This window comes from Myotis myotis, unplaced genomic scaffold (assembly GCF_014108235.1).
Source record: "Myotis myotis isolate mMyoMyo1 unplaced genomic scaffold, mMyoMyo1.p scaffold_m19_p_9, whole genome shotgun sequence".
Lineage (NCBI taxonomy): Eukaryota > Metazoa > Chordata > Mammalia > Chiroptera > Vespertilionidae > Myotis > Myotis myotis.
This window is the reverse complement of record NW_023416401.1, coordinates 58,024,795-58,251,548: the sequence shown is the minus strand read 5'-3', so window position 1 is coordinate 58,251,548 and position 226,754 is coordinate 58,024,795. Positions and strand designations below refer to the sequence as shown.

Here is a 226,754-nt window from a genome sequence, read left to right as displayed (position 1 = left end):
GTCAACTAATAAAACCAGGGACTAAATTTCCACACCTTCAACATGCCTGGTGCTGGCCCAGTGTGCCAAAACTAGCAAATTAAAAAACCAGGCCTCGCTCCCTCTCCCTCTCTGGAGCACCTACTGGCCTTTCCCTTCCCTCCAGGACCTTTGCCTTTCTCTCACCTAAGCTCCAAGGGCCCTTCTGCCTCTGTAATTTGTTTCCTGAGCCTATGCAGCCCCTCTGGCTCACTTCTACTACCTCTGTAATTTTCTAAATAAACTTTCTCTTAAAATTTCAATGAAAGAAAAGGTCACATTTTTAAATTGATTTGAGAGAGAAACATGGATTTGTTGTTCCACTTATTTATGCATTCATTGGTTGATTCTTACATGTGCCCTGACTGCCGGATGGAACCCATAACCTTGGTGTATTGAGGTGATGCTCTAACCAACTGAGCTACCTGGCCAGGACCAGGCCACACTTAAACGAAATCTATACTTTATTAAATATACTCTTTGTAGGTATAATATAGTGTATTAAAAACAAAACCTACTAGGCACCTCTCCAGGGAGCATGCCCATGCCTTTCTTCCCTCTCAGGTATGCGCCTCCTAAACTGTAAGGGTTGCCAGGAGACCTACAGCCCTGGGGAGCAAGGGGCAGCTGCAGCTCATCCCAAGATAACACCCTGAACCTGTCTCTGTCTCAAAGGCCCCTTTTCTCTGACTTTCCAGTGAGCCTAAGTAAGCCTGGCTAGGCTCATTTCTTTCCTATAAGGTTTCTAGAGAACCAAAGCAGCCCCACCTACTCTCTCTCCCGATGCTTCCTTTATCCTAAACTCTTTCTGGTTTCACTGTCCTCAGCTTTAATAAACATAATCTCAAAATCACCTGGACTCATTTTATGAAACTTTCCTGCACCGAGTCAAAAGAAAAAAAATTACAAAATGCAATGTCGTGTCCAGGATTGGATCCTGAAACAGGAAAAGGGCATTAGTGGGAAAACTTGAAATCTGAATAAAATCTGAAGTTTAGTTCATATTATTGTACAGATGTTAGTCTTAGTTTTGACAAATGTACCAAGTTAAATTAGAGGAAGTTGGGTGATTAATATGTAACTGTACTATCTTTACAACCTTTTGCTAAATCTAAAATTATTCAAAATAAAAAATTTACTTAAAAAACTTATATAATTTCATCTCCTCCTCCTGTCCATCTGCATTCACCATACTTTCAACTAGTGAGTGGTTCTCAACCTTCCTAATGCCGCGACCCTTTAATACAGTTCCTCATGTTGTGGTGACCCCCAATTCATTGTTACAAATTGAACATAATTAAAGCATAGTGATTAGTCACAAAAACAATACGTAATTATATATGTGTTTTCTGATGGTCTTAGGCGACCCCTGTGAAAGGGTCGTTCGACCCCCAAAGTGGTCGCGACCCACAGGTTGAGAATAGCTGGACTAGTAGCTTTCAAACTTTTTTGATCATCACCAACATAAGAAATACATTTGCAACTTGATATATACATGCAAATAAATAATTTAAAAATATGTATGATGTAGTCTAATTTATTTTTCTCTCATTTGTTTGTGTTCTGGTAACTACCCACCTATGTCTTCAGATCCACAAATGGAAAAATCTCTACTCTAGCTGCATTGACCTTCTACTGGTTTCTCAAACACACCATGCTTTTCATACCTAAGGCCCTTTGCTTTTGTTGCTCATTCTCATCCCTCATTCATCCCTAGCTCTTTCCATGACTGGAAATCACACTTCTGCTTAACACCTCCTCAAAAAAGATTTCAAAGTATGCCCAACATAGCAGGTTCTCCCCATTATCTCCTTTACTACTCTATTTCTTCCATAGGCTTATTTATTTACTCATTATATTCTGACTCTCAACAAGAATGAGGGCAAGGTCCTTTGTTAACCAATGTATCCCCAATACCCAGAATAATATTATGCTCCTGACAAGTCCTCAAATAATTGTTGAAAGAAGAGATATGCAAGCAGACTGAGTCATCTATGGAAATCAAGTGTAGTAGTAGTCTGCTCCACAATTCCCAATCATAGCTTGGAATTCTCCCTGGGCCTCTCATAAAGTCACAGAGTAAATAGAGGAAGGCGATTTTATTTCTCTAATCTGCAAATTAACAAATTTTTAAAAAGAAACAAATTATTAGAATAATGGGTAGTATCATATAGATATTTCTCGCTCCAGTAGGTCTAAAGAAAAGAAGATAAGAACAGAAAGACAAGCTTTCTGTTCCATCTACAGTCACTATGAAGAGGTGGCCTCTGAGGCCACAAAAAAAGATTAAATCATAGTTGATTATGTTTGTTCCTGAAGGAATCAGTCTTGCTAGTAGCAGTAAGCAACAACTCAAATGTCCATGTATAGCATCAAGGTCCCTGAACAAAGAGCCTCCTTTTACTTCTTCTGGCTCTCTCCACCAAGGATATAGAGCAAGATCATAACAAATGTTCCTTCTGCTTCTGGGTGAGACATCCACCGATCATAAGAACAGAGAAGGAATCCTGGAGATAAATGGGGAGTGCTTCCCACGAAAAAAGCTGAGACCCGGGAAAGATCCTGTGTTTCTGCCTTGGAAGTGAGCTGATGCTGAAGTCAACTGGGCTATACCAATTCTGGTTTGAACATGAAACACCCACTGGTGTAATGAGGTGCCGTGCAGTGATGACGCAGGAGCAACCAGGACAGCACAAAGTCAGAGGCCCACTCTTCTAGTGTTGGGTCCACTTGATGCTCTTAAGGTCAATGCCATCCTGCACCATCTCCCAGAGAGGGCTGCCAAAGAGAAGAGATATTGGATGAGGGAGGGCTTAGAGAAGCAGCAGCCAAGAATCCTTTATTAAAGGGAGTTTTCCTATACTTAAACTACAAATCACAAATTTTGTATTGATATTGCTGCAAGGACAACTATTAATACTCTGAAAAACACCTGAATTTATGAACTTTAGTTTTTAAAAACATTTTTTCATATTCTGAAAATAAGTAGCCAAAGATATTCACTTTCTTGTTTTGTGGAATCTCTAAATTATAAAATTCAATTATTTGCAAACTGGTTTCCGGCCATGTGAACACAGCATGAGCACTGCCATTTCTTCCAAAGGGTCTCTGGTACAACAGTGCATACCTCATTTCTCGAAGACGCTTCACATGGTAAATGCACTTCTCTACTGTGTAGTCCACTTCCTCCTCTGTAGTGAAACGGCCAATGCCAAACCTGAAAAGGGCACAGGAGAAGAGCTCTGCATGAGAGCTCTAGCACTGAGGTAAATTCATTCAGCAAATACTCAATGAGGATTTACTTCACACACAACATGGAGAGAACATGGTCCTTCCCCTCAAGGTCTGAGTTTCTATGGTTTGTGGACCAGCCACATCAGAATCACCTGAGAAGTTTCCTACTCCTCCAGACCTAGTGAATCATATTCTCTGGGTGTAGGATTCAGAAATCTTCATCTTACACAAACTTTCCAGGTGATATTCAATGAAGTCTGAGAATCACTGGTCTAGAAACTTTCATGAAGAATTAAGAAGGAGGACTTATATGCATGCATATAAGCCAAACCAATGGACATGGAAAACAGGGGGGAGAAGATGGGGGTTAATGGGGCGGGGGGGGGGGGGGAGGGATGAGGACACATTTGTAATTCCTTAACTAATAAAGAATTTAAAGATTAAAAAAAAAGAATTAAGAAGGAATAAGGAAAACTAGATTGAGGAGACGATAACAGGAGATAAAATACATACAAAAAGATGCCTTTCATAAATGTTACAGCTCAACTGACTGACCTGATAGAAGAGTGAGCTAAATCCTCATCAGTGCCAATTGCTCGAAGGACATAAGAGGGCTCCAGGGATGCAGAAGTGCACGCACTGAGGAAAAAGATACAGAGCCTTGCTCAGTTCATCAACATCTGATTTTAGCCCCAAACCCCCAGACCTGCTCCCACCTTCCAGGTCCCTAGAGTCATAACATGGAGACAAAAGAGACATTCTCACCTGTCAGAGCTAAAGGGCCGAGGCTACCAGCACTTTAAGGGATTTAAATCTAGCTCCTCTGGCCCATATGGCGGTTAAACTCTTTAAACAAGGATATTGCCACAGAATGACACCACAAGAGCTGGTCTGACAACAAGAGGCAGCAGAACACGTGTTCACTCCCCTGTGACCGAATACACCATATTGTACCAGCATAGATGGCAGCTAAACCCGTGGTGGCCTTTAAAGTATACTTCAATTCCGGAGGCCTACGGCAGAACTGCTAATATAATACTAGAACAGATACTTGCATCTCCTGGGACTACAAAAGGTACAAAATTCTACCCCAAGAAGCCCTCCTAAAATGGCAACTTCAGCCTGTGCCCAGCTAGCTAAAAAAATAGATGTTTACGCCCTAGCCGGGTTGACTCAGTGGATAGAGCGTTGGCCTGTGGACAAAAGGGTCCTGGGTTCAATTCTGGTCAAGTACATGTACCTTGGTTGCAGGCTCCTCCCTGCCTGGGCCCTGGTTGGGGCATGTGCAGGAGGCAACCAATCGGTGTGTTTCTCTTCCACTGATGTTTCTCTCTGTCTCTCCCTCTCTCTCCCATTCTCCCTAAAAATCAATAGAAAAATAGGCTCGGATGAGGGTTAACAAAATATATAAATAGATGCTTACAAAATGACCCTTATTCTTAACCAAGAGCTCTTGTACCTGTTATCTCTATGCTGGAAAGCTCAATAATCTGTTATAACACTTAGAAGCCAGGTTAATCGGTCCTGCCACAGTCCTTTCTATCTGGTCCAACTTACCTCCCCGAAGATAAGGCAACATCCTTGAGTGCCATCAGTAGACTCTCCCCTTCCACATAGGCAAAGGAGAGGTTGATACAACCTGGAAAAGAGAACAACTATGAGAGGAGTCTAGTCTCAGGCTCTTCCAGAATGGAAATAGAAAAGGCATGTCCATACCTGGGTAATGGTGATGAGGGTCCCCATTCATCACCACATCCGGAAGGCTCTTCATTATCTTCTGTATCAGTCGCTCTGCTAACTTTGAAATTCGCTTGTGGTCATACTATGGAACAGGCAAGAGATAACTAAGCATAGGACCATCAACAGCAAGGAAACACACAGGACAAGGAGCACTCCTCCTGTGTCCAGAAGTGACTGTGCATTAGACCTACCTATCGTCCTATGTTACTCATGGAGACCACTGTATCCCCAGCACAGAGCACAGCACCTAGTATGCAAAGGTGCTAAATAATTGGACACATGGGTTCCAATAACCCAGAAATAAATGAGCTGATATGCTGGGGTCCTGCCCCAGCAGGTCCAGGGGTCCCCAAAGGTGTGGACGGAGTCGGCAAAGAAGGAACGACACGGAGACAGCGTTCAGTTGATCAGCAGCCTTGCCAGGATCTCCAGCCAAGTTCTGTCTAGGATCTCCAGCGAAGTTCTGGTCCGGATCTCCAGCCAGGTTCTGTGTCCATGTTCTCTTGCTAGGTTCTCCAGGTTCTCCAGCCAGGTTCTGTAGCCATGTTCCCTCGCTAGGTTCTCCAGCCAGGTTCAGTCACCAGGTTCTAGTCAGGTTCTCTTGCCAATTTCTGTAGTCAGGTTCAGTCCAGGATCTTTTGCCATGTTCTCTTGCTAGGTTCTGTCTCTAGGTTCTGTCTTCTAAGTTCTGTCTAGGTTCTGTCTCTAGGTTCTGTTGCCAGTTTCTGTCCAGGATCTTTTGCCATGTTCTCTCCAGCGAAGTTCTTCTGTCTCTAGGTTCTGTGTAGGTTCTGTCTTCTAAGTTCTGTGTCTTGCTGTCTTGTTACATCTGTATTTATACCAGTTGATTCCAATCCTATCAATCTCTATTCCAAAGGTTAGGGCGTTTCTTATCTCCATTCCAGGGAGTAAAGATTATGTAGCTTAAGCATGATTGTTCATAGTTAAAGTGATTAATTACCTGCCTGGCACTTAGTTAAGAGGTTTTATTCCCTCCCTAACCTCAGGGGAAAATCCCTACCTGGGGAAACAACCTTTCTCAGAGAGGTGACCTTGGTTAAAACACATAGTGCCAAGAAGGTGAGCAAACATATTAAGAACAGTATGCCATATATGCCAGGTCCCTTGAAACAGCAAGCATGGACTGGCTCCCGGCAAATTCCCCCTTTTTTATTTTTTAAAAGCAGGCATTAAAAAGAAAAACCCCAAATGCTCTCTTGTATCCATTTTAAGAGTAGGATTGGCGCTTTCCGCTATTACCTGAGTCCTGATCTATCACCCCAGGGAGAGCTTGCCAATCCTGCACTTTCCCGGGGTGGAAAGGCTGCAGTGGGGTTAAGGATAAGGCTCCTTGGGCCTACCTCCTCCCATGCCTTTACATTTACCTTTCCTTCCTCAGAAAAGCATGGACATACTTCTTGTATAAAACGTTCTGTCTGACTGGGAGTAACCTTAATTCCTCTGCTAGCAAGCATATGTGTTAAAAGATCAATACAGAGTCTTCTTTCTTTGGACTCAGTATGGCACATCTTCTCAATCTAAGTTCTGTACTATCCACCTTCTTACCCTACTTATCCTCTATAGGGGGGTCTGAAGTACCCTGGTGGAGTCCTATCCGTCCCGAATGTGGGGGTTCTCAATGGGGGGGCTTACCTAGGGGAATCCTGTTCCAGGGGTTCCCAAAGGTGTGGACGGAGTCAGCGAAGACTATCCACCCTCTTCCTACGGTGGAGTCCTATCCATCCCGAGAGTGGGGCTTACCTAGGGGTCCCTGTTCGGGCGCCATATGCTGGGGTCCAACCCCAGCAGGTCCAGGAGTCCCCAAAGGTGTGGACGGAGTCAGCGAAGAAGGAATGACACGGAGAGGGCGTTCAGATGATCATCATAGCGAGGTTCTCTAGCCAAGTTCTGGTCAGGATCTCCAGTGAAGTTCTGGTTAGGATCTCCAGCCAGGTTCTGTGTCCATGTTCTCTTGCTAGGTTCTCCAGGTTCTCCAGCCAGGTTCTGTAGCCATGTTCCCTCGCTAGGTTCTCCAGCCAGGTTCTGTCCAGGTTCTCCAGCCAGGTTCAGTCACCAGGTTCTAGTCAGGTTCTCTTGCCAATTTCTGTAGTCAGGTTCAGTCCAGGATCTTTTGCCATGTTCTCTTGCTAGGTTCTGTCTCTAGGTTCTGAAGCCAGTTTCTGTCCAGGATCTTTTGCCATGTTCTGTCTCTAGGTTCTTCTCTAGGTTCTGTGTCTAAGTTCTGTGCCTCTTGGTTCTGTTTTCTAAGTTCTGTCTCTTGCTGTCTTGTTACATTTGTATTTATACCAGTTGATTCAATCCTATCAATCTCTTTCCAAAGGTTAGGGCGTTTCTTATCTCCATTCCAGGGAGTAAAGATTATGTAGCTTAAGCATGATTGTTCGTAGTTAAAGTGATTAATTACCCACCTGGCACTTAGTTGAGGAGTTTTATTCCCTCCCTAACTTCAGGGGAAAATCCCTACCTGGGGAAACAACCTTTCTCAGAGAGGAGACCTTGGTTAAAACACATAGTGCCAAGAAGGTGAGCAAACATTTTAAGAACAGTATGCCATATATGCCAGGTCCTTTGAAACAGCAAGGATGGACCGGCTCCCGGCACTGATAACTACTGAAGGGACCTGGATTTTTGGAGCCCGTAACACCTCCCTCCAAAACAAGATGCCAGCAGCACTGGGACAAAGACAGTTTTCTTAAACCTCCTCTTCTGGCAGAGATCTGACTCATTCATGCTGAGAAGCTTCTAACAGGAGACCCAGCACAGGGGAAAAGGTTGTGAGAGGAAACTGCTCTCTCCCTACCTCCATCTCTTGCTGTGCCACTTCACACGCAGCCCCCAGGCCCACCACCAAGGGTGTGGGCACTGTTCCAGACCGCATACCCCGCTCCTGCCCCCCTCCACTCTGCAGGGCCTCCACACGCACACGGGGCCGGCGGCGAATGTAGATGGCACCAACCCCTGGGAAACAAAGTTTGTTACATAAAAGAGAAAAAGAAAAATACAGGCGAAATAAAATATAACTTTCCAAAGGGTTCAAAATATTCTTTCAACTTTTCTATAAGCTTGCCACTTTTCAAAATAAAAAAGCTTGGAGGAAAAGAAGAAGCAGCAATAAAAGCATAATACATACCAAAATTATTTAACATCAGGAGGGACTCTACCAGAAGGAGTCAAGACTCATTTTTAAGTTTAAAGTAGCTCCGTATGAATGTGTAAAATGGCATCACCCAATGCAGTATTACTCACAATAGCAAAAAAAAAAAAAATTGGAAGCAACTTAGATGTCTTTCATGAAATACAAAGCAGGTGTATAAAAGAATGAGAAAGCTCCTTTTGTACAGCTGCTATAAAATCTCCAAAATACACTCTTAGAAAACTGTTAAAATTTTAACAGTCTATACTTTAATTTTTTTAATGTATTTTATTGAGTTTTACAGAGAAGAAGGGAGAGGGATAGAGACTTAGAAACATCGGTTAGAAAGAAACATCACTCAGCTGCCTCCTGCACGCCCCCTACTGGGGATCGAGTCCGCAACCAAGGTACATGCCCTTGACCAGAATCAAACCCAGGACCCTTCAGTCTGTACTCTATCCACTGAGCCAAACAGGTTAGGGCGTGTACTTTAATTTTTTTCAAAAAGATATGCCTTCCCTCCACCCCCACCCAAAAAAAAGATATGCCCAGCCTGTGTGACTCAGTTGTTGAGCATTGACCCAAGCACCAAGAGGTTGCCAGTCGATTCCTGGTTAGGGCACATGCCAGTAGGAGGCACGCAGTAGGCAACTGATCCATTGATGTTTCTATTTCTCTCTCTCTTCTCCTTCTCCCTTCCTCTCTCAGATAAAAAAATCTATAAAAAATATATTTTTTAAAAAAAGATGTATTGTTAGGTGGAAAAAGCAAAATGCAGAACAATGAGTATAGTATGCTACCTTGTGAGTTAAAAAACAAAGGGGGAGCCGAAACCGGTTTGGCTCGATGGACAGAGCGTCGGCCTGCAGACTGAAGGGTCCCAGGTTCGATTCCGGTCGAGGGCATGTACCTGGGTTGCGGGCACATCCCCAGTGGGGGATGTGCAGGAGGCGGCTGATCGATGTTTCTCTCTCATCGATGTTTCTGACTCTCTGTCTCTCTCCCTTCCTCTCTGTAAGAAATCAATAAAATATATTTAAAAAAACAAACAAACAACAACAACAAAAAAAACAAAACAAAGGGGGAGCTCTGGCCAATTTTGCTCAGTGGTTAGAGTGTTAGCCCGCAAACTGAAGGGTCTTAGGTTCGATTCCCAGTCAAAGGAACATACGTTGGTTGCAGGCTTGATCCCCACCCCCCATCAGAGTGCATGGGGAAGGCAACCAATTAATGTTTCTCTCAGTCTCTCCCACTGCCTTCCACTCTAAAACTCAGTGGAAAATAAAATATCCTCCGGTGATAGGATTAACAGGGTAGGGGCTTCTGTGGGAGGCAACCAATTGATGTGTCTGTCTCACATCAATATTTCTCTTGGTCTCTTCCCCACCCTTCCACTCTCTCTAAAAAAAAATCAATGCCAAAATATCCTCAGATGAGGATTAACAACAACAAAAAAGGATTAACAACAAAAAAATCCTTTGAGGAGCCTGACCAGAGTGGCTCAGTGGTCGAGTGTTGACCCATATGTACCAAGAGGTCACTGATTCGATTCGTGGTCAGGGCACATGCCTGGGTTGTGGCCCGATCCCCAATAGGGAGCGTGCAGAAGGCAGCCCATCAATGTTACTTTGTCATTGATGTTTCGTCTATCTCTCCCTCTCCCTTCCTCTCTCTGAAATCAATAAAAACGTTTTTAAAGAAGCTTTAAAAAATCCTTAGAAGGCCGAAACCGGTTTGGCTCAGTGGATAGAGCGTTGGCCTGCGGACTGAGGGGTCCCAGGTTCGATTCCAGTCAAGGGCATGTACCTGGGTTGCGGGCACATCCCCAGTGGGAGATGTGCAGGAGGCGGCTGATCGATGTTTCTCTCCCATCGATGTTTCTAACTCTCTATCTCTCTCCCTTCCTCTCTGTAAAAAATCAATAAAATATATTTAAAAAAAAAAAAATCCTTAGAAGAAAAAACAGGAGGAAATCAAAATGGAAGTAAAAAAAAATAGCATAATCTCCCAGGGTCTATAAAACTTAGAAATATGTTTGACTCATGACTTGGCAAACCCACTTACAAGTATTTCATACCAAAATATAAGCACAGAGGTGCAAAGATAGTCACTAAAGTAGTCAATAATTTTTTAAAATATGTTTTTATTGATTTTAGAGAGAGAGGAAGGGAGAGGGATAGATAAAAACATCGATGAGAGAATCACTGATCAGCTGCCTCCTGCAGGCCCCCTGCTGGGGGTCAACCCTGAAACCAGGGCATGTGCCTTGAATGGAAATCGAACTGGGGACCTCTTGATTCATGGGTTGACACTCAACCACTGAGCCACACCAGCCAGGCAAGAATTTTTTTAATAGAGTGGGTACTTGATGAAGTTCACCACTCACACAGAACAAGTTTTTAGGCAGAGATTGTGGGTACGATAAAAAGTTATCATGAAGAAACCCCGGTGTTTTTTTAAAATATATTTTTATTGCCGAAACCGGTTTGGCTCAGTGGATAGAGCGTCGGCCTGCGGACTGAAAGGTCCCAGGTTCGATTCCGGTCAAGGGCATGTACCTGGGTTGCGCGCATATCCCCAGTAGGAGATGTGCAGGAGGCAGCTGATCGATGTTTCTCTCTCATCGATGTTTCTAACTCTCTATCTCTCTCCCTTCCTCTCTGTAAAAAAATAAAATAAAATAAAATAAAATAAAATAAAATAAAATAAAAAATAAAAATAAAATATATTTTTATTGATTTCAGAGAGGAAGGAAGAGGGAGAGAGAGATAGAAACATCAATGATGAGAGAGAAACATTGATTGGCTGCCTCCTGCATGCCCTCTGCTGGGGATTGAGCCTGCATATGCTCTTGACCAGAACTGATCCCAGGACCCTTCAGTCTGCAGGCCAACGCTCTATCCACTGAGCCAAACTGGCTAGGGCAAGAAACCCCAGTTTTAAAATAACTTATGTACCAAACTACATGAATCAAAAAATATTTAATTTTTCATCAAATTCAAGCATCCTATACTATCTGAATCTCTGCAGTTGTTAAGTTCGGGGAGAAAATGCTCAGATTCCATGTCTGAATAGTGAAGGAAACCATGTTGTCTAAATTTACTTAGATCCTGAGTTCAGAAAGCAGGACTTTGGATAGTGAACAATACCTTTACAGATTTAAGTACAGAGCAGAGCTTCTGCTCAATGAGTTAACTGGTTTTATCAAAATATATGTATCTTCAATTAAAGCTAATAAAGGCAACTTTAGGTAAAGATAGAATGGCAGTTGGGCTTTTTAAAATAATAGCTCACAAAAACACTCTTTGCAATCTCTGGAAACCTTTAGAAGAAGTCATATTACATACTTTCAGGAGCTATCACACCTTTTCCCACAGGATGTATACTCAGATGATAAAACCTGCAGACACAGAAAGTGTACTGGCATTACCAACCACCACAGGCCCTCACCCCAGAGACAGAAGAGGAATTGTTTTTTATGGCCACCTCTATAAAATAGAGGACAACAATATCTTCACAAAGTTGGGATGAATAAGCAGAATTCAGCTAGAAAACATTCCTAATCAAAAGGACCCTATAGAATAGACAAATATTCTTGAAAGACTAACAGGGACACAAATGACTAAGTCTAAGAACAAACACCAAGAGATGTACATTTAAGCCCACACAATCATCCTCTGAGTGGTTCTCAACCTTCCTAATGCCGCGAACCTTTAATACAGTTCCTCATGTTGTAGTGACCCCCAACCATAAAATTATTTTCGTTGCTGCTTCATAACTGTGATTTTGCTACTGTTATGAATCGTAATGTAAATATCTGATATGCAGGATGTATTTTCATTGTTCTCGACCCACAGGTTGAGAACTGCTGAAAAACACAGGGGAATAAAGGACTCAAAAACATTGCTCTGCATAACATAAGAGTCAGACAAGCTAGCTGGACTTATTCCCTGTTCCTCAACCAAATCAATGTCTATATTCTTCCTAAGGATTTTCTAAAGAGAACAGGGAAGAATGGTCTGCTACATAGTAACTATGAGGATCTACAAATAGGAGCACACCCTGCCCCCCTCTTATTCTACCCAGGCACCCCAATTTGCCTTTCCCTCTCCTAAGCTCCAAAGGCCCTTCTTTTGCTGCTGTACCTTGTTTCCTGAGCCTATGCAGCCCAGCTGGCTTACTTCTACTACCTCCGTATTACTTTCTCTTATAATTTAATAATAAAAATAAAAAATAAATGACACTTGAATTCTGCAAGGCACTCTGAATTTACAACTTCTGAGATCACAAGAGTCCCAAATGATTCCAAGTGTAATAGGCAGTTAGATAAACATGAGCAGAGCAAGGACCATGTGCCAGGTACAGAAGGTCACCAGGGCAGAAAGTCCTGGGTGCCCAGCAAAGGACAGTTATAGGGTTGGACCTCGCCCCGCAGGGTGACTATTCTTCCCCTAGCATATTGCTGGTCATGCAGTTTAGACCCCCTGACCTTTCCTCCCTAGAGATAACATCTAGGCCTCAGTTGTATTTCAGCTCCAGGCCCAGAAAAGCAGCAAAACCAGACCAGCGACCCCACGGCTGACCTCAGGACCAGCTGCATTGACTAAAGACCCCCTGCAGTTGAGACTTAGACCCTGAAAGGACACATCTGGAAAGCTGCTGAATATTTTTTTTTTGATAATATATTTTTGTTGATTTTATTAATTTAGAGAGGAAGGGAGAGGGAGAAAGAGATAGAAACATCAATGATGAGAGAGAATTATTGATTGGCTGTCTCCTGCACACCCCACAACGGGATCAAGCCTGCAACACAGGCATATGCCCTGACTGGGAATCGAACCATGACCTCCTGGTTCATATAGGTCAATGCTCAACCACTGAGCATGCCAGCTGGGCTGAATATTCTAATAATATCTTCCTGTGGGACCTCCCCTAAAATCTCTATCCATCCCTAGCCGGTTTGGCTAAGTGGATAGAGCTAGAGTGTGGGCCTGTGGACTGAAGGGTCCTGGGTTAGATTCTGGTCAGGGGCATATGCCCGGGTTGCAGGTTCCAATGATTCTCTCTCATCATTGATGTTTCTGTCTCTCTCTACCTCTCCCTTCCTCTCTGAAATCAATAAAAATATATTTTAAAAAAATAATAGCCCTGGCTGATTTGGCTCAGTGGATAGAGCATCGGCCTGTGGACTCCAGGGTCGTGGGTTTGATTCCGGTCAAGGGCACATGCTCGGGGTTGTGGGCTCAGTCCCCAGAAGGGGGCGTGCAGGAGGCAGCCGATCAATGATTCCCTCTCATCAATGATGTTTCTATCTCTCTCTTCCTTTCCCTTCCTCTCTGAAATCAATAAAAATATTTTTTTTTAAAAAATCAACCAATGGCCGAACCGGTTTGGCTCAGTGGATGGAGCATTGGCCTGTGGACTGAAGGGTCCCGGGTTCGATTCCGGTCAAGGGCATGTGCCTTGGTTGCGAGCACATTCCCAGTGGGGGGCGTACAGGAGGCAGCTGATCAATCTCTCTCATTGATGTTTCTAGCTCTCTATCCCTCTCCCTTCTTCTCTGTAGAAAATCAATAAAAAATATGTTTAAAAAAAATCAACCAATGAATGCATAAATAAGTGGAACAACAAATCGATGTTCTCTCTCTAAAATAAAATGCGTTTTTAATAAATAAATAGCCTGACCGGTTTGGCTCAGTGGATAGAGCATTGGCCTGCAGACTGAAGGGTCCCGGGTTCGATTCTGGTCGGGGGCATGTACCTTGGTTGCGGGCACATCCCCAGTGGGGGGTGTGCAGGAGGCAGCTGATCGATGTTTCTCTCTCATCGATGTTTCTAACTCTCCCTCTCTGTAAAAAAAATCAATAAAATATATATATTTTAAAATAAATAAATAAATAAATAAAATAAAATCTCCACCCAGTGCTCTCTCCCTTTCCCTACCCCTCTCTACCCACCCCCAAGGCATGTTACCATTATCTTCCTCACTCCCTAGCTTCAAGGGTTTTCCCTTTACCTCTATAACTTGTTTCCTAAGCCCATTTCTCCTAGGAATTACTTTTTCTACCTCTGTGCTTTACTAAATATGTGTTCTCTTATAGTTTGGGTCTTGGCTCTAAATTCTTTCCTAGCCAAACTCAAATACTGAGGTTGCTGAACCCAGGTCTGGTCTGACCCCACCAGTTAGTTACCTGGTGCTGTGTCGCCTACAACACAAGAAACACCTATCAAAGGGTTTACTGGAAGGTACAGAGCAGAGGAACTCTAGGAGGGGCTGGTACCTTTGGGACCATAGATTTTGTGACCACTGATGCTCATGAGATCAATTTTCATGTCGTTGACATCAAGTGGGATTTTTCCAACAGCCTGGGCTGCATCGGTATGGAAATAGACCTTTCTGGAACTGCAAATCCGCCCTGAGGAAACAACAGAGGGAAAGAACATAGCACAATGTTGGGAAGTCACCTGGCAGTGATCCCACAATGTTCCATGAGTTCTAAGGCAAAACTGCATCTGGCATTAGCCCCTAACCATGTAATAAATCATTTCTCTTTCTCTCTCTTCAACACTGGTCTTTCAACATATCAGATCAACTTTCATATCCCTTTTTATTTAAAAGAGATAAAGATTAACAGATGAATTTGCTAATGTGACTAGGAGGTTGAGTCTGGCTCTAAGTTAGCATAATAAAGAGATGTTCAAAGCTGAAAACAGAGGAAGAAAAAAAAGATTAGAGGTTTTTGGGGATTTTTTTTTACTACACCAACTGCAGTAAAATGAAAAGAACATAAAAGGTACTAGACCTGGATTCAAATACTGGCTATATCATGTATATCTCTTTCCCCAGATTTTCTTACTGTATTCTATAAAGTGTTACACCTCCCAGCCCCCTCCCGCTACTCAGATGCTTGGTGGGCAAGCATAAGGGTTCACCACGACACTCACCTATTTCCGAAATGGGCTGCTTCACTCCAATCTCATTGTTCACAGACATGACTGAGACCAGGCTGGTATCGGGCTGGATAGCAGCCTCTAGTTCCTAAGAATATCAGGAGTAAGGAGGCTATACAGCACCACCAGGTACTCCCTAACTTAGAATGTGGGCAAGCTTAGTCTTTTGCTACACACCTATCAGAATAGTGATAATACAAAATTGCTGGGGAGGATGCAAAGAAACTGTATCATTCATATTACTCATGGAAATGTAAAATGGTACAGCCACACTGAAAAACACTTTGACATAAAAACCAAAACACTTTGGCAGTGCTTGTTCTTTATAAAACTTGTGAACAAAAAGGGGTGCTGTAATAAATCAGTGACCAAGAATAATCTCACAGGGTGATCTGATAAAAAATTCCTAACTGGCCCTGACCGGTGAGATCGATCAATGGTTAGAGCATCAGCTTGAGCACTTAAGGGTCTCAGGTTCGGCTCTGGATCAAGGGCACATACCTGGGTTGCAGGTTCACTCCCTGGCCCTGGTCGGGGGCAAATGTGGGAGGCAACCAGTTGATGTGTCTCTCTCTGAAAAGCAATGGGAAAAATATCCTCAAGTGAAGATTTTTAAAAAAATTCCTAACTGAATTAAAAAAAAAAAAAAAAGTTAAAAAAAAATCTTAACTGGGCAGGTTTGGTGGGTGCACATGCCCTAGACCTCTAACTTCTTTAATGAAAGGTTTATCTTGCCTTAAGCAAGCCCTGTCCATTGTTCTTGGGCATCTAGGTTAATACACCTTTGAAATACCAGAATAATCCTCTTTTCCACACCTCTCAGAGGTGTGACCACCTTCAAAGGAGCACATAATCTTGTTAACTATTCTGTAAACCAATCAGAGATTTCGCCGCCTCACTTTCTCCTACCTTCATGTAATGTTATGTTCCCTCCTTAATTCCAAATGTACATGACAGGGCTCTGTCTACATACTACATCTTAGGATTTGTCTAGGGATGCTAGTATCCAAACTCTGGTGGACAAGATGCTTGGACTCACTACCCAAAATGGACACATAAGGACATAATACAAAAAGGGAAATATTTTTCTAAAAATCTATATCTCCTCTTTAGAGTAGGGGAGGAGGCCAGAGCTTTGCCACGGTTAAGCCCCTGGCATCCTGCTCACACATCCAGTGACTCCCACACAAACCAGGAAGCAGCAACAAAGCTGAGAAACACATCCTCCAGAGAAAAGGAAGATGGTACACACTCAAAGGGAACATAATCTTGGCTTCTCTGCCAGGCCTATTTCTCTAAGCCCCACCCTCGTCATTAGATCTAGTCCTTCAAGCTTGAGCTAAGGCTGGAGATAGATATAGATACACAGGCAGAAGCCATGCTGCTCCAATTTTTCCACTCCTGCCAAGAGCCACTCCTACCTTCAGGTCAATGATCCCACTCTTCTTCACTGGGAGGTAGGTGACCTGAAAGCCCTCAGCTTCCAGTGAGCGGCAAGAGTCCAAGACACACTTGTGTTCTGTCTGGGAGGTGATCAAGTGCTTTTTCCGTGACCTGTAAAACCTGGCCACCCCCTACAAATTGGTGGTGGTGGAAGAAAGGAGAATATTTTTAGAAAGATGGCAATGACCTCCATCCCATCTGTAAAGGGAAAGTGGGCAAGGCGGTGTGCTCCACGATCAAATCTCTAACACCCACTGGTTGTCCTACAAATCAATTTAACTCTGATACTAACTACCCAGAGTTACTGCAGGGTAAGGGACTCAGTCCCAGAAGATTGCTCCCACTTACAACCCAACTGCGAGTCCTGGATGTCACAACCATCCGCCATACTTCTGCCCCGCTGGCTACAAATTCAGGGCTTCCACAGCCCTCTAAAGTTCAATAATTCCCTAGAATAACTCACGGAACTCATTAAAAGCGGTGTACTTATGACCAGGGTTTTATTATAAAGAATATATCTCAGAACAGCCAAATGGAAGAGATGCATAGGGTGAGGTCTAGAGTGAGGCGGGGCACAGAGCTTCCATGCTCTTTCCTCCTGGAATCTAGCCATGCCACCACCTTCTCCACACACCCATAAGTCCACTAATCTGGAAGCTCCTGCAAGCCTCTCTGCCCAGAGTTTTTATGGGGGGTTTCATTACATAGGCATGATTGATTAAATCTTTGGCCATTGGGCCCAATCCAATCTCCAGCCCCACTCTCCTCCCCAGAGGACAGGAGAGTGGGACGTTCCAACCTTTTAATCACATGCTTGATCTTTTTGGAGTAGCCAGCCTGTCCCTTGAAACTAAGGGCCCACACGAATTACCTCATTACCATAAACTCAGAAATGGTACAAAGAAGCTTGTTTTGAATAAGGAATGACAATCCTGTCATTCAGGAAACTCCAAGGCTTTTTGAAGCTCTGTACCAGGAACAGGGAACAAAGACCAAATATATTCACAGATGGAAAACAGGGAACATGCCTACCCTTACACCACCACAAGCAAAAGCCTCTGTCATTTATTTCTATTTAAATAGCAAAACATGCAAATATAGGGATACTGATTGCCAAAGCTGGCAGTGTAGAAGTGAAACTCATACACTTATTCCTTGCTAATGGCAGTATTTATGCTCTAAGTCTTCAGAGAATTGTGTAGAAAGATGTCTTAAAAGCTGTATTCACATTCTTTAACTGTGATTCCTCTTTTGGGAGTTTACCTTAGGGAAATATTTTAAAAAATAGAGAAGCTATAGAAACAAAATATGCTTTAGTTATATTTACAATCCTCAAGAAAAATGGGAAGGTTAAACACATCCAGGCGAATGACTAGTAAAATGAATACTAAGTTGTGATAACACAACTCCATACACAAGAATGTACTTATAGTAAAAATAATGGAGTTTAAAATGGAAGAACATAGGATATGTTATTAATGGCTACAGAAGAATAAATATGACATGCTACAGTTTGTGAAAATATTAAAAGCATATTCATATATGTGTGGGGTTTTTTTGAAACAATAAACAGAATTAGTTTATAACATAATTAACTTTTCGGAGCAGGACTTGGGGCTAGAATAGGGGAGGAAGACATATTTTATTTTAAACTTTTCTAAAGAGTTAAAAATCATACTACAAATATATGAATTACTTTCTAAAAATTAAAGAAATAAAATGTACAACCCCATTCCTCCAGAGCTTATCATAGAGCATTACTATAAAAGAATATAAACTAATTAGGCCAAATTTAAAACATAAAAACTGCATGTTCTCAAAGACAAGAAACATAAAAGGAAAACATTTAAAAGTTGCCCCGTCTCCTATCTCATTTACCCACAGTGTAGAAGGCTCTAATAGCAGGTAGATATTTACTCTACCCATCTAGGCCACTAAGGGGGACAATGTCACAACTATTCTTAGCAATCTTTAACCTCTAGGTTTGGGATCTGTGGGGCCTTCCAAAGCAAACATTTTCACATTTTTGAAACCATCTCCATAGGGGATCTGGCTCTGTGGTCTCTATAGTCCAAAGAAAGGACGATTTCCTGCTAACAGAATCAGGCAGGATGATTCTGGAGCCTGTCCCTGGCCTCTTACACTCAGGACAGGTCATAAAATAAAATACACAAAAATAAAATAAAATATTGGACGCACAGGTGAGAGACAATGGTGAGAGGTTGTAAAGCCAGAGTTGAACTTATAGCAGCCCACAATTTATTAGAACCAGGGTATTTATACAATGATCCTGGTAACCAGGCTCAATCAAAGGTGAGTATGTTCTATGAAACATACTCATAACTATTGAGAGTGGAATTTTACTTTTATAAGTACCAAATATCTGTATGTCCCAAGGGTAGAGTTGTGCTGATCCTAGAATGGGTGACCAAGTGAATGCTTGCAGAGGGTACCAGAGTAATCAGAACTTTAAAAAAAATGCGGTCATTTAAAGAAATGGGAGGTACTTGTTGCAAACAGATCTGATCAGAAAGAAAAGGGAAGGCTGAGAGGAAGGCAGCTGTGAAATCATACATACAAGGGTGAAACTGAGAAACATGCCCAATTATAAGTGCATTCTGGACTTCACTGTGACGAGATCCAAAGGACGGGGAAAAACGTTAAGTCACCATTATCCACTCTGTGAAGTAGCTGCTGTCCAAAAAATCAAGTGGTTAATGGCCCAAGAGCCACTGCCTTTCCTATCCAACTACCTTATGGAACTCAGTTCAATAGGAGCAAAGATTTTAGATGGCAAAGCAATGAAGGAAGCAACAAATTAGAAAGAGTATATGTGTCTTCTCTTCACAATAGGGTGGGAGTGGGTGGCTGGGAAATACATGTATGAACCCAGATGACATAAAGATACCATATCCCAAGTCAAGAAAGCCCCAATATGCCCCCTTACCTTAATTGCTATGTTATTGGATTCAGTAGCGCCACTAGTGAAAATGATCTCACGAGGATCGGCCCCAATGAGAGATGCTACTTGCTGCAAGCCAAGAAACAGAGATAAGTAACATCATTTCCCCAGGAAAGTACTTGACTACAGGACACAGCTAGGACAGAGCTCTAGATCGAGAAGCGCTCCACGGTATTCTATCAACTGCCCAAGAAGCTCTGCACCTCCTAGGGTCAGACAAGGATAAACTCACTTACATCCCAGATCCCAGGCTCTTTCCCAGCCCAAAACAAAAGAATAATAATAATGATAATACTGGTGTGTTTTTTAAAATATGATTTTATTTTTTTATTTTAAAAAATATATTTTTATTGATTTCAGAGAGGAAGGGAGAGGGAGAGATAGAAACATCAATGATGACAGATAATCATTGATTGGCTGCCTCCTGCATGCCCCCCACTGGGGATCGAGCCCGCAATCCGGGCATGTGCCCATGACTGGAATCAAACCTGGGACCCTTCAGTCTGCAGGCCGACACTCCATCCATTGAGCCAAACCAGCCAGGGCTGATTTTATTGATTTTAGAAAGAGAGAGAGAGACACTGGGATTCAAACCCAAAACCTGAGTATGTACCCTGACCAGAAATTGAACTGGTGACTTTTTGGTGCATGGAATGATGCTCAACAAACTGAGCCACACCTGCCAGGACAATATTGCTGATTTTAAGACAGTACTAGTGTGCCCTGACCCGTTTGGCTTAGTGGATAGAGCGTTGGCCTACAGACCAAAGGGCCCCGGATTTGATTCTAGTCAAGGGCATGTACCTTGATCGCAGGCTCCTCCTAGACCTGGGGCCCTGGTCAGGGCACATGCAGGAGACAACCAATCGATGTGTTTCTCTCACATTGATGTTTCTCTCTGTCTTTCCCTCTCTCTTCCACTCTCCCTAAAAATCAATGGAAAAATATACTCGAGTGAGGATTAACAAAAAAAGAAAAAGAAAGTACTAGTGCCTGGCTGGTGTGGGTCAGTGGTCAACCTATGAACCAGGAAGTTACAGTTTGATTCAGGGCACATGCCGTGGTTGTGGGCTCGATCACCAGTAGAGGGCATGAAAGAAGCAGACAATCCATGTTTCTCTGTCACTGATGTTTCTATCCTCCTCTTTCCTTCTCCCTTCCTCTCTCTAAAATCAATAAAAACATTTTAAAAAAAAGCACTATTTCAGCCTTGGCCAGTGTTGGTAGAAGCGTTACCCTGTACACAAAAAGGTGGTGGGTTTGATCTCCATTCGGGGCACATGTGGGAGGCAACCGATTGTCTTTCTCTTTCCCTTGCTCTAATATCAATTTTTAAAATTTGTATTAGCCCTGGCTGGTTAGGCTCAGTGGATGAAGCGTTGGCCTGCGGACTGAAGGGACCCGGGTTCGATTCCAGTCAAGAGCATGTGCCTTGGTTGGGGGCACATCCCCAGTGGGGGGTGCCCAGGGGGCAGCTGATCGATGTTTCTCTCTCATCGATGTTTCTGGCTCTATTCCTGTTCCTTCCTCTCTGTAGAAAGTCAATAAAATATATTTTTTAAAAAAATTTTGTATTAAAAGAAAAAGCACTATTGAGCTCATCATATATATAGGCACTGGATTAATAAACCCATTACTAGCATTGTCTCATTTAATTCACCCAATAACCTTAGGGCAGTGATGGCGAACCTATGACACGCGTGTCAGAGCTGACACGTGAACTCATTTCTTTGGTTGATTTTTCTTGGTTAAATGGCATTTAAATATATAAAATAAATATCAAAAATATAAGTCTTTATTTACTATGGTTGCAAATATCAAAAAATTTCTATGTGACACGCACCAGAGTTAAGTTAGGGTTTTTCAAAATGCTGACACACCGAACTCAAAAGGTTCACCATCACTGCCCTAGGGAGTAGGAACTATTACAATCTCATTTGCAATGTGAGGAAACTAAGGCTTAGAGAAATTAAATAACTTGCCAAAGGTCATTTAGTTAGGGAATGTGGGAACTAATCAAATGCCTTTAGAGCAGTGGTTCTCAACCTTCCTAATGCCGCGACCCTTTAATACAGTTCCTCATGTTGTGGTGACCCCCAATTTCATTGTTACAAATTGAACATAATTAAAGCATAGTGATTAATCACAAAAACAATATGTAATTATATATGTGTTTTCCGATGGTCTTAGGCGACCCCTGTGAAAGGGTCGTTCGATCCCCCAAAGCGGTCGCGACCCACAGGTTGAGAACCGCTGCTTTAGAGGGACTCCAAGGCCTGCTCTCTGAATCTCTTAAAGAGTTCCAAACCACTTCTACCTCCACCCATACCTACCAAGAAGGAAATGCCTCCCACAGGCCACTAAATCCATGACATCAGTACCTCCTAGATTCCTCTGTACTAACCTGGCGAGCACGTTCCACGGCTGCCTCACTCTCCCAGCCATAAGCATGTGTCCGGGAGTGTGGGTTCCCATAGTAGTTGACTAGGTAAGGGAGCATGGCATCAAGCACCCGAGGGTCCTGAGCACAAAAGAACAGATCAGTCTTCTTGAGCCCATAGTTAACTTAGGCCCAACTCCATCTCCTCAGACCTGCCTCGACAAACTCCTAACCCTTCAGACAATGCCCAGATTAGGCCTCCAACATTCTTCCAGCCCCTCAGGTACTAACCAAATATCAACTTAATACACTCCCACTCCCAATCCATCTTAAATCAGGCTATTCTACCATCTCCCTGGGTAATCTATAAACACTGTCATGTCCTGACAGCCATTTCTACAGGTATTTACATTCCTACCAGGAAATGTGATCTGCAAGGGGCCAGGACATGACAGAGTCCACATATTGGTGAAATCTTATATTAATATTCAAGTGCTCATCATGTGCCACGCTGTTAAGGGCTGTTTTATGTCTTTTCATCCATTTACTACTTGCCCACATTCATAGTTACTAAATAGCAGTGCTGCTAATTCCAGAGCCCATGATTTTAACTACTACTATAGTGCCTGCACTGAAGTGATTTGACCTAGATCAACAGCTTGTAAGTAGTTGAGTCATTTCTATCGGACTGCAACTTAAGCCTCCTAACTCCTAGCTCACTGCTTTTTCCTGAACACATTCTTCAATGGCTCTTAGCTCTACAAGAATTCAACCCCTGCTGTACATTGTCACTTCTACAATATAATTCCTATAAACAGCATGGGGAAAGCTGCCCCTCCATCCTTACCAGAGGAGTTGTAGCTTGCACATCCATATACAGAGGTCGCAGCACTGACTCCATCTCTGGAGCAGTGGCTGTATCTGAGGGAACAGCAGACTGGGGAGCATGGTCTGCAACTGCCAAAAATATGGAACAGAGTGGCCAAGTGACTATGGACACAGGGTATCCAAGACATCAGAAGGTAAAGCCGGGATGGAGGTGAGTTAAGTTTAAGGAATACTGGGGTTGAATCTTAATGAAAAAGGAAAGAAAACATCAGGATTTGAGCAAACTGTAAAAGGAGATAAGGGACAAAGGCAGGGCTCTTGGAGGGGGATGTTGGGACATTATTAAAGTTGCACCGTTGGGAGTTGGGAAGGCTCTGAAATGGCAAAGCCATTTAGAAGGGATGTGGAGACATAAGCTCTCCTTTGAAGGTCACTTGCTGGACCACTAGCATCTCTAAAAGTTGGTTAGAAGAATGAAGGCCGAGCCTCAGGCTCGGAAGGCCAGTGGGATAAGATCTGAGTGGGTGGCGGCGAAGGCACTAAGAAAGCCAGCTTGAGAAAACTGGAGGGATGAAGCCCAGGGGAAGGGTCAGAGGGTCTGGGTAGGGGCGGAAGAGGGAGGCTACGGAATATTCACAGGTGCGTCGCCGCGCGGAGGAGAAAGAAGGCGCGCCTCCTGGGAGGGAAGCAGCAAGCGGGACCCGGAGCGTACCGCGCAGGCGCAGACCCCGAGTGGGCGCCTCGAGACTCGGCCCCTGAGCTGCTGGCAGGGCCGCAGCCACCCGCCTCCAAGCTGTCCGCAGCAACATGGTCCCGGAGGCACAGCCCCTCGCCCCGAGCGGCTGCAGTACTTAGCTACGAACTCCCGGAAGTACTGTTCAGTGCCCCGGAAGCGATTCCTCAGGCCATCAGCGCGCTCCGCCTCGCGTTCCGTGTGAGACGTAGACTGAGCGACCGAGGCCGCGAGCGAGGTGAGGTGGGGGCTCGAGGGTCGGAACACTAAGAGGGTGATGGAATCGGGTTACACGCGGATTTTCCTTCCCGAGCTTCCTCGAGCCCTTACGTCCGCTCCCCAACCCCTTTTCCTCTGACCCCGCCCGACTCTCGGGCTGGCGGCCAGGCCTGCATTTCCTTGATCCTCGAACCCCACAGATGCCGGTGGCCGTGGGTCCCTATGGACAGTCCCAGCCAAGCTGCTTCGACCGTGTGAAGATGGGCTTTGTGATGGGTTGCGCCGTAGGCATGGCGGCCGGGGCGCTCTTCGGCACGTTTTCCTGCCTCAGGTGAGGGGCGCGGGTGGTGACCTGGGGTGGGACTACCGGACCTTCCCGCCCACTCCACTTGGCCTGCCGCCTGAATGGAGACTAACGCGTGGCAATCTCGCTGACCTCTGAGCGAGACCAGTTTCCTAACCACCTTCCGTGTGGAAGGACAGGTTGGAATCCCTCCTCTCCAGCGCTTACTAGTCTGTAACCTTAGGCAAGTTGAGCCTGGGTTTCCTCAAGTGTAGAATGAGGTCAGTAACACCTACCTCATAGAGTTGTAAGGATCAAGTCAGAGAACACTTAGCACAGAATATAGCACATATTAAGTGCTCAGTAAATAGTTATGACCGTCGTTGCTGTTATTTCCAGTTGCACATCGTGAAACTTGTTGAGGAGCAACAGGATGTAGAAATGAAGCAGATAAATTCTACACCTTAAATGTCATTTTCACGTATATGACTATTCTCATATAAATGACTATTCTCATTTTTTCAGACTGAAAGTTACTACTTACTGTGCACTTTCTGTGTCAATCACTGTGCTAGATGCTTGTTATCACAATTCTTTTATACTTGACATAGTCCATAAAATGACTCCAGTTACTTTTTTTAAAAAATATATTTTTTATTCGATTTTTACAGAGGGGAGGGAAGAGGAATAGAGTTAGAAACATCGATCAGCTGCCTCCTGCACACCCCATACTGGGGATGTGCTGCCCGCAACCAAAGTACATGCCCTTGACCGAGACCCTTGAGTCCGCAGGCCTAGGCTCTATCCACTGAGCCAAACCGGTTAGGGCTCCACAATCACTTTTAACACTAGGAAACCGTCTAAGACAGCTGTTGTTACTGGGTTATATATACAGATTCTAGAGGTAAAACCAGCCTCTCAGAAACTAAAGGCAGTATCTGATAGATCCTTTTCAACTTGTCATTACTGATCCTGGGTGGGAGGGGCTAATGTCCTATTAGACTTCTGGAGTGCATGATTCATCCTTAGAAGCACATGTTGGAAAAGGGCAGTTAATATTTCTCCATATACAGTATTTTTGTTCCCAACTGGCCCCATCTTGGTTTCCTCCTCTCAGGATTGGAATGCGGGGTCGGGAGCTGATGGGCGGCATCGGGAAAACCATGATGCAGAGTGGCGGCACCTTTGGCACATTCATGGCTATCGGGATGGGCATCCGATGCTAATCAGGGCAATGGTTGCCCACATCTACCCTATCCCATCAGTCCCAGCCCATGTACTATAATAAAAACACTTTGAGTAGTCTGTGTTGGAGGCATTGTTTTCTTCTTCTCACTCCAGACTATTATACAGCTTGCTTAGAGATTTTCTGAGGTAGGCCGAGTAGGTTTGTAGTTTTCACTAGACCTGTATGTTAACTACAAGCTAGAAAATTTTTCCATGGCTGGAACCTTTCATAGATTCTAGTAAGCCCTTATTACTCAACCTTTTGATTTATCACCGTTTTAATTTTTTTAATGTCTTTATTGTTGAAAGCATTGCATGTGTCCCCTATCATTAGTGTTTTAAAGGTGAAAAACAAGTTACAGGTAGATTTCATTTCAAGGTCACAATGCAAAAGGGTGTTTTTTTTTAGTATGTTTAGCAACACCAGCCAGGCAGGAATGTTTTATTTTCAATACTATGTTCATTCAAAAGTTGTCCAGATATACCTGTTGGCTTGATGAGAAAAAGAACCAGTTATGATTCAGTCATGCATCTGAGGTGACAAAGGCGAGAATACAGGAGTATGAGTCTGTTTACATCTCAGGGAATTGTGCTGTGAATATTTTCCTGTGGTTTCACTTTCGTTGCTTATTTTCATTTTTTTACTGTACATTTCCCTTTTGTAAACTTACATTTTATGTCTTTGTCTTTAAAGTGTCTAAACAGTACTTATAGACATGTACTGTATATAAGAAAAGTTATGCCCTGGCCAGTGTAGCTCAGATGGAGTGTGCAGGTTCTATTTGTCAGGGCTTACACCCATGTTGTGAGTTTGATCACCAGTCCAATGAAGGCAGTCAATTGATGTTTCCCTTCTCTCACATGGATGTTTCTCTCTCCCGCCCCCCTCTAAAAATCAATAAAAGATTTTTTAAAGTTTAAAACGGAATCATTTGAGTCTGGAATGAATTGTTTACATTATTTCTAATGGGGGAAAAAATGCTTTGGTTTTCTAAGTCTTCCAGAACAAATTAAGTTGGAGAACCGGTTCAGCTGTAATTGCCTTGAAAGTAGGTTCATAGTAAATGGGAATGTTTTCAAGAAACTAGACTTATCTAATATTTTGTGGACATAGGACTCTCAGATTCAGCCAAAATCAGGGTTACTACCACAGTACAAATAGCAGTTACAGATTTTCCAGAGTAGATGAGATGACTACCTAAAGGATTTCACTCAAAATGGCAATTTGCCAAACTCTTATATATTTGCTTTGAACATCATTTACAACCCAAATTTCATTCTGTGTAGAGCTAAATTTTGCTCCCTTTATTAAACCATGGCCATCTTTGCTGGAATGAGGAAACCTGACAGAACCAGGACTTGATTCAATAATTTAAAAATTATACCTACTTTGGAAATAAAAAAAAAAAACATGTTAGCCCCAAGAAACACTGTGTTTTAAAAAAAAATCAATCTTAATCTTGAAACTTCAGGTTGAATAACTGAAGCAATTTTGGACTACTCATCCAAAAGGGTTGGTAGAAAATTGTGATGGCTCCATACTCAAAATTGATTAGGTAACTTGATATCTAAGTAAATATAGTGTAAAGCTTGTGCCTCAATGCTAACAAATCAATGCAGCAGAAACAGAAATGAGGTAAGAAAATCAGTATTAGATGATAATCATTCCATTAGAATCAACATTACCTATCCAAAGGTTCAACCTATACACAACTTGAAGCAGAGTTCAGAGTATAAATGGTGATGGCTCACTACCCAAGTTAAAGCTCAAATTCCATAATAAGGTAAATGCATTAAATCAACTTGGGAAGTCAGTTTGAACTTATTCCATTTTTGTTCAGTATTTACTTTAAATAGTAAAGCACTTTTTTTCCCTACAAGGATGTCCAGACAACACAGGAAACTTAACGCCCAAGTTTAAAGCCTGGATGAATGTTTTGTTTCCTTTTTTGTAAATCAGTTTTAATACATTACCCTAAATAGGTACAATGCCAAGAGAATGATATACAGGAATGTATAGACACCTTGAGGGCAAGAATTTATCCAGACTGCTAATAATTGTTCCAAAGAGGCAAGCAAATACCTAATAACTACTAAAAGTCAAAGAAACTAATATTCTATTTTCATGTTTCTATGACTTCAAAACATTTCAAAAATGAAGATTTCTTGTGGCCTTTTTAAGAGAATTTTATTTGAGTGGTTCTTACAAAGATTGTTGCAATATGAAAGTCATTTGTTTGATAGAAATATCAAGCTGTCTTGTCAAACACACTGAAGTAACCCAAAAATATATTTCAGAGCTCACAGAGCTTAAAAAGAGCAAAGATTATATGCAACCAGACAAAACCTATTTCTGCATTTCCCATTTCTTGCTCAGACTGTTTTGCTTACCAGACTCACTAAACATCTTGAGGAAATGCAGGGATCATTTTGTTTGGAATCTTAGACACACTAGAACACATATTTACAGAGAAACTTTTACAGATACATTAATTGAAAAGATACTATTCAGAAATGTAATTTTGAAATCTTTTCTTGCTAATTGATCAGAGTGCAAGATGAGATGTTAATCAAACAGCCCTTTAGCTGTCTTGAATTTCCATACACTAAATGTGTATTTCAGAAACCTCTGCTAAACCATTAGCCATATCAACATTAGTGAAAATGTGAAATGTAACTGTTGTGTAAAAAGTTAGGCTTCTGAAATGAAACATTAAAAACATTATATCCCTGTCTGCCTTTTTACATTAAGCACATTTGTTCCCCTAGAGCTATTTCTATAGATCCTTAATGTAATTTTCTACATGTACATATAAAAGGCAGAACAAGAGAACAGTTTTGTATACAGTGGGATTTGCTATATAGGGAGAACGAGCACACTGCATTCCTGTTAACATTTTTATTTTTTCACGGTAACAGGAATTGTATACAAATGACAGTAGACCCTTGCCTCTTTATCTAAATAAAAGATAACTCAAGATGAATTCTCAAAAGAAAAAGAGCTATGTACATAAGAGACTATATCTTCCTTCATCGTCTACTTGGGACCAGTAGTTGTGTTGCTGTCATAGAATCAGGAAAGAGGTTGTGATAAGTTGGAAGAGGTACATACGCTGCTGTTATCATTTTACCTGTTGAAAGAAACAGACATTGATAGTTTAATATCTTCACTTAGATTAATTAGAGCCTTAATAATCACTCAGAAAAAGCAACATTAAACTCACCAGCAAACCACCTGCCATGCAATGCATTTACAGCAGCAATGGCTGCAGCAATTGATGGGCACTTCACATACACATTGCCCTAAAATACAATTAAAAAAGTATTATCCTAAACAGTGTGCATTTGAACAGGTTTATTCAAGCGGCCTACAGATAGACTTAGTGTTCTATAACTATGTAATTGTTTAATCATAATATGACCCAAGTATCTGTAAAGTTTAAGGCAAAGAGAACAACATTCTTGCTTATTAAAAAGAGCAAATAGCCCTAGATGGTTTGGCTGAGTGGATAGAGAGTCAGCCTGCAGACTGAAGAGTCCCAGGTTCGATTCCGGTCAAGGGCACATGCCTGGGCTGCGGGCTTGATCCCCAGTAGGGGGTGTGCAGGAGGCAGCCAATCTGTGATTCTCTCTCATCATTGATATTTCTATATCTCCCTCTCCGTTCCTCTCTTAAATCAATAAAAATATATTAAAAAAAATAAAATAAAAAGAGCAAATACCTGAGCTGAATTTTTGTCAACATAAATATGAATAACTCCTCCATGTTTATTACATTCTTCAATCACATCATCCTTAATCTCTGTATCCCATCCAACTTCTTCTTCTCTGTAAGAAAGTATAAGCTTTATTAGACACTGTATAAACATTTTAAAATATGCATTCTTTTAAAAAATCAGTGTTAAGTATAGGCACTGGAGGAAATAAAGAAGATATAAAACATTTCTAGTGCTCGCTTTGGAGCACATATACTAAAAATTGGAATGATACAGAGATTAGCAATGGCCCCTGCACAAGGATGACATGCAAATTCGTGAAGCGTTCCATATTTTAAAAAAATAAAAAAACATTTCTAAAGGTTATAAATTTTTAAGTCACTTAAATGATTTATTGACATTTTTCAAATGATTCTTATACCAACAGTTTATCACCATTTCATAGACAAAGCTAACAGAATACAAGCCTCTTTCTACGGTAAACTCTGAACCAATATTAATGCAAACAGCATATTATAAATTATTAAAGTTGTAGGAAACATATTTCCTCAAATATAGTGACTGATTTAAAAATTTACCAAACAAAAACAAGATGTGGACTAATTAATAAATGGCATTCTAATCACTGGCTAGGAAGTAGAAAATATTTCTAATTAACAGCATGCACTAATCAAAAGAAAATTAAAAAAAACACACACACAACTTTTCTGCTATTAGACTGAAATAAGCTTAAAATCTCAAAGCCCATAATTGGTATAAGCTGGTGACCAAAATAAATACTGACACAAACTTTAGTAAAGTTAGATATAAACGGGAAATATAAAGTCTGCACAGCTTTCAATTCCAATCTTACAAACACATCCAAAGAAAATAACCAACAATGTGCATAATGTGCTAAAAGGATAAGAAGTGTTGCACTATTTGAACTATGAAATATATGGAAATATCCTAAGTGTTTGAACTTGACCAAGTATATTACTTACGTTTGAGGGTTAAACATGTTAGAGAGTTGAAAACACTGTGTTGCAAGAGGTTGAACAGAGGCAGCTGCAGCTAACGCTGAAGCTAAAAAAAAAAAAAAGAGAGCAATTAGTTCCATGGAAAATGCATCAAAATAAAACAAAAAACCCACTAAACCCAAAGTATGAAACTAGGTATAGTGTCAAGCCAGAAACTTAACTAATTTACCTTACTTTAATAAGGCTATCATATCAAAGTATGTAACAGAACTCCATTTTAGTTGCCAGAAAACTGTGGCAATATTTGAAGTGGCCAATCTTGAAAAAGTTGGGAGTTTTATTTTCACAAGGGAAATTAAACTTTATGTGTAATCAATCTTAAATTATACAAACAACAACACAAATCAATCCAGAAAGACAAAGGATTAAACTGAACATTGACTTTATAAAATTGCTTGAGTTTATACCTGAGAAGCAGGGGGTAATAAGAATGTATCTTTTGGCCCAGCCAGGGTCAATCAGCAATTGAGTGTCAACCTAGGTCCTAGGACCAAGAGGGTCACCCATTCGATTACTGGCAGGGGCACATGCCTGGGTTGCGGGCTCAATCCCCAGTAGTGGGTGGCTGATTGAAGATATCTCTCTGTTATCAATGTTTCTATCTCTATCCTTCTCCCTCTCACTCTGAAAATCCATAAAAACACTAAGAAATATGATCTTTAAAATTCCAAAATAAGGCCGTGGAAGGTAGCTCAGTCCCAATACGCCAAGATTGTGGGTTTGATCACTGTTCAGGGCAAAGAAGCAACCAAGGAATGCATAAATAAGTAGAACAACAAATGGATGTTTCTCTCCACCCCCCCACACCTCTAACATGAATAAAGTGCCAAATAAATGTATGAACCTATTGTATTTCTTAGGATTCTATCCATGAATATATAGTTATATATTCCTAAAAAAACACAAACATTATAAAAGGATTGTTTTAAAAATAAGATGCATAAAACCACCCAAGCATCTAAGACTTAATATCCTAGGACAGTGGTCAGCGAACTGTGGCCCCTTTAGTGTGGCTCTTCCACAAAATACCACGTGCGGACGCACACGTACAGTGTGATTGAAACTTCGTGGCCACACTCAAGGGGCCAAAGAGCCGCATGTGGCTTGCGAGCCAGTTTGCTGATCACTGTCCTAGGATTATAAATTCTATTACAAAACCAGATTAATCTTTAAAAAATGATTGTCTGCTTTTGCATAAGAATAGACTAGCACGAAAAATAAAACTAAAATATTCACTATATTAAAAATAAAAAAATACTGAACACTGATATTTAAGCTCGGCATTTAAAACCCTATTGGTTTTAAGTATGAAGTGAGAGAGCACTGGCCAAGACAGCCGCTCCATTGTCTATATGTGATTTATAAAACATTACCAGTAGCTGTTACACAACTCACCGTAATCATAACATTTGACCAAATTTCATTCCAATACATAACAACAAAGCTAAGGATAAAACAGTGCATTAGAAATTATAATTAAACATTCACCTGAGGAAGTACCAGAAATATTCCATTGAATAAAAATTATGGTTGCACATGAAATACATCATAAATTTTTTTCTGATAGAATTAGGCTATATATTAAAGTAACTAACAGATGTCAAACTCTACTGGGGACAGTTAAAGATGCAACCATGCTTATATTACAGTTAAAAAATACAGCCTGCCCGGCTGGTGTCACTCAATTATTAAGTATCAACCCATGAACCAGGAGGTAACCAATCGACTCCCAGTCAGGGAACATGCTCGGGTTGTGGGCTCGATCCTACTAAGGGTTGTGCTGGAGGTGGCCAATCAACGATTCTTCTCTCATCATTGATGTTTCTATCTCTCTCTTCCCCTTTCTCTCTGAAATCAATAAAAATATTTGAAAACCAAACAAAAAAAGATAGGTGAAAATATATCTTAAAAACAAAAAGCCTGTTGTGTACCCTCATCATAAATAAATGGAAGTATGCTTGGGAAGAAAAACTGGAAGGACATTACAAAATAATTGAGAACTTGTATTTTTCCATTTCCTCCAATTAATTATGACAATATACTAGGAATACTGAAAAATACTTAGAAAATGTATAATAGAAATATTCCAGCTCAACCTAGAAGAATGCAGAACACAATAAATTCAGCAGAGAAATATAGTTAATAGAAAAATCTAGTTCAACTTTTTAAAATCTGCTAGAAATAAAAGGATTGATATAGCTGCCTCATTTACTAGAAAAAATACACATTTAATTCCTATCAAAGAACATGGTAGATATTTCATATAGAATAATTTCCCTAAACAACTTTAAGTATAGCCTAAAAAAATGGGATACTGAATTTGTTCAGTATCAAATAGCTCTATCAAATGGCACATATTTACGTGGACATTAAAAACAAGAAAAAATAGCCCACTTTATAAATCATTTCAATCTCTGAAGTCTGCATGCAATTTTGTTCTGGATAATATTCTCATTGCTTGGCACTGCATATACAAATCACTGGAGTTAGAGCCAATTTTCCAAATCTTATATTTAGTTGACAAACTATGTTCTGAAAGATTTGTCTATCTAAATGACAAATTTCACTTTCTGACTTCTATCTAAAACTTACTAACAATCACTACACAAAAATAAGCGTAAGAGGCTTAAAATACTTCTAAGCAAGCTAAAGCTAAAAAAAGCACAAACATTTTCATTTTTTATCCATGCAACTGTAATAGTTTTGTGATTGGGCCTTCCAAAACATACATTAGCAAATAGCTTACTGTGAGTGTAATGTAATATATGACTATCATTCTGACAAAACTGGATCCAAAATAAAATACAATAATAAATATAAAGAACTATGTCTTGCTACATTTACATTTATTTCAAAGACAAATAAAAAGCTCAACTCACCTTCAGTCTGTTGGGAAAGTCTTGTTTGCAAATCTATAACAAAAGAGAATTCTACAGCTCAGTGCAGGAACAATGAAGAGCCTCAACTAACAGGGTAAATGTCAGGAGAGCATTAATAAAAGAGGACTACTGTAGCAGGGTTTGTGAAAATGAACTTATAGTAAAACCTGGCAGCCAAACCCCCTTCCCCATTCCTCATTGGCAAGGCTTTGGGGGCCTTCTCTCCTCCTGTCCTAGGAAACTTATGCCTCTTTTTTCTTATTCCTAGTAAGAACTCTTCCACATCTAAAATACTACATTCCACTACACTAGTCTGCACATGGGAATAATGGGAAATGGGGAAAGGGAAGCAAACCGGTAAGAAAATACATGAAAACCCTGATCTTGAGAATTCAATTCCAAGTACTTGGGATAGACAACTATTTATTGTTCTAACAGTGGGAATAATAAGCATTTTAAACTTTTAGAAAGAATACTAATATCAAACAGCTGTAAACACTTTCACTAATCTACCAACTGAAGTAGTAAGAGCACCAGTGGAAAATACACCATTTTAACTTTATACTTTTTAAAAGTGCTTTTAGGATTAAAAAGAGTCAAGTCCAGCCAAGAAGATGATTTTTTTTTTTTTTAAAAATCTGGTTTTATGACCTAGTCTGGAAATTTATTGAGGCAGGAATGAAATCTCATTGGGTTTACCATAATTTATGAAATACAGAAAAATCTAAGCAACTAGTCAGCATTAAAAATAAAGAGAACAGGAATTTTTACCACTATATTTCCCATATAATTGTTAATACTTCTACATTAAAAGGCAAGTTAAGAGAAAGCTGCTAACAAGTAAGAATAGCAGCAGGTCTGAATAGTCAAGAAAATGCCAGTGTTGAAAAGCTATCTTTAAGTTCGAAGTTTCAGAAATATACAGTATAGAAATGGTTTAGCTTTAATACCCAATTGTCATTAACATGAGATTCAACTGCAACACTTTTATTGCCATTTGGGTTCCTTGCTGAGTACATGAAAATGATCATAAAACATGGGCAAAAACTAACGGGATCCACAGCCCAAGTTATATTGGGATATAAGTATACCTGGGTCCTAGGTGCTCAAATTTGGCATCTCAAGGAGTTGAAGAAATATAACTGATGTATACTGAAGGAACTTGAAGATATGACCATAGGAACATTGTCAATAAACTTTAAATTATAACACAATTTGTCTTTTTTTTCCTAAAACGGGAAAAAATGTATAGATATCAGAAATCCATGCTACTTTTAAATGTTAATAAATCCCTATAAAAACTTCAAAAATAAAAACTTTTTTAACATGACTTTCTGATCACAAGATTATGGCCAGAGGAATATGAAGTCACCAAAACTAATTTGGAGGTTGCCAAGAACTTATTTTAAAGTGTTTTCAAGTCTGACCAAGAACTCTGATACTTGGAAACAAATTAAGAAGATATGAATATTTAAAAGCATGTTTTCTTTTCATAAAAAAATTTCCAATTTTTTATGTCATTTGTTATGACAAGTTAGAAAATAAAGCATGGGTTTCATAAAAGTAAGAGCCCTATCTTAGAATCTAAATTTCCAGAATATAAGCATATGGAGCCTGGCCAGAGTGGCTCAGTTGGTTGAGCATGATCCCATGCACCAAAAGGTTGGCCCATTGATTACCAGTCAGGGCACATGCCTGGGTTGTGGGCTCACCCCCAGTAAGGGATGAAAGAAGGCAGCTGACTGAAAAAAATTTAATTAGGTAAAGATACTGTTTTTGAAGACTAAATCAATGTACAATGGGGCCTTGACTTACGAGTTTAATTCGTTCTGAGACCGAGCTCGTTAACTCAAATTACTCTATCAACTCAATGCAAAAAATCGGCCGAGAGACAGCTGGTATCTCAAAAAACTCGTTAGTCGGGACACTCGTAAGTCAAGGCCCCACTGTATTTGATTTACCATCCAGAATAAACCTAACATTGTTAAGATATCAATCATGTCACTGCATCAAATCCCCAAAGGTAGGGAACAAATCTCATTCGTTAGCCTTTCGTGAGAATATATAGAATATGTTGAAAAATCAGACATTTCCTAAATTATTGAAAGAATGACCTGTACAATGGGGAGCAATGCAAGAATGGCCTTCAGAATAAATAATTTTCAAACCATAGACTACGAATTATTTACAGCAAATGATTTTTATAACTACTTGTTCACTGAAAATTATATGCCTAATGCTTATTTAAAATGTCAAAATAGCCCTAGCTGGTTTGGCTCAGTGGATAGAGCGTTGGCCTGCGGACCGAAGGGTCCCAGGTTCGATTCTGGCAAGGGCACATGCCTGGGTTGCGGGCTTGATCCCCAGTAAGGGTGTGCAGGAGGAAGCCAATCAATGAATCTCTTTCATCATTCATGTTTCTATCTCCCTTTCCCTTCCTCTCTGAAATAAATTTTTAAAAAAATATTTTTTAAAAATCAAAATAAATTAATTGTTGTGAATTTTATCTTCTTAGAAGGTTACATTTGGCATAGTTTTGTCAGAAATTTTAGAGAATAACTATTAGATTTCAAAATAAATCACTCAATTTGATAGGAAGCATAGAAAATTAAAGGCAGGTTTCTAAAGGCACTGTCACAACTTTTGGATATCCATTAAAAAAGAAAACACTGCCCTGGCGATTGTGCTCGGTGGTTAGAGCATGTCACCTGTCTTTTCCAGGTCAAGGGAAAGTACCCGAGTTGCAGGTTCCATCCCTAGTCCCAGCTGAGGTGGGAGGCAACCAAGTGATGTCTCTCTCTCACATCAATCATCAATATTTCTCTTTGCTCTCTGGTTCCCTCCCTCCCTCCCTTCCACTCTCTCTAAAAATCATTGGCGAAAAAATATCCTTGGGGGAGAATTAACAACAAATAAAATGAAAGAAAAGTCCCCCTTCTAACTAATGAAGAGCAATATGAAAGTAGAAAATTATACTATTAATCAGCTAATGAACTTTCAATTTAGAAGAAAATCAATCATGAAGCAACCACATGAACTTTTTTGTATAGATTCAGTACCATCATCTCATTATTCCTTTACTTTTTAAAATAATTTTTTATTTTTCAATTACAATGACACCCAATATTATATTAGTTTCAGGTGTACATATCTCATTTTTTATACATTGCAGCCTCACTTTATAGATATGGTGAAAGGACCAATTCATAACATTACGCTGGAAGCCAATTCCAGCATGACAGCAGACTGAATCATCTGGAGTGGCTGAAGGGCATTTCCCCAAACCTGAAAAGGATGCATTAAATTGATTGCTTGCTGCCAGCCAGCTCAGGGCATCTTAATCTACATGTTATTGCCTCCTACTGGCCAAACACATTAACAGCAGTAGGCTAATTCTCCCCATTCTGACAATGGACTGTGTATATAGGAAACCCTACCCTTGGAAGTATCTCCACCTCGCCTCAGGAGAATTTGTGTTAATAAAAAGCATGGGGTCCTGAGATGAGGAGATCTTAGTTTCTTTAGCTAGGCTCCTCTGACCCCCAATGCCTTTCAAAATTATGCTTCGTCTCCGGACTCTTTTAAGTTACACACAGCCCCTTCCTTCTCTAGATTGCTGAACCCTTCTTAATGCTGGAACAAGAACCCCGGCAATATAAATTACATACTTTCTTGGAATAAGTACTTCCTGTCATGCAAGGTTCACAATACAAATAGTTTTGATAAGTACCAAAAAACCAGATTGTCAACATTTCAAAATTATACATTATCCTAGCTTGTAGATATGAGCTAATATCAAGGTAAAGACAAATCCACATAATTAAGTTAAGCCATAAAAGAGAGGAAGACCATGTGTTTCATAAACCAAACTCCTCATTAGATAACTAGAGGCTCAGTGCGCGCGCGCGTGTGCCGCAGCCCAGGAGCCCTTGGGAGATGTCCAACTGACAGCTTAGGCCTAAGCCTGCAGTCAACCTTAGCGTTGCCGTGGAGGCGGGAGAAGCTCTGCCACTGCCGCACTCGCCAGCTGTGATCCCAGCTTCTGGCTGAGCAGCACTCACCCTGTGGGTGTGCACTGACCACCAGGGGGCAGACGCTCCTGCACTGAGCGTCTGCCCCCTGGTGGTCAGTGCACATCATAGCAACGGGTCCTTCTGCTGTTCAGTCAATTTGCATACTAGCCTTTTATTATATAGGATTGTAATAAACTGCCAATGCTCTCCTCCCTTCCTGTCCTCTCCAAGAACTTAATTCCCAAACTCAACATCTCAAAATAATGTGTACTGTTTAGGAAAGAACTTTACTGGGCAATTTACTGAGCACTCTTGATATTGCAATCACTTCAGTAAAGCTTGATTTAAAGCCCTCTGGTAGTTTTCTGAACTTAAATATTACAATGAAACATTTTGTGCTGTAAAGCAATATAAAGGTTTTGGTCTCTATAGCTTGTAGCAATTTAAACTAAAATTGGTGTGAAGTATTCAATATAATATCCTGACAGCTTATTATGATTAGTAAATAATTCTGTCCTATATCTTCACTTTCTTATAGGGACATTTGAAATTTATTGGCTATAAGTACTTGATGAATTGAATTCTCAGTAAGTCCTTTTAAATGCAAAAATTTGGCAAATTTTCGAATTAGGTGAAAAAACAATGATTGCAAATTAGAAAAGATTCAATTCCTACCTGCCACAGCACCAAATGCCAAGGAGCCACTCATTTGTAGAGCTTGCTGTGCTGCTGGTGGGATCTGCAAACCTGTACCTGGAAAAGAATAGGTCTTAAAGTCCTTAATGTGTTAAGATCAGAAAAATCCAGATTTCTGAGTGTTTAATACCGAAGTCACTCCAATAGTAAACATGACAAGCAGCATATAGTGTAAAAGATACAATTAAGTTTATTGTGAATTTTGAGAATGTTATTTTTATAGAAAGCACAAGGAATCCTGTAGCATACAATGTGGTACTCAAAAATGCACCACCATAAAGTAGATTCCATTAGAACTTTAAGGTGAGGAACTTAATCTATGAAATTACATACATGTGCTGCCCACGGAGAACATAAATTCCAAAATAAATCACTTTCCATTTATTAATCTAGATAACTTTCTCATCATAGTCATACTAAATCATTAACACTAAAAAAAACTTACCCTCTGCAAGTCTTGCCATTAATTGAAGACGACCAGTTGTTCCCAAATCAATTCCAGTCCTTTCCAGTTCATCACTGTCCAAAAAGGAGCTAGCGCTGGAAGCATCAGTTCGTTCAGTAACATGACCAACTTTCATTGGCCTTCCTGCTAGCTCAAATCCATTAAGTTGTTCCAAAGCCTTCTTGGCACATTCTGAATCAGAAAACTAATCAAGGGAGAGGTTTAAAAAAAAAAAAAAAAAAAAAAAAAGTCCAGTAGATTAGTTTACATAGGTAAGGAAATGCTTGCTTATTAAGTTCACTAGAGTACTGGTGCACGAAATTGGTGCACTGTGTGTGTGTGTGTGTGTGTGTGTGTGTGTGTGTGTGTGTGGTGGTGGTGGTGGTGGTGGTGGTGGTGGTGGTGGTGTCCCCTCAGCCTGGCCTGCACCCTCTTGCAGTCTGGGAGCTTTCCGGGGATGTCTGATTGCCACGGAGTGGGAGAGGTTCCCACCACTGCCGCTGTGCTCACCAGTCTTGGCTCAGGGCTTCTGGCTGAGCAGCACTCCCTCTGTGGGAACACATTGATCAACAGGAGGCAGCTCCTACATTGAGTGTCTGCCCCTGGTGGTCAGTACGCATATGGCGACCGGTCATTCCGTCATTTGGTCAATTTGCATATTAGCCTTTTATTATGTAGGATTATATTCAATAATTATAACTGGGCGGATGATGAAGTAATTTCAAACTATAATATAACGAACATAATCAGACCGTATTATTGACATAATTTAAAATGACAAGATAGGGTCCGGCTGGTGTGGCACAATGGTTGAGCATCAACCTCTGACCCAGGACGACATGATTCGATTCCTAGTCAGGGCACATGCCAGGGTTGGAAGCTTGATCCCCAGTGGGGGATGTGATTGGAGGCAGCTGATCAATGTTTCTTTTTCATCATTAATGTTTCTATCTCCCCTTTCCCTTCTTTGAAATCAATAAGAACATATTAAAAAAATAAAGAATGAAAGGCTCCTAAAAGGAAGCTTAAAAAAAGAAAATGACAAGATAGGGATTCCCTCTCAAAAGCATGCCAGCACTTTTCCCATCCCCTCCTCCTCTATACCCCTTTTTTCCCCTAAACTTGCATCCAACTTGTTTCCTGAGCCCACTTCTTCCATGACACATCAATTGGTGCCTCTGGAACCCCCCACCCCAGAATCGAACCGGGGACCCTTTTAGTCCATGGGCGGATGCTCCAAATATTGAGCCAAATCAGTGAGGGCCAGATATTATTTTTAATACAAAATTCTGGGTCAACTTTTCTTGCCAATGAAATCATGAATATTCTTAATTCCAGGCTGCAAACCCAGAAAAACTCTAATCCATACCCTCTGGTTTTAATTTAATGAGAGAAAGGAACATATTCCCATGAATCCTGTACTTTAATCTTTCATCAGAATGTTTACTGTTTAAAATAATTTCTGGCCCTGGCCAGGTAACTCAGTTGGTTAGAGTGTCCTTCTCATATGTCAAGGTTTTGGGTTCAATTTCTGGTCAGGGCACATATAAGAAGCAATCAGTTAATCATAAATAAGCTTAAGTGAGTGGAACAACAAATTGATGTCTCTCACCAACCCCTCTTCCCTCTTTTTCTCTCAAAATAAAATCCTATATAATAAAGCGGTAATATGCAAATTAACCCTCATGCCATCACACCGTCACAAGATGGCTGCACCCACAGTGGAGGTGGGGTTCCCTTAACAAGCCATAACGAGCAATCAGCAGGGACCTGAGGCTGCATGGTGTCAGGCCGGGACGGGGGACCTGAGGTTGCGCCCCACCTCCAGCTGAACTTGATTGGGGACCTCAGGACATACCCCCCATCCGGCAGGGCTTGACATGGAACCTCAGGCCATGCCCCCCACCTGGCAGGGCTTAACAGGGGACCTCAAGCTGTGCCACCCGCCTGGCGGGGCTTGATGGGGGACCTCAGGCCATGCACCCACCCCAGTGGCAGGCCAGGGGAATCTGAGGCCATGCCCCTGCCCTGGGCTGGGGGACCTGAGGCCACGCCACCCACCCCTCCCGGCACCTAGCCGAGAGACCTGAGGCTGTGCCCCCTGCCTGGAAGGACTTGACAGGGGTGGGGCCAGCCGAGTCTTGGTCTTGTGCGATTTTGAGGCACATGCGGGTGGGCGAGGACTTGACTCTCAGTCCCATGGCACACCCCAGACTCTGACAGGAGGAAGACTTTCCTATACATTTTACTAATTTTCTTTCATCTCTGACATTTCTATTATAGAGAAAGGGCACATAGCAACATTAAAATATTTCCTTTAATTAATTCCCTGTTAATGTGCATGAATTTCGTGCACCAGGCCACTAGTATAATAATATTGTTACTGAGATGGGAAAACTTAATAGATAATCATTGTTACATTTAAAATCCCGTTAAAATAAAGCACACCAATATTTATACTGGGGGAAGGAAGAGGACCACATTAATGTTATAGAAACAAAATAAAATGTTGGTGATTTAAGATTTTTATAAACAAGTTTTCTCCTTTCACCAGCACCATAGGGATTAAATAAAATCCCTATGACCATACAAAATACATTCTCTCCTACAACAGGTTTAAATTTTATGAGAATTTGAATATAAGACAATTATTTCTTGATTAAAACCAGGACCTATCTGTAATTTTAAATACTTGTTTATATTGGTCAGTTTTAGAGTGAAGGAGAAAAGATTGGGGGTGAGAGAAACAGAGATACATCATTTGTTTCACCTATTTATGCATTCATTGGTTGATTTTTTAGTTTTTAATCCTTAGGCAAGGATATGTGGTTCTTTTAAAATCATGGACTGGGCTGTAATGGCTAGTCAGAAACACAAGGCATTCCTCATCATAGTGGTAAGATGCATAGATATAAAAAGAATTTTAAGTAAAACGGAATCTCAACAGACCTCATTCAACAGACAAAAATGTGTCAAACAAGAGTCAAAAATTAAAGGAGAGACTTTAATTTTAAGAACAGTTGGCTAAGCAAACTGACCAAATACAGGATAATAGTAAACTGGTTAAATTTTCATATTTGGTGGATACATACTGCTACTAAAAAAAGGCTATGTCACACTAATTTAAGCCACTTGAAAATAATAACCATGTGTGCTTCTCTACTATCAATAAATGAAGTTTTACTATGCTGCTTAAATCAAAAACATTCAAGTCATAATGTTAATTGTTTACCGTAATAAATCCATATCCCTTGGATCGACCTGTTTCACTATCCATCATGAGCTGGATACTTTCAATCTAGAAATAAAAAACATTAATTATTACTAAGTAAAAAGTAGGGGGTCAAATGTTTTTCCTTGAAACATGATTGAATAATCTCCCTCTCCACCCTAAATAATAAATGAAAACATACCACAACCCAAATTACCCCACCCCCAAAATATTCTGAAAGCCTAGCAACTTCCCAAGCAAGAAGTTATGCACTGGGGAGCTAAAAATTATTTCAATAATATTAATCTTTTGGCTCAAAAACAAATAACAAAAAATAAAAAGTTCTTTGTAAAATACAGTCAGGTGTTAGAAATGAAAACATTTTTGTTTTCCTTCCCATTATGCTAAACCCATCAAAAAATAATTCTCAGTACCAGGCACGATAAATTGCCCAAAATGTTAAAATTATTTAAAAAGAACACTGGATTTAGTGATGATTGTGCAACTCTGTGAATAGAATAAAAAGCAATTAATTGTTTACTTTAAATGGGTGAACTGTATGGTTTGTGAATTGTATCATATCCCCAAATAAAACTGTCCACACAAACAAAGCATGAAAAATTAAGATACAGCGTGCATTTGTATTTATTCATGTTCCGGTGGATTCAGGAAATGTATTCATTTTATAATGATTGATCAACCCATACATTTATGACTTGTGTATATTTCCAATACACAAAGCACTCACAATCTGAACATCCTAATGTTTACCACTATTGACTTAAAACAGTTTAACAAAGGGGTAAAATGGGGTTGTGAAAGAAAGCAATAAAAATATACATTCAAGATCAATGAACATTGCTAGTGGATAAGGTTCAGCAGGAACCAAGATTTGTATTCACGGGCACAAAATGAATCTTTTAAACCAAAGCACAACCTACTATTAATATTTATTCTGCAATAAAATGTCTTTTTCAAAATGAGGACTCACTGGACATAAACAGAAAATCTAATTATTCTTTAATTTTGTAGAGAAACTTCTCTACATACCCCTAAATTTTCAGTAAGAAACAAAAGCATCCAAAAGAACAAACCAAGGGGAAAAAAGATTCTTGCTCCAAATGCATTCAGGACATTTTTATCATTCATGTTGATTTTTTAAATGATTGATTCTAATACTCACTAAGCATTTTACTGTAGCATTATAACAACATATTAACACACTGTATGCGGGAAACGTGTTTACACCTTTTACGTATTTATACGTTCTACCAGTGTAGTAGAGCGCGGGACACGTATTAATACGTTTTTTATAGACTAGCGGTAGAATGCAGGTAACGTATAAATACGTAAACTAAAGTTATCATAATTTTATTGAACGTTGCCATTTGCGCAAAAAATTAGCAAAAATGGTCCCCACCACCTGTTAGCGCGCGATAAAAACTACCCACAAACAATGTGTTAATAGAATGTCTAACTTCAAATGGAAAAGAATAGATTGAGTTGTCACAATATTGAAGATCAATTGAAATTATCACAAAAACCTTGCAGAATCACCCTCCCCATCTTAACTTTTATAGAATATAACAAAGCGGATATACAAAATTATTATAGTTACATCTGGATCAAGAGCCTATTGAAAGCTATTGTTTCAAGAAATTGGAACTTACCCTTCCAAAAGGCTCAAAGATCCCCCGCAGCATATCTTCAGTTATGTTAAAATGTAATGAGCCCACATAAAGTCTCATCGGTCCAGCACTTCCCTTTTGTAGATTGTTTGCCATTGCTGCAGCTCTGTTTTTTTCTGCCTACAAGTTACATTAAGTAAAAAGGCACATTATAAATCAAATCAAACCATTTAGTCATACGTCATTTTTCCCCCCAAGTACCTATCATAAAAAACTGGCGTACCTTTAGTATAGGAGAACAGAAAGTTAAAGTTAAGTAAGTTCAAATCTCATTTAATTTGATGCTTCTGTGCCCTGGTGGTCAGATGAATCTATAAACTATTAGGTTTGTACTCCTCCATCACAGGAAGAGAACAGACCAATTACTTTTCTATTGTTTACATACAATCAAGTGATAAATACCCAACATTAAGTACTCCTAAAATATTAACTAGGACATTATCACCTTTTACAGGTCATAAAGCAAATAATTTGATTATGATTGCATAAACTTGTTAGCAGTGAAACTGGAATTTCAAGTCTGATTTGGTTACAAAGCTTATTTATAACTTATATGAGTCTGATGAGGAACCTAAAATTTAGAAGTTATGGCATATTTAGTTCAGTGATTTGAAAACCTACCAACACGACTATTTAGGTACCGATGATGAATCCTAACATATACTTTCCTATTATATAAATATATTGATACATCCCAATTTTTCCAAATCTAAATGAACTAAAATATATTTTGCCAATTTTGTAAAAAATCAGCATAAAGGAATTACATTACAATTTGGATTATCTTAAAAGATATTCTTAAATGAATCTGGACTATTTTAGAAGATATTCCTTTTTTTAATTTTATATATTTTATTGATTTTTTACAGAGAGGAAGGGAGAGAGATAGAGAATTAGAAACATCAATGAGAGAGAAACATCGATCAGCTGCCTCCTGCACATCTCCCACTGGGGATGTGCCCGCAACCCAGGTACATGCCCCTGACCGGAATCAAACCTGGGACCTTTCAGTCTGCAGGTTGACGCTCCATCCACTGAGCCAAACCAGTTTCAGCGAGATAGTCTTTTTTTTTATAAATATATTTTTACTGATTTCAGAGAGGAAGGAAGAGGGAGAGATAGAAACATCAATGATGAGAGAGAATCATTGATTGGCTGCCTCCCTCGTTCCCCACATTGGGGATCGAGCCCACAACTCAGGCATGTGCCCTTGACAGAGATAGAACCAGGGACCCTTCAGTCCAAAGGCCGACACTCTATCCATTGTGCCAAACCAGCTAGGGCTAGAAGATATTCTTAAATTAGTTTGAAATATCCTATTTTAAAGAAATACTAGAAATGATGGCTATTCAAAAACTACTTTTTAAAAATTTATTGATTTTAGAGACAGGAAGGTAGAGAGGGGGGAAAAAGGGAAGGATAAAAGAGAGAAACAATTTGTTGTTCCATTTATTTATGCATTCATTTGGTTAATATTTTTTTGCCTTAAGAGAGTGGAAGGGAGGAAGACAAAAAGAGAAGCATTGATGTGAAAAAAATCAATTGGTTGCCTCCAGCATGCAGCACCCAGGGGATTGAGCCAGCAACCGAGGTACATCGTGACGTTGGCCAGAATCACATCAGAGATCCTTCAATCCATGGGCCAACGCTCTATCCACTGAACCAAACCGGCTAGAACATTGGTTGATTCTTATATGTGCCCTGAGATCAAACCTGCAACCTTGGCCTTATTGGGATGATGATGCTCTTAACCAAATAAGCTAGCCAGCCAGGGCCAAACTATTCTTGACATGAAGTAAAATCTTCTGAAAATGTTAATTTTTTGTTATACTCACCAAGAATTGTTAATTCTCTGAAGGTCACTGGCTAACACTAACCATTGAGTGAACCAGCCAGGACAGAAAATGTTAATTTTTTTTTTTTAATGTCAAAATTAGTGTTCTCACCCTAGCCGGTTTGGCTCAGTGGATAGAGCGTCAGCCTGCGGACTGAAGGGTCCCAGGTTCGATTCCAGTCAAGGGCATGTACCTTGGCTGTGGGCACATCCCCAGTGTGGGGTGTGCAGGAGGCAGCTGATCGATGTTTCTCTCTCATCGATGTTTCTAACTCTCTATCCCTCTCCCTTCCTCTCTGTCAAAAAACCAATACAATATACTTTTTAAAAAAATTAGCGTGCGCTCTCCTGGGAGCTCGCCATACCTTTCCCTCCCCACCTCTTCATACCTCATAGGCATGCATCTCCTAAACTCTTGCAACCAAAGAAGCAATGAGCAGCCACAGCTCTCCTGGTCTAAAGCCATAAACCTGTCTCCAAGGCCCCCTTTTCTCTAACTATTCAGTGAGCCAAAGTAGCTCTGCCTAGGCTCTCTCCTGTTGCTTCTTCTACTCTAATCCTCAACTTGTTTTATTGTCCCCAACTTTAATAAATGTACTCTCAAAAAAAGTCAAAATTGTTCAATTTGACAAACTGCAAGGAAAAAACATGTTCGTGGATGCTTAATAAACAACTAAGAGACTATTACAAATCAATAAAATTCTAGATCAAGTTCTCAAGTCTTTTTCATGAAATAGGTATTTACACCTTAAGGCACAAAATACTACAGCACAACACTAAGCCAACAGCAGGTTTCCACTATTATCAATGATCAAAATCTAAAGCAAGAAAAAAAAATTACCTGTGATGCCTGTACTATGATTGGCACTCCTAAAACACGTTGGCCAGTTAATCCTATTGCTAGAGGCACTGAGCTAACATCAACAAACTCCACATAAGCAATTCCCTTGGACCGTCTTGAATTTCTATCAGAAATCATCCTCACATCTCGAACCTAAAAAGAAAACACACACTTAACACAAGGTTGTTTCTGGAACCATCCAGTATAAGCCATTCTAAATAATAATTTCAAAAACAGACAAGAGGCATATTATTGACAAAGCAAAGGTGTGAGCTATTAAAATTTTTTAAAGATAAGTACATTTGTGGGCCCACTTCTAGCTTCTATTTTTTGATAAATGTGGTAACATTTATCACCACCAAAATTTATTAACTTCCAAGTGAGGTTAAATAGAAATGTTAACAAAAAATAAATTCTGTATTTAAATTCTACTAAATCAAAAGGTTTGTGTTTAGATGTCTTCCATTTTATGTCATACTGACAATTATTGAAATGTTTCCAATTTCCACTTATATGACCTCCCTAAATAGGTCAAGATTACCTTTCCTACTGTAGAAAAAAACTCTTCCAGATCCCTTGGCCGAATTCTTGCTGCCAGCTGCATGCAGAAAACTGTCCTTGCATCTCTTTCCTCAGGAGTTAGATTATCAATAGGTTCCCTAACGGGAGTAAGAAATACAGGAATTTATAACTTATTCTTGTTAAAGTACATTTTCAGTAAACAGAATAAACTTCGATGTTTCTATCTCTCTAGCCATCTCTCTAAAATCAATAAAAACATTATTTTAAAACAGGAAATTATAGTAGTGGGCTACAATTTATTCATTATTACAAATAGCCTTACATTTCTAAATTTAAAGAAACTAAAGTGCCCAAGGGGGAAAATAAAAGCATAATAGATGACATTTACTTTTGTAAGTTTTAAGGAAAATAAAAGTATCTATTAACATCAATTATGAAATATTCACTATATGGTTAAGGTTCTAAGTGAATCCTTCATGATACAAGCATAAACATGGTCTGTCTTATCCATGTTTTGAACATTCATTCTCAGGAATACTTCTGAAATACTCTATACAAAATTCTGGTACATCCCATCGAGAAATCAGCAAGTGATTTTAAAAATATTACTGTAAAACAGAGATACAAAGCTGGAATAGATCCAGAGAAAGATAACTAAAGGGAATTTTTAGATAGAAAATTAAATATTAGAGAGTTAAAAACCTCAATATCTGCAAGAGCTTTTAAAATTGAGGTTTTTACCAAATCCTGGAATATTAAAATATACCAAGTAACAGGATAAACTCAAAGTTAAAAAGTTTCCTCTAAGGCTGGTTGGCGTGGCTCAATGGTTGAGCATCAACCTATGAACCAGGAAATCACGGTTCAATTCTGGTCAGGGAACATGCACAGGTTGCAGAGTTGATCCCCAGTGTGGGGTATGCAGGAGGGAGCCAATTAATGATTCTCTCATCACTGATATTTCTCTCTCTCCTTTCCTATCTGAAATCAGTTTAAAAAAAAAAAAAAAAGGTTCCCTTTAAGGGAAGGCAGAACACCAGTAAAGAACAATGCTATGAATATAATGCTGCCAATATAATAAAACGTTACATGAACAAAATGGTAAATTGGACAGGTAAGTCTTATGTTTATTTAAAAGGAAAATAACCTATAGAAACATTGAAGAACCAAAGACTACTATTTAAAAACCAGTCAGCTTGGTTAAGATTTATTTATATGCAGTTAAAAGGAAAGCTGTTGAAAATTTAGAAATACATTAACAGTACTAGTACTACAAAAGGACATTTAATATGGTCCAATTTACTTAATGTCACTAAATTTAGTATAAATTTAGTATAAATTACAAAAGCTGTATAAAAGCTAAAAGTTCTAAAGAAATAAATAGTGACAACAGCTACCTCACGGGGCTCTTGTCTTTTCTGAATGGACTTTTGCTTCGGGAACGTCGTCTGCTGCAAAGTTAAAAAGTTTCAGAAGTTACCCAAACAAGTACACCACATTAGTTCCTTGAAAAACAATTTAAACAATTCAGAAGTATGTTTAAAAACCTTAATTTGACGCTATGAGGCAACCCAATCTTTCCTCGGATGGCACTGTTAAATTTTGGTCCGGAGCTAAAAAGGAAACACAAAATTACACTAGTTACAGGTTTAGGGTCTTGCTAAGATCACGTTCATGTGCTCTCCAGCAAGCTTAACATTGTTTAGGCTGCTTCTTTTCCACCTCAATTATGAAGAGGAAATAGACTTTTTAATTCTATCCCAAGCAAACTGCTTACAGTTATCTATCCTGGACCACTGAGAGGTGCCAAGACCAAAGGTTACAGCCTCAAAATGTTTAAATTCTGAAAATGCTCATTCTTATTTTTAGTCTATAGTTTTTAAAAGATTATACACTTATGAATACATTCCTGAGGTTTAAGAAAAACAGAAGTCCTTACTTCTCTCACACCAGAAATAACTGAAGTTAACAATTTTGGCGTGCATCTCTGCACATACTTTCTCAGGAACATACATATAATTCATGTTTTCTTAAGAGATTTCTTTAAAAAATAAGGAGACTATTTATACATAATCATGAAACTCCAAAATTCCATTTTACAACAAATCTCAGGGACTGCATAAAAACACATCTAGCACATCATACTTCACTTCCCTGTGGCAAAATATTCCATAGTAAAGATGTGAAGGAAGTTCAATTCTTCAAAAACACTTTTTTTGAGGACTTGACATATTAAAGGTTTTCAAAAAAAAAAAAAAAATCAAAAAGACAACTATTCTAAAATACAAATTTATTCTGTATTCTAAATAACTCTAAAAAGGTCCAGCAGTTTGGGGGCCTTTTATTTTGAAAGACCAAAAGAAACTAAATTTAAGAGACAAATCAGATGTCCCTTAGTGCTCATCCCGTTATTCTTTTCCAGAAAGGTAGCAAAATGAAGTATCTAGTGGTCTGTGACCCACCATTTAAATTTGTTTTCATGAGCTACACATGTACTTAACAACATCCAAGCAATTCCAAATAAATGATTTTGTATTAACACACTGTATGCGGGAAACGTATTTGTACGTTTTACGTTGACTGTAGTAGTAGAGCGCGAGACACGTATTGATACATTTTTTATAGACTAGCGGTAGAATGCAGGTAACGTATAAATACGTAAACTAAAGTTATCGTAATTTTACTGAACGTTGCCATTTGCGCAAAAAATTAGCAAAAATGGCCCGCGCCACCTGTTAGCGCGCAATAAAAACTACCCGCAAACAATGTTTTAAGTCTTTGCAATTCAAGCTAATACTGATAAGAATATACATTTACTGAATAAATTAAAAGTTCAAAGAAGAATGTATAAATACTTTCTTCTCCCTTAATTATAAAAGTCCCAATTTCTGCCTCCATAGTTAAAAATCACCTGAAGCCAAATGTAAAAACTAAATCATTTTTAAGTCAGACCAGGATCACAGGCTGACTTTGAGCATTCGTCACTGAACAGAGAAAATAGTACTCAAAATTAATTAAGATAATCCTTTTCCCTATTTAGTTCATTTTGGTTAAAAAAAAAAAAGAATGCAGTAGACTTTGATAAGTTGGAGAAAAAGCAAAATGTTTTTTAATAGAGCATTTGGAATTAAAAAACATGGTGGAACCTTTAAGCACTTTAGAAAGTTTATGAAATAAGCAGCTAGAATGAACTTAAAAAACAAAGAGTTCAATTCTTTATATTTTAAAGATTTAAGAACCAGAATCAGAACTCAGTGATAATAACTTTAATGGCTTCAAACACCAAAACATTTCATGAATAGCAGTACGATGGGTGCTTTATTTACATTCTCTTCAATTTTCATTAATAGTTTTTCTGACAATTGTTACCTCTTTCTTAAAAGTTGAGAAAACTAAAGCTTAGTGTTAACTTGTAGTAACTTGCCCAAGTGGCAGAGCCAAGGTTCTGATTTAGCTGTTTGTCTTTGATTTCTACTTTCAGCATTTCAAGTTTTAAAGTTAGAAGTGTTAATTTTAACATACCCCAGTTTATAACAGTATGTCTATTAAGAGGAAAGCACCAAGGACTCTTAGATTCAATCCTTGCTTTTACCAGTTATTTACACAGTTGAGATGTTTTTAATAACTATATTGAAACTTTGGACCTTAAATAGCCACATCCAACTTTTTGTAGTGATTTAACCTTCAAAGCACATTTAGTGCTTTATTTAAAAAAAAAAAAGAACCTTAAATACAAACAATGTGATAAGCCCCCAAAATCATCATTATCCAGGAGCATACACCAAATTCACAAAAGGTCTGTCATTTCAGCTGTAAACAGCCACACAGATAAGATTACTGTTAACAAATTACATAATTGACTATTGTAACTTACATCCATCTGAGCTTTAACTTTTAAATAACTTTATGTTCAGTTAATGTTCATATACCAAGTATTTGGCATTACATATAAAAAAAAATTTGTTAAGCATTCTAATGCTTTAGCTTGGACTGGCATACAGTTCTAAAATATTTTAATATAGAATAACAAAATAATCTGTATGCCTAGAGTAAAACAGATGTTTTTGTCCACAAACAGTTTTTCACTTTACTAGTCCTTCTATGCCAAATATCCTTATTTAATGAAACACTCTGAAGAGTAAAATTTCACAGTTCAAATCACTCAGGTTAAATTGCTATCTGGATACCCAGCAAAGACTCTCAAACCAAAATCATCATAATTATAGTTACATACTAAGGACTTCTGTAGCGGCCTCTGAATCTGCGATCTCGACTTCTTGAGCGGCTCCGCCTCCTTTCTTTGCTTCTACTTCGCTTCCTTTCACGGCTTTTGCTCTTTTTCCTTTCTCTATCTCTGCTTCGCTTCCGTTCCTTACTTTTGCTTCTTTTTCGTTCATGACTACGACTTCTGCTCTTGCTTTTTTTCCTCCTGAGAAGAAAAAAAGTCACCATTATATTGCAGGTTTAAGAATCTGCCAAAATATACTGCCTTTTATGGTCAGAATTTTAAAAATCTGATTGCAAATTAATTTTGCTTTTTTAATATCATACAATGATACATAATCATATTATGGAAAAATAATTTCTAGGTAAGATAAACACCCAACCTTTACTTTCTACTACCAAAAATCAGCAGTTGACAAAGAATTTGAGAGAGCAGGGACTATTCCTGAGAGTCAGCTGCAGCTCTAACAAGAAAAAGGTCTTATCAGCAGATAGAGATCAAAACTTGAACTTTTAAATAAAAAGTTCATCTTATAACTGGCCAACAGGTATTACTGTAATCCACAGCATACAGTAATAAATCAAAGTTATAATAGAATATGTTAACAGTTAAATATTAATGTTGGACCACATATAAAATTTTCCATCAAGTACATTAATTTTCCTTAAGCCATTTTTGACCCAATTTATACTTTAAATACTTTCAACAGCCATGCAAACATCAATATTTTGTTTTTTATCAGCAAAATTATAAGGAATGACAAAGGATAAACTATTGCAGTAAAATGTATTGACACTCCTAGACTTTATTGTAATCATTTCAGATACTTTCTTTTGAAAGTTTTGAGTATACCGGAATATGGAGTATGCCTTTTTATGCCAGTTTATACAAGCCTGTGGGGTGCAATAAAAAACAACAATCAACATCTCTATATATATTTCTTTATAAAATTATAAGCTCTGAAAGGTAAAAAGCCAGTCAGTCATCTTTGTGTTCAGTTCTGTATTCTTCAGTGTGCCATCACCCAACTTTTAGAGGTGCCTTCAGATATTTCAGTATAAATTGAAAGACATTTCAAAATAAACTTATTCCACTAAAATGTCAATTTGTAATGGCTAAAAGATTGAACATTTTGACAAGTCTACATCATTTGGAAATTTCATTTAATTCTTTAGTCCTATCAAAGCAAAATTAGCACAAGAGCATTGAAGTCTGCCTCAGAGAGAACCTGTAAGCAGGTCATCTTAGAGTGCATTGAAAATAGAAAATGAAGACACCCACCTTCTGGAATCTTGAAACCCACACTCCAATCACAAGGAGATGTAGAGCTTTCCAAGGAGGCAGAAACTTTTGTCTAAAATTTCAAGATAATCCACCTGACTGTCAGAAATGTATATGCTAGGTAGCACATGACAGAAAATTAGGCTACACTCATTATTTATATAGAAGTCATCAAAGCAACGCCCAGAAGGGCAAAAGATAACATTCCAACTTTGTTGCCTGAAAAACCTGACACTATCTATTAAATAAGTCTGTGCAATAGCTGTAAGTCCTAAATATAATCAATTAGAGGACAAAGTAAAAAGTAACTCAATCTTCCACAAATAAGACAAAGTTTTTGCTCTGCTCATATGTAGCCCATAGTAGAGAGGCATCAAACCTATTTACCTCTTTTAAGACCTAAAACTTATTTTACCAAAGGAAACACTCAAATATTGGAGAATTAATTTCAACTTAAGGTCTTCCTAGGACTTTTAATGAGTCCCCACCCACATCTGAAGGCAACCCCAGACAGGTAAATAGACAGCAACCTGATTAAGACATTCAGAATATACAATTCTCTGCATAAAAGCCCAGACAAAAACATAAGGGTGCAAGAAAGCAGTATACTTCTCTATAACGGATTGCAGCTTCAAAGAACAAAGTTAACTAAAGAAGGGTTATAAAAATCCATACTAATAGTCAAATCCTGTTACAACTTAATGGGACTTTCCAAAGTCTTTAGTGGCAGTGGAATTTTGTACTGAACATCATTGAAGTAAATGGTCCACTGGGCTGGGCCTTTGGACTTTTTGGTTATATGGCCTCTGCAGTAAAGGTGTTTTGCTATAACTGGATTTGACCTCTTCCATGTAAGAAGATCTAAATTTTAAATGCAAAGTACTCTGGAAAATAAGAAAAAAAATAGAAAAGTCATTTATTCCAAAATTTATAGATAATCCACACCACAGTAGCCAATATATTTCAACTGTGTCATTTTATTGTTATCCCCCTTTTTTTTTTTTTTTACTAATTCCTAAAGAGCTTAACTGAATGAATGGTGATTTAGACTTTGAGAACTGGTTACACTAACATAACATTCCCATGAAGGCAAGCTCCAGTACTTGATGTCTTGCCAAACTCAGGGGTATATAGCTCTTTTCAAAGTAAGTCAATTTAGAACCAATTTGTGTTATATTAAACTTAGTTCCTTTTACTATTAGAATACAAATGAGTGTATGCATTGAGAGTCAGAATATTATTTTTGTGTGTGTTTTTTAGAATTAGTATTTTTTTTTAAAGAAAATATTTACTAGTCTCTCAATTCTCAGAATGTGTATTTTCTTACTACCTTAAAACTATCCTACCCTAGCCGGTTTGGCTCAGTGGGTAAGAGTGTCGGACTGTGGACTGAAGGGTCCCAGGTTCGATTCCAGTCAAAGCACACACCCGGGTTGCGGGCTCAATCCCCAGTAGGGGGCGTGCAGGAGGCGGCCGATCAATGATTTTCTCTCATCATTGATGTTTGTCTCTCCCTCTCCATTCCTCTCTGAAATCAATAAAAATATTTTTTAAAAAAACCTATCCCGACACTCAATTACTTTTTAGACAATGAAGTTTTAGGATGAAAAAATGCAAGATGGCACCTTCCTTTGGTTGACTTAACTTACACTAAAAATTAATCAGAGAACATTTACTTGTTTTATATTATATCCATCACCAAACAAAAATTTCTTTTAGATAACTTTGAAATTTGAAAAGATAATTCCATTCAAAAAGTGGGTGAAAGTTCCTGACTGAATAAGAGAGCCATTTATTTAATCAGCTACACATAATTGAGGCTGAGAAGGCTGATAGAGAAATAATCTGTACACTTAAAAGATATCAGATAGTAGTTGGGAGTGTTTTGAAAAGTTTTCCCCTTAAACAAGAGAGATCCCTACGGTCAATTACAGAAAAGTGTCCATTCTATTTAGTCTCATAAAGATTTTTACGTTAGATAAAAAAGCCACTAAGCATCAGTCACTGAATCCTTGTAAAAGCTTGGTGGCTTTAATGAGCTTAGATGCAGGATGAAAACAAGTAAAACTGGAGATGGTATTAGCAGCAAGGAGTGACATCTGAGAATGGTACAACAAAGGTCTGCCCTACAGTGTATGTCCTCATTCTTTCTGTACTTAACTGTGAGTTTTACTCACTCACCAGGCCCGATACCTAGATTGCATCATTTCAGTCATTTCATATGAATATCACCCCCTTCCTAAGTTTTCTTGGATTACAGAATTGCAAATTAGAACCATTAATTAGGAAAGTTACTCTGTGAAAGGTCTAAAACCAGGTGACATTAAATCATGCCATGATTGGTTGATTGCCTCATATAGCAATTCAAGACTAAACCCAACCTAATTAATACCCATAATATATTGTGGTTAGTGAAGAACAGACTCCCACAAGAAAAAAATATAGGACATTCACTACATTTTACATCACTTTTAACCCATTACTACTACATTATTTTGAGGAAATTATAATTTAAAAAAATGTGGGTAGCAAAGCCTGAATAATCCCACCTGACAATTTTTTCATCTTTTTATGAAATTATATCAACCTAACAAAGTTGTTGTGAAGATGTTGAAGTAGTATATTATAAAAAGCACTTTCAACTCTTAGGAGGAAAAGAGCCAAAAAATAACCAAGGAGTGGCTATTTACCATCATTTTTCATTATGTATTAAGAGCTCATGAACATGACAAAATAGTTTAATACATTACAAACATAGGTTAACAAAACAATTTAATGCTTGTAACATCACTAATCTTAGAACTGAAAACTCCAAGAATAGTATCCAACCTTATAAAGTAGATCTAATTTATACTGTTACTTAGAATTTTATCTACTGTATATTCTGTAGCACTGGGTTACTATTTTGGGTTACTCATTAACTCAAATAAATTGTATCACTTGATTTTTAAAAAATTCCCCATTCTTACTATTAAGTCCAACTAAGTTTAAAAAGTTTTAAGACAACAAACGCTATGTAGGAGGAACATAAGTACTTAAGTATGCTATAGCATTAGGACAAAAAGGGCCTTTAATCAGCGAGGATCTTAAATAATTCATAGCTCCGAATCCTTCAGTAATTTACAACTAACAATCCTTTCCCTGGCCTGATTATTTACTTTTTCTTCTTCCTAACCCATCTTCAGTGGATATTTTAGTATATTTGGTAACATCAATTAATATTAAGACATAAGATACAACTCTCATCCAAACTGTCATGGATGTACTTGGAGGGGAAGGTGTCCAAAAGGTCCCTGAAACCATATCCTAAAATCTAGGGAAAGAGGTCCATAGTTTTATATCCTCAAATAGTTTCTCATCCCAAACGATAAAGAACCACTTTTCTAAAAGAGGAAAAGAAAAGTTTCTGGAGAGAATCTTAGTTTGATGCTTCAGCCAGAGGAACAAAACTTTAATAAGATCCCAAACACATAGAATTCCCCCACCCCAGGTCCCTTCTTAAAACTTACTTTTTGCTACGTTCTTCATGGCCATTAGCACTGCTCAACTTGTTCTCATCCTAAGCAGGGTTGATAGAAGAACATCATGAGGACGAAGTGGTAACATTTCAAGTTGTCAAAGGGTAAAGGGAATAGGAATAAGAAAATACAAAACAATTTTAAAACTAATTACTTATTCATATTTTAACATGGAAGGCTATAAAAAAATTTAGATGGGTATGTGTTTAACCACTTTGTTGCTTACAATTAAATCATCAAGACACAAAAATAAAAAAATACATATTAACATGTTAAATTTTACTTTCTTATATAGATTATTAAGTTATCCAGATTTACAGTGTTGAAGTAGTTAAATAGAATTTCTTTAAAACATGAATGAAGTCCTGTTTTGAGTTTTATTCGATGTTCTATGGTCCCTTTGGTCAGTACCATGGCTCTATTTCTGCCTAAGCCCCAAGTGGCCATGCTAGCAGCCAGCCACTATCGATTTCCTGTGACCGATGCCATTCCTGAGATCTTCGCCCATTTCCGTTGGAGGGTTGGGACTGTAAGAGCTTGATGCCACCTCTGTCACACATCTCGCCCTGAAGCAAACAGGGATTCACACTGCTTTAGTAATGTTGACTCTCAAGAACCCAAGAAAGTCAATTAATAATCCACCAGTCCAACCTAAACATTTCCTACTTCCATACCTGTTTACATGGAATTTCATCCATGTTAAACTAAGACACAAGAATCTTAACATTAAAATATAAAACTCTTCAAGAGTCTTAAGCATTACAATCTATGTACACTATTTAAAGATATAAAGAATTCATCCAAATTGGTACCACATGGTCGTGCTATACACTCAAAAACAAATGTATTATTTTTAAAAGGTTTAGCGCAATGTTTATTTTAAAGTTTGATTACATGAGTTAATGGAGTATAACTGCTAACTTACAAAGCTTACAGTTTGTGACACCAGTGATAATGCATGCATACTGCTATTTTCACCACCAACTGGTGAAAGAATGAAAAGACACTTTATTTTTACTGTGATACTGAAATGGGTCAAAGACTATTATTATAAGCCAAAATAATTCCTTTGTAGTTTTTAGTGTGAAATATGGCAGGGACTAATTAAAAATAAAACAATATGGAGAACAGTAAAACAGTCATCAAGTGACTCTAAGTTGTGATACTGCCTCTTTTGCCTTTTTTTTTTTTTTCTATTCAGGGATCCAAGAATTTTAGTAATTTTAATTGAGCAGCAGTTCATCACCTGCCTGTTTTAGTTTTTAATATAACCAGTCTTTTATATGTATACATAGAAAAAATTTTAAATCTCACCCATTTCTTCTTGTAAGACTTAAATATTTGCTTGCCACAGACTGGTTGTACTTTGTGATTCTTGGACCCCTGCTATTTTCCCAAACCACTACATTCACCTTTTTGCTATACCAAACTGGAGCTGGTAATTCTTAGTTGAGTCATTTTACCTAGGGGACCACGGTACAGCGATAAGTCACTCAATTACTACCTTATGATTGACAGTTCACACTGGAATCAAAGGTGAATTCATGGGAGTAGAGGTGAGATATCGTTAGGCAAGTCTACAAAGAGAGATAGATGGGCATTTATTCATCACGCTGAAGTGAAACTACTGCACAATATTATTACATCAATAGCATATATTTACTTTTGTAAGTTATACGTAATGCATCTCTGATAAGATAAATCAAGAGGGCTCCGGGGAGGTTAGTTTACATTTCAGCAGTAGTTTCGTGAATAATGCTAAATTAAGAAATATATAGACCTCACCAACATGTTTTTTCTCACCTTCTTGTAAGGAGCCTCAAGCATTGCTTCAATATCAATATCGTCTGCCATTTTTCTCTAAACGCCTATGAAAACAACAAGGTAATTCTATGAATAAATATTCTTCAATTCTGCTCAATGTCTTACTCGAATATTACAAAACTTCAGAAAAACCTTTTCAAAAGCCAAGGCACGATGAAAGTACTTTAACAGGCTTGGCAATTAAATCTGAAATGCCTCTAAGACAGAACACATGAAAAGTCGAGGCAATGTTCGACTTTACAAAGTCCGCAATGAACTCCAAAAACAGAAGCCGGGAATCTCAAGCGAGGAGACCTCTCTCCGCGCAGAACCCGCGCTGCCATTTTAGAAGCTGGGGGAAGGAACTGCCTCGCTTGGGAGGGGTTGGGAGCCATGGCTGCGTTCGGCTGGCGCCATGTTGGGAGGTCGCGGCCGGCCCAGGCCTCCAAGGGGCTGGTCGCCATCTGCCCGAGGCCTCTTTGGGGTTCGTACCACCCAAAAACCCTGAAACATACCCGACCGGAAAAGAAGGGCGCGGTCGTCAAAATGGGGCCGATTTCTCGAAAACCTGCCCTCCCCCCGTCGCTAAAGACCGCCTGAAAGGAGCGTCCGCAACCCAGAAAAGACCCATACCGCAAAAAAGCCTCTGACAATGCTCCGGTCAACCACATCGCCTTACCTGCGCGGGCTTCTGGGCCCCTGTGGTGCTCGTGCTCGGAGAGGAGGGCTGCTGCAGCTGCCGCCGCCGCCGCTGTTGCTACAGTTAAGTCTCTAGGCCCGGGCCGCGGTACGCCCAGCCCAGATTTCGGGCTCCGAGGGCGGATAGGCCCGAGCGAATCTAAAAGAAACAATGGGATTAGGGAAGCCGCGCGGGAGTGCAGGACGGAGACTTCGGCAGCTCAGGATCCAACCCTGCGACAGCGTCCGCAGACTCCCTGAAATGGCGGCCGCTGCTTCCCCGTACTCACATTCACTAACACGCATATACACACAAACACACGGGGTCTCCAAGAGACCTCGGCACGGGCTCTCGCGAGAAGCTGCACTATTTCCAGACTGAATAGGCCGAAATATCGCGAGATCTAAGAAAGGCCCTAGCGACCATAGCCCAATCTCGCGCAATGATTGCGCCATAGATATTCCCATCCCCCTTCCAGACAGGCGCCCTTGACTCCTCCCTCTGGCTTAGCGTCTGTATCTCGCGGGACCGCGCAAGTTGCTAGAGCAAAGGCAGTTGGTGCAATTACTGTCAGTCTTTTAGGAAACTCAACGCTGAGTGGAACTCTGTTGTCGCCACTTCCTCGTGGCGCCTCCTTACAGCGATCTGAAGGTTTTAGCCTCAGAGCCAACCGCCCCACCCTCCCCTGGGCCTCCCACCCAGGTGTCTGTCAAGGTCGCCCGCCATAAAGCAGCCTAGTCCATATGGCGATCGTGTAAAACTGAAATAGTCATGTAGACTATCCACCAAGGCTGAAGAAGTGAAAACCACCTAACAGAATGCAGGAAGAGACCGGACAGGGGTAGAGAGTGAAGGGCTGCAGAATAAAAATTAGATGTCCCGGACTTTGGGAGCCGGTGGAATAGGCTGTCTCAGCTGTCCAGCTTCAAAACCGTCTTGGAAGCAGTAGAGAAAGGCAGAGAGGTGAAAAAACAACAACAACAATCTGTTTCCCTGAGCAGAGGATCTGCCTTGTGTATGTGTTATTCTTTCTTCAAAGATGTCTGTCCCCCACACTCCTGGCTTGGCTCCTCACCCCTGAAGTCTCCCAGATGCCTGGCATTTAAGAGTATAAATTCACCACTTGTTCTTTGGTCAATACTGGGAAAAATAAGAGAGCAGAGAAGAAAATGTTTGAAAAAAAATTGAAAGATGACATACAATAAAAAATCTTATAAAAGTCTACTAACCGCTTAATGATTGAGGGCAACGATTTGAAATGAGATACCTTGGTTCTGTAGCTGCTCCAATACTGTGTGACCTTGGAAAAATAAGTTTACCTGAGAGCTTATCCTCCATTTTCTCCTACGAGGAAGAGGGTAATATAATTAGGAGGCTAAGCTTCCTGAGACTGAGCTAGGCCAATAATGCTAACTACTGAATTCTCAGCGTTCAGCCATGTGCCCAGCCAGGTGAACACTCAGTAAAGGAATGAATGAATGAATGAATGAATGAGTGCCTACTAGTGTAGTGAGGATTAAATGAGATGATGTCTGTAACATGTCTGGCAAATATTTAATTCTCCAAAAAGTTAACTTCTGTTATTGCTAAACAAATTATTTGGAGGAAATGTAGGTGTAAAGAGGCTTTCCATTTTGAGTTAACTTTGCATACAGTGTTTCTCTTAGAGGGTTAATAGATTTTGCATAGTTAGTAATGTTTTCCTATTCCTTTTCCTGAAAATTCAAATCTTCTAATTTTTAAGCGTTGAAAATCATTACAGAAGCATAATTTGTTAGAAAAGGTGAGCTAATCTTTTCCCCTTTAATTCCAGTATCGTGACTTGTCAATTGTGCAAATATCACAGCATAAAGATAGACCTTTCTTTTTTTTCTTTTTTTTTTCTTTTTGTTTGTCATCACCCCGAGGATATCTTCCCATTGATTTTTAGAGAGAGTGGAAGGGAGGGGGAGAGACAGAGAGAGAAGGAGAAACATCAATGTGAGTCCTGCACGCATCCTGACCAAGGCCAAGGATCAAGCCTGCAACCAAGGTACACACCCTTAGACTGGAATCGAACCCAGAACTCTTCAGTCCAAGGCCCAACACTCTATTCACTAACCAAACCAGTTAGGGAGAAATCACCTGTTTGATTCCTGGTCAGGTCACATGTCCAGTTTGTAGCCGATCAATGTTTCTCACATCGATGTTTCTCTCTCTCACCCTTTCCCTTCCTTTCTCTAAAACATATCTTTTTAAAAAAGACTATGGTAGCACAGTCTACCTGATAGACTCCAACAATTCTTCTCAAATCATTGATGGGCAGAATGAGACTTCCCCGCTCTCCCCTACGTCATTATATAATGAGAAACTCAAGCCCATTTCATAGAGATGGAATTAATTTTGCCACCCATATGATTTTTGCCTGATTTATCCATCTACTAATGAGGGAATTTGGCATTTGTTTCAAATACTTGTTTGTTCTGGCCAGAATTTTAAGAGCATTGTAGTGACATATCCCAAAGAAATTTGCATAAAATTGTGAAAGGTCAGTCCTTTTTTTTTTTTTTTTTTTTTTTTTAATATATTTTATTGATTTCCTACAGAGAGGAAGGGAGAGAGACAGAGAGTCAGAAACACCGATGAGAGAGCAACATCGATCAGCCGCCTCCTGCACACCCCCTGGGGACGTGCCCGCAACCCAGGTACATGCCCTTGATCGGAATCGAACCTGGGACCCCTCAGTCCGTAGGCCGACGCTCTATCCACTGAGCCAAACCGGTTTCGGCGAAAGGTCAGTCCTTTTTAAAAAATATATATTTTTATTGATTTCAGAGAGGAAGGGAAAGGGAGAGAGAGAAACATCAATGATGAGAGAGAATCATTGATCGGCTGCCTCCTGCACACCCACTATTGGGGATCGGGCCGGAACCCAGGCATGTGCCCTTTAGCGGAATCAAACCTGGGACCCTTTAGTCCTCAGGTTGAGGCTCAATCCACTGAGCCAAACCAGCCAGGAGGAAAGGTTAGTCCTTAAAAGAATAGGAGATATTTCTAGGGTAGTTGGGGGTGAGCAGGCCGACAGGCAGAATGGTTAGGGGTGATCAGGCAGGTAGGCAGGTGAGTGGTTAGGAGCCAGTGGTCCCGGATTGTGAGAGGGATGTCTGACTGCCGGTTTGGGCCGGATCCCTGTGGGCAGTTGAACATCCCCCCAGGGGTCCCAGATTGGAGAGGGTGCAGACCGGAAAACAGAGACTTAAGAGGTTAAATAACTCACTCAGTGTCACAGACATACAGTGAATACCGGAGCCAGCTTGTACTGGCTTGCAAGAGCTGGTTATTAAATATTCAGCATTTAGTTGGTAGCTGAAAATAGGCTATAATGGGAGTGTGGGACTATTTACACTATGGATAATGGCAAACACTACACATCAGACCTTTTTTTTTTTTTTTTGAGAGCAAGTTTATCAGTACACCATGGTAGTCTGATAGGGGTTCTGTAGATATTCCAGACCCTGGGACCATAAAAATCGTGGGAGATGGACAAAGAAATAAACACATAACATAAAATATATAATAGCCAGAACCGGTTTGGCTCAGTAGATAGAACGTCAGCCTGCAGACTCAAGAGTCCGGGGTTTGATTCTGGTCAAGGGCATGTACCTTGGTTGCGGGCACATCCCCAGTCGGGGGCGTGCAGGAAGCAGCTGATCGATGTTTCTCTCTCATCGATGTTTCTGGCTCTCTATCCCTCTCCCTCCTCTCTGTAAAAAATCAATAAAAAAAATATTAAAATATATAATATTTAAAATGATGACAAGTGCTATTGAGAAAAAGTATCAAAGGAGAGCGAAGAGTTTCAGTGTAATTGTGGGCATCTTGGTGTGATTTCGCATATGATTATGAAAACAGAAACCTATAGGCCTTAACAAAGACTTTAAGAATTAACTAGAGGAATAATCTTGTCTGAGAGTAATGGAAAAACTCACACATAGAAAGTAACATTTGAAGTGGACGTTGTAGAGTAAATATTAGATCCTTATATATCAGTCAAGGTCATGTAAGGAGGTAGAAATCACATGTTATTTGAAGAGGGAGAATTAATATAATGGATTATTAACTGCATAACTGAAGAAGAGGAGAAATTGAAGGTATGGAAGTAGTAATTGTAGGAATAGCTACCACCCCCAGGGTGAAGAAACAAAGGAAAGAAGTTGAAATTATTAAAACACAGAAACTTAAAGGAGGGGTCAAACAGAGCTGAAACTCAGACCTCAGAAAAGGAGGTGCTGCTTGGAGGGTACTGTGTCTCAGGACTCAGAGGAAGGGCCCCATGTGTTTTGGGCCTGAACCTGTGAGTAGGGGACACTGGACAGTTTGATGCTGGTGTCTCTGAAGAAGGAGTAATGAGATGGGTCTGTAAGTGTTGGGAAACCATAAACTGATTCAGCTGCTGTAATGAGAAGACACTGCCTCTGCCAGAATTAAGAAGTTTTGCTGATAGAAACAGGAAGCTAATAGGAAGGAAATTTTCATCCTGCAGTGCCCCTCTAGTATTATCTATTGGGATAGCTTACCAGAGAGCCAGTATCAAGGAGAAATATTATTTGCAGAGTCCCAAACCCAAAATCATAAAGCAAAAGAGTGGCTTTGGGACTAAGACAATACTTAATAAGAGAGTCACCTTACCTAGTTTTAGAAGGCTCTGCATGGTCTGCCTCATAAGTTTCTTTGCTATAGCCACATAGCCTTCTGCCAGGTCTTTTAAGGCACCATGCTTCCTCCTGCTACAAAGCCTTTAGCATATTCTATTCCTTGACTATGATGCTCTTCACTTTTTATTTATTTATTTATTTATTTATTTATTTATATGGAATTGGTCTGATGTTTTAAATTATAAGTTACTAGAGGCCTGGTGCATGACATTTGTGCACTGTGGGTGGGTCCCTCAGCCCAGCCTGCACCCTCTCGCAGTCAGGGACTCCTCGGGGGATGTCCGCAAAGGGGTTCTTAGTGCTGCTGCAGAGGCAGGAGAGCCTCCTGCCACTGCCGCTGCGCTCCTCAGCTGTGAACCCAGCTTCTGGCTGAGTGGCACTCCCCCTGTGGGAGCACACTGACCACCAGGGGGCAGCTCCTGCGTTGTATGCCCCCTGGTGGTCAGTGTGCATCATAGCAATTGGTCATTCCACCATTTGATCGATTTGCATATTAGCCCTTTATTATATAGGACTAGGGGCCCGGTGCACGAAATTCGTGCACTGGGTGTGTGTGTGGGGGGGGGAGTGTCCCTCAGCCCAGCCTGCCCTCTCTCACATACTGGGAGCCCTCAGGCGTTGACCCCCATCACCCTCCAATCGCAGGATCGGCCCCTTGCCCTCTAACAGAGGCGTCAGGCCTGGGCAGGGGACCTTCATTTCCCCCCATCACTGGTTCTGCCCCAAGCCCAGGCCTGATGCCTCTGGCCCAGGCGTCAGGCCTGGGCAGGGGACCCCCAGACCCCTCCGATTGCTGGCTCTGCCCCTTGCCCAGGCCTGATGCCTTGGCCAGAGGCGTAGACCCCCATCACCCTCCGATCGCCTGATCGGCCCCTTGCCCAGGCCTGACGCCTCCGCCAGAGGTGTCAGGCTTGGACAGGGGACCCCCATCTCCCCCTGATCACTGGCTCTGACCCCCGCCCAGGCCTGAGGCCTCTGGCCCAGGAATCATGCCTGGGCAGGGGACCCCCATCTCCCTCTGATCGCTTGCTCCACCCCCCGCCCAAGCCTGACGCCTCTGACCCAGGCTTCAGGCCTGGGCAAGGGGACCATCATATCCCCCCAATCCCCGGCTCCGCCCCCCACCCAGGCCTGATGCCTCTGGCCCAGGCATCAGGCCTGGGCAGGGGACCCCCAGCTCCCCGCGGTTGCAGGCTCTGCCCCTGCCCAGGCCTAACGCCTCTGGCCTAGCCTCTGGCCTAGGCGTCCAGCCCGGGCAGCGGGGACCTGCAGTGGCAGCGGGGGGTCGCCGCGATCGCTCGGGCTCCGCCCCTGCCCCTGCAGGATGCCTCTGGCTGAGGCGTCCGGCCCGGGCAGCGGGGACCCGCAGCTGCAGCGGCCCCGCAATCATGGGCTCCGCTTTAGGCCCAGGCAAGAGACCCCTAGCTCCTGGGACTGCCAGCTTTGACCGTGCCCAGCTCCCATCGCTGGCTCCACCCCTACTTCCTGCTATCACTGGCCAGGGCGGAAAAGGCGCCTGATTCTCCGATCATGGCTGGGGGGCAGGGCAAAGGCAGCCCTGGGGCCGCCTTTGCCCTGCCCCCCAGCTCTTAGCTCCCCCCTGGGTTTCCAATCACTGTCAGTGGCAGGGTGCTTCTTCCTGCTTTCCCTTTCGCCTCCCTGCATTGTGCCTACATATGCAAATTAACCGCCATCTTGTTGGCAGTTAACTGCCAATCTTAGTTGGCAGTTAATTGCCAATCTTAGTTGGCAGTTAATTTGCATATAGCCCTGATTAGCCAATGAAAAGGGTAGCGCCGTACGCCAATTACCATTTTTCTCTTTTATTAGTGTAGACTAGAGGCCCAGTGCATGAGATTTCTGTGTGGGGAGGAGGGTGTCCCTCAGCCCGGTCTATTATCCCACACGGATATTTCACAGATTCAGAAATCAGCCACGAGTATTCACACCATAGATAATCTGCAAACGCGACAAATCAACCTTTTCTTTTTTTCTCAGATAGCAAGGTGTTCATAGGCCACTAAAAAGTTTTGGACATCACATTAAAAAGGTTGTTAAATCTCACAAGTTTGTTATAGAGATTAAATGAGAAAATAAATTTGTAAAGTACTTAGAGTACCTGGCACAATGGAAGCACTTCAAAAATATCGCTTGATATTATCATTCATGTAAAATATTAAGCTCTTATTTTATGCTAGACATCATTCCATGCACTGGGGATATAACAGTAAACAAAATAAAATCCCTGCCTTAAGCATTTTAAATTCTAAGGATATAAAACAGATTATTAACAGAAAGATATTTAATACATTAGGTTGTGATAAATGCTCTGAAGAAAAATAATTGAGGATAAGGGAGATAGAGAAGGACAGGATACTTTTATTTAGAGTGGCAGGGAGAGCCTCTACAATAAAATGGTTATTGAAAAGAAACCAAAAAATAAAAATAAAAAAGAAAAGAAACCAGAAGGAGCCCTGACCGGTTTGGCTCAGTGGATAGAGCGTTGGCCTGCGGACTGAAGGGTCCCAGGTTCTATTCCGGCCAAGGGCATGTACCTCGGTTGTGGGCACATCCCCAGTGGGGGCTGTGCAGGAGGCAGCTGATTGATGTTTCTCTCTCATCGATGTTTCTAACTCTCTATTCCTCTCCCTTCCTCTCTGTAAAAAATCAATAAAATATATATATAAAAAAAAAAAAGAAACCAGAAGGAAATAAAGTGGTCATTCTTGTGGGTCTCTAGGGCTAGATCTTTCCAGGCAGAGGGAACAGCAAGTATAAAATCCTAGGTAGAAGTGTGCTTAGTGTGCTTAAGGAAAAGCAAGGAATCCCGTGCAGCTAGAGTGAGCAAAGCAAAAATAAGAGAATTTGAGCTCAGAGAGCTGGGGAACATAAGAGGCAGATTAAGAAGGGCCTTGCCGGGACCGGTTTGGCTCAGTGGATAGAGCGTCGGCTTGAGGACTGAAAGGTCCCGGGTTCGATTCCGGTCAAGGGCATGTACCTTGGTTGCGGGCACATCCCCAGTGGGGGGTGTGCAGGAGGCAGCTGATCGATGTTTCTAACTCTATCTCTCTCCTTTCCTCTCTGTAAAAAATCAATAAAATATATATTTTTTTTTTTTTAAAAAAAGAAGGGCCTGAAGGTAAAGATTTTGGATTTGTACCTGACTGGCATGTCTCAGTGATTGAGCATTGACCTACATATGAACCAGGAGGTCATAGTTGAATTCCCAATCAGGGCACATGCCCGGATTGTGGGCTTGACCCCCAGTGTGAGGCATGCAGGAGGAAGCTGATCAATGATTCTCTCTCATCATTTATGTTTCTATCTCTCTCCCCCACTCTCTTCCTCTCTGAAATCAATAAAAATATATTTTAAAAAAAGATTTTGGATTTGCTTTTAGTTAGAGAGAGGACAAATTTGGGTGGCTTATGGAGAGGAGTGGGTAATCTGACATGTTTTAGAAGGATCACTTTGTTTATGATTACTGTTTTGTTAGAATAGTAACTTGAATAGTTTGATAAATGGGCCAAATTGGAGGGAATAGGGCCGAGGAAATAGAGGAAGCTCTCCTGAGAATTTTGTTAGTTTAGGATTAATAAGCATAAGATCTGGAGTAAAACTGTCTGTGCTTAAATTATTCTTAACAATGTGACTATAGACAAGCAACTTAACTCCTTTGGGCCTCCATATCTTCAACTGCAAAATGATGAAATTAAATAAGACCACTCTTCAAGGATTATTGTAAATATTAAAATAGTTCATATGAAGTATTTAGCACAATGCCTAGCAAACAGTGAATATTCAGTAAGTATTATCCTTATTTTTTAACAAAAGGGATAGATTTTTGAAGTATATAGGAAGGGGAGACAGGCAAAGGTAGGAGTAAAAGGAAAATTTAGGAAATCTATAGAGAACATAAATATAACTTTTATTTCCTCATCTTGCCTCTGAAAAATCAGAGATCTGACCCTAAGGCTTATGATGGGAAGAGAGAGCCCTCTGGTGCAGGGAGAGTTAAATGTGGGCAGAATCTAGCTCTCATGTATTTGTTAGGTTTCACTTATTGTGGTGTTTATGGCATTTTTAATTTCTTTTTAAAAATTTGTTAATTTGAGAGAGAGAGAAACATCGATTTGTTGTTCCACTTATTTGTGCATTCTTTGGTTGGTTCTTGTATGTGCCCTGATTGGGGGCCAAACCCGAAACCCTGGCATATTGGGATGACACTCCAACCAACTGGGCTACCTGGCCACGGCCTGGAACTTTTAATTTCTACTTTAACCAGTTATGCAGAGGTTTCTGCATCTATTTTTACCTTCTGCAATATATATATAAAAAAAAAAAACTCTCCTGAAAATAAAAGGAGATGAGGGGCAAGGAAGAAGGATGATGATTTAGCAATTAGGATAAACAGACCTTTGAAAAGCTCAAAGGCCTGAAAAGTGCTTATGAAATAGCAAGAAAAAAAAAAGAGAGAGAGAGAGAGAATGATATATGCAAGGAAAGCAGGGAAAGTAGAATTAGGTGAGAGTACCTGTGACTCTTGCTTCTTCATAACTGTCATCCAGTGAATTTCTTTGGTGGTGTTATTGAGAGCCTGGAATTTGGAATCTAGATTGGACTTCAGATACTGTTTTAGGCCCAGGGGAACGGTGGCCTGGGCTCTAGACTCGGTAGGCTTTAGTTCTCTGGGAAGTCAGAGAAAAGGGGGCCTTGGAGACAGGTTCAGTGGGTTAGCAGCTGCCCATTTCTCCCCTGGTTGCAAGTCTCATGGGGTCCCTTAGAGGTTGGGGGATAAGTCTCTGTGGGGGAAGGGAAGGGGAAAGGGAATGGCACTGGCATGCTCCTTGGTGGTAGAGAGGGAGATAGAGAGACAGAGACAGAGAGAGACAGAGAGAGACCAGAGTTTAACTGGGTGGAGACTTTCATTTGCATTCAGGGATGATTGACAGAAACTATATTTCTTCTGGACATGCCCTTAGCCATAATGTATACAGAAAAATGCATGAGGTGGGGGTGGGGTGGGGAGAGTGGTCAAAACCAAAATGCAAATTTTATTATAACTAGTCCAGGGCCCTAGTAAGGTCGTACTAGCATTAAAGTCATGTCGTTTTCCTCAGAGCTTGGGCCAAGAACTGGAGCTGAATCTGCCTGCTGGCAGCCTGCTGGTGGTCTGTTGGGCTGCCCATAGAGAGGTGGTCTGAAGGCAATGTTGGTCTGACCCCTGTTCAGGATCCCATGGCAGCCACACCACAGCTGCTCATGTCTAACTTCCTACCTAACAAAAGATCAAAATAGTCAAAACCGGTTTGGCTCAGTGGATAGAGCATTGGCCTGTGGACTGGAGGGTCCCGGGTTCAATTCTGGTCAAGGGCATGTACCTTGGTTGTGGGCATATCCTCAGTGGGAGATGTGCAGGAGGCAGCTGATCGATGTTTCTCTCTCATCGATGTTTCTAACTCTCTATTTCTCTCCCTTCCTCTCTGTAAAAAATCAATAACATATATTTTTTAAAAAAAGATCAAAATATATTTGATATTGTATTCAAATTTGCTTAAATATGCATAAAGATATCCTTAAAGGATTCATAAAAAAGTAAGAGTAGTGGTTACCAATTGAAACAGGATTAACGAGGGACCAGAATTTGAGGGAGACTTTGTATTGTATATCTTTTATAAATTTTCTGATAGTTGAACTGTATAACAGCATTAACTATATAAAATTAAATTATAAGCTGTTTGGGAGTAAAGTGGAGTACCAGCAGGTTTAGAGACTGTTTATGTATTATTTTTAAAATTATTTATTATTGATTTTTGGAGAGAGAGGAAGGGAGATGGAGAGAGTGAAACATCGATGTGAGAGAAACATCAATCAGCTGCCTCCTGCATGTCTGAGCCAGCAACCCGGGCATGTGCCCAGATCGGAATCAAACCAGCAACCCCTCCATGCATGGGGAGATGCCCAACCTTCTGAGCCACAGGGGCCAGGGCTAGAGACTGTTTAATCAACTTCTTTATAACCTCCATTTCCTTAGTCCCTGGGGCTAAACTCCTTTCCCTTTTTCTTTATCTCCCGTCTGGCAGGAGAACATGTAAGAAACATGTATTAAGTATGCTTAAATTACAGGGAACAGTTCTAGGTATTGGGACTCCACAGGACATAATCCCTGCCCTTGAAGTGATCCAGGTGGATTTATCACTCTTTTTAGTGGGTAGGACAAGAATAAAAAAATGTCCTTCTCTCCTCTTTTCCCTCCTTCCTTATAATCTTTCAAAATGCTGGAAATATATTGGAACTCCTGCTTAATTCCCGTCCCCCTCACTTGAAGTGTAACAAATCTTTGGGAGCTCAGGACTTTCCATCAAGGCCCAGACTGGGAGACCTCGGGCCAGGGCCAAACTCAACCTGCTTCCCTTGGGCCCCCGGCACCTTGTGGAAGTTCTTGGACCTCTTAAGTTGCTGCTGCGCCTGTGGTTTCCGGCTTCCTGAGTTCTCCTACTCAGCTTGGTACTGCAGATATCACACCCCAGTTCCTGCTTTGAAGACTGACATGCTCAATCGTGGTGATACTCTGAGTACATGGAGTCTTCGGGTCATAGCTAAGAGACTTCCTTTTCTGTTTTAGTTTTCCTCCTCTCCCTTAACTCATCGTAAATGCCTTGGGGTTACATAAGGACAGAGTATAAAGGTTTGCTGGGTAGCAGCTGAGAAAGATCACTTTTCTAATTGAATATTCTATCTCATGTTTGGTATTTAGTTTTGCTTCTCTTTAGCTAGGGACCTGTTGAACTCTCTATCTAGACAACAAATCTAGTAAGAAAGCAACAAAAAATTATTTATATAGAACTTTACAGTTTACAATACATTTTCTCATATGTTATTTAACTTAAATGTAACAATTCTATGAGTGAGGATAGATAGCCCATTTTAGAGCTGAAGAACAGTGATGCTTAAGGAGAGAAAGAACTTTTCCTTGCAGGTACTGAATGCCTGTTTTGCTACTATATACCTTGGTGTATGCAGGTCATCATTGTGGAGCTATCTTTTCATGGGTTGGGACCATAGTTCTGAAATTGTTAGATACTTAGCAAGAGATTCTACTCTCTGGAGTTGAGGCTGCTATACGGTCAATATTTCACTCATTCATTCAATCACAACTCTTAGTTGAATACCTATCCTGTACAAAGAAAGGCTCTACCTAGTAAAGATTTGGGAATTTGAAGACCAACTACTAGTGAGATGCTGGGGAGAATCTTAAAGCAGAAAGGTGAATGCTGCCATCTAGGCAGTAATAAGACCTGGGTTTTGTTTTATTTTGTTATTTTCTTAAAATCTGCACTCAAGGATATTTTTTTCCATTGATTTTTAGAGAGAATGGAAGAGAGAGGGAAAGACAGAGAAAAATATTGATGTGAGAGAAACACATGGATTGATTGCCTCTTGCATGTCCCTAACCATGACCCGGGGAGGGGAGGAGCCAGCAAGCAACCCAGTTATGTCCCCTTGACCAGAAAGGAACCCGGAACCCTTCCATAACCTGACACTCTATCCACTGAGCCAAACTGGCTTAGGAGGGTAAGACCAGAACTTTGCAAACTGGAGTTCTGTGGCCAGCTAGCAGTCAGTGAATGTCTAGTTTAGAAGAAGTTAGTAAGGGAAGGGGTGGGGGGTTGAAGGGGGCTCTAAAATATGGTGATGGAAGAAGATTTGACTTTGGGTGGTGGGCACACAATCCAATACACAGATCTTGTAACACAGAAGCCTACATCTGAAACCTACATGATCATATTAACCAATGTCAGCCCAATAAATTTAATAAAAAGAAGTTAGCAAGCCAGTTTTCTGTAGGTTTTTAAATCAGAAAGAGCTTATAGGTACTTTATTCATATCTGTATTTATTTTTGCTCAGCCAGCATCAGTTTTCCCCTCAGTTTCCCTTTGGGGGGATATCCTTAGGAGTAGATTGCTCTTCTCTTCTTTCCCTGGCAGCCTAGACTCACGGGCCCTGAGTTTGACATGCTTGGCCCTAGACTATAATACATGTGACCTGAGATTGACCAATCAATAGTGGCTCCTGGCCAAGACTTAGCCCAATTGTTTTCCTGTTGATTCTCTGGGGCCCAACAACATACTTATTTTTTAAAATATATTTTATTGAGTTTTTACAGAGAGGAAGGGAGAGGGATAGAGAGTTAGAAACATTGATGAGGAGAAACATCGATCAGCTGCCTCCTGCACACTCCCTACTGGGGATGTGCCTGCAACCAAGGTACATGCCCTTGACCGGAATCGAACCTGGGACCTTTGAGCCCTCAGGCTGATGCTCTATCCACTGAGCCAAACTGGTTAGGGCAACATACTTCTTTATAATATTTCTGTTTTCCTTGTGCTTGCAACAGACAAAAAAAAAATTTTAACTTACAAATTGTGACAATTTCTTTACCAGGCTATAAGCTCCTTGAAAACAGGAACTAAATGTCATTCTGTTCTTTATCTTTGGTGCCCAGTTCAACCCTTCTCAATACATGCAGGTTGAATAAGTGAAGAAACATGCTATTTTTATGTGGGGCTATGGAGTTTGGGATTCTTGGCATTACTGTGGTTGTGGGGCAAAAAATTCTGTACCTATATACTACCACAGTCACTAACAGTTGAGCAACTTCATGTTAATAAAAGGAAACCAGAAAATCCTGGGAAGGTCCTTTTTCCCTGTATTTGATTACTTAGCATCTCTGTATGTTACAATTTTTGTATATGTACTGTGGAAATGAGCACAACTGAGGCTTCTGTCCCTGGTTTCCCAGAACCTCTTCCCGAGCACTGCCCTCTGTCCTACTGCAGCTGTGGTAATATCCTCTTCACTCTTCAGTCCTGATATGAAGAATACCTCTCCTATGAATTCAGGTCATAAAGAAGAATCTGCCATTTTTTTTTCAACATTATTCTCTTTGCTTTCATCCCCTTCTCAGACACACACAGAGTATCTATTATTTGTCAGGTTCTGACAGTTCAGAAGGTACAATATAGTCCCTAATTTAAATTCAGGAAATAGACAAATACGACCAAGAGAAGAGACAAGTGAAATAATAACAAATTGTGTTGTGCTTTGTTGAAAACTGAAGCGATAAGGTAGAGAGTAATTGCCATGGGGAGGCATGTGGTAGAGAGAAGCACTTCTAGATAATGTAGTCAAACAGGAGCTCACTGAGATGAACTGAGACCTACATGATGGAGTCAGCTTTGCAAAAAGCAACAGCCTATTTAATGGCCCAGCAGCTAGAGAGAGCTTGGAAAGAGCCATAGAAACTGACAGAGGCCCTGCGGTGTGGTTCAGTGGTTGAGCAGTCCACCCATGCACCAGGAGGTCGCTGGTTGAATTCCAGGTGAGGGCACATTCCCCGGGTTGAGGGCTCCATCCCCAGTAGCAGGCGAGCAGGAGGCAGCCCATCCATGTTTCTTGCTCATCATTGTTTCTATCTCTCTCTCCCTCTCTCTCTCTCTCTCTCAAATCAATAAGAACATATTTTTAAAAAAGAAACTGACAGAAAGTCAGTGTAGTGTGGCTAGAGGATGAACAAGGGTGGAGGATGCAGATGAAGAGATTGATTGGTTGTTTTAGGGCAGTTCCATGATTAGATTTACATTTTAAGAAGTGCAATCTGGCTGTTCTGTCCTCTCTCCAATGTACAATAAAGTTGTTATTGCTCTTTTAAATGACAGATGTGCAGCATTTTCCCTTGGGACTTCCCAAGTCCCATTGGGAAAACATCCTGGAACATTCTGGGGTAGCTGCATCTCTGATCTTGGTCTCTGGAGGCAAAATACATCTCTTAGTACCAGCTATGGGAATCCTTTCCTAGGAGTTAATGAGGCAAAGTGAAGGAGGGATTAGTACAAAGGCCCTGAGGTGGGAAGGAACCTGGATTGTTTGAGGACTTGAAAGTGGCAGAGAAGTGTAAGAATGAGTGGCAGGTTAGGTTCAGACTTTCAAGAGCCTGGTAGATAGGCTTCCAGTGAAGACCCTACTGATCTGTACCTGAAGAACAGTGGGAAACAGGTTTTGAGCAGAGGATGCCTGTGATTATATTTGCGTTTTGAAAGCTTCCACTGTCTCTGTGTTAAGATTGCATTAAAAGGTGGAAGAGCAATGGGGCTGAAGGGACCACCATCATCCAGGAGAGATGTGATGGTGGCCTAGACTGGTGTTTGCAGTGGAATGGAGAGAAGTGGAAGGCTTTAAGATGCATTTAGGGGGCAAAATTAACAGGTGATGGATAGTGTCCAGCTGCGGGCTTCGTGTGATTTCAGTAGTTACTGGTGAGTGGGGACTTCGAGCTTGGGATCAGGGCGCTGGCCGGGTTCCCGCGCGTTAGTGTAGTGGGCGTGGCCCGCCGGACCGTCGTCATGGTGATCATGTTGGGCGGGGCTGAGGGCGGGGCAGCTGGGGTCTGCGTCACTTGGTGGTGGCGATGGTGCGTATGTGTGGGGGGCGGGGTATACGCTGGGCGCGTCCCTAGGATCACGTGGTGCGCAGCACGCAGAGTCCTTCTGGCGGTTGGTCCTGAAGCGGCGCAGCCGGAGCGGGGCTGTGAGGTGAGCTCGCGGTGAGGCACAGCGAGGCGAAGCCGGCTGGTCGAAGCCGGTCCGGGCGGGCCCGCGCCGGCGCGTGCCGTGCGGGCGGGGAGGGGGACGGACGCCACCGCTGCTCTGGTCCCCTGCCCGGCCCTGCTCCCCGCCTGGCCCGTCTCGCCCAGCCCGGAGGGAGGCCCGGGGACTGCTGCTGAGAGCGTGGCGGGCGTGCGAGCGGCGCCCAATCCTCAGAGCTGCCCGCGGGAGTGACGGTGGCCTAAGCCAATCAGCGCCGCCCGAGGGGGCTGGGTCGCGGGGTGCGGGCCTGGGGCGCGGAGCGGGCCGTGTTGGTGGTGGTGGTGGTGGTGGTGGGTGGTAAGCGGTAAGCGGTAAGCGGTAAGCGCCAGGGCCAGAGCCTGAGCTTTGTGGCCCGGAGACCTCCACCACCAGCCTTTGCTATTGCCTTTTTTTTGAGAATGCGTTTTTGAAAATTGACTCTTTTATCCTATTCTGGGGAGCACACCCCTTTCTCAAGCCCGACTATGGGAGTGTCCCCTTTCTCTAGTTTTGAAAATGTGGGTGGGTCACCCCTTTCTTAAGCTCCAGTCCAGGGGGTTTTACCTCAATTTCCAAAGCCCCCTCAAACTGAGGATGTACCCCCTTTCCTAGGCTCCTCAAACTGGGAAGACACTTCCTTCTTTCGAGCCTTCAATCTGAGTAAGCACTCCCTTTCAAATTTGGAGCTTCGCCCTGTTAGCGAGTCTCTCAGATCTGGGGTTCAATAACCAGAGTTTTGGGGTACTTATATTTCCACAAATCCAAGCCCCCTTTTCCAGGCTCCTAAGCTGGCAATGTGCTTCCCAGAATTTCTTAAATTTAAGGGCTGCTTCCTTTCCTCAACCTTTCAAATCTGAGGTGCACTTCATTTCTAGATACGACTGAAAATGAGATCCAAGTCCTGAAGTTTAAGGGTACATATAGGCAATTACACAAGAAGGGAATTCGCTGCTCTTCCAGTCACCGTTTTTGGGTTTGCAGCCTTTTTCATTAGTTCCCCAGGGAGGCTCATTTTCATATCTGGGGGTGTATTTGTTTCTTGTGTTCCCCAAATGTATGGGATACACCCCTTTGGATACACAGTTTTCAGGGTGCAGTCACCTTCCTGATGCTTCTTAAATCTGGGAGGGTACTTCTTTTTTTTCTGATTCCTCTCATTCCCAGGTGGTAGTCCATGGTTTTTGAGCTCTTCCGCCATCTAAAACATCCCCTCCCCTCCCCCCAGTTCCCTTCCATTTCTGGAACCTCAATTCCCTGTAGGTGCTCTCCCTGTTCCTTTTTATTTTTTTTAATTTTAAGACTGATATCAGTCTTAGCACTTGTATTTTCTTTTTTTAGAAAGATTTTTTAAATGTATTTTTATTGATTTCAGAGAGGAAGGGAGAGGGAGAGAGAGTTAGAAACATAAATGATGCCCTAGCCCATTGGTCGGCAAACTCATTAGTCAACAGAGCCAAATATCAACAGTACAACGATTGAAATTTCTTTTGGGAGCCAAATTTTTTAAACTTAAACTATATAGGTAGGTACATTGTTATTAACTTAATGAGGGTACTCCTAAGGCTTAGGAAGAGCCACACTCAAGGGGCCAAAGAGCCTCCTGTGGCTCGAGAGCCGCAGTTTGCCAACCACGGCTAGCCGGTTTGGCTCGGTGGATAGAGCGAGGCCTGTGGACTGAAAGGTCCCAGGTTCTATTCGGGTCAAGGGCACATGCCCTGAAGGGTTGCGGACTGGATCCCCAGTGTGGGGCGTGCAGGAGGCAGCCGATCAATGATCTCTCTCAGCATTGATTTTTCTATCTCTCTCTCTCCCTCTTCCTTCCTCTCTGAAATCAATAAAAATATATTAAAAAAAACCCATAAACGATGAGAGAGAATCATTGATCGGCTGCCTCCTGCACGCCCCCTACAGGGGATTGAGCCTGCAACCCAAGAATGTGCCCTTGACGGGGATGGAACCGGGACCCTTGAGTCCTAAGGCCCATGCTCTGTTCACTGAACAAGAGCAGCTAGGGCTCTTCCTTTGATGAATGGATATCTTTAGCACAGCACTTTCTCTGCTTCTGTGACTTTTTTTTTCCCCTGAGCGTACTTCCTATAGTCATACCTGAATTCACTTTGCCCAAAGGGAGGTTCTCCCTTCTAAAGAGGTGTCTGCATGTTTTCTTTCCTGTGTCTACTTTATCTTTTATCTTTCTGCTAACTGGAACTCTTCTCTGTTAGCTTGCCTTCTACCCAGGCTGGATTTAAACTGGGAAGGAATCACCTCTCATTTCTTTGGTTATTCACAGGACTCTTAATCCTCCTGGTGGTTTGCTTCCTATAATATTCTGGTTAGATGAATACTGTTTTATCCTTTGCTTTATTTTCCTGTATTGAAAAAAAAAAGCTCTCAAGAGATTCTTCTAGTCTTGCTTTCAGCTCAAAAGCTTCCTCCCTACATTGGCTTACTTCTTTCCTTTTATCAAGAAAAGAGATCATTTGGAGGAATGTCTTATTACTCTTTTTGTTATTGTCCCTGGGGTGCAGGTGAGGGATGGATCCTTGTCTCTCCCATCACCTATCTGCCAAGCCTTGCTCCCAACCCTTACCTTAAAATCTACAAATACCTGGGACCTCTTGTCTTTTAAGAGCCTCTCAGTAGATTATTTCTTTTGTATTTCCCTCTGCCTTTCTAGATCTTACTCAGGGCTTCTCAGCCTGAACCCCTTAATCAGATTAATTTCTCCACAGCTGGAATCCCAAGTGCTTATGGGATAATGACACCTCTGACCTTTCTTCCTTTTGAGAAGTACTTGAGTGTGCAGCTGTATGAGGCCTCAGTGGGGGAGAGAGTTTGGGCCTGAGAAACTACATTGGCAGGACAAGGCCAGAGGAAAATACTGCATTTTTAGGACCACATCCTTCTGAATCTCATTTGGAGATTGGAAGTTTGCCAAGCACCTGCTTCTTAGGGATGCTGGGGGATTTAATGATACTCCCAGGAACCTGTAGGAATTATTGGGGCATGTGGAGAAGTGTTTGAACTCAGTGTTGGAACTTGAATTGTATTTTCAGAACAACTAAGCTGTTTTATATTATATCTCATGTTCATGAAAGCCCTAGAGCTAAGTTGTGTTATTTCAGGAAGTGAAATAGATCCATATTTAGATCATTTGGTCATTAGTAACTACCAAATTCATCAAAAAACATGGAAGGTCTGTCTGAGCAGTACCTAATAAAATAAAAGTGAACAGGTACTTTGTCTCTTTATTTGCCTGGCTGGTGCTTTATCTGTGTACTGCTATGAACAGTGAACCCAAGTGTTCTATGCCACTGCTTCTCAAACTTGAATGTGCTTATAAGTCACTTGGGGGTGGGGTCTTGCTAAAATGCTGATTCTGATCCAGTAGGTTTAGGGTGGGGCCCGAGTGCCTGCATTTTTAATTCCCAGGTGATGCTAATATTACTGAACTATATTTTGAGTAGTGAGGTTCTGTACACAAAGTCAAAGATTTTTGTGTGAAAATAGGAAGGTGGTGGTTAGCCTTATGCTAACCTTATGCTTATTGGTATTACGTTCCATTTTCTCTTTATCCAGACACATACCCCTTAAAGTTTTGTTTTTTTAAAAATATTTTTATTGATTTCAGAGAGGAAGGGAGAGGGGGAGGGAGATAGAAACATCAATGATGAGAGAGACTCATTGATTGGTTGCCTCCTGCACACCCCCTACTGGGGATGGAGCCCGCAACCCAGGCATGTGCCCTGACTGGGAATCGAACGAACCCAGGACCTCTTGGTCCATGGGACAACGCTCAATCCACGGAGCCATCACAGCTGGGCACCCCTTAAAGTTTGTACAAGGCATGATCCCCTTCTGAGTACTACTAGTTATACTCAATTACAGTTATTCTAGCATTTAGCTTTAAAAATCATGGCTAAAACTTCTCTAGGACTTTGATTTCTATGTACTTTGTCAAATTTATTTATTTATTTTGTCCACCTTTTCCAAAACCTGGGTGTTTCCCTTCAAGTTCCATGATAGCTCACTTAATGGCTATAGGCCTGTTTCTGCCATTTGTACATGTATTAAAATTTACCTAGTCTCCAATTCTGAGATGTCAAGGTAGTTTCTAGCTTTTTACCGCTATAAACTGCTTTCTATAGAAACATATTTAGCCCAATCATTATTATCTCCCAAAGATAAATTCCTATATGTAATTGGTAGGCCAAGTTACGTGCTTATTTTTAAGACTTTTAATGAATATTGCCAAAATGACCCGCACAAAGGATGCATTGATTTATACTTCCCCTAACAATGTATGAGAATGCTCTCTTTAAAAACAAGGTACGAAAAGCTCAATTTTTTTCTATTTCCCTTGAAAATTAATTCATATTTGTTAAACTTTAACAATTTTTTAATTGAATATTTTTGGTGACATTGGTTAATAGAATGATATAGGTTTCAGGCATACAATTCTATAATACTAGAGGCCTTGCGCACGAAATTCATACGCAGGTATGGTCCCTAGGCCTGGCCTACAATCAGGGCCATCTTCTCCGGCTGCCTGCAGCCAGCCCCGGCCCCCCCCCCCCCCCCCCCCGCGCCTCCCCCCAACCCTGGTTCCCTGTTCATCATTGAGTGATCGGAGCCTGCCAGCTGGGAGGAGGAACTGAGAGGTTGGCCATTCCCGCCCACTCGCCGGCCCCGCCCCCACCGTGGATTGCCCTCTGTGTGTGGGGCAACTGGCGGGGCAGGGGCCTTGGCTTGGCACTGCCCGCATCCCCTGCCATCCACCCCCGATTCCCCATTTGCCATTGGGTGATCGGAGCCTGCTGGCTGGGGAAAAGGACAAGAGAGGTGGTCAGTGCGCCTCATAGTGACTAGTCGAGCAGTCATTCTGGTCGTTCTGCTATTAGGGTCAATTTATATATTATCCTTTTATTATATAGGCTATCACCTGTATATTGTATTATGTGTTCATGACCCCTAGTCAAGTCTCCTTCCATCAACATTTATTTATATTTTGTCAAATTTAAATGCTTAAATATTTTTTGCTTAAATTCAAACATAATTCTTGACATAGAATCATTATATCATACTTCATAGCTGATATAATCATCCAGCTTGTTTCTCTGATTCCTCACCTGTTATCCTACCATGGTAGGGAGCCTGAGCTATCCCAAGTCAGCAGGGTCTCAGGTGTTGGAATGTCTGAGTCTTTGGTTTTCTAGGTTCTGGAAATGGGTCTGGGAAAGGCAGCGCTTGGAACTTGAATGGAAGCTGCTAGCTTATCTCTGTATGGGAACTTCACAAAGGTGAATGCTGGTGGGAAGATGACCTTCGTTGATGGGGATTATTTCTTATGATGGTCTCTCTCCTTTTGAACCCACATTTCTAATCTATTTCTAAGTCTTAGTGGGTTTTTTCTTTCTAAATGTCTTAGGTCATTTCCCTGGTTGTTACCTGTCATGGCTTTTTTCCAGCATAATCCTATTCTGTGCTCTAATCAGGACAAATTTGAATGACTAGACTATTTTGTGTCCTGGTCCTCCCCTTCCCCCATCCCTCACATGAATGTCAGATTCTCTTCAGTCAGGGATTTGATCTGGATTTGGCAATAGTCCCAGCTGCTCCACTCACTGTTGAGACCTCAGGCAAGTCACTTAATGCTACTGGGCCTCATTCTCCCCTTTTGTAAAGTGAGGGGCTGATTTCCTCCAAGGTCTGCCCTGTTCTGAGTCTTCGACAGTACCTTGCTTATTAGAAACCCAGTGTCTGGGAGCTTGTTGTAGCAGATCTGATTTCTTCACGTGCTCTGTTGGGCAGGCTGCCAGTCATTCTCTTGTCCGAGTCACTTCTGCCACTGCCTCTTTCCTAGCCAAGGCAGCCAGCTTGTCCTCACACCCAACTAGAGCATTCTTCTGCCTCCATGTCTTCTGTCAGTTCCATGCTTTATTTTATTCAAAACTGCCTAAACTTCTCAAAGAAATCTTCCTTGAATTCTCTGTTTAATGTTCACTACTTCCCTGAATCACCAAGAGGGAGGCTGTATTTTACATAAAACATGTTTATTTGTAAATTCTCTTGTCTGATGTATATTTTAAAAATGTTTTCCTCTCCTCCCTACTCCAGCTTTCTTTTTTTGCTTTGAATTAGCAGTGTAGATAGAATGAAATCCTACCAGGTGGCTTAATGGTTGGGTGTTGACTCATGAACCAGGAGGTCACAGTCAGGTTGTGGGCTTGATCTCCAGTAGGGGGCGTGCAAGAGCCAGCAGATCAATGATTCTCACCATTAATGTTTCTATCTCTCCCTCTCCCTTCCTCTCTGAAATCAATAAGAACATATTTAAAAAAGAAAGAAAGAAAGAAAAATGTAGCCCTAGCCAAATATCTCCATTGGTTAGAGCATCGTCCCAATATGCCAAGGTTTTGGTTCTATCCCCGGTCAGGGCACGTACAAGAATCAACCAATGAATGCATAAATAAGTGGAACAACAAATCGATGTTTCTCTCTGTCTTCCTCTTTCTCCAGAAAATTCAATAAATTAAACAAACAAACAAACCACGTGGCCTATCTAAGTAAACTGTGATTGGATAAAGAGTAATTTTTTTTTAAAAGTAATCCATCCGCTCCCCCCTTCCCCTGCCCCCTCATTACTTCCTAGGGAGATGAAGGGAGGTTTGAGTTCTGATTTCCAGGCTTTCAGTGCTTGGGACAGTGCTCAACCAACTGAGCCACACTGGCCAGGGATACATTTTTCTTGATAAGCATTTTAAAAAACAAAATATGTCTTTAGAGTCTCCTTGGTTTGGTTAGATGATAAACTTGGAAAGAAAAAGGGAGGATGCTGTCCATATTCATTTCTCTCAGCGACTGCCCCTTTCAGATTGTTGACTGACTAACCTTGGGGTAATCTATTAAAAATGGAAACCCAAGCCCTAGCCAGTTTGGCTCAGAACATTGGCCTGCAGACTGAAGCATCCCGGGTTCGATCCCAGTCAAGGGCACATGCCCGGGTTGCAGGCTCAGTCCCCAGTAGGGGGTGTGCAGGAGGCAGCTGATCAATGATTCTCTGTCATTATTGATGTTTTTATCTTTCTCCCTCTCCTTTCCTCTCTGAAATCAGTTAATATATATTTTTAAAAAATTGAAACCTTGATTTGTAATGATGCTGTGACAACTTTGCTAGGTCTTGGGCTAGGTATTTAGCTACCTTTTGCTTTTTTTGGACAAATAATGAAAGCAGTGTGCTTGAAGAGATCCCATAAAATTTTAGGAGCCTGGTATGAGTCACCAAGCATAAACAGTGCAGTTGTATGAAAGGGAGGTGGTGCCTGAATCAGTGGACTTTGGGGAAGGAGGACAGGAGGGGCCTGCGGAAGGATTTAAAACCATGTTTTTGTTTGATGAGAGCTTATCTGATGTCAGGAGCATAATCCTAGGATTTAAAAGGCTGACTCCCAGGCATCTTAGATGACTATGTGGGTTCTCTTTGTCCTAGTAAGAGACCTGATTTTCAAGAGGTCTCTTTCCTGCATGGAAAATGTGTATGGCTAGGTGGATTGACATGCCTTCCTTGCTTTTACAGGTGCACAGGTGTTGGGATTTCTAGGTTTTGGAAGTTTGGCCAGGAAATGTGGACATTTTTATTTTAATTTATTTTTATTTTTTAAAATATGTTTTTCTTTTTAAAAAATATTTTTATTGATTTCAGAGAGAGGGAGAGAGACATAGAAACATCAATGATGAGAGAGAATCATTGATTGGCTACCTCTTACATGCCCTCCCCACTGGGGATTGAGCCCACAACTTGGGCATCCTAATTCATAGGTTGAGACACTCAATCACTGAGCTACACTAGCCCAGGTGACATTTTACAACAATCCTATATAATAAAGAGGGAATATGCAAATTGACTGTCACTCCACCACAAAGATGGCTGCACCCACAGCTGAGGCTGAGTTCCCATAACGAGCTTTAAGGAGCAATCAGCAGGGATCTGAGGCTGCAGCTCCCTCCCCACCCCCGTCCTGTGGAGCTTGACAGGGGACCTCAGGCCGCGCCCCCTGCCCTGGTACCAGGCCGGGGGACCTCAGGCCGCACCCCCTGCTCGGTGGGACTTGACGGGGGGCCTCAGTCCATGCCCCCTGCCCTGGCACTGGGCCAGGGGACCTGAGGCCGTGCCCCCCCACCCTGGCAGAGCTTAACAGGGGACCTCAAGGTGCACCCCCACCCCGGTGCTGGGCTGGGGGACCTCAGGCTGCACACCCGCCCTGGAGCCAGGCCAGGGGACCTCAGGCTGCGCCCCCCCCCAACCCCCCCCAGCACCAGCCAGGGGACCTGAGGCTGTGCCTCCCACCCAGCAGGACTTGACGGGGGACCTCAAGGTGCGCCCTCCACCTTGGTGCTGGACCTCAGGCCGTGCCTCCCACCCCAGCGCCAGGCCGGGGGACCTCAGGCTGCTCCCCCTGCCTGGCGGGGCTTGACAGGGGACCTCAGGCCATGCCTCCCCACCCTGGTGCCAGGCCAGGGGACCTCAGGTTGTGCCCTGCCACCCGGTGGGGCTTGACAAGGGTGGGACCGGCTGGTTCTGGATCTAGCCCAATGGGGGGGCCAGCCAGGTCTGGATCTCGCGCACGTGGTGGGAGGGGACTTGACTCTGGGTCCCGTGGTGCACCCCAGACTCTGACAGGAGGAAGATTTTCATATACATTTTACTAATTTTCTTTCATCTCTGACACTTTTATTATAAAGGCCAAAAGCAATATTAAAATATTTCCTCTAATTCCCTTTTATTATTTATTTATTTATTTATTTTAAAATACATTTTATTGATTTTTTACAGAGAGGAAGGGAGAGGGATAGAGAGTTAGAAACATCGATGAGAGAGAAACATCTATCAGCCGCCTCCTGCACACTCCCCACTGGGGTTGTGTCGGCAACCAAGGTACATGCCATTGACTGGAATTGAACCTGGGGCCCTTGAGTCCGCAGGCTGACGCTCTATCCACTGAGCCAAACTGGTTAGGGCTAATTCCCTTTTAATGTGCATGAATTTTGTGCACCGGGCCACTAGTAATAATTATAGAAGCATTTTTTGGAGTACTCTATTGGATCTTATTGAGTCTTGACAATTTATTATCTTCATCTGATAGATGAGGAAACTGAGGTTAAGTAACTTGTCCAAGGTCATTTGCTAATTAAGAGTCCAAATTTCTTGGCCTGTAGTCCCGTTTTATTTACATCTTCCTCTCTATGGATGCTTTACCCCTCCCTCACCCTTACCCTGGTTAGAATAAGTCATTTTAATCACAATATCAAACAGGCAACATTCTGGAAAACCGAACTGAGGTACTGCTGAGAGAAGGGATGGCCTTGCCCCCTCATCCCTGATTCCATTCCTGACCATGCAAATATCCTTTAATTATAGAAGCCCAGCTCACTACCTTTATCTCTTTCTTGAGGCTTCTGGACGTGGATGGTTTGGGCTGTTTGTCCCATGGAGTGGTGAATGCTGTCCAATGTGCTTTGATGTGTAGGAAATTGGTCATTCTTTGACCTATATGAGAATTACACATCTCCAATTTAGAAAAGCAAGATAGTTGAAGAGGCCACCTTTCATGTCCAGGCTGCATGGTATATGGTGGTAAGAACCAGGATTTGAAGACAGAATGCCTGAGTTTGAGATCCAGCTTCTGTAACTTGTAACTTGGGTGTGTGGTTTAAACCTCTTGGGCCTCTCACTGTGGTGTAGGCATTAGAGACATGTCTAGCATGGCAGGTTACTTAACCTGTCTGGATCTGTTTCCACACTCAAGTATCATCATAACTGTCTCCCATTCATTGATCATTGGAAGTATCAGTAAATACTACCCTTTCCCTACATTTCCTAATCTAAAATAGGAATAAGAAAACCTAATTCATAAAGTTATCAAAACTTGGTGAACTGTGAAGAGTTGAGTATATGTTACTATTATTTTTATTTTATTTCTTTCACAAAATGTTTGTAAAATCTCCTCATGGACCTTGTTTGTTAATTTGTATTTTATCCTTAACTACATCATTAGTGTCTGTAAGAGAAAGATACTAAATTTTTCCCCTCATTTTCACACTTAAGAACATAACAGTACCTGTCCAACTGGTGTGGTTCAATGGTTGAACGTCAGCCTATGAACCAGGAAGTCACGGTTTGATTTCTGGTCAGGGCATGTGCCCTGGTCCCCGGGTTGTGCGCTTGATCTTCAGTGTGGGGGAGGGGGTATGCAGGAGGCAGCCAATGAATGATTTTCTCTCATCATTGATGTTTTTATCTCTGTCTCCCTCTCCTCTGAAATCAATGAAAACATTTTTTTTTTTAAAAAAATGACAGTACAGTATACTCTTTTTTTAAATGTATATTTTTATTAATTTCAGAGAGGAAGGGAAAGGGAGAGAGAGATAGAAACATCAATGATGAGAGAGAATCATTGATCGGCTGCCTCCTGCACGCCCCCTTCTGGGGATCAAGCCTGAAACATGAGCATGTGCCCTTGCTGGGAATTGAACCTGGGACCCTTCAGTCCTGAGTCCGATGCTCTATCCACTGAGCCAAACCGGCTAAGGCAGGACAGTATACTCTTTTTTTTTAAAATATATTTTATTGATTTTTTTTTTTTTTTTTTTACAGAGAGAGGAAGGGAGAGAGATAGAGAGTTAGAAACATCGATGGGAGAGAAACATCGATCAGCCGCCTCCTGCACATCTCCCACTGGGGATGTGCCCGCAACCCAGGTACATGCCCTTGACCGGAATCGAACCTGAGACCCCTCAGTCCGCAGGCCGACACTCTATCCACTGAGCCAAACCGGTTTCGGCAGGACAGTATACTCTTAATATCATTAGTGTTTAGATATCCCAAAGGCCTTATTTTTGTTTTTTCATTTTTTTAATCCTCACCTGAGGATATGCTTTTATTTATTTTAGAGAAAGGGGGGGGGGAGATAAAAGCTGAGGTCATCTCTAACAAGCACCTGACTACCATGTAAGGGTACTGCTTGTTAGATGCCATGGGTGCCTATGAGGAGGAGTTCAAGGCTTACGGAGAAATTGACTCAGAAAGAGTCAATTTCAGTATAGAGTACTAATTGCTGTCTCTCAGAGGACAGGCCAGCCAGGCTGTCATGGGAGAATATCGGACTGAGCCCCTGACCCGTAAGCTCTTCAGGGAAGGGCTAATGGTTGAGCCCAGCCCTGAAGGATCAGGCAGAGGAAGCAGCTTGTTTGAGCAAAGCTCTGGAGGTTGGAACTGCAAGGAGCCTGGGAGTGTGGGCTCCAAGAGCAGTAATTAACCATGAGAGCTTATTGTGTGCCAGGCTCTGTGCTAAGTAATTTTTTTTCGTTACCACACTTATATGAAGGTACTGGTACTCTCCCTCTTTTACAGATGAGGAGGCTGAGACTCAGAGAGGAAATGACTTATGTAAAGTCATCTGGAAAATAGTGGAGCTGGGATCTAAATCTCACTCCAGAGTTCTGGCTCATAACCTCTATGTGCTACTGCCCCTCTGCTAAGCTTCCCTGCTTCCCTCCTTTTAAGCTCCCATTCAGTTTGGTTTGGTCATAAGGATTAACTCACTGACAGCCACTCTGAGGAGCTTAAACTTAGTTGTGCAGGGAAACTACTAAACTGCTTTTATTTAAATTGAGATGTAATGACATATAACCTGAATTGTTTAATTAATTAATTAACTAAAATTTTTTTTAAACAGCAATTTTTAAAAAATATATTTTTATTGATTTCAGAGAGGAAAGGAGAGGGAGAAAGAGATAGAAACATCAATGATGAGAGAGAATCATCGATCAGCTGCCTCCTGCATGCCCCCTACTGGGGATTGAGCCTGAAACCCAGGCATGTGCCCCTGACTGGAATTGAACCTAGGACCCTTCAGTCCTCAGGCCGATGCTCTATCCACTGAACCAAACCAGCTAGCGCAATTTATTTTATTTTTAAATATATACATAGTATTTTAATAAAACATACACAATTAAATTAACTTGAAATTAACCAAAGAAGTAACCTGAGCTGTTTTATGATCAGAGGCATCTTATGATCAGATTTGTGTTTTAGAATTATCACTGTAGTAACACTGAGGAACATTAGTAACAGTATAGTAGTTGATTAGAGTCAGATTACCTGGGTTTAATTCCTCGCTCCAATACTTGCTAGCTTTGTTATTTGAACAGCTTACTTTCTGAACCTTAGTTTTTTTCATCTATAAAATAGGAATAATGATAATCCTCATTACGAACCTGTGAGGTAGACACTAAATGACATATATATATACACACATACACACACACACACATACATACACACACTGAGTGGCCAGATTATTATGACTACCCCATCAGTACTTCGTTGGGCCACCTTTTGCCTTCAATACTGCGGAGATTCTTGGCTCCACGAGATGTTGAAAAGTGATGCGAGGAATCTGACACCATGCCTGATGAATAGCACTCTCCAGTTCTGTGAGATTTGATGGTTGTGGAACCAGCTGCCTGATGGCTCTTTTAACTTCCTCCCACAAATGCTCAATTGGATTGAGATCTGGTGATTGTGGGGGCCACCTAAGCAAGGTAAAGTCTCCCTCATGTTCTTGAAACCACTTCTGCACAATATGAGCACCATGGCATGGCGCATTGTCTTGTTGGAAGAAGCCATCTCCATTGGGATACGCCATCAACACGATAGGATGAACCTGATCAACAACGATACTTCGGTATGTTGTGCTATTCAGACATTGTTCCACATTAATTAAAGGGCCCAAATTATGCCAGGAATACATGTCCCAAACCATAACACTGCCCCCACCAGCTTGAAGGGTTGTACTCATGCATGTGGGGTGCATGCTTTCATGCTGCTTTCGCCAAATTCTCACTCTGCCATCTGCATGATGCAACTGGAAACGTGATTCATCGGACCACATGACTTTTTTCCAATGCTCGACTGTCGAATCCTTGTGTTCCTGTGCGAATTGGAGACGTTTTATCTTGGTAACTGCAGACAGCAAAGGTGTTTGAACAGGCCTTCGGCTTCCATATCCCATATGATGCAGTGTACAGCTAATTTGCCTGCAAACGTCAGGTGGTCATAATAATCTGGCCACTCTGTGTGTGTATATATATACATATACATGTACATATACATACACATATACATATACATATACATGCATAGATATATACACATCCCATGTTCAAAGGCTGTTAAATCGCGTTGTTTACCCATATCTTCAGAAAAAAATCACTTCTGTCTTGGTAAACAACCTGCTTCCCTATTTATAATGGTCTGGCCCTCTAGCAACTTCAGCGCGAAATTATAGCTAATTTGCCTACAAACGTCAGGTGGTCATCATAATCTGGCCACCCTGTATATGTATTTAGAATAGTGTCTGTCATAAATAGGCAGTCAGAGGATGCCAGCTTGTAAGACAGTATTGGTTTGAATCTGGGAGGGTGCGTCTGAAGGCTTTGAGCTCCATCATGAGCTGTTGCAGTGTCTGGGTTAGTACCAGGTGTGTGTGTGTGTGAACTGGGCAACCACCCAGAAATGGGAGAGACTTAGAAGTAGGTATTACAAAATGGTGACAGAAAGGGAAGCATAGGAGATGCCCATGTTTTTAGATTGGTATATTGGCCAGTCTTGGAGCCTTAAACTGTGATGGGGAGACAGGGAGAAGGAACTTGTGAGGGTAGGATGATTAGCTCAGTGAGGTTGAGTAATGTGCCAAAGGTCATTCAGCAAATATATTCTGGAGCCAACCCTGAGCACTAGGCCCTTTGCATTGATTCTGGGAGGATCATTGATTTAACCAATTCATTCTCAGTATTTTAAAAATATATATATTTATTGATTTCAGAGAGGAAGAGGAGGGGGAGAGAGAGAAAGAAACATCAATGATGATGGGAGAATCATTGATTGGCTGCCTTCTGCACGCTTCCCACTGGAGATCAAGCCTGCAAATGGGGCATATGCCCTGACTGGGAATTTAACTGTGACCTCCTGGTTCATAAGTTGATGCTCAATCACTGAACCATGCTGGTTGGGTTCATTCTTAGTGTTTCGAAATAGATAAACTCAACCTGTGTTTGCTGTCTGTCTGAATTTTAATTGTGGAAGGAAAAGCTAGGTTCTCGGAGAAAGCATTTCAAGTATCTGGGAAGTGTGGGAATTTTTTGGCCTATTTCTTTTCTCTCTTCCTTCTTCCCTGACTCTCCCCTCTCCTCTGCTTTCTTCCTTCGCCCCTCAAGTAAAAGAAATGAATTCAACTCTTTTAGTGTGACCTGGGAAAGGTCCTGAAGGAATGGAAATGATCTTTGCTTTAGACCCAGTGTTCCTTCTATATCCTTGAAACTTGAGGATGGTGGTTCAGAGGCTCTTGCACCTAATGAATCAAATTGTCACTTCCCTAGGATTAAATTGTGCAGTTTTTGTTTTTTAGTTCTGTATATTGGATACCATTTGTTAGCATTTCATAATAATATTGACGGTAATCTTTTGTGTCTAATGTCCTTTTTGCTAGTACTATTTCTATCATATACCATTTTATCACTGATACTATTTAGTGTTTATTGTGCTAAGCACTTGATATCCATTAGCTCACTTATTTAATCACAATAACCCCAGGAGGTAGAGGTTATCAATCCCATTTTCTATATGGGCAAACAGAGGGGAGGCTAAGTGATTTTTCTCATTTTTACTCAGCCACCAAGGAGTGGAGATAGGATTGGCCAGAATCTGAGTCTAAAACCTGTCTGTGCTGCCATCCCTAAGCACTCCCTGGCCTTCCTCCAAGCCAGAACTTTGGCAGAGTCCCCTTGGAAGCTTCCTCCTATAGATCTATCACTGGACCTGCTGGTATATTGTTTATGCTTTTCTGGAACAGCAGCAAGGGCTTCAGGGTAGTCTCCACCTGGTAGGCTCAGGGCTGTGAGGGTGGGATAGAGGAGCTGATTTCCACCTGAGGGGCCTTGCTTCTAGGACTTTGCCTCTTCCTCTAGATCAGGGGTGGGGAATCTTTTTTTCTGCCAAGGCCCATCTAATATAATAGACAAACATGGTAATTGACCATACCTTCGCTACGCCTCCCATTGGCTAATCAGTGTGATATGCAAATTAACTGCCAACAAAGATAGTGGCTAATTTGCATACTGTAGGTAGATCCCGCTGCGCCACCTAAGCACGAGATCCTGGCCTGCCCTGTGCAGGGAGGGGTGGGCGGGGCAGGCAGCAGTGTGATCCCCAGCCTCTGCCCGCCCCAGCGTGGGATCCGGGCCTGCCATCTGCGACCGGGGGAGACAGGGCAAACACTGCGGGATTGGGCGTGCCATCTGCCACCCGGGGAGTGGGCCTAAGCCAGCAGGTGGTTATCTCCCGAGGGGTCCCAGATTGTGAGAGGGCACAGGTTGGGCTGAGGGATCTCCCTCCCCTGCCAGTGCACAAATTTTTGTGCACGGGGCTTCTAGTTTGGATATAACGTCATTGTTTATAACATCATTCGCTTAATATAATTCACTTCATATGAATTTATGTTTCTATGAAAAAAACTCCTAGATTTATTGAATTTCGAGTCCCACTTATGGTTACCTTGACAGGGCCAGACCAAATGATTCCCCCACCCCTGCTCTAGATCTTCACATGGGTGTCTCCTTGTCATTTAGATCTCTGCACAGACCTCAGCTTCTTTTTATTTTATTTTTTTATTGATTTTTTTACAGAAAGGAAGGGAGAGGGATAGAGAGTTAGAAACATCGAGAGAGAAACATCGATCAGCTGCCTCCTGCACACCCCCTACTGGGGATGTGCCCGCAACCAAGGTACATGCCCTTGACCGGAATCGAACCCGGGACCCTTCAGTCCGCAGGCCGATGCTCAATCCCAGTGGTTCTCAATCTGTGGGTCGCGACCCCTTTGGGGGTCGAACGACCCTTTCACAGGGGTCACCTAAGGCCATCGGAAAACATATATAATTACATATTGTTTTTGTGATTAATCACTATGCTTTAATTATGTTCAATTTGTAACAATGAAATTGGGGGCCACCACAACATGAGGCACTGTATTAAAGGGCTGCAGCATTAGGAAGGTTGAGAACCACTGCTCTATCCACTGAGCCAAACCGGTTAGGACAGACCTCAGCTTCTTAGAGTCCTTGCTAACAGCCTATCAAAATGGTCCTCCCTCATCACTGGTTCACATCATTTTGTTTTTCCACACAGTACTTACCTTGCCAGTAATTATCTTCTTTGTGTATGTGTTTATCTTGTTTTTGCTTGCCTTCCCCACTAGAAAACAGGGTTGTGGGTGTTTCATCCTTCCTGTCTCTACGCACATAGCAGACACTCAATAACTATTGAATAAAGGAGACCTAAAGATTTAAGTATGTCTTCACTTGAAATGTCCTTCAGTTGAAAGGGAATGGCTTTAAGTTAAAAGACACCCTCATGCTCTGGCCGGTGTGGCTCAGTTGGTTGGGCATCATCCTGTGCACTGAAAGGTTTCTGGTTCAATTCCGCATCAGGGCACATTCCTGGGTTTCAGTTTCAATCCTCACTAGGGAGTGTGCAGGAGGCAGCCGATTGATGTTTCTCTCTGTCTGTCTCCGTCTTTCTCTCCCTCTCCCTTACTTTTTCTCTAAAAATTAATAAAAATCTGCCCTAGCTGGTTTGGCTCAGTGTATAGAGCATTGGCCTGAGGATTGAAGGGTCCCAGGTTCCATTCTGGCCAAGGGCACATGCCCAGGTTGTGGGCTTGATCCCCAGTAGGGGTTGTGCAGGAGGCAGCCGATCAATGATTCTCTCTCATCATTGATGTTTCTGTCTCTCTCTCCTTCTCCCTTCCTCTCTGAAATCAATAAAAATATTTTAAAAAATTTAATAAAAATCTAAAAAAAAAAAAGACACCATTATCCTTGGCTCTGGCTGGGTAGAGCATTGTCCCAACATGCCAAGGTTTTGGGTTTGATCCCCGGTTAGGACACATACAAGAGTCAACCAATGAATGTATAAATAAGTGGAACAACAAATCCATTTCTCTCTCTTCCTCTCTCTCCCTTTCTTCTTTTCTCTCAAAAAAAATGAGTAAATAAAAGACACCATCAACTTTTAAAATTTTTGTTAATCCTCACCTGAGGATATTTTTCTATTGATATTTAGAGAGTAGGAGGGGGGTTGGGAAGAGAGAGGAGAGACAGAGAGAGGGAAAGAGAAAGAGAGATATATAGAGAGAAAAACATCAATTGGTTGCCTTTCTCATGCACCCCAACCAGGGTCCAGGATAGAATCTGCAACTCTGCAACTCAGGTATATGCCTTGACTGGGAATCGAACCTGAAACCCTTCCATGCTCTGGTCGACACTCTAACTACTGAGTGACAACGGACAGGGCACCATCACCCTTTAATGGAAATTGAATGCAAGCCTAGTGGTAAGCAATATTAGGTTATCTCAAAGCCTGATCTTTAGTTTCTGGTGATTAATAGTCTTTCCTCGAGTGTCTCAGACTTTATTTCCTCTAACCCTGTCTTGTAGCTGACTAGTTGAAATGTCTTGTTCCATACTCATCTATCACTTTAATTCTTTATTACTTTGAGCCTTCAGTCCCTTCTCTCAGAGCATGTTGGGGTTACTGAGGGCCGGACTTGCAGTTATCATGGCTACGGTACTCTCACTTCTCCCAAAATAAAACCTAGAGTCCTTATCAGTACATCATTAACTGTTAATGAATTCTGATGCCAAATAGGGGCTTTGCAGATCTTTTCTCAACTACTCCTTATAATAGAGGCCATTAATCCTCATTTGATAAGTTAGGACGGATAACTCAAAGGTGTACCTCATAAACATGTGGTAGTGGTTAAGAATCTGGAGCTGCAAGGCCTAAATTCAACTCCTGACTCAGTCACTCTCTATATTATATGGGCATCCCTAATTTTTTTCTGCTCCTTTGTTTACTCACCTTTACAGTGAGGTTTAATAATAGTCCTTACTTCTGTGGTTATAAGGATTACTTGACTTAATATATGAAGAGTTGTCTATTATTAGCATTACTAGAGGCTCAGTGCATGAAATTCGTGCATGGTTAGGGTCCCTAGCTGGCTGCCGGCTGGGGCCTTCTTTTGTTCCGCGCTGCCCCCTGGTGGTCAGTACAAATTATAGTGAGCTATTGAATTCCTGGTCAAACTCCCGAGGGGACACTTTGCATATTAGGATCATATATATATATATATATATATATATATATATACACACACACACACACACACACACACACACACACACACACATGTTTTTATGTAGGTCTTGTTTGTCTGCATAAGGGTATTTTATATCCTTTTTTTTTTTTACATTTATATTTTTATTTATATTTCTTTATATGCTATTGCATATTATCTTCACTCATGAATCATTTCCAAAAACATACATCATATCTATTTGACAAAGTAGTAAAATAAGAACTAGATTATGAAAAGTTAACATACCAATTAAGTTATTCAAAGTTCTATTCTCTTTTTGTAAGATTAGTTCACATCCTACCATTTTAGTAGCTTAGTAGCATTCTTTATTTCATTTATTAGGCATCTGTTGAGCATCAGTCATTCTTTACCCTAATAGGTTTTGATTAAAATTTTCTTGTTAAACCTGTGAACTATATCTAGTTTTCTCAGAATCCTATGTAAAGAGCCATTGCTTTTTCCTCGTTTTCACAAATGATTTATTTTTATCCTGGGCTGTATTCTGCTGATTAAAACTACTGAGTCCAGCCCTAACCGGTTTGGCTCAGTGGATAGAGCGTCGACCTGCGGACTCAAGGGTCCCAGGTTCGATTCCAGTCAAGGGCATGTACCTTGGTTGCGGGCACATCCCCAGTAGGGAGTGTGCAAGAGGCAGCTGATTGATGTTTCTTTCTCATCGATGTTTCTCACTCTCTATCCCTCTCCCTTCCTCTCTGTAAAAAAATCAATAAAATATATTTAAAACAAAACAAAACAAAAAAAACTACTGAGTCCAAGTGTTTAAGCTGTTTTACACCTTGTTCCTAACTTCCAGTTTGAGGTATTAAAAGATGGCTATAGTCAGGGCCTCAGGCAGTGGTTCAAATGTTCTAGTTTGTCCACAGCTGGGCCCTCTTATGTTTTGTCCTTTCTAAAAAATTGAATATTTCTGCTTGTTATATAATAGTGTGATAATGCTAACACAACATTTGAAAAGCATACAATTGCTTAATCTTGTATTCAAATTATGTTTATGTCTATAGACATAAGCATAGCAGTGACTTTGGTAGGGGAAAGAGGAAGGGCTTTTGGGAAGTGGTTTGTCTGCCTTTGGGGACCTCAAAAACTGCTCACCCCTCTGTACCTCAGTTTCTTTTCTGTACCACAGGAACATCAATCACATTTAGTTGTTTTTTTTTAAACATTTTATTGATTTTTTACAGAGAGGAAGGGAGAGGGATAGAGAGCTAGAAACATTGATGAGAGAGAAACATCGATCAGCTGCCTCCTGCACACTCCCCACTGGTTATGTGCCCGCAACCAAGATACATGCCTTTGGCCAGAATCAAACCTGGGACCCTTGAGTCCGCAGGCCGATGCTCCATCCACTTAGCCAAACCGGCCAGGGCCACGTTTAGCTCTTAATACATCATTTGGCTGTTGTAAAGATCCAGTAAGATAGTATAAGAATGAAAGGTTTTTTGCATGTTTAAGTAATGCTTTTTAAAAATATAAAGGAATATGGAGAAGTAATCCAAAACTAAAATCTTACAAACTAGATAATCCCTGGAGGTACATTTAAAAAAAATCAGTATTATATTTGTTTCAGGTGTACAGCATAGTGGTTAGACAATCATATACTTTACAAAGTGCTCCCCCTGTTGTTTCCAGTACCCTACTGGCACCATACACAGTTATTACAATATTATTGACTATTTCCTATGCTGTGCTGGAAGTATGTTCTTAAAGTTAGACAATTATAACAATACAGAAAGGTAAAAATGAAAAGACAAATTTTCATTCTCTGTATTTTTCATTTAAAGGAACTACTGAGACAGTTTCTTAGTTTCTTCCAGATAATTTTATTATCTGCTATAATAGATGTTTATATTTATGCCTGTTTACTTACATTAAAGGGATAATACCATACACATGCCTATACACTATGCCTTTATTTTTTAAAATATATTTTATTGATTTTTTACAGAGAGGAAGGGAGAAGGATAGAGAGTTAGAAACTCCCATGAGAGAGAAACATCCATCAGCTGCCTCCTGCATATCCCCTACTGGGGATGTGCCCGCAATCAAGGTACATGCCCTTGACCGAAATCGAACCTGGGACTCTTCAGTCCACAGGCCGACGCTCTAGCCACTGAGCCAAACTGGTCAGGGCAACACTATGCCTTTTTTACTTGACAATATATCTTGCAGATGGCTTTTTATATCAGCATGTACAGATTGTCATTATTCTTTTTTAAAGAAATATGTCTTTATTGATTTTAGAGAGTGGAAGGGAGAGGGGTAGAGAGAGAGAAACATCGATGAGAGAAAACATTGATCGCTGCCTCCTGCACACCCCCTACTGGGGATTGAGCCTGCAACCCCAGGCATGAGCCCTGACGGGGAATCAACCAGTGACCTCTTGAGCCACACCAGCCAGGCTGCCATTCTTTTTTAAAGAAATAATTACTTGCCGAAACCGGTTTGGCTCAGTGGATGGAGCGTCAGCCTGCGGACTGGGGGGTCCCGGGTTCGATTCCGGTCAGGGGCATGTGCCTTGGTTGCGGGCACATCCCCGGTGGGAGATGTGCGGGAGGCAGCTGATCGATGTTTCTCTCTCTCATCGATGTTTCTGACCCTCTGTCTCTCTCCCTTCCTCTCTGTAGGGGATCAATAAAATATATTTAAAAAAAAAAAAAAAGAAATAATTACTTTTCATTTACCTGGCTATATGGCCTGACCAAGGAATTGAATCCGTGACCTTTTGGTGTAAGGGATAGCAGCGCTCCAACCAACTGAGCAACACTGGCCAAGACTGCCATTCTCCACCCCCTCCCACCATTATTCTTTTTGATAGCTGTGCAACATTATATTGTATTGATGAACCATAATTCATTTAACTAGGCCTCTTGATGGATGGACATTTTAGCTGCAGAAATTGCAAAGCTATTTTGATCATCCTTATAGGTAATTTGGCAGAGTCTGGGAGGGGTGTATCTTTAGGAAAAGTTATTGGCAGTGGGACTGCTGGTTTGCAGGTATGTGCATTTTTGTAGATAGTTCTAAGTTGCCTTTAGAAAAGCTTTTCCAATTTATGCTTCTACCAACAGTATATATGCAACCTCTTTTCCCCTCATCCCTGTAAATACTGGGTATCCTCCCTATCTGAGTTTTGCCTATCTGAGAAGTGAAAAATTGTTATTTTGATTTGCATTTTCTTTTTTAAATTGAGATACTTTATTATTATTTTTAATCCTCACCTGAGGATATTTTTCCATTGATTTTTAGAGAGAGTGGACGAGAAAGAGACAATTACCGATGTGAGAGAAACACATTGATTGGTTGCCTCCTGCATGAGCCCTGACCAGGGCCTGGGCGCCAGGGAGGAGCCTGTAACTGGACTGCCTAGACTGGAATCAAACCCTGGACCTGTCGGTCTGCAGGCCAACGCTCTATCCACTGAGCCAAACTAGCTAGGACTGATTTGCATTTTCTTAATTTAAGGTGAGGTTATGTAGCTATACCATCACATGCTTATTAGACCTTTATATTATTCCCCTCTCTTCCCCCCAGTAATCTGCCAGTTCTTACACTTTGACTTTTTTGTTCATGGTTTGTATGCACTCTTTGTTAATAAAGGAAGTTAGCTCTTTGTCATATGTGTTGCAGTTATTTTTTCCTAGTTTGTCATTTGTGAAAATGCCCTTTAAACTGTATTACACAGTGTAAATTTAAAGTTTTCATTATTATCATTGATATAGGTGCATTGACTGTGAATATTGTATTTAAGGAAATAAACTAGGCTCTCTGTCTCCTGTATGGGAGCAGGGGGCTCCCATTGTTGGGAAATTTGAATGTAAAGGAGTAATTTGAAGTCCTGCCAAGATCTTTAAAATGGAATCTTATATAAATACAGATTGCATCAGATTTTTTTCTCTCAGTTTTCCTCGTTGTCCTATTGAACATATTCCTTTTCCTCTTTTTTCTGGAAGCTGGAGATTTTTGGAAGAAAAGCTAAAAAGAATGGATAAATTAACACATTGTGTACCGCATAGAAATCTCTAAGACATATGCCAGGGATCGCACGTTTTTGGGCAAACTGCACGTTATTTAAATCATCATAATGCACTTTAGGTATTCTTTTTCAATAATTATAACACTTTTATTTACAAAAACAAACAATTAAAGTTCCTAGTACTCTTTAAACGTATGGTACTGCGTAAAACATTTTCCTCTATGAAGAGGGACCAAACAAAATTTACATAAGTATCTAGATTCTCTCCTTTTTCCATGGGCGTGAAAAACGAGAACACTCGTGAGCGGTCCTTAACAGATGGCGCGTGAAACACAGGAAAACTCCTGAGCGGTACGAAATGTGTTAAAAGCTATGGAATCTTAGCCCTGTTGTATCTGGAAAAAAATTTATCTTTAAAACTGAATGTAACCCTAACCGGTTTGGCTCAGTGGATAGAGCGTCAGCCTGCGGACTGAAAGGTCCCAGGTTCAATTCCGGACAAGGGCATGCACTTTGGGTGCGGGCACATCCCCAGTAGGAGGTGTGCAAGAGGCAGCTGATCGATGTTTCTCTCTCATCGATGTTTCTAACTCTCTATCCCTCTCTCTTCCTCTCTGTAAAAAATCAATAACATATATATTAAAAAAACAACAACAACAACAAAAAACTGAATGTGAGCCCTGTCTGGGTGACTCAGTTGGTTGGATCATCATCTGGTACATCAAAAAGGTTGTGGATTCAATTCCAGGTCAGGGCACACCACCCAGGTTGCAAGTTCAATCCCTGGTTAGGGTGTATAAGGGAGGCAACCAATTGATGTTTCTCACATGGATGTTTCTCTCTTCCTTTTTCTCTCTCTCAAAATCATTAAAACCCTGGCCAGTGTGGTTCATTTGGTTGTGTATAATCATGTGCCCCAAAAGGTTTCTCTTTCGATTTCCAGTCAAGGCACATGCCCAGGTTGTGGGCTCTATCTCCAGAAGGGGGTTGCAGGAGGCAGCCAAACAGATGTTACACTCTCACATCTATGTTTCTCTCTCCCTTCCTCACTTTCTAAAAATCAATACAAAATATTTTGAAAAATCAATAAAAAATATCCTTGGGTGAGGATTAAAAAAATACACCTAAATGTGAGAAGCATCTTATGTAATTAAAAAAAAAATTCCTGCTTCTGTCTTGAACTCTTTTTCATTAGCAGGTGTTGTCAGATTAAATTGAGACTTTCAAATGATTTCCAGGGTATCTCTCCCCTTGCCCTTTGTTAGAGCTTGTTCATCTCTTCTCAGTATTTGTGTTTGTCTTCCTGGCTGGACTGAAGCGAGGACTGAGTTAGATTTCTTATTTCTAATTTCCAGCACAGTGCCTTAATGACAGAACTAATGGTTTGTTGGACGAATGAATGTGAAATGTAAAAACAAATTCTGCCACTCCCAGAGGAGTGGAGGGAAGATTGGGGATTGGAAGTGAAAGGCAGATTAGTCCTTAGTCTTGTTCTGTATAATACCAGAGAGTGAAACCTCAAACAAGTGGGTCAGAGTTAAAATGAACAGGTTTTAATTCATGATAAGGAAAACCTGACAATTCAGCCTCAAGAGGAATTCGTTTTCTTTTATTTTTAAAAGAAAGAAAAGGAAAGTTTTTAATCTGCGTCCCCGGGCGACCCATGAACCCCAAAGACAGGGCCAGTGGAGTCGCACCAACAGGGAAGGGGGGTTTCTTTTTATACAGGTGTTTAATGAGGGGTGGGGGCATGAGCTGAGGAAGCTCCCGCCGCTGGGTTCGGCAGGGTATTCAGGAAGGAGTCAGTATCCTTGTGGGGGTTGTCGTGGATACCAGGGAGGAGCGGGTATCTGTGTCTGGCACGATGATCTGTTAGAAATTCCAGGGAGAGTCCATTATCTCGTCACACATCTGCATGCATCTGATTCTGGGCTCCCTCCAACCTAACATCCCGGCCTTTTAGTGATAGGGGATGCTGACTCGTTCTGACTACTTCCAGCTGACCAGGGACGATGGGGGGAGCGGGGCGTTAAAGGCCAGGGTCAGGCAGAGGCAGGTCAGAGGGTAGCTGAGTGTAGGGATGGAGCAGGAGCTGATGCACAGTCACCCGTGACATCTCCTCGATCTGGGAGTGGATGAACTTGAGGAGGCAGGTGGCTAGGAGAAAAAAGACACAGATGAGAATCAGGGGCCGTATCATGGGTAGGACCCAGGTAGCTAAGGGGCTTTGGAACCAGCCGAAAGGAGAGTTGTCCTGGAATTGTCTTGCATGTAGTTCTTCACTCAGTTTAGTCAGGGTTTGCATGTTTTGCTCCACTATTCCGGACTCGTTGATGTAGTAGCAGCATTCTTCCTGAAGGAATATGCAGGTTCCTCCTTTTTCTGCAGTCAGAAGATCTAAGGCGCGCTGGTTCTGTAGGGCTACCTGGGCTATTGATGTTACTTGTCGCTGTAGGGAAGCTAAAAAAGGCGGTAGTAGACTCCAGGGCTAACTGGAACTTGTTATTGAAGTCCTGAGCAGAGACCAGACTGTTCCTGAGGGCCCCCTGGTGAGGCCTATCGAGGTAGTGATACTCACCCCTAACATGACAGGGAGGAAGGCGGCCTGGTGGGTCCGGGGGTGGGGGGGTGGGGGGGGATGGAGGGAGCAACCAGGTGAGCTCCGACTCTTTATACAAGGTTAGTTGGGGAACTACTGTGACCACGAAGCAAGGCCTGGGGTCAGAGGAGTTCATGCAGTTGCTTAAGGTGCCGTAACACCAAAAGAAGGTACCTGGGCTGGCCTTGGTGAGACTGGCTGCGGTGTGGTTTTGGGTGCAGTTCTAAGTGACTCGTCCCCCAGTTACCAGATTACTGGTCTGGTAGTACATCCGTGGGGGCAGGGTGGGCTCTGGAGTTTCGGGAGGCATCATGGACCTTGAACCTCCACACATAAGCAGGTGGGGGTTGGTGTAGGTTTCTCAGGGCTGGGAGGAGAAGGAGGAGCGGGAGGGCGACTAAGGCGGACCTTAGTGGGGCCCAACACCTCACATTTATAGAAGTCATGCTGCTCCGGGGTCCTCTTGAGTCTGGAGAAGTGGTGCCACGACGGGTCACCAAGCAGCTTGGCCGCTGTGGGGGCTGTGAGGATTACAGTGTGGGGTCCCGTCCACCTAGGCTCCAAGGCTTTTGGATGTAGGTTCTTAAGGAGGACCGAGTCACCAGGGTGAAGGGCTGGTACTCGGAAGTCCTGGTCGGTCGGCTCTGGCTTGGGCAGAAACCTGTCCGCGTGTTCTCGGAGCAGCTGCCTGGGTAAGGACAGATATGGGAGATACGTACCCAGGGGAGGAGGATCAGTAGGGAGACGGTGGTTGAGCAAGAAGGGTCTCCCATATAGGAGTTCAAAAAGGGCTTAAGAAGGTGGGGCTCCTTGGTGTAGCCCAGATTCTGGTTGGGGCCATGGCAGGAGGTTCAGCTAGGAGCTGTGAATTTCTAGAGAGAGTTTAGTTAGATGGTCCAATACGTTGGAATTGAGTGGCTATGATGAGGGTTCGAGCCAGTGACAGACAAATCCAGCAGGATGTAGAGGAGGAGGGATTGATGTTAGAGAGTAGATAGAAAGTTGTGTTGATGAGGGTGGGCATAGGAGTAGGTCCAGGGTTTGTAAATAGAGAGTGACACTAGAGGATTTCCCATCTCAGATGGTAGAAGGAATTTGTTTTCTTGAGTCGTTGGGAATAATTTAGTCATCTTTACTCATTCACTCCCTTGCTCCCACACTCCTGTATTTCATTTTATTTTATTTTTTAATATATTTTATTGATTTTTTACAGAGAGGAAGGGAGAGGGATAGAGAGTTAGAAACATCGATGAGAGAGAAACATCGATCAGCTGCCTCCTGCACACCCCCTACTGGGGATGTGCCCACAACCAAGGTACATGCCCTTCCTTGACTGGAATCGAACCTGGGACCCTTCAGTCCGCAGTCTGACGCTCTATCCACTGAGCCAAACCGGTTAGGGCCACTCCTGTATTTTAATGAAAGGTCTCTGGGGTACCTGGGGCAAGGGAGTTGTGAGATAAAAGCACTAATTCAACTCTGGCCGGTTTTTCTCAGTGGTTAGAGTGATAGCACACTGACAGAAGGATCATAGGTTCGATTTCTGGTCAAGGGCATGTACGGGAGGTAACCAATCTATGTGTGTGCCTCTCATGTCGATGTTTCTCTCTTTCTTCCCTTCCTCCCTACCCACCACTCTCTCTAAAAGTCAATGGAAAAAATATCCTCAGGTGAGGATTAAAAAAAAAAAGTATTAATTCAGAAATCAAGCAGACCTGGGCTTTTGTTCTGGGGCCTGACACTTGTACCTGAACCTTAGCCAAATTACTTTAAGCCTAAGTTTGTAATAATAGAGTTATTAATAGCTACTAACTATATAGTCCTTTTTTAAAAATATATTTTTATTGATTTAGGGAGGAAGGGAGAGGGAGAGAGAGATAGAAACATCAATGATGAGAGAGAATCATTGATTGGTTGCCTCCTGGGGATTGAGTTGAAACTCAGGCATGTGCCCTCAACTGGAATCGAACCCGGGACCCTTCAGTCCATAGGCTGACGCTCTATCCACTGAGCCAAACCAGCTAGGGCAAGTCCTTATTTTTTATATTAGTCCTGTGCTCATTAACCCTCTCAGACAACTGCCTGCAAGTAGGTACTATTACCATCACCATCCCCGTTTCACTAGCAGCTCAGTGAGTGTTCAGTGCCACTCTGCCTTTCTTCTTGTTTGGCATCACATTTTCACATAGTCTGGGAAGTTAAACTACTTACTAATCTGAATATTACTTGGTATGCATGAGGTCAGAGATGAAAAGATAATTTGTTGTGGTATTTGTTGTGATAATTTGTTGAGGTAAGCCAAAATAGGACTTCTGATTGGATTTATTTCTATCTGATTTGATATCTTATTTTCTTGGAGAGTATTAGGGAAAGCCAGTCAAACCTCTGACTCCCTTTACTAGCTTTTTAAATTATAACTATCAACTATTCCTGACTTAGTTTTGTTGTTGTTAATCCTCACCTGAGGATATTTTTTCCATTGATTTTTAGAAGGAGAGAGAAGGAAGGAGAGAAACATCGATATGTCCCACATCGATTGGTTGCCTCCCACATGTGCCTTGACTGGGGCTGGGAATCAAACCTATAATCCAGTAGGTGCCTTTGACTGGGAATTGAACCCAAGACCCTTAAGTATATGGCTGATGCTCTAACCTTTGAGCACACCTGCCAGGGCATTTCTGACTTAGTTTGATTACTTTGTGTGTTCCCCAATATTTGGCTTTTAGAATGGGCTTGATGGATAGCTCATCCTCACCTAACACTTTCTTTTTTCTTACGGATAATTTCTGTTGTGATAAACTATAAATTTAAGAAACTGTTTAAGAGAAAAAGAACAGTCACCTACAGCCTGTTTTTTTCTTCCAGTTTTTTCCCCCTCATGCACATGAGATTTAATGAGTTCAAAGTGGTATAATTTTGCATCCTGCCTTTCCATGTAATATATTGCAAGCAGATTTTTTCTAAAATGTGATGGTATTACACATCAGATATAAGGATCCACGTCTGTGATTTTTCCACATTCATCCATTGCAAAGATTGTGCTCCTATGAGGCAGATTGGGCATTATAGGCTGTTGAGATCTAAAGTTTAGTGGGAGAGCTTCTATCTTTCTCTTTCCCACTCTCTCTAAAAATCAATGGAAAAATATCCTTAGGTGAGGATTTAAAAAAAAAAAAAGTTTAGTGGGAGAGAATTTAGTTAGGGGTAGCTTGCTTTATGGAGGTGGCTTGCTCAAATGTCCTGAGAGCTCAAGAGTGGCTCCATCTCCATCAAAACTACCACTAGTGATAGATTTTACTCCTAGAAAATGATCACCAATCCCAGTACCAAAAAGAATTACTTAGGAAAATATAAATTGTCAGAATGGACATAAGAAGTAGAAAACATAAATAGATCAAAGAAAGTATAGAGATCTTTCTTGTCCAGTCTTCCAAAAGGGCCAGAAATCAGTGGATCAGCTTTTGTTTGCTTCATTTGTAGCTCTTAACATTCATAGCAGTCACAGTTTGCAGTTTTCATTCATCTGTGTTTTCAAAAAATATATTTTTGTTATTGATTTCAGAAACGAAGGGGAGGAAGAGAGAGAGAAACATCGATGATGAGAAGAATCATTAAAAATATATAATGATGTGAGAGAATCATTGATTGGCTGTCTCCTGCATGCCCTCTACCTGGGATTGAACCTGAAACCAGAGCATGTACTCTGACCGGGAATCTCCTGGTTCATCGGTTGACACTCAACCACTGGGCTTCACTGGCCGGGTTCATTTATCTGTTTGCTGGCTACATTTTTGTCCTCCTTCAATGGATTGGAGGCTTCATGAGGGCAGGCACTCAGTCTCTTGGTCTTCACTGTTTTCCTAAATAGTCTCTCTGCAGATATTTGGTGACTATCAGCAAATGGTTAAATTTAACCCTGAGAGTTGCTTTCTTGGAGTTCTGAGAGATGCCCTTTTATATATAAGTCCTTTCTCTTCACAGTTCCAGAGATTACAAGGTGCTGCATAAAGGAGGAGGAACCAGTGGAGGGCATACCTGTGTTAGGATGAGGGCAGGAGTGAAAGAGGGGGCAGACAGGGTTTACTGGAGCTTTGTGTTTTGAATAATGCCTGTTTGTTCTTTATGTGTAGTGAGTGATACTACACTCTGGGCATACTTTGCCTGAGTTTCATAAATATTTAATTGGCTTTTTCAGGAGAATAAAGGCAGCCCCGTTGATGACTGAAAATGACAAAGCATCCACCTAACAGACGAGGAATCAGCTTTGAAGTGGGAGCCCAGTTGGAAGCCCGGGACCGATTAAAAAACTGGTATTTTTACATTTTTTCATTAATTAAATCCCTTCAGTAAAGGACTTTTGCCAGCACTGATAACGAGGGGTAGCCTGGGCTTTTCTGTAGTGTTTTCCTGCTCCCTGACTCTTGGAAGGTGGAAGGAGACAAGTCTAGAGCGATGGGAATGTCCTTTCTCTTTGGTTCAGGGACCCCTGTGTTAGGGGAACCATTCTGTTACCTCTTGTTTTTTTCTTTTTTAAAATTTAATTTCTTCTATTTATTTATTGATTTGAGAGAGAGAGGGAAACATTGATTTGTTCCACTTATTTATGCATTCATTGGTTGACTCTTGTATGTTCCTGGTCATGACCTGGAGTTGAACCCGAAACCTTGGGGTATTGGGACGGCGCTCTAACCAACTAAGCTACCCAGTCAGGGCCATGACCTCTTGTTTATACTTGTTTACCCTTTCTGCCTCTTCATCTGAAAAGAGTTATGAGAAAAAGAAGCATGAGTGGCTATAGGGAAGGGAAGAGTTAATAGTGGCAGCTCTTTTGCTCCTGGCTGCCTGTCTGGAAGAGGAGAAGAGAGAAAGGTCAGGAATGGAAGAGTGAAGAAAAGGGGTTAGATTAGAACAGGTCTTGTGTTGTGAACAACCCCCTGCTGTTTTCTGGGTGTGTTGTATGGTTGAAATTTAATTGTCATAATTTAGGGGTGATTAGATTCAGAAGCTGAGGGGTTGTATTCTTTGTCATTGACATCTGACCTCTGGCTGGTAATTAGCTGCTTTGAGCATCAGCTTCATCTATAATTGTGAGTAATAGTTGTATTGACCTCACAGAATTTTGTCTGGGAATGAAATTATGGGATATGTAGGGAAAGGTCTTATAAAGTATAAAATGACAATGGTTGTTGAGGACATTCTACAATTTCCTAGAATGTGAAGGTAGGGATTTCAGAACTCAAACCTTTCTGAGTTAAAAAAAATTTTTTTTAAAGGAAAATTTGCTCTTTTTCCCCTCTGCTGATTAAAAAAATAGCATTTTTATTGATTTTAGAGAGAGAGGAAGGGTGAGGGAGAGCGAGATGAGGACATCGATGAGAGAGAAACATCATTTGGCTGCCTCCTACATGCCCCTGATTTGGGAATTGAACCTGCAACCTGTTGGTGCATGGGTCAGCACCCAACCACTGAGTCACACTGGCTGGACCCTTTCTGAGTTTTTATAAGAAAGAGTGTAGGCTTCCCCCCACGCCTTTTTTAAAAAAAATATTCTTATTGATTTCAGAGAGGAAGGGAAAGGGAGAGAGAGAGAGAGAAACATCAGTGATGAGAGAGAATCATTGATCAGCTGCCTCCAGCGTGCCCCCCAGTGGGGATTGAGCTGGCAACCTGGGCATGTACCCTGTCCAGGAATTGAACCATGACCTCCTGGTTAATAGATTGACGCTCAACCACTGAGACACTGATGCCAGGCTGTAATTTATATTTTTGCCTTTCTTTTATATTGAAAATCTTTGTTCCTAATCACACTAACATATTGACCTGTTTGACTTATTCTGTGTTGTACACAAAATAATTTCAAAGTTAAATACCAATATTACTACTAACAAATCTGCATGAGGTTGAAGATTTTCTTGGCATTTAAAAAAATATAGATACACCTAAGGATAAATTATATTTAATTTGTAACAAATTTCTATATTTAATTTATAAGTTAAATAGTATTTCAAGGTAAATAATGTGAATTTCTTTTTAAAACTCTTACAGAATAATTTTATTTCTACTTTTTTTTAACATATATTTTTATTGATTTCAGACAGAAGGGAGAGGGAGAGAGAGATAGAAACATCAGTGATGAGAGAATCATCCATCCGCTGCCTCCTGCACACCCCACACTGGGGATTGAGCTGCAACCCGGGCATGAGCCCCGTTCAGAAATCTAACCCATGACCTCCTGGTTCATAGGTCAACGCTCGACCACTAGCCATGCCCTCCAGGCTCTACTTTTTTTTTCTTTTTTTAAAACAGATTTCTGCATTCATTATGGGGCACAAAATCTACATATTTTTAAAATATGTTTTTGTAGGTTTTAGAAAGAGAGAGGAGTGGAGAGGGAGAGAGAGACATTGATGGGCTGCCTCCTGGAACACCCCACTGGGGATGAAGGCCCAAACCCTGGTATGTGCCCTGATTGGAAGTCTGCGGACCTCTGAGTGCATGGAATGACACTCAACCAACTGAGCCACACTGGCCAAGGCTACCTTTAACATCATTTTTAATATACATATAATAATATTCCCCCCTTTTTTTTGATGTACATACCTATGAGTTTTAACACATATATAGATTCTTGTAAACATCAACACTAACAGGAGACAGAACACTTCAAAGAATTATCTCATGCTATACCTTTTCCAGTTTATAAATTATTTTGATTTGATTGTTTTTTGTACTTGTTTATCTGTCTTCCCCACAAGAATGCAGGCTTAGTGAGTGCTAGTGTGTTAGATTGGATTCTCCCAAGAAGCTATGCAATTGATTTATTTGGAAATCACCTGGCAAATGGGGAGTGAGGTGAAGAGGCTGGGAGAGCTATCAGATTGCCTTGCTTAGTCTGACCCCTGTGGAGGAGAGAGAAGGAAGGTGGGAAGTTTTAGACTGCAATGCAATTCTCAGAAAATTTTGGCGAAGGAGATGAGGACCTCGAGTCCACAAGCTGAAATGCAAAAATTGAACTGGAATGCGTGATGATCCCTGGGTCCTTGTCTAGTGGAGTCGAGAATGAAACCATGGACAAAAGGTGATATAATGAAAGATGGAAATTTATTGAGAAATAAGCACAGACTCCCACATGGGGACGGGGAGAGAGTCCCACTAAGTCCCTTTTTTGCAGGGTTTATAAAGGCTGCAGTTCTTTTAGCCCTGACATCCCTCCCATCTCTGATTGGTCACTATTCCCTCTGATTTGGTCACTATAGCAACTTCAGAGCTCAAACCTCACAGCGAGGTATGTGAGGTTCTCTTCTCCCTTGTTTTTCTATTCCCTTTGGGCTTTCCTCTTCCCTCTCTGAATGAGGGGCTTCCTTCCCTTTATTCTGTAAACGTATACCTTCTGCAGCGCTCAGCTCCCTTATTTTATGGAAATGTACCTTCTGCAACTCTGTAGCCCTGTGCTTTTTCTATGGACTCCTCAATTCCTAAAACCTGCCTATTTTACCCCTAAAAACTCCTTTCAAACCCAAAGATGTCAAGAGTCTTGTCTCCCAAAAAGTCTTGTCTTAGTATTTCTACTTAACCATTGGCTAGGAGAAGTGTGGAGAAATCACAGAGATGGTGATTAGTTTAGAGGTGTTGCAGCTGCAATCAGGTACTAACCACTTGATAAGGATGTGATGGGTGTATTTTTTTCTCCTCTAATTTTTATTTAGATACTGCTATTTATAAATCACTGTTATACGTCCAAGGAATCATATAGAAAGTGTATATAATAATTTCTGTACTTAAAGAATTCCTAATTCTAATATAAAGGAAGAAATCTGTTCAAACAAATCAATACCAACAACAACAAAAGCTGCCTAATGAACATTCAAACAGAAAATATCTTTATGGAACAGGGAACCTCCTGGGCTTGGAAGATTTCTTTTCGGGTCCATAATTCATAGGTACTTATTTAATACCTACTAGTAGCCCTGTGCAAGAATCCGTGAGCCAGTAGTGCGCCAGTAGCTCGCTGCTGCCCTCTTGTGGCTCCCCCCACCCCTCTTCACACCCACCCCCTCCTCATAGCTTGCTGCCCTGCCCCCTCATGTAGCTCTCCACCACCTGCTTGTAGCCAGTAGCTCCTGCCCCACCCTCCTGCTGATCCATGATTCATTACAAGGTAGATCCGATCGTTATGCTTCACAGTGTAATGACCATTTGCATATTACATCTTTATTGTATAGGATTATATGCCAGGTTGTGTGCAGACTTCAAGCTCTTCCCACTTTCCGAATGGTACCTTCTTGGGAATGGGGTCATCAGAGCCTTGGAGAGGCTGCATTCATCTAATGAAGGGAGATGAAAATAACTTCACACTCCGTTATGAAGAGGCTGCTCCAGATATTTATACATTGAGCAGGGATGAAGTAGCATATAGGGCAGCCGTGGGCAAACTAAAAAAAATGAATAAAACTAAAAAAAAAAAAAAAAAAAAAAAAAAAAAAAAAGAAAGACCGTACCCTTTTATGTAATGACTAGAGGCCTGGTGCACAAAAATTTGTGCACTGGGGGGGTGGGGAGAGGGGGTCCCTCAGCCTGGCCTGTGCCCTCTCACAGTCTGGGACCCCTCGGGAGATAACGACCTGCTGGCTTAGGCCTGCTCCCTGGTGGCAGAGAGCAGGCCCAATCCCTAGGTGCAGCCCCTGGTCGGGCTCAGAGCAGGGCCGATTGGGGAGTTGGGGCGCCGCCCCCTGTCATGCACAGAGCAGGGCGGATCTGGAGGTTGCAATGCCACCCCTAGTCACGCTCAGGGTACGGCCGATTGGGGGGTTGGGGCACCGCCCCCTGTCACACTCAAGGCAGGGTCGATAGGGAAGTTGCGGCGCCACCCCCTGTCACGCACAGAGCAGGGCGGATCAGGGGGTTGGGGCGCTGCCCCCTGTCATGCACAGAGCAGGGCCCATCAGGTGGGTTGGGGCTCCGTACCCTGTCACACACAGAGCAGGGTCGATCAGGGGGTTGGGAAGCTCCCCCTGTCACGCACAGAGCAGGGCTGATCAGGGGGTTGAGGAGCTCCCCCCTGTCACGCACAGAGTAGGGCCAATAGGGGAATTGGGGCACCGCCCCCTGTCACACACAGAGCAGGGCGGATCAGGGGGTTGGGGCGCTGCCCCTGTCATGCACAGAGCAGGGCCCATCGGGGGGTTGGGGCTCCGTACCCTGTCACACACCGAGCAGGGCTGATCAGCGGGTTGAGGAGCTCCCCACTGTCACTGACAGAGCAGGGCCCATCAGGGGGTTGGGGCACCGCCCCCCATCACACACAGAGCAGGGCGGATCAGGGGGTTGGGGCGCCGCCCTCTATCACCCACAGAGCAGGGCCGATCAGGGGGTTGGGGTGCCGCCACTGTCACACTCAGGGCAGGGCCGATGGGGAGGTTATGGCTCTACCCCGTCACACACAGAGCAGGGCCCGTGGGGGGGGGAGGTTGGGGTGCCACTCTCTATCACCCACAGAGCAGGGCCAATCAGGGGGTTGGGGCGCTGCACCCTGTCACACACAGAGCCGCAGGGCGATCAGGGGGTTTGGGCGCTGCCCCCTGTCACGCTGATCCCGGTGCCGGGAGGCATATTACCCTTTTACTATATAGAATAGAGGCCTGGTGCATGGGTGGGGCTGGCTGGTTTGCCCTGAAGGGTGTCCTGGATCAGGGTGGGAGTCCCCACTGGGGTGCCTGGCCAGTCTGGCTGAGGGGCTGAGGGCCGTTTTCAGGCTGACGGGTGACTGAAGCTCCCAACCGCTCCTTTTTTTCTTTCTTTTTTTTTATTCTGGGCCAGCTTTAGCTCTGAGGCCTTGGCTGCTGAAAACAGGTTTCTGGCCTTTGTTTACAGTCTGTATTTGATACAATGTTGCGGTCCGGCTGGCTGAAGCTCCACTGAGTAAAGCAGGTTTCTGGGGGTTTTTTAGTTTCTATATTTGCAACATAGTTGCTTAGAGTTGCAGCTGAGAGGCCGGCAAGTCAGGCGGGGAACGTTGGAGTTCTCCGTCATTGAAGCAAGCAAGCCTCCCTGTTCGCATCAGCTGCCTGGCTGCCGGCCGCCATCTTGGCTGGGAGTTAATTTGCATATCTCCCTGATTAGCCAATGGGAAGGGTAGCGGTCGTATGCCAATTACCATCTTTCTCTTTTATTAGATAGGATGTTTACTTTGAATTTATATTAGTTCACACAAACACTCCATCCATGCTTTTGTTCCGGCCCTCCGGTCCAGTTTAAGAACCCATTGTGGCCCTCGAGTCAAAAAGTTTGCCCACCCATGATATAGGGGCTATCAAGGTCTCTCATTTTCAATGAAATGCTGAGCCCCAAGAACAGTTTACCTCAAACAATAACTTCCTCCTAATCTCAGCAGATACCCCCAGACTATGAAACTATAGAATTTAACGGGGGTAGAGATTGAATGTAATATGTTTTTTACAAGCCTCTTCAATTGATAGGATTTCTAGTTTCATTTCTTATTGTCTCTTCAAATGGGGTTCCTCCAAGCAGGAGTTGTGTGTTCAAGGGCAGAAATTCCTCCATTGTTATGCAAAAACAATAATGTTGATTTGCTGACTGAACTCTGACTTACAGTGAAGTGGAGAAATATGATAAGTGTATTTTGATGGCAGCCACAGGTGGGCTATTTTGTTCACTGATACATCTCCAGTGCCTCAAAATTGCATATGGTGGGCTCTGGCTGGATAGCTCAGTTGGTTAGAGCACTGTTCTATGCCAAGGTTGCAGGTTTCATCTTCAGTCAGGGCACATACAAGAAGCAGCCAATGAATGCATAATAAGGAACAGCAAATCAGTATTTCTATCTCTCTCTTAAATAAATAAGTCAATAAAAAAATTTGCACATGGTGTATAGTAGGTACTCAATAAAATATTTGTGAACTTCGTTCCATGATTTTAGGAAAACATTTTCCTACGTTTTTTTGATTGTTTACATCTTAAGCCTGAGAGGAAATGTTTCCTTTTTAAATATTGCAGAATTATAGAATAGTTATGTAAAGGACTGACTCTGTGTCAGGCTATTATTATGCAGCTTCTCCATCAAATCTTCTCAACAAGCTATTAGGTTGTTTATTATTTTAATTTTACAAATACAGGAAGAAACCGAGGTTCACAGATAAATTTGTCCCAAATTTTATAGCTGGTGAGTGGTAGAGCTGGGATTTGCAGCCCTGATGATCTGACTCCAAAGGCTGCCATGCCTTCCAAGGGATTCCTTTTTCTAGGTGCTCTTCCATATTTTCTTGATTTGCTGCTAGTTACAAAACAAACAAAAAACCCCACAAGAAAACAAACAAACAAACAAACAAAAAAACCCCCACAAGGCATGAAAGGATTAAAGTATTTTTCAAAATCCATGTGACAGTAGAAGTAAATGGAGATACAAATGTGACCCAGAGTGAGTGAGTACATGGGATTCATGTTTATATCTTTGATGTCTTTATTGCTTATACAGAATCCTAGCTTTTCTCTCCTCACCTTTGTACACTGTTGTAACAGGATATAGAACGCCTAATATTATAATTCTGTTAAACTAACAATAGCAGTGGCAACTAACATTTAATCAGCATGATGCTGATTGCTTTAATTGCTTTACTTGAGCTTTCTCATTTAAACCCTGTCATAGCAATCACTATTGCTGTGACAAACCCCCATACCAAACCCATTTGGACCTGAAGCACAGAGGTAAAATGACTTGTTCAAGGCACAAATTAATTACTAATGAGTCTAAGACTTACTTAGTTCTCCTGGATGACAGTGTTCTGTGTATCTTTCAGAATTTATTTGTAAATCAATCAAGCCAACTTTTCTTACATTATAGGATCTCAAAGAAATCATGTAATTAGGATTTTAATTTTTTAAAGGGAGTTTGTAAAATATAAATTTGGATTTTCCATGGAGATCATTAATTCTCAAAGCAGTTTATCTCACCAAACAGACTGTGGATAGTGATAAGAATCTGTGCTCTAATTTTGGACCTACCACTTTGGGGGGAACTTTCTGTATATCCTTTTCCTATTCTATCTATAGGCAGAGTAATCCTGCCTGCCCTCTTTATCTCCAGGGTTCTGTAGGTGAACTGTCTAACATATGAGAAGCTACAGTTTCCTATTAATGATGCTTGATGAATAGAATGGAAGCTGCTTGTTCTGGGGCCTTCTTTGCCTCCTTCCTGTCATCTGTCAGGAGCACACGATCTGCCCTGAACAGTAGGCCTGGCCTTCCCTGTTTTTGATCTGAACATAGTGGTGAAAAAAGCTCCTTCTGTCTGTTGCTTTCCTGACTCTTTGGCACATTTCCACTATTTTGTTTCCATTTAAGTTGATCATAATCACCTTCTATTTGTTTTGCAAAGGATTTTAAAATCTTAGTTTCATAATGTCCTTAGCTCTCTTTTCTATTTCTTTTTCATTAGGTTTATTTGCACCAATCAAGTCTGAGTTCCTGGTTCATACTTCTTCACTTCTTATAACGTCTTTCCCCCACAGTAGTCTTTTATTTCTGAGCTCTCCACATACATGAGTATCTGCTGTGAGTCAGGCATATAGGCACTATGGAAATGAAGAAAAATCTAGAGGCCAGTGGGGTATTTGCTTTGGCTTTTAGCATTGCCAGCCAAGGACTGTTAATCATATAGTCCCATGCTTATGTTTGTAGTAATAATAGCTCATAGTGATTTACTCTGTGCCAGGCATCTAAAGGCTTTACATGTTTTAAACCCCATTTAATTCTCACAACACTATGAGGTGGTAATTTTATTATTACCAATTTATATATTAGGAAACAGAGGCACAGAACAGTTAAGTAAGTTGCCCAACTAATAATTAGGGGGTTTGAGATTTGAATTCAGGTAATCTGTCTTTTGAGCATGACAAAATATGGCTTTGATGCCCATGCTGTGTTCTATACCAAGGATTGATTATCAAGTCTCAGAAATTAATTATATCATGAGGTGATGTTTACCCATGTAAACATCCCGGGGGAAGAACAATTAATTTCACGTGGGAATTTCAGAAGGCTTCACAAAGGTGACTTGACGCCAAGTCATTCATTCAGTGCTAGATGCTAGAGATAGAGAAGTGGTTAGGATAGACATAGACCCTCTTCTTTAGGAGCTGACATTTCAGTGGAGATAGATAGACCATAAACAAACAGAGTCATACGTGTAAGGTTATGTGGTGAGGGGTATAAGTACTGATAAGTAGATAGAGAGTGACACTCTATGAGGGGTGGCTTTTTCTTTTTTTGGTGTGTTTTTTTTTTTAAATATAGAGGGTATTTAAGGATGGTCTGTCTGACAAGGAGACAAGTGAGGGAGTGATCCAGGTTAGGGAAAGAAACTTCCAAGCAGAGGCAGACAAGGCACAGAATGTCCAAGCAATAGAAGGAGGATAAGGAGTAAAGGGTTAGAGGTAGAAGAGGAGTCCTCAAATGTCAGGAAAAGCCAAATTGGCTGTAATAGAGGGTTTGGACTTTATTTTAAATGTAATAGGAAGTCATGAAAGATTTTAAACAGGAAAGTGACATGATCTGATTTCAGTTACTAAAAGTGGTTGTGGTTATTGTGTGTAGAATATGCTGTAGGCAGGCATGGGCAGAAATAGGGAGTATAGTAAGGAATCTTTTGTAGTCCAAATTAAAGGTGGATTAAACTAAAAAGCAGTGGTAGAGATGATGAAAGTGATCAGAGTTTGGGTATTTTTTTGAAGATACAGTTAACAGATTTACTGATATTGTGAGAGATAGAGAAGAGTTAAGGATGACTCCAGGGGCTTTTGATCTAAGTACTAGAAGAATTACTATTTGCTAGTAATGGGAAAATTAGCAGTTTGGTTTTGCATATATTAAATACAGGATTCCTTTTATTTTTTTAAGGTATATTTTTATTAATTTCAGAGAGGAAGGGAGAGGGAGAGAGAGGTAGAAACATCAATGATGAGAGAGAATCATCAATTGGCTGTCTCGAGCCAGCAACCCGGGCACATGCCCTGACTGGGAGTCGAATCGTGACTTCCTGGTTCATAAATTGATGCTCAATCATTGAGCCACGCCGGCTGGGCAGTATGGGATTCCTTTTAGATAACCAAGTGGAGATGTTGAGCAGATGGTTGAATGACTGAGTCAAGCATTCATGAGCTCTGGGTTAGAGATAAAAATTTGGGAATTGGCAGTGAGTATGTGGGATTAAAAGAAAAAGATCTATGTTGAAGAGCAGCTTTAGATTCACAGTAAAACTGAGCAGAAAATAGAATTCCCATTCCTTGCCCTCACATATACATAGCCTTCCCCACTATCAACATCCTTCACCAAAGTGGTACCTTTGTTATGATCAATGAACCTATATTGACACGTCATCATCATCCAAAGTCCATAGTTTACATTAGGGTTCACTTTTGGTGTATAGTCTCTGCGTTTTGACAAATGTGTAAAGACATGTATCATATATATGTATACACACACACACACATACACATACACACACATATACATACACACACAGAATAGTTTCACTGCCCTAAAATTCCTCTGTGATTTGCCTCTTCTTTCCCTAACCTCTGGCAATCACTGATCTTTTTACTATTTCTATATTTTTGTCTTTTCCATAATGTCATCTAATTGGACATACATACATATTATGTAGCCTTTTTAGTTTGGGTTCTTTCACTTAGTACTATTCATTTAAGATTTCTTCATGTCTTTTCATGGCTTGATAGCTCATTTCTTTTTGGTCCTAAATAGTATTTTATTGTCTCATATATCACTGTTTACCCATTCACCTACTGAAAGACATTTGGTTGCTTCCAAGTTTTGGTAACTAGGAATAAAGTTGCTATAAACATCTGTGTGCAGGTTTTTATGTGGACTTAAGTTTTCAACTCGTTTGGGTAAATACTAAGCAATGTGATTGCTGAATCCTATAGTAAAAGTATGTTTAGTTCTGTAAGAAACTGCTAAATTGTCTTTCAAAGTGGCTGCACCATTTTGCATTCCCACCATCTATGAATGTGATTTCCTATTGCTCCACATTCTCACCAGTATTTGGTGTTTTCAGTATTTTGAATTTTGGCCATTATAATAGGTATGCAGTGGTCTTTCATTGTTATTTAAATTTGCAGTTTCCTACCCTGGCCAGTTTTGTTCAGTTTGGTCAGCCCACCTACTGAAGGGTTTCGGGTTCAATTCCCAGTCAAGGGCATGTTCCTTGTTGCAGGTTCTCCAGCTCCAGTAGGGGCGTATGTGGGAGACAAACTAGTGGATGTGTCTCTCTCACATCGATGTTTCTATTTGTCTCTCCCCCCTCCTCCTACCTTTCCAATCTCCCTAGAACAGGTAGTTCCCAACCTTCTGGCCCTTTAAATACAGTTCCTCATGTTGTGACCCAACCATAAAATTATTTTCGTTGCTACTTCATAACTGTAATGTTGCTACTGTTATGAATCGTAATGTAAATATCTGATATGCAGGATGGTCTTAGGTGACCCCTGTGAAAGGGTCGTTCGACCACCAAAGGGGTCGTGACCCACAGGTTGAGATCCGCTGCTCTAGAAACTGATGGAGAAAATATCCTCGGGTGAGGATTTAAATAAATAAATAAATAAATAAATAAATAAATAATAAATTTGCAGTTTCCTAGTGAAACATGATGTTGACTATCTTTTTTTAAAATGTTGAATATCTTTTCATACATTTATTTGCCATCTGTGTATTTTCTTTGGTGAGGTGTCTATTAATGTCTTTTGCCCATTTTTTCATTGTTTGGTGGTGTTGGTTGCTTTCTTTTTGTTGAAGTTTTAAGAGTTCTTTGTATATTTTGGATAACAGTTTTTAAAATCATAAGTATCTTTTACAAGTATCGCATATGGGATTTAAGGCCATGAGACTGGATGAGCTCATTTAGGGCTGCACTGTCCAAAAAACCATATCGGAGGGAGGAGATATAGAAAGTTTCCATTGAGAAGGTTCTATTGAACAGGAGTCAGTATACATAAAAAAGAAGACAGAACCCTAGAGCCTTCTAGTATTTAGACATTAGCAGATGAAAAGGAACCAGCAAAAGAGGCTTGAAAGGAGTGACAGTTGAGGTAGGAGGGAATCCATGAGGTGGGTGTCCAGAGGCCAATTGAGAAAAGTGTTCCAAGGAGCAGGGAATAATCACTTCAGTCTTGTGATGCTGATGGGTCAAGTAAGATGAGGATTGAGTGACAGTTGATTTGGTCATATCAAGGTTATGAATATGAATGACCTTGACAAGAGTTGTTTTAATGGAGCTGTGGGGACAATAGCCTGATTGGCATGAGTGCAAGGAAAAAATGGGAGAGGAGAGACTGTAGAGTGGTACACAAGAGGAATTGGCTATTGATGGGAGCATATAGTTCATTTATTATAAAGGGAAGGGGGAAGCTGGGTATAGGTAGAGATGAAGGTTGACTGGTAGAGTTGGTGATGAGAGAATGTATTTTTGTATTTTTAAATTGAAGTATAATTTACATAGTTGTAAAATTCACTCTTTTCATGGACAGTTCTTTGAGGCTTGCCTAACTCATACTATCATGTATGTACCACCACAGTAAAAATGTAGAGCACTTTTAAAAATATACATTTTTATTGATTTTTAGAGACAGAGGAAAGGAGAGAGAGAGAGATAGGGAGACAGAAACATTGATGATCAATTGGCTGCCTCCTGTACAGCCCCCATTGGGGATGGAGCCTGCAACTCAGGCATGTGCCCTGACTGGGAATTGAACCGTGACCTCCTTGTTCATAGATCAATGCTCAACCATTGAGCCATACTGGCCAGGCAGTTTGTGCCCTTTTGACATACTTCCATCATCATTATGTGTGTTTAACACTTTCTTCTGGCACTACAAAATATTCCAGCCTCATCGTCTATATTTCCTGCCCTAGCCTTAGAATCAGCCATTTCTCCAAAGAGTTCTGGTTCTTTATTTTAAAAAATTATTTTTTAATTATAGTTGACATACAGTATTCTATTTTTTTTTAAATATATATTTTATTGACTTTTTACAGAAAGGAAGGGAGAGGGATAGAGAGTTAGAAACATCAATGAGAGAGAAACATGATCAGCTGCCTCTTGCACACCCCCAACTGGGGATGTGCCTGCAACCAAGGTACATGCCCTTGACTGGAATCGAACCTGGGACCCTTCAGTCCACAGGCCGAAGCTCTATCCACTGAGCCAAACCGGTTAGGGCCTATTAATTTTAGGTGTACAACATAGTGATTAGTCATTAATATACTTTACAAAATGATTGCCACAGTAAGTCTAGTAACCATCTGTCACCATACATAATTATTATGTTATTATTGACTATATTTCCTACGCTGTATATTACATCCCTGGGACTTACTCTGTAGCTGGCAGTTTGTATTTCTTAGTCCTTTTCACCTTTTTTGCTCACCTTCCCTATCTGTCTATGGTTCCTTTTACTGGAAAATAGTTTTAGACACTGAGATCTGGGTGCTGGGTGTGCTCTTGCTACTGAAGGATTGTTGCTTCTAGATCCTGAATTATTTATTTATTGATTGATTGATTAAAAGATAGTATCTGTATTGTTTTTCTCTCATTACAATAGTAAAATGTACTTTTAAAAAAATATATTTTATTGATTTAGAGAGGAAGGGAGAGGGAGAGAGAGATAGAAACATCAATGATGAGAGAGAATCATTGATTGGCTGCCTCCTGCACTCCCCCTACTGGGGATTAAGCCTGCAACCCAGGCATGTGCCCTTGGCCGGAATCGAACCTGGGACCCTTCAGTCTGCAGGCTGACGCTCTATTCATTGAGCCACACCAATTAAGGCATACTTGGTTGTTTTTTTTTAAAAAAAAACCGTCAAATGTCACAAAACTCAATAGACCAAAACCTTTAAAGCCCCCTTGGAGCCAACCTCCTTGGCTCCGGTCTTCCACTTCACCATCTGGCCCATCAGCTTATCTTGTCAGATCAACCTGCAGAATCTATCTTGACTTTTATACTGGCTGTCACCTTCACCCTATCTCCCTGGCCCAGGTCCCCCAGCATGATCTTCTGGACCCTGGCAGTAGCCATCTAACTGGTCTGCATCCTGCTGGACTGTGACTCCTCCTCAGACTTTTTTACCCTCAGCAGCCACTGGTAGGCCCTGAATTTAAAAACACACACACTTTTATGATATTCATTTTCATGACAGTTTGCAGTTATATGGCATTGAATTAGGAAGAGAGCAAAGATGCTATTCTTTTTAAAATTTTATTTAAAGAATATTGCCGAAACCGGTTTGGCTCAGTGGATAGAGCGTCGGCTTGCGGACTGAAAGGTCCCAGGTTTGATTCCGGTCAAGGGCATGTACCTGGGTTGCGGGCACATCCCCAGTAGGAGATGTGCAGGAGGCAGCTGATCGATGTTTCTCTCTCATCGATATTTCTAACTCTATCTCTCTCCCTTCCTCTCTGTAAAAAATCAATAAAATATATATATAAAAAAATATTTTTTTTAAAAAAGAATATTTTTTCTTTTATTTAAAGAAAAGGGAGAGAGAAATAGAAACATCAGCGATGAGAGAGAATAATTGATTGGCTGCCTCTTGAACAGCCTCCACTGGGGATCACAACCTCGGTATTTGCTCTTGACTGCAATCGAACCTAGGACCCTTCAGTCTGCAGGCAGATGCTCTACCCACTGAGCCAACCGCTAGGGCAAAAACATTTTTTTCTTGATGTTTAGAGAGATAGTAAGGGGGAGAGAGAAACATTGATGTGAGAGCACAACATGAGTCAGCTGCCTCCTGCACGTCCCCTAATGGGGATCAAGTGTGCAACCTGGACATGTGCCCTGACCGACAACCTTTCGGTGCATGGGAAAATGCCCAACCAACTGAGCCACAATGGCCAGAGCGAAATTTAATTTTTGAAGAACCTTTCATTGAGGTCAGAATGTACAGATCTTAAGTGTGTAACTTGATGAACTTTATTCATGTATACACCTGTGTAACCACCACCCAAATCAAGATATAGACACTTCGGGTACATCAGAAGACCTTTTTCTCCCAGTTACACAGCCCCCTCAGTCCCCAAGGGAACCACTATTTGTGGCCATGAATTTAAAGTGAGACCTATCAGCATGTTGAATGTATTTTCCAGCCATAATCAGTTGTCTAGGTGTAGTAGTGGAGAATATCTTCAGTCTGATTTACCTAGTGTTGGGGTTTACCCAAGCAGGTATGATGAGGGAGAGAGGGGTCAGGGAATTGTGTGTCTATGCAAGGAAGTGAGATTAAAGATAAGATTTCCAGGATGAGCCCTCGCTGGTGTGGTTCAGTGGTTAGAGTGTTGGCCCTTGTACCTAAGGATCTCAGGTTTGATTTCCAGTCAAGAGCATGTACGTAGGTTGCAGGTTTGGTCCCCAGCCCTGGTAGGAGCACATGCTGGAGGCAACAAATAGATGTGTTTCTCTCGCATCGAAGTTTCTCTCTCTCTTTGCTTCTCCTTCCCTCCTTTCCACTCTTTCTAAAAATCAATGGAAAAAATATCCTCAGGTGAGGATTAAGGGGGAAAAAAGATTTCCAGGATGAGAGTGAGCGTCAGAGCAACCAGAAGGAACAACTTGAGCAAAAGTACTCAGGACTCAAAAACATGGTGTATTCTTAGACTCTGGAGAGGGACCAGATCAGGAGGGGTGGGAGATTGGGCTAAAAAGGGAGATTTTAAGCAGGAGAGAGACAGGGTCAGGTTTCTTTTAGAACCAGAAAAGTGGTGTTGATTCAGTCACCAAGTATTTATTGCATGTCTCTGAATCAGACTCTTTGCCAGTACTAATAGAGGGGTATAGAGGTTGCCTGATGGACTGTCAGTTGTTGGTTAGAAATGATTGTGGTAAAGAGGAGAAATGAATTCAAGACATTTCCTGAGTTAGAAGTGTCAGATGTTGATTAATGGAAGTGGTGAAGGGATAAGGAAAGAGTTAAGACATCCAGAACAGCACAGTTTTTCTGCAGCTTAATAGTTAGCCCTTTGTTTGTCATTAAATACAACTTTCATCCCCATCCACTCTCCAACAAAGGCTAAGGATGGCTTAGAATGTTATTTTTGTGCATAGAAGTCTTTTTGCTTTTGGTGTGTGCTCTGAATCAGGAATGGAGGCACACTCTAATTTCTGCCATATGTTTGCAGAAAAGCTATTTATATAGGGAAAAATCTGGAAGCAGCCTGAGTATCCAACCCATGGGGGAAAATTTAGGCAAATTCTGGGCTGGCCATCAAGTACACTATTAGGTGGTTAAGATAAAATACACCTGTGTGGATGTGCATCACTTATAAGGCTATTTACCTGTGAAGTCAAATTAAGAGTAGAAGGCTCTTCCCTGGGTTTAGAGCAGTGGTTCTCAACCTTGGCTGCCCATTAGAATCACCTGGGAATCTTTTTAAAATCCTGATCTCTGGGCCCCATCCTCCGGAAATTCTGTTTCTTTGTTATGGGGTGGGGCCACAACATTAGTAACAAAGAAACAGAATTTCCGGAGTATGAGGCCCAGAAATCAGGACTTTAAAAAGATTCCCAGGTGATTCTAATGTGCAGCCAATGTTGAGAACCACTGGTTTAGAGTCAGGTTTGGATACCGATCTTGGTTACCTCTTCCTAGTTATTCTATTTGAGCCTCCATTTGCACAAATGTAAAATGGCTATGTGATAATAACTTCTTAAGTCCTCATAGGATTATGGTAAAGATCCAGTGGTCTACAGTATTGGGAAAATTGGATAGATCCATGCAAAAAAAAAAAAAATGAAACTAGATCACCAATGTATACCACATACAGTGGGGCCTTGACTTACGAGTTTAATTCGTTCTGAGACTGAGCTCGTTAAGGAGCTCATTAACTGAAATTATTCTATCAACTCAATGCAAAAAATCGACCAAGAGACAGCTGGTATCTCAAAAAACTCGTTAGTCGGGACATTCGTAAGTCAAGGCCCCACTGTATAACAATAAACTCAGTGGCCCAACCGGTTTGGCTCAGTGGATAGAGCGTCGGCCTGCAGACTGAAGGGTCCCAGGTTCGATTCCAGTCAAGGGCATGTACCTTGGTTTCGGGCACATCCCCAGTAGGGAATGTGCAGGAGGCAGCTGATCGATGTTTCTCTCTCATCGATGTTTCTGATTCTCTGTTCCTCTCCCTTCCTCTCTGTAAAAAAATCAATAAAATATATTTAAAAAAAGAATAAACTCAAAATGGATAAAAGATTTAAAATATAAGTCGTGAAATCATAACAGTATTAGAAGAAACTGTGGGCAGCAAAATCTGAGATAGCCCTTGTAGCAATAACGTTTACCAATACATCTCCTAGGGCAAAGGAAACTAGGGAGAAAATAAGCAAATGGTACTACATCAAAATAAAAAGTTTTTGCTTAGCAAAAGAAACCATCAGCAAATGAAAAGATAGCCCACTGCATGGGAGAACATATTTGCCAATGATATATTTGATAAGGGGTTAGCACTCATACAACTTAACAAAAGGAAGACAAACAATCCAATTAAAAAATGGACAAAGGACCTAAATAGACATTTTTCAAGGTAACTGGTTTTTTAAATTTTTACTTATTATCTTTTTTTTTTTCCTAGAGAGAGATAGGGAGGGAGGCAGGGAGAGAGAGAGGGAAGGAGGGGGGGGGGGGTGGTCGTTCCACTTATCTACTTACTTATATTTTCATTTGTTGATTCTTTTTTTAAAATATATTTTTTATGATCTCAGAGAGGAAGGAAGAGGTAGAGAGAGAGAGAAACATCAATGATGAGAAGCATTGATTGGCTGCCTCTTGCACGCCCCCTACTAGGGATCGAGCTCACAACCTGGGCATGTGCCCTTAACTGGAATTGAACCAGGGATTCTTCAGTCCTCAGGCTGATGCTCTGTCCACTGTAGCCAAACCAGCTAGGGCTTTGTTGATGCTTTTCCTTTTTTTATTTTTATTTATTTATTTTTTTTTGTTTTGTAAATATATTTTTATTGATTTCAGAGAATAAGGAAGAGGGAGAAAGATAGGAACATCAATGATGAGAGAGAATCAGTGATTGGCTGCCTAATGCATGTACCCTACTGGGGACCAAGCCCACAACCTTGGCATCTGCCCTGAACTGTCATTGATTAGTGACCCCCTTGTTCACAGGTCAGTGCTCAATCACTGAGCCACACCGGCAGGGGTTTCCCCCATTTATTTCTTTAAAAATATTCGTACATTGCCCTGGCTGGGTGGTTCAATTGGTTGGAGCATTGTTCCTACGCCAAAAGGGGGTGGGTTCATTCCCTACACCAAAAGGGTGTGGGTTTGATTCCAGGTCAGGGTACATACTTGAGTTGCATGTTTGATCCCAGGTGGGGGTGTGCAAAGGAGGCAACTGATTTATGTCTCTCTCTCACCTCTCTCTCTGTCTTGCTCTATCTTCCCCTTCCTCTCTCTCTAAAAATCAGTAAAAACATATCCTTGGATGAGGATAAAGAAAAATTTCATACCTTTGCAACTCCATACATTTACTAAGGCCCATTATTCTTTCTTGAATGCCTCTCTAATCCATCTGTTTATCTTGTAACCATAGAATGATCTCAGAAAATATTACCTCCTAGGATATTTCCTAATTAACTTAGGAAGGTAGTTAATTGAATTCTTTTGAACCAATATAAAACATTTTATCCCTTGCCTGGCAGTCACAATTTGGAAACACAAGATTCAGACCACAGTTCTAAGTATTTTAATAAATAGATTTGCAATTGTGGACTATTCCTGGGCATCTGTCAGCAGTGAAATTGGGATAATAACGGCGGGTACTTTGGACTGATTTTTGTGACGATCACATTACCAAGTGAAAGCATTTGTAAAGGAGTAAAAGATTCTTCAATGCAAGTCAATATTTATATCTGTGGCTGGAAGAAGCTGGAGGATATTTACAAACCAACTGGTTTCTATAACCTTGCTCAGCTATATATTGAGGGCTATATAAATAATGGTTGGTTCTAGAACAAGATTCCATAGCTTACTTTCTCCCCCACTAAATATTCTGCTAGTTATTTCACTGACAATGTGAAAGAGAGCTGAAATCTAGGTATGAAGAGGCAAGTTGGCCTGAGACCTCAAAACTTGAGGAACAATAAAGCGATATCCTTACATTTTCATTTCACATCCCATGCACCACTGGACAGGATGCTAGAGAAGCCCGCAGCCCATCGCCACCAACAGGCACAGTACAAAACACACAATAAAGCATGCTCTCTCCAGCCAAAAGATCAGGAAAAGGGAAGCATAACCCAGCGAGAAGGCCCTGCCACCATTCCTCCCAGGTCTGCTGGTCGTCTAGGTCTCTCACAATAGCAAAGCCCTGGGCTGATGAACCCTAGCTCCCTATCTGGATTTCAGGTGAGTTGATCTGCCAGCAGCAACAGCAGCAGTAAAACCCGATGTGTCCCTGCCCTCGAAGTGGTAGAAGAAGAGCCAGGACCAGTAGCTTCTTCTCCCCTCCCCACAGGCACCCAGGTGTTGTGCCCAGATTTCATGATCCCCAAGAACCCACAGGGAGCCAGCGAGTCCGATGCAAAAGCAAAGAGTCATTCATTTCAAACCTAGGTTTGGCTCCCCTGCCACACTCACCAATGCAACGGTAAGCTCCAGTGGCCGAGAGAGAGAAAACTCTGTGTGGAGAGAGGTTTTATAGGGGTTTGGGGTAAGGGGAGGAGAAAGGACTGTGGGCCCTGCTGATTGGCCAGGCGCGAGTACACAGGATGTGGTCATAGTGATGGCGTGCACTTCCCTTGACTATCTTCCGGGAAGAAGCTTGCTGAGCACATGGCCAAGTTAAGATGAAGGGCATAGCCCTTACCCTGGGGCAAGGTGGAGGGCGTAGCTCTTACCCTGGGGTAAGGTGGAGGGCGTAGCCCTTACCCTGGGGCAAGGTGGAGGGTGTACTCCTCGCCCTTTCATTCCCCCCTTGTCTTGGAACTTCCGGCTCAATCATGAGACGGACTGCATTTCTATTCCACCATTGCTAGAGGCCCATACTGGGCACACAGAACTATCAACTGAACTATCCCTATAAGCTTAACAAATGGCCCGGTGGAAGGGAAAGAAACCATTTTAGATTTAACAACTTCTATTGAAACAGGATTTTTCTTCTTAAAATTCCTCCATGGCTATCAAAAAGCCAAATCAAGATTAATTTATCTACTGTCCTGATGTTTGCATACACACAACAAGAATGGTAACTGACTACCTTTGCTGGAATTTCATGGTTGAATCTTAATGTGCCCCGTAGGGCCAGGAAGCCAAGCCATCCAGCTGCCATCAAGCCTGCCTGCAGTATCTGCTGAGTTAGGTGAATCCCTCACCTGTAGCAACTCCACCTGAGCCCACGCTCCAGGCTTTAAGGCCCATCTCAGTAGCCCTCCTACTTGTTGCGGCCCAGAGTGTGTGGGGTTCTGCAGGGATGCAGAGGCATCTTTACTGCTCCCCTTCTACTCTTACCAACCGCCAGTGATGGTAGGGCATCAGCCTGACGCTCCAGCGCCAGCCATCTTCAGGGCTCCCAAGCAGGATACCAGGCTTTCTTCGTGGCATTTTTACTGGCTTCAAGTCTTTAGAGCTCAGATAGGGCTCTTCGAAACATGATACTCCAGTCAAAGTTTTCCGTTAATAAAACCACTATTAGGAACCGGTCTTACTGAATCTATGCAAAGAAACGTAGCATTGCCAGATTTCGGAGGAATTACATAAGGAGAAAAACATACTGATCTACTCTAAGATTTTCTGACTTTCCTTGCTAATTCCTTTTCATGGATTTAAAACAAAACAGTAACTGTTGGCATAAAACCTTCTTTCTATGCATAACCATGCCTCAGACCTTCTATTCTAAACAGGCTTTTTCCAGCTTTACTACCCCTGACATGGCATGGTGACTCAGGCCTGCAAGACAGTATTACAGGCTGCCAACTGTTAGCTGTCTCTCAAAAGAGACCAAAACCTGATGGGCACCCTTCCCTGCCCAGTTGGGCCCCTGCCCTCTTGGCAGCTAGGCACCCTTTACTTTTGGGGGTCACCCCACACAGCTCCCTTCCAGGACAGCCAACATACATTCAAACCTGCAAAAGAATCAAAGGTTAATATAACATATCAATACAATGAAACATAATATTGGCATCATGGCCGCTTTAGGCAGCCAAATCTTCTGCTACCAAACATGTGATCCTATAAATTGTCCTTGTCTCTTTGGAGCCATGTCCATGAAGATGCCGGCATTATCTAAATGTATTACACAGTATTGTGGGGGCTCCTGGTGACAGGAGTGATCGCGAGTCATGTTACCGGCATCAGGCAGGTCAAGCACGCCGTAGCTTGAGCTTGAGCGGGTTGCGTTGATCTCGATCGATGCTCCATTTGGTGATGAAGTCTTTCCGGATGGACCCAGGTCGCGAGGCCGTCTACCTTGAGAGCGGTGGGGGTCGTCAGCACCACAATGTAGGGACCCTTCCAATGTGGCCCTAGGGTCTCCCGGCGGTGCCTTCTGACGTAGACCCAATCTCCTGGTCTGTGCTGATGAGGAGTTGGGGTTGGGCTGGTCTCATAGATGGTGCGGAGGCGTGGCCAAATGTCCTCGTGCGCCCTCTGGAGCCCTCTCAAGGAAAGAGTCCTCCTCTCTTGGAGAACTTCAAAGTCCTGATGGAACCCTGTTTATCAGTTACAGGGCTCTGCTTTCTTGTCTTTCTACCAGTTCCCTTTTTGGCAGAGCAGCAACCAGGCCTCTTTCAAGGGAGTGTGCTAGAAGTGGGTATCAGCCCCTCCTTTGCTAGCAGCAACAGGTACCAAACCCTTTCAGTACATTTGACCAGCTTCATTCCCGCCCACCTTTACAGATTCTAAGGCCCATTGTTTTCCTTTAACCAGCAAGCTAAATGACACTGGCCTGCATTATTTAATTCAGCACAGGCTGGGGGAAGGGCCCATGGAATCTCTGCCCTGAGGAACTGTGAGCCCCACCCTTAAATGTCCCAATCAGATTAGAAAAGCCACAAATACCTTTTAAATCTACCCCAGAATTCCAAAATCCCAACCTAGCACAGAATATACTTCCACATTTATATGAACAAATAATTATACCCAAGTAGACATACAAACATCAAATAAACATTTACACCCTTTCAGTGAGCAGACAGGAACAGATGTGGAGGCCTCCCTTTCCCACATCCCAGGACAGGACTTTTGACCTATGTCTCATCCAGATAGAAACGGTACTCATATTGAACAAGGAAATCAAGACTAAATAGACACAATAACTAGATACATTCCCCATTAAGGACTTCGAGGTGCATGCCACATTTATACCACAAAATACCAACAAATCAGTTTCAGTTGTGTCGAGATACAGAACAAGTCCCTGAACAGAGGCAGTAGAAAACTGCCTAGGAATGCTTCTTTTCTACCTTTTTAAAAGATAGGCCAGATCCGAACCCTTAGCCAGTCTGAGCTTTGACTTCCCTCCGGAAGTCCCAGAGATGGTGAATACCATCTAGAAGCCATTCCTCCAGATACAGGACAAGTACCTTAGAGATTCTTGATAATCTACATCAGTAATCCATTCACACAACCCCCCAAAAGTTAAAGAGGAAGGAAAGAACCATTCAATGTCCTTCAAGAGGATTTCGGCGAAACAACAAAATCGACAGATTTAACACATTGGAAAACCAAGGCCAGAAGTACCCTCAGACGTTTCAGGGGTACCAAGGAAGGAGAAGTTAGGCCACGTCCAGCCCTTTTCACAATCCACCATCAGTGACAAGTCCCAGTTCACTGGTTTACCATTCATTTAATATTTCTTTTTCCTCCTATCATACCAAGGCCATGCTTTCCAGGTAGCTAGAACTTTTAAACCACAGTTTCTACCTGAAATAATTGTACTTTACTTTAGAAATTGGATTACTGCTATCCTGGCATAGCTGCTAAATTTCAAAATGGTCACAATTTCCCTGCTGGGGAATTCAAGAAGCAAACCCATAACTATTAAGGCCAAAACAGTCTCGGGTTTTTATTCTGTACACAGCAAAAGGTCAAGTTCAGCTCAAAACTATGTGCACTCATTTTTAAACTGGCCTTTTCCTTTACATGTGCACAGAAATCCTGGATGCATTTATGAATTTGTAAAAGCTTTTCAATTCTCTATCTACAAGCCCTTTAAGAAATACAAGCTCTATTGTCGGCCCTTATAAAGCCAACTGCTCAAAACATTGGTCTATCATACCACTAAAATTATATTAAGACCGTGATTGCTAATTTAGTATTAAATAAATCTGGGAGGCAGGCACACGTTCTGCCCCATCTGCATTTCCTTAGTAAAACTCTGCCTTAAAACTCCACTCCTGAAATCCCATCCTGCCTCAGTGAGCAGACATTCCTTTTGTGATTGACTAAGTCAGAGGGAGGGGCCTGCTGTTCCAAGATGGCGGCCCCCAGGGGCACGGCATGCCATGCGGCCAACATGGCAGCTGCCAAGTCAGGCAGCTCAACATTGTGGCGGTCTAAACTGTTCTCTGACAGAAAATATGATTTCCTCATTCTCACAATAAACAAGGGAAGAGCAAATCAAAACCCCTAAAAGAGAGATGGTCAACATTATATTGCAGAACTTTTTAAAATCTTAGGTAACAAATTAAATACACTAGCCCAAAACCCTATCCGAAAATGGACGGTGCGCACATTAGTTTTAAGCCAGCTTTTCTCCTAACACGTGCACAGAAATCCCAGACACATTTACTTGGGGAGGGGGTGACCTATTTCCACAGACCCTCACTCAGGCGGCCGCCCGACCGCCACACAAAGGAGGGGGGAGGGCAATCCCCCTCCCTCCACACTCCCACACTTTCACCAGACATTCATTCAGACTTTAAACAATCCATTCAATTCCTAACAACTTCCCAACTCCTGAGGCAGCTCTAAAGCCTCCCCCAATCTCCTTGAAATGATCAATCACAATACCCAAAGGAGCAGTCTGAGTCCATCCCATATCATCCGTCCAGTACAAACACAGAACACTAAACAGGGCCCGAAAATACAGGCTTCCAACTCCATGGAAGCAACTAGACGTTGGCCTTACGCCAAACCGGCAGGAGCGACCTGCCTCGTCTCAAATCCGAGAGGGGCATATCCATCCCTCGTGAGGGGCATATCCATCCCTCCTGGGGTGAGGGGCATATCCATCCCTCCTGGGGAGCGGAACGTCTTCCAACTCTCCCCCGCCTGTGGTCGTTCACGGCGCGTCCGCCTAGACCCCTCAGGCAATTACAGATTCCAGAAACGAGCTCACACTGAACAGAACATACAACGACACACACATACCGCGGTCAGTCAGACTCTTCGGATCGGGGGTCCCTCGATGGTCTTGGGAATCCCGGACGAGCCCCCAAATGTTGTGCCCAGATTTCATGATTCCCAAGAACCCACAGGGAGCCAGCGAGTCCGATGCAAAAGCAAAGAGTCATTCATTTCAAACCTAGGTTTGGCTCCCCTGCCACACTCACCGATGCAACGGTAAGCTCCAGTGGCCGAGAGAGCGCTTTTCCTTTTTTTAAATTATTTTTTTATTTTTTAAATTAAATCTTTATTGTTCAGATTATTACATTTGTTCCTCTTTTTCCCCCCATAACTCCCCTCCACCCAGTTCCCACCCACCTTCCGCCCTCACTCCCCACCCACTGTCCTCATCCATAGGTGTACGATTTTTGTCCAGTCTCTTCCCGCATCCCCCACACCCCTTTCCCCCCAAGAATAGTCAGTCCACTCCCTTTCTCTGCCCCTGATTCTATTATAATCACCAGTTCATTCTGTTCATCAGATTATTTATTCACTTGATTTTTAGATTCACTTGTTGATAGATGTGTATTTGTTGTTCATAATTTGTATCTTCACCTTTTTCTTCTTCCTCTTCTTAAAGGATACCTTTCAGCATTTCATATAATACTGGTTTAGTGGTGATGAACTCCTTTAGCTTTTTCTTATCTGTGAAGCTCTTTATCTGACCTTCAATTCTGAATGATAGCTTTGCTGGATAAAGTAATCTTGGTTGTAGGTTCTTGGCATTCATCACTTTGAATATTTCTTGCCACTCCCTTCTGGCCTGCAAAGTTTCTGTTGAGAAACCAGCTGACAGTCGTATGGGTACTCTCTTGTAGGTAACTGACTGTCTTTCCCTTGCTGCTTTTAAGATTCTCTCTTTGTCTTTTGCTCTTGGCATTTTAATTATGATGTATGTGTCTTGGTGTGGTCCTCTTTGGGTTCCTTTTGTTTGGGGTTCTCTGCACTTCCTGGACTTGTAAGTCTATTTCTTTCACCAGGTAGGGGAAGTTTTCTGTCATTATTTCTTCAAATAGGTTTTCAATATCTTGCTCTCTCTCATCTTCTGGCACCCCTATCATTCAGATGTTGGTATGCTTGAAGCTGTCCCAGAGGCTCCTTACACTATCTTTGTATTTTTGGATTCTTTTTTCATTTTGCTTTTCCGGTTGGATGTTTTTTGCTTCTTCGTATTTCAAATCGTTGACTTGATTCTTGCGATCCTCTAGTCCAGGGGTCCTCAAACTTTTTAAACATGGGGCCACTTCACTGTCCCTGAGACCGTTGGAGGGCCGGACCATAGTTTAAAAAAAATCTATGAACAAATTCCTATGCACACTGCACATATCTTATTTTGAAGTAAAAAAAAAACAAAAACGGGAACAAATACAATATTTGTATTTGCATGTGGCCTGCGGGCCATAGTTTGAGGACCCTTGTTCTAGTCTGCTGTTGGAACTCTGCATAATATCCTTTATTTCAGTCAGTGTATGCTTAATTTCTTGTTGGTCCTTTATCATAACCTTGAGGGTCTCACTAGATTTCTTGAGGGTCTCACTACATTTATCGGCAGTTTCTAGAAAAGTCTTGAAAAACCTTAAAAGTGTGGTTTTGAACTCTATATCCAGTCATTTGCTTTCCTCCATTTCTGTCATTTGTGACCTGTTTCTTTGTCTCTGCATTTTTTATGTTTCCCTGTGTTGGTAGAGTGGCTTTGTGTGCTAGGTGTCCTGTAGGTCCCAGTGGCTCAGCCTCCCCAATTACCTGAGTTAGACACTCCTGGTGCACCCCTTTGTGGGCTTTGTGCACAGTTTTGTTGTAGTTAAGCCTTGATTGTTGTAGGTATCACTGGGAGGAATTGACCTCCAGGCCAATTGGCTGTGAGTATTAGCTGTGTCTACGGTGGGAGAACTTCTGTGCTGAAGACATCCTTATGAGGCAAGACTTGCTTCAGGGGGACTTTGGTGCTCACTGAGTCTGCCCCCTGAGTATGTCCCTTATGGATCTGAGGAGTTGTAATTGGATGGTCCCACTCTGATCACTGGGTACCCTGGCTCTTGGATCTAAGGAGGTGCTAATTTAGCCTCTGCCTGAGGCTACCCAGCAGGAGCTACGAAGAGTTCTGCAGATTCCCCTTCCTTGTTTGGGGCTTGGGGGTGCCCAGATGAGGCCCAGCTGTGAAGCAATGCAAGCTGCTGTGGGGCCTTGGGCCTTTTCTTGGAAGTGCTGGGTCTGTCTGGCCCAGCTGCAGTTTGTTAGGTAATTTTCAGATTGCAAAGGGCCAGGTCATTCATATGCAAAAGCCTCTGCCACAGCTTGGGTGGGGTGGGGTCTCAGGGAATCAACAGGGTGGAGCAAGCAGCTATGGCTGATCCTCAGCCCTGCCCTAAGGGGCCCGGAGTCTCAGTGTCCCGGTAATCCCTGCACACACCCCGGAGAGAAGGACGCCCTCGAGTTCCTAGTTCTGCCCGCTGCCAGACAGTCCAGTCTCTCCCTGTATGAGTCTGGGTCCCCAGAGACTCACCCATACCTGGAGTTCAGAGCAGTCGGGGTCTTGTGACTCCTTCCCGATTCAAAAAGATAGTCATGTCCTCAGTTGCCAGCCCCTGCCGTGTGCGCCTCCGTACCTCTGCACTTCCGCACCTCCTCTGAGTCTCAGTGTGCTTTTCTCTTTCCTTCTAGTTGTAGAATTTTCACTCAGCCAGCCTTCCTGTGGTTCTGGATGATGTCCATTTTGTCTTTTAGTTTTATTTTTGAAGTGGTTGTGCAAGGCACCAATTTCCGGTGTTTACCTATGCCGCCATCTTGGTTTTTCTCAATTCCATTATTTTTTTTATTTTTATTTTTTTAAATATATTTTATTGATTTTTTACAGAGAAGAAGGGAGAGGGATAGAGAGTTAGAAACATCGATGAGAGAGAAACATCAATTAGCTGCCTCCTGCACGCCCCCCACTGGGGATGTGCCCGCAACCAAGGTACATGCCCTTGACCGGAATCGAACCTGGGACCCTTGAGTCCGCAGGCTGACGCTCTATCCACTGAGCCAAACCGGTTCGGCAATTCCATTATTTTTTAAAAAAAATTACACACATTCTATTCTTGTCTCCTCTTTTGTTAATCTTGTTGCATCTTCTCCAGCTCCCCTATGGTTGTCCAGATATTTAGATTGAATCTGATAAAACTAATATTTTTGTAGGTAAAAAATAGTAGATTATCAGCAACTTCATGTGGTTCACTGTAATAGTTTTAAAGCTTATTTGGTTCATGTTTCTTGTTTTCCTCAAGGGCAGGGGCCAGAACACCATTCCTTTCAAGACCTGGAATTGATTGACCCAAAGTCACTTAATAAAAGTTCTGTTGACTGATGATTTGAGCTGTTCTCAGGGCAACAAGCAATTGTGTTTCACCAAGTCTTATTGGGTTGATCTTTTTTTTTCCTAGAGAAAAAGCCTCTTAAAAAAAAATATTGTTGAAAGTATTCATAGGTCCTCCTTCCCCCTCAACCCCCTTAACCTCTACCAGCCTGCTCTCATCCTCCCTGCGCCGCCCCCCCCCCCCCCTTACTCTCCAGGCCCTCACCACCCCATTGTCTGTGTCCATGGGTTATACATATATGCATACAAGTTCATTGGTTGATTCTCCCCTTCCCCCGGCCCCCCCTTCCTTACCTTCCCTCTGAGGTTCAACATTACCGGGTTGATCTCTAAGATCAACTGTCTCTGTTCTCTGAAATGCAGTTGGGCTTCTTCATCCTCCATGAGTGACTTGCATCATTGTCACACTTTAGAGAAGTGGAGAGAACCACTTTCTCCTTAGGAGACCTTGCTGACCCCTTGGTTACTGTTGATCCTCCTAGAAAGTTTTGTGTAGTCTGCAGAGTGTGTGCTGCCTGTCCACTGTGAAGTTTTTTTGAGCCAGGAAGAAGCTTGAGGCTAGCTAAGAGCCCAGAGGTACTTCAGACTCTGTGCAGTAGAGTGGCTAGCCTAGGAAATTGGAATTGATTTTATGGATCCAGCCTTGGCTGAGTAGCTCAATTGGTTAGAGCAGGGGTTCTTAACCTGTGGATCGTGACCCCTTTGGGGATTGAACGACCTTTTCACAGGGGTCGCCTAAGACCATAGGAAAACACATATATAATTACATATTGTTTTTGTGATTAATCACTATGGTTTAATTATGTTCAATTTGTAACAATGAAATTGGGGGTCACCACAACATGAGGAACTGTATTAAAGGGTCTCGGCATTAGGAAGGTTGAGAACCACTGGGTTAGAGCATTGTCCCAATATGCCAAGGTTGTGGGTTTGATCCCCAGTAAGGGCACATAGAACAGCGGTTGCCAGCTGGTGATCCATGGACTCCTGGTGGTCCATGAGGGCTGAAAGGTTGGTGACCGCTGACATAGAAGACACTGACCAGTGCAAGTTCAAAAGAATTTGGGGTTTGTCCTGAGGTTGCCAACTTTTTATTTTGCCAAATAAGGATATTTTAAATAAGTGTATAATTATATACTTTTATAGTTAATACATGCTCATGGTACATTCAAAACATAGAAAAGGTTATACATTGAATAAAATGAGTCTCATACTTCCTCTTCAGTTTCTTAACTATCCAGTTCCCCTCCCAAGAGGCAAACCGGGTTGCTTGATCATCCTTCCAGAGATAGCCCACACAGTTAAAACAGGTAAAAATGTATTGGTAGCTCACCATTCCCCCAAAGAAATAGTAGTGCATTCATAACCGTTTTGAATCGATTCCCCCCTCCACTTTTCTTAGAAACCTTTTAAAATCAGTACATAGAGAGCTGCCTCATTTTTTAAAATGGCTGCATAATATTAGTTAGTACCCTCATTTAATTAAAACCAGTTACCATTGTTTTAATTAAAGATATATTTAACTACCAGGAAGTTAGGAAGATGTGATTTTTGTATAAAGAAAAGTTCTGTAAATTATATAAATTTAATTCTGTGAAAAATAAATTTTATGCATTGGCCCAAAGACCTGTGATAGTAAACCATTAAAGGGCTTTGAATAGGAGTGTTAAGGCAGGTTGTGTTGTTTTAGGGAAGCTCACTAGTCTTTGGTAGGCTAAATGAATAATAGAGCAGGAGAAATATAATTGAGATATCCATGTCCTTCTCCCTATTTTACAGAGAGGAAACCTCTTTCGTCTCCCACAATTGTACTGCTCAGTTCATCAGATCTTACAGTTAGCTGTTCTGCTGTCAAGACATCTTTATTTATATCAACTTTATGTCAGTTGGATTGGAGTAGGGAGACTAGTTTCAGAGCTGTTTAATCCCTTCTGTTAATATTTTTTGAGCAATTAATATATGGTTGTACTATTAGGAATTTTGAAAAGCATATCCTTTTAGTCCTGTGTGAGAAATACTCACATGAAGTGATGGGGGCCTAAATTTGGATAGTGACTGAAATTGAAATGGTAGCTGGAGTTTGAGAGCCTTTGGATTGGAGAATTGACAGGATGTGTGACCTTGGGGAAGAATAGGAAGAGTTGCATGCATATGCTGAACATTTATAGAATGCCCAGTACTTGCAGCCTACTGTGATAGATTAACATCCTCAAACTGCTTTAAAGGATACTAGTGTAATATTGAAGAGGACATAGCATACAGACATAAGCAGCAGGCCTATTCATTTAGGTAGCACTTATTTATTAGTACAGTGATGCTAGATACAGGAAAGGAAATGATGCAAATCCAAGTTGCAGGGAGAAAATACTGGTAGAATCTAAATTTTCTCAACCTAGAATAGCAATCTGATTAAGAGAACAATTGCATGCAATATTTTTTATTTTTATTTTTAACCAGTTATTTATTTTTGGAATGAGCAATACATTTATGTGGTTGGAAAATGAAAAAGTATTAAAAGATATACTACAAAAAGTCTCCCTCTCACTTTTGCCCTTTCCATACGCAGTTCCTCCCTTGTATCCATCAGGTTTAAATGCTGGAAACAGAAACCACTCTGGGTACTTTAACCACAAAAGGGTTTAACACAGGAAATTGGGTACTTTTAAATTGTTGGGTTGGAAGAGTAAGGCCCAAGGGGGCTCCCTTAAATTATCAGTCTGAGGGACCCACCACTGAAACTGTGATCTGGAGGTCAGGAAGTTACTACTGTTACTGCCACCCTTCCACCACTGCTGCTTGACCGACTCAGGAAGCTAGTGACTAGACATTAGCCCCTTGCTACTACAGACTAGCACATCAGTATCATCTGGGAGCTTGTTTAAATATCTTAGGCCCAGCTTCACCTACTGAATCAGAATCTGCATTTTATAATTTTTTATAAATATATTTTTATTGATTTCGAAGAGGATGGGAGAGGGCGAGAGAGAGAATCATCGATTGGCTGCCTCCTGCACCCCTACACCGGGATCAAGCCCACAACCTGGGCATGTGCCCTGACCGACTGGGAATTGAACCGTGACTTCCTGGTTCATAGGTCCACACACAACCACTGAACCATGCTGGCTGGGCCTGATGATATGTATTACAAGGAAGTATGAGAGGCCTTGCACTGGAGCTTTAGATCTGGCCACTATAGGTTGCCTCTAAATCCATGGTCTCCATGACCTTAATTGCCAATTTTTTAATGTTTTATTGATTTTAGAGAGAGAGGAAGGGAGATGGGGGAGAGAGAGAAACATCAATTGGCTGTCCCCTGTATGCCAATGGAACCTGCAACCCAGTCATGTGCCCTGACCGGGACTTGAACTGGTGACCTCTTGATGCATTTGGTGTGTGGGATGACACTCAACCAATTGAGCCACATCGGCCAGGCTTGATTGCCAGTTGTAAGGGAGTCAGGGAAATGTAGTTATTGGTTTTCCCAAATCTCAGTCTAGAAGAGGAGTAGAAAAGAGATTGGATGAGTTCATCTACTGAACTGACCATATTTATACAAGTAACTATTATTAGTTTCTTGTGTATCTTCCTAACTATTTTATGTATATTTAAGCGTATATGAATATATTTATTTTTCATTTAAAAAATAGCAATAACTTATCATACACAGTATTCTGTACCTTGCTCTTTTCATGTAATATCTTGTGAGAGCTTTCTGTGTCATGACAGAACCATCTTATTCTTTTTAACAACTGCATGGTATTCCACTTTATGAATTGCAAAATTCTTAAAATTGAGGCTGTCTCACCCTATCTGATTTGGCTTAGTGGATAGAGTGTCAGCCTGTGGACTGAAGAGTCCTGGATTCTGGTCAAGGGCACATGCCCGGGCTGTGGGCTTGATCCCCAGTAGGGGGCGTGCAGGAGGCAGCGGATCAATGACTCTCATTATTGATGTTTCTATCTCTCTCTCTCTCTACCTCCCTTCCTGAAATCAATACAAATATATTTAAAAAAAAATTGAGACTGACTAATACAGTCTGGGTTGCATGATCATTTTAATTTATTGTTATATGTGAAATGTAATCTAGTTATTAAATGTTTACTTCCTATTTCTTTTGTGCCCAGGTCTTGTGTATCTGGCATCTTGTTTAATTTGCATTACAATCCAGTGTGCTGTGTATCCTTCCTCCACTTCACATGAGGGGACTTTGTAAGGTTAATTTAATACTAGTTCATATGTTAGGCATATCAAGGTTGGGATTTGAACTCCATGCCTTTTAGCCTTCATAATTTGTGATTGGACACCATTATGTAGAGCCTCTAAATGATGGTTTTATTCAGTGCTTTGATAACCTATCCCTTTGGAAAGAGATTTGGAAGGGTACTGTTTTAGATATTTTGGGTGGGTATTTATAGGCATTTCAATTTTCTTTTCTGACTTAGGTATCCAGCTCACATAGAAGATATTGACTACGAAGAAGGAAAAGTACTTATCCATTTCAAGCGTTGGAACCATCGTTATGATGAGTGGTTCTGCTGGGACAGTCCTTATTTACGCCCTTTAGAGAAAATACAGCTGAGAAAAGAAGGCTTACATGAAGAGGAAGGATCTTCTGTGAGTAACAGATCTGGGAAGTTCTGTAATGAGCTGGATCAAAACCAATGAGCTGGATCAGTAGCAGCTAGGGATAATTTTTTATTTGGGCCTGTAGTTGCAACCCTGAGATCCCCAGGGAATATGGGGCTCTTGAAGAATCCCAGTTGTCATCTGCTTGAATGATGTTATTGATGGGACAGCTCATAGACTAACTTTGTTGAAACTTCACTGATGATAAACGGGGACCTTAAATCTCTTTTACACCACTGTATACCTTTGGTTCATTTATTAAGCTGATCTACTGTTTGAGTATGTATTAAGCAATCATTCCATGTGAAGTACTATGTTAGCTTCATATTAAGGTCTTTTAAAAAAAAAATACATTTTTTTAGATATTTTAGAGAGAGAGGAAGGGAGAGGGAAAGAGGCACAGAAACATCTATGAGAAAGAAACACCAATCAGCTGCCTTCTGCACACCCACCCGCTACTGGGGGTTAAGCCCACAACCCAGGTATGTGCCCTGACTGGAATCGAACCAGTGATCTCTCGGTACATGGGACGACGCTCAACCAACTGAGCCATACTGGCTGGGCCATATCAAGGTCTTTTATAAGCCCTTGAAAAACTTGGACTTGAATAGACTCTGTTTTTGTTAAATTTCATCATTATGCTTGGTGCTTTCACTGACTTCAGAATGAAGGATGAGGTATTAGTTTTGAGTTTTTTAAAAAAGATATTTAGGCATCTGTAGAGATCCTGCTGCCTTTGGATCTGACTCAGCCCTGGATTGTTTTCCATTTTAACCTGGACCAGGGAACTTGAACCCTTGCTAAGGCGCCCTCCTCCTCCTCCCCTCCCCCCTCCCCATTTAGAATTGTTCACTGTTGTCCAATTTAATTGCTCAATATTTATTCTATAAAACACATCAGTGCAAACTGTCTACTGGGAAAAGAGTATGAAATATTAAAGGTGAATGGGTATTCCTTTGGCAAATGTCCCTTTCAACATGTGGGTTTAGGTGGCATGAATGTTTCTTCCTTCAAAATGAAGTAGCCTCCTTCCTTCTAGCTTGTATACTGGGTATATTCCCTGATGATCCTGAGCTCTTAGAGTCACTATCAAGGGTAGGATAGGGTTATCATTAGTGCTATGCTGCATTGCCCACATCTCCTAGGATGGGAAAAGTCTTGTGTCAGCCCTTTTGTTTTGATTCCTAGTGCTGAACAGTGAAATATCTTCCTTCATCCCAGTAGCCATCCCCCTTTCCCACTCTTGTGAATTCCAACCTTTTATGAATTCTGGTACCATATGTGTCCTGTGAAATTGGATTAGTAACAGGATCTTTTTTTTTTTTTTTTAATGTTTTTTAGGAATTTCAAATAAATGAGCAAGTCCTTGCTTGCTGGTCTGATTGTCGCTTTTATCCAGCCAAAGTCACCGCTGTTAACAAGGATGGTAAGGCATTTGAGTTGTAATATTAATGACTTAGAGGGGAGTTTTATATATTAGGGTTTGATATGTTTTCAGTATGTATTTATTGGTTAGGAATCCTATCTCTTCAAGTTAATCATTGTGTCAGGAGTTAGGAAGAAATTAAAAATGGAGAGAAAGCTGGGTTAAATAGGGGAGTTTGATTCATTGCTTTCAAAATTTTAGTCATTATTTTCTAAAATAGTCATGGTTCATCTGTCACTCTGCTGGGAAGTATATAGATTCTTGCTGTCTAGGAGTTCCTAGTATAACAAAGTAAGTCCCTAATATTCCTTTTGTTTACTTGTGAATAGCCTAAAAGTGAAGTGAACGCCAAAAACATTTATTTAAAAAAAATTTTTTTTGAAAGCTCTTTAATCTTTTATTTTTCTTTTTTAAAAAAATTCTTTGTTGATAGTGTTACAAACATTTCTTAAAAATGTGCTTTGTGGATGTAAAGTAATTAAAGATGGTCTGTAATGTCAGAGTTGCTAGTTGAAATTGGGATGCTCCGACTTAGGGCACTGAGTTGAGATGCCTTTGCCGGAGTTTAGAACATCTGAGGAGTCAGGACAAGGACTATGCCCATAGAGGTTCATTTTGCTAGTACAAAGGCAAGAGGAGGGAGATAGTATGTATTGTCAGCATCCTGACATTCAGTCAACAGACTCTGGGTTCAAGTGATATATTTTTTTAGCATTTTCTATCAGGATATTTATGATTTGTCCATGATCTCTGTAATGAATATTTAGGGTGGTCAGGCCTCTTAGTACTACTGTTATGGGTGACTGTAAGGCCAAATTGACTTTTCATTCCATGAAGTTATTACTCTGCTAAATGCTGAACCTTGGGCTGATGAAGAAGTTTTTAACATGTGAATAGGGTGAAATGATAAAAAAAATGAATATTCATTTCCATGAAGCAGAATTTTTAGTTTCTATATTGCTACATTCACCCCCCCCCCCCCCCCACCCTGCCAGCTATTAGAACATTGTGGGTTAATAGATGTAGGTTTATTTATGTGTCAGATATACATTATCCTTAAAGCACAGCCCTCAGGCCTCCAAAGCAGGGTTATATCTTCTAAGTTGCACTAGCAATTACTAATCCTCTACTTTATGATAGATTAAGAATTTTTGGGTAGTTCCTTGTTTCCTTAAATTACATTTATAAGCTTGTGTTCAAAATAAAATCCCATTACTATTTTTCATATGTATCACATTAACCTAAAAACTTACTTATTTTTTCTTGTTGTTAAGCCTCCATTGATCTCTAGAGAGAGTGGAAGGTAGGGAAGGAGAGAAAGAGCTAGAGAGATAGAAACATTGATGTGAGAGAGAAACATAGATTGGTTGCCTCCCACACTGACTGGGCCCTGGGATCGAACCTTCAACCCAGGTACATGACCGGGAATCAAACTCGAGACCCTTTGATGTAACCATTGAACCACACCGGCCAGGGCCTAAAAACTTATTTTAAAAGGAAGCTGATATGTTATTAAACTGCCTCACATCCTTTTAGTAAAAGACATAGTTTATGTTTTTAGTCTCATTTTCAAGATTAATAATTTTTTCTGCTTTCACTGTATTTAAATCATGATATGAAATACAGATGTTCTTCACGTACATAGATGTGTTCTTGAAAGCCTATTATGTTGATTTATGCTGATCAAGTCGTATTTCCCCCCAGAATAATATCCATTTAAGTGTTTTCCCTTTGGGATAATTGCTGCCCCTTAGGTCAAATGAAAGTTGTGGGTAGTAACGTGGGTAACTCTGTAGGTCGGAGATTGTTAGCAGAAAGGAAGCAACATAACATATCTCTTTTGTTTCAGTGATGTCTCAGAGTCACGTGGAGGACAGAAATGGGGCGAAAAAGATTGGATGAGGGAGCGGCAAAGGAGGAGCAGATTGAGGAAGAGGCGTTGGGGAACTCTGGGAGCTGTCTCACAGAGGGGTGGGGGGTGTATTGATGGAGTCAGTTAAAGGCATTAGGAACCTACTTGCATCTAATATTTGGAGGGCTCAGAGCTTGGCATCACAGATTAAAAAAAAAAAAAGACCTAGATCAAGGCAGAATGGGGTGTTGAGATAGAGCCACCAGGAGGAGGCGCAGGGCAAGAGCAGATAGTGCAGATAAATCATAAGGGGAGTAGGGAGGGACCCCTGGCTACAGTTAATAATGTTCTTTTTTGTGGAGGTGGGTCTGAAGTCTGTTTTTTTAAGTGTTTTTATTTTTATTCAACTATAAGCAAACAGCAGAATTAATACAACATTCGGCAGGTCCAGGCTGGCTTTTGTTATAACAATGAACAGCTTAACAGGCACAGACTGGAGGATTTCTGGTAACCTGTCACCCAGCCCTGCAGCCAATCTAAATGGCTGTTGGTCAATAGGAAAGCGACTCTCCCTATTGCTTTTTCCATTACTGCTTTTTAAAGGAGCTAGAGCAGGATACTGATACCTAGTAACCAATCTGAGATGTAACATATTGGGGGTTAATGGACATGCTAACTTCTGGTGTCTGGTGAGAGACAGGGCTGTGAAAACACATCTCAGAATATGCTATTATGCACAATTCTGGGTTTTGGCTTGGTCCCCTGACTGGAGATTGAACTCTCAACCTTGGCATATCAGACGATGTCTAACCAACTGGAGCTACCTAGCCAGGGGTGAAGTCTCTTGAAATGATCACTTAAGATCTAGAAGTCATTGGCCACATTGTCAGCCGTGGTTAATTAAGGTTTTTAAATGTCTTTTAAACTGGGGCTTTACAAGTTGTTTTTTAAAATCTTTTCAGTTTATTTCCTCCATGAACTAAAATGATAGGAGAAGAGAGTCTTGAGGCAGTTGTTCCTAAACCAGTCACTTGCTGCCCTAATATATAGGTTTTATAAGCTCTGAATACTGTCCAGTAAATTTTAGTTGAAGGACATTGAAAATGAGTGGTATTTCTGCCAGAACCTGTTTTCCCTAGTTCTTGAATTTGAAGTCCTATATTATGCTGCTATCCTTACTGGTTCTTTTTTTTTTTTTTCCTCTTCCCCTTACTGGTTCTTGGGGGAAGGGAAATCCTGATTAGCGGAACCAGTTGGGTGTTATTATCGCCATACTGTAGATTGTGAGGGAAAGACTTTGTGGGAGCTCAGATTTTTTAAGATGAGATAATGACCCGTAGGTGCTGCCTTTGTGTTAGGTTTTATCTGTGGGAGCTGGTATACAGTTTCTAGTTCATCAGGATTCATTCCAGCAATTGCAGGATTGGAAGAGACAATGGTGGGCTCTATTCCCTCTTTCCCTGGTATTTTCTGCCCTGCCTCAGTTTCATCTGTAGCAGGGGCCACCACAGCTTAATGGCACTGTTAGTAGAAGCTCTTCTGGCAGGGTGCCCTTCTATTTCCTATAAAAGTCATTCTGAATTGTTGGTGTTGCCAGGCGGAGGCCAAGGATATAGTGAAGTCAAATGCTATAGATTCATCTTTGGTAGGCTTGGTCTGGTTTTCTTGCCACTGTTAACCTCTCTGGTGGTTTTGCTGAGGCTATTTATTGACTGAGCAGGCTGGTGGGCCGGCTCTAGCCAGAGTGGAGAGCAACAGCTTCTGGCATGGGGAATCTGACATTGAATTACCAATAACTAGCAACTTTAGAGTTTCTTGAGGGAGTTATAGTTATTTAGCCCTTGGAAACTGGGGAGGGCATTGCCGTATTATTTAGTTATTTCATCTGGAATTGTTCTTTGGCAATGGTAATTAAGCATCATTTAGTGTGAAGGCAGCCACACCTGGTAGCCTTGTAGACCCTGGGTCTGTGTTGTGGTAAAAGACAGGATTCTGGTTCCAGGGACTCTTTGTTTGGAAGCCATCTCTGGTGAGTTGATCTCAGCTCTTTGCTGTGGCTGCCCAGCTCCCCTTTTTCATGCTGGGGATGGCAGAACCACTTGTCTGTCAGGGCTTTATGCTCCCAGTCTTGGGGGAAACTGAAAGTAGGTTCACATTTACAACAAAATGAGGAATTGTTTCTTCCTGTTGATCTGTGGTTCTCTAACTTGAGTGAGCAGGCTAATCAGGTTCCTCTTCCTTAAAGTTAAATACGTATCCATAGGTTATGTTCCTGCCTTACCCTCCCTCCTAGTCAATCTCTTTGGTCCTATGTCTGAAATCTGTATTTATAACAGGAGATCCTGTGGAAACGGTCTTATTTCGAGAGTCTTGTTGAAACTGTTACTATTTTTTGTTTTCTTTATGCTGTAACTGACCGTACATTTGAAATGCAGGGATGTTGGGACTATGTGAACAGCTTTCCACAGAGATAAAAGGAAGGTTTAGACCTACATATGCAAGTGCTAGCTTGGCTTTTATCTTCTATGATGGGAAGGGGTTGGTGCTTTTATTTTTATTAATTCTCATCCAAGGATATTTTTTCCATTGATTTTAGAGAGAGAGTGAAAGGGAGAGATTGGGGTGGGGGGAATGGAGGGTGGGGTGGAATAAAAGAGAAACATTGATGTGAGAGAGGCACATTGATTGGTTGCCTCCCATACATGCCCCAAGCAGAGCTAGGGTTGAGCCTGCAACCAAGGTACATGCCCTTGACTGGAATCGGACCCAGGACTCTTCAGTCCCTGTGCCACGCTCTATCCACTAAGCCAAACCAGCTAGGGCTCCTATACCAATACACACAAGGCTGGGCCTCAGATTCTTAATTGTTTTACTGCTCTTTGTTCTTGGTCTAAATTTAATGCAACTTTTTTTTATTTTAATGAAGCATCATAAAAGTGAATTGTTTTTGATAGATTTTTATCTGTATAGATGAAAAGAAAGGCATACTATTATCTTAGACATAGGTAAGGCATTCTTAAAGAAATTTTTAATTTCCATAAGTTTATTATAGTATTGTAGTTGGAGCTCCCTTGTATTTATGCTTTGAAAAGTTGTGTCACTTTCATGAAACTGCAAGTTAAAATCATGATATCTTCTTGAATTCTAGGTACTTACACTGTGAAATTTTATGATGGAGTAGTTCAGACTGTCAAACATATTCATGTCAAAGCTTTTTCCAAAGATCAGGTGAGATACGTGGTTTTGTGCTTTGTGGTATGAATAATACTAACATTATAGTTTTGTTTCTCAAATAAAGACATTACCTTTGTTTATGATGGCAAAGTTTTTATTTCCTCCATCTGACACAATTTCACCAGGAAGCAATGTGCACATTTTCAGAAATTGTAAATATTAGTCTCTTTCTGCCATTTTCTTTTAACATAGATTCTTTTTTTCAAAAGTGCCAAGTACTTGGATACCATTACCTGTTATCTGTTTTCCTTATCTTTTCATTAAAGTGTCTAGTTATTATTTGTTATTTTCTCTTCATGTGTCCTGCCCCCGTCACAGGAAACTTCCTGTACTGCTTGAGGAGATCTAGAGTTTGTTTTCTCCTTGTCTAACTTTAAGTTCAGGACCATGACATGGTGGTTACAGAGCTACAGTTTGGCATGGATTTGGCAGTCACCTATGCTAGATGTGCCTGCATTGAAAATTTTATTTCCTGTCCCAGGCATGTATTTGCCTGAGCATAGGACCTGCTTTTGATGTTGGAAATACGGTGTGCACAGATATGGGCCATCTAGAAGTGTTGCCTAATTTCTTCATAATTTTTTTCCCTTTTGTCTTTTTTATGTTTTCATGAAGTAGCTGAGGGGAAAGAGATCAAAAGTTGGATATTGATGTTTTAAAAAACTGATTATTACTGTTACTCACCTGTTTGGTGGTTGTTGATGTGACAATATTTTGTGATGCTGGAACCTGTTGTATTTTTTTCTTATGATGATCAAATGCTTCTCATCACAAATTTTTGTAAATTCTTTTGTACATATATTTAGCAATTTCAAAGGATCATGATATATGATGTGTTTAAAGGTAACCTAACAACGTTTTGCCTTTTGATGATTTTCTGCTTCAGAAAATTGACAAAATTATAAGGCTTTACCCCTGAAGATGTTTTCTCTTTGATAACTTGCCCCGTAGAGCTACACAGCATTCTAAAAACATTATCTTGGTGTTCTTTGACAGTTTTTGTGTGCAGTTCATGGAATGAGTTAATATAGATAGAGGACCATATTAAGAACTTGCCCAGAATTGTCAGATTGTGTCCAGAACCTCCCCAAATGGAAATTCAGTGCTCCAGAAAACAAGCGTTCAGCTGTTTATTCTGCTCTACTCAATAAACTAATTGATAGGCTCTTGATGCTTTGGCTTGGAGTTGGGCACCTTACCCAGTGTGAATTTATGGGTGCTTCAGTTTTCAATTTCCAGATGCCTCTGAGTGTCTCACCTTATCTCAGACTTGGCGGGTGGTCAAGCACAGGCCTGTGGCACCTATTTACTTGTGTTTTTCCCCCAAGAGTACATATAATTTGGATAAATGACTTCTTAGCTCTTTTTGATCCTATTAATCTAAGGTTCTGTAATGGCCATTTATAAAACAAAAGTTCTTTTAAAAAATCTATTTTTAAAGCTTTTTTCATATATATTAGAACAGATTGAGATTTCTTTTGTAGGACCACACTGTCTCAAAGTTTTGATAAGCTATATTTTAGGAACATTTATGTATTTTTTGAAGTTTAAAAAAAGTTTGCTATATAAAGTTAAGAAAGTACAGAAAAGCACAAAGAAAGTAAAAACTGTAAGTCTATCATCTAGATATAATTACTGTTAACTATTAACATTTTGATGTATATCCTGTGTTTTTTGTTAAATATTTATGTGTATACATATTTCTTTTCAAAATTGGAGTCATATAGTATATTACTGTACTATAACTTGCTCTTTTCTTTTAATAAAATAACATTTCCCAAGTTTCTTTTAAAAAAAGTTAATATATTATTATTGATATCAGAGAGGAGAGAGAGATAGAAACATAAATGATGAGAGAGAATCACTGATTGTCTGCCTCCTGTATACCCCCTACTGGGGATCGAGCCTGCAGCCTGGGCATATGCCCAGACAGTAACCTCCTGGTTCATGGGTCGATGCTCAACCACTGAGCCACACTGGCCGGGCTTCCCAAGTTTCTTAATTCTGTATGTGAATACGGCTTTTAATGGCTATAACATAGTATTTTATAAGATGTGTATATCCTTCCTTATGTAACCAATTCCCTAATGGTCATGTTAGGATATTTGTGAATCTGGATGCACAAGTCTAATTATTCTGTTAGCAAATTTTATTTTTAGGAATTCATTCTAGTTCAAAAGTATAAACCTAAGTCTTTTGACCTGAATTGCCTGCCGCCCACCCGAGCCCTCACCCACCACCCCCCAAGCTGGGTACACCAATTTATATTTCTGCCAGCAGTTATTGAGGGATGCTTGTTCTCAAACCTGGCTGCTTTCAGAAAATTTTGTGGACTTGAAAAAATATTTCCTTCTAAGTTCTAACCTCAGGGATTCTCCTTGTTTATTATTGTTCCCTATGGGACAAATTAAACTTTTACTCATTGAGTATTTTAGGCACTCCTCCTGCTTCTGACAAAGGTCTGTGTACTTAGTGGGTGCTTAGATGCTGGGGATCTCATATGAATATGATATGGTAGAGATTGAGGTCTTGGAAGAGAGATACATATACAAATAAACAATTATAGTTTTGGAAACTTCAGAGCTGGCTTTATTATGAGACATTCATATTAAATTAACGGTGAATTTTAAAGAAAGTAATTTAGGAGGAAAGTAACTTTCTCCTGATAGATAAAAACTCAGTAACTAACTCAGGAATACAGAAGGTGGCTTGTTGGACTGAGCATAGCCTTTACCCAGTAGAGGAAGCAAAGACTCTGTTTCTGGGTTGGAAAATCTTTACAACTTTCCTTTCTGCCTCTAGTTATCAGTATGGGTTCTACTCTACACAGGGAATCAGCATCCACTGGCACACTAAGCCGGGCCTCTGAGAGGCCCTGGGTCAGTGTAGTCATGCTTGGGATGAGGCATTTTCTTAGAAAGATTGCTTTCCACCAGAGGTCCCTGCGGTAGTTATCTGTCCCTTTATTTTCTAGTGCCTTACTAATCTTAAGGGAACTGAAGACCATTGTTTTCTTTAAACTTAGGGTTGGTTCTCAAGCCTCAGATTATGGTTAGATATTTTTTGTGGTAACCATTATGTGACTTGGCATTATGTCCTTTTAATTTCTGTGTTTATCTTCATAAGTTTGCAAAGAACTATCTGGTTTTATATTTGCTCGTAATCACAAAGTGTGTTTCATCGCTATTTTGCTCATTTTAGAATATTGTGGGTAACGCTAGGCCTAAAGAAACAGATCACAAAAGTCTTTCATCATCTGATAAACGAGAGAAGTTTAAAGAGCAGAGAAAAGTCACAGTCAGCCTGAAGAAAGACAAAGAAGACAAAGCCTTAAAGACAGAAAAGCGAACCAAGCATCCTGATAAAGAAGGAAAATTAATCTGTTCTGAAAAGGGAAAGGTGTCAGAGAAAAACCTTCCCAAGAACGAGAAGGAAGATAAGGAGAACATTTCAGAAAATGACAGAGAGTACTCTGGAGATGCTCAAGTGGATAAGAAACCTGAAAATGACATTGTGAAGAGTCCACAAGAAAACTTGAGGGAGCCAAAAAGAAAACGAGGCAGACCCCCTTCCATAGCTCCTACTGGTGAGTTTCCCAAGTGGGCTCTGCAAGGACAATGCCAGTGTTTTTCTGTGGCCCTATGTGGTTCTTTATCACTTCTATACATCAATCCTTCATTTTTGTGGCTGACTTTGAATTGTTCTATGATCTGAAAACAAGTCATGTCCCTGAAGCTGGATTTTAAGGGAGAAATGTATCTAGATGAACGTAAGTTGGGAAACATGGCAGAGCTTGAGCTTCTGAGGGGTATATAATTGCCCTCTAGATACTTCAGCCTATATGATAAAACCTAATAAGCTAAGGCTTTTTACTAGTGCCTATTTAAATGATCTCAGTTTAAGTGAGCTTAATAGAACCTGGGATCAGGAAATACAGTTTTTATGAGAGACAAGAAAGAGGAAAGGAGAAGTAAAATAGGTGTGGGCATCTGAAGGAAATTTACTGAAGGAAATGGTGCCAAAGACCTAGAAATGCATGGGTGCAGTTGAAATTGAGTTCTCTGGAGAGTGATTATTGATTGAAAAATTTCACAGTCTAAATAAAAAGCTGAGATGGCTAATTGGTAAGAGTCAAGGTTAAAGGATACAGACTTAGAAAAGAATGTGCAGTTGTTAAATGAAGTTGAAATTTGGAATTTTTCTAGAATAACCCAGAATGAAACACACCCTGAATTTCTTCCTAAGTCAAACACTTCCCTAGATCGAGTCAATGGCATGAAGAGTTCCCAAAAGATCTCTAAACTGAATGCCTATGATTATCTGGCAGTGGTCTTCAGATATTCTGGCTTGCATATTCTCTACATGAATATTGGAAAATTATGAATCCCCTAGGACAGTGGTCGGCAAACTGGCTTGTGAGCCACATGCGGCTCTTTGGCCCCTTGAGTGTGGCTCTTCCACAAAATACCACGTGCGGGCTCGCACGTACAGTGCAGTTGAAACTTTGTGGCCCATGTGCAGAAGTCGGTATTTTGTGGAAGAGCCACACTCAAGGGGCCAAAGAGCCACATGTGGCTCGCGAGCTGCAGTTTGCCAACCACTGCCCTAGGACATTTGAAAGTGATACCTACTTTTTCTCACAAGTTTGAAAGTTGCAAAAGATATATAAATGTTATTTTCATCAAAATTGTGGAACTACAGAATTAGTTCTCTCATTGTTTCCAAAGCTAGTTCTGTCAATCCAGACAGTTACATCAGACTTAATTTCTGTGGCAAAAAGTCTACCTTAATTTACTTAAAATAAATGCATTAGTCATCATTCCCAGTAGACCTTCTCACATCTGAGTTCTAATTTTAAGATAGAGAATTAGGTGGATTGATTTCTTCCCAGATGAAATAAGGCACATTTTCCTTTAGTGGTTGTAACTGGGTTTTGTCTTCAAAAGCTGAGCATGCTGGAATTGTCTCTAGACAAATCTAGGGCCTAGACCTGCGCTGTCCAGTATGATAGCTGCTAGCCCGTGTGGCTAGTGAGCACTTGAAATGTAGCTAGTCTGAATTGAAATGTGCTGTAACTGGATTTCAAAAACTTAGTACAAGAAATCCCACAAGAATGTAAAATATCTCAATTTTTTATATTGGTTACATGTTGAAATAATTTTGGATGTATTGGGTTAAATAAAATATATTCTTGAAATCATTTTCACTTTTTTCTTTAACTTCTTAATGTAACGACTAAAATTTTTAAATTTACATACATGGCTTGCATTTTGTGGCTCTCATTATATTTCTGTTGGACAGCACCGGCCTAAATTCACTGGCTTTCTCAACAGCGTTCTGGGAGAGAATTAAACTCTAATACCCAAGGTATCCATGATCTGTAATGAATTGACTTATCTCCTGTGCATTTCAAATGGTACTAGTTATAAACTACCCTTGGGAGAATTGAAAAAAATAACCTGTGTATTTGGTGTTCAAATGAGGAATCCTAGTTGAGAAAGTAGAGGTTTTAAACCTGGACAGTGTGTCATGTAGAATGAGTGAGAGACAGGCCTTTTTATGTAAATGGGAGAAGTGGAAAAGGTGAACTGGCAGAAATCAATTGTCTCCCTTCTCAATTTAGGAAAGAGTATGTAAACATGGGAACTGAGTGTTGTGAAACTGATTCTTCTTTAGCTATTCGTGCTCTGGCTTGTACTCTCTGGAAAGTGTCTATTGGGGTAATTGCTCTTCAGCTTGCAGACTTCTCTCAGATAAAAAAAATGCCATCCAATTTATTGCTTTTATTTTGTAAGTGTAGGATTTCATACCAGATAGAATCAATTTGGTATTTTCCAAGCTTACTGTTAACACTTGCCTTCCTTCCTAGTCAGAATCTCTGGAGCAGGGTTTGGGAATGTGAATTGTTAAACAACCTTCCCAGATGATTCTTACTGTAAGAAAGTTTGGGAAACACTGAAGTTCAATGTAGTCAGCCCCAGTTTGTATATGGTATCAAAGTGAAGAATACTTGCCATATAGCTTATAATATAGTTCATGTCCCCTTTAAAAATTGCTTGGAATAAGTTTATTGACTCAGTGGAGCCTTGAGCTCTCTATATTATAGACTTGATTGGGACAGGATCTGAGCTATTTAAGGAGAGTTGTTTGTGTTTAATCTGGAATGTGTGTGACCTCCAAGTTCCCACCACTTGGAACAAAATAACGTTGGTACATTGGGAAAGTTGAACACAGGAAGAGCCAAGGAGTTCAGCACTCTCTTCTTGTATGCTTCCTCAGAGCTCAGCCTTGTCTCTTGTTTGGCCATTTGAGATGGCACATCTGAAGCTAGATGAGTCTTCTCTCCCCTCCCTCTACCCTTCTTTCCTTTCCTCTTCGCTTCTAATTTCTTTCCTTTCCTCCTTCCTTTTTATCCTTCTCTTTCCTTTTAACTTTCATCAGTCCCCTTAGCCCTGCCTTCTCTCCAACACTTCCCAATTTCTTACCTTTTGTTTTTTTTTCTACTTACCTTTTTGGAATCTTATCTTTCCTGATTGGGGAAGAGCTTCTTAAGTATTAGATTTAAAAATAAAGAAAGAGTACTCTCCGAGGCTTTAGTGTTTGCACTGCTAAATCATGTCAGAGCTGGATTTGCTAGTGATCAGCAGTCTGGCCTGGAACTTTGACTGTCAAATAGAATAGCCTCCTGAGATTTTTCTGGAATTGTTTTTAGGGTTATAAATTTTGACATTCTTTTTAGTCTCTCAAAACTAGGATCAATGCCAAGCTAACTAATTTAGCAAGTAGAGATTGAAAACAATCAAGCTGTACTTCCAGGGTTCACATTTTGTGAATCAGCCTGCATGGTAGATTTTCAGAATATTGGATAAGTCAAGTTTTGATGAAAAGATTTGATGCTGTGCCCTGGCTGGGTAGCTCAGTTGGTTAGAGCATCTTCCTGATACACCAAGGTTGTGGGTTCGATCCCTGGTCAGGACACGTACAAGAATCAACCAATGAATGCATGAATAAGTGGAACAACAAATTGGTGTTTCTTTCTCTCTCCTTCTTCCTCTCTCACTCTAAGAATCAGTAAATAAAAAATAAAAAAGACTTGATGTAATAAAAATGACTTTAATATTGCTCTTGCACTTTCATATTTTAAAGCAGTCATATTGGGATATAGTGTTTTAAAGAGAGGGTTTCAGGAGAGAAGTATATGACTAGAGCTGGGTCATGAATGTCCCAGCACCTTCCAAGGAAATAATTTCTCACCCATTTCAACCCTCCACCACCCATCTTTAGCTTAAGTAAGAATGCTCCTTGGTCTGTTTGTCATGCAAGGATGTGTGTGTGTGTGTGTGTGTGTGTGTGTGTGTGTGTGTGTGTGATATTTATATCTAACAATGAGGATTGGAGCACTCAATCCTCATTGTAATTACATTCCTTGTTTGTGTGGTTTTATTTACATTGTAGCTGTGGATTCAAACTCTCAAACTTTGCAACCAATAACATTGGAATTGAGAAGACGAAAAATATCAAAAGGAAGTGAAGTTCCATTAAAACGTCCTCGGCTTGACAAAAATTCATGTGAGTCTTCAGTCTGTGTATGTGTGCTTAGTAGAACTTGGCTTCAGTTGGGTTAGCCTCCTCTGTATCCATGTTTCCCCTATGCCCTATAGGCTCAAAGATGTGTCCTTGATTGTAGGATCTAATGTGAGTGGGATGTGGTTGGATCAAAAGGAGTTTTGCTAGAAGAAAAATAAATCTCAAAGCATGAACTCCATTAATGTTGGGTTCAGTGGTGTCATTTCCATACCCATAAACTACATTTGATTTGAATTCCACTGGAAATTTAATGACTTAGGAAGGGATGGATTTCATATGCTGAGTGAAACTTTAAAAATACTATTTATTGATAAAAAAATCCTGTTGGCTCCAAAAATGATTTGTGATGGCTCTAAGGCTCTATAAACCTTATTGACTTTGAAAGTCAGTACATAGACTTTTATGGTAGAAAGCTCCAACATAGAACTTAGTTGTTAAGATTGGAACATGACATTAAGATTGGGACATAATGTTGGCACATATTTGTAGACTATGAATCCTTAAATAAAGGAAGTTCTATCCTGGCAGCGTGACCGTGCCTTTACTTATAGCCATTAAACCAGGAAGAATATTTCCTTTAATCACTGGTCTAATATTCCAGAAGTCTCTGTAAAGCCCTTATGGAGGACAGCCAGCTTAGAAATCTGTAGTAGCAGAGTTGTTTCTTCTGGTCTCTTGACTATAACTCTCTTTAATGGTTTATAGCCCAGGAAAAGTCAAAAAACTACCCAGAAAACACTGACAAAGACTTATCAAGGAGACGGTCCTCCAGGCTGTCCACAAATGGGACCCATGAGATCTTAGATCCTGACTTGGTTGTATCAGATATGGTTGATACAGTTAATACTGATTCTTTGCAAAATACATCATCCAGTTCCAAGGAGTCTGAAGAAGGTAAGTCAAATTCTGCTAAGGAATTGTATTCCCAACCTGATGCTTGTCCGGTGTGAACCAATCTAAATCTTTGGTACTACCTTCCACAAGTTTTAGATGGTCTTGAAATCAAGTTATTGAATGGGCTGCAATGTTTTTTATTGTTCGTCACTGATAACTTTTTGAGATTGGTTTTCCTTATATACATCTGAATATTGGGTTGGATATACAATGTTTTTAGTATATGTGCTGCCGAAGCGAGCACTGGGTTGGATATACAATGTTTGAAGAGCCCTGCCCTCCTCTCTCTGTCTTTCTGATGCCATCTCATTCCAGTGCCTGTGCTTTGTTAGTTAATGCTTCTGACAAGTCCTCCCTTCACTGTAGCTTCTTCTTAGCCTTTTTGAGATGCTCCAGCCCTGGCTATATGTGCTAGAGCCTGTGAATCCATTCTTTTATGCTATGAGATGAATGGCTTCCTGTAAAAAGTTCCTGGCTTTCTTAGTCTGTTGAAGTACTTTTGGTACCCAGATTATATACATGTATATGCTTCCCATATACTTTTTTTTCCTTCCAGGTCAGTTGAAATCTCCTTTGGAAGCTGGCCAGATCTCATCTGCACTAACTTGCCACTCCCTGGGGGATGGATTGGGGGTTACAGACTTGGAGTTGAACTGCAAGGCAATGGGAGAAAACACTATGAAAACAGAACCGGCTTCTCTCCTTGCTGAGTTTCAAGAGATTTCTACTGTGGCAGGTTCATATTCAGAGTTAACATAATTCCCTCCTAATATATACTTTTGATTGTGAAGTATAATTAATGGGTTTTTCTAACCTTTTATTTATATTCCCTTATTTTAATGTTATATCTTTTTATTTCTCATATTGCTAATTTGTGTTTTCTCTTTTCTTGATTAGTATGATTAGGGGTTATCAGTTTTGTTTGATAGTTTCAAAGAACCAACCTGTTTTTCTCTATTTGTCTTTTTAAGGTGTTATTGATTTCTGTTTTGACCTTAATTGTTTTCAGAGTTATACATTTTCCACTAAGCACTGCTTTGGCTGCATCCTACACATTTTGTTATGTTCTATTTTCATTTTCATTCAATTCAAATATCTTGTGACTTATTTGTTTTCCCTGGGTTATTAGGGCATGTGTTTCATTTCTAAGTAATGGGGTTTTTAAAGAAACTTGCTGTTACTGATTTCTAATGTAATTACATTGTGGTCAGAGAATGTACTCTGTCAATTTTGCTTCATGTATTTTGAAGTTCTGTTACTAGGTGCATACACATTAATAATTGTTATGTCCTCCTGATTAATTGCCCCCAGTGTAATATGAAATATCACTTTGTTTTTGATAATAGCATTTGACTTGAAGTTTGATATTAGTGCAGAGGTACTTACTGTATGCCTGGTATATTGAACACTTTCTGTTAACATAAGTGTGTTTTTAAATTCAAAGTGTGTCTTTTATAGTTAGAATATAGTCAAGTTTTGCTTTTAACTGCAATGTTTAGTCTATTTACATTAAGTATAATTTTTAAAAAAATATATATTTTATTGATTTTTTACAGAGAGGAAGGGAGAGGGATAGAGAGTTAGGAACATTGATGAAAGAGAAGCATTGATCAGCTGCCTCCTGCACACACCCTACTGGGGATGTGCCTGCAACCAAGGTACATGCCCTTGACCAGAATTGAAACTGGGACCCTTCAGTCTCCAGGCCGATGCTCTATACACTGAGCCAAACCAGCTAGGGCTAAGTATAATTATTGATATGGTTGTTTTTAGTTCTACTATTGGCTTTTTATTTTCTGTTTATCCTCTCTGTTTTGTTCTTTTCTGTTTGTTTGTTTTTTTAGGTTAATTGAATATTTTTTCAGAATTCCATTGTAATTTATCTATTAGCTTTCACTTCTTAGCATTTGTTTTAGAAGGTACTCTAGGGATTATGACATATATCCTTAACTTTTCACAATTTAATTTTGAATCACTTTATGTAAAATGTTATATAGTTCCATTTACCCCCCTTTATGCTGTACTTGTCATATGAATTTTACCTACACATACTACAAAATTCACAGTATAATTTTTGCTGTAAGCAATTATATATTTTAAAGAAGACAAACGAGATAGTCTTATTTATGTACATGGTTATTATTTTTAGTGTCTTTCTTTCTTCCTAAAGATTTCTTTCAGCCTGAAAAATTTCCTTTAGTTTTTCTTGTAATACAGGTTTCCTGTTGACAGATTGTGTTGATTTTTGTTTATCTGAACATGACTTGATTTAACTTTCATTCTTGAAGGATATTTTCACTGGATATAAGATTGTGGGTTTACAGGTTTTTTTTGAAGTACTTTAAAGATGTTATTCATTGTCCTCTGGCCTCTATTATTTCTGACGGGCAGTTAGTGATAATTTATATCAATGTTTCCTTGTTTGTAATGAGTTGTTTCCTTTTTAGCTACTTTCAAGATTTTTCTCTTTATCTTTGTTTTTCAGCAGTTTGACTTGTTTAGGTTTGTTTTATTTTTGTACTTAACCTGCTTGACTTTCATTTGAGCCTGATCATCAAATTTGAGCCATTATTTTTATGAATATTTTTTTTCTGTTATTCTCTCTGTCTTCTACCTTGTGAATTTACATTAGACTTTTGTAAATATGCTATGTTAGACCTGGTTAACGTAGCAGAATAGCTCTTTAAAAATAGTGTACTCAGGTATTTACTACTGGATCATCCATGGTTCTATAGGTTGGTCTTTTGTTCCACTGAGTCAGAGTGTTGTGCCTTAGTCTCATGGATGCAAGTGATCTTGCTTTTCTTGTTGAGTCTCCTCTCTGTGGCAGAGATCCTCTCCTCCCAGCCTTCTTTTCTGTCATGTGGGGGAAATGACTAGAATTAATGTACAAATGAGGAGGAAATTTAATCTCAGAGCTCAGTTGTCTGCTTTGGTATGGAGAGCTCTAGATGAGTGGTCACCAACCTTTTGGACCTCACGGACCACCGCAGACTAATGGTTGGCGACCACTGCTCTAGATGACAGCTATATATCCCTTATAACTCAGCAGACTAAGCTCTTAATTACGTTGCTTTAAAGGTGGAAATTGACAATGAATTATTTCTATACCACTAGAAAATAGGCTGTGTAGATGAGAGGAGTGAGGAGATTAGTTTAGAGGCTAAATCCAGTGCCTGTTTTTTTCTTGTTGTTAATCCTCACTCGAGGATATTTTTTCATTGATTTTTTTTCTTTCTTTCTTTCTTTTTTTTTTTTTTAAGAGAAAGTGGAGGGTTGGAGGAATGGGGAGAGAGAGAAACATTGATGTGAGAGAGACACATTGATTGGTTGCCTCCCACATATTTCCTGACCGGGGCCAGGGGTTGAACCTGCAGCCCAGTATGTGCCCTGGGCCTGGAATCGAACCCGATATACTTTTGTGCTTGGTCCGACACTCCAACCACTGAGCAACACTGGCCAGGGCCCAGAGCTTTTTTGAAGTTTACATATTTTTTTAAATATATTTTTTATTGATTAAGATATTACATATGTGTCCTTATCCCCACGTTACCCCCTACCCCCCCTCCCCCGCTTGTGCCCTCACCCCCCCCTGTTGTCCGTGTCCATTGGTTAGGCCTATATGCTTGCATATAAGTCCTTTGGTTGATCTTTCCCCCTTACCCCCACCCTCCCCTACCTTCCCTCCAAGGCCCGACAGTCCAATCAATGCCTCTCCGTCTCTGGATCAGTCCTTGTTCATCAGTTTATGTTGTTCATTATATTCCACAAATGAGTGAGATCATGTGGTATTTATCCGCTCTCCAGTTCCATCCATGCTGTGGCAAATGGTAAGAGTTCCTTTTTCTTCTTCCTCTTCTTAAAGAATACCTTTCAGCATTTCATATAATGCTGGTTTGGTGGTGATGAACTCCTTTAGCTTTTTCTTATCTGTGAAGCACTTTATCTGACCTTCAATTCTGAATGATAGCTTTGCTGGGTAAAGTAATCTTGGTTGTAGGTTCTTGCTATTCATCACTTTGAATATTTCTTGCCATTCTCTTCTGGCCTGCATGGTTTCTGTTGGGAAATCAGCTGACAGTCGTATGGGTACTCCCTTGTAGGTAACTGACTGTCTTTCTCTTGCTGCTTTTAAGATTCTCTCTTTGTCTTTTGCTCTTGGCATTTTAATGATGATGTGTCTTGGTGTGGTCCTCTTTGGATTCCTTTTGTTTGGGGTTCTCTGCGCTTCCTGGAGTTGTAAGTCTATTTTTTTCACCAGGTAGGGGAAGTTTTCTGTCATTATTTCTTCAAATGGGTTTTCAATATCTTGCCCTCTCTCTTCTTCTGGTACCCCTATAATTCTGATGTTGGTATGCTTGAAGCTGTCCCAGAGGCTTCTCACACTATCTTCATATTTTTGGAATCTTTTTTCTTTTTCGGTTGGGTATTTTTTGTTTCTTTGTATTTCAAATCTTTGACTTGATTCTTGGGATCCTCTTGTCTGCTGTTGGATCTCTGTATATTATTCTTTATTTCAGTCAGTGTATGCTTAATTTCTCGTTGGTCTTTTTTCATATCCTCTAGGGTCTCACTAAATTTATCGGCGGTTTCCATAAAATTCTTGAAAAACCTTATAAACGTGGTTTTGAACTCTATATCCAGTCGTTTGCTTTCCTCCATTTCTGTCATTTGTGACCTGTTTCTTTGTCTCCGCATTTTGGCTGCTTCCCTGTGTTGGTAGAGTGGCTTTGTGTGCTAGGTGTCCTGTAGGGCCCAGTAGCTCAGCCTCCCCAGTTACCTGAGGTGGACACTCTTGGTGCACCCCCTTGTGGGCTTTGTGCACAGTCTTGTTGTAGTTATGCCTTGATTGTTGTAGGATCACTGGGAGGAATTGACCTCCAGGCCAATTGGCAGTGAGAATCAGCTGTGTCTACGGTGGGAGAACTTCTGTGCTGAATACACCCTTCTGGAGCAAGACTTGCTTCAGTGGGGCTTTGGTGCTCACTGAGTCTGCCCCCTGAGTGTGTCCCTTATGGATCTGAGGAGTTGTAATCCGGGTGGTCCCCCTCTGACAACTGGGTACACTCGCTCTTGCATCTAAGGAGGTGCTAATTTAGCCTCAGCCTGAGGTTACCCGGCAGGAGCTACGAAGAGAACTGCAGATTTCTCTTCCTTTTTTTGGAGTTTGGAGGTGCCGTGATGAGGCCCAGCTGTGAAGCAATGCTAGCTGCTGTGGGGCCTTGGGCCTTCTCTTGGAAGTTCTGGGTCTGTCTGGCCCAGCTGCAATTTTTTTTTTTTTTTTTTAAATATATTTTATTGATTTTTCACAGAGAGGAAGGGAGAGAGATAGAAAGTTAGAAACATCGATGAGAGAGAAACATCGATCAGCTGCCTCCTGCACACTCCCTACTGGGGATGTGCCCGCAACCCAGGTACATGCCCTTGACTGGAATCGAACCTGGGACCTTTCAGTCCGCAGGCCGACGCTCTATCCACTGAGCCAAACCGGTTTCGGCCCAGCTGCAATTTTTTAGGTAATTTCAGGTTGCAAAGGGCCGGGGCATTCATATGCAAAAGCCTCTGCCACAGCCTGGGTGGGGCGGGGTCTCAGGGAATCAAAGGGCGGAGCAAGCAGCTATGGCAGATCCTCAGCCCTGCCCTAAGGGGCCGCGCGTCTTAGTGTCCCGGTAATTGCTGCAAGCACCTCTGAGGGAAAGCTGCCCTCAAGCTCCGAGTTCTGCCTGCTACCAGACAGTCCAGTTTCTCCCCGTATGAGTCCTGGGTCCCCAGAGACTTCCCGGAACCAGAGTTCAGAGCAGTCGGGAGCTTGTGCCTCCCTCCCGATTCAAAAAGACAGCCGCGTCCTCAGGTGCCTGCCCCTTTCCGCGCACGCGAGGCTCTGTACCTCTGCACTTTACTTCCGCAGCTCCTCTGGCTCTCAGTGTGCTTTTCTTTCCTTCTAGTTGTAGAATTTCCACTCAGCCAGCCTTCCTGTAGTTCTGGATGATGTCTGTTTTGTCTTTTCGTTGTATTTTTGAAGTTGTTGTGGGAGGCAGCTATTTCCTGGTATTTACCTATGCCGCCATCTTAGTTTCTCCTGAAGTTTAAGTATTTTGTGGGATCTTGGGCTACCTCTTTCCAATACACACACACACACACACACACACACAATATCTATCTTTGTTGGTTAATTTAGCAGTGTCTCTGGTTTGTGTAGAGAATAGAAATAAGGTAAAGTGAGGGTGGGACTGGTGAGTCTTTAGGAAAGGAAAATGGAAAGATTTTATATATTCTTTTGCTTTTTTAGATTGCACAGAGGATTCTCTAGGGAATGATACTAAAACCACTGCCCGTTTTTTAAAATTTGTTTTATTAATTTTTATTGATTTCAGAGAGGAGAGGAGAAGGAGAGAGAGAGAGAGATAGAAACATCAATGATGAGAGAGAATCATCAATCGGCTGTCTCCTACATGCCCCACACTGCGGATTGAGCCAGCAACTGGGGCATATGGCCTGACCGGGAATCGAACCGTGACCTCCTGGTTCATAGGTCTACACTCAACCACTGAGTCACGCTGGCCAGGCCCCACTGTCTGTTTTCCAAGAGAATTTTTAGTAGTGATAGAGGTCAGATTACCATGAGCTTGTGCTGGGAGGAATAAATGCAGCATGGAACCTATTACTGAAGTAGGCTCTAAGCTTTTTGCTTTGATGACTTAAAAGCCAGAGGAGAAGGAGTTGAAATTGTTCCACTTGGGTAGGCATTTGTTTATGATGTTAAAACAAAAATTAGAATAGATGCCCTGAGAAGTTCATTCAATTCAGATTATTCTCTAAATGTGGGCCCCAGCCTATTGGGTATTCACAGATAGCCAGGACTATTTAAAAATGGGCTGCAGTCCATCATCATTATTATTTTTTTTAATCCTCACCCAAGGATATTTTCTCAATTGATCTTTGGACAGAATGGAAGGAAGGGAGAGGGGAAGAAAGAGGAGAGAGAGAGAGAGAGAGAGAGAGGGAGAGAAACATCAATGTGAGAGAGACACATTGATTGGTTGTCTCCTGCTCACGCCCCAACCCGGGCCAGGGATTGAACATGCAACCGAGGTATAAGTCCTTGAGTGGGAATTGAACCAGAGACCCTTTCATCTGTGGGTCAATGCTCTAACCTTGAGCACCACCCAGGCCCTTTCATTTATTTTAGTCAACAAATATTTAGCAAGTGCCTACTAAGCTCTAGATTCTAGTCTAAGCTGTCTTATTTGTGAATATTCTACATGAAACACAAAATAAACAAGAGAGAAGATCTAGCAGAAATATAGGTTCAAATCAATAATTTTTTTTAAAAGCTAACTCCATGTTAGAAATGAGACATTTTGCCATGTGGTCTAGATCAGCAATTTTCAACCTTTTTCATTTCATGGCATGCATAAACTAATTACTAAGATCCCGCCACACACCAAAAAAATATGTCTTTTGCCAATCTGACAGAAAATTTGTATAATTTTGATTTCTTCACACCGGATGGCTATTGTTGTGTTGGCTGTTGTCATCCTCTTATTTGAGAATCTAAGGTAAACGAGTCAGTGCTACTGACTAAATAGTTTTAAAAATTCTTGTGGCACACCAGTGTGCTGCTACACACGAGTTGAAAATCACTGGAGTAGATCAGTGATTCTAACCCCTGTAGTCTTGATGTGTTGTCAGTTATAAACTAAATAGGAAGTTATTTGTCATTAAAGTATCAAAAGTTGTTTACTTTTAAATTAACCAGTAATGTATATAATAGTTTTTTTCAAATTATTTATTTTTAAATTAACCAGGTCAGATTTAGTGTAATGCTATAGTGGTTTAGCTTTCATGTACTTGAGTAGGAGGGTCATAAGGTTACAGTCATTCTAGTTTGGGAAGTTGTGGTGTCTATGATCTACCATCAGACATATGCTCTGGTGAAAAATTGGTTGAGAATTCATTTTTCCATGGGTTAGAAATATGAGTGAGAAATCTGGACAGTCCCCTTCTATGTTTCTCAGTCCAGAGGAATGAATAAAACTGCAGGAATCAGTAACACAAGAGAGAAAGTAAGATGGTGTCATGAGCAATACTTAGAAGACTGACAATGATAATATCTGTCTGAAAGTTGAACTCAGGACTCACTTGTTAAGCCCTTACTATATGCCCAGGAGCTCTGCTAACTGTCGAGTATACAAAGATGAATGGGTGCTCTTGGTCTTAGTATTCATTAAGTACTATTTGGATGTAACTTTGGGAGAGAGATGATATTTAGGTTGATGCTTTGGAGACAGGTGGAAGAAGGTAGCACTTGCACAAGGCCTTGAGGGATGAATAGCAGTTAGGCATTTGAAGGTGGACATGGAGCAGCGTCAACAGCATAATCATAGGTTTTTTTCTGAGACTGTCAAGTGTGCTTTCTGACTTAATTGCAGGCTTCCTGAAGTGAGTTAAGCTGAGCAGGTAAGTTACTGCCAAACTGAGGTCAGTTGCTTTGAGGAGTTTTTAGAACTACTGAAAATGCAGGATAGGGGAATAGCCCTGGAATGTTCACATAGCTCTCTTGTGTTGATAAGGTTGCTTTAGTCCTATGTAGCTATTCTGTGGCCTTAAGGTATTTTAAAGTATTTTTTTTTTCTGAATTGTTTGAAAATAAGTTGCAGATTTTTTTTACCCTTAAATACTTTGGTGTATATTTCCTGAAAGCAAGGACATTCTTACCCTGGCTGGGTAGCTCAGTCGGTTAGTGCAGCGGTTCTCAACCTGTGGATCGCGACCCCATTGGTGGTCGAATGACCCTTTCACAGGGGTCGCCTAAGACCATCCTGCATATCGGATATTTACATTATGATTCATAACAGTAGCAACATTACAGTTATGAAGTAGCAACGAAAATAATTTTATGGTTGGGTCACAACATGAGGAACTGTATTTAAAGGGCCAGAAGGTTGAGAACCACTGGGTTAGTGCATTGTCCTGATATGCTAAAGTTGCGGGTTCAATCCCCAGTCAGGGCACATACAAGAATCAACCTGTGACTGCAGAAATAAGTGGAACAAATCGATGTTTCTCCTCCCCCTCCCCCCTTTCTCTTCCCTTCCCCTCTCTCTCTTAAGTCAATAAAATAAAAAATTAAAGAAGAGGCATTCTCTTATATTACCACAGTGTAATTACCAAAATCAGGACCTTATTTAAACTTGGCCAGTGATTTTACTGTTATCTTTACCTCATTTATGGGAGTGGTCTTATCTTCATTTAGTTACTCTTTTGATAACTTGTTTTTTTATATATATTGATAAATTTGAAAAGAAATCCAGAAAAGTACAAGAATAGTAAAACTTAACATTTATGTCTCCTACTGCCCAGAACTATTGTATTTGGCCATGAGGTCCTTTTGCTGACCTGCATTGGGTCTGCTTTTTCTGCCCACTTACTACCTCTCCAACTTCATCTTTCCTCATTCTCCTTCTTACTGATTCTGCCCCAGCCACATAGCCTCCTTGCCATTCTGAAAGTACAGTAGTTACACTCTCACCTTTTATTCAGCACACTTTTATTGAATTCCTCTTCTTCCCAACCAGAGCAAAGAGATCCGTTGGAAGAGTAATTTCATCAGCTAGGTAGTTAGTAATATTTAATTCATTGGCTCATTCAACAATTACTTGAGCAGCATTTCTTATATACTAGAACTTTGAGGGGGGAGAGGAAAGCTGGAGGGGGTTAGGAAAACACACAAAATGAATAACTTACCTTCTTGACACCAAGGAGGCACTTATAAGACTGGATTGTCCTTGGTACTTCTAGTTGGTAAATGGTGAATAGCATTATTGGTTGTTCATTGCCCAGCTTAAATATTTCTAATCTGCCATAATGTTGACAACTATTTTTTCCAAACAAAATTTCAAGTTAGCCCTATTTTTTGATGCTGTGATTCTTTTTCCAAGATTTCTGTTGGATATGGAAATTTAAAACTCAATATATATGGCCAGATAAAGAATGTTTTGAAAATGTAAAAAAGTACTTTAATATGTTTTCTAAGGTTTTAAAGGGAAATCACTTGTTTCTCATTAATTTTCATCACTGAAAAACATAACAGAATTTAAGGTCATCCCAGACTATGTGGATGTAGTATGGCCATCATTTTTGTCATAAGAAGACAACAATGAAAGATTTTGTTTAATGTTAATTTTAAAAAATATTTTTTGTATTGATTTCAGAGAGGAAGGGAGAGGGAGAGAGAGATAGGAACATCAATGATGAGAGAGAATCATTGGTCGGCTGCCTCCTGCACACCCCACACGGGATCAATCCCGCAACCCGGGCATGTGCTCTTGGCTGGAATCGAAACCTGGGACCCTTTAGTCCCCAGACCGATGCTCTATCCACTGAGTTAAACCAGCTAGGCAGGGCAATACTAATTCTTTTTTTTTTTTTTAAAAACACATTCCATTGATTTTTCACAGAGAGGAAGAGAGAGGAATAGAGAGTCAGAAACATCGATCAGCTGCCTCCTGCACACCCCCCACCGGGGATGCGCCCGCAACCAAGGCACATGCCCCTGACTGGAATCGAACCCGGGACCCCCGAGTCCCCAGGCCAACGCTCTATCCACCGAGCCAAACCAGTCAGGGCGAATTCTTTATAAGTACTAGTTCTTGATGAATTTTCACAACTACTCTCTGAATTAAGGCTTCTGGGACTTCTATTTTATTTTATTTATTTTTTGTGCCCTCCTCTTCCTCCAGGACTCTTATTTATTTTTTTGTGCCTCCTCCTTTTTGTGCCTCCTCCTCCCCCCCGCCCCCCATTTATTACTGAGAGGAATACAGATGCCCCCCTTTTTGGGACCCCTAAAGGGTCATTTTGCTGTTTGTTTTTTTCTATAAATTTCAAAGCCAGTACATGCTAGGGAAAATTAAAACCAACTACAAGAAAAAAGAAAGTCCCCCCTTTATAGCCCTCTCACCCTAGGACTATATTACAATTTGGAGTGTGGTTTTCCATCCTTCCAGATGTGGTTCTGTGCACGTATCAACACACTTATAGCTTTTAAAAAACACAATAATAGACTCATATTCTTACATTACTCAGTGGCTTGCCATTTTCATTTATGTTATTCTTCCATGTTAGTTCATAACTTCTTTCACAATTGCATGTAATTTATTTTATTGTGTGGTATTCCAAAAATGTATTTAACTTAACTATCCTCTGCTGAAAGACATTTAAGTTATTTCTAATTTTTCACTATTTTTTTTTTAAATATATATATATTTTATTGATTTTTCACAGGGAAGAAGGGAGAGGGACAGAGAGTCAGAAACATTGATGAGAGAGAAACATTGATCAGCTGCCTCCTGCACGCCCCCCAGTGAGGATGTGCGCGCAACCAAGGTACATGCCCCTGACCGGAATCAAACCCGGGACCCTTGAGTCCGCAGGCCGACGCTCTATCCACTGAGCCAAACCGGTTCGGCTAATTTTTCACTATTAAGTCTCCCTTATTTATAGGCAAAGAGCCTAATATTTACCAAGGAGTGACTTAGCCAGAGTTGTACACTTCCTAGATGGCTGGTGTGGTGATGCATGGTCTCTGACCCCCATCTCCCAAATGAGTGCCTAATGTCATCTGATGAGATGCTGGGTGCTGTGTAAATCAAGTTCCTGCCTGAGGGAATTTGTATAGTATGTGATGCTCTTAGGGAAGTTGTACAGCATGTGATATCCTCCCACTGCTCTTTGAAGCAGTGTGTCCACTCTGAGTAAGAAGCTTATTAGTAGGGTGGCCAGTCTTGAAGAGCAGTGTGTGATACAAGTGATGTCAGCTCCAGACATGGTGATGTCTTTGAAATTCTTTCATTTGAGGGGGGAGGAATTTTTAAATTTGATCTGGAAACTGAATGGTGTTACTGGTGTTCCTTTTGGAACAGGGCTTAGTGGTGAGTACAGGATGATCCAAAAAGATTGCTGGGAGAGAGGGGGGGTTATTGAAAACTCATTCACCAGGAATGTGTTATGTAAGTAAGCAGGAAGGAGGGCAGTATCATCATCAGGAACATCTAGCAAGGCCCCTTGAGGCCAGGATACTGCTGTATTAGTCATTGTTTAGTAATTTCTGTCCTGAGCTGGTGCCAGTCTTGAAATTTCTAACCTGTGATGGAGTCATGATTGAGAAATCAGTATGAAGGAGGTTCTTGGGCAGCAGGAGGAGGAGCTGGGGAAGGCAAGTCAAGTCCAAAGCAGGAGATTAACTGCTCCAAAAAGCAGCTCTGGCATTTGGGGCAGCTTTGCCATCTCGTGGAATGAATGCTCAGTGATTTTGGTGAGGGCTTAGTGCAGAGATTTGCAGTCCAGGGGATAGGGCTTTGCAAGATCGCTTTCCTCCTATTTACATATTCTTAAATTTTTTCCTGCATGTATGTTTTCCCTGCATATACTTTTAAGTAGTTTTTATTTAGGAATAATTTCAGATATATCAAAGTTGCAAGCATAGCACAGAGAATCCCTGCATACCTTGGGGATACTGAGGTTGGTTACAGGCCACTATAGTAAAGCAAGTCAAGCAATAAAGGGAGTTGTAATCTTCTTGTGGAGAATCTTGCCTTCAGTTTGTGAGAAACACAACACTCTCGAAACTGTATAAAGCAAAGCTCAGTAAGACGAGGTATGTGTCTATATATCTTCAATCAAATTCCCTACTTGTTAGCAATTTACCATGTTTGCTTTATTATCATTTTTGTTTGTTTCTTCCCACTTTAAAAAAAAGTCTTTATTGTTGAAAGTATTACATATGTCCCCTTTCCCCCCATTGACCTCTTCTAGCCTGCCCCTGCCCCAGGCCTTTACCACCCTATTCTGTTCTTTAAAGTATTTTTTCTGAATTGTTCACAAACAAGTTGCAGACCTTTACCCCTGAATACCTTAGTACATATTTCCTAAAAAATAAGAATGTTCTCTTACATTACCACCATATAATTATCAAAATCAGGACCTTGTTCCAACTTTATCAGTTGTCACAATAATGCCCTTTATAGCAGAAGTGGGAAAAACATTTTTTTTTCTTCTGGTCAGGATCTAATCCTGGATGACACATTGTATTTAATTGTCATTTTTTAAAGTCTCCTTTTATCTGAAACAATTCTTCAGTCTTTCATGACATTTCTGAAGAATATGCTGTTCCTCAATTTGGGATTTTCTGATTTTATCCTCATGATTAGGTTAAGGTCAGCGGTTGCCAACCAGTAGTCCGAGAGGTCCGAAAGGTTGGCGACTGCTGGTTTAAGGAAACGTTTGGAGCAGCGGTCGCCAACCGGTGGTCCGCAGACCACTGGTGGTCTGTGAGGTCCAAAAGGTTGGCAACTGCTAGTTTAGGTTATTCACTTTCAGCAGGATACCATGTAAGTAACATGTCCTTTTCAAGTGTGTTGTATCAGGAGGCACATGGTATCCGTTTGTCCTATTTATTGGTGATGTTAACCTTGATCACTTGTGTAAAGTAGTAGGTATACAGGTTTCTCTACTATAAATCTATTATTTTTTCCTTTACAATTAAAATTTTTCTTTGAGACTTTGTAAATATCTCCTTTCTTTATTAAATGTTCACCTACTATTTTAGCATTTATTGATATTTCTTGCTTGAAACAACTTTAACTATGATGGCTGCCACATGGTGATTTCCAACTCTCATCATTACTTCTACATTTATTAGTTTGTAGTGTATTGTAAGGAAGAGCTTTCCCTTTTTTATTTGTTGTATTTATTAATATCCACACGGACTGTTAGATTCCTACTTTGTTCTATGGGCTGTAATCTGTTTCTATCATTACTTATTTTAATAACCCATATTGCCTTATATTTGGCCAGTGGGAGCCCTTCAAACTTGTTCCTGTTTCTTCTCTTCCTTGAGCATTTATTTTCTTGCATAACAAGTTGTTTAAAACTCATCTTGTAACTTATCCAACCCTGGATTCAGCTATTTCTCCAAGAAGTTCTGTTTCTTTTAAATGAAGAATTTTGAAACCAAGATATGGGCGCTGTGTGTGCTCATTGTTCCTAGGGTAAACAGAGAAAATGTGCAAGTTCCTCTTTATCATCTGCCTTCCTAGCCCAAGCCTCTCTCCAGAGGTAACCAATATCAACAGTTAGATTTCTATCCTTCTGGTTTCCTTTCTGTGCATTTTTATATCTTTCTCTCCTCTCACCGCGCCCCTGCCCCCCTCCCCCCCAACCACCCATGGAGTTGTATACTGGGCAACTTCCTGTTTTCACTTAATATATCTTGAGATCACTCATATCAGTAAGTACAGAGTTACTTCATTCTTTTAAGTGGCTGATTAGAATTACATAATTCCGACTTCTCAAATTTTTTTAACTGCTTCTCTGTGAACATTTTTGGATTATTTTCCTTTTTAAAAAAAAATATTTTTATTGATTTTAGCGAGGAAGGGAGAGGGAGAGAGGGATAGAAACATCAATGAGAGAATCACGCCCTCTACTGAGGATCAAGCCCGCAACCCAGGCATGTGCTCTTGACCGGAATCGAACCCGGGACCCTTCATTCCATAGGCTGATGGTCTATCCACTGAACCAAACCAGCTAGGGCTGGATTATTTTCTTTAAGCATTTGACTGGACTTGCTGTGAATATTTAAATCTGTTCATGTTTTTCATTTATTGCTTTTGTTATTTCAAAGCTGAGAAAGTTATTCCTTCACAGACCTGAAAAATGTTTTATTCATTATAGTATTTGAAGTATATGTCAAAACAGTTTTAACTACTGGGTTCACATGGTATCATTGCTGACTAGAATACCAACTGTATTAGAGGTTAGTGTTGAGCGAACACAAAACAATGAGAAGTGGCCCTTATCCTCTGGCTGGAGAAGTGGCATATAATAGAATCCAAGAGCATATCCAAGGTGTTAAAGATGGGGTGCAGCAGATAAGTCATTTGTGCCAAGAGTTGATGGCATGTGATCCCTGAGAGCCAGGGCCACCTGGATGCCTTTCTGCATGTGGAGTGAGCTGGGTCTGGATGGACGTGAAGACTTGGCTGAGCCAGGGAAGAATGGCAGGGATAGGGCACAGCATGAGCAGAACTATGAGCTGTGGGAATATGAAGCAGTTGCTGGGGCTAGCAATGGGTTAGGGCAGATGCTGAGGCCTGATTGTGGATTAATGGGAGATGAGTTTAGAAAGCAAGACGGTACTTCGATTGACATAGGATTAGAATGCAGACAGAGTATTACCAATCAGACTGAATATCACCATCATAGTTATCTAATTGTGAGGTTTTGAGGTACTAGCAATGAATATACAAAAAAGGGTGTGTGTATAAATAGGACATTTATTTCTAAGCCAAATTTCAAGAAACATAGTTTAAAAACCCTTTTTAGTATAAAAGTAATGTATGCTTATTGAAAAAGGGAAAATATAAAGCATTACCCAAGTATATGGAAAATGAGAGGGCTTCCAATCCTACTGTTAGGACTGAAGGACCGGAACGACCGGTCAATAGTTGCTATGATGAGCACTAATTACCACGGGGCAGACACTCAATGCAGGAGCTGCCCCCTGGTGGTCAGTGCGCTTCCACAGCCAACCTTCCATGGTGCCCCTCCACCCTCTCACCCCCCTGCTGGCCAACCTCCCGCAGCCCTCCCCACCCCCACCCCCACCGACCTCCCGTGGCCCCTCCCCCCAGCTAGCCAACCTCCTGCAGTCCCTCCCCCCTACCGGCCAGCCCCCCAGATAGGCCTCGATCTTTGGCCAGGCCAAGTGACCCCACGTATGCATGAATTCGTGCACTGGGCCTCTAGTTTAACAATATTACAGTAAGTATAATGGCTTAAAACATTTATCTTCTCAGTTTCTATGGGTGAGGAGATCAGGCACAGCTTAACTGGATCCTCTGCAAGGCTGTAATCAAGGGGTTGGCCAGGGCTGTGTTCTCATATGAAAATTCTGTTGGGGAAAGATCTGCTTCCAGGCTCACATGGTTGTTGGCAGCATTCAGTTGCTTGCAGGAAGTCAGACTGAGGGCTACAGTTTTTTGCTGGCACTCTCAAGTCCTTGTCACATGGGCCTCTTCATAGAATAACTCACAACATAACAGCTTGTTTCATCCAGTTAGCAAGAAAGTGTATACCTACAATGGATGCTACAGTCTTACATAACAATCCTGAAAGTGACACACTGTCACCGTTGCCTTATTTTATTAGAGGCAAGCTACCAGTCAGTCCTTCCTACACTCAGAGTGAGGGGATTTATACATGGATGTAAATACCAAAAGGCGGGGATTATTAGGAGACGTAGTCTATCCTCCACAGTCACCACCAAAAAAAGCAAAAATAAAAGGGAAGAAAACATTTCTCAGGGTTACTATTCTTAAAATGAAATTTAAACCTGTGTATTACTTTTCTCTGTATAGTAGTAATTTGGAATAATAAAGAGCAAAGGGTGATTGTTTGGATTTTGGGCCTAGGAGCCAGAGAGAGCTCTATGTATTGCCAAACAAAAATATGTTAAATATGAGGAAGAATACAGAGCATTTAAATGGTAATACGGTAAGCATTTGCAAATATTGATTTCCATATTGCTTTCTAAAACAGGAATAAATTGTTTTCTACTCCAAGAGTAATTTGATTACCCCTAGTTTTTGAACCAAGCTTCCATAAGAATTTAACATCTGTATTTTCTGCCCTGTGTCCTAGTAACTGCTTCCATGTTGACAAGGACCATAGTATCTCAAAAGTGGATGATGTCCCTTAACTGGTGCCACCAGTGACTTCCTCCCCTTGAGAAATACATACCTGTGAGTGACACTCTGGACTTACATATACAGTGGCCAGCAGGCCCTTTTGGCAGCCAGTGGCTCTCCCAGTTTCTTGACTATGCTTCCATCACTCTGTTTTGTCACAGGAACACCTTTCTGGGGAGGAGCATAATGTGAAAATGTAAAAGAATTTTGTTGCTTTTTCTACTGTGAAAATAATATGGCCATTATAAACACATTAGAAAACATGGAGAAGTAGAGTTCTCTGGGGTCTCTTTTATAAGGGTACTAATCCCATTTATAACCTAATCACCTTTCAAAAGTCCCTTCTCCAAATACCATATTTGGGATTAGGCTTCAACATATAAATTTTGGGAATCTATAGTATCATCATACCAGGTATATCTTTATTTCAGTAGATAGTTTGGCCACATCTCTCTTGAAATCTGTCTGTATACAAGGAGGAAATAGATATATGAATGTGTTGATGATCTGCATAGATGAAATTGAATTGGTTCAGGCAACTCTGCCCACAGTGTAGATTAATTGATTAGTGTCAGCCTAAAGTCTATTCCAAAGGCGGTCCTCAGCTTTGTCCTACTGGATCTTTATCAACAACTTGGCAAAACACCTAAGAATGTTTGGGATTACAGAATCAAGGGTTATAAAATAATCGGATGGAGTTAAATACGGGTAAATATAACTTCTAATATATAGTTTGACAAAACTATTTGGGGAACATGGAAATACACTTTAATTCATATTTTAAAAAGACAACACAAAGTTCAGAGTTTTAATGGCCTAAGCTTGGTACTCCTTAGCATTGTATAATGTGATTATTATTATTTTTTTATCTTTGGCTGCATTTGTAAAAGTAAAATGTCCTAAAAGGTGGGGATTATAATCCCACTGGTTTATAGCGGGTATTGGATTTCACATTTTTAGAAGAATGTAGACAAAACTGATAATTATAATTATCAACCAAATAAAACATCCCTCTGACCAGCACTCACAAACTCTGGCGGGGAGACACATTATCCTAGTAAGCACTCAGTTTTGTCTACATTCTTCTAAAAATGTGAAATCCAATACCTGCTATAAACCAGTGAGATTATAATCCCCACCTTTTAGGACATTTTACTTTTACAAATGCAGCCAAAGATAAAAAAATAATAATAATCACATTATACAATGTTTCCAGCTATGTTCCATAAATGACAAGCTTATTTTCTAAGATGTATTTTATATTAGAAATTAGAGGCCTGGCGCACGAAATTGTACACAGGTGGGGTCCCCTCAGCCTGGCCCATGATCAGGGCCTATTGGGGCCTTCTCGCCCAGTCCCAATTGGGGCTGATCCCCAGGGGGAGGAACTGCAGGAGGTTGGCCAGCCGCAAGAGGTTGGCTGTGGGAGCGCACTGACCACCATGGGGTAGCTCCTGCATTGAGCGTTTGCCCCCTGATGGTTAGTGCGCATCATAGCGACTGGTGGACCAGTTGTTCGGTTGACCGTTCGTAATGGTCTCTTAGGCTTTTATATATATAGATGGCCTGCTTTGGGCCAAGTACATGCTATCTATAGCCTTCTCTCTAGCTTTTGAAATAGGTGTTGTTATTACCTTTATAGATCAGAAACTGAATAATCAGAATATTTTAAAAATGTACTCAGCTTATTTATACAACCAATGAAGGGTAAAGTTGACTTTAAAATTGGCCATTTCCATTATATAGCATACTGCATCTGGCATGAGCATGCACTGAAGGTGGGAGTGGTAGTGACTTCTGTTCTTCTGCCTATGAGCAGGTTAATTCCTGAAAGGCTATTCATAAGTTACATTTGTTCATAACCCCAAAATAGTACTCTGTAGTAATAAGACACTGAAATGCCAGATACTTTTCTAGGATCTTTGCATGTAATTTATTTAATTCTCACAACTCAGTGAAATTATCATTATTATCTCCATCCTGCACATGAGGAAACTGAGGGAGGAGTAAGTAGAAGACTCAGGATTTGAACCAGGTTGTCCAGCTGCAGAGCCCACTTTTTTTAAAATTCTCACCCGAGAATATTTTTTCCATTGATTTTCAGACAGAGTGGAGGGGGAGTGGGCGGAGAAAGAGAAAGAAAGAACATGGACGTGAGAGAGACACATCGATTGGTTGCCTCCTGCAAGCACCCCAACCAGGGATGGAGAGTGAACCTGCAACTGAGGTATGTGCCCTTGACCAGAAATCGAACCCCCAACCCTTCAGTCTTTGGGCTGACGCTCTAACCACTGACCATATGTTTTTATTGATTTCAGAGAGGAAGGGGAAGGAGAGAGAGATAGAAACATCAATGATGAGAGAGAATCATTGATTGGGTGCCTCCTGCATGCCCCTTACAGGGGGTTGAGCCCACAACTTGGACATGTGCCCTGACCGGGAATCGAACTGTGACCACCTGGTTCGTAGGTTGACTCTTAACCACTGAGCACACCGGCTGGGCTATATATATATTTTTAAATATGTTTTTATTGACTTTTTAGAGAGAGAGGAAGGGAGAGGGATAGAGAGATAGAAACTGAGAAACATTGATCAGCTGCCTCCTACACGTTCCCTACTGGGGATCGAGCCCACAGCCCTGACTGGAATCAAACCAGGGACCTCTTGGTTCCTGGGTTGAAGCTCAACCACTGAGCAACACAGGCTGGGCAGTAACTTTTTATAAAATTGGTTCAAAGTTCTTATTTTCAACTCTTTTCATATATAGACTTTAACATTTTAATTTAAAAATTATTTTATTTACATATAATTGGTATATTATTAGTTTAGGTGTTGAATATTGTGATTTGACATTTTATGCCTTGCAATGTGATCATTCCACTAATTCTAGTAATCATCTGTCACTGCAAACCTAAGACTATGTTATAGGCTATATTCTCCTTTATCTTTTACACTCATCCCCATCTTCTTCCCTCTGGCAGTTATCCCTTTGCTCTCTGTTTCTCTGTGTCTGTTTTTGTTTTGTTTATTTTTTTTTTTTAAGATTTGTATTAAGTGAAACTACAGTATTTATCTTCCCACTGACTTATTTCACTTGGCATAATACCCTCTAGGTCCATCCATCCATGTTGTTGCAAATAGTAAGATTTCATTCTTTATTGTGTAATATTTCATTGTTTATATATACCGCATCTACTTTATCCATTCATTATATTGATGGACACCTAAGTTGCTTCCATATCTTGGCTGTTGCTGCAGTGAAAATAGGGGTGCATATATCTTTTGAAATTAGGGTTTTTTCATTTTATTCAGATAAATACCCAAATGTGGAATTGCTGGGTCGTATGGTAGATCTATTTTTAGTATTTTTGAGGAACTTTATACTGTTTTCCATAGTGGCTGCACTAATTTGCAGTCCTATTAACAGTACACAAGGGTTCCCTTTTCTCCACATCCTCGCCAAAACATTATTTGTTGATTTTTTTTTTTTAATGACAGCCATTCTTTCTAGTGGGAGGTGTTATCATTTGCATTTCCCTGATGATCAGTGATGTTGAGCATCTTTTCATATGTCTGTTGGCCATCTGTATGTCTTCTTTGGAGAAATGTCCCTCTTTTCATGTCCTCTCTTCACTTTTGGATTGGATTGTTTATTTTTTGATATTGAGTTATATGAGTTCCTTATATAGTTTGGATATCAACCCCTTATTGGATATATCATTTACAAATATATTCTTCTATTTAGTAGATCCTCTTTTGTTTTGTTGATGGTTTCCTTTGCTGAGGAGAAACTTTGTATTTCATGAAGTTCCATTTGATTATTTTTGCCTTTGTTTTTCTTTTTTGGGGGGACATAGCCAAAAACATATTACTCAGACTGATGTCAAATAGTTTGCTCCTATGTTTTCTTCTAGGAGTTTTATGGTTTCAGGCCTTACATTTAAGTCTAATCCATCTTGAGTTTATTTTTGTATCTATATATATAAAAGCCTAAGTGACCATTACGACTGGTCGACCGGTCGCTATGATGTGCACTGACCACCAGGGGGCAGACACTCAATGCAGGAACTGCTCCCTAGTGGTCAGTGAGCTCCCACAGCGGGAGTGCCACTAAGCCAGAAGCCGGGCTCATTGCTGGCGAGTGCAGCTGTGGCAGCAGGAGCCTCTCCTGTCTCCGTGGCAGTGCTTCTGTGTGGTGGTGGTGGCTGGCACAGTGGGGCCATGATGAGCGGGAGTGGCATGGTGCCTGGCCCTGGCTTGGTCTCCTCCCCAGCCGCCTGCCACTTGGCACACTGCTACATCCCTCAGGGGATGTCAGACTGCCGGTTTAGGTTCGGCCTGCGGGCATCAGGCCTAAACTGGCTGTTCGACATCCCCCTCCGGGTCCTGGATTGCTAGAGGCCTCTAGTATGATATAAGAGAGTGGTCCAGTTTCTTTCTTTTTTTTATGTATCTGTCCAGTTTTCCCAGCACCACTTGCTGAAGATGATTTTCAATTCTTAAAATTTTCTTAAATTCAAAGATGTTTGTATTTTAGCATTCTTCTTTTTTTTAAAGCATTCTTCTTTTGCATTATAAGTAAGTTTTCACAAATGTGGCCTTCAAATGCAAGTCAAAGGATGGTTGCATTTACTTGAACTTGACTGCTCTAGTCCTCAGGTGGGGCAGTCAGTAATGTTCTCTGATCTCAGACCTTAACTTTGTTTCCATAGTGGTAAATGGAGCTGTCTGGAATGATTTTTTAAATACTGTCAAATAGAAAAGGAATTACTAGGCTGACCTATATGAAATGGCCAATATTAGCCTTTTTTTTTTTTTTTTAGTATATTACCCTTTTATTAGTATAGATCAGGGGTCCTCAAACTACAGCCCACGGGCCACATGCAAATACAAATATTGTATTTGTTCCCGTTTTGTTTTTTTACTTCAAAATAAGATATGTGCAGTGTGCATAGGAATTTGTTCATAGTTTTTTTTTTAAACTATAGTCCGGCCCTCCAACGGTCTGAGGGACAGTGAACTGGCCCCCTGTTTAAAAAGTTTGAGGACCCCTGGTATAGATAGTATAATAAGAGTATTTTTGTTAATAACTTCATCAAAATAATTCAAAACCACATTTTTTGTCTTCTAAAATAATTTTTTTCTCTTTTGGTTTTGTTGTTTAATTGATTATACACAATATTAGCCTTTTTAATCCTACAAAAAATGGCAAGTTTATATGGTTCAACCTAATAGGTCCAAGAGGAGGAAATTTGAGAGAAACCATTTGTATTTGGTTTTAAAAAAGAATTTTAGAATATATCAGAGGTTAGAGTTTTTAATTTCTCCACTGACATACTTGTTTTATAGCAGGGATGGGCAACCTTTTTGTGAGTGCGTGCCAAAACCAGCAAAATCTCTGACTCAAAATTCTTCTGCGTGCCAACCCTAATTTTTTGAGAACATGTTATGCCTACTTGATATTTCTTAAGGTGTACGTATGTGAAGAACCTTGAAGAAATAATAAAATTCATTCGAGCGACAAAATCACAGTATATGATAATGAAAAATACATTTATTTTTTAATGAATACATGTATACTGATAGTCCGACAGAAAACTTTATGACTTCGTTTGATATTATCAGTGGGACTTTTGCTGCTGCATCACTGATGACAGAGTTTATATTTCATGACCTTCAGAGATATGCACGAGCTACTACTTTCATCCATCAGGCTACTCCTATTATGAGACTTAACAAAATTCATCACTGAGAACAAAGATTCACAAGCGTATATGGATGAAAACATGGAGAGTAACGCTGTTGCAAAGTTTTTTAAACAGAAAAAATTTTCTGGAATGGCATTCCAAGTCCTCAATAGTTCGTTTTCGACACTATTGAAATTGCTCTTCCCCTCTCTCGTCAATCAATGTCTATGGTCTTTAAGATAACTTGTTATGTAAAATTATTTATTTATCTAAGATGCACCTACACTGAATTTATCTGAAAAATAAAAAAGTCGATATTAAGAAAAAAATTGTAAATGGAAGATTATAAGAGAGGGTTTCATGTGCCAGCAAAAGTTACTGGCGTGCCATGTTTGGCACGCGTGCCAGGGGTTGCCCACCCCTGTTCTAAAGTATTAGTCTGAGAAATATGTATTTCATCTTATTTTATGTTACTTTTTCTTCTCTTAACTGCATCTAACTGATTTGAGCCTCTTTCTTATATCTCTTGTCCGGATGGAAAATGATTTTAAGGAGTTCTGCTTTGGGATGTGTGTATATAATTTTTTACTTGTTTGAATTGCCTATATAACAGCATCCATCAGCTCATCAAGCCTACCAGTTTTGCAATCATACCCTAGTGCTCCATAGAGTATGATTTATATTGAGTTTCGGGATTTAAAAACTTATTTTGATTATGGAATGTACTTCAAGAAGTAATCATATTTATGAAGTTTCAGCACACTATTTGCTTCTAATGGAACTTGTATCATTCATTGCATTTAGGAAAAATTTGTTTCACTCAAGAGAGCATATTCTTGAGTAACCTATTCTGTAGAGGCGTGGCTTGAGTTTAAGGTGATTCCTCTCATCCAGTGAGGGCACGGAAGGGAGTTCTCAATAACAGATTTTCTAACACATGAAGGCCTTGTGACAGCTTTATTTTTTGTCACTGATGCATGATAGACCATTGCCTTCTGTTTGTTTTTTTCTGGGGGTGGGCGGTTCAAACTTTGTCTCTTGAATTTGATCATTGAGCCATCTAAGTTCTCCTCATGCCTTCCAGCTCCATTCAACTGGTTGGTTGTTTTTTATAGTCTCTGAGCCCTTTTGATGAAACAAAGTACGAGGGAGTGAAATCTCAAAAACATTTAATATTAAAACCTTTGTAACAGTTACACTGTCCTTGTGTAGAAACTGCTGTAAGATCCTTTAGGTGTATAAAGAGATCCCACTAGAAGAACCCCTAGTTCTGTTCACATAGATTGCTACTGGAATGCTGGTGAAGCAGAGTCTGGCCCAATTCATGAGTAACAAGTGCTGGGGTGGGATCCTGATTTTTGTTTTTAGGATTTTCCCTTCTTTTCCCAAAGTCTGAGAACTAGGGCAGCTTTGGAAAACAACAGCATGTTGATCTTTTCTTTCAAAATGTGAATCACAGTTGAGTCTCTATTATTTACCCTAAAGTTCTATTCCTTCTCTCTCCAAACAGTAATCTTTGGGAGGTAATGGCAGTCTGATTGATGTCTCCTGCTACATATGCATGCTATTCTTTCACTTTCTATTTCCATGTGTTAATTTATGTGTTTTTTTCTTCTTTTTTTCTAGTAACAAATACTTTTAAGAAAACAGGTGATATTGTGACATCTAAAGCACCAGCTGTCGACCTAGACCACAAATTTAGGTGCAAGGTTGTGGATTGTTTAAAATTTTTCCGCAAAGCCAAGCTGTTGCACTATCACATGAAATATTTCCATGGAATGGAGAAGTCTCCAGAGCCAGAGGACAGTCTAGGAAAGAGGCATGTCCAAACAAGGGGCTCTTCAGCTTCCGACAGGGCCAGCCAGGAGAGCCTGACCAGGAAGCGAGTCTCTGCCAGTTCCCCAAGTAAGCATTTTCATTCTGTATTTTATTTGTATCATGGAGCTTTCTGCTGCTCAAGTCTCAGTGGTTATATTTCTAACATAGAAAGCAGGTGTTGATGTGGTTCAATTGAGTCCCAAAAGATCGAAAATGACAAGTGATCCTCAGGGATTGCATTATGGGGGAAGCAGAAATACCTAACTCATTCTTACCTCAGCCTCTTGCTGTTCAAGTTACCTTGAGAAAGTCACTTAGCCTTTGAAGGCTTTTGGTACTCCCAGTATGAAGTAGGGACAGTCAAGGGAAGGGAACTTCTTCCAGAGCCAGCAGGAGAACTTGTGCTCAGAACAGCATGGCTGCAATCATCCCATCCCCCACCCTTGCCTGCAAAACAAAGGAACAAAAGAACTAAAAGATGATATGTGTTTTTCCTGTATGGTCAAAATTTGAGTCTGAGTTTATGATAATTGCAACTGAAAATGTTTCTCTATAGCATTGTTTATTTTTGCATAGATACTACCCTAGTATAAGGGTTACCATAAAATCTCATGTTCATGTTTTATTAAAGAGAACCTTTTTGGAGATTTCTTTTAAAATTCATAGAAATTGAGAAATTATATTTTTCTGGGGTTGCAGGAGAATTAATGAGTTTTTAGTAAATTCTACAAGCTTCCTGGCTTTTTACCTAAAACGGTAACATTATTGTATACTAGAGGCCCGATGCACGAAATTCATGCAAGAGTAGGCCTTCCTTCCCCTGGCTGCTGGCACTGGCTTCCCTCTGGCACCTAGGACCCGGGCTTCCCTCTGGCTGCTGGCAGGTACCCAGGACCTGGGTTTCCCTCGCAGCCTTGGCTTTGTCCAGAAGGACGTCCGGTCTAAGTAGCATATTACACTTTTATTATTATATTTAGCTTATAGCTTCTCCATTAAAATACATAGGTATTCGATGGCATGTGAAACTCCTGGGGCATCTGACAGCATGTATAAATCAGGTTTCAGGACAGTAGGGCAGGGCCATGCAGACTAAGGTGGTCTCTTGACCCTGTGTACGAACCCAATAGACAGGGTGTTGCTATTTGGTATAATTAAGAAACCTGGGTGATTGAATTTCTACTTTTATTTACTGCCCTTGGATCTCATATTAATATAAAGTAAGTCTTCACTTTATGTTGTCAGTAGGTTCTGTGACTTTAAGTGAAACAATGTATAATGAAGCCAATTTTTTTTACCATAGGCTGATTGATCTAAATAATTAAGTCCTGCTTCTGCCACTAACCAGCAGGAGCCTCTGTTTATTATTATAATCTGTGAACCCGGTTCAGTATACGTTCATGTTGCTTGCTATCAATGAGAGCAAACATAGCAGGGTATTCAGGAGATTCAACAGGCCTCAGCGCTCCAGAAGGCACCCCCTGTTCCAGGCATCTCCTCCTACTTTTCTCCCATCAAGGTCTCTGACCATTTCCTCACTGTTTTGCTGGTACTTGACTAATCTGATAACTAAATTTCTTAAGATTTGAAAGAATAAAACCAGCTTAATAGCTCACTTGTTTTCTTGGCATATCTAGATTTCACCTCAGACTTCTAAGAAAACCCTTATCTTTAGGAGTAGAATTTCAGACATTTTAGGGGAGTTCAGCTGGGGAGATGTTTCTGGGTGAGACTCTGACACCAGGCAGCCTGTGTCCTGGTTTATAGGCATTGTGAACTTGACCTTATGCTTAAGTGAAAAAGAGAATATTAAAGGATTTGTGCTGCTTGGGGATAATTACTGTAAAAAAAAAGTACCCTCCTTTTGCTGAGTGCTCAGATTATGACCAATGGAAACTTGGGTTCTAATAGATTTCTCAGATGGAGATTCCTGACCAGAAAACTCTGCAGAGATGATTTTTTGGTGTAACCCCTCAATTTTCCTGCCCGTAATGTTGCGTGGGAGAAGCTGTTCTGTTGAGTGGGAGAAGCAGTTCTGGTCTGAGAGTCCAGAGACTGAGTCTTTTCTATTTGTTTTATTTTTTTAATAATTTTTTTTAATTGATTTCAGAGAGGAAGGGAGAGGGGGAGAGAAACATCAATGATGAGAGAGAATCATTGGTTGGCTGCCCCCTGCACACCCGCTACTGGAGATGAAGCCTGAAACCTGGGCATGTGCCCTGATCACCGGAATCGAACCAAGACCTGCTGGTTCATAGGTTAACGCTCAACCACTTAACCACATTGGCTGGGCCAAAGACCAAATCTTTGGAGCAATCCTGCTATTGTCTACTTGTGCTCTGAGCTCATTACAGATCTGACTTCCTCATTTCTAAAGTGATGTAGGGTACAAAAGCACATGAACAGATACAGTGAAAAGGCCCAAGTCCAATGTCAGGGACATATAAAGTACTGTGGGAACACAGATTCAGATTTTGCCTATAGAGCAGGGCGAGATGTTGAGAGGAGAAGGTGACATTTGAGTTAGCTTTAAAGGGTATGGGTAGGTAAGGGTTGGGCCAGAAGTCAGAGGAATAGGAAAGGCATCCCTCTGCTGGGAACAAGCAGAGCAAAGGTTTACAGTCATCGAGGACAACATACTGTCAATGATGTCTGTCCCTAAAGTGCCCTTCTGACTGTTACTTTCAGATGTTTCCTCTTCCCTGGTTAAGCCCTTAGTCTCTCATAAGTGAATTTGGAAGGTCAGTGTAGATTTGCTTTTCCAAATGAGGTTTCTGACGGTGCCAGAATACATTTAATAAATTCTCTTCAGGGGCAAGTTTAGGCTTCCTTGGTACTGTATTGGGTTTGTTTCTGCATATGTGAGTTCCGTCCAGAGTAGAGGTTTGGCTCACAAAGAATATTCTAGGATGAAAGGGAACCTTTGGTTCATGTTCTCACTCTGGATAAATCTTAGTTTTAGGCCAGAATGAGCCTTTGGGCAGTGGGCGCTTCTTTGTCACCATCTGCACATTTTTTCTTGTGGTATTAGACTGGCCTTCTGATAGGGACATGTGCTTTCTCCTTTAATGGAAGAGAGTAATATGAGCTTAATTAGGGTATAGATTACTATGTCAAAGTAGTTGGCTTTAACAAGACAGGTTTTTCCTTCTATGGTCAGACTGCAAGCTCCTACAGTGGCTCTGTGAAATTGTCCAGGACTAGCCTTTTCCTCATTGTTCCATCAAGCCTAAGGGTAAGGTGTTGCTCTCCTCTGTATGATCCAGAATTGCTTATCACCTTGCCTGTCTTGTAGCTGCTGGGAAGGGAAAGGAAGGGCATACTTCTTTCTTTTAAGGGCACAACCCAAAAGTACCACAAACTTCTGTTCATATCCCAAACATATGTACCTGGCTCTAACTCTGTCAGGGGAAGCTGGAAAATGTACTCTCTTCTTGCAGAAGAAGTGGGGAAAAAAGGGTATTGGAGAATGCATAGCAGTCTGTGTCATATGAGCTACGGCAGAAAAATATAGGGCTCGAGGGAGGGACTTATTGGAGGGCCATTTTTGGCTGATGTCTGGGTGGGATCCCTGGTAGGGGATGATGGGAGATGAAGCTGGGAGAGTAGACATGGTGAAATGATGGTGTTAGGCCGTGAGCATCACTTCCTCTGATAGACAATGAGAATCTTTCCAAGAGAACACCCACTTCTACTCTGTCCTTGAGCTGCCATCCCTCGTGCAGATCTGAACACGCTCTAGTCATTGCTTATGTCAGCTGTGTGGCCATGCTCTGTGGTATACAAGCAGTTCTCCCATAGGTGAGAGTGATCTTCTTTCCTCTTCCCTCCTGGAAGCAGAAGTTTGCTACCCTTCTTCTGTCATAAGTTAGTGATGATGTGATGGAGAAATAGGTAGCAGCCCTGGCCGGGTGGCTCAGTAGTGGGAGCATCATCTTACACCAAAAGGTTGCAGGTACGATTCCTGGGCAGGGCACATACTTAGTTGCAGGTTTGATCTCTGATCGGGGTGCGTATGGGAGGCAACCGATCAATATTATTTTCACATTGATGTTTCTCTCTCTTTCTCTAAAATTAATAAAAACATATTCTGGGTGAGGATTTTAAAAAAAGCTTAAAAAAGAAAGAAAGAAAGCAGGCTGTGTGTATACAGGAAACAAGAAGGGCCCTGGTATTTCTCCTGATGGGTATCTGCAGCCTGAGGAAAGGACAATGGCTATCCTGGAAAAGCCATGCCCTACTCGGGGGACAAGCTGTTCTGTGATACAGAACCCTGGCAGGAAGTCGTTCTGTCCAGCTGAGTCTGGGCATTCGGGAAGAAGCTCTATAGCCAGGTTACAGGTTTTGTGGATCCCGGAACAATTGGTCAAGCTGTCTGAAGAGAGAACTGATAGCACACGGCACCACTTTCTGGGCAGACAGTATCGCAAGCAAGGTAATAACAGCTAACATTTGAGTACTTGCCATGTGCTGGGCACTGTTTCAAATTCTTCACTTGTATTGTCCTATTTAATCCTCAAAACAAACTCTGTGAGGCAGGTACTATTGTTACCACTTTATAGATTAGAAACTGAGGTGCAGATGGGATGGATTAACTTGAACCACTATTTATCTATCTATCAGGTGGTGGAGCTATGATTTGAATTTAGTTGCAGAGCCCATACTCTCATTTCTAGGCTCTGCTGTCTATTAGGACTCAAGGGAAGGAAGCTCTGCCTGTTGTTACCTTCTCTGCCCCTGTTCCTCAAGGACTCACCTGGGTTAGTTTAGTCCCTGCTGGGCAACTCTTCCTGTGAACTCTGCCACCTAAGGCCACATATGACTTCATAAGCTTTAGCTAGAAGCCAAGGTGTGCCTCTGAAGGCTTCTCTTTTCCCTTTGTGTTCAGAGAACATGGGCTTCTCTAGGACAGTTCCAAGAATCTTTTCTTTTTATCCTCATTGTTTGCTCCTCTAATTAAAACCTCAGGGAGGACTCTCCGAAGCTTATTGTGACCATATTTCTGACCAGCTGCAACACTTGGGGTACTTTTAGTTATAAGTAACAGGAAACCCAATTTGAATTGACTTCTTAATAAAGGAGCTGTGTTAGCTCACTCACTAGAGAAGTGCAGAGAAGGTATTGCTCCAGGACTATTGGTTGAGGACCTAGTGTCTTACTATCTCGCCTGTAATTGCTGTTTTCAGATTGAGTACCTTTGTTATTGTTAGGTCGGAAGGGGGTCCAGGAGCTGATGCATGCCTCTGCCAGGCAGATGGTGATGCAGATACTGGGCCCTTCCTAGAATCCGTAACAGGCCAGTGCACCGGGTAAATGGTGACGCAGATACTGGTCCCGCCCTGGAATTCCTAACAGGTCAGCTACGGGCAGATGACGATGACACCTGGAAACCTTGACGACCCCAGTGGCGGGAACTCCCACAGCTCATGCTCCCCCGCCCTCACTGAACAGCTGTATAAAAAAAGCACCCCCCTCCCTGTTGGTGCGGATCCATGTGCCCTGGCTTAGGGGTCCGTGGGCCGACCGGGGACGTAGAATAAAGCCTTTCCTTTCTTTCTTTTCTGATTAACTGGACTCTCTTTATTTCCTACGCCGTCTCCTGAGCCACCTAACCTAACAGTTATAGGATGGTAGCCTGTAACATATGCTGCTTCATTCAAATCTAACAAGAGGGTAAGAGCTTATTACTCTTTTAATAAGTGTTGGACCAGAGTCCAAAGTTTGGGTCAGATTAGTCCATTCTTGTTCCTGCCTTATGCACCAGTTGGCCCAGGCTCAGATTATCTAAGGCTATCACCGTGACAAGGGACATGGGATTACTCTTATTGGTTTAACTCAATATGGGGTCATTTCTGTCCAGACTCCTTAAATGCTGCACAGTGAAGTGAGGGTAGGGGAGGTTATGGGAGATACCCACTTGTCTGCTAAATTAGCAAGTACAAAGTGAGGAAAGAAACTTGCACAAACAAGGAAGGGGTGGTTGTGGTGATGAGAGCAGCTCCATGCCATGTGCTCATTTCCTATTACAGGCAGGGCCCAAGGCTTCCCAGATCTTTTTTTTTTTTTTGAGGAACACTGCTTTAATTACACCAGCTGACTCCGGGAATAATTTCCAAATCAGAGTGAAGAAACATGCAGAGAGCCTGTCTATATATATCCTGCAGGGTCTTTGTCTTGCAGATATGGTTGCACCCCCTTGTGGGCTTATAGGAAGGCCCCCAGGTGTTGGGGGTTCCCAGGTCATATCCGATGATCTGTCCTGGGGCCAGAGATAACGACCTTCCCCTACCCCTCCCTCCCAGGGTAGTGCATTGTTCAGTTTTTATGGCCTGACAGGCCTTGCAAGACCAGTTTCCTCCTCATTCCCCCCCCCTTGTCCCACAAGCTTCTTTTGGTCAGAGGTCACCTTCCACTCAGACTGGATGTCACTCTGCTGGTGGGCTGCCTTTACCTGGGAATGGTGGATCCAGGTGTTTAGTCCTGCAACCTTGAGAACGGTGGGGGTGGTCAGGATGACGGTATGTGGTCCCCTCCAGGTAGGAGTCAGTCCTTGGGTGGTCTTTACCCAAACAGAGTCACCAGGTTGAAAGCTCGGACATGCTTCTGGATTGCTCTCTGGGTAGACTGTAAAGCCTGTAAGAACTGATTCCTCCCTGGACATTCCCAGATCTTTTAATAGGTCTGAGTTCTTCTTTTTCTGTACACCAGTTTATGTGATCTTGCAGCTTCTCTGAATTTCACTTCTTCCTCTGCAGAGTAGTAATAATGTTATGGTATAGCTGTATTTTATGCAAAATTGAAGTTTAAGAGTTTGAAGTTGTGTGATATTAAAAAATCTTACCTTAATGTACAAAATTTGAATTAATGCAAATCCCAAGAAACTGAGAAAACTTATCAACCACATGATTTCAAAGCTGGTAGGTCAATGAGAGTATGTTTAGTATACCTTCATTTTATGGGAACTTTAGTCAGGAATTACATTAGTTTGAATAATGTGGGGTCTTCAGGAATCCCTTGTATGGAATGAGTTGCCCCACCCTTCACTTACTGCCTACTGGTTTCCCTAAACGATGTGATGCTGTTTTTGTTTTATATTTGTATTGATTTCAGAGAGAAAGGGAGAGGGAGAGAGAAGTAGAAACATTAGTGATGAGAGCAAATCATTGATCAGCTGCCTCCTGCATGCCCCCTACTGGGAATTGGGCCAGCAACCCGGGCATGTGCCCTTGACCAGAATCGAACCAGGGACCCTTCAGTCCGCAGGCCGATGCTCTATGTACTGAGCCAAACCAATTAGGGCTGATGCTGTTTTATAAAATGGGAAATGCAAAAAAGATTGTTGTTGAGAAGCCCAAAGGAACTCCCATACCTAAGTGCTAACTGGGTATTCCCTAGCCTAGATTTTGGGTATTTATACCTTGCATCTCCACCTCTCTATCTCAAGGATCCAGGACGTAGGTGATACCTCTTCTTCAGCCAGTTCTGCTATTAATTGGGGTTATTGCTGTTAGCATTTCACAAAACTAATGGGTACAGTTTAGTTTAGAGGTCATTTTAACCAGAATTTACAAATTAAAAATTGGATTGGGCAACAGTTTCTATATGTGTGTGGGTGAAGATACATCATAGTACTCCGAGTACTCCTTCCTTTCAGTAGCCTCCTAAGTCACTCATGGTAAAGGCCAACTTTCCTTATAAGGCCCTGATCTGCTTGTAGCCCATCTCATCATCTTTTTCTCAACCTAATTCTTTTTTTTTTTTAAATATATTTTATTGATTTTTTACAGAGAGGAAGGGAGAGAGAGATAGAGAGTTAGAAACATCGATGGGAGAGAAACATCGATCAGCCGCCTCCTGCACACCTCCTACTGGGGAAGTGCCTGCAACCCAGGTACATGCCCTTGACCGGAATCGAACCCGGGACCTTTCAGTCCGCAGGCCGACGCTCTATCCACTGAGCCAAACCGGTTTTGGCTCAACCTAATTCTAATTTCACTTCTGATGGAGACATACAGGCCTCCTTACTATTTACTGATTATATGGAAAAGCAATGGACTTTTGTATATTAACCTTGTATTTTGCAACCTTGCCATAATCACTATTAGTTCTAGTTTTTGTTTTGTTAATTCTTTGGGATTTTTCTACATAGATAATCATGTCTCTGCAAATGGAGTTTTAGTTCTTCCCTTCTCAATCTGTATTTTATTTCCTTATCTTACTGTACTGGCTAATAAGTCTAGTACGATGTTGAGTTAGGAGTGTTGCGTGGGGACAAAAAGTTTGAACAAGGAGTATTGATAACTTAAGGAGTTTTGCTGTGAAGAGTAGCAGAGAATGAAGTTGTGGTATTTGGTGAATTGTTCATTTTTAATGGGTATAATTCACACAAAAATTATGTGAATTTTTTTATAAAAGGAAAAAATTATAAAAGGAGAAAAAGTATAAAGCAAAATCCTGACGTCCAGGTCACACCTCAAGCCAATAAAATCAGAATTTCTGTGGGTGGGACCAGGGCAGTCACTTTTGAAAAATCTTCCCTGGTGATTGTAGTATGTAGCCGGGGAAGCACTGATAAAAGTAAGGTCGGGAAACTTTTTTTCTGTAAAGGGCCAGACAAATATCTTCAGCTTTGAGAGCCACAGGGTCACTGCCAGCTCTGTGGTTGAGGCATGAAAGCAGTTATAGTCAGCATGTAACCAGTGAGCATGGTGTGTTTTAATAAAACTTATTTACAGTAACAGGCAGTGGGACAGAGTTCGCTGACCCCAGGTTTAAAGACTAAGGTGATGGAGAAAGGGCTTCAGAGCCTTGAGAGCAGAACCAGACCCAGAATTCTGTTCTACCATTTGTTTTAGTTCTTCACATTGGCCATGCTTAAGAATAAACACCCCAAGAGTTGAAAACAAAATGTTAGAATGCCAAAACTTACACTTGTATTTAATTCTAGCTGCAAAAGACAAGGAAAAGAATAAAGAGAAGAAATTCAAAGAGTTTGTGAGAATGAAGCCAAAGAAGAAAAAGAAAAAGAAGAAGAAAACCAAACCTGGTAATTTTTTCCTGTAGGGTGTTTCACTTGGGTTTCCTTAACACGGGTGGGCTGAGGGGTTGCTTTCTCCCCAGTCCTGGCCTCTGAGCTTGCACGTAGAGGAAGGTCATCAGACCTGGTAGGCTCAGCCCTGGCAGCGGAAGAGCCTACTCACCCCGGGAGTTATAAGATCACATTGGATTTTAGGAAAACCCTCCCTCTTACTTCATTGGCCAGTGTGCGCTGCCACAGGGAAGTGCATAGGAAAGCATCCTAGTAGCAGAGGATATGCAGATAAAGGACTGTATTTGTTTGCACACACGATTCAAACACACATCTCTGAAATCTTTCGGGAAAGGATTCACTTATTATTTTTTTAATTTTAGAGAGGAAGGGAGAGGGAGAGAAAGATAGAAACATCAACGATGACAGAGAATCTTTGATCGGCTGCCTCCTGTACGTTCCCTACTGGAGATGGAGCTTGCAATCCGGGCAAGTGCCCTGACTTGGAATCGAACCATGACCTCCTGGTTCATACGTTGATATTCAACCACTGAGCCTTACCAGCTGGGCAAGATTCACTTCTTGAAAAGTGTGTATCTAGATCTCACAAAACAAGTTTATTTTCAAAGAAAATCAGTGTTCCAACCTTGGGAGCTAGGCTTAGAAAAATAATCTTCTGGCTTAGAAAAACAGTTTTATCAGAAGAAATCAGGGAAGAAGGGTGATGATGAAGAGGAAGCTTTTGGTTTTGAGGTTCTCAGAAGTAGCCAGAAGAATTAATCCCCAAATCTCTCCTCCATACCACTTTGCTCCTGAGCCTTTTAGCTGTTTAAGCAACAGAGCTATTGGTTGGATGGGGTTGATTCTAGAACAGCGGTTCTCAACCTGTGGGTCGCGACCCCTTTGGGGGTCGAACGACCCTTTCACAGGGGTCGCCTAAATACATCCTGTATATCAGATATTTGCATTACAATTCATAACAGTAGCAAAATTACAGTTATGAAGTAGCAATGAAAATAATTTTATGGTTGGGGGTCACCACAACATGAGGAACTGTATTAAAGGGTCGCGGCATTAGGAAGGTTGAGAACCACTGTTCTAGAATGTCCTGATGATGTCCGGGGGTGGGTGCTTATTCCTTTCTGATCTTGGTTTTTCAGAATGCCCCTGCAGTGAGGAGATCAGTGACACCTGCCAGGAACCTTCTCCACCCAAGACATTTGCTGTCACCAGGTGTGGGTCCTCTCACAAGCCTGGGGTCCATATGAGCCCACAGCTCCATGGCTCAGAATCTGGAAACAACAAAGGGAAAGTGATGAAAGTCCCTGGTAAGGAGGCTCTCTGCTGGCTTGATCATTTGTATAGCTCTGTAGTCTGACAAGACTGGAATTAGGTCGATTTTTTAAAATAAGTACATCAAATTAAATAAAGGCCATTAGCTGTGCCTTCCTTAAAGTTCCATTCTTTCCAACTTTGGTCTCTCAGGTACCTCCAGTGTATCTATAACCAAATTCATTATCCCCATCCCCTTGCACACCTTCCCATTCCTTCATTTCTTATTTGATGGCCTCTGCATCGAACCTGGTTGCTCAAGGAAATCTGAGTCAACCCTGAAGGTTCCCCTTCTCCAGCAACTTGTAGGATGATTGTGAGATTAAAAGGAGTTACTAAGTGTGTGCAAAGTATTTAGAACAGTGTCTACAGAATAAGTGATAGCTAAAGGTTACCTGTAATTATAACTAGTCAGGCCCCAAGACCTAGCGATTTTAGTTCTGATTATAACTGGAACCTGCCCTTTTCACCACCATCCACAGTTTTAAAGGTGGCTCTGGATACAGACTTGACTAAGCCAGGTCCTGGCTGGATGGGGTGAGGTTGAGGAACATGTGTGAGTGCTTAGGGATGATGATCTGTGTGGTTCATGGAGGAGTTACAGCTTCTCGCCAATGGACTCTGTGACCTTGAGCAGCCATTTACCTTGGGCTTCTGTCTCAGCATACATCATTTGGGCTGTTACTAGATGACAAGCTGTTACTCTTGACAATCTAAGATTTAAAAAATTTTATAACGTAATCTAAAATAGTGCCTGTTACTTTCCCTTTCCTCTCAGAGGAGGATAATCTGAGTGAGTCCTCTTCTGAGAGCTTTCTTTGGAGCGATGAGGAGTATGGCCAAGACGTCGATGTGACCACCAACCCAGATGAGGAACTCGATGGGGATGACCGCTATGATTTCGAAGTGGTCCGCTGCATCTGTGAGGTTCAGGAGGAAAATGACTTTATGATTCAGGTAGGTAGAGCTTCCAGGAGACAGGTATAGAGAAGCACAAGCTGGTCCTTGGAGGGAATTTTGAGGGACTACAGTTAAAGGCCAGCAAAAGTAGTCACGTCAGAAGCCCCAGATAGGCAGTTTTATCAGCAGCAGATTGAGCTTTGCTTTTTGGTTTAGCTTCCTCTGAATCTTGGGCTGGTGTAAATAGCTTATTAATAGAAGAAGAGAGAACTTGAGGGATTATTGACTCTAAACCTCTCATGCTCTGCCTGGGGCTGCTGGGATCCACAAATAGGGAGGGCCTTGTCTATGGTCACGCAGGATTTGAACAGCAGGGCCCTCCAAATTTCTGGAATAATCTTCCTGTGGATCCATACTTTCTGTCTGAGGTAAATTTTCTTTATGGCCTAAAGAAATGGACGTCAGTTTTATAACTTGTCTGTTTCTTGTTCTTTATTTTCCTGATATTTGTATTTGTCATTTCCATCTCTGGGATGTGCCTGTGGGCCTCCCTGCCTGCTTGGGGAGATCATCACTGGCCTGCACCTGCTTTCCTATGGTTCCTCTCTTGCTCTTAGTCATAGTTCTGGTGGAGGTGGTTCCTGTCTAGCTGACTCTAAGAGCTGTCATAAATACCCTATGTGCCTTTGCAGCTGCCTGGCTGTCCAGGGTACCTGAGTTCTTTAAGTAAATCATGGCTATGTTGGTTAGGATTCTTTGGGAGTTTCTTTCCTTTTGATTAGACTTTATGGTAATCTCTGGGAATTCAGGGTGCATAAATAGTCTCAATTACTGCCTGATATTTATGACCTTAAGTATGCCTTAGGTTTGTGGTTTTCAAACTTTTTAAGTATCAGAACTCCTTTTCCTAATGGACTCTTTCACAGAAAATCAAAACGTTTAAAGGTAAAAGCAGCAGTTTAGGGAAAGTTCTGACTGTATGATCTTCACTTTTAAATTCAGAAATGTGTGCCCTGGCCCATGTGGCTCAATGGTTGGAACCTGGGTCTGTGGATCAAGGGGTTGAGGGTTCAATTCCTGGTCAAGGGCATGTACCTGGATTGTAAGTTCGTTTGATCCCTGGCCCCAGTCCAATTGCTGTGTCTCTTTCACATCAACGTTCCTCCCTCCCTCCATCCCTCCCTCCCAAAAAAATTTAAAAAAAAAATTTTTTTTTTTAAATAAAGAAAAAGAAATGTGAATGGTGGGCTTAGTCCCATGAAGTCTGATATGCAGTCAGGATTGTGACTGACAGTGGCCGACTTGGAGCATTTCAGTGGCTCAATTATTTTTCTCATTCTGAGAGATAAGCCTAATGCTCATAGCCTTTGTATGGGTGAGTTTTCCTAAACAACATGTTATGTAGTCAATTTGATTAATCAGAGATGGGAGGAAAAACTTTGTTCCAAGGCAGCATAATGCAAAGCTAGCCTAGCAGCACAGAATTATGTGTACTGGCAGGCTGTGTTTGTCTTAACATTAAGCTTGGAACATGTTTGAATGCGCGTTTTATTTTTTAAGTGGTTTTTAAAAGGATGTTGGAGATTGTTAGTTTTGGTTTTGTTAAATCCTCACCTGAAGATATGCTTTTTATTGATTCTAGAGAGAGAGGAAGGTTAGGGAGAAGAGGAGGAAGGGACGGAGGGAAGGTGAAGGAGAGAGAGAGAGACATTGATTGATCGCCTCTGGTACCGCAATCCAGGTATGTGCCCTGACCAGGAATTAAACCTTTGACCCTTTGGTGCACAGGGCGACACTTTATCCAACTAAGCCACACCATCTAGGACAAGATTCTTAGTTTTTATCCTGTCTCTGGATGTGTGCTCTGTTTTAAGCCCTGGAAGCCTGATTTGGTTCTCATTTGTCCATAGAAATCTTTAGTGGGTGAATAATGGAGGCCCCTCTGGCAACTTTGTTCTGGCTAATCAGTATGGGAGATAGTGCTGTTCCACTGTGGTCCTTTCTCCATTGATTTTTCTATAAGTAGCAAGGATCACAGAGTGTTTGGGGATAGAGTTTGATGTGCCATGCTGTGCTTTACGAAGGACCTAAGTTTGGAGCTATTGAGGTATACCAGCTGTTACATGGCAGAGTCCGGAACTGACTTTCATCTCCTGCTTCTCAGGCTCTACATGACCTTTCTCCCAGCTCAGCTTAACACTGTGGCTTCCTATCTGGCATTGGGGTGATGATGAGCTCACTTCAGAACCCCTTTGGCTTTGTTGTAGACTTTTCCTGCTATCCACTTGCTGTCCATCTGGCTTTGTGTTATAGAAGGACAGTTTCTGACTTTCCCTGTCATGAGCAATGTACCTTTTCCACTCAGGAATTGTAGCAGAAGACATACATAAATTTAGAGGGAGCTAAATGGAAAAAAATACATTTTAAACTGTTAAGATTTATTCATCATTTAGTTTTAAATGTGTTCGTTATCTAGGAAGGTTCAAATAAATTTTTCTTAAAATAAATTTTAACTTACGTTGATAATTTGTACAACCCTAGAATACATTTAGAGTTTGTTTTCTGTAAACTACATACATTACTTTAGAGAAATGACTTTCTTTGACCATTTTCATTATTTGATTGGTAGCAACATTACTTTATTATTTAATTTTATTTACCAGTGCTAATTAAAATCACTAGGTTAAAATCTTACTTAGTAATTATGAATGTTTGAGAAATCTGGGTAACACATTAAATATTAACATCAGGGAACCCATTTGATATTTAAATTACTTTAATTACTCTAGGCCAGGTTTTGGCAAACATTTTCTAGTAGGACCAAATAATAAATATTTTAGGCCTTGAGGACCATATAGTATTTATTGCAACTACTCAACTGTGCCCTAAGCAGCCATAGGCAATATGTAAAATGAATGAGCATGTTCATATGATATTTTATTTATAAAAACAGGACTCTAGCTGTATTTGGCCTGTGGGCTGGAGTTTGCTGACCTTTGCCCTAGAGCAGTGGTTCTCAACCTTTCTAATGCCGTGACCCTTCAATGCTGTTCCTCATGTTGTGGTGAACCCCAACCATAAAATTATTTTTTTTCTTTTTTTTTTTAATATATTTTATTGATTTTTTTACAGAGAGGAAGGGAGAGAGATAGAGAGTTAGAAACATCAATGAGAGAGAAACATCGATCAGCTGCCTCCTGCACATCTCCTACTGGGGATGTGCCTGCATCCCAAGTACATGCCCTTGACTGGAATCGAACCTGGGACCCTTTGGTCCGCAAGCCGATGCTCTATCCACTGAGCCAAACCAGTTTCGGCTTATAAAATTATTTTCATTGCTACTTCATAACTGTAATTTTGCTACTGTTATGAATCGTAATGTAAATATCTGATATGCAGGATGTATTTTCATTGTTCACGACCCACAGGTTGAGAACCGCTGTCCTAGAGCAACAAATATATATTAGATGCCAAACCCCAGTAAAAATTGTGTAGCAGTTTTAATAAGAAGCCCATTTTAAAACTTTGGTTTGTTTTAAAATTTATATTATTTATTTGTTGCTAGCTAATGCATTCACATAGTTCAAAGGCTAAAAGGTATATACATAGGCATACAGAGAAAAATCTTACCTCCATCTCTGTCAACAACCCTTCCCTAGAGGCAGCCCTTATCATCCTATATAATAATCCTATATAATAAAGAGGTAATATGCAAATTGACTCTCACTCTGTCACACTGTCACAAGATGGCTGCGCCCACAGCGGAGGCAGGGTTCCCATAACACAAGATGGCTGCGCCCACAGTGAGGCGGGGTTCCCGTAATGGGCCGTAACGAGCGATCAGCAGGGACCGGAGGCTGCGTGGCGCCGGGCTGGGGGACCTGAGGCTGTGCCCCCTGCCCAGTAGGGCTTGACGGGGGACTCAGGCTGCGTCCCTACCCTGACACTGGGCCAGGGGACCTGAGGCCGTGACTCCTGCCCGGCATTAGGCCGGGGGACCTGAGCCTGCATCCCCCACCTGGCAGGGCTTGGTGGGGGCCCTGAGGCTGCGCCCCCCACCCAGTGAGGCTTGATGGGGGACCTGAGGCTGTGCCCCCCACCCAGTGAGGCTTGATGGGGGACCTGAGGCTGCGCCCCCTGCCTGGTGGGGCTTGACGGGGGTGGGGCCGGCCCGGTCTGGATCTTGCCCAATGGGGGTGGGACCTGTCGGGTCTGGGTCTTGCGTGATTTCGAGGTGCACGGGGGTGGGCGGGGACTTGACTCTGGGTCCTGCAGTGTGCCCCAGGCTCTGACAGGAGGAAGATTTTCATATACATTTTACTAATTTTCTTTCCTCTCTCACACTTCTATTATAGAGAAAGGGCAAATAGCAATATTAAAATATTTCCTCTTATTAATTCCCTTTTAATTAAAAGTGTACGAATTTCGTGCACTGGGCCATTAGTTTTCATTTTGTATATCATTCCACAAACATTCTGTGGCCAAACATGTAATAACAAATATGTTCTCTCCATTCTTTTTTTTTTTTTTTTAAATATATTTTATTAAGTTTTTACAGAGAGGGAAGGAGAGAGATAGAGAGTTAGAAACATCGATGAGAGAGAAACATTGACCAGTTGCCTCCTGCACACTCCCCACTGGGAATGTGCCCACAACCCAGGTACATGCCCTTGACCAGAATCGAACCTGGGACCTTTCAGTCCTCAGGCCGACGCTCTATCCACTGAGCCAAACCGGTTTCGGCACTCTCCATTCTTTTATTTGTGTGGTGAAATACACATAACATAAAATTTACAATTTTAACCATTTTTAAGTACATTGGCATTGAATGCATTCACATTGATATGCAACTGTCTTTTTTAAAATACAAATATTATTTTATATGTAGTATTTTCAAGATTTTTTTTTCATATAACAATGTATAAGTTGAAGTCCACTTCATTTTCAAATATGAAAAGCTTCCACATTCTTTTTTATAGCTGCATAATGGGTGGATGATCATTTATTTAACCCTTCTCCTATTGATGATGGACATTTAGATTGTTTCTAATCATAACTGTAGTGGGGAAAAAGAGCGACAAAAAAACAAAAAATAAGTAAATAAAAATAATTATATCAGTGAACTAATGAATAATTTCCTGTAAGTATATCTGTGGGCCGAGTTTTGAAGTGGAATTCCTGGGCTAAAGGGTATGTGCATTTGTAAGTTTGGCAAATATTGCTATTTGTCATAGCAATATTACATAAACCCTCTCTGGAGGCAGTACCAAAGAAGTCTCACCAGCACCCTTGTTAGTATACAAGGTACTATCAGACTTTAATGAGAATTAGCCAGACTATTTTTACCCACTGTTAATATTTTGGAATACACATATACACAAGCATATATAAATGAAAAGTATGTTCTTTAAAAACAGTTTTTCACAAGAATAAAATTTTCATGATGATGGTAATAAATGTATCCAAAAAAACTCAGGCAGTATATAAAGTTATAAAAAACTAGAGGCCCAATGCACGAAATTCATGCAAGAATAGGCCTTCCCTCACAGACCCGGCTTTGTCCAGAAGGAGGTGTGGTCTAATAAGCATATTACGCTTTTATTTTTATTTTTTAAAATTAAATCTTTATTGTTCAGATTATTACAGTTGTTCCTCTTTGTTCCCCCCATAGCTCCCCTCCACCCGGTTCCCACCCCACCCTCAGCCCTTACCCCCACCCCCACCCCCCACTGTCCTCATCTATAGGTGTAGGATTTTTGTCCAGACTCTTCCCGCACCCCCAAACCCCTTTCCCCTGAGAATAGTCAGTCCACTCCCTTTCTATGCCCCTGATTCTATTATATTCACCAGTTTATTCTGTTCAGCAGATTATTAATTCACTTGATTTTTAGATTCACTTGTTGATAGATGTGTATTTGTTGTTCATAATTTGTATCTTTACCTTTTTCTTCTTCTTCCTCTTCTTAAAGGATACCTTTCAGCATTTCATATAATACTGGTTTTGCAGTGATAAACTCCTTTAGCTTTTCCTTATCTGTGAAGCTCTTTATCTGACCTTCAATTCTGAATGATAGCTTTTCTGGGTAAGGTAATCTTGGCTGTAGGTTCTTGGTATTCATCACTTTGAATATTTCTTGCCACTCCCTTCTGGGCTGCAAAGTTTCTGTTGAGAAATCAGCTGACAGTCGTATGGGTACTCCCTTGTAGATAACTGACTGTTTTTCTCTTGCTGCTTTTAAGATTCTCTCTTTGTCTTTTGCTCTTGGCATTTTAATGATGATGTGTCTTGGTGTGGTCCTCTTTGGATTCCTTTTGTTTGGGGTTTTCTGTGCTTCCTGGACTTGTAAGTCTATTTCTTTCACCAGGTAGGGGAAGTTTTCTGTCATTATTTCTTCAAATAGGTTTTCAATATCTTGCTCTCTCTCTTCTTCTGGCACCTCCATAATTCAGATGTTGTTACGCTTGAAGTTGTCCCAGAGGCTCCTTACACTATCTTCATATTTTTGGATTCTTTTTTCTTTTTGTTTTTCCGGTTGGGTGTTTTTGCTTCTTTGTATTTCAAGTCTTTGACTTGATTCTTGTGATCCTCTAGTCTGCTGTTGGATCTCTGTATAATATTCTTTATTTCAGTCAGTGTATGCTTAATTTCTAGTTCGTCCTTTTTCATAACCTCGAGGGTCTCACTAGATTTCTTGAGGGTCTCAGTACATTTATCGGCGGTTTCTAGAAAATTCTTGAAAAACCTTATAAGTGTGGTTTTGAACTCTATATCCAGTAGTTTTGCTTTCCTCCATTTCTGTCATTTGTGACCTGTTTCTTTGTCTCTGCATTTTTTATGCTTCCCTGTGTTGGTAGAGTGGCTTTGTGTGCTAGGTGTCCTATAGGGCCCAGTGGCTCAGCCTCCCCAATTACCTGAGGTGGACACTCTTGGTGCACTCCTTTGTGGACTTTGTGCACAGCCTTGTTGTAGTTAAGCCTTGATTGTTGTGGGTATCACTGGGAGGAATTGACCTTCAGGCCAATTGGCTGTGAGAATCAGCTGTGAGAATCAGTGGGAGAACTTCTGTGCTGGAGACACCCTTCTGGGGCAAGACTTGCTTCAGGGGGGCTTTGGTGCTCACTGAGTCTGCCCCTTGAGTGTGTCCCTTATGGATCTGAGGAGTTGTAATCTGGGTGGTCCCACTCTGACCACTGGGTACACTGGCTCTTGGATCTCTAAGGAGGTGCTAATTTAGCCTCTGCCTGAGGCTATCCAGCAGGAGCTATGGAGAGATCTGCAGATTCCTCTTCTTTGTTTGGGGTTTGGAGGTGCCCAGATGAGGCCCAGCTGTGAAGCAGTGCAAGCTGCTGTGGGGCCTTGGGCCTTCTTTTGGATGTTCTGGGTCTCTCTGACTCAGCTGCAGTTTGTTAGGTAATTTTCAGATTGCAAAGGGCCAGGCCTTTCCTATGCAAAAGCCTCTGCGCACACCTTGCGTGGGGCGGGGTCTCGGGATCAACAGGGCGGAGCAAACAGCTATGGCAGATCCTCAGTCCTGCCCTAAGAAGCCCCGGCATCTCAGTGTCCCACAGTAATCGCTGCAAGCACCTCTGAGAGAAAGCCACCCTCGAGTTCCGACCGATGCCAGACAGTCCAGTTTCTCCCCATATGAGTCTGGGTCCCCAGAGACTTGCCCAGAATTGGAGTTCAGAGCAGCTGGGAGCTTGAGACTCCCTCCCGACTGAAAAAGACAGCTGCTTCCTCAGTTGCCAGCCCTTTCCACGTGCGCCTCCATACCTCTTCACTTTACTTCTGCACCTCCTCTGAGTCTCAGTGTGCTTTTCTCTTTGCTTCTAGTTGTAGAATTTCCATTCAGCCAGCCGTCCTGTGGTTCTGGATGATGTCTGTTTTGTCTTTTAGTTGTATTTTTGAAGTGGTTGTGCAAGGCAGCAATTTACCTATGCTGCCATCTTTGTTTTCCCTCTATTATTATAGATTGATTGATATTTACATGTAATCCCCATACTTAGAAATACTATGTATGCGTATTATTAATCTAGTTTTATTTCACATTAATTTATCTTAATTCAAGTTACTTTACATTAATTTATTCTTTTAATGGTTTATTTGAACATCTTTTTTTTAAGAATCGGTTTTTTCTCTTTGACTGTTCATGTTATTTATCAATTTTTCTGTTGAATAGTGGATCATTTTACTACTCATTTGTATAGGCTTTTTGTAGATGTATTTTTGTATTGGCTGTTACAAAAAAACAGTTACAAATGTTTGTCATCTGTTTTTTGACTTATCTTACAGATTTTATGTTTTTATGCGGTCAGGTATATTAAACTTTCCTTTAATAATTTCTGGGATTTGAATAACAGTTGCTTTCTCATTGGAAGTTCATAAAAACTTATAGAAATGTTAATAAAAGAATTCTCATGGTTTCTTCTGGTATTTTTGAGGTTTCATTTATTTTTTAAAAACCATTTAAATATTTGATCTGCCTGGAATTTATCCTGGTGTAAGTTTGTCCCAACACTATACCCCACTCTTGCTATCCAGGAATAAGGTGCACCTTACCCTTGACTTAGTTTCTGTGTCCCTCAAGTAGTATTTAAAAATCTTTCTTCAGCCCTGGCTGGTTTTGCTCAGTGGATATAGCATTGGCCTGGGGACTGAAGGGTCCCAGGTTCGATTCCCGTCAAGGGCACATGCCTGGGTTGCGGGCTCAATCTCCAGTACGGGGCGTGCAGGCGGCAGCTGATCAGTGATTCTCTCTCATCATTGATGTTTCTATCTCTCTCTCCCCTCTCCCTTCTTCTCTGAAATCAATAAAAGTATATTTTAAAAAAATCTTTCTTTTTTTTTTTTTTAATATATATATTTTATTGATTTTTTACAGAGAAGAAGGGAGAGGGATAGAGAGTTAGAAACATTGATGAGAGAGAAACATCGATCAGCTGCCTCCTGCACGCCCCCCAGTGAGGATGTGCCCGCAACCAAGGTACATGCCCTTGACCGGAATCAAACCTGGGACCCTTGAGTCCGCAGGCCGACGCTCTAGCCACTGAACCAAACCGGTTCGGCTCTTTCTTGATAGAGATCTTGCATGTTTTATTTTTAGATAGTCTTAGGTATTTTTATTCTTAAATAGTCTTAGATTTATTCTTATATATTTTATCTTTTCTGTTGTTCTTGTTCATTTCTAAATTTAAACTTCTAAAAAATGAATAATGTATTAGGCAGACTCACATGAACAAGTTATTTTGAAATTTTCAACTTGGCTGTATTTGATTCAATTGTGGTGAATCCTAGTACTCAAGAGTCATTGAGAGACTTTTATTCTTATAACTAGTCTCTTTTCTGCTACTACCTACCTTTGCTGTTATTTAGTCTTTATTTCTCTCTGATCTTTAGTTTTCTCATTGGAAATGGAAAAATTTGGATCATATCTTATCTGAAGTCTCTCTTCCAGCTCTGCCTCTGTTGATTCTGAAATGATCAGCTTCCTACAGGGTTTATATATGCCCACGAAAATCCTCTTCATGCCGAGGACTATCTGACTCCAAGTGGCTGAAGATTATCTGAACTTTATTTAATATTTTTTATTGATTTCAGATGGGAAGGGAGAGGGGGAGAGAGAAACATCAATGATGAAGGAGAATCATCGATCGGCTGCTTCCTGCACACCCCGTACTGGGGATCGAGCCCACAACCTAGGCATGTACCCTTGACAGGAATTGAACCTGGGACCCTTCAGTCCACAGGCTGACGCTCTATCCACTGAGCCAAACCGGCTAGGGCTGTCTGAACTTTAGACTTTTAGTCCCTGTGGCCAGCTAGGCTGGTGGCTCAGCCTCAAGGCCATGTCAGGAAACTCACTGTCCACCTTCCAGAACTATTCATTTAGTTGGGTACTTAAAGGTTTTGGGCTCTGCTTTGGAATTGCTTGAAGTATCTTAGTATCTTTTTGACATCTGCTTTTCCTATCCATTTCCTCTGGGCCCTTAGTCCTTAGGCTTACTGTCCTCAGATAATGCTGCCCTCATTGTCTGTACTTTTTTCCCTCTGTACCTCCTGCCCCTCCTTCACCTTCTTTTCCCCACCTCCCCCTTTAATCCAGGGAAGGCAGTGGGGTTAAAAGAACTAGCTTTGCAATTTGCCTAGTTTGTATTCTGACCCACCTTTGGCTCTCTTCAGCTGTGTGACCTTTGGTAAGGCTTAGAGAAAATAAATGCAAAATGCTAGCACATGGTTACTCCAGGAGGTATCAGAGTGACTTAGATTGCCCCTTAGTAATAGTAATAGTAATAGGCTCTCAATACATTAAAGTTGTGAGGTAGGATCTTTTACACATGACCCACTGATTCCTCCTAACAGCCCCACATGGTTGGTAGGAAGAGTATCCCATTTTGCAGATGGGGAAACTGAAGCTTAGGGTGGAGAAGTGACCTTTGCAAGGCCACACAGCTAATAAATGTCTGAGCCTGAATCAAACTCAGGTTTTTTCATTACAAGTTAACCTTCCTCTGTGTATGTGAACAACTTTTCCTGTGTCAAAAAGATCAGAAGAGTTCAATCCTCTAGAAATGAGAGTGAAAGCCATTTTTTTGAGACCAGCACTGTTTAATAGATCTAAATGTTCTTCATATGTGCTGTCCAGCATAGTAGCCACTAGCCCAGTGATGGTGAACCTATGACACGTGTGTCAGAGGTGACACGCGATCTCATTTTTTTGGTTGATTTTTCTTTGTTAAATGGCATTTAAATATATAAAATAAATATCAAAAATATAAGTCTTTGTTTTACTATGGTTGCAAATATCAAAAAATTTCTATATGTGACACGGCACCAGAGTTAAGTTAGGGATTTTCAAAATGCTCACACGCCGAGCTCAAAAGGTTCGCCATCACTGCACTAGCCTCATATGGCTATTAAGCACTTAAGATGTGGGTAGTGGGACTAGGGAACTGAATTTTTAACTTAATTTGTTAATGTAATGTAAAGAGCCACAGGTGGCTAGTGGCTGCTGTATTGCCTAGCACAGTTCTAGATGAATGGTTGCAGCCCAGCACCTGTGTAAGTTAGTTGTGGCGTTCTCTCCTTCTACTTCTCTCTCTCCCTCCCCCCACAGGTGGGTCTTATTTTTGGATGAGAGGCCCGGTGCATGAGTTTGTGCACGGATGGGGGGGGCCAATTGGGGTAATCCCGCCCGGCTGGGGGGAGGGGCTGTGGGTGGTTGCGGGGGGAGTGGGGGGCTATTGGGCCGGTTGGTCGCCTCAGTGCATGTCATAGCGACCTGTCATTCTGGTTACTTGGTGTGTATATATATATATATATATATAGATGGGGAGAATACCTTCTGAGTTTAATTTTTATTGCTTCTTTAATTCTGACAGTGTGAAGAGTGCCAGTGCTGGCAGCATGGGGTCTGCATGGGATTATTGGAAGAAAATGTGCCTGAGAAATACACCTGTTATGTTTGCCAAGACCCTCCAGGTAGAGATTTTTGGAGTCAGGGATATTAACAGTATGTAGCCTTTTCCTTGGCATAGCTGGTTGTGAAGCAGCATAAGTGTCTGTGGTCTTGAGACTCATTTCTTCAGCATCGGCTAGACTCTGACTTCTTCACCTTTGTTGCTCACTCACCTGGTGGCCAGTTTTCCTGAGCTTAGCAGTAAGAGACCATGTGAAGAGCTTCATCAAATAGAAGAGCTGGCCTTGAGCTAGAATTTACTTTTTGTTTGTTTGTTTGTTAATCCTCACCTGAGGCTATCTTTCCATTGATTTTCAGAGAGAGAGAGAGAGAGAGAGAGAGAGAGAGAGAGAGAGATAGGGAGAGACACACAGAGAGAAACATCTATTGAGAAAGATACATCGATTGTTTGCCTCCCACACATGCCATGACCAGGGCCGGGGATTGAGCCTGCAACTGAGGTACATGCTTTTGACTGGAATCGAACCCAAGACCCTTCAGTCCTCAGGCCGATGCTCTATCCACTGAGCCAAACTGGCTAGGGCCTTATTTTTTTATTTAAAAATAATGTAACATGAGATCTACACTCATAACATTTTAAGGGTATAGTACTGTATTATTTATAATGGAAGCACAGTGGTACAGCAGATCTCTAGAACTTACTCATCTTGCATGACTGAAAGTATAAAAACTATGGAATGCTCTACAGATTTGCGTGTCATCCTTGCATAAATAGCCATGCTATTCTGCTCTGTGTCGTTTCAGTTGTAGAATTCTCCTCTTGAGAATTCATGAAGATGTAGGCTGTCATTGACTTTTAAGGGCTGTTGATGAGTTAGAAACCTGCCTCTGCTCCCTCTAGTGGTATCTGGCCTCCATTGCTTCATTGCCACGAAGAAGGGAAATGTGCCCTTAAGGGGAAGGGAAAAGGTCTGGTTTCAAAGAGCCTATCTGCCACCCAAAAGAATAAATTAATTTATTTCTTTTTTAAAAAAATTTTTTTTCTTTTTTAATGTATTTTATTGATTTTTTTACAGAAAGGAAGGGCGAGAGATAGAGAGTTAGAAACATCGATGAGAGAGAAACATCTATCAGCTGCCTCCTGCACACCCCCTACTGGGGATGTGCCCGCAAACAAGGTACATGCCGTTGACTGGAATCGAACCTGGGACCCTTCAGTCCACAGGCTGACGCTGTATCCACTGAGCCAAACCGTTTAGGGCTAAATTAATTTCTTAACAGGATCTGTTAGTTTCATTGTTCCATGGTCACAGGGATTGCCTGTGGCTCTTGGGTGCCCCTTTCCAGAAGTTTCAGGGGTGGATTATAAATCTGTTGCTCTTGTCTTGCTGTCAATAGGATGTTGACATCTTCTCCCTGTTCTCTACTTGTAAGTTCTCCCCTCAGCTCCAGTCCTATGATCCCCTTACAATTAGACAATATATGAGAACCTCTGCTTCTGTTATTCCTTTTAGTCCTGTGAAGGGCCTAAGGAACTCCTACTCCCATTTTTGCTTATGAGAAAGAAATTGCTGTAAGAATATGAATGACTTTTCTGATCTCATAAAACAAGTGAGATTTAGAACTGGCTTGTAATGCCAAATGTTTGATTTTGCTAGTTGTGTAGTGCAGGGCTGGCCATCATAGTTCATTTTCCAGCAAGTAGGTCCCCTCAGGGCCTGATAACCTCTGTTGTGACGCTGTGTCTCCTTGTGCTAGATAGACAGAAAGGAATCTGCCTCTATTTTTTCCTTTATCTCAAAGGAGAAATTGGTCAGAAGATTAGTCTATGAGTCATAGAATATTATTGATAGACAGGATCTCAGCGAACGCCTGTCAACTCCCAGCATTTGACAGATGAGCAAATACAGACCCAGAGAGGACATGACAGAAGATAAGAACCAGTGGCTCTGACCTTTGTCTTGTATAACAGGTTATGTTGCTCTGAACCCTGTTCAGGCAGCTCCTGCAACAGCTGCCTCTGAGATTCTACATATAATCCCGAGGGCTCCTTAAGGAAAAATCTCTTTTGTCTCCTTCATTGTTTATCTTTCTCTCCCTCCACTTTTCTGTTGAAAAGTCTCTCTTGTCTACTTTATTGTTTCTCATTCTTTCCCTCCATTTTTCTCTTTTTAGAAATCATACACACCATCTTTCTCAATTCGTACACACTTTCTGAACTTCAGTAACTCTAATTGCCAAGACTGTGAATAGATGTCTCATTGAATTGAGCACTCAATGTCTGTCACATTTATAGACTCGGTTGAAATTTGCAGTGTTTTAGGCCAGAAGTTTAACTTAACAGATTTAAAGGTTTCTTAAAATGTTTTTTAACAGAATCAAGGTGTATACCTACCATGTGTCTTGATAAAGCCAGAAAGAGCCCAGAGACCTTGATAGGATTACCCAGGTTATTTCATGGTTTTTTTATATTGGGAGGTGAACAACAGTCTGACTGAAAGTTGTTCCCTGGGCTTTTGGAGCAGGAAACACTGTCAAGTCACATGGGGTCGTGTTTTCAGTCCTTCCTAGGGGTCCCTGTAATGAATAAGACTACTGAAGCCATTCAGTTCATCTATTGTTGTAACAGATGGGAAATGGAGGCCCAGAGAAGGGAGGTGGCCTGACCAGTATTTAAGTATGTGGTAGTTGAAGTTGGAGGGTCACTTGGGGCTTCTTTCCATTGATAAATCTATTCAAGATGCTTTTTTCCAGGCACTGAGTATACAACAATGAACAATATGGTTCCTATTTTTTTGCTTTTAGTGGAGTTGGGGCCAAAAACAGATTTCAAAATAAGATATACTAGAACTTGTTAGATAGGGATGAATGCTTTGAGGGAGCAAAAGTGATCAGATAGGGAATGGCTAGGAGACATTTAAGAGTCTGTCTTACTTTGGGAGGTGACAAAAGGCCTCTCTGAGGAGAGGTGGTAAGGAGCTAGTCCTGCGAAGGGTAATAGTGCTCTAGACAGAGTGGATACTAAAGCAGAGACCCTAAGATCAGAAAGAATTTGATGTGTCCCATAAACAAAACTGTAAACATGGGGCCAGGAGGGCAGAAAGGAGCCTGTCCTGCAAGTCTCAGTAGGCCAGAGTTAGGGTTTTGGGTTTCTACTGTGTGCAGTAGGAAGTCTTTGCAGGTTTAAGTAGGAGAGGGGATGTGATTTAAATTTAAAGAGATATCCATGTTCTCGCTGTACCTCTGGCCACTTCCAGGAGATCAGGAAACTTACTTTTCTTATTACCTTTTTCCCAACACCTAATAGGGAGCCTAGCATTTAGTAGGTGCCAAGTAAATGTATATTGGGTTGAACAAAATAACACACCAATGAACAAAATAAACACACCAATCCATCCTTTCAAAAGTTTGTGTAATGATTGTACAATGATGAAATAATCTGGATTTCCTTCAGGCCAAGTATTAACTCTCTTATTGTCACTATTTTAGGTCAGAGGCCTGGCTTAAAGTACTGGTATGACAAGGAGTGGTTGACTAGGGGACATATGCATGGCCTGGCATTTTTAGAAGATAACTATTCCCACCAGAATGCCAAGAAGATTGTGGCCACCCACCAGCTTCTTGGGGATGTGCAGAGAGTGATCGAGGTTCTGCATGGCCTGCAGCTCAAGATGAGCATCTTGCAGTAAGTGTGGCACGTGCAACTTTGGGGACATGTCTTATTTGGCATGTATGGGAGAAGGATAAATTTGAGAATCTGGAAAGCTACAAAATCAAAGATAGATGACCTTGGTAAAAATTCTCAGTTTTTAAAACATTTAAAAAAAAAAACGAATTTTGGGGGAGGGGAGCAAGGAGGCTGGCCCTCTGTAGGGCTGGGCCTCCCTGAGATCAGCCCCACCCTGGGAAAAAAAAAAAAAAAGAAAAACGAATTTTATTGAGGTATATTTATATATTTTAAGCGTTCATTGAGTCTTGACAAATGTATGCACTCTTGCAACCACCAACATAATCATGATACAGTGTATGTATTAATAGTTGAGATTGTTTTTGTGTACAGTCTGAGTTTTTTGTTTTTGTTTTTTAAATTGTGGTAACATACACATCTAGCATGGGTTGCATGTGGCCCACAAGGAATATTTTTGTGGCCCAGTCAATATAACAGTATGTAAAAAACGTTTTTAAAAAAACTCTAACTTAATTTTTACAATATTCTGTTATACATAATTATTAATAGTGAACTACAATGTTGGCTAATGACCGATCACTATCATCATGTTGCATTCATTTCCCTTACGCGCCTTACGCACAGGCGCACCATTTCTCTCCACTAACACTAGCAGCGAATATTTTAGCAGCCCATTGCCACGTCATTAGTCTTATACTGACTTGTTTGGTGTGCGCAACAGGAAATGTTTCGCTTTTGGAGAACAAGAAAAATAGGTTTATTTGCGTTACACTTATTGATTGTACAGTTATTCAGTGTCTGGTAAGTTAATGTTCAAGAAAAAATACTAATTTTTTATTAAAATGTTCTATTATTTAATGTTAATGACTAGAGGCCCAGCGCACGAAATTCATGCACGGGGCGGGGGGGTCCCCTCAGACCAGTCTGCACCCTCTCCAATCCAGGACTCCTCAGGGGATGTCCAACTGCTGGGTTAGGCCCGATCCTGGGAATTGGGCCTAAACCGGCAGTCGGTCATCCTTCTCACAATCCAGGACCGCTGGCTCCTAACTGTTCACCTGCCTGCCTGATCGCCCCTAACTGGCCAGCCTGATCACCCCTAACTGCCTCTGCCTGCCGACCTGATCGCCCCAATTGCCCCCCCTGACAACCTGGTCGCCCCCCACAGCCCTCCCACTACCAGCCTAGTCACCCCTAACTGCCCCCGTGCCAGCCTGGTCACCCCTCACTGCCCCCTCCCCCTGCCGGCCAGGTTGCCACCAACTGTGCCCCCCTGCCGGCCTGGTTGCCCCTCACTGCCCCCCAACCCCCTCCGCTGGTCTGGTCGCCCTTCACTGCCCTCCCTGCTGGCTTGGTCGCCCAACACAGCCTGCTGTTCGGTCGTTTGGTCTTCCTTCACTAACCCCCCTGCTGGCCTGATCGCCCCACGCAGCCTGCTGCTCAGTCGTTTGGTCGTCCCTCACTAACCCCCCTGCCAGCCTGGTCGCCCCACTCAGCCTGTTCCGTGGTCTGCTTGGTTGTTTCGGATGTGATGGCCCCTGGCTCTTTACATATATAGATTACTCATTTATTTCAGCCCTTGTATTCAGCATGTCTCTATCAAAATAAACCTACATTTCTATGAAAATTGAAGCTTTTGTTTTTTTGTGGCCCACATAAACTTGAGTCTTGTTTATTTGGCCCGCGTTAGCCTTTGAGTTTGACATGCTTGATATACATAATATAAAAATTATCATCTCAATCATTCTTTAGTGTACACTTCAGCAGTGATAAGAGCAACCAGTCTCCAGAATTCTTTTCATCTTGTAAAACAGAAACTCCATACCCATTAAGTAATTCCTCTCCATTTTCCCTCTCCCCAGCCCCTGGCAGCCACCACTCGACTTCTGTCTCTATGAATTTGACTACTCTAGGTACCTCATTCAAATGGGATCCTACAGTAATTGTCTTTTTATAACTGGTTCATTTCACTTACTATAATGTCTTCGAGGTTCATCTATTTTGTAGCCTGTATTGAATTTCCTTTCTTTTTAAGGCTGAATAATATATCATCGTATAATACCACATTTTGTTTATCCATTCATCCTAAACATCCTTGATTGGTAAACGGAGTAAAATCGAAAGCTATTGGAAGAGAGATTGTTGGCAAGCCTGTTCTCTAGCATAGAGGTTGCTCATTAAATATGCCTCTTGATGGTTTGCTTATACAGAAAAGTTTTAGGCTTTTTGGAGCTGGACTTCTGGCTTTTAATGACCAGAGTTTGGAGTTACATAGAGTGTGAATTCCCTTTTGTGGTCGAATTCTACATGTCAGGTGACCCAAGTTTATGTAAACTCTGAGAAAGACATTTGGGTCTGTTGGCTTTTCTAACCTCCCCCTTTTTACCAAATAGGGCAACTGGGCCTTGAGTGGAGCAACCACTCTCCTGTGGATTATGGGATTAGAGCCAGGATTAGCATTCAGGTCTCGGCTCCTGTCAAGTACTTGTTCTAGTCTTCCTAACTGCCTCTCCATGAATTTTCTTTTGGCATTAGCATAATCTATGGCAGGGACAGGTTCTCTTCTGTAAAAATCTCTCCTTAAGTTCTCCCATGAGCCTGCCCATAGATTTCCATTTTAGTTAAGTTATCAACAATGACAAACTAGTGCCACGAGTGAGTTAGACATGACAGGCCACTCTTCGACAAGGTTTTCTTTTGTTTGACTAGTCCTGGAGGCCTCTTGGCGTCAGGCAGAGTAGAGTGTCAGAACCCAGAGATGGCAGGATGAAGGTCTTCTTTCTCTTGCATTCTGGTGCACAGAGGCCTGGGAGTGGTTGAGCAGGGCACATTCAGCAAGAGTATATAATGGGATGGGTGAAAGCTAAGCTGTTATAACAGAGACCCCCCAAAATAGAGACTAAAACAAAAAGGAATATTCTCTCTCACATAATACATGGTTCAGGGGTAGGTGGGGGTCCAGGCCAGGTAGGGGTCCTTTCTCCAGGGTTCTATCTAGGGACTTGGGTTCCTTCCGTCTTATTCCTCTGGCATTCCATTGGGATTATCCTCATCTGCCCGGTTGATGTAGTCTCATCTGTACCTCAGCTCTGCTGCACACCCCAGGAGGGTGAAAGTAGCAAAAGGGAGAGCAAACAGTTTCCTAGATATACCTAACTGCAGGGGAAGCTAGCCAGGTGGCCTTGAGCCCTGCTGAAACTCAGGAATGAGGGTGGAGTGGGTATAAAAGAAGGGAGGATAGTTGCTGGGTAATATTAGCTATTATTGTTACAGTATCTGTTGAAGCAAGCTGAATCAAGTGACAGCCCTGACTAGGATGTCAGAGACTAGCTATTCTTTCACATTTTATGAAATTGGAAAACTTTACCACACTTAAACCAAATTAATTTCTTCTTAATGAGATGCCAGAAATTGACTGAGGTGAGTGGAAGGTGGTCCATGTCAGAGCCTAAAAATCCTCAGGTGATGCTCCTGATTGTGAATTTTGCTATGTTTCTTTTTATTTGCAGAATCAGTCAGAGGGTGTTCTTTTTCTTCTCACTGAGATGCCTGTGCTCCTGTCCCTGTTCCATATTCAGGAACCTTGTCCCTTCCGAATCCCACTTAGATCTTTCATCTTTATAGCAGTGGCTTTGTACTGGAATTAAATCCGACTTCTTCTAGCAATTCAGAAAAAAGGTATAGGGAGACCTTTTTAGTCATTATATGTGGAGAAAAGATCGTGAGAGAGGGGGAAGTGATCCCAGTATGTCTGTGTAACATGGATGGTCTTTCTTATCATAGGTTCTGGATCTTTATTCTCAGAAATATTGTTCCTTAAGGGGACTGGCCAGTTTATTTTCAAAGGCAAACTATAAAACGGATAACTTCGGAGCATCTGTTGTCATTTAAAAAGCAGCATGCATGGTGTACATACCTTTTTCATGATTGTCAGGGCTTATAATGAAAGCCCAGTGTCATCCTTGTGTGGAGTAGTAGTTGGGGCTTCAAATCTTAGCTGGGAGGGTGAAAATTATAAGAGGGAAGAAACAAGACTTTTGTGATTTTCATGCATAGGGGGTCAATACTGTGGCTTCTGTGTTCCATGTTAACATATTTCAGACTATGGTGGACCTGAAAGTTAACAATGACTCCCATTTCCTAATGCAATTAAAATTTTAGGGGTGTATCAGGTCCGGGGTTCCTGGTATAGGCTGTGATACCTTGTTGAAGGTAGCCCAGGGACCCATGCTGCCTTGATGTTGGTTGTTCCCTCTCCTTCCCCAGTGAACAAGAGTGGTATTGGTATTGGGGATTGCTGGAGTGGGAGAGCTGAGAAAGGATAGTTGCAAACCCTTGGGACCAGAATTGTAGGTTTTGTAAGATCACTCAATGCCTTCATATTTATGACCTATTCCATTTTTGCAGGAAGGCTTCAGTAAAGTGTGTGAATTGGGAGTGGGGAGGGGGGGCGGTGGTACTCATCTGTGGGAGTTGCTGGTGAGTTAAGCTTGTGCTTTCCTGGTGATCAGTGTTTCTCAGCTGGGGCTGCGAAGGTACCGTTGACAATTGTACCATTGGATAACTCTTTGTGTGGGATTGTCCCAAGCATTACAGGATGTTTAGCATCCTTGGAGTCTATGAATTAAATGCCAGTAGTACCCCTCATCACTGTGACATTCAGAAGGTCCCCACACGTTTCTACACCTCTGTGAACCAAATGTGAGTAGCATCTGTCTGTCCTCCCATTCACTGCAAGTGTACACAGTGGGAGCTTGCCTGGAGGTGGTTTCCTCAGAGACCATGGATTTCCATTCCCTCTTGCTTAGCAAAAGGTGGTTTGTGATCAGACAGCCCAGGTGGGAGCTCTTTTCTGTGCTGGGAGAGTGTTTGGGAACTGAGAAGCCCCTGCAGTGGTTCCACTTACTCTAAACCTCTTTCCATGTTTGCCTTCCCCACAGAAGCAGGGAGCATCCTGATCTGCAGCTGTGGTGTCAGCCTTGGAAACAGCATTCAGGGGATGGGAGAGCTCATTCCAGACACATCCAAGTCGCTGAAGCCAAGAGCAAGGAGGAAGCCCCAAGCTATAGAACTTTGAATGGGGCAGTGGAGAAACCCCTGCCCCTGCCTCGGTCTGTGGAGGAGTCATATATTACCAGTGAGCACTGCTACCAGAAGCCCCGTGCCTATTACCCTGCTGTGGAGCAGAAGCTGGTGGTGGAGACGCGGGGCTCTGCCCTTGATGCAGTCAACACCCTCCATGAGAATGGTGATGATTCCCTCTCCCCGCGCCTGGGCTGGCCTCTAGACCAAGACAGGAGCAGGGGAGACAGTGACCCCAAACCCAGCTCTCCAAAGGTATATGACTTGCTTATACTTGTTCTTAATTCAGTGTTTGAGTGCTTGTAAATTCTCCTTCTAGGGAAGATGTTTATTATAAGATTACTAGAGGCTCGGTGCATGAATTCATGCACTGGTGGGGTCCCTTGGTGTGGCCTGTGGGGATCAGGCTGAAACTGGCAATCCAATGCCACCTGCTGCTCCTGCTTATCCTGCAACTCCTGCTTATCCTGGCCCTGCTGTGCCTGCCTTAGGGCGCCAGTCAGGGCGCTTGCCAGCCGTGAGCCTTGCGTCTGACGCCCGTCGGTCAGCTGAGTGGCACTCCCTCTGTGGGAGCGCACTGACCTCCAAGGGCAGCTCCTGTGTTGAGCATCTGCTCCTTGGTGGTCAGTGCGCATCATAGTGACCAGTCGACCAGTCGTTCAGTTGCTCAGGCTTTTATATATATAAACTAGAGGCCCGGTGCATGAAATTCATGCAAGGGGCTCAGCCCTCGCAGCCCCAGCTGCCTCGTGGCCCCACAGTCCCGCAGCCCCGCCCACTGGTTGTTCCGGAAGGCCGTTCCGGAAGGTTGTTCCACCATCTGGTCTAATTAGTATACTAGCTCTTTATTATATAGGATATATAGATATTTATTGTAAAATCATATTTAAAATTGCTTATCACAGATGTTTTGTTTTTCCCCCCTTTTAAAATGGGTGTAAAGTCAGGAGAGCTCACTTAAATCAAAGATCATTGGTTATGGGGAATGCCCACAAAATGGCATAGTCTGTGGGAGTTGGGGGTGGAGAGGTAGGAAGTAGCAAGGAGAAAAGGGTTGATTAGGACTCGATAAATGGAACTAAGTTAGGAAAATGAGTTTTGTTGTTGCTGGTTTTTTAAAATGCTATTTATGTTATATTTGTATCTTGGCATGAGCCAAGATGAGTCAAGCGTTGTGTTAGGCATAAGTTTTTCCAATACAGTTCTGTGGTAACTTTACTTGAATATTTAACTTTGCTTAAGAACATAGCCCTGACAAAAGATCAGTCTGTTTGTCAAAATATTTGCAAGTTTCATCAGTTTTCCCAAGCCACTCTATTTTTTTGTTTTTCAAATCATTCTTTTCTGAAACCCATGTCATCTTCTTGCTAAAGTTGTCATCTTTAACTGTTCACTGGTCTTGTTCTATCCTGTCCTCAGTTGTCAGTGAAGTTGTGTGTGATTTAAAAAAAAATGTTTTTATTGACTTTAGAGAGAGAGATAGAAACATCAATGATGAGAATCATTGATTGGCTTCTCCCTTACTGGGGGTTGAGCCCGAAAACTGGGCATATGCCCTGACCTGGAGGTGAACCGTGATCTCTTGTTTCATGGGTCAGCACTCAGCCACTGAGCCACACCAGCCGGGCGAGGCTGTGTGTGATTTGAGAGCTTCTACACCCTGTCATCCTTACTTTCACAGAATTGCTGGTCGGTATCACCAGTGTTAAATATGTTGCTGTTTATTGCTGAACATCCTAAATTATAAGTCAAACAAAGGTGAGCCTAATATCTCATTTAGTCTGTGCCCTTGCCAGTGTCAAAACAGTGCTGAGCAAGGCTGGTAAGGATACAGTTTTTTTTTTGAGGGAGACCCAGTTTCAAGTCTGGACTAGGATCCACTTACTCTGTGGCTCTAAGGTCACTTCACCTCCCCTGGCTTCATGACTTTGCACATAGTAAGCTCTAAATAAATCTTAGCTAAAATCTATTTCATTTCAAATAAATGAGTAAAAGTTTGAGATCACAAACTCCAGAAAAGGTTTACACTCCTGAAGACTAGGCAGATTTCATAGAGGTGTCTGGAACATAATAAAAAACCAGAAAATACTGGGTTTAAACAGGGCAGGCAGGGTTAAAAAATCTCTTTCATTGATGGCAGCCTGACTTTAGGTCAGCACTGTGTTTTATCTGTTTCATCCTCAGGAACATTTAAAGTAGATTTTACTACTACCACCTTTTCCAAAAGGGAACCAGAAGCTCGGAGAGGTGAAATAACTTATCCAGGTTCATGTATTCAGCAAGACATAGAGCTAGGACTTAAAACTCTTGTTTGATTCCCACATATCTTGTTTATACTTGCCCTGCTATACTCTGATCTCAGGGCTCTGGAAGCCATTCTTTGAGGCCCACGTCAGGCCTCGGGCATTGGACAAGCCACTGAGAAGCAGCCGTGGAGTCCTCGGAGCCAGAGGTGTGTGCTGCCCTGAGGTGGTTGCAGTTGGTACAGCAGGCACGTTTTTGGCCAGTGCCCAAGAGAGGGAGGAGAGAGATAGACATTTGTAATATTTAAACTGCAACTGGTTTTTCAGATGGTGTCAAACGCTGGCTGGAGCTGTCTCCATTCAATACTTAAATGTCAATTGCATCTCCAGGTGAGGGAATATGTCTCCAAAAAGGTCCTACCAGAGGAAGCCCCTGCTCAAAAGCTGCTGGACAGAGATGGAGAGGGGCTCCTGAGCTCCCAGCACCAGTGGCAGTTTAACCTGCTGACCCATGTGGAATCTCTTCAGGACGAAGTCACGCACAGGATGGACTCCATTGAGAAGGAGCTGGATGGTAGGTCTCCTCCCTACTTCTCTGCCCATTGGCAGGCACTGTGAGCTTGCCAGGATGAGCTGCTTTCTGAACTCCCCTACCTGGCTCTCCAGGGACAGTGTATTCTTGCCTCCTCTTTTTTACAGTTTCACCCACCTCCATTCTCTTCTCAGGATGGACCAGCCTTACTTTTAGTATTTATCGGTTACTTGTAAGGACTGTGTGATGCTAGGGGTTCTGCCTCACTTGCCCAGTCTTTTCTGTGGAAGAGCAAGTAGGCTCTGCCTGCAGACTGTGTGTGAGTTGAGCAAATCTTTACTGACCGAGTTCTTAATTGGGTTTTAAGGATATCTGAGGATTAGTCTAAAACACACACAGCACTTTTATTTCTCCCCTTGATAAAATCTGAAATGAAGCCTCTTCTCCATATCAGTAGAGATCTAATAGAACTTTACAGAATCATTTGTGTAGTCCTTGGGTATTTCTCCCAGATATTAGTGGTAACAGATGGATGTGGAGGACAGAACTTGTGATGATGAACATGATCAAGTTCAGTCCCTTTTGATCCCCAGGAAGTTGCCAGGTTGGTTTTTGAAGATAAAATTCCTTCTTGATTATTCACTTTATTTCCTAATTATTTGTTTTCATCCTTAAAATAGAGCCTGATTAAGAAATAAATGTTCTGTTTGAGGATGCTGAGTACAGTCAAGCTATTACTTTAATTGGGGATATAAAACATACTATGAAGGAACTCAGGGAAATGCCATATGCTACACAAGCTAGGGTCATAAGGTGTGTCCAGGACGTGTAAGGCTGACGCCATGCTGGGGGACAACTGCTTGAGGGGCAGCAATTACAGCCAGGCTTTCTGGAACTCCTGGAACTGAAGTGGAGCCTTGAGGAGAGGGATGTCTTCTGCTGAAGAGGTGACTCAGAGTGGATGATAAGAGGACTGGTTCTACTGGAAAATGGATTGCCACATTGGACGATAGTGAGAGAAAGAGAGATCTACATGCTTATGTCTTGTCCCTGAGGCAAACCGGAGGAACTGGGATTAGGAGGCTAATTCAGGGTCCATTGTGAGGGCATTTCTGGAAGAAGTTTTTATGTCTCTTTTACGCCTAAAAAGTTTGCTTGGGCTCCTTAGAGTTGTAACTGATACCACTATTTGTGAAAATGCTATTAGATTGCTGAAAGAGGATTGAATGTCAGACTGAAATTTGTTGATTTTCAGAGAATTGGCAGTAGGAGTGGCTCTGGGTCCCTGAGAGAAACCGGGTGAACAACATTCTGTTGTTGCCAAAGGAATCTGCCCTTAGGGGCGAAGTCAGAACCTACCTACTTCTTTAAGATTTACCAGTGTATTGAAACTGGTCGCTAGGGAGTTCTTCTTGCTCAAGAGGTCGGTAGCCACTCTCATGTGACTTTGATTCTTTACTCTTGTTTTCAAGTTCAGTTCTGAGAAAGCAGTCTTACTTATTTATTTTTTTTCAAGTCTTGTACTTGTTGGAGTCAGGAGGAGGGAATGTTCCTCTCCTTGGAATGCCCAGGAACCAAAAAGAAAATCTGATAGAGGGAGGATGGTGAGCTCTGCAGAGCTTGAGCAGTCAGTGGAGCATTTTGCCAGACCATTCCTATATTTTTTCACTGCCTTTGTTGAGTGCCTTCTATGTTCCACGCACAATTGAGTGTTAGGGATATATCATGGTGAGCAAGGCAGACTTGGCCTCTGCCTTCATGGAGCTTGATCTTGTGGTGGAGGCAGATATTAATTAAATCACCCATTATAAGTGATTACAAACCGGTAGATGCTCCAAAGGAGAAGAACATGAGCTAGTGTAGCACTCATAACAGTGGGACCAGACTCACGGTGTAGAATTGGGAGATGTTTCCCTGAGAAGTAACTTGCAGGAAACAAAAGATTTAGCAAGGTGAGGAGGGAGGTGGAGGGCTGGGTTTGAGGAGGGGAGATGCTTGTGTGTGAGTCTTCGAAGCTGCTTGAGAAAGCCTTATCAACTCTAGAGCTGCACTAATATAGTCACTTGCTATGTGTGGCTGTTTAATTAAAATTAAATACAATTTTTATTTTTTTTGTTAAATCCTCACCCGAGGATATTTTTTCCATTGATTTTTTTAAAGAGAGGGAGGAATGGGGGTGGGGATGGGGATGGGGATGGGGGAGAGAAACATTGATGTGAGAGAGACACATCAGTTGGTTGCCTCCCGCCGAACCCTGACTAGGCTGGGGATTCAACCTGCAGCCCAGTTATGTGCCCTTGATTGGGAATTGAACCCTTAACCCTTTGGTGCATGGGCCAGCGCTCTAACCACTAATCAACATTGGCCAGGGCTATAATTTATTTTTTAACAAATTTTATTTATTGCCCGGCTGGCATGGCTTAGTGGTTGAGTATCGACCTATGAACCAGGAGGTCATGGCTCGATTCCCAGTCAGGGCGTATGCCCGGGTTGGGGGCTCGATCTCTAGTAAGGGGCGTGCAGGAGGCAGCCGATCAATGATTCTCTCTCATCATTGATGTTTCTCTCTCTCTCTCTCTCTCTCCCCCCCTCTCTCCCTCCCTCCCTCCCTCTCTGAAAGCAATAAAAAATATTTTTTAAAAAATTTATTGATTTGAAAGAGAGGAAGTGGGAGGGAGAGAGAAGAGATCAATTTGTTATTCCACTTATTTATGCATTCATTGGTTGATTCTTGTTTGTGCCCTGACCTGGGATCGAATTGGCAACCTTGGCATATCAAGACGATACTCTACTAACTGAGCTACCAATCCAGGGTAAAATGAAATACAATTTAAATTCAGTTTCTCATTTGCACCAGCCATGTTTTAAATGCTCAGTAGGTACATATGGCTGATGGCTACTGTATCAAACAACATAGACCATTTCCATGTTGCAGAGAGTTCTATTGGACTGCACTGCTCTAAAGCATTTGAGTTTTGTCCTGGGGTAGTAGTTTGTAGGGAGGTTGATGAATTAATGTTGATGCCTGAACTGGCCTCCCCTTCCTGCCCCCCATGAGTGGTCAAATGGGATATGGTGTTGAAATTGGTGCTGAAATTCTTGACAGTCTTGCACATCAAGTGTTGGGAACTCATTGGATTTTCTCTCTCTCTTCTGCCTGCAGTGTTGGAGAGCTGGCTGGACTATACTGGGGAACTGGAGCCCCCGCAGCCCCTGGCCAGGCTTCCACAGCTCAAGCATTGCATTAAGCAGCTGCTGACGGACTTGGGCAAGGTGCAGCAGATCTCGCTCTGCTGTTCAACATGAAACTGGGCACCCAGAACTAATGGGGACACAATACAGGGGTGCCTGCAGGAGGAACTTTGCATTTTTTAAATAAATAAACCTAGCATGCCGAATGCATGTGACACCGACTGACTTCAGGGATCTGGGCAGACGGGGTGTGATGGACATTGGACAAAGAGGCCATTTGGGCTGCTGGAGGGCAGGGCACTCTGATCTCAGAGCCTACCACGAAGGTAGCAAACAGACTCTTGGGATTCCCTTCTGTGCACATCGTTGAATGGAAAGTGAGTCTTTTTGCACAAACTTCACTTGAAATCGTGCCACTGATGATAAATGGAATGAGAGCCAAAAAAGTTTCGTCGGAAACTGTTGTAGATTCAACTTGCAGCTTATTTAATTGACTTTTCTGTCAGGTTGGGGCACATGCCAAGCCTTGTGGTTTCTGCCTGGCATGGATATAGGCAGCAGGTATCATTTTCATTTTTCTAGCTTCATGGGAATGTCGTGACTTCACCATTCTGTGGAGACTGGGAAGGAGCAGAGGCCTTGGCTGTCCTGCCTTCTCTGTCGGACTCTTCACTTTTTTCATCACATCTTGTGCATGACTTCATGGTACCGGGGACAAGTTTTGTATGCTTTTACCCCAGAGTTGGCTGGGTTATGTCTTTTATAGCAGAGCCCATACAGCCTGTGGAGGAACTAGAATCTCACTGTTCGAAGAAGCTAGGAGGAATTCCAAACTGAAACAGGCAGGGTCTGGGACCCAAAGGACAGCATTTTCTACCCACTTCTTAATATTGACAGCTTCCCAGTTCTATTTAATGTCCAAAAAGTGTTTCCCCAAATTTTGAACTCTTTCACTGTAAAGATTTGTTACAAAGAATGTGGTTTGGGGAATTACCTTATTTTATATTGCTGTAAACAAACTTTAGATTCTACATGTGCCACTTTCCTCCTTCCCTGAAGGGTATATGTTTAATAGTGGCATTTTCAAAATTGTTTTAATATACTTTAACACTTTAAATTTCCGGTTTGTATTATTTTGTGAAATTAAGGTAATTATGCTGCTTATGGTCCAGATACAATTTGTACCTTTTGAGACAATATTTGTTACTCTCACAGGTTACGGTTCTACATGTAATTGCTATATTGTTTTTTCCTTACTAGACAAAGTTAAAGAAAATGTTCCATGTTTTGAGGAGTGACCTGTTTCACTGTTTAGTTTTCTTAATCACTAAAAAAAAAAAAAAAAAAAAAAAGCAAAGCACAGTTGTCCATTAACACTCACAAGTTAATTATGGGTTTATGAATCTGTAATGTTATATGCTGCAAATATTTACTATGTAAACGTGAAGTAGCCAATATCTCAATAGCAATGACAGTATCTCCAGCGATTTGTGGATGGTTAGGCTTTAGGCACAGGTCACTGTGGTCATGAAGGCCTCTGTACCAAGATCTATTTCAGGGAATGCTGTCCAGCAATTTGTTCACCATGTGATATAAAATGAATTTAGGAGAAGTTGACCTGCTGTAGCTTTTCCATCAGAGGGAATACATGTAACTATGACATCTGTAATAAAGCTGACACAATTCCTCTACAAAGAGGCTGTTTCCCGTTGCTAAGGTTGGCGTTTCTGGTATCGGAAGAAACCCTCTAGGAGTGTGCATGGCATCTATGTTTTGCATAATTTATCAGACAGCCTCATAAGAACTGTGTGATGCTTGTCTGAAAAGGGAAGAAACACGATGGTTTTCTGTAGCCACAACTGTGAGGTATGACGACTTGTATTATTAGATTACTGATATTTTCCCCCTTAAAATAAATGAGTGTCACATTTGAGGGAGCTGTAACTTTAAGACAATTTCATGTCTTTTTCAAAGATGGAATTAAACTACCCTAATTTTGTCCGTTAGTTGGGCTTATCGTTTAAGTTCTGCAAAGAAAAAAGTCCCATTTCATTCATTGTGACTTTTGTCTGTAGGGAAGCAGGGATGACTCCAAGTTCTGGGAACCTCAGTGTGCTTCCCTAATTTAAAGCCATGTTAAGGGGCTCCATCCTCATTACTGGGTCAATCTGAATAAACCCCAAGTTGGAGCACTGGAAACAGTTATTTGCAAATATTACTGTTACCATTTAGAAATATGTACACTACCTAAGTTTTGAGTAAAACTACCCACCTTTTAAAAAATTGCCTTGACAAACAGTTCTGGTTTGAGTAATCATTTTGTTTCAAGTGATAGAGTATATGCAAGGTGGACCCTTGATGAGCCAACGTTGCACTGTGGATACATTATGTTTACGCGCTATTAGAACAGAAGGCGCTGTATATAGAAATGTTGCTTTGAAGCAATATTTGCAAAACATGCAAACTTCTGTATCTGTATTTGGAAAAAATAAAACAGGTTTTTGTTGCTATGTTTGTCAAGTTATTGAGTTATAAAATTATTCTAATATGCATTAACTTTCTATAATCTTTTAAAGGAAGTCTGTTTTTACATTCTAAACAGATTTTTCTGCAAGGAGGCAGATGGATATAAGCTCAAACCGTAAATCCCAAGAAAGTATGCAAAATACTTTTGAATTAATTTTAAGTGTGTAATATTCAAAAGTAAAATGTCCCACACCAGCCTCTAGCCCAGTGGTTCTCAACCTTGGCTGCACATTAGAATCACTTGGGAATCTTTTTAAAATCCTGATTTCTGGGCCTCATCCTCCGAAAATCCTTTGTTATGGGGTGGGGCCACAACATTAGTAACAAAGAAACAGAATTTCCAGGGGATGAGGCCCAGAAATCAGGATTTTAAAAAGATTCCCAGGTGATTCTAATGTGCAGCCAAGGTTGAGAACCACTGCTCTAGCCCATTCTAGCTCATGTGTTGTGAACTGCAGGCTTATTAGAGTTTGATTATTGAAAGCAGTGCAGGGAAGACAGGTTTGGTCTTCCTGATGATATGGCACCCCAATGCATTTAGGGTACTTTTGAGACAAATCCAAACTGCCTGTGGACCCCAATTAGCTCCTTCCTGGTTGGGCTGAAGACTTAAGGAACAGAGTAGGTTTTAGATTTCATAGTAGCTTCCCTATTTCCATATTCCTTCTTCCCTTTCTTTTTTTCTTAATCCTCACCTGAGGATATTTTTCCCATTGCTTTTCAGAGTGAAAGGGGAAGGGAGAAACACTGATGTGAGACACATTGCCTTCTGCAAGCAAAATGCTCTACTTGGACACACTGGTCAGGGCTCCTTCCTATCTTTCTAAACAATTATGCTTATTTAAAAAATAAATGGAAGTGGTTGGAGAGAAATTTAAATGGGTAGCTCTCCTGGCAGGGCAGCTCAGTTGGTTAGAGCCATCTGCCTGATAAGCCAAGGTTGCATGTTCGATTCCCTGGTCCGGGCACATAGAAAAATCAACCAATGAATCCATAAATAAGTGTAATAACAAAGTCAATACATTTAAAAAAAATGCCTAGCTCTAGCAATATAATTAATTAGTTCACACCAGTTCTGCTTAAATCCTTCTAGAAGCCTAAAATTTGGCAAAGACGGTGAACCTGGAGGCATAAACCAGAGCTAGCAAGAACTAGTCTATCTCTAAGGAACTGCTCTGAAACCTATTAAAACAGCCCAATGGTTTGGGCCTTTTGGGAATCTGTGCCCAGGCAGGCTACTAGTGGCAGTGCTGGTTTAGAGGTAGTCAGGTAAACAATCATTTAACAGAGCCAGTTATTTGCCTGCCTGATGTCACAAAAGTACCAACCTATATGGCAAGATGTGTCACTATTTTCTCACGTAGGAAAACAAGCTTACATTCTAGCTAGTGAGAGGGGCGAATATGGAACCCTAATTACAGACTCCAGCAAAACAAAGGACACCCAAGTAGGGTCCTGGGAAGCGTGCAAGAGAAAAATATCCCAGATGTGGCGAATGCCTCGGCCTAGCCAACACGTAAGGATCCAACAAAACCCAACGTAGGCCAAGTGAGTAGGAAACAAAGGCTTTATTCTCATGGGCTCCCACTAACCAGAAAGAAGGTTGGAAATACGCTCGGGAAAATAAACGCAGTAAAGAACGAAAAGGGCTACATCAGACCACAAGAGCTGCCAAAGCTCGTTTTCATTAACGTGGAGTGGGGAGCGAGGCTCCAGTCCTGAGAGCGCCGGGACCAGGCCGCCCGCCGCTCAGCCGGTGATGCGAACATCGGTGCGGCGGTGAAGCCGCCTGGCCCGCGCCGCCTCGGGCATGATGGCGAGCAGCTGCTCTTGCACCAGCATCTCCACGATCTGCTCCTTCGTGCGGATGTCGGGTCGCAGCCACTGGCGAGAGAGCTCCCGCAGCTGCCGAAACGCCTCTCGCGGGCCCGCTGCGTCTCGGTAGCGAAACTGTCGGAAACGCTGGCGGAACGTCTCCGGACCCGGCCGGGAGCCGCCAGGGCCTGGTGAGGAGTGCGGGACGACTTCAGCAAGCGGCGCGGGCCCCAGGGGTGCGGGCCCCGCGGAGGCAGCCACGGGCGGAGGGATCGCTTCGGGAACAGCGTTGGCGTTGGAGGGTTCAGGCGGTGGAACCTCAGGAATCGACGAGGAGCCCGCAGAGTTACGCTCCGGGCCTGGGCTCGGGCCGGCTCCTTCCTCTTTCTCCCGCGGCGGCGCGGAGCTCCCAGTGGCCGCCAAGCCCTGATGGGTCGCCTCCATGACTCCGGATCGGGACGTGTCTCTTTGTCTTACGGCTGCGGGTCCAGCACTGCGTTTGCGCCAGGTGGGCGAGAGGAATACGTTTTCCGCTAAAGGAGAGAGTCTGCGCAACCGCAGGGAGGCGGGCTCCGGGGGAAGTGAGAGCGCGCCAACTCACCGACCGCGGCGACGCCCCTAGGCGGACGGAAGCGGAAGTCTCCTCTGGCGTCTCTATGATGAGCTCGGCGCGCGAGCGCCCGGAAGCCGAGTCCTGGCGACGGAAAGCGGCGCCCCCTCGCGTTCGCGAGTCGCGTCAGGAGACCTGTCGCGGGCGAATTTAAGCTGCGGTGGCCCTTCCTTGGAATGGTGGAGCCTCTAAGCACCAGTTCGAGGAGTCAGAGTCGGTGGCCGGGGAGAAGCCGGAGGAGGAGGAGGAGGAAGAGGAGGAGGAGGAGGAGCAGGAGGAGCAGTGGGGTTCTCTTCCGCTGTAATCTCTTCACTTTGCAGGTGACCGGCGCCAGCTCCTGTGCGCGTCTACTCTGACAGCGGTTCTCAACCTGTGGGTCGCGACCCCTTTGGCGGTCTAACGACCCTTTCACAGGGGTCGCCTAAGACCATCCTGCATATCAGATATTTACATTACGATTCATAATAGTAGCAACATTACAGTTATGAAGTAGCAACGAAAATAATTTTATGGTTGGGTCATAACATGAGGAACTGTATTTAAAGGGCCAGAAGGTTGAGAACCACTGCTAGACCCTGATTAGGACGCCGGGATGGGGGGGGGGGAGGGGGCGCGGTGGGGCACTGAGGGAAAGTTCTCTTGCTCTGTCAAAAGTGGAGGGCATCCTGCCTTCCTATGTCACAAAGTAAATACTCAAGAACTCTGCCATTATTATTTCTTGCGTGTCCTCTGAAACCAAGGGACAGGTGATTCTGAGTTGGGCTTTTAACTTTAGGATTAGTAAATACACTAATGCATTGCTCCATATGGTGGTCACTAGCCACATGTGCTTACTGAGCCCTTGAAAGGTGGCTAGTTGGAATTGAGATGTACTGTAATCTAAAATACACAAGGGCCCTGCTTGTTTGGTTCACTGGATAGAGGGTTGGCCTTCAGACCCAAAGGTTTCTGGTTCCTTCTGGTCAAGGGCACATGCCCAGGTTGCAGGCTTTATCCCCAGTAGGGGGCGTGCAGGAGGCAGCTGATCAATGGTTCTCTCTCATCATTGATGTTTCTCTCTCTCCTACCTTCTTCTCTGAAATCAATAAAAATATATTTAAATAAATAAAATACACAAGAGATGAAAACATATCAAGCATTCTTCTCAGATCTCAGTGGTATGAAATTAGAAATCAGCTACAATAAAAATGCTCGAAAGCAATCAAACACATGGAGGCTAAATAGCATGCTATTAAACAACGAATGGGTTACCAAAGAGATCAAAGAAGAAATAAAAACCATCCTGGAAACAAATGACAATGAAAACACAACAATCCAAAATCTATGAGACAGTGAAAGCAATCTTGAGAGGGAAGTTCATAGAACTACAGGCCTACCTTAAAAAAACACACACAGAAACAACAACAACAAGAAAAACTGGTAATAAGTTATCTAACCCTACAACTTAAAGAATTAGAAAAAGCAACAAGAAAAGCCCAGAGTAAGTAGAAGGAAGGATAAAGATCAGAGTGGAAATAAATGACATAGAGACCTAAAAAACTATATAAAAGATCGGTAAAACCAAGAGCTGGTTCTTTGACAGGATAAACAAAATTGATGAACCTCTAGCCAGATTACCAAGAAACAGAGAGGACCCAAATAAACAAATCAGAAACAAAAGAGGTGAAATAACAACTGACCCCACAGAAATACAAAGGATCATTAAAAAAACCACAAAAAACAACAACTATGAACAACTCTATTCCAACAAACTGAACAACCTGGATGAAATGGATATATTCCGAGAAAAATACAATTTTCCAAAACTCAATAAAGAAGACTCAGAAAACCTAAATAGGCTGATAACTACTGATGAAATTGAAGCAGTAACAAAAAAAAAAAAAAAAAAAAAAAAAAAAAAAAAAAAGCAAAAGCCCTGATCCAGATGGCTTCATAGGGGAGTTTTACCAAACATTCAAAGAACTAACACCCATCCTCCTCAAACTATTCCAAAAAAATTCAAGAGGAAGGAACACTTTCAAGCTCTTTCTATGAGGCCAGCATTACCCTAATCTCAAAACTAGGTAAAGAGCCTACAAAGAAAGAGAATTACAGGGCAATATCTCTGATGAACATAGATGCTGAAATCCTCAACAAAGTTTTAGCAAACCAGATTCAGCACTACAATAAAAAGATCATACACCATGACCAAATGGGATTTATTCTGGGATGCAAGGTTGGTACAATATCTGCAAATCAAAAAATGTGATACAGCACATTAACAGGCTGCAAGACAAAAAAGTCACATGATCATATCAATTGATGCAGAAAAAGCATTTGATAAAACCCAACATCCTTTTTTTGATAAAAACACTCAGCAAAGTGGGAATAGAGGGGTCATACCTCAACATAATAAAAGCATTATATGACAAACCTACAGCCAACATCATACTCAAAGGGCAAAAACTAATACCATTTCCCCTAAGAACAGTAACAATACAGGGATGCCCACTTTCACCACTCCTGTTCAACACAGTACTGTAAGTGCCAGCTATAGCTATCAGACAAGAAGAAGAAATAAAAGGCATCCAAATTGGAAAGGAAGAAGAAAACTGTCATTTTTGGAAGACAACACGATATTGTACATAGAAAACCCTAAAGACTCTATCAAAAAGCCACTAGATTTACTAAATGAATCTGTCAACATAGTAGGATGCAAAATTAACATCCAGAAATTGATGGCATTTTTTTTAAAGGTAAGGCCTGAATTTATTTATTTTTGAATATATTTTTATTAATTTCAGAGAGGAAGAGAGAGGGAGAGAGAGATAGAAACGTCAATAATGAGAGAGAATCACTGATTGGCTGCTTCCTGCACACCCCACACTGGGGATTGAGTTCACAACTGGGGCATGTGCCCTGACTGGGAATCAAACCATGCCCTGATTTTTAGGTCCATGTTCAATTATTGAGCCACCCTGGCCAGGCCGATGGCATTTTTATATACCAACTAGAGGCCTGGTGCATGAAATTCATGCACTGTGTGTGCGTGGGGGGGGGGGGGTCCTCAGCCTGGCCTGTGCAATCTTGCAGTCCAGGACCCCTCAGGGGCTGTCCGCCTGTTAGCTTAGGCCTGATCCCCCAGGGGATTGGGTCTAAGCCAGCAGTCAGACATCTCTCTCACAGTCTGGAATCCCTCATTCCTTACTGCCTGCCTGCAGTGGAGGTGGGAGAGGCTCCTGCCACCGCCACTGTGGTGTCCAGCAGTGATCCCAGCTTCTGGCTGAGTGGCACTCCCCCTGTGAGAGCACATTGACCACCAGGGGGCAGCTCCTGCATTGAGCGTCTGCCCCTGGTGGTCAGTGGGTGTCATAGCGACCCATTGTTCCACCAGGTTTTTTTTGCCATTTGGTCAGTGTGCATATTAGGGTTTTATTATATAGGATAATGAATTCTCAGAAAGAGAAACTAAAAAAACAAAAAATTAAGATACTTAGGAATAAACCTAACCAAGGAGGTAAAAGCCCTGTACATGGAAAACCACAGGACATTGGAAAAAGAGATAGAGGAAGATATAAAGAAGTGAAAGAAAATACCGTGTTTATGGGTTGGTAGAATCAACATCATTAAAATGTCCATACTACCCAAAGCAATCTATAGATTCAGTGACAACCCCATTAAAACACCAATGGTATATTTCACAGACTTAGAACAAACTATCCAAAAATTTATATGGAATAAAAAAAAGACCCTGAATAGCCACAACAATCTTGAGAAAGAAGAACAAAGTTGGAGGAATCACAATACCAGATATCAAGTTATACTACAAAGCCACTGTACTCAAAACAGCATGATACTGGTACAAGAATAGGCATATAGACCAATGGATCAGAACAGAGACCCCAGAAATGGACCCAAACTATTATGCTCAATTAATATTTGACAAAGGAGGCAAGAGCATACAATGGAGTGAAGACAGTCTCTTCAATGAATGGTGTTGGGGAAATTGGACAGATGCATCAAAAAAATGAAACTAGTCCACCAACTTACACCAGACACAAAGATAAAATCAAAATGGATAAAAGACTTAAATATAAGACATGAAACCATAAAAGTCCTAGAAGAAGCCACAGGCAGCAAAATCTCAGACATCTCTGTAGCAATATGTTTATCGATACATCTAGGACAATGGGAACTAAGGAGAAAATAAACAACTGGGACTACATCAAAATAAAAAGCTTCTGCACAGCAAAAGAAGCCATCAATAAAATAACAAGAGAGTGCAATGCATGGGAGAACATATTTGCCGATGTATCATCCAATAAGGAGTTAATCTCCAAATTTTATAGGGAACTCATACAACTTAACAAAAGGAAGATAAAAAATCCAATTTAAAAATGGGCAAAGGACTTAAATAGACATGTCTTGAAAGTGGACATACAAAAGGCCAAGAGTCATATGAAAAAATGCTCAAAGTCACTAATCATCTGAGAGATGCAAATCAAAACAACAATGAGATACCACCTCACACCTGTCAGAATGGCTATCATCAACAAATCAACAAATGATAAGTGTTGGTGAGGGTGTGGAGAAAAGGGAACCCTAGCACACTTCTGGTGGGAATGCAAGGATGGTGCAGCCACTGTGAAAAAGCAGTATGGAGTTTCCTGAAAAAACTAAACATGGAACTCCCATTTGACCCAGTGATCCACTTCTAGGAATATATCCTAAGAAATGAGAAACACCAATCAGAAAGAATATATGCACCCCTATGTTCATATCAGCACAATTTACAATAGCTAAGATTTGGAAATAGCCTAAGTGCCCATCAGCAGATGAGTGGATTAAAAACTTTGGCACATCTATACAACAGAATACTATGCAGCTGTAAAAAGGAAAGAACTCTTACCATTTGCAACAGCATGGATGGACCTGGAGAGCGTTATGCTAAATGAAATAAGCCAGTCAGAGAAAGATAAGCATCACATGATCTCACTCATATGTGGAATTTAATGAACAACATAAACTGATGAACAAAAATAGATCCAGAGAGAAGCATCGATTAGACCGTAAAACCTCAGAGGGAAGGCAGGGGAGGGTGAGTGGGTGGGAAGATACCAATGGACTTATATGCATATATGTATACCCAGGAACACAGACAGTAGGGTGGTGAAGGCCTGGCAGGTCAAGCTGGGAGAGGTCAATGGGGGGGAAAGGGGATATATGTAATACTTTCAACAATAAAGATCTATAATAATAAAAGTGTAATATGCTAATTAGACCAGACGGCCGAACGACCTTTCGGACAAAGCCAAGGCTGCGAGGCGGAGTCCCTTGCACGAATTTTGTGCATTTGGCCTCTAGTTAAAAAATAAATAAGTAGCCGAAACTGGTTTGGCTCAGTGGATAGAGCGTTGGCCTGCGGACTGAAGGGTCCCAGGTTCGATTCCGGTCGGGGGCATGTACCTTGGTTGCGGGCACATCCCTAGTGGGGAGTGTGCAGGAGGCAGCTGATCGGTGTTTCTCTCTCATCGATGTTTCTAACTCTCTATCTCTCTCCCTTCCTCTCTGTAAAAAATCAATAAAATAATTTTAAAAAAATAAATAAATAAGTAAATATATATATACATATATGTATGTATATATATATACATATATATGTATATATGTATATATATATGGTACTTAGTATGAAAAAAATGCAAGATATCTCAATCATTTTTTATATTGATTACATGTTGGAATAATAATATTTTGCGTATATTTGATCAAGTAAAAGATAGTAAAATTAATTTCACTGTGTCATTTTACTTTTTTAAAAGTATATTTTTATTGATTTCAGAGAGGAAGGGAGAGGAGGAGAGAGAAACATTAATGATGAGAGAGAATCATTGATCAGCAGCCTCCTGCATGCCCCTAACTAAGGATTGAGCCTGCAACCCGGGCATGTGCCCAGATCTTGGATCAACCCTGGGACTCCTAAGTCTGCAGGCTGATGCTCTATCCACTAAACTAAACCAGGTAGGGCTCATTTTACTTTTTAAATGTGGCTACTAGAAAGTTTTAAATTACATAGATGGCTAATATTATATTTTTATTGAATAGCACTGTGGTAGGATAGGCTGCCCTGGTGGAATCCCCATTGCAGGGTTTGTTTGCCTTGTTGAGAGGATTAAACCAGTAAAGCCCTGGGAAAGAAAGGACTTTAAAAATGTTTGCTGTTGTCTTCATTACGTAAATTTTTTGCTATCTCTGAGCTACAGTTTTCTTATCTGTAAAATGTGGTATAATAGAATTTACCTCATAGAAGTTATGAGAATTCAGTGAGGTGATGCAGGTGAAAGCATGTAGCTCTGACAGCCCTTCAGGAAGTGATGTATTCTGTTTGACAGTTGACTCACAAATATACTATTTTGTATCCTCATTTTATGAATAGGGAAATTAAAGCCCAGAGAAAGACAGGGGTCCTAAATGATAGGTTTTATATGAATGACCTTTGCAGTCTCTTTGAGCTCTGTGCAGAATGAATGGGCCTGTTTAATAACCATCAACATACCAGTTGCCTCTCCCCCCATCTCTTGGATAGGTAGATCTTCACGGAACAGTTTCCAGAGCCTGAAAACTATGGAGGTCTTCACAATGGACCTTTAATGTATTTTTAGTTACCACCATGTAAAAATTGGGAGATTTCACACGCAATCTGGATTTCCAGGTTTTCTTTAAAAAGTGAATGAGCTCCTACACTGGACCCACCCACATTCATGCCAGTAAACAATCAGCTGGAGCGAGTCCAGTCTTTTTCCTTTAGACAAGATACTCTGTCCCAGTTGGCCTCAGTCCCCACCACTCCCTATTATTCTCTGAAATAGAATATGGTTTGCATTTACTATTGCTCTCAGACTGTTTTTCTCAGAGCTGGTATTTTTCTCTATTTCCCTTTCAGGGAGAACAGGCCCAGAGTTTGTTATACTTACTAGCTTCAAACTTTTATTTTCTCTCCCTCGTCCTTTGGCCATTGGGTTTGCTGCCCTGAGTGAACCAACAGTCCTATTCCCTGTGTGGTCATAGGCAATCAGTATCCAGGGCTAAGTGAGCACAACAAACCATGCTCAAAGGATGAGGGGTCATGAAAGGCTAAAAGGGTAGAGTTGGGTATTCCAGGTAGAAGGTACTGCTTATACCAAGGCACAGAGTGAATGAGGGCAAAACTTTGTAGAAACTGTAGTCTAGACAAGGGAGTGGTTGGGGTGTGGGGAAGGGATGAGAGCTGAGGTTGGAAGGTCAGTTGGAGGTTAAATCATAAAGAGCCCAGAATTCTACATTGAAAAATTGAATCCCGTCTTCTTTGGAAAGGGAATGAACTCTTGTGATATTTGGAATCATAGAATGTTAGATACCCAGTTCATTTCTTTCATGTCTATCAGAATCATAGAATATTAGAGATGGAAGGAGAGATCTTAGAGATCTATTAGAATTGTGGAATGTTAGAATGGATTCAGTAACTCTTTATGGGTCAGTAACCCCCAGAATTTGAAAAACTTATACTTCTTCCTAGAAGAGTGATCCACCTACATACTTTTGCATGCTGTTTCAAGTAATTTTCAGATATCCTTGAATCCACCCAGAAGCTGACTAATATTTCATTGTATATAACATAACATTTTGTTTATCCATTCATTTATTGATGGGCATTTGGGCTCTTTCCACCTTTTGGCTGTCAAGAATAATGCTGCTGTGATCATTGGTATACAGATTTCTCTCAAGTTCCTGCTGTCAATTCTTTTGGATGTATACCCAAAAGTGGAATTGCTGGATCATGTTTACTTTTTTTGAGGAACTACATATTGTCCTCCACAGCAGCTCCACTATTTTATATTCCCATCAGCAATGCACAAGGCTTCTAATTTCTCTACATCCTCTCCAGCACTTGTTCTTTTGCATTATTTTTTTTAAACCTTTTAAAATATATTTTATTGATTTTTTACAGAGAGGAAGGGAGAGGGATAGAGAGTTAAAAACATCGACGAGAGAGAAACATCGACCAGCTGCCTCCTGCACACCTCCCACTGGGGACGTGCCTGCAACCAAGGTACATGCCCCTGACCGGAATCGAACCCAGGACCCTTCAGTCCGCAGGCCGACGCTCTATCCACTGAGCCAAACCGGTTTGGCTGCATTATTTTTTAATGTGAGATATTAAATAGAAAATTTTAAGATGTTACTAGTGGACAAGAAATTCAGATTTTCAACAGATTTAGTAATCCTGTAATTTCATATACCACATAGTACAATACATCATTCCAGGGGACCAGCTGTGCTCATGGTGAAGAGGAAGCCGGTTCAGCTAATGAGGTGGTTTGGATGAAAATCCTCCAGTTCCATTTTCTGTTTTAATATTTTTTTATATGTTTTTATTGATTTTTTTAGAGAGAGAGGAAGGGATAGGGATAGAGAGATAGAAACATCAATGAGAGAGAAACCTGGATCAACTGCCTCCTGTACACCCCATAGTGGGGATTGAGCCAGCAATCTAGGCATGTGCCTTGATCGGGAATCAAACTGGGGATTTTTGGTTCATGGGTTGACACTCAGCTACAAAGTCGCACAGGCTGGGCTGCATTTTTAAAATTAATATAAAGTCTAAGAAGCTTGCTCTAGCCTCTACTGACTTTATTAACTTAAAGAAATATTTATTTCAGAGAGAGGAGGAGAGAGAGCGGGAGAGATTGATTGGTTGCCTCTCACACATGCTCCAACCTGGGATTGAACCTGACTGGGAATCAAACCTGCCACCTTTGGTGTATGGGATTGATGCTCCAACCAACTGAGCACACCAGGCAGGGCTTAATTTCTATTTGATAACCTATTTTAACAAATGTGTCTGATTTTGGAGTTTTCTGATGTTTTGATGAGCTGCAGCTAATTGTTCTAGGGTGCTTAATCTAGCTGGATTGTGTTTATAATTAACTTAGTAATTAGTAATGAGATTAACTTAGTTATTAGTAATTCTTATTCTTGGTAAACCAATGTAAATTCAGAAGCCTAGATACCTCATAATCCTTTTGCCTTTCTCTCCCTTCACTGATTACTGTTCAGTTGTAATTCTGCTAGTTCCCAGTTTTCAATGAATCTGTTTTATGTAGTGCTCTACCAGTACCTCTGTGTTCCTTATTGCCTTGCACTGATTTTGTTTTATTACTTAAAAATGTATTCATTCATTTCCTGAATACACACACACACACACACACACACACACACACACTAGAGGCCCGGTGGACAAAAATTTGTGTACTCGGGGGGGGGGGGGGTCTCTCAGCCCGACCTGTGTCCTCTCGCAGTCTGGGATCTCTCGGGGGATATCCACTTGCTGGCTTTGGCCCGCTCCCCGGGGGATTGGGCCTAAGCTGGCAGTCAGACATTCCTCTGGCAGCCCAGGAGCCCTCGGGGGATGTCCACTTGCCAGCGGGAGGCAGGCCTAAGCTGCAGTCGGACATCCTTAATGCTGCTGAGGCAGGAGAGGCTCCCACCACCACTGCTGTACTGGCAGCCATCAGCCTTGCTTGTGGCTGAGCAGAGCTCCCCCTGTGGGAGCACACTGACCACCAGAGGGGGCAGCTCCTGCATTGAGCATCTGCCCCTTGGTGGTCAGTGTGTTTCATAGTGACCAGTCATTCCCAGTCGTTCTGCTGTTAGGGTCAATTTGCATATTACCCTTTTATTATATAGGACAGAGGCCTGGTGCATGGGTGGGGGCCGGCTGGTTTTCCCTGAAGGGTGTCCCAGATCAGGGTGGGGGTCCCGCTGGGTTACCTGGCCAGCCTGGGTGAGGGGCTGAGGGTTTTCAGACTGGCCATAGCCCCTTCAGGGTGGGGATCCCCGTTGGGGTACCTGGCCAGCCTGGTTGAGGGGCTGATGGCTGTTTGCAGGCTGGCCAAGCCCCCCAGCGGGGACCCTAACCCCATGAGGGTGTGGCCATCCTGGGTGAGGGGCTGATAGCTGTTTTCAGGCTGGCCACAGCCCCCAGTCACCCAAGCTCCCAGTGGAGGCTGGCTGGAAGCAGGTATCTGGGATTTATTTGTCTTCTATAATTGAAACTTTGTTGCCTTTTGTGGAGGCCACAACTGGCCAGAGCAGGTGGGAAACTTGGCTTCCTCCATCGCCGGGGCAACCAAGCCTCCTGCTTGCTCCAGCTACATGGCTGCCGGTCACCATCTTGGTTGGGTTAATTTGCATATAGTCGCTCTGATTGGCTGGTGGGTGTGGCTTGGGGCATAGTGGAGGTGCGGTCAATTTGCATGTTTCTCAAAAAAGACAAAGATGCTAATTGATTTTACCTTCGCTATGCCCTAAGAGAACTTCTGTGCTGGAGACACCCTTCTGGGGCAACACTTGCTTCAGTGGGGCTTTGGTGCTCACTGAGTCTGCCCCCTGAGTGTGTCCCTTATGGATCTGAGGAGTTGTAATCTGGGTGGTCCCACTCTGACCTCTGGGTACACTGGCTCTTGGATCTAAGGAGGTGCTAATTTAGCCTCTGCCTGAGGCTACCCAGCAGGAGCTATGGAGAGATCTGCAGATTCCTCTTCTTTGTTTGGGGTTTGGAGGTGCCCAGATGAGGCCCAGCTGTGAAGCAATGCAAGCTGCTGTGGGGCCTTGGGCCTTCTTTTGGAAGTTCTGGGTCTCTCTGACCCAGCTGCAGTTTGTTAGGTAATTTTCAGATTGCAAAAGGCCAGGCCTTTCATATGCAAAAGCCTCTGTGCACACCTTGGGTGGGGTGGGGTCTCAGGGGATCAACAGGGTGGAGCAAGCATCTATGAGTGCCCCTCAGTCCTACCCTAAGGGGCCCCACGTCTCAGTGTCCCACAGTAATTGCTGCAAGCACTCTGAGAGAAAGCCACCCTCGAGTTCCGACCACTGCCAGACAGTCCAGTTTCTTCCCTATGAGTCTGGGTCCCCAGAGACTCGCCCGGAACTGGAGTTCAGAACAGTCGGAAGCTTGAGACTCCCTTCCAATTGAAAAAGCAACCGTGTCTTCAGTTGCCAGCCCTTTCCACGT

The 226,754-nt window shown here is 41.6% G+C and overlaps 5 protein-coding genes and 2 non-coding genes across 25 annotated transcripts; 3 read left to right on the top strand and 4 right to left on the bottom strand.

Annotated features, from left to right (window-relative positions):
- Nucleotides 1-2,102: 2,102 nt before the first annotated feature.
- Nucleotides 2,103-23,549, bottom strand: NFS1 (NFS1 cysteine desulfurase). Its single transcript, XM_036321710.1, has 13 exons — nucleotides 23,423-23,549; nucleotides 22,730-22,839; nucleotides 21,907-22,023; nucleotides 19,488-19,571; nucleotides 16,519-16,671; nucleotides 15,092-15,185; nucleotides 14,428-14,562; nucleotides 7,814-7,971; nucleotides 4,969-5,074; nucleotides 4,810-4,891; nucleotides 3,808-3,891; nucleotides 3,146-3,235; nucleotides 2,103-2,796 (listed from the first exon to the last, which is right to left on the bottom strand). Exons 1-13 carry the CDS (start codon nucleotides 23,517-23,519, stop codon nucleotides 2,733-2,735), a joined length of 1,374 nt encoding a protein of 457 aa, XP_036177603.1. The 5' UTR covers nucleotides 23,520-23,549; the 3' UTR covers nucleotides 2,103-2,732.
- Nucleotides 23,541-25,252, top strand: ROMO1 (reactive oxygen species modulator 1). Its single transcript, XM_036321711.1, has 3 exons — nucleotides 23,541-23,681; nucleotides 23,863-23,993; nucleotides 25,063-25,252. The coding sequence occupies exons 2-3, from the start codon at nucleotides 23,863-23,865 to the stop codon at nucleotides 25,169-25,171; spliced, it is 240 nt and encodes a 79-aa protein (XP_036177604.1). The 5' UTR covers nucleotides 23,541-23,681; the 3' UTR covers nucleotides 25,172-25,252.
- A 2,086-nt stretch (nucleotides 25,253-27,338) lies between these two features.
- On the bottom strand, nucleotides 27,339-57,849 carry RBM39 (RNA binding motif protein 39). 13 transcript variants are annotated; one of them, XM_036321697.1, is made up of 19 exons: nucleotides 57,543-57,848; nucleotides 56,864-56,928; nucleotides 55,052-55,101; nucleotides 51,543-51,615; nucleotides 51,114-51,154; nucleotides 50,271-50,465; nucleotides 47,584-47,649; nucleotides 47,434-47,487; nucleotides 46,056-46,173; nucleotides 45,515-45,667; nucleotides 42,822-42,959; nucleotides 41,173-41,238; nucleotides 37,941-38,145; nucleotides 37,475-37,552; nucleotides 32,787-32,837; nucleotides 29,872-29,953; nucleotides 28,895-29,000; nucleotides 28,397-28,475; nucleotides 27,342-28,303 (listed from the first exon to the last, which is right to left on the bottom strand). In XM_036321697.1, the coding sequence occupies exons 2-19, from the start codon at nucleotides 56,912-56,914 to the stop codon at nucleotides 28,203-28,205; spliced, it is 1,707 nt and encodes a 568-aa protein (XP_036177590.1). In that variant the 5' UTR covers nucleotides 56,915-56,928; nucleotides 57,543-57,848; the 3' UTR covers nucleotides 27,342-28,202. The 13 variants fall into 13 exon arrangements, with proteins under 13 accessions (XP_036177596.1, XP_036177590.1, XP_036177591.1 ...); XM_036321698.1 differs by having other exon boundaries at nucleotides 32,787-32,819; XM_036321703.1 differs by lacking the exon at nucleotides 28,397-28,475 and having other exon boundaries at nucleotides 27,339-28,303; nucleotides 57,543-57,849.
- On the top strand, nucleotides 29,121-29,225 carry LOC118663961. The gene has a single exon (XR_004970241.1). It is a non-coding gene; the product is annotated as a U6 spliceosomal RNA (small nuclear RNA).
- Nucleotides 57,850-72,708: 14,859 nt separating the features above from the next.
- Nucleotides 72,709-212,123, top strand: PHF20 (PHD finger protein 20). Of its 7 annotated transcripts, none has more exons than XM_036321691.1 (18): nucleotides 72,709-72,829; nucleotides 101,907-102,021; nucleotides 133,928-134,099; nucleotides 135,453-135,537; nucleotides 140,538-140,617; nucleotides 143,825-144,209; nucleotides 148,079-148,192; nucleotides 148,916-149,104; nucleotides 149,661-149,840; nucleotides 173,169-173,447; nucleotides 182,305-182,403; nucleotides 183,546-183,713; nucleotides 184,496-184,674; nucleotides 195,997-196,096; nucleotides 199,524-199,719; nucleotides 204,663-205,059; nucleotides 207,438-207,621; nucleotides 210,743-212,123. In XM_036321691.1, exons 2-18 carry the CDS (start codon nucleotides 101,939-101,941, stop codon nucleotides 210,883-210,885), a joined length of 3,033 nt encoding a protein of 1,010 aa, XP_036177584.1. In that variant the 5' UTR covers nucleotides 72,709-72,829; nucleotides 101,907-101,938; the 3' UTR covers nucleotides 210,886-212,123. The 7 variants fall into 7 exon arrangements, with proteins under 7 accessions (XP_036177584.1, XP_036177580.1, XP_036177585.1 ...); XM_036321687.1 differs by having other exon boundaries at nucleotides 207,375-207,621; XM_036321689.1 differs by having other exon boundaries at nucleotides 72,764-72,840; nucleotides 207,375-207,621.
- LOC118663861 lies at nucleotides 196,760-196,871 on the bottom strand. Its single transcript, XR_004970165.1, has one exon. It is a non-coding gene; the product is annotated as a U6 spliceosomal RNA (small nuclear RNA).
- Nucleotides 212,124-214,846: 2,723 nt separating the features above from the next.
- Nucleotides 214,847-215,740, bottom strand: SCAND1 (SCAN domain containing 1). The gene has a single exon (XM_036323151.1). The coding sequence runs from the start codon at nucleotides 215,554-215,556 to the stop codon at nucleotides 215,047-215,049; it is 510 nt and encodes a 169-aa protein (XP_036179044.1). The 5' UTR covers nucleotides 215,557-215,740; the 3' UTR covers nucleotides 214,847-215,046.
- Between the last annotated feature and the right edge of the window lie 11,014 nt (nucleotides 215,741-226,754).

Excerpts from the sequence above, each read along its gene's own strand:
- PHF20 (XM_036321687.1), top strand. The coding sequence starts at position 101,939 with ATGACAAAGCATCCACCTAACAGACGAGGAATCAGCTTTGAAGTGGGA. Across the intron at positions 144,210-148,078 it reads CCCTTCCATAGCTCCTACTG|CTGTGGATTCAAACTCTCAA; the intron begins GTGAGTTTCCCA and ends TTTACATTGTAG. Across the intron at positions 184,675-195,996 it reads AAAATGACTTTATGATTCAG|TGTGAAGAGTGCCAGTGCTG; the intron begins GTAGGTAGAGCT and ends TAATTCTGACAG.
- RBM39 (XM_036321697.1), bottom strand. The coding sequence starts at position 56,914 with ATGGCAGACGATATTGATATTGAAGCAATGCTTGAGGCTCCTTACAAG. Across the intron at positions 51,155-51,542 it reads GGGTTTCAAGATTCCAGAAG|GCTTGTATAAACTGGCATAA; the intron begins GTGGGTGTCTTC and ends TGCACCCCACAG. Across the intron at positions 38,146-41,172 it reads AGGGATATGGATTTATTACG|TTTTCTGATTCAGAATGTGC; the intron begins GTAAACAATTAA and ends TCCCTTGATTAG.
- NFS1 (XM_036321710.1), bottom strand. The coding sequence starts at position 23,519 with ATGTTGCTGCGGACAGCTTGGAGGCGGGTGGCTGCGGCCCTGCCAGCA. Across the intron at positions 19,572-21,906 it reads CCGTGGAACGTGCTCGCCAG|CAAGTAGCATCTCTCATTGG; the intron begins GTTAGTACAGAG and ends CTTGGCTTGCAG. Across the intron at positions 15,186-16,518 it reads GTGGGATCATTGACCTGAAG|GAACTAGAGGCTGCTATCCA; the intron begins GTAGGAGTGGCT and ends TGATATTCTTAG.
- ROMO1 (XM_036321711.1), top strand. The coding sequence starts at position 23,863 with ATGCCGGTGGCCGTGGGTCCCTATGGACAGTCCCAGCCAAGCTGCTTC. Across the intron at positions 23,994-25,062 it reads GGCACGTTTTCCTGCCTCAG|GATTGGAATGCGGGGTCGGG; the intron begins GTGAGGGGCGCG and ends TCCTCCTCTCAG.
- SCAND1 (XM_036323151.1), bottom strand. The coding sequence starts at position 215,556 with ATGGAGGCGACCCATCAGGGCTTGGCGGCCACTGGGAGCTCCGCGCCG.